Consider the following 215,659-nt stretch of genomic DNA (forward strand, 5'->3'; position numbering starts at 1 on the left):
TCTCCCAGCCTGGTGGCTTAATGGCCCCTTGCAGTGTTACACCACTCCCTAGCAGCACATACCCACACCTCATATTTTCAGGTCACCCAGGTCTGCAGACCAGGGACCGGGGGTAGCGGGGGGAATATCCTCGGGTACCGGTTCCCAGAGGCCTCCTGGGAGAGAGAATGAGTGCAGTGGAAAACCATACCCCCTCTCCACACGGCCACTGACATAACCACAGCATGACCTTGCTTTTGCTTTGACTAATCAGAAGAGTCTTGTCTGACATTAGTGCTCGGTGAAATTGTTCACGTTAGATGGAATGCCAAGGCCAAGTTGATAGTACCAGGCCAGCTCCCAGATGCCAGGGGCTGTGTCTGTCTTTATCACACATAATGAGAAGTGTAAAAGAAGAAAACATGTTTCTTCAGCTGCTCAGGGATCACCATAAGAACACAGTCTCTTTCCATGCCTCCCCAGGGCCATCTTCAACATACTGCTTTTTCTCCTCAGACTTGTTGCCTCAGGGTGGTACCACTGCCACAAGGGCCTTTTGAAGGTACTGGGAGAAAAAGAACTGGTTCTAGCTGGTTTGTTGACCAGACAATCCAAAGGCATCATCAAGGACCATTTTGAGCAATCCAGTTCACCAGCAGCAAACCAAACAGCAAATGTCCTGCCTTCTCCAAGTCACTCACCTTCTAATGGGGAGAGACAGAAAATAAAACAATCAAGTCTAGTGATAAATACGGAGATAAATGAAGCAAGGAAGAGGTAATGTGTCATTATTTTAAATTGGGTGGTCAGCATAGGTGACATTTGAGCAAAAACCTAAAGGAAGAGCCTATTGGAAATCTCTCTTGCAGGTAACTATCCCTGAGACACTTAAATACTTTTTATGTAGAAGCCTTTAACTGCTACCCTTCCTGGCACTATCCTCTATATTTAGGAGAAAATTGAAGTTAAATAAACTGAGTTTTAGAAAAAAGTTTAACATTCGTGAAAGAGAAATCAGATGACTTGTGTTTTCTTCTTTGCAAAAGCAGCAGTCTAGCAATGTTTAATTACTGGTTGTATAATTATCATTTGTATTTTAAGTATGTGTACACAAGACACAATCCCAGTGAACACCTTAACTCAAGTTATCTTATTACTCACAACAATGAGGGACAAACATAAGGCATCTTGTTAAACACTGTCCAAATGCTCCTTCTGAAGAATGGAGAAGCATGAATCCTATGTACTCAATTTTGATATGAGGACAATTAATGACAATTAAGGTCATGGTGGGGGTGGGGGAGAGTAGAGAGAGAAAGAAGGAGGGGTGGAGAAAGAAAGAGCAAAGAGAGGGTGGGGGGGGCCTTGGTGTGGGCCACACCTTTTGGGAGCAAGACATGATTGCAAGAGGGACTTTGCCTAACAAATGCAATCAGTGTAATCTGGTTTATTGTACCCTTGATGAATCCCCAACAATAAAAAAAAAAAAAAATTGCTCCTTCTGACCTGGTAAAAGAACCCCGATTTTCAGCTATTCTAGCCTCTCTTGCAACCAGGAATACCCATATCAAAAGTTTCTAGCCAATAAAATATAATTGCAGGATTCATGTGGTACTTTCAATAGGCTCCATAAAGACACCGATGCAGCTAATAGATGCACTGTGTTGTCCCTCTCAACCCTTTTCCTTCACCCTAAGATACAGACATAATGATTTAGTAGGTCAGATTATTGATTTCAGTTCTTCATTCCTTAAGGAATTAGACAGCACGTCCTTTATGGTACCTGGCGTGTACTTCCATGCCTCTTGATTTTAGGTGTGGCTGTGTTTCTTACTTTGGCCAATACTGTATTATCGGACATAATGTGGATAAAAGCTTAGAATGTAGTCTCATGGTTTGTTTTGCCCTCATATGCTTCTGCCAGTAGCCTAGATAGCTGCAGCAGACCCAAACTTCAACTTTTACCTAAGCTCAGCCTGAAGCAGAGCCACCCCAATGGAATGTAGACCTAGAATTAAGACAGATAAATTCCCCTTGTTGTAAGCTACTGAGTTTGGGGGCTGGTTTATTAATCAGAATTATTGCAGCAAAAGCTAGCTAACATGATGGCTGGAGCCCAAGCTGCCTGGAATCCAAGCCCTAAGAATTCCAGTAAAGAAAAGTGAAAGAAGCCTGAGTCCCTTATGACATCGTGAAACTACCACACTACCTCTGAACTATCAACATGGGACTTCCCTTTAAAAAGAATGAATCCTTGTATGTTTAAGCTACTATAGTCAGAGCTCTTGTTATTACCTGTAAAATGATGGTTTATATAAATTTGCCCCAAAAAGAAGACACTTTATTTTCATACTGGGAGAAATATTGAACACACACATTTGCAATCATTTATTTTTTTTTCTTTTTTTTTTTTTATTAAATCATAACTGTATACAATGATATGATTATGGGGCATCATACACTCACTTCATAAACCATTTGACACATTTTTATCACAGTGGTTAACATAGCCTTTCTGGCGTTATCTCAGTTACTGTGCCAAAACATTTACATTCTACATTTACCAAGTTTCGCAAATACCCCTGTAAGATGCACCACAGGTGTGATCCCACCGATTCCCCTCCCTCTACCCACCCCCCCCTTTCCCACTTCCCCCTATTGTTAAGTTGTAGCTGGGTTATAGCTTTCATGTGAGAGTCCCAAATTAGTTTCATAGTAGGGCTGTGTACATTGGGTATTTTTTCTTCCATTCTTGGGATACTTTACTAAGAAGAATATGTTCCAGCTCCATCCATGTAAACATGAAAGAGGTAAAGTCTCCATCTTTCTTTAAGGCTGCATAGTATTCCATGGTATACATATACCACAATTTATTAATCCATTCGTGGATCGATGGGCACTTGGGGCTTTTTCCATGACTTAGCTACTATGAATTGGGCTGCAATAAACATTCTGGTACAAATATCTTTGTTATGTTGTGATTTTTGGTCTTCTGGGTATATGCCCAGCAGAGGAATTACAGGATTGAATGGCAGATCTATTTTTAGATCTCTGAGTGTTCTCCATATATCTTTCCAAAAGGAATGTATTAATTTGCATTCCCACCAGCAGTGCAGAAGTGTTCCCTTTTCTCCGCATCCACGCCAACATCTCTGGTCTTGAGATTTTGTGATATAGGCTAGTCTCACTGGAGTTAGATGATATCTCAAAGTAGTTTTGATTTGCATTTCTCTGATGATTAAAGATGATGAGCATTTTTTCATATGTCTGAAGGCCGTGCGCCTGTCTTCTTCAGAGAAGTTTCTCTTCAAATCCCTTGCCCAGCCTGCGATGGGATCCCTTGTTTTTTTCTTGCTGATGCGTTTGAGTTCTCTGTGGATTCTGGTTATTAAACCTTTGTCAGAGATATACCCTGCAAATATCTAACAAAAGACGTGAAAGATCTCTATAAAGAGAACTATGAAACTCTAAGAAAAGAAATAGCTGAAAATGTTAACAAATGAAAAAACATACCATGCTCATGGCTAGGAAGAATCAACATTATCAAAATGTCCATACTACCCAAAGCAATATATAATTTCAACGCACTCCCTATTAAAGCTCCACTGTCATATTTTAAAGATCTTGAAAAAACATTACTTCGTTTTATATGGAATCAGAAAAAACCTCGAATAGCCAAGACATTACTCATAAATAAAAACAAAACAGGAGGAATCACACTACCAGATCTCAGACTTTACTACAAATCGATAGTGATCAAAACAGCATGGTATTGGCACAAAAACAGAGAAGTAGATATCTGGAACAGAATAGAGAACCAAGAGATGAATCCAGCTACTTACCGCTATTTGATTTTTGACAAGCCAATTAAAAACATTCAGTGGGGAAAAGATTCCCTATTTAACAAATGGTGCTGGGTGAACTGGCTGGCAACCTGCAGAAGACTGAAATTGGACCCACACCTTTCACCATTAACTAAGATAGACTCTCATTGGATTAAAGATTTAAACTTAAAACATGAAACTATAAAAATACTAGAGGAGAATGCAGGGAAAACCCTTGAAGAAATTGGTCTGGGTGAGTATTTCATGAGGAGAACCCCCCGGGCAATTGAAGCAGCTTCAAAAATACACTACTGGGACTTGATCAAACTAAAAAGCTTCTGCACAGCTAAGAACACAGTAAGCAGAGCAAGCAATCATTTAAATGTAAAAGAGAAGACAGAAAAAGAACATCGTGCTTATAGTGTGCCACTTAACTAGGAATTCATTTAACATGGCTAAAGAGAATGGAACAATAATCGGGGTGGTCTAGCCAATGTGTCAGAGCTATTTTGGTTGTAAGTGAGCAAAATTCACTCAAGCAACACAGCTTAAGTGGCAGGGAGCACAGGACATTTTAAGAATAGCTGAAGAAATCTCAAAGACATCCAAGAGCAGATTGGACACCATTTTATGATGTTACTCTCAAATGTCCCCCACAATGCTATGTTCCAGAATCCAGTTTCTCCAGGGAGAAAATATACTTGGCCTAGCATACTTATTCTAACCAGAGCACTCAAGCCACTGCTTTGGGATAGGTATCCATCCCTGGTCCAAACAGCCATGGCTCAGTGGGAAAGAAGATGGAGGAAGAACAGTGGAATGACAATCATTCTGAAGCTGTACTTAGGACATTTTAAGCCAGGAGGGGAAGTCACATTTGGTAGATATATTGACCAACACATCCAGAACACAAGGTATGCCTTGTTGAGAAAGCTAGAAATGTTTCCAGGATATCAAGCTTGGATGGAATACTATTGTGTTTTTACAAACGAGTTGGAGGAAACACCTAAATAAAGGGATAATGGAGCCTTCCAGGGAAAATTCCCTACTTTGCAGCACAATCCAGGATGACTTCAGTTTGAGAACTCAAGAAAGGAGAGAGGTGGTGCCTGTGGTTCAAGGGGTAGGGTGCTGGACCCATATACCAGGAGTGGCGGATTCAAACCCGGCCCCAGCCAAAAACTGCTAAGAAAAAAAAAATTTTTAATTAAAAAGAAAGGAGAAAAAATTCAGAATCTACTGGAGATCACTATTCTAACAAAATTACAATGTGCTTTCCTCAGTCTTATCATCCCCAGATGTCACCATCTCTCTCCTTCCCTCCCGAGGTAAACTTAAGAGATTACTTCGTATTCCCCATCTACACTCTTACTTCTGCTAAGCTCCTCAGACCCGCTGCCGTCTACCTTGTTTCCCTATCTTTCTGCATTGCAACTTTAACTGCATTGCCAAAGACCTCTTATCTGCCAGACTTGGTAAGTACAATTCAGTCCTTGTTTTATTTCAACTCATTCAGCTGTGACCAGCCTTGAAACTCTGTCTTGCTCTGACTTCTGTAGCACCAGTCACTTTTGATTCTACCCCTCCTTCTCAAAGCAAACATCTTTATAACTTCCTGGGTCTCTCTTCCTTGATTCAGTCCTGAAATATTGCTATTTCTCAGAGTTTTATTCTTGTTTTTGGTAGAATCTACCTGCGTGATCTTATATATCCCCTTGGTTTTAATTTCAGACCAATCTCAGCTCATATCTCCCAAGATGCAATTTGGTTGCCTACTAGACAATTCTTTATAGATATCTCATAGATACTGCTTACCCAAAATAAAACTAAACATCTTTCCCTCCAAATTTTTCCCTCCTAGTAGATTCTTGGTCTTATTTAACTTAGTTGTCCATGTCCAAGCTACAAATTCAGGAATTAAAGTCAACCCATTCAGTCACCAAATCCTCTTTCTTTGCTCTTCTTCCTGCCTCTCTCCCCACCATTGCCTTGTTCAAGTTCTTTTTTCATCTCATCACATCCCATCTAGACCACCCCAACCATGTGCTCCCTTACACTGCACTACACAGATTATCAGCCTGACTGAAGTTAAAGAAATCTTTCTCCATGTTGATCTACATGATTACACAATTTCTCCATATAAAATCCTCTAGTGGCTCTGTATCTCCTGAGAGTTAAAATCCTAACCCCTTAGTGTAATCTTCAAGACTCTTCAACCCCTTGGGTTCTGCAGCTACTCGGCCTTCATTTCTTGCATTCCCCCGTGGATGGTCTGGGCTCCAGCTAGTGCCAATATCTCGCTTTGTCCTGGCCACCACCTCTCTCCATACACTGCTCCTGTGTCCCTGTGTACTTACTTCTTTTTAGTAAGTACATGGCCAAGCCATGATTACAGCCCATATGGTTCCCCATTAACTATTCTGTCCTTCTACCTTTCCACCACCAGCAGCAGAAGGATGGGAAATTAGGGTGGACTAATGTGTTTGAAATGCCTACAGCATGGCCAGTCTGATCTTTCCCCAGTATAGACAACTGACCCAGTTGGTAGTAGATATCCACCCAGCAATTCTTATCTATCTTAAAAACAATCAAAATGCTTCAGTTGGATTTTGACAGACTCATCATGTTTGACCTGAGATTACTCTAATAAAGGTTTCAAAGAGAAAGAAGTCAAATCCATGGCACAAGATAAAAGATGGGATTTCCCACTGATGTCATTGATGCATGTAGCCTCTCTTCTCACTTTGTAAAACTATGTGTCCAGCTGTGCGTAGATGGATTTAAGGAATATATACAAAAATTTGCCACTTTTCTGGGTGGCACCTGTGGCTCAGTGAGTAGGGCGCCAGCCCCATATGCCGAGGGTGGCGGGTTCAAACCCAGCCCTGGCCAAACTGCAACAAAAAAATAGCCGGGTGTTGTGGCGGGCGCCTGTAGTCCCAGCTGCTTGGGAGGCTGAGGCAAGAGAATCGCGTAAGCCCAAGAGTTAGAGGTTGCTGTGAGCCGTGTGACGTCCTGGCACTCTACCTGAGGGGGTACAGTGAGACTCTGTCTCTAAAAAAAAAAAAAAAATTGTCACTTTTCCTGGACACAAATTCCTGCTTTTAAACAAATCAGTGTATTTCCAATGTCTGGTAAAGCTGTCATCTGGACCCTTCTGATGCCCACAACTATGGCACTCAATGCTATAAAATCAAAATGCATATTATTTTCTGTATTATAACAATAAAAACAAAATCATTTGCAAAACTACTAATCAATTTTCAAATGTGGAATAAAAGGAACATCCAAAACATTCTCAAATATGGTAATGGATTCAGGGCAAGATTTCAAGTACCCTAGGATACTATGATCCTTTTATAACTTGATCAGCATTTCTCAAAACACTGCCTATAATTACACATAATGGCTAGAAAACAGAACTACTAGGCTTAAATCTGAAAAATCTAGACTGTAGTACAATATTATGCGTAATCTCTATTAAACTACCAAACTTTCCCTCAAAACAAGAGATCATAAGTAAACAATAACCAGTACAAAAATTCATATGTATGCAAAATTAGAGTTGTGCATATGCACACAGACATTTGCAAAATGCATACTACAGTTCATGTTTATGTATGGGACACACTGAAACTAAAAATGTCATGGAGAAATTCCTAAATTATAGGATCAAATTCTCTTATATAAGAATTCAAAATAAATTTATCTGTGATTTAGCTAAGCTTAAATTCTTCCTGTTTATCTTAATGTCAAAGGATAGAAGGTCACCTCAGACATGGATGCTATCCTCAACAACAAATGGAGAGAGACTGGACAGATTTTTTGATTCCTATGTTTAGCTGAAGGGCTTGCTATTCTAGGAAAGGGGTCTGCAAACGATATGAACCTGCAGCCACACTGAAAATTTTTATTTTATTTTATTTATTTTTTTTATTGTTGTTAAATCATAGCCGTGTACGTTAGTGCAATCAAGGGGTACAATGTGCTGGTTTCATATACAATCTGAAATATTCTCATCAAACTGTTCAACATAGCCTTTATGGCATAGCCAATTTTTTTGTTGTTGTTGTTTCTTTTTTTCTTTTTTATTGTTGGGGATTCATTGAGGGTACAATAAGCCAGGTTAAACTGATTGCAATTGTTAGGTAAAGTCCCTCTTGCATTCATGTCTTGCCCCCATAAAGTGTGACACACACCAAGGCCCCACCCACCTCCCTCCTTCCCTCTTTCTGTTTCCCCCCCCATAACCATAATTGTCATTAATTGTCCTCATATCAAAATTGAGTACATAGGATTCATGCTTCTCCATTCTTGTGATGCTTTACTAAGAATAATGTCTTCCACGTCCATCCAGGTTAATAGGAAGGATGTAAAGTCTCCATTTTTTTAAATGGCTGAATAGTATTCCATGGTATACATATACCACAGCTTGTTAATCCATTCCTGGGTTGGTGGGCATTTAGGCTGTTTCCACATTTTGGCGATTGTAAATTGAGCTGCGATAAACAGTCTAGTACAAGTGTCCTTATGATAAAAGGATTTCTTTCCTTCTGGGTACATGCCCAGTAATGGGATGCAGGATCAAATGGGAGGTCTAGCTTGAGTGCTTTGAGGTTTCTCCATACTTCCTTCCAGAAACGTGGTACTAGTTTGCAGTCCCACCAGCAGTGTAAAAGTGTTCCCTTCTCTTCACATCCACACCAGCATCTGCAGTTTTGAGATTTTGTGATGTGGGCCATTCTCACTGGGGTTAGAGGATATCTCAGGGTTGTTTTGATTTGCATTTCTCTAATATATAGAGATGATGAACATTTTTTCATCTGTTTGTTAGCCATTCGTCTGTCCTCTTTAGAGAAAGTTCTATTCATGTCTCTTGCCCATTGATATAAGGGATTGTTGGCTTTTTTCATGTGGATTAATTTGAGTTCTCTATAGATCCTAGTTATCAAGCTTTTGTCTGATTGAAAATATGCAAATATCCTTTCCCATTGTGTAGGTTGTCTCTTTGCTTTGGTTATTGTCTCCTTAGCTGTACAGAAGCTTTTCAGTTTAATGAAGTCCCATTTGTTTATTTTTGTTGTTGTTGCAATTGCCATGGCAGTCTTCTTCATGAAGTCTTTCCCCAGGCCAATATCTTCCAGTGTTTTTCCTATGCTTTCTTGGAGGATTTTTATTGTTTCATGCCTTAAATTTAAGTCCTTTATCCATCTTGAATCAATTTTCGTGGTGGGCAAAGGTGTGGGTCCAGTTTCAGTCTTTTACATGTAGACATCCAGTTCTCCCAACACCATTTATTGAATAGGGAGTCTTTCCCCCAAGGTATGTGCTTGTTTGGTTTATCAAAGATTAGGTGGTTGTAAAATGTTAGTTTCATTTCGTGGTTTTCAATTCGATTCCAAGTGTCTATGTCTCTGTTTTTGTGCCAGTACCATGCTGTCTTGAGCACTATGGCTTTGTAGTACAGACTAAAATCTGGTATGCTGATGCCCCCAGCTTTATTTTTGTTACAGAGAACTGCCTTAGCTATACGGGGTTTTTTCCGGTTCCATACAAAACGCAGAATCATTTTTTCCAAATCTTGAAAGTACGATGTTGGTATTTTGATAGGAATGGCATTGAATAGGTAGATTGCTTTGGGAAGTATAGACATTTTAATGTTGATTCTTCCCATCCATGAGCATGCTATGTTCTTCCATCTGTTAATATCCTCTGCTATTTCCTTTCTGAGGATTTCATAGTTTTCTTTTAGAGGTCCTTCACCTCCCTCGTTAGGTATATTCCTAGGTATTTCATTTTCTTTGAAACTATGGTGAAGGGAGTTGTGTCCTTAATTAGTTTCTCATCTTGACTGTTATGTCAAGTAACAGTACACAAAGGCTACTGACTTGTGGACATTGATTTTATATCCTGAAACATTACTGTATTATTTGATGACTTCTAGGAGTCTTGTGGTTGAGTCTTTGGGGTTCTCTCAGTATAAGATCATGTCGTCAGCAAAGAGGGAGAGTTTGACCTCCTCTGCTCCCATTTGGATTCCCTTTATTTCCTTGTCTTGCTTAATTGTATTGGCTAGAACTTCCAGCACTACGTTGAATAGTAAAGGTGACAGAGGACAACCTTGTCTGGTTCCAGTTCTAAGAGGAAAAGCTTTCAGTTTTACTCCATTCAGTAAAATATTAGCTGTGGGTTTGTCATAGATAGCTTCAATCAGTTTTAGAAACGTGCCACCTATGCCTATACTCCTCAGTGTTCTAATTAGAAAAGGATGCTGGATTTTATCAAATGCTTTTTCTGCATCTATTGAGAGGATCATATGATCTTTATTTTTGCCTCTGTTAATATGGTGGATAACGTTTATAGACTTGCGTATGTTAAACCAGCCTTGCATCCCTGGGATGAAGCCTACTTGATCATGATGAATGACTTTTTTGATGATAAGCTGTAATCTATTGGCTAGGATTTTGTTGAGAATTTTTGCGTCTATATTCATGAGTGAGATTGGTGTGAAATTCTCCTTTTTGTTTGGGTCTTTTCCTGGTTTTGGTATCAGGGTGATGTTTGCTTCATAGAATGTGTTGGGGAAGATTCCTTCTTCCTCAATTTCTTGGAATAATTTCTGCAGTACTGGAATAAGCTCTTCCTTGAAGGTTTGATAGAATTCTGGAATGAAGCCATCTGGACCAGGGCATTTTTGGTTGGAAGATTTTTTATTGTTTCTTTAATCTCTGTGCTTTTTATTGGTCTGTTCAGGAGCTCTATTTCTTCCTGGCTGAGTCTAGAGAGAGGGTGTGATTCCAAATATTGATCCATTTCTTTCACATTGTCAAATTTCTGGGCATAGAGTTTCTGGTAGTATTCAGAGATGATCTCTTGTATATCTGTGGGATCGGTTGTTATTTCCCCTTTATCATTTCTGATTGAGGTTACTAGAGATTTTACTTTTCTATTCCTCGTTAGTCTGGCCAATGGTTTATCTATTTATTTTTTCAAAAAACCAACTCCTGTTTCATTAATTTTCTGAATGATTCTTTTGTTTTCAATATCATTGATCTCTGATTTGATTTTGGAGATTTCTTTTCTTCTGAGTTTAGGCTTAGATTGTTCTTCTTTTTCCAATTCCATAAGATCTCTTGTGAGATTGTTGATGTGCTCTCTTTCTGTTTTTCGAATGTAGGCATCTAAAGCGATGAATTTTCCTCTGAAAACTGCTTTTGCAGTATCCCACAGGTTTTGGTAGCTTGTGTCTTCATTGTTGTTATGCTCAAGGAAGTTAATGATTTCCTGTTTTATTTCTTCCTGCACCCATCTGTTATTCAACAGAAGATTGTTTAATTTCCACGCCTTTGGGTGGGGTCGAGCATTTTTGTTAGAGTTGAGTTCCACCTTTAGTGCCTTATGGTCTGAGAAGATACAAGGTAAAATTTCAATTCTTTTGATTCTGTTGATATTTGTTTTGTGTCCCAGGATATGATCAATTTTGGAGAATGTTCCATGGGGTGATGAGAATAATGTATATTCTTTATCTTTGGAATGGAGTGTTCTATATACGTCTATCAAGCACAGTTGTTCTAGGGTCCCATTTAAGTCTCTTATATCCTTGTTTAATTTCTGTTTAGAGGATCTGTCCAGCTCTGTAAGAGGAGTGTTATTAGATTAACAGTAGATTAATCTACTGTTAAGTAGATTAAGTCCCCTGTTATTATGGTGTTATCAGATATCATATTGCTCAGACTGAGTAAGGTCTGTTTCAAGAATCTGGGAGCATTTAAATTGGGTGCATAGATATTTAGAATTGAAATGTCTTCTTGTTGTATTTTTCCTTGACCAATATAAAGTGACCATCTTTGTCTTTTTTGACTTTAGTTGCTTTAAATCCACATGTATCTGAAAATAAGATTGCAACTCCTCTTTTCTTCTGAATTCCATTTGCCTGGAAAATTGTCCTCCAACCCTTGACTTGGAGCTTTAATTTGTCTTTTGAAGCCAGGTGTGTTTCTTGCAGACAGCAAATGGATGGCTTGTGTTTTTTAATCCAGTCAACCAATCTATGTCTCTTCAGTGGGGAATTCAAGCCATTAACATTTATTGACATAATTGATAAGTGTGGTAGTATTCTATTCGTCTTATTTTGTGAGAGTCCATTGCTTAGTTTTACCTTTTGCATCAGTGTGGAGATAAGGTTCTGTCCTTTAATTTCTGAGTTCTTACTTTGCTGCTGATCCATTGTGGTGGTCAGTGTGCAGAACAGGTTGAAGTATTTCCTGTAGAGCTGGTCTTGTGGCGAATTTCCTCAATGTTTGTATATCCGTAAATGATTTGATTTCTCCATCAATTTTGAAGCTTAGCTTAGCAGGGTACAGAATTCTGGGCTGGAAATTGTTCTGTTTAAGTAGATTAAAGGTAGATGACCATTGTCTTCTTGCTTGGAAAGTTTCATTAGAGAAGTCTGTGGTCACTCTGATGGATTTGCCCCTGTAGGTCAACTGGCGCTTACTCCTAGCAGCTTGCAGAATCTTTTCTTTTGTCTTGACTTTGGACAGGTTCATCACAATGTGTCTTGGAGAAGCTTGGTTAGAGTTGAGGTGACCTGGGGTCCGATAGCCCTCTGAAAGCAGTGTGTCAGAATCTTTGGTGATATTTGGGAAATTTTCTTTTATAATATTCTCTAGTATGGCTTCCATTCCTCTGGGGCATTCTTCTTCCCCTTCTGGAATTCCTATAACTCGTATGTTGGAACGCTTCATAAAGTCCCAGAATTCTGACAGCGAACATTCTGCTTTCTCTCTCTTCTTTTCTGCCTCTTTTACTATCTGAGTTATCTCAAGAACTTTGTCTTCTACCTCTGAAATTCTTTCTTCTGCATGGTCTAACCTGTTGCTGATACTTTCCATTGCATCTTTAAGTTCCCTAATTGACTGTTTCAGTTCCTTCAGCTCTGCTATATCCTTTTTATATTCTTCGCATCGTTCATCTCTTATTTGATTCTGTTTTTGGATTTCCTTTTGGTTATTTTCCACTTTATTAGCAGTTTCCTTCATTGTTTCTATCATTTCTTTCATTGTTTTCAACATGTGTATTCTAAATTCCCTTTCTGTCATTCCTAACATTTCTGTATAGGTGGAATCCTCTGCAGTAGCTACCTCATGGTCCCTTGGCGGGGTTGTTCTGGACTGGTTCTTCATTTTGCCTGGAGTTTTCTGCTGATTCTTCCTCATGAGTGATTTCTTTTATCTGTTTCCTTGTCCTAATTTTCCTTTCACTTCCTCTTGCTCTTTAAGTTCTCATGCCTGTGGACTAAGGGTTACAGGACCAGAAGGGTCAGAAGGTTGAAGAGCAAAAATGGGATGAAAGAAAGGAGGACCGAGTGATAAGAAAAATAGGGAAAGGAGAGGGGGTGGGTAAAAGGAATATTGACAAAAAGAAGAGAGGCACAGAAAGAGGGAGACAGAGCAATATAGGTGTACAGTAGGGTACTTTGACACAACCTTAAAAAAAACCCACCTTCTGGGGGTGCCCAGTTGGGTGGTTCCCTTGAGGTTAGCAGCTCTCTGCTAACCTGATCAGACACAGTACCCCACCTCCACCAAGTAGAGAGGAAAGACAAAAATGCTATAAATCAAACCAAAACAAGCGAACAGAAAACTTTACGGGATAAAATTGGCTGGAAAAACCAAATAATAGCGGTAGAAACACTAACAAAAATGAAGTTCTAATTATTGAAATAGGCAGCAATAGGAAATTATAATTAAACTAGAAAAATTGAGAAAGAAAAAGGATCTGTATGGAAAAGGTTGAACTTAAAAAACAAAACAACAATCAACAACATCAAAATAAACAAAAAAGACAACCAAACCAAAAAAAAAAAAAAACACAACCAAAAACAAAGCAGTATGCATATGTTATTGAATATTGTCTGGGCAACACGTGGTCTTCTGGGGTATGAGATGTTAATCACAGTTCTGATACGACTGGAGGCTGCTAGTTTCTCAAACCCCAGCAGGTAGACACCCTAAATCTCTCTTCATCCCACTTAAAAGGCACTTTGAACTTGTTCACTTGCTGAGCAGAAGCTTTCCTAGGGAAGTGCTTGTCGCTGGAATCACTGCTGAAGTGGCTATCCACTTACCCTGGGTGCCAAAACTGGTCTCCCTCTGCCCCCGAGGGTTAGGGCTGCAAGGCGACTCAGACCCCGCCCTTAGGCTACTTGGTCTCTTGGTTACCAGCTCCCACCCAATTCTAGCTCTGCGATCCTTAGGGCGGAGCTTGCCGCGCAGATCGCTCACAATGGCTGCCTGTGACCCAGAGCCAAACACTATTAGCTCTGTCTGGCTCAGCAGCTCAGACTGGGGCCCTAGACAAAGGCCAAAGTTCTCTGCACTCCCGCTCAGGCTCTCCCCAAGGCAGTTCAGCTGAGTGCCAAGTCCAAAGACACCAAAACAGTTCACAGGTACGGCCTTTCTGGTTTGCAATCTCGCTGCTACTGAACTTACAGTTGCAGGCGGGTTTAGACGGATTGAACACACGCGACCACTTGCTGGTTTTCCACTGTTTTAGTCCTCCTCTTGGGGTCCAGAAGTCTCTCGCTGACTCCCTGTATCCTCTCAGGGGTGATGATAGGCAGATCCCTCCAGCCAGAGATGCCTGGAGTCCTATCTCCTCAGACTCATGGTGCCCAGATGCAAGGAAGCTGTTACTCGGCTGCCATCTTGCTCCGCCTTCGAGAAGAAGTTCGGCATTGCCAATTTTTATAAATAAAGTTTTATTGGAACACAGTTGTAGCCATTTATTTACATAATGTTTATGCTGCTTTTGGTCAGTTGCAGCAGGGAATACATGGTCCAAAATGCACTTTACAGAGTAAGTGTGTCCACCCCTGCTATAGGATTGACACATTGGTATGTTCTGTCTTTGGATGAACTAGAAAAGCAAGCCACCAAAGTTCGTTGATTTATATGTTCAATAATGATGAGAAAACTCTGGAATTAAAAGAAAAGTTTTGAGTTCAAGATAGTCATTTTGGTTTAATCTGACCCTTTCAGTCTCCAACCCTCTCAGTGGATATACCCTCCTCATCTAAACATTTTCAGACTCTCCACCAAGTAGAGAAGGCCAACACAAAAGAAGAGACAAACATTTCTGAACTATCCATTAGGAGCTTCCACAAAGCGTCACTTCTTTGTAAACGTCAGAACTCTATGAGATAGGGTCATCATTGTCATTTTCCTAGGGCTCTCATTCTTAAACATGAAACAGAAAATTAAGAAGCTTAAAAAACTCACTCAAGGTCACACAGCTGCTGAATAAGCTGCAGAAGCAACATTGGAATCCAGATCTTCTACCATACCTTGCTGATTTGTTTACTCATTGATTCATCAAATAAACAATTATTGAGCACTTCAGGGGTATCTGCTCTGTTCCATTTACTATGCCAGGTAATGAAGACACAAAGTTCATCAAAAACAATGAAGAGAGACTAACACCAAGGTAAGATACAATTCAAATAAGATTGATGTCACCCCCCCAGGCCAGAAACTTCTCAGTCCACAGTCCAATAAAAACAAATTAAGAATAACCATTTCTTTAAGGAAGATAGTTCCATGATTTTATTCTTCTAAAATATGTAGTGTTGATTAGTTAGACTGTAACCTTGAAGTATATGAATGATATATAGAATGTTAATATGACATCAGGAAAATTTCCTGACTCATAAATTTGAGGCAATATCCCAAACCAATTCAGTGTTTCTTTTATCTAGATTATCTTTGAATTTCTATTAATCAACAGACATAATTTTGATGTCATATTGGCATGGAAGTCACCCAACCATGATTACTCACACTCAATCACTATGCCATAGTCTCCATAATTTAGGTGTCATTACCTTTCAATATGATCTTGGGAAATCTTTTGTCTAAAAACTGGAAGTTTACTCCAAACTCTTGATAGACTATCTTAAATTTTCAACATCAGCTCTACTCCTTTCCATTAAATTTTCATAGCCATATGAAGTCTTTTATAAACATAAAAATTATAACGAAAATAAAGGGGGAGGTTAGGGTGGAGGGAGGGTAAGGGGTGGGGCCACACCTACGGTGCATCTTTAGAATGGGTACAGGTGAAACTTACTAAAGGCAGAATACAAATGTCTACATACAATAACTAAGAAAATGCCATGAAGGCTACATTGAACAGTTTGATGAGAATATTTCAGATTGTATATGAAACCAGCACATTGTACCCCTTGATTGCACTAATGTACACAGCTATGATTTAACAATAAATTTTTTTTTAAATTAAAGAATTAAATTAAATTAAAAAAAAAGAAAATAGTATTATAAACCTTGCAACTCTATAAGAGTTTGAGGTTGCTGTGAGTTATGACTCCACAGCATTCTACCAAGGGCAACATAGTGAAATTGTGTCTCAAATAAATAAATAAACATTGCAATTCTAAATAACATTTTAAATGTAAGTAGTGAAGAAAACTGCAGTAGAAGTAGCAAATATAAATTGATTTGTGCCAGGACAAGTGGATAATGCTAGGAATAATGTGTGATTTCAGATAGTCATAAAGGTTTTGTTTTTGTTTACTAAAAAAAAGCAAACAGGAAATTCAACAGTTAAGATGTAAAATCTGACCATCACTGATCAGTAGTGTACTAACCCTCATCCTGCCAAAAATAGTAGGAAGACATTTATACTTTTCCATCATTTTTAAGCTAATCACAGTGAAAGAGCCACAGTTACAGGTAAACCAATTATTTCTCCATCCCCAGAATAAATCATGGGTTCCACTATGAAATGGATAAAATTAATAAATAATGGCTGAAAAAAAGACTACAGCTATGAGCACATCACTCCAAGTTGCACTCCTTACAACAAAAGCAGGAGAAAGTATCATGCAAAACCAGTCACAAAATCATGTCTAGAGGGAAAGCAGCAAAAGCTATTGGCAAAAGTCCCTTATGAAATGACAATAGGAGAAATCATACAAAAATCAGTGGGACATAATAGGAAATAACAACCTGTATTATGTACATGTGAGTTTCACTCTAGGTCCTGTTGCTCATGGCACTGAATAACCAATTGCTGAGACAATGAAGATTGCAAAGAAAGAAAGGAAAAAGAATTTTTTTTGAGACAGAGTCTCATTCTCTCTCTCTCTCTACCCCCCCCACCACCACCACTCCCCTGGGTAGAGTGCAGTGGTGCCATGGTTCACAGCAACCTCAAACTCCTGGGCTCAAGGAATACTCTTGCCTCAGCCTCCCAAATAGCTGGGACTACAGCACTCACCACAATGCCCAACCAGTTTTTCTATTGTTAGTGGACACAAGGTCTCACTCTTGGTCAGGGTGGTCTCAAACTCCTGTGGTTAGGCTATCCACCTGCCTTGGCCTCCCAGAGAGCTAGAATTACAAGTGTGAGCAACCATGCTGACCTGGAGAAAGGAAATTTTAATTTGAAAGATGTCTTGGGAGAACAAGAGAAGCAGCCTCAAATCCATCTCCCCAACTAATAACTAAAGCAGAGTAGGGGCTTTTTAAAGAGGGGCTATCTGCATTAGGGCAGGTTGTCTTCATATTCATATTAGCAAGGAAAAATTAATAAGAGGCTAGTTCATGGGGCTGGTTATTGAGAGATAGTGAGTCCTGCTGGCATCAGGAAGTCTGTGCAGAGGCCTTTGGAATCTCAATTCCTTTCTGTTGCAGAAATTCCACCGTTTCTGGGAAACAACTCAAAAAAGTCAAGTAGTTAGTTAAAAGTTATAGGGTTCTGGGTTGGGTGCAGTGGCACATCCCTGTGATCCCAGCACTTTGGGAGGCTAAGACAGAAAGCTCACTTGAGGACAGTTGAGACTAATCTGGTCAGCATAGTGAGACTTCGTCTCTCCAAAAAAAATTTTTTAATTAGCCAGGTATGGTAGCACATGCCTATAATCCCAGCTACTCTGGAAGGCTGAGGTAGAGCCCAGGAATCTGAGGTTGCAGTGAGCTGTGATGACATCACAAAACTCTAGCCCAAGTAACAGTGAGAAACACAGTCTCAAAAACAAAGAAAAGAAGTAAGTTACAGGGTTCTGGTCATCAAACCCTACTTGCCTATTAAAAAAAAAAACATATAAGGGTCATTGACATTTGTTCACAGAGCTGTTACGTATAGTGGAAGTTACTTCAGCTTAGCTTTGAACAAGGCAATGCAAAATATAATCCAACACTTGACAAATGTATGTCACATGTATAAGGGAAAAGTACTCAATGACTTCTGTGCTCTAGGAGAAGAGATTATTTTGGAAGCTGTCTGTGCCTCTATGTCACCCCGTCGTCACCCTTGTCAGTGCCACTATGGCACCCTATCACCACGTGCAAGAAACAGCCAGTGCATAGATTGTAAGTACAAGCTTGCAAGAAGTGGACTCCCTATAGGTGCAGGAGAGCCCCGAGTAACCTCGCCATGGCCTTTTATTGAAACAAAAATACAACAGGTGTGGGGGCCCCACAAACGAGGACTACATGCTTAAAGATTGCTACGTGTTCTCTCCCATGGGCTTGACTCCCACCCTAATGTTCTACAAATGTTTAAAGTTCAACACCTGCTTGCTAACAAGTGACTGATCTTATGTCTTTAGAGCACTTAGTTGCTTGAGGGCTTATCTCCAGGCTGCAAAACATCTCCATGCCTGCTAGGATATTATCCTACTCCCAGCACCTCCATCAAGAACCAGTGACCACTCCTATAGGCCTAGTGCTCAGTCTCCTACATATCCCTGTTTTCCGTTTAAGATATTTTTTGTACATGGTAAGAGAGAACTCACAATTGTCTGTTTTGTCTGTTGTCATTGATCAGCTCTCCTTGTGGCTAGGCAAAAAGCACAGATTAACAAAATTACATCAATGAAAACACTGAGGGTAATTAACAAAATTACATCAATGTGGCATTGAGTGTGGAACCCTGTATCAATCCTCCTTCTCCGAACAGAAGCTCTAACTGCCATTAAGGAAAAGGGACACCAACTGCTCCAAACTACTTCCTGCTGAGAATGGACGGTGATATGTTGGGGGCAGTTAGAGGTTTTTCAGAGGAGGTTGATCCAGTGTTCACAGTAAATGAAAATCCGGGTTGATAGTTTAGAAGCAGTAACATAAACACATACTGTGCATACTTCAAAGAAAAAGGCTAGATACCACATGAAGATAATTGTTTTAAAGTTTTTCTTATGATGTCTTTGTCAGATTTTTTCAGGGTAATAACTGGCCTAATAAAATAAGTTAGAAAGTGTTTTCTCCTTTTCTATTTGGAAAAGAGTGTGTAAGATGGATGTTTCTCTCAAATATTTGGTAAAATTCACCACTGAAGTTATCTGAGCCTTTTTTGTAAAGATTTGTAACTGTAATTTCAGCTTCCTCACTAAATACAGGTCTATTCAGGTTATTTTTTCAATGTGCTTTGATAGTTTGTATATGTTTAGCATAAGACTGGCATACCAAGTCAAACTACTGCAGAGAATTATATGAACAAGCAACATTGGTCACAGATGTGTTTTGCTATCCATGAAGTAATTAGTAAATTTTTAAAAATCAACATTTATAGGCACATAATTAAATGTCACTTAGAAAATCCTTAAGACTAGAGAGATCTCCTGCTCATGTTGAGGTTTGATCCAGCAAGCAGGCAGCCACTGCTTTTCTTGTTGTTCTGTAATGATGAACAACACCTTGACTCCAATGCAGCACATAACCAAGTTCCCATTCAGACATATCAGGTTTCTTATTTAAAAAATGGGTTGTTGTATTCCGGAAGGTGCCCATGGGCCCCACGTTGGGCCCGACTGATAATTTCTCTGCTGTAAAGGTGTTCCCTTCTTACCAAATTGAGAGCAGCATTCATTTACTCAATGGAACCCCTTTCTACACCTGGGGTATACACTGGGGGTTTACATTCCCTTTGTTTCCTTTAATCACTGAATTGATTTTGATTGCTATTCCTTTTCCAATGTTCTTTTCTCATCTGGCCTAGCTTCCCATAATTGTGGCATTTAGTAGTTTTAACTGAGGCTATTCAATGGGTCTTCTGACTATTTAATCTGAGTTCTGATTCTTCTGGGAAGTTGTTCTTACTTTGGCTCCAATAAACTCTTTAAATTATATTTTTTGCCTCAGGTTCTTTCTTTTAGGTTACTGTCAAGTTACTGTGAAGTTTTCTTAAAAACATTAAACACTCCTTTTTGCTGTTTGCCAAAGGTCTCACTTACTTTGTGTACCCCTTTGGTTCCTTTCTTGCTATTTGTCAAAGGTCTCACTGACTCTGAGTGGGGTTCCCCTTTCATTTCTTTCTTGCTGTGTGCCAAAGGTCTCACTACTCTGGATGAATCCCTTTCATTTCTTTCTTGCTGTTTGCCAAAGGTCTCACTCATTCCAAGTGTGACTCTCCTTTGGCCCTCGGCCAGGATGGACCAAAGGTCTCTCTTACTCCAAATGCAGCTCCCCTTTGGTCCTCGGCCAGGATGTACAGGGTGTCACCTATTTCTCCCCTATAATTTCCTTCTTATTATTTGCCAAAGGTCTCACTTACTACAAGTGCTGCTCCGCTTTGGCTCATGACCTGCTGGTAGCAGGCTTATGGACAGGGAATTGCCCCTGGCTTCCCTATAATTGCTTTCTTGTGGTTTGCCAAAGGTTTCACTTACCCTAAGTGTAGTTCCCCCTTTCGGTCCATGACCCAGTCCAACTCCTGCCGACTACACGTGTCACTTGTTGGTGCCGCTATGTCACCCCATCAACCTTGTTAGTGCTGCTATGGCACCCCATCACTGCATGTAAGAAACAGCCAGGACACGGATTATAAGTACAAGCTTTCAAGAGGTGGACTCCCCATAGGTGCAGGAGAGCCCCAAGTAACCTCTACCATGGCCTTTTATTGAGATGATATGTGGGGGGGAGGGGGCACTTACATGGATTATGTGCTTAATGATCACGTGCTCTTCCCCTACCCCCAGGCTCAACTCCCACCCTGATGCACCACAAATGTTCAAGGTTCAACACCTGCTTGCTAACGAGCGACTGATCGTATCTCTTTAGAGCATTTAGTTGCTTGAGGGCTTGTCTCCAAGCTGCTAAACATCTCCATGCCAGCTAGGAGACTGTCCTGCTCCCAGCGCCTCCCTCAAGAACCAGTGACCACTCCTATAAGCCTGGTGCTCAGTCTCCGACAGGAAGCTATGTTGTAAATTGGAAAATAAGTGTTGAGAGCAGGGCTGATAAAACATCAGCCACATGTGAAGGAAAAAGGAATGTTCCTGTACAGTGAAACTGATACATAGCTTTACTGGCAGACAAGTCTGTGGTCAACAGCATGCCCTCTGATCCTGGAATCATGACACAGCAGCCAGAGAAAATCATGAACAGACCAAATCACAGCACTTGACTGTTGGCCTTCTCAGCATGCTGCAGGGAAGAAATGGACAATAAGAGCAACTCTGCTTTCTCCACACTCAGGTAAGATTACAGTCAAGAAGTACGTTTGTAGAAATTATAGAGATGAAGATTGAGATTCTAAAAGTGGTTTTCTTATGTCACTGATAAGGTAAAAAAAAAAAAAAAAGACTACTTTTTTGAATCCAAGTGGCAAGTACCATTGATATATTCAGTATTTTAGAGAGACTAAGTTTTAAACTTCAGGACTAAAATATCACAATATCAAAGATAAGATATCAGAATTTCATAAGGAGTTTGAGCTTTGTACAAATGAATCTATCACTGAGTAGGATTTTTCCTAACACTTTATGTTCTTCATTAATCACAGAAAGAAGTCAGTATCCTATCATGGGGCATGTTTAAAAGCCATATTCAAATGCTGCATCAGTCTATGAGGAAATTCTTTCCCAGGCCAGATCAATCAAGTGCAGAATAGAAATCAAGTAACATTCTCTTCCAAGTGCATTCACGCTTCTGAGCTCTGAGTATGATGTAACTGTAGACCTAACAGATTTTGATTGTAGTCTTCTGTAAGAAATTGCTCCAAAATTTCTGTGTGATAGTGCAATTCTAATATCCAAACCAGCAGAGCTAACAGACACCTGCTAGCATCCGGAGTGCCTAAAATTGCAAGTTAGCAGAAATAAGGAGTAAGAAGAAACCAGAGAGACAGTCTTGCCTATTGCTCAAGCTGACAGATACAGAAAACCTAGCAAAACAAAAACAAAACTTTTCTCCCTCTTGATGACGTGAAGCGATTTATTATTAGTCTTGATTTTTTTTTGTTGTTGTTGTTGTTGTTGGGGATTCATTGAGGGTACAATAAGCCAGGTTACACTGATTGCAATTGTTAGGTAAAGTCCCTCTTGCAATCATGTCTTGCCCCCATAAAGTGTGACACACACGAAGGCCCCACCCCTCTCCCTCCGTCCCTCTTTCTGCTTTTCCTCCCCCCCATAACCTTAATTGTCATTAATTGTCCTCATATCATAATTGAGTACATAGGATTCATGCTTCTCCATTCTTGTGATGCTTTACTAAGAATAATGTCTTCCACGTCCATCCAGGTTAATACGAAGGATGTAAAGTCTCCGTTTTTTTTAATAGCTGAATAGTATTCCATGGTATACATATACCACAGCTTGTTAATCCATTCCTGGGTTGGTGGGCATTTAGGCTGTTTCCACATTTTGGCGATTGTAAATTGAGCTGCGATAAACAGTCTAGTACAAGTGTCCTTATGATAAAAGGATTTCTTTCCTTCTGGGTAGATGCCCAGTAATGGGATTGCAGGATCAAATGGGAGGTCTAGCTTGAGATTAGTCTTGATTTTAAATATGATGCTTTATAGTATTGTAGTTATTTTTTGAAACTAAAGTTGGTTATATTGCGAAGTCCAAACTTCCATGAGCAGCCTAAATCAAAAAACAGTATAAATTCCTGAGTAAGCATGTTTAAAAAAAAAAAAAAAACAGCATAGCTTTTCTTGCAATATGAGCTCAGGGCAGTCATGGCCTTGTCTTGATATCCATTGTCCTTTGTATGACTCCTGTCTTTGTCTTCTATGCTTACATAAAGCCTTCCTGGTTTGAAATTTCAAGAATTTTGCAAGTGTTACATGAATCTAGACCATCCCACTTATGCTGAGAGTGGGTGGAGAACATGAGACCCAGGGAAATGAAACAGCCTCTTCTGTGTCAGAGAAGAGAATAAGGATAAAAAAAAAAAAAAAGTCCTCAATTTTTTCTGGTTCCCTTTTAATAATGTCATTCTTGCAGCATTTTAGCAATAAGAAAATTGGACAAAAATCCCCTCAAATTATCTGTAAGTCAGAGAAGGTAGCAGTTGTACATTTTTCTTAATGGCTATTTTCAGGAAAGCATTAAAAAAAACAATTATCTAACAAACAAAACTGATAATCATAATTCCACAGCATTTGGCAGCAAATAGAATGGATGGGATTCCTTTCATGCCTTTATATCTACAGAACTTTGTGCCTCCAATCTCTAGCAATCTCTAATGCAGAACAACAAGGTTATCATCAATCACACATCTTACAGAGATAGACACTATTATCCGAGTCTTTAGGAAAATAGAAGTTGAAGTGTACAAATGGAAATTACTGATAATGAAAATAGTTAAGATATGATTTAAAGAATGTTCTCTGACAAATGAAAGCAAATGATACAAAATTAGTGACAGAAAACTCAGTTCCCAGAAGGATGGTACCTCCTACACCTTGAACTTTAAGAAGGAGTCACCTTGGTTCTCAGACAGAACCTCAGTTATAGAGCATGTATTATGTGCCAGGTGCAGTGTTAATAGCTTTATTTAGATTTTCTTATTTACTCCAACTTATGTATAGAAATTGTTATGAGCATTTCAAAAATGAATTAAGTGAAGTAAGTCTCCAAGAACACAGAGCTAATGAGCAACAAAGTCAGTATTTGAACACAGGTCTGTCTGACACCAAGTCTATGTTCATTTACAATACCACATAGTTGCAGCCTAGGAGGTAGATGTATTAGTTTTTGCTGTGTAATAACCTTAGAACTGAACTTAGTGACTTAAAATCACAACCACTTATTTAGCTCATGATTTATTAAGTTAATGATTTAGACTTGGCTTAGATAGGCAGTTCCTCTTGTCTTGGCTGGGCTCACTCATGCACCTACAATCAGCAAATGAGTTGGCTGAGGACTGTCTGGTCTAGGATGGCCTCGGCGAGCAGACTTGTCTCTGCCCGAGGTAACGTCTAATCATTTAATGGGTTAGCCCAGGCCTGTGCACGTGGTATCTTGGCAGTGTCCCAAGAGAGCAAGCAGCAGTGTGTAAGACCTTTTGAGATCCAGGCTCTGAATCAGTACAACATCCTTTGAATCACATTCTGTTGTCTGCAGAAAAATCTCAAGTCCAGCTCAGAATGAAGGGGAAAATATAAATTTTACCTCTTGAAGAGAGAAGCTGCAAACACATTGCACATCATGTCTATGATTTTCTTTCTATAAACTTAAGGTCTATCTCTAACTTTGAGAAAGCATCAAAGAAATCCAAATTGAGGCATATTCTACAGTCTACCTGAGCAGTACTCTTGGAAAGCATAAAAGATCACGAAAGACAAAGAAAAAGAAATGGAAACATCCTAAAGAAAATATTATCAAACCAAATTCAGCAATATATGAAAAATCGAGTACATCTTGATCCAGTTATGTTACTTTAAGAATACAATGGGCCAGGCATGGTGGCTCATGCCTGTAATCCTAGCACTTTGAGAAGCCGAGGCAGGTGAATTACTTGAGCTCAGTAGTTCAAGACCAGCCTGAGCAAGAGTGAGACCCTGTCTATACTATAAAAAAAAAAATTAGAAAAAATAGAAAAATCAGCTGGGTGTTGTGGCAAGTGCCTGAAGTCCCAGCTACTCAGGAGGCTAAGGCAAGAGGATTGATTGCTTAAGCCCAGGAGTTTCAGATTGCTGTGAGCTAGGCTGACATCACAGCACTCTAACTTGGGCAATGGAGTGAGACTTTGTCTCAAAAAAAAAAAGAATACAAGATCTTTTTTCCCTTTTACAGTGACATGAACTGTGGGAGGCAGGCAGGCTAAACTCCTCGTTGGACCTTCCAACTCAGGATAAAGTGCCCAGTCAGGAAATATCTACATGACAATCCTGGAGTGGGAATTCAGCAGAGCAGGTGGGCTAAGACCTTTAGATTCTTAATCAGTAGTTTAAATTACGGAAGTTAAGATACCTCAAAGGAACAAAATTTGTCTCCCCCTTTCTCTTCTCCCTGTATATGTCATCTGGCCATTTCAGATGTTCCATTACCCTATGTTCCTATCCAACTGCTGCCCTTCACCCAACCTTTCTGGGGGCCTTGAACCCCCCTTCTTTTATCTTTGACTGCTATGCATTCTTGCACGTTTACTCTATTGTTGTACCCAATAAAAGACTGGTGAGAAGCAGGACCAGGGCTGCATTGTTTCAGGTTGAAACACTATACCTGGCACATGAAACCGTGTATGTCCTTTCAGGTTTCCAAGCTTTATGTTGTAAGTCTGTATGAAAGTCCCTTGATTTTTTCCAGCACTGTCTCCCTCACTGACTAGTGTCCCAGGTCGGGATCCCTGGTAATCCCAACAATGAGCAAAGCTATGTTATCCAGGCTGGCCTTCAAACTCTTAGACTCAAGCAGCCTCCTGACTAGCTGGGACTACAAGTGTGTGTACCATACTCAGCTAATTTTTCACAGAGACAGGGTCTTGCTTTGTTGCCCAGGCTAGTCTCAAACTCCTGGCCTCAAGTGAAACTCTCACCTCAACCTCCCAAAGTGCTGGGATTAAAGGCATATGCCACCACACTTAGCCTTCTCCCTGTAAGATTTTTATATCAAATTTATGATAGCCCTGCCTCTTAAAATAAACAGAAGTATTAGATTTTCATATATTGTCTAGAGTGGTAGATTTTAGATTAGCTGTCCTTTTTATGTTTTATGAAACTTGCCTGTAAAGCCTCTGGGCCTAGTATTTTCTTTGCAGGAAGATTTTGAACACTTGATTCAATTTATTATGACTATAATACTATTCAGATTCTCTGATTCTTCTAGAGTTAGTTTTCATAAGTTGTGTTACTCTAAGAATTCTCCCATTTATCTAAATTTTTTAATTTATTGGCATAAAGTAATTAATAATGTCCTTTCCATCCCTGTTTAATTTCTGCAGCAATTATATTCTTTTCATTTTGAATATTATTTATGTAGGCCTTCTATCTCTATGTATCTTATTAATTAAAAAGATTGTATATTTTTCATTTTATATTTCATAAATTTCTATAGCTATCTTTTTTCTTTACTCTTTATACTTTCCTTGGGTTTATTCTGTCTTCATTTTCTTATCTTTTAAATACTTAGTTGATTAATGTGAAGGTTTTCTTCCTTTCTAAAATAAGCATTTTAAGGTCCTACATTTTCTTTTAATTACTATTCATAAATTCTGTTCCACTCTAAATATTTTTCTCATTTTCATTCTAATTTCACTTTTAACCCAAGACTTGTTTTAAAAAGTGTTTTTTGAAATTTTCCAAACATGTTTTTCTAGTTATATTTTTGTTATTAATTTCTGACTTAATTATATATAGATGTAATACCAATTCTTTGAAAATTGTTGAAGCTGGCTTTATGTCCTTCTATCTGGTCAATTTTATTTCACATTCTCTGTCCTTGAAAAGAATAGCAATTCGCCATCTCTTGAAGGCAATCCTCTGTACATGTCCCTTAATCTCACTAATCATATTTTCAAATTTTCTATTCCTTAGTGATTTTTTATTGTTCAATCTACTAATTATTGTGAGTTGTATGTTTAAGTGTCTCATCATGATGGTAGATTTCCCAGTTTCTCCTTGTTGATCTGTCAGTTTTTACTTTACACATTCTGACATCATGTCCTTAGCTGCATGTAAGTTCTAAATGATTATGTCTTCCTCTTAGTAAAGCATCACAAGAATGGAGAAGCATGAATCCTATGTACTCAATTTTGATATAAGGACAATTAATGACAATTAAGGACACGGTGGGAGTGAAGGAAAGGGAGAGCAGAGAGAGAAAGAAGGAGGGAGGGGGCGGCGCCTGTGGCTCAGTCGGTAAGGCGCCGGCCCCATATACCAAGAGTGGAGGGTTCAAACCCGGCCCCGGCCGAACTGCAACCAAAAAACAGCTGGGTGTTGTGGCTGGCACCTGTGGTCCCAGCTACTCGGGAGGCTGAGGCAAGAGAATCGCTTAAGCCCAGGAGTTGGAGGTTGCTGTGAGCTGTGTGATGCCACGGCACTCTACCGAGGGCCATAAAGTGAGACTCTGTCTCTACAAAAAAAAAAAAAAAAAAAAAAAGAAAGAAGGAGGGAGGGATGGGAGAAAGGCAGAGCAGAGAGAGGGAGGGGGGGTGGGGCCTTGGTTTGTGCCACACCTTTTGGGGGCAAGACACGATTGCAAGAGGGACATTGCCTAACAAATGCAATCAGTGTAACCTGGTCTATTGTACCCTCAATGAATCCGCTACAACAATAAAAAAAAATGATTATGTCTTCCTAGTGAAGTATTCATTTAGTCATAATATAGTGACTCCCTTTATCTGCAACAGTGCTTTTAATCTAAAGTATGTTTCTGCCTCATAGTGATATAACTATTTCAACTCTATTTTGGTCAATATTTATCTTTTTCTATCCTTGACTTTAAATCTTTCTATTTAGGTGAGTTTATTATAAATATCAGTTAGCTAGATTTTGAGATTTTTATCTGGTCTGAAAATCTTTTTAACTGTGAAATATAATATTTCTACATTTGAATGATTTCTTTTATATTTAAATCTTTCTACTTTCTGATTATGTGTTTTCTATTTGTCCCATATTGAGTTTACTTTCCCCTCTTTTTTGCTTTATCTGGATTAATGTCTTCTTTCTTCCCTTTCTTATTCTATTTTCTCTGCACTTCTAACTTACTTGTTTGTAAGTTATGTACTCTATGTTTATACTTTAGTACTTTAAAACTACCCTTATAACTTGAACATGCATGAATTTTTTAACAAAGTCTGCAGCATTCTAGTTACAGCCCATTTTCCCTATAATTTAGTCAATATTATTGTTTTTCACAGTCACATTTATAGATAGATAGACCAGTATTTCTGTTCACTATTTGCTGGGTTATAGGCCTTCTTTCTGAAGTACATCTTTTAGCAAATATCTTTTAGTAATAAATTCACTACCTTTGTTTTTCAGAAGTGTCATGTTTTATTCTTATTCTTGAATAATAATTCCACTAGATAGAATTTTAAGTTGACAGTTGTTTTCCCTCTGTATACTGAATTCTAGTGTCTTCTGGCTTCCTTATTGCTATTGAAAAGTCAGCAGTCCTATTAATTTATGTTTTTTAAAGATAATTTGGGCTTGCATACTGGCTCATTCCTATAATCCTAGCACTCTGGAATGCTAAGGTGAGTGAGTTACTTGAGCTCAGGAGTTTGAGATCAGCCTAAGCAAGAACGAGACCCCATCTCTCCCAAAAATAGGAAAACTGAGGCAAGAGGATCACTTGACCCCAAGAGTTTCAGGTTGTTGTGAACTAGAATGCCACGGCACTCTACCCAGGGCAACAGTGAGATTCTGTCTTAAAAAATAAAAAAAAAAAGAAAAAGGATAATTTGTTTTCTTTCTTTGACTGCTTAGAAGATCTATTTTTCTTCAGTGTTCAACAATATCCTGGTGCTATGTCTAGGTATGAATTTCTTTTTTTTTTACAAAACTCTAAATTTATTCCAAGTTTTAAAAGACTTCACTCTCCCCTCCGAAATATTTTACAATTAAAAAAAATCAAAAGTATATTTTCAATTGTCCTCCGTAAGATACATTGTGCTTCCTATAGAAGTGAAAGGAAAGTGATGTCCAGCCAACATATCCCTTGCCAAGCCATAAGCACTGAGTCAAGGCTACATCCAACAAAAGAAAATTATTTTTATTTTCCCACAAATGTACAGTAAGCTTACTTCATCATGAGCACCTGGGCTGCATTTTCCCAATGCCCTTTTCTAATTCATATTCTCAGAAGGTGGATCTTTTTGTAATCACATAAGAAAACTTATAGCTCCATTACACTGAAGATGAGCTAGTGGCATTCAGCAGTATGTACAGGGCAGATAACAGTGGTGTTAGTAGAAGGACATCACTTTATTAGTCTCTTTACCACAGAGAATTTGTATGCAAAACCGGTCTCTTTAGAAAGAAAATATATATATATATATATATATATATATTTATACACATATATTTGACTTTCAATTAAATTTGGCAAAATTAAGTCTTTTCTATCCCACTCGCTCTTCTGAAGCAAAAAGGAAAAAAAAAACCTAGAAGTAAAACAGCCCTGCCTTTGGTGAAACTAGGAAATGATAAATATCCACATCCTCCATCTAGAAAAAATCAGCTTCCAAATTCAATGAAATCCGAACCAAACAAAGGTGGAAGACTGAAAAAGTATCTTGTATCTTTGCAGATCCAGAGAAAATGGCCTGAAGGACTAAACAAATATGCCCTTGCTTAGAGTAGAGGAGGCTGGAAGCGTTCCTGGGCTTTGCTCTTCATGGAGTGGTTGGGGAGTAAAAGAGCTGACTAGGTGGCTTCCAGACTACAACCTTTGGGGATCTTTGGGGTTGGTGTTATGAGGTAAAAATCAGCTCTGCAAGTGCTGACATTCACTAGCTAAAATTAAAGGCAAGCGCTAAGTCACTACACACAAGTTTCTACATGACCCAAGCAGGGCCATGGCTCAGCCCTGGCATAGGATTTCCTTAGGTCATGTTACAGTTTGTGAGAAAATGATCTAAGCCAGTGTCCTCAATCTATGGACCTGCAGTTTCAGCTCATTTTTCTAGCCTTGCTCTTCCTCAGCAAGGAGAAACCCAGGAAATAACAATGTGTATTCCTAGATGAACAATAATAAGAAACAAAACAGTTTAGGACCCAGCCTCAATATAGAAGGAAAAGAAGCAGCAGTGGGGAAGAATACACCTCAGAAGCTCACCAAGAATTATAGGGAAATTTTGAAGAAATAATTTTCCAAAAAATATCAACCAAATTAAAAAATATATGGTCTTTCTAAAGCAAACACTCAGGGAAGACATGATGATATAATATAAAGAAGTGAAAAGGGAAGCTGGCAGAACTTAAGAGATAAGTGAAAATGGAAGCTAAATTTTTTTTATAGAAATAAAAGCCATATTAAAAGCAAACAAGAACAGACATTAATGGAAACATAAGTAAGCATGTCAAATTCTGACAGATTTGAGAAAAGAAAGTTGAACAAAATAAAATTTAAAAAATATTAGAAAAACTACAAATAATAAAACCATACATAGGAAATCCATCATGAAAATCTCTAAAATTAACTGAGCAAATGAAACTAGAAAACAATACCCAGAGAAATAATAGCAAAAAAACCTTCCTATTTACAAAAAAAAAACCTCTCAAATCTTTAGAGTGAAAAGCTCACCATAACAAACATTAAGGTGTATCCTGGTAAATTTACTGGACTTGAAGTATCAAGAAAGAATAGGGATATGGGAGAAAATTAAGTGACTTATAATAAACGAAAGGAAAGTAGTTTGACTTAAGACTTTCCCACTGCAATAGTCAAAGTTGGAGAAAGTGGAGCAAAGCTTCCAAAGTCTTCAGAGAAAAAAGATGTGACCACTAGAGGTCTTCAGTTGAAATGACATTCAAATATATAGACAATCATCAGTTTCAAACACACAGGATATCAAGGAACGTGGTATCTGTCAGTCCTTGGAGAAGCTAAATTGTGATAAATCCAGCAACAAGAGATGAATGAAAACCTTGCAATAAAAAGACTGAAAAACACTTTAAACCTTTTCAATACAAAGCCAAACTTAAATAACCATCTACATGATTAGAAATAATGTTATCTTTGGATCTCACTGTTTAGATGTTTTTTGCTTTAAATATGTGAGTATGTAACATTTGAGTTTTTCTAAGCAGAGTATATCCCCCGCTTTTTCTCTTTTTGTTATATACAGAGATTATTTACTTGCTTCCTCTCATTTTCCTGTGAGCACGGACTTAGGGAAACTGGAGGAAACAACAGATTTCATTTCTGAGTCTAATCTTTGCCTAGCAACAGTAGAATTTCCAATGTAAATATAGAGAAAAATAAATGAATCAGGTTAAAGTTCATACCTAGCTTACTGACTTAAATAAATTTCTAAATGCAATAACAGGAATATAAAAAAAAATTCAGGTATACAGAAATGGTACTGGAATGTAAAATGTGGAAACAAGAAATTTCATTTAAGGTTGTAGATTTTCAATTAAATTCACCAAATTTCATTGTCCAGTTGATAATGACCTGAAGGTAAGACCAGCCTTGGTCATGATTCCCATTTGAGAAGTACTTCACAGAGCATGTTCCCAGATCTTAGCTCATTTCATTTTCAAAACAAACCTATAAGGTAGAGATATAATTATTCTCATTTTACATGTTAAAAAATCATATACTCTCAGAGATTAAATGACTTAATAATCTAAGATATTCAGCTAAATCAGCATGAGCTTAGAAACTGATGTCAAGGCTTTTAAACTACAAAGACAGTTTTTTCCCCTACTCCAGTGATTTTTAAGCTTTTTTAAATGCCGATTCTAATTATCATGTCTGAGTCTACATTTCTAACTCTTGAGCAACACCTAGGCTGCTCTGTCTGTGAACCTCATGTTGAGAAGCAAGGCACCTCCACCACCCTGACTCACCTACCCCAAGTAAGAAAGGGAAGTATCTGTGTGAGCTGTGGCACAAGAAGCCCTGTTCTGGACCAGGTGTCCAGCATCAAAAGCCTGGCTGACTGTCAGAAGATGAGAAGTTTGGGAAGGACAGGCAGGGAAAGGTAGGATGGGGCCTCTACATACAAAATCAATTGCCAAACTGTCTTTTTTTAGTAGAATCCTGTTTTTCAACTGAAATCCTACATGAAAGGGTAAAGATTCACCTGATATAGGCAATTTTATAACTTACTCATATTAAAGTTAAATGATGAGTACAATGAGGCTATTTTGATAACATAAAAGTTTGAAATGAGAGCTGTGGAAGAAAAGTATTATGAAAGTCACAGTCTCCATTTGAAAGCAAGGTAATCCAGGAGCCTACCAGGTGTTAAAAAGGTACTGAAAAATATTCAAAACACGGTAACTATCAAAACAATACAATTAAGTGAAAATAAAACAATGTAATAGTTGAGAACATCTTTTGTCCTTTGTACTTAGTGCTGGCAAACATGGTCAGACAGATAATCACAAGCATTGCTTTTAAGTGGCACAATTTTTGAAAACTAATTAGCTTTAAGGTTATGTAAGAATATTTACACTTTTTTTTCAACAATTTCCTTTCTTCGACTCTGTCCAGGGAAATAATCTTAGATACAGAAAGATAAAATTTACTGAGTGCCTATGGTTAGACATTGCACTAGGTGTTTCTGACCTTTGAAAAAGCATGAGTTAGACATGAAACAGCTATTATTCATTCCATTTTATACAATTTCTAAGTAACTTATCTATCATCACACAGTCGAGCCCAGCTTTATATAATTCTGAAGACCATATTCTATGTCTTTGAAATTTCTTATCAAGAACTTCTACTTGGTGGCACCTGAGGCTGAGTGTGTAGGGCGCGGGCCCCATATACCAAGAGTGGCGGGTTCAAACCCAGGCCCAGCCAAACTGCAACAAAAAAATAGCCAGGCGTTGCGGCAGGCACCTGTAGTCCCAGCTACCCAGAAGACTGAGGCAAGAGAATCACCTAAGCCCAGGAGTTGGAGGTTGTTGTGAGGTGTGACACCATGGCACTCTACCAAGGGCGATAAAGTGAAACTGTCTCAAAAAAAAAAAAAAAGAACTTGTACTCAGAAAGCCATCACTCCCCATACTTGGTAGCCCATTTTCATTATTCCTTCCTTTTACCTAGAGTCATAATGGTATGAGAAATTGAGTGAGAATTTAAAAATTCAAGAGACACATTTTGCCATACTCAGCTGGAGGATACTGATTAAATTCCAAGCAAATGCCCTCAGATGAAATTTGGCTGTCTTTACCTCTGGGGAATTGTTAGAAGAAACATCTGGATTAGACAGGAAATTCTAAGAAAAATCCAAGAATGCAAGTGTGGGATCTCATTGTAAACGTCCCAATTCTCAATGAAAAAATTCCATTTTTAAGTGCATTAGAGATAGATGTCAGTGCATCATGGGAAGTGCCCATAAGAAATCAGCTCAGTGGGAAAAAGAAATGTGTTCCAAGGCTATAAAATCAATGCTGCTCTGTTAACAGATGCTGATGACTACTGTGAGCATGGAGCATTCAACATGACTCAGGGACATTCCAGGGGACAGATAATAAGGCTCCCAAGGTACCTGCCTTCTGCTCAGCCTCTCTGAGCCAGAAAAGACTAGCTCATATGAATGAAAAGAGCTGAAGCACTCCAGGTAGTCAGGTCAGACTAGCAAGGAGCTCCCTCCAAGAAAGAGACTAGAAAAAGAATTCATAGATGGGGCTGCTGTGCCACATTCTCCATTCCAACATGCACTCTGTGGACAAGAGCACCATGAGTGATGGTCGATGTCTGCCAAGCTGGTCTAGAGATGAAGGCCCAAGATCACTTAGGTACCTACTTCCCTTTTATTTATTTTTATTAATATTAAATCATAGCTGTGTACATTAATGCGATCATGGGGCACCATACACTGGTTTTATAAACAGTTTGACACATTTTCATTACACTGGTTAACATAGCCTTCCTGGCATTTTCTTAGTTATTGTATTACGACAATTATATTCTACATTTACTTTCACATGTACCCTTGTAAGATGCACCGCAGGTGTAATCCCACCAGTCACCCTCCCTCCACCCATCCTCCCCCCTCCCTCCCCTCCCTCTCCCCCTTCCCCATATTCCTTTTTTTTTTTCAATTTTAGAACATTTGTTTTTATTGTTAAATCATAGCTGTGTACATTAGTGCAATCGCCTGTACCCATTCTAAGATGCACCATAGATGTGGCCCCACCCATTGCCCTCCCTCCACCAAAACCTCCCCCCTCCCTTCCCCTTCTTTGGCCCTTTCCCCATAGTCTTGTGCTATAGTTGGGTTATAGTCTTCATGTGAAAGCTGTAATTTAGCTTCATAGTAGGGCTGAGTACATTGGATACTTTTTCTTCCACTCCTGAGATACTTTGCTAAGAAGAATATGTTCCAGCTCCATCCATGTAAACATGAAAGAGGTAAAGTCCCCATCTTTCTTTAAGGCTGCATAGTATTCCGTGGTATACATGTACCACAATTTGCTAGTCCATTCGTGGGTCGATGGGCACTTGGGCTTCTTCCATGACTTAGCAATTATGAATTGGGCTGCAATAAACATTCTGGTACAGATGTCTTTGTTATATCGTGACTTTTGGTCTTCTGGGTATAAACCTAGTAAAGGAATTATAGGATCGAATGGCAGGTCTATTTTTAGGTCTACCTTCCCCATATTCTTAAGTTATAACTGGGTTATAGCTTTCATATGAAAGCCATAAATTAGTTTCACAGTAGGGCTGAGTACATTGGATACTTTCTCTTCCATTTTTGAGATACTTTACTAAGAAGAATATGTTCCAGCTCCATCCATCTAAACATGAAAGAGGTAAAGTCTCCATCTTTCTTTACCTACTTCCCTTTTAGAAAGTCATGAATAGGGTTAAGATTTAGCTTTTTGCCATGGAAGGAAACAGTAATTTTTGGATTATTCAAAAGAATAAAAAATTTAAAAGCGATAGTCAATCACGGTCATAGGAATCAGGCTGTGGCTCTCTTCTCTCTTGTTTGCCACACTTGTCTTTGCTGCTCCTCAGGCCTCAGAACATTTGGAGGATGGCGCCTTAGCCCATGCCAGCTTTAGGTAGGGCTTTCTGAGGGTGGATTAAGTTAAGATACTGAATGATCCCTTGGATTCCCATAGGTCTTGCATCCTTCCCAGATGCTTCATGGATATAAGCCACAGAGAGAGCAGCTCATATAAAAGGTCTTGAAACTCTATCCCACCAGCCAGACCAGCAATCTCTAAAGGGGCCTGTGCTTCTGAGACTTCTCTCACCACTCAAATGATATTTAGCTAGGTCTTTGCAATTGTTTCATTTCTGACTCATCTGAAACTTAAGAATTCAAAAACCCTAGAGAATAAGAAAGAAATGTCAAATACAAAATGAATAATAAAAAGGTCACACTCAATTACCATATTAAGTGTTTCTTTTTTCAATTAAAATTTTCTTCTCTAGTTTTTTGAAAATAAAAAAAAATTAAAGAAAATGTATGTAATGGTAACAAACTTAAAACACAGAATAGAAAGAAATGATTTTTTAAACTGGAAATTTTATAGCCACAATTCTTATGCCTTCTCTCTCAGCCCCTATATCTAATCCATCACCAAGTCCTATCAATTTAAGCTCCAAGACAATCTTCAAATCCATCTATATCTTTACATCTGTTTTGAGTTTTTTTAGATACAGGGTCTCACCCTATCACCCAGGGTAGAATGCAATGGTGAACTCACTGCAGCTTCAAACTCCTGGGCTCAAGTCATCCTCCTGCCTCAATCTCCTGAGCCACTAAGACTACAGGCATGCACCACCACACCCAGCTAAGTTTTTTATTTTTTGTAAAAATAGGATTTCACTATGTTGCCCTGGCTGATCTCTAACTCCTGGCCTCATGTTATCTCTCTGCTTCAGTCTCCCAGACTGCTGGGATTAGAGGTGTGACCCACCCTGCCTAGTCCTTTATCTTTCTATTTTAATGACCACAACCCTAGTCCAAGCTATCATCCCATTCTGCTTCTGTTATAACTGTGACCTGATAACTCAGATCCCTGTTTAGAGTCTTGCCCTATACCCAGCTAGTCCAAACCAGAAGCCAGGGAGGCTTTCATAGAGTGCAGATATAACTATGTTGTGCTCTTATAAAAGTCTTCAATGGCCAATAAACATTTCAAAAGATGTTCCCCTGTCTCCTCATTAGGAAAATGAAAAATTAAGACCACAGTGACATATCTCTATAAAATAACCAGAATAGCTAAAACTTTTTAAATATAAAATACTGGGTGAAAGTCTTTAAAGAGACTGGAACTCTCATACCTTGCTGGTGAGAATGTAAAGTGGTGTTATCACTTTGGAAATTAATTTTACAACATCAACTAAAGTTTCATATACAACCATTCTGTGACCCTGTGATATACCATTAAGTATATACACACAACAGAAATCTATATTTATCTAGACATGTTTACAAACGTTCAGAGCAGCATGATTCATAACAACCCCAAACCAAAAACTTCTACAGCTCATCCACACTAGAATGGACAAGCCAATTATATATTCATGCAGTGAAAATGAACAGTCTAAAACTACAATAACATAGATGAATTTCATAGACATTATTTCAAATGAAGGAAGCTAGATTTCATAGTACATCTTATGTATTATTTATACGTAGCATAAAATAGAAAAACAGGCAACTTTCTATATTGTAGAAAGTCAAAATAGTGCTTACTCTTAGAAAGAGGGATATGAACTGGCAGGGAGAGAAAACGGAGTCCTGCTTGATTTCTGATAATATACTGTTTCTTGGTCTGGGTGCTGTTTATATGGCTACTCAGTTTGTAAAAATTCATTGAACTATGCACTTATGTGCATTTTCCTGCATGTGTTTATAGTCAAAAGTGTTTAAATTACTCAATAACTTCACATTGAGGTAAAATCCCACACCTTTAACATGGGCTATAAAACTATAAACCATCGTGCTTAATTTGAAAAAAAATAAAATAAACCATCTTAGCACCTGCCCACAACTCAGATAGTCTTTTGAGCCACTAACCTCCTTGCTTAATAACTCTAACCACACTGGCCATGAATCCATTCTCTAATTGTTCCTCATTCCTTCCCACTTCAGTGCCTTTGTAACTGCTGCCCCCACCCTGAGCTAGAATAGCAGATGGGAAACTATGACCCACTGGCCAATCCTGCCCGCCACTTGTTTCTGTAAATAAACCTTTGTTGGAATCCAGCCATACCTATTTATTTGTATATTATCTATAGTTGCTTTCATACTATAACAGCAACAGAGATGGTATGGCCCACAAAATTGAAAATGCTTTCTATCTGGCCCTTTATAGCAAAACTTTGCCAATCCCTGGCCTAGAATATTCTCACATGCCTACTCTATCTCCATTTGTCTAACTCCTACTCCTAGTCACCTTTCAAATTAGGGACAAACAAAAAGCATGTCCTTTGTTGAAGAAAACCTAGGTCCATATGTTGTTTGTAAACCCCTGGACCTTTTTTTTGAGGATTCTCCCCTGCTTCAGATCCTCAAATGGCTTCTCTTGCTATTAGGGTAAAAAGCAAAAATCCTCACAGCCTACAAGTGCCTACATGACTTGGCCTACCCTGTACCTCTCTGGCTTCTTCTCCTATGTTCACTTACTAGAATCTGGTAACTCTGGCCTCATTCTAAGATTTTAGTTAAGCTCTTCTATACCTCAGGGCCTTTGTTTATGCTGTACTCACTATCTTGAATGCTCTTTCCCTCCTTGGCTCCCTGGAGCTTCTCCCAGCTTTACAGAGCTCCTGCAAGAGTGCAAATTGATACAGCCAGTTTGAACAATTGTTTGTCAATTTCTTATGCCATTACACTTACACTTTATGTACAGCCCAACAATTCCACTTTTAGGTTTCTTACCCAAGAGAAGTGAAAACTACAAAGACCTATACTTGAATGTTTGTAACAGTTTTATTTATAATCATCAAAAACTGGAAACACTCAAAATGTCCAACAACTGGTAAATGAATAAATAAAAACTAAACATAAACTGTATTTTCACTTCTCTTGAATAAATAAACTATGGTACATCCATATAATGGAATGAACTACACATATACGAGACAGCATGCACGATTCTCAAATGCATTATGCCAAATGATAGAAGCCAAGCACGAAATCTATAACTGTGTGATTCCATGTACATGGCATTCTGGAAAAGGCAAAACTAGATAGACAAACATCAGATAAGGATGCAGACGGAGGAAAGGGACTGACTACAAAGGTATATGAGGGAACTTCGGGGTGATGTAACATTGTATATCTAGACTCCAGTGGTACTTACACAAGTGAATACATTTGTTAAAATTTGTAGAACAATACATCTAAAAAGGATGAATTTACCATATGTAAATTATACTCCAATATAAAGGAACAAGGAAGAAATGTGAAGCAAAGGAAACAGCAGGGTCCTTTCTTGATGTCTCTTTTGGTACAGCTTAATGATTTTATTTCACTGCATTTAGGGCTACATATCAATCCCTGATCACACTGATCTTCCTCAACTGTGATTGCCCACAGAGTAGGGACCACCTCTCCTTCACTGCCTCAGCTCTGCCCTGACTCAGTGTTAACACCTTTTGGTAACAAGGTGATCTGGGAATGGGGAGACAGGGATGGGTGAGAGGCAGGCCAGGCTCTGCCAATGACTAGGTCTCAGTTTCCTCTTCTCTAATTTATCATCATCATCTTCTTCATCCAATACTGACTGAGCCAGGCATTGCGCTAAGTATTTCATACATATGAATTCACTTAGAAGTAGGTACAAGTATCATTCCTATTTAACAAATGAGGAACCAGAAGCACAGAGAGGTGAAGTAATTTAACAAAACCCACATAGCTTGTTAGTGATGAAGCCTGAATTTGAAGCCAGAAGTGTGGCCTCAGACTCCACACTCTTAGCAAATGGATTCAATCTTGTTTGAAACACTGATTAATATGTAGTGCTAATAAGAAAGATTCCAAAACCATGTCTGGACTCAGTAGGAAAAGTGCCCTAATTGATTAGCAATGCTCTTTTTCACCCTTGTATTAGATAATGACAAAGACCTCCTCCCTGAACAAACTTTAGTTAGGCTCCTCTGCATCTTCTTTTCAGTTAGACAGCAACCTTGGCCCCATCCCATCTTTGACCTGCCTAACCCACTCTTAAAAAGAACCAGCTTTGGTTAAATTATGCTGTGATATTTTTAGGGAAAAAAAGAAGAGAAAGAAAAGAGAGAGAGAGAGAAAGAAGAAATCTCAAGATGTCAATGGCTTACCATCAATAGATTACTGCTTGTTCACGTGGGCCATGAGTCAACAATAGATCTGCCCCGCATGAATTCTTTCTTCTGGGATCCAGGTTAAATGTGCAGGCACTCTCTGGGACGTATTGTTCTCATGGCAGAGGAAAAGGCGCAATGGTGGGACTTCTCATGCACTTAAAGCTTATGTTTGCATATGACAAATGTCACAGCAAGTCAAAATGGCCAACTCTGATGTCTCTGGTGGAAATATAATCCATCCGAAAACAAGAACACCTGGGCAGGAAGCTGTAGCCACAAACCCAGTGGAGAGCAGAACTAGCGACTGGGACCAAAGTTGCCACAAGGGGCGGCTACTTCTAGCTCAGCTCTTTCTTCCTCACCTCAGTTCTTTCTTCTTCACTTCAGTTCCTCAGGTGCAAAGAGAGAGGAGAGACAAAGGGAGGGAAGGAGGGAGAGAGAGAGAATAAGGGTGGGGAGGAGAGGTAGGAGGAATGAATCCCTAAGGCCCTCTCCAGTTGTGATGCTTAGTTTTATAGTCCCGCCCCAGTACCTGAATTCCCCTCTCTTATCTGTCTGACTGGATTTCAGAACCATGAATTTCAAGCTCTTTCAGCGCACTAAACTGGACAGTCAACAAAACCCGACAGTTTTCCGTTTTTTCCCCTTGCACCGAAGACTGGCAGTAGCCACTCCCAGTTGTGCACAGGTCGTCATTTCTGCCCACGACTTGAAACAGCAGAGCGCCCCCTATTGACTCGGACGAGGCAGCTAAGAGGCGCAGGCTGGCGGCCGCTCACGCAGAGGCCGTCTGCCCTGTGGACAGTCAGCTGCAGGCTCCATCCGCTGCTGCGAATAATCACTGGTAACTCCCCTCAAAGTCCTCACAGCTGCATGAGCTTGCACGTGGCTGGGGAGTCTCACTCCTCCAGTCTCAACGCCTCCAGAGCCCCACAACATGACTGAAGGGTGGTGCCATCCACCCCCTTCTTGAACCATCCAGTTTTTCTAACCACCACCCGGGCCAAAACACAGCATCACAACACACACATACGACTTTTTGTGCCAAAAGGTCTGGACAATCTCAGAGTAGCAGAAACTTGAGAGAGAAACCAGGAGGCGATCACTCCCTCTGTCTGGAAGGAGTCTGGGCCTTTTTAGGAGGAGCGGCCCCTTGGACGTACGCTCTTCTGCACTTAGTCTTTTTTCCTATCGAATCCCCATTTATTCTGTATTCCTTATCCTCCGTAAATCTCTCAATTTGCTGTCCCCAACCTATTCAGATAACCCACAGTTTCCATGGAATAGGGAGGGTCCTACATCTTGCAAACTTGCAAACTTCTACAGTGCCTAAGGGGGATGTCCACTGATACAGCCTGTGGAGGGAGGTTCTGATCCTGTGAGGGAGGGCAAACATGGATGCTTCTCCACTAGAAATGCTGCTCTTTGCTATCGAGCAGGGGTGAGCCGGCTTCAAAAAGAGACTTTTCAACCCCTGTTTTCCCTGAAAGACTGGACGGTGGTGTTACCAGTTCCTACCTTACCTGTACAATCCTCTCCAACCCTAGCCCTGAAACCCCAGTATTTTAGGATGTTGTGATGGACACTGTGAGGTTCATGTCCAGATCCCCCCTCCAGGCAATGACTTGTTGTCTAGCTACTGGGAGGACTGTCAGAGGACAGTCCTAAGCTGTCAGCCCCTTCAGATATTGCCTCAACTGCAGAGCCACCTCATCCGAGGTCACACTCTTCCCAAGACAGCCCATGTTCAACAACCAATCAAAGTAAAGCATAAAGGGATTGATGTCTTGATTCAGCTGCCTAGGAGTCAGTCAAGGCTGTTGGGGAGCCTGTTTTACAGCTCAACTTTCCTTCAGCTCATTTCTGCTTCCTCTGTTCCCTTTCATGGGTGTTGATCCCAAGGGCTCCACTTCAGAAATATCTTGCAAGCTATACTCCATCTCAGAGTCAGCTTCTCATGGAACCCAACCTGTGACAGATAATAACTCTGAAAACCCACAGATACATGTATATACACAACTAATACCTGTACAATTAATAGATGTTTCCTCTCGATTTTAGCTCTCCCTGTAACCCAAAACCAAGATCAATCAAAGGTATGTTTTTACAAAAAGTTTAGAGCAGGATTTCTCAAACTGAACGCAATTAATAATTTGATCTGGACAATTCTTTGTTGTGGGAGGCTGTTCTATACAATGCAAGATGTTTAACAGCATTGCTGACCTCCACCCACTAGATGCCAATAGCACCTGCCCAGTTATGACAACCAAAATGTCTCCAAACATGGAAAAATATCTTCTGTGGAACAAAATTGCCCCTCTTTGAAAACTACTGACTTAGAAGAAGCATTCCCGTAGGGCAGACTGAGCAAGAAAACATTTGGACCTTGAGCATAAATATTTTTTTACTTAATATGTGATACCTCTTCCTGAAAACCTTGCCAAAAAATTCCATTTCCAATTGCCTTCTCATACATGCTTTTCAAAGGCACAGTTGAACAACAGATGCTTGAGAAAAGTGGACTAAGGAACTTCTTAGCTCTCTATTCCCCTAAATAGTTTTCATCTCTTTCTCTGCAACAATTCAGATCCAAGAAAACAGCATGCCTGGAATGCATTGGAAAAATGATGATGATGATGATGATTAAAAACTTCCATGGAATAAGTTGATTTTCTAGTGATTTTATTGAGGGTAAATATAAAATGGCCCCATGAACATGCCTTCATCTTTTATGATTGTTCAAGAGCTAGTCCATTATATTCAGCATTCCTAAAAGATGAAGCTATACTCTTTATGAACTATACTCTTTTTTTCCTTCCATATTTTCTTTTCAGGGACATATTTCAAAAGTACTACACCAAATATTCCCTTTTACCATGGTGATAAAAAAGACACACATTAGGACCATTAAGACAGAAATATTCTTAGCAAAGCCATGTAATTGCTGGGGTCCTGGGAAGTAGAGAAAGTAAAAGGAAAAAGTCAAACTTTTCAGGAATCTAGCACAGCATGAACATATTATTTTGGTCCAACCAACATCACTTTCTTTGGGGACACCTTCCTTTCTCTACTGTAGTTGGTTCTTGTGAAATGAACCAACTAAGGCCAATCATAGGGCCTTGCCTTTGTGACCACAGAGCAGGACAAATGGACCCATGCTTAGCCAACCAGATTCTCTCCCCTGATTATTTGACCCTTGACTGAAAAAGTATAATGTCTGAAGCTGTTGGGGATGAATTATCTGATATTATTACCCCTGAAAGGCCACAAATTCTTGCTGTTAAGATCTCTAGTGCTTCCCAATTACTGTCTTTTCTTCAGACTTTTCTATATTCATACCCCTAAAATAATTTTTAAAAATTATGTACATTCTTACATATTTTATATGCCATCTAAAATCTTCCAACATTAGTTTATTTCATTGAAAAGAATGGCATTTCTGGCGGTGCCTGTGGCTCAAGGAGTAGGGCACCAGTCCCATACCCAGCCCCGGCCAAAAACCAAAAAAAAAAAGAAAAGAATGGCATTTCTAGTGCATTATAAATATTGACTTTTAAACCAAAACTGCCACGTTGCTTTTCAATTACCCCAAAGAATATAAATTCCAAAGTACCCTGAGACCCATTATCAGAATTTTTTTAAATATATAAACAAGTGGTTTGTTAACAATTCGAAATTGTATCATTCTTTCTTCTCTTTTAACTTATAGTTCCACTGCATATTCCTCAGAACTCTATTCTACCTTTATAGTAGAAAACCTGGCTCAGCTCGGCTCCTGTAGCACAGTGGTTACAGCACCAGCCACATACACCAAGGCTGGTGGATTTGAACCCAAGGTGGGCCAGCTAAACAACAATGACAAATGCAACAAAAAATAGCCAGGCGTTGTGGTGGCCACCTGTAGTCCCAGCTACTTGGGAAAGAATCGCTTAAGACCAAGTGTTTGAGCTGTGACACCATAGCCACTCTACAGAGGGTGACATAGTGAGACTGTCTCAAAAAAGAGAAAGAAAACCTTTCATTGATCATTCCATCATAGTTTTCTACAAAAAACACATACCATAAAATTAGTCATTTAATTATATACTATATGAATCACTAATATAACATATAGCCATTAATATGATATGTAGTTTAATTATTAATATCCTATTTTTAATTTTATTATAGTAGATAGTCATATTATATGGAAACAGTTATTTAAAACTACATCAGTGGTCCGTTAATTTTGATAAGCAATTATTAAACTGAAAAGTTAAACTTCTATTGCAACCGCATCTCTTAATTGGCTTAAGGGGAGATGGTGAATTATTCTTTTGTTTGATATTTTTGTGGCTTCGGGCAATGCAGCAAGCTAGACACTGGATGAGTGAGAGATAAGCTGTATTTTATAAAAAGTGAAGAAGGGTGTGTTTTGATTATACCTGGGATTTAATTTATAGAGGTGACTGAGTGATGATATGGAAAGGGCAGCATTGTTGGAAAAAGTTTTATTACTGACAGTCCTGAGAGAAGGGGTTGCATCGTGCTATACAGGGCCATTTGGAGATGTCAGGAGGCAGAAGGAGTAAGGAGAATAAGTGGTCCAGTGGCCCAGAGCTCTTATTGTGACTTTTGCCAGGGAGGAATGGGAGTGATGGGGTAGGGAAGCTTGAGCAAGTTTAGGATTGAATAAAATGAGTACTTTGAATGGGTTCTGGGCTATTGTGGCAGTCTCTAGTTGTCTGGTACTTGGTTCTGAGGTCACTCAGGACAGGAGAAATATTGTCTTGGTGTATGAAAGTTAGATAAAGGAAGAACCAGGGATATGAGCCTTGAACTGGTTGTTTTGCATACAAAAGGTGTGCTCTAAGACAGGCTGTTTGCCATTTCTACTAATTAGCTACCCCTGGGAGGGGCAGTCTCTCCCTGGCCAGCAAGGTTCTTAAGATGTCAAAGCATAAAAAAATATAGAAAAATATTTAAAAACATGACTAATACAGAGAAATTATGAAAGAGGCAATGACAAATCAATATTTTGAATTTTTATCATGTGCATATATTACTTTTTCAAAGGGGTTACTTTTCCTCTTTCATTTCTCTTTCCATCACTTCCATTCCCTCTCTGATAATTAAATCCAAAAGCCATTAGATGAAACCAAGTAAGATGGTGTTTGTGTGTGTGTGTCTCTGTGTCTGTGTGATGGGGTGGGGGTGACACATGTTGGGGTGGGGGCTGATGCATGTTGGCCCAGAAAGAGGCCATGGAACCCAACAGGGAGAAGAGGAGGGAGGTTGTAGAGGGATTCTGGCATGGAGCTCAAACACAGTGAAGAAGAGTGTCTATATGGGAGGGGATAGAGGGGAAGGTGGTCAATGCAGGAAGGGGTAAAGAAAAATAAGGAATCAGACCTAGGAGAAGAATCCATCCACATTGGGTAGTTCCTTGCAGGATTTCAGAACTCAAACTGGACAAAGAGAGTATCTGAATGAGCTGGCGGCCACAATAGGAGATTCATTACATACAGGGAAATTGATTAAATAAATCTATTCGGCAGAATAAGCACCAGATTTTTCACTGTCAGAGAGGGGGAGAAAGCTAGACTGAACTCTGTGGTGACTGATTATAACTGGAAATATTAAATATCAGTGTTAATTTATGGCTTTCCATTTATAGAGGTAGATGTAGAAATATAGATGGAACATATGCACATATGCATATGTACCCCACCCACTGACCCCCTACCGCCACACACATTTCTTAGCTCTGTTCACTGAGAGGGTCTGGTGGCCCAATAATAGCAGCAAGTACACATAGCATCCCAATCTTGGTTTCTACTTACTGTCTCCACTAAAGGAACTAGGAAAGCACTGGGGTTTATAAAAGAAATGGTTGATTCTATAAGTGAGCTACAGGAAAATACAAGGTGGGCCTGGAACATCTTAAATCAGAGAGTGAAGAAATACTCAGATGATAGGAAATTGTTATAAGGACACAAAATCCGGCTTAACGGGACTTCTACTGGCCATATCTGGGACAATTTAAACAACAAAATAAGTAATAAGAGTAATGGATTATAATCCATTAAATAGAAACCCATGAGTTCATATCAATAAAATTAATTAATTAAATTGAAAGTTTGTTGAGGAACAGGATTTTACATAATTTTGAAAACGTATTATTAAATTTATTTATCCACATAAACTATTTATTAATTACAAGGGAGAAAAGAGCAACTTTACAGTGGAAAAACTTGGAAGACAATACCTTAAACAAATAATCAAAGTTAAAATCACCATTAATGGGATAAATCGAAGTCATGTGCCACCTGATAGGGTACAGAAAGGGATGAGAGCATCACTTTTCCCATGTTCCTTCCAAATGCATATAACCTGATCCTAATCTTGAGGTAACTTCAGATAAACTCACATTGAGGGACATTTTGCAAGTCACTGCCCAATAATCTTCAAAAGTGTCAAGTTCATAAGATCAAAAAATAACTGGGGAGCTTTCCAGATTAAAGGAGACTAAAAGATATGATGATTAAGTGAGAGGAATGATTCTGAACTGAATTCTTTTATTGTCACATTTGGGGATTTGAATGAGATCTGAGGATTAGATGGTAGTAATGTATCAATTAATGTTCTGATTTTAATGGCTATATTGTGGTCATGTGGGAAAATATCTTCTTTGTGGCAGATACACACTACTGTTCCAGGAAATGATGGGCAGTATATCACCAACTTATGATGATTCAGGAAAAGAAGTTCTTTACATAGTTGTTGCAAATCTTCTGTGAGTTTGAGATTGTTCAAAATAAAAGTATTAAAAATAAAACCAGAGGGAGGTAGGCTAGGAAAAAATCTGAGTGTGTTGATTTACAAGGGGATGAAGGGGAGCAAGATTCCTACAATGAATATTCACTAAGCATGTTCTAAGTCAGTGCTGTGCACTGCGGATACCACAGTAGGCAAAGTAGGTATGAGCCCCAATTCCCAGAAAGCAATGGGCTAGCTGAAGATACAGACAAGTAAAAGGCAATAACAGCATATTTTTTTTCTTATTGTTGGGGATTCATTGAGGGTACAATAAGCCAGGTTACACTGATTGCAATTGTTAGGTAAAGTCCCTCTTGCATTCATGTCTTGCCCCCATAAAGTGTGACACACACCAAGGCCCCACCCACCTCCCTCCTTCCCTCTTTCTGTTCCCCCCCATAACCATAATTGTCATTAATTATCCTCATATCAAAATTGAGTACATAGGATTCATGCTTCTCCATTCTTGTGATGCTTTACTAAGAATAATGTCTTCCACGTCCATCCAGATTAATACGAAGGATGTAAAGTCTCCATTTTTTTTAATGGCTGAATAGGATTCCAGGGTATACATATACCACAGCTTGTTAATCCATTCCTGGGTTGGTGGGCATTTAGGCTGTTTCCACATTTTGGCGATTGTAAATTGAGCTGCAATAAACAGTCTAGTACAAGTGTCCTTATGATAAAAGGATTTCTTTCCTTCTGGGTACATGCCCAGTAATGGGATTGCAGGATCAAATGGGAGGTCTAGCTTGAGTGCTTTGAGGTTTCTCCATACTTCCTTCCAGAAAGGTTGTACTAGTTTGCAGTCCCACCAGCAGTGTAAAAGTGTTCCCTTCTCTCCACATCCACGCCAGCATCTGCAGTTTTGAGATTTTGTGATGTGGGCCATTCTCACTGGGGTTAGATGATATCTCAGGGTTGTTTTGATTTGCATTTCTCTAATATATAGAGATGATGAACATTTTTTCATCTGTTTGTTAGCCATTCGTCTGTCGTCTTTAGAGAAAGTTCTATTCGTGTCTCTTGCCCATTGATATATGGGATTGTTGGCTTTTTTCATGTGGATTAATTTGAGTTCTCTATAGATCCTAGTTATCAAGCTTTTGTCTGATTGAAAATATGCAAATATCCTTTCCCATTGTGTAGGTTGTCTCTTTGCTTTGGTTATTGTCTCCTTAGCTGTACAGAAGCTTTTCAGTTAATGAAGTCCCATTTGTTTATTTTTTTTGTTGTTGCAATTGCCATGGCAGTCTTCTTCATGAAGTCTTTCCCCAGGCCAATATCTTCCAGTGTTTTTCCTATGCTTTCTTGGAGGATTTTTATTGTTTCATGCCTTAAATTTAGGTCCTTTATCCATCTTGAATCAATTTTTGTGAGTGGGGAAAGGTGTGGGTCCAGTTTCAGTCTTTTACATGTAGACATCCAGTTCTCCCAACACCATTTATTGAATAGGGAGTCTTTCCCCCAAGGTATGTGCTTGCTTGGTTTATCAAAGATCAGGTGGTTGTAAAATGTTAGTTTCATTTCTTGGTTTTCAATTCAATTCCAAGTGTCTACGTCTCTGTTTTTGTGCCAGTACCATGCTGTCTTGAGCACTATGGCTTTGTAGTACAGACTAAAATCTGGTATGCTGATGCCCTCAGCTTTATTTTTGTTACAGAGAACTGCCTTAGCTATACGGGGTTTTTTCCGGTTCCGTACAAAACGCAGAATCATTTTTTCCAAATCTTGAAAGTACGATGTTGGTATTTTGATAGGAATGGCATTGAATAGGTAGATTGCTTTGAGAAGTATAGACATGTTAACAATGTTGATTCTTCCCATCCATGAGCATGGTATGTTCTTCCATTTGTTAATATCCTTTGCTGATTCCTTTCTGAGGATTTCATAGTTTTCTTTGTAGAGGTCCTTCACCTCCTTCGTTAGGTATACTCCTAGGTATTTCATTTTCTTTGAGACTATGGCGAAGGGAGTTGTGTCCTTAATTAGCTTCTCATCTTGACTGTTATTGGTGTACACAAAGGCTACTGACTTGTGGACATTGATTTTATATCCTGAAACATTACTGTATTTTTTGATGACTTCTAGGAGTCTTGTGGTTGAGTCTTTGGGGTTCTCTAAGTATAAGATCATGTCGTCAGCAAAGAGGGAGACTTTGACCTCCTCTGCTCCCATTTGGATTCCCTTTATTTCCTTGTCTTGCCTAATTGTATTGGCTAGAACTTCCAGCACTATGTTGAATAGTAAAGGTGACAGAGGACAACCTTGTCTGGTTCCAGTTCTAAGAGGAAAAGCTTTCAGTTTTACTCCATTCAGTAAAATATTGGCTGTGGGTTTGTCATAGATAGCTTCAATCAGTTTTAGAAATGTGCCACCTATGCCTATATTCCTCAGTGTTCTAATTAGAAAAGGATGCTGGATTTTATCAAATGCTTTTTCTGCATCTATTGAGAGGATCATGTGATCTTTATTTTTGCCTCTGTTAATATGGTGGATAACGTTTATGGACTTGCGTATGTTAAACCAGCCTTGCATCCCTGGGATGAAGCCTACTTGATCATGATGAATGACTTTTTTGATGATAAGCTGTAATCTATTGGCTAGGATTTTGTTGAGAATTTTTGCGTCTATATTCATGAGTGAGATTGGTGTGAAATTCTCCTTTTTGTTTGGGTCTTTTCCTGGTTTTGGTATCAGGGTGATGTTTGCTTTATAGAATGTGTTGGGGAAGATTCCTTCTTCCTCAATTTTTTGGAATAATTTCTGTAGTACAGGAATAAGCTCTTCCTTGAAGGTTTGATAGAATTCTGGAATGAAGCCATCTGGACCAGGGCATTTTGTGGTTGGAAGATTTTTTATTGTTTCTTTGATCTCAGTGCTTGAAATTGGTCTGTTCAGGAGCTCTATTTCTTCCTCGCTGAGTCTAGGGAGAGGGTGTGATTCCAAGTATTGATCCATTTCTTTCACATTGTCTAATTTCTGGGCATAGAGTTTCTGGTAGTATTCAGAGATGATCTCTTGTATCTCTGTGGGATCAGTTGTTATTTCCCCTTTATCATTTCTGATTGAGGTTACTAGAGATTTTACTTTTCTATTCCTCGTTAGTCTGGCCAATGGTTTATCTATTTTATTTATTTTTTCAAGAAACCAACTCCTTGTTTCATTAATTTTCTGAATGATTCTTTTGTTTTCAATTTCATTGATCTCTGATTTGATTTTGGATATTTCTTTTCTTCTACTGAGTTTAGGCTTACATTGTTCTCCCTTTTCCAATTCCATAAGATCTCTTGTGAGATTGCTGATGTGCTCTCTTTCTGTTTTTCGAATGTAGGCATCTAAAGCGATGAATTTTCCTCTCAAAACTGCTTTTGCAGTATCCCACAGATTTTGGTAGCTTGTGTCTTCATTGTTGTTATGCTCAAGGAAGTTAATGATTTCCTGTTTTATTTCTTCCTGCACCCATCTGTTATTCAACAGAAGATTGTTTAATTTCCATGCCTTTGGGTGGGGTCGAGCATTTTTGTTAGAGTTGAGTTCCACCTTTAGTGCCTTATGGTCTGAGAAGATACAAGGTAAAATTTCAATTCTTTTGATTCTGTTGATATTAGTTTTGTGTCCCAGGATATGATCAATTTTGGAGAATATTCCATGGGGTGATGAGAAGAATGTATATTCTTTATCTTTGGGATGGAGTGTTCTATATGCGTCTATCAAGCACAGTTGTTCTAGGGTCTCATTTAAATCTCTTATATCCTGGTTTAATTTCTGTTTCGAGGATCTGTCCAGCTCTGTAAGAGGAGTGTTAAGGTCCCCTGTTATTATGGTATTATCAGATATCATATTGCTCAGACTGAGTAAGGTCTGTTTCAAGAATCTGGGAGCATTTAAATTGGGTGCATAGATATTTAGAATTGAAATGTCTTCTTGTTGTATTTTTCCCTTGACCAATATAAAGTGACCATCTTTGTCTTTTTTGACTTTAGTTGCTTTAAATCCACATGTATCTGAAAATAAGATTGCAACTCCTCTTTTCTTCTGAATTCCATTTGCCTGGAAAATTGTCTTCCAACCCTTGACTCGGAGCTTTAATTTGTCTTTTGAAGCCAGGTGTGTTTCTTGCAGACAGCAAATGGATGGCTTGTGTTTTTTAATCCAGTCAACCAATCTATGTCTCTTCAGTGGGGAATTCAAGCCATTAACATTTATTGACATAATTGATAAGTGTGGTAGTATTCTATTCGTCTTATTTGGTGAGAGTCCATTGCTTAGTTTTATCTTTTGCATCCGTGTGGAGGTTAGGTTCTGTCCTTTAATTTGTGAATTCTTACTTTGCTGCTGATCCATTGTGGTGGTCAGTGTGCAGAACAGGTTCAAGTATTTCCTGTAGAGCTGGTCTTGTTGTGGCGAATTTCCTCAATGTTTGTATATCTGTAAATGATTTGATTTCTCCGTCAATTTTGAAGCTTAGCTTAGCAGGGTACAGAATTCTGGGCTGGAAATTGTTCTGTTTAAGTAGATTAAAGGTAGATGACCATTGTCTTCTTGTTTGGAAAGTTTCATTAGAGAAGTCTGCAGTCACTCTGATGGATTTGCCCCTGTAGGTCAACTGGCGCTTACTCCTGGCAGCTTGCAGAATCTTTTCTTTTGTCTTGACTTTAGACAGGTTCATCACAATGTGTCTTGGAGAAGCTCGGTTAGAGTTGAGGCGACCTGGGGTCCGATAGCCCTCTGAAAGCAGTGTGTCAGAGTCTTTGGTGATATTTGGGAAATTTTCTTTTATAATATTCTCTAGTATAGCTTCCATTCCTCTGGGGCATTCTTCTTCCCCTTCTGGAATTCCTATAACTCGTATGTTGGAACGCTTCATAAAGTCCCAGAATTCTGACAGTGAACGTTCTGCTTTCTCTCTCTTCTTTTCTGCCTCTTTTACTATCTGAGTTATCTCAAAAACTTTGTCTTCTACCTCTGAAATTCTTTCTTCTGCATGGTCTAACCTATTGCTGATACTTTCCATTGCATCTTTAAGTTCCCTGATTGACTGTTTCATTTCCTTCAGCTCTGCTATATCCTTTTTATATTCTTCATATCGTTCATCTCTTATTTGATTCTGTTTTTGAATTTCCTTTTGGTTAATTTCCACTTTATTAGCAGTTTCCTTCATTGTTTCCATCATTTCTTTCATTGTTTTCAACATGTGTATTCTAAATTCCCTTTCTGTCATTCCTAACATTTCTGTATAGGTGGAATCCTCTGCAGTAGCAACCCCATCGTCCCTTGGCGGGGTTGTTCTGGACTGGTTCTTCATGATGCCTGGAGTTTTCTGCTGATTCTTCCTCATGAGTGATTTCTTTTATCTGTTTCCTTGCCCTAATTTTCCTTTCACTTCCTCTTGCTCTTTAAGTTCTCGTGCCTGTGGACTAAGGGTTACAGGACCAGAAGGGTGAGAAGGTTGAAGAGCAAAAAAGGGATGAAAGAAAGGAGGACCGAGTGATAAGAAAAAAAAAATAAAAATAGAGAAAGGAGAAGGGGTGGGTAAAAGGAATATTGACAAAAAGAAGAGAGGCACAGAAAGAGGGAGACAGAGCAATATAGGTGTACCGTAGGGTACTTTGATACAACCTTAAAAAAAAAAAACCACCTTCTGGGGGTGCCCAGTTGGGTGGTTCCCTTGAGGTCAGCAGCTCTTTGCTAACCTGATCAGACACAGTACCCCACCTCCACCAAGTAGAGAGGAAAGACAAAAATGCTATAAATCAAACCAAAACAAGCGAACAGAAAACTTTATGGGATAAAATTGGCTGGAAAAACCAAATAATAGCAGTAGAAACACTAACAACAATTAAGTTCTAATTATTGAAATAGGCAGCAATGGGAAATTATAATTAAACTAGAAAAATTGAGAAAGAAAAAGGATCTGTATGGAAAAGGTTGAACTTAAAAAACAAAACAACAATCAACAACATCAAAATAAACAAAAAAAAAACAACCAATCCAAAAAAAACACAACCAAAAACAAAGCAGTATGTATATGTTATTGAATATTGTCTGGGCAACATGTGGTCTTCTGGGGTATGAGATGTTAATCACAGTTCTGATACGACTGGAGGCTGCTAGTTTCTCAAACCCCAGCAGGTAGACACCCTAAATCTCTCTTCAGCCCACTTAAAAGGCACTTTGAACTTGTAAATTTGCTGAGCAGAAGCTTTCCCAGGGAAGTGCTTGTTGCTGGAATCACTGCTGAAGTGGCTATCCACTTACCCTGTGTGCCAAAACTGGTCTCCCTCTGCCCCCGAGGGCTAGGGCTGCAAGGCGGCTCAGACCCCGCCCTTAGGCTACTTGGTCACTGGGTTACCAGCTCCCACCCAATTCTAGCTCTGCGACCCTGAGGGTGGAGCTTGCCGGCGCAGATCGCTCACAATAGCTGCCTGTGACCCAGAGCCAAACACTATTAGCTCCGTCTGGCTCAGCGGCTCAGACTGGGGCCCTAGGCAAAGGCCAAAGTTCTCCGCACTCCTGCTCAGGCTCCCCCCAAGGCAGTTCAGCTGAGTGCCAAGTCCAAAGACACCAAAACAGTTCACAGGTAAGGCCTTTCTGGTTTGCAGTCTCGCTGCTACTGAACTTACAGTTGCGGGCGGGTTTAGACGGGTTGAACACACGCGACCACTTGTCAGTTTTCCACTGTTTTAGTCCTCCTTTGGGGTCCAGAAGTCTCTCGCTGACTCCCTGTATCCTCTCAGGGGTGATGATAGGCAGATCCCACCAGCCAGAGATGCCTGGAGTCCTATCTCCCCAGACTCACGGTGCCCAGATGCAAGGAAGCTGTTACTCAGCTGCCATCTTGCTCCGCCTCCCTCTTCCTCCAAGCTGTACACAGATTCTTAACTCACAAGGTCCCCAGGACGTGCAACACCACCACGAGCGCCGTGACGAGAGTGCTGGAGGTCAATAACAGCATATTTTATGGGCACAGACAAGGGCTCAAATCCAGACTTTGAGTATAGGGTAGTCTTCACAAAGGAAGTAAGATCCAAACAGAGACTGGGCAAAAGCCAGAAAGGAAGGTGTTCATAGCTATGTATTAAGATGTTTTATATGTTGCCTGACCCAAGGGATAGTTGATGCTAAAGTCTAAACACTTCCTGGAATCATCACTCTGATTCAGCAAGCATTTGACCAGAGCAAAGGTGTTTCCTTTAGTGATGTCTCCCCAGATGCTAAAAACTGAATATGCGCCCCCACCCCACCCCCAATTCATATGTTGAAGTCTAACCCTACCCCCACGTGATAGTATTTGGAGGTGGGGACCTTGGGTCTTCAGAATTACTGCCCTTATGAAAGAGGCCCTAGAGAGCTCCTTTGTCCCTTCCACCATGTGAGGGTACAGCAAAATGAGGGCAGTCTATGAGCCAGGAAATGGGCACTCACCAGGCAACAAATCTGCTGGCACCTTGATCTTGTACTTCTCAGCACAAGGATCATTGTCCATGATCTTCCCAGTCTGCAGAATTTTTGTTATAACTGCCTGACATTGTTCAATTCAGACATTGTTCAATACCAGACATTGTTCAATTCTCAGTAAAGCAGACTCATTCTTCTATCCCCTTCCCATGGAGTGGGGCACAAATGTTAGGCTAGAAACCATCTTTCAAAAGTGATGAAGTAGTGCTCTGGAAATTCATCAGCACTGTCACATAAACAGTTGCTATGGCAAGAATACAAGGCAGTCACTAACTGCATGCATCTCAGCAGGCCTTTCCGGGGCTCCTCACTCTGCACTCAGCTCCCCTAAATGCTGCTCCCACAGAGGCCATGCTTCCACTGGACACTGCAGGGGTCTGTGCTGAGATGGTGGTTAGGCAGGCTTGGGATATGTAATGTGAGAGAAGAAAGGAAGGAAAAGCCAGGAAATTTGGCAAAGAAACCCATAACATAAAGTGATAAGCATTTGCCTTAAAGTAACAAGCTAAAGTTTAATGAGTCTGAAGAGTAATTGTGCCTGAATTAACATGAACTCAAGACTTGGAAGCTTCCTTCCTGATTTTGAATTTGCAGGACTGTTCCCATATAGAGCATGCCCAGTGCAGGCTTACAGTCCAGTTTACATAGTTTGAGCATGAGGGGAAATTCAGCAGTCCTAACTTTTGGGCTATCCAAGGAGAAGACTGAAACATTTTTTCTGACGGTAGCATGTCATCCTAGTTTTCCATTTAGGGGCAGCATGCCAATTATAGGCACTAAATTCTCCATGGGACCTTGTTCAGGAAAAATGTGGAAGTGTGTATATGATCCTAGGGTGTGTGCGCCATCTATTCCAGGGGAGGGAAGATAGGAGGGGCACAAGGAGACCAGATACAACTGGGAATGTTAGGAAAGCAAGTTCTGGGAGCAGCTAGCACAGGGCTGTTTGCTGGGCATGTCACCAGCCACTGTCATGACCCTTATGCCTTACAGTCATCACATCCTAGCCAGTCCAGAGCCCCTCCCTGACTTGGCATCTTCTGCCCCAGGTTCTACCTCCCCCTCTCATTTATAGGATCTCTCATTTTCAACTCTTGACCCAGCCCCTCTCCACACTTGGAAAAGTAGGGAGGGATGTCTAGATAGGCTCCAGGTGCTGAGGGTGCAGCAGTGAATAAAATAGACAAAATTCTGACTCTCAAAGAATTTACATTCCAGCAGAAGACAGACAAATAAAAGAATAAAACAAATAAATAAGATAATTTCTAACTGCAGTAAATGCTATAAGATGAATAAAGCAGGAATCTTTTAACACAGAGTGACTGAGGGGCTAGGAAGAGTGAGCCTCTCAACTACTCCTGGCCCAGCATGGGCTTTACAGCTGAGGACTGCACTCCAAGGGAAGAAGAGCAGCACCTTGGGGATGTGGGGGTGGAGTAGGGGCAGATCCCTCTATCATTTCAGCAGACCGTTGTCATCTAGGTCCGGTTACCAGGCAACCCAACTATGCCACAAGCAAACCTGGCAGAGAGCTTAGAGTGCAAGTGAACAAAGCCAATTTCTGAGCAGGAAAGCTCTTGCCCAGAGCATCTTGGTGCCTGGGTGGTCTTGGCCAGTGGATCCTTAAAAGAGAGAGAATAAGAAAAGCGCTTGTGAGGGGGCAGCATTGGCATTTCCACCTCTTGGTACATGGAAGCAGGTAAGCCTGAAATATCTTTTCCACAGCAGCAATGTCAATAGCAACTATGCTTCACACTACACTAAGCAAATATTGGCCAGAAAAATCGTTGGTTGTCTCTTGTTCATACCCTCCCTTTCAGATGATTGGCCCTGTGAGCTCCTGGCCCCACACCCTGACTGGTCGACTGACACTCATTCACAGAAGCACACAGCAGCAGGGGCTCTCCTTGGATGGCTCTGTTTATTGTTCTGAGGAATGGAGACCTGTACTGAACAAGGGGATGCCCCTCCTGCACCATTTTCAATATGGACACATCCTCAACTACAAGCATCTTACATAGACTTCTTCAGGTTCAGTGGAGGAACATGTGAGTGGTGCTACTCAAATAACCTCTTGCTACTGGTGGTCAATGAACATCTGGGTACTGCCAGCCTGGCTAGCATCAGGGTATGTTTGCTGATTGCTTGGGCCTTCTCAGAGGTCAAGGGCCACCCTTCCTTCTCTTCTTATCGAAGAGTTTTAGTTATGATGTCATGTGGCCAGTCATCAGCCTCAGATCCTGTGTAGAGGGAACCTGTATCTATCCCTCCTGGTTGTCCACAACTGTTAAAGTGTGAGGGAGAAAAGAGCTAATAAGTTAGTGGAGATAACTTGGAATGATGTGAAGAAAACAGAGGAGATCCCAGAACATGGAACCTCTTTTCCTCTGGTAGCACATACTAATTCCAAAAGAGCCTGTTAAGAGGATAAGCTGTACTTTGGCACCTTTTGGGTCTTGGCACACAGAATGGAGTCTAGAGCCGCCTAGGGTGAGGTCACTGGTAAACTCTCACACGTCGAGTTGGGACCCTAAAAGCCTATATCCCAGGACTGAGGATGAATCAGATCTCAAATATTCCTTGCCCAGAAGTTATCTAGGTAGTCCAGAAAAATTAAATTCCTGATCACAGATTAAGGTGATCTTAGATTTTTAGTGCTCCAAAGCACCTAAGCTAGACCAAATTAAAATCTACTCTGGAAGAAAATAGCATCATTCTATACTTCGATTATGTTTACAAATAATTTTTCAAATGTATTTTCTGAAATATAATCAAAGATAACAAGCCAAAGAAGGTAAGAGAACAAGGATGAGAATAAGCAGAGAAAGAACAAATAATAGAATCAGATCCACAGGAGTTCTAGATTCTGGAATATCAAACACAGACTTTAAAATAACTTTGCTTACTATGTTTAAGTACATTAAAAACAAGACTGAAATTTTTGGTGCAATAAAAAAGAACACAGCAGATTTGAAAAAGAACCAAGTAAGAAAATTCTAAAACTAAAAATACTATAACTAAAATTTAAGAGTAGGATCATCTGCATAGTTGTTCAAGCAAAAATTGTCCTTAAACCTCTCTCTTTTTCAGACAACCATCCCCTACATTCAATGCATCAGCCAAGTCCTATAAGTTCTACTGCAAAATATTTTTCAAATAGTTTCCCTATTATTAATATCATCTCTTACCTGGACTCCTGCAGTAGCTCCTGAAGTGTTCTTATTCATTATGCTCTTGCCATACACTTTTCACACTACTGCCATGGTGATGATCTTTTTAAAACATTAATTAGATCACATTTCCCTCCTGCTAAAAACCCTTCAATGCCTTTACACTGCTCCTAAAATGCAAACTTCTCACCCTGGAGCATTAGTATGTGTTGTAGCTTTGCTTATTTCTCTGACTTCATCTAATGCCATTCTGCCAGGTAATTGCTACATTCCAGCCACATCAGCCTCCTTTTTCTGGAGCAAACAAAGCTCTCCCAGCTTCCCCTTTGTATTTGTTGTTCCCTCTGCTGGAAATACTCTTTTTTTTTTTTTTTTCTTTTTTTTAATGTAGCAAATTGTGTACCTTTGTGCATTTTATTGCATATCAAGTTTCCCCGAATAAGCTGTTTTTGTTTATTTGTTTTGTTGTTGTTGTTGTTGTTGCAGTTTGGCTGGGGCCAGGTTTGAACCCGCCACTCTCGGCATATGGGGCCGGTGCCCTGCCCACTGAGGTTTGTTCATTGTCATCTTTCACATCTCAGCTGAAAGATAACTCCTCCCAAGAAGTTTCCATGACCTCCCAATCTTGGCTTTGTTTCCCCTAGGTACCCAGTTTTTAAAAACAGCTTTATTGTGGATTACTAATGTGATCTCTTTACCAGCATTTATATTTACCTATGCAGTCACATTTATTGATCTTCTTTAATTCGTTGTATGACTTCAAGTTGCTATCTAGTAAATGTCCTTTCATTTTAGCCTGAGGTTGCCTTTAACAGTTCCAGTTAGAGCAGGAAGGTAAATCTAGTTCCTATTCCTCCATTTTAACAAGAAGCACAAGTCTTATCCTAAATACTCTTTATCACATCCCTTTGTTCATTTTATCCACAGAACCATACTCAAATTATTTCACTCACTATCTCTTTACTTAGCACTCATTTATCTTATTCATCAGAATATAAACTACATGAGGCAAGAAATTTTTTTGTCCTGTATCCACTGTATACGCATTTATTATCTGGCATATGCCTGGCACATAGCAAATACTCAATTTGTGTTGGCTAATAAATAAATGAGTCCCTGGCATCCATTCTCTGTCTTCCAATTAAGCCAACAAAGGTTCAGATACTTTCTAGATGGCTCTTTGGGAAGGGAATACAGCCCATCACTAAAAGATTCCATTATCACCCCTCTCCACTTAAATCAGCCAACCATCCCTTCACCTTCTTGCTGTCTCTCTCTTTCCTCAAAGGACAAAAGGCAAGATTCATACCTTTAACACCTTTGTTTGGGTTGTACAATAAATGTTTTTCAGTCAGTGCCAAGATTTTATAATTGGAGGATTTCTCTGACAAATATGGATTTCTGGCTTTTCTTGATCAACCAGAGCTGGCAACACTGGTTATTAATTAGAAACGGTCTGCCAGAACGTGGCCATGGCTATCCTTCCCAGAAGAATCACATCCTCTCCTGCTTAGCACAATCCCCACCAAACCAGGCTCACTGACCTTACCTTGTGCAGCTGGAATTGGCATTTGAATTTAGGACCTGGGTTGGCATTTGAACGTAAAACCTCCTCCAATGCTCACAAAATCCAAGACAACCGGACTCTGCCTGCCTTCTTGATAAGTCCAAAAGAAATAAAGACATTAAATTTCCCCATTATCGGGCAGCGCCTACGGCTCAAAGGAGTAGGGCCCCGGCCCCATATACTGGAGGTGGTGGGTTCAAACATAGCCCCGGCCAAAAACTGCAAAAAATAAATAAATAAATAAAAATAAAAATAAAATAAATGTCCCCATTAGCTTGTCTGTCACATAATATTGTGCCCCTTACAGGAGTGCCTATAAGAAAGACTGCCAAGGGCCAAATTTTGAATCCACTGTAATACGTAATTAGGAGTAAATTCAACAGTTGAATTTACATTTAGCGTTTAAATAACTAAACAGAAGTTTATGTCTCTCCTCCTCGCAGTTCAGAGGCAGATAATCCAGAGATGGTAGGTGGGTCTCCAGTTTCCTTGTATCTAGAACTCTGCCATGTGTGGCCCATACTTCCAAAGCCACTTTATGATCTCCTTGTCTTTGGGAAGACAGGAGAAATGAGTCGGGAGATGTCTCTGAGGTGAGAGGAGTACAAGCCTGATTAAACTTGGCTGCAAGAGCCTGACAGAGAAAGCAAGCAAGCAACACCCTGCCTGTGCTGAGACGGAGCTGGGAGGTACTGAGAGGCAGCAAGGAGCTTGCATGGCCCGCCTGACAGTTGTCCTCTTTCTTTGGTGGAATCTGTGCTGGGTGCTGCTAAAGGCTGATGATGACAGCGTATGATGGGACAGGGTAAAGATGTAACAGAGTCTGGGGAGTCAGTGGTGCCTGATGCTGCATCAAGTCCCAGATGGGGCACCCTGGGCTCAGACTCGGGGGGTGGGGCAGAAATGGCAAACCTGAGAGCTATGATGAACACAGTGGGGGCAACAAATAACATCCCTCTTATTTATATAGTGCTAGTGAGGTGTGGAACAGTGCAGTGAGAGGTGTGAGGAAAAGGCAGGGTGCTTATCCTCTTTGACTTCAGTTTCCACATCTGTAAAATGGGCATTATCACTTTTCAAAGTTAACCAGAAGATTAAGCATAATGATGTATGAGATGTTTGGTTAACAAATACCAATTAATAGAGGCTCCACACAGAGGCCATGATTCCTATGCTTGGAGATCTCATGAGCATTCTTAAAGGAAAGGGAACTAAGTGCCATTCTTTGACCAGGAATAGATTGATTCCCAGTGTCAACATCATCTTGTGATATTAATTCCTGAGAGCATTTACAGGGACATCAACAGTGTCTGTAGGGAGATAATCCACTTCTTGCTTCAAGCCTGACAGAGCTCAGATCCTCCCCCTCACTGTTGAGGACCTGCAGCCTGGGTTTCCCAGAGAAACCAGCTCATCCTTGCTGCAAGGGAGGTGACCGTGTTTGTAACTGGTACTGACACACAGCCCCAGATTCAGGAGCCTCACTTTTCCCTCCCCTGATGGGCCTCCCCCTATCCAGCCCTGTTTTCCCTATTCTTCCCATGTACCCTCTCAGGAGCTCAGCTCAGATGGCCCGGCCTCTCAGCAAGACACCGGTCTTGCTGGGCAGTGCACAGAAGCATGCTGGAACAGGGAACAAAGGAGGCAGCTCTCGAACACTCTGATAGACTCAGATGTGCCCACGCAAGTACACACTCCTGGCCCTGATTCTGTGTTAAGCAATGAGCCAAAAATATGTCTTATCTAGACAGGAAAGTGTGTCTAAAATAGCATTGTTTGCACTCCCACACACTCCACCAGCACCACCAAACTTTGGACTATATACTAAGTCCAGCACGCAGTAGGTGCTCTGCTCATGGCCTTCACTTATTTTCTCTCCTGCCTTCTCACCCCTCGGGCCAGTTGTGGATTCTCTTTAGACATCTACAGAGCTGGTTCAAGGACCCCAAAGAGTTTTTCTTAGTGATCCTCTGGTACTTGCACTCCCTCTGAAACATAGGTCCAATTCAATTCAACCAGCATTTATTGAGCACCTGCAATGGCCAACCCCCTTGCTTATCGCTTGGACAGGCAACTAGGAAGCTCTCCATCTAGATCAACATGGTGCGACAGAACTTTCTGGGGCAATAGGAATGTCCCAAACCTGTGCCATCTGATAGAGTAAACACCAAACACCAGCCACATGTGGCTATGCTGCACTTAAAATGTGGTTAGTGAAACCATGCAACTGAATTGTCCACTTGACTTAACTGTCATTCATTTTTATTCAAATTCCCATCGGAAGCCAGTGACTGCTCCGCTGGACGATGGAGGTGGCAGCAAGCGTGTGCACAAGAGCCTGCTTCTACTTTTGTCTCTGAGTCCTGCAATAGATTAGGTATGGCTTCTGGAGGTGGAGATCTGGAAGAAGAGAATTAAAGGACGGAAAGGATTTCAACAGGTAAATTTGGGTGGGAAAGGAACTTTAAGGCAGACACTAGCAGTGGGCAAAGGCACAGAAGCTGAAAAGTGCAGTATTCAATTGGGGCAGTTAGGAAAGAGGGAGGCATGGGGGCAAAGGAGATGAAGTGGAACAAGAGGCTGGCCTAGAGGTCTTAAGAGAGCTTGACTGTCAGGCTACCCACCTACCATGTCCTGCTGCCTCTGAACATGGGAACCAGTCATCAAGGTGAGCTTCAAGAAGCAGGCAGCTGTATCTAAGATACAAATGAGAGGAAAGCTAGGTGGTCCTGGAAGGTCATAATCATGTCCTAAGCAAGAGAGAGTGAAGACCTGAGTAGGGAATGCAGGGAAGGGTTTAGGGGAGGGCAGTGTGAGCATTTCCTCAGTACCACTTCTAGCATCTCCTACACTGTCTTGTATCCCCAGCACCTAGCTAATTTTCAGTGGATAAAAGGGGATTAAAGCACATAAGTGCCTGAGAAATGTTTGCAGGAAGGAAAAATGAAATTGAGCAATTTCTCAGGTTTGGTGATTGGTTAGAATTTAGCCATGGGATGAAATAGGGGTAAACTCTAGAGTCTACTAATGGCTGCACAGATAGGCATGGGGATGAGGCAGAAAATAACCCCAGCATGGCCCTCAGAGAGAGCATAGCCTAATTGAGGGATCCAACCAGCTTCCTGTAGGGGAAGTCCTCTTAACTGAGAGGAGGATGGCCCTTAATGAAAAGCAGGAAATCAGAAAGAAAAGCTGCAGAACATTTTGTCTGGGTCATGCTGAGTTCAGTTTGCAAGTGAAACATGAGGTGGAGAGAAGCCCAGCAATTCCTCAGGTGTTGGGGCACTAAGACTTTATTGTCCTGAGCATAATGGAGAAACTGAGGCTGTGAGAGTGGTGGGGATGTCCAGGAAGTAGGATCAGCAGGCACAAGAGAGAGGCAGAGGCAGCACTCACAGAACAGCCTTTGTGCTGCCCTGTAGCCAGCCTGTTGTCCAAGCCCCCTGGCACCTGCAACATTCTAGTCACCTGGATGACATAAATCCCTGCGTCCCCTTTGCTCAGCCAAACTGTCATCGTCATAGGCTTTTGTCTCTGTAATTGCCAACTGGGGCTAATGGAATCAATCAAACACATTCTCCTTCATTCTGCTCTGACACTTTTACCCAATGTTATGGGCTGAATTATGTACCCCACAATTCTTATGTTGAAGTTCTTGGCCCCAGTATCCCAGAATATGACCATATTTGGAGATTGGGTCTCTAAAAAGGTAATTAAGTTAAAATGAAGTCATTGGGGTCGGCCCTAATCCAATATGACTAATGTCTTTACAAGAGGAAATGAAGACAAAGGCATAGAGAGAAGGCCGGGTGAAGATAGGCATCTACAGGCCAAGAAGGGAGGGCTCAGGAGAAATCAGACCTGCCAATGCCATGACCTTGGACTTCCAGACTCCAGAACTGTAAGAAAACAAATTTCTATTGTTAAAGCAACCCAATCTGTTTCGGTATGTTGTTATGGCTGTCCTAGCAAACTAATACATCTGCTCATTGTTGGTGATTGACAACCTTAGGCAAGAAAACCTCTGCTTCCCTTCTTATGCCAAATAAATAGGTATATCTCCCTGCATGGAGCAGAATTTCCTCTGCCCCTCACTGCAGGACCCCACCCCTACACAAATCTACTCCCATTAGGACAAGGACAATAAAAGGATTTTTAGATCCTTTCATATTGCAGTCTCCCACTTTAGTTTTTTAAATATCTTCTGTAATAAGAGTAGACAAAACAGTGTTTGTCCCTCAGCAAAGACTCCTCCGGTATATTTCCAGACTGCAATTTACTTGAACTAAACTGCAGTGGCTTTAATTCCACCTGGACACCCCCAGGTATCAGTGCATTTTGCAGGGTGGGCCTGTGAATTAAATGCAAAGAAGGAACAGAAGAATAAGAAATTCAGCTACATGCATCCTCTTCCTCCATGCCCCAATCCAGCTGTGCCCTTGGGACCCAGGCCACATTCCACCTCAGCAGGCAAGTACAACCCAGCATTTGCAGAGTCTACTTTAGTTCTAATGGTATTTCTTCATCCTTAGAAATTTTACCTGAAAACTCTTGATAGGAAGATTATTAGAGTTCTATCAGGAAAGTTTCTCAGCTACAATCCCAGGTCTCCCTGGAAACCCTAACCTGACTTGGGTTCTAAAGAACCAAGTTGTGATGAGCTGTGGGAATTGGGGATCAAGGGCAGTGGCCCTGTGATCACTTCCCAGGACTCCCATGCTTGGCATCAGGCAGCATAGTCCCGGGATGACACACTGCATTTTCTGCCCTTCATCCAGCTGTTCTGACATCCCACAGACCCAGCTAGAGGGGATAAAGTATTTTCCCCCTTCCCCTGATCCAGAAACTCTGAGTCAAATAGAAAATGTCACCAACCTGATCTGTAGTTCTTTCCTTTCCCCAGCCCTTGTGAAATCAGGAACATTCCACATGAGGGATTCCTTCCCTTCCTCAGATGTGGCTGAGCCCTGTGTTTTCCCAGGGGTCCATCTCCAAAGTCAACAAGCCCAGTGGGTAAGATCCCTGATAACTGGTCACCACCATGGCTCTCACCCAGAAGAATGGACTTTGGGAGCAGCTCAGCCTACAATGAACAGGTAACCACAGCTGCCAGGAAGCCTCATCTCTTCCCACTGCGAAGTTAGTACCTATAAGGTCAGTGGTCAAAATAAAGGACCCCAGAAAACTGGAAGCACACTGACATCTGCTTGAAGGAAGACTGAAGGAGGAAATTGGTAGAGTAGAAGATGACAGAAAAGTGTCCTTATCCTCAAGAAAACTTCTACCCTTTCTACAGTTAAAACAAAGTTGCTGATGATCCTTGTGAGCTACTGCTGGAGTGGAGGTCCTAAGGGACAGGGCTAGACAGGGCCCTTAGAGTCTTGTTTCCACCTGCATAATGTACTAAGATGTACTAAAGCATCTCCCTTAGCCAGTGCTGAAAAACTCATTTAATACATGATGGCTATTATTAGCAAAAGAGGCCAGGGAATGAAGCAGGAGGATGCCATCCATTGAAAGACTCAAGGGCAAGGATGCTCTCAGGGAGCAAGACCAAAGGTGTAAAGCCAAGATAACTGAAAGCAAGACATAAAAGGATCCAGTGATAAAGTTCAAGGGGTAAAATATGGACAACCTTAGGAGTTGGATCCCTCTTACAGGTGGATGGAGATGTATACCAGACGGATTTTGGTCAGCTGGCTGAGAAGCCAGCCTAGTGTGGGACCTCAATGGATGTCTAAAAGAGCAACCTTTCCTATCAGGGGACCATTGCCATGGAGCACACAATATTACCTCTTAATGCCACTTTGTAACAGCTGAGTGGGTAGAACAGGTTCTTTTCAGACCACCTCTTTGAGCAACAAACATTTTCCCTCTTATACCCTTCTATTTTGATTTCTAAAAATGTCTTTACTGTTTTTTGTGACCACAAATAAAATCCATACTATTTTTTAAAATCTAACTCTTCATAATACTCAAAGTCACCACCAAAATTTGGAACTACATTTTTATTTATTTTTACAAAAAAGAATTGAACCATAGAGCCTTCTCTGTTGCTTGAGTTTGCAGTGAGCAATTGATCTTTGCCATGTTTCCATCCCAGCACACTTAGGTCTTATTAAAAGCTGAAGCACATTCTTGGTATTCAGCCATCCCCGTGCAGGATACTTGGATTGTCTCCAATTTTGCACTATCCTAGACACTCCTGAAGTGAACATTTAATTGGACACTTGTAGGAAGGTTTCTTTAATATAAATCTCTAAAAGTAGAGTGTTGGTTGAATACATGCAATAAAATATTATTCAGCCTGGGGCGGCGCCTGTGGCTCAGTCGGTAGGGCGCCGGCCCCATATACCGAGGGTGGCAGGTTCAAACCCGGCCCCGGCCCCAGCTGAACTGCAACCAAAAAATAGCTGGGCATTGTGGCGGGCGCCTGTAGTCCCGGCTACTCGGGAGGCTGAGGCAAGAGAATCGCTTAAGCCCAGGAGTTGGAGGTTGCTGTGAGCTGTGTGATGCCACGGCGCTCTACCCGAGGGCAATAAAGTGAGACTCTGTCTCTAAAAAAAAAAAAAATATTATTCAGCCTATAAAAGAAAGAAAATGGAGGGACGCCTGTGGCTCAAAGGAGTAGGGCACCGGCCCCATATACTGGAGGTGGCAGGTTCAAACCCGGCCCTGGCCAAAAACTGCAAAAAAAAATAATAATAATAATAAAATAAAATTAATTTAAAAAATTAAAATGTTAAAAGAAAGAAAGAGAACGACAGATGCTACAATATAGATGAAACTCGAGGGCATTATGCCAAGTGAAATAGGCCAGTCACAGAAAGAAAACTACTGTATGATTCCACTTTTATATGAGGTACTTCATCAAATTCACAGAGACAAAGTAGAAGAGTGGCTGCCAGAGAGTGGGAGAAGGGAGAGATAGGGAGTTAGTGTTCAGTGGGCACAATTTCCATTTTGCAAGGTGAAGAAGTTCTAGAGATCTATTGTATGACCATGTAAACATATTATACTTAACACTACTGAACTGTACACTTACAAATGATTAAGATGGTAAATTTCGTTATTTGTATTTTGCTATAATCAAAACTAATAACAAAAAAGGGATAGACTCCCCGCCCCAAAAAAAGTGGAAATGGTGGATCCAAAGGAGAGTCCATTTTTTATTGCAATAGATATTGTCAAACTTCCCTTAAGAAAAACTGTATTGATTTTCATTGCTGTTACAGTGTGTGAGAAGGTTCTTGTCCCATACCCTCTCCAACACAGGTATTATCTATTAGCTTTCTCCTCATCGTGATTTGGTGATAGCAAATGGGAGAGAAGGAGAGCAGAAACTGACATGCTCTACTTGCAGTATAACACAAGAATGTTCATCTGCTCAGCCCCTTTCAGATACTCAAGAGTGGCCGCTGAGTAAACTCAGGTTGCAGCTTTCTGCAGGGTAGGTGCAGATTTCTGTGGATGCCTCCAAAAGCTCCGAAGTTATTCTGGTTCTCTTCCCCCATCCCACTCCCTAACCTTAAAATGATGACTCCAAAAATCACAGACTGGCCTACATATTTCCCTGAAACAGCTGTCCTGCAGAATTTCTAAAACTTGAGTTAAAAATAGTCTCAGTCTCTAAAAGAAAGTTGGGTCCCTGGGAACAAAACCCTCTTAGAAATGTCCCCACCTCCATAAAGGGCACACAAAAGCTGACCCAGCATGGTCCCCAGAGCTCCTCTTTGCTTGTGACCCCCTCCCTGCCATGGAAACAGAGCCCTCCCTGAAATCTTTTCCAATTCTCTGTCCATCAGTGGAGGGGAAGTGGGAAGGGAGGGAGATAAAGCAATTACAACCTAGCTAACAGCTTGTGTCATTATTTCCATTTTATAAATTCCCAAATGGGCTCAGAGTCTTAAAGTAAGGTGTCTGAATTCATAGTCAGTATGAGAAGCCAAATTTTAACCTTAGGTCCCACTCCAAAGATACCGTGGTGACAGCACCATGCTCCCTATTGCTACCCTTCCCCCTAAAGGTTCTATCATATATTCCGGTTACATCATGTAAGAGGAGAAAGATGCACATGTCTTAAGCAGAGAACATAGAACTCTAACAAGTTTAGAATTTGGCAACACCAGGAGACAGTTTCTAGACAACCCACCTCAAGAACTCCTGGTACCTTGCTGATGGCTTCCCCCTCCTCCTTACTGAGTGGGGAAACTACATTTTCTCTAGTGGTGGGTAAGAGTGAGGATCAGCTGTCTAATGTTGTTGGCAGGTCTGGTTTCTCTGCTGCAGAAAGAAATGAAAGTCTATCAGGTTAAACAGAGAGGTTTCCAATGAACTCTAATGTTAAGAGGGTTTTGGTGGGGAAGTAGCACCTCATGTCGCCTACCTGGCCTTTTGTTCTACAGTCGGAATCTCTGAAGCAGATTTAGAGTGACAAGATCAGGTGAAGCCTGTCTCAATTGCCTAGAAAAAACAGTTGTGGCAGAAAGGAGAGCAGTTACCTTCTGTGTGTTGACTTACTCATCCTCTTAATCATGACCCCAGGCACATATTTCTGGCAACTACATGGTATTGATCCAGAAACCGGTTTAAGGCATCCCAGACCCCAGATTAGCCTGCTGGAGAAGACTAGTGAAAATTTAATTTAATTTATTTTAGAGATTCCTGTCCGGCAAGGACCCTGAAAGAGACAGATGCATGAAGAGAAGAGTGGCACAATGCTGTGTTGTTAGCTAAGTATCATGTCTCAGATCTGCAGAAAGATTACCATCCAACGCCCCCTCCCAATCACATTTCAGTACCCAGGACCCCTTCCCCAAATTCTCACATGGCAGCCGGATTACTCCAAAAGCTGCCAGGCCAGACCTGGAACTGGCAGGGTCACTTCTGCTACATTCTAAACTTGCTAAAGCAAGTTGTAGGGGAGGGGAAACAGACTCCACTTATGGATATGAGGAAAGAGAGAGAGAGAGATAGCAGCCACCCTTGACATCTATCTAGCCCTTGACTCCTTATTCAGAATTTCTGTTCTGTCTTTTTCTCCCTCATTGTCAAGGAAGTAGCTAGGACTTTAGGCTTCCCCAGGGGTGAGGCAGGAGCCAGAGGGTGTCAAGTAGTGACCAACAGGGGCCTGTACTTACCCTCATGGCAACATACTGGGGAGGCTCAGTACTTCATCTATAGAGACTGGACCAGATGCAGCGGTGTGCTGGCCTTGCCAAGCTCAACCAGGAAGGAGGAAAAGTCTCCCGTCTCCTCAGGTACCCTGCCCGCTGGGACAGAGAGCATGCCCATGGCAGCCACCATGACCTGAAGGAGAGAAGGCCTCTCTTATTTTCTGCATACAACACAAGCCTCCCAATGTTTAAGAGACCCCAAAGAAGCAGAGGACCCTCCCATAATAATTTAGGTTGAATTTCATACACACACACACACACACATATGGTATATATTTATCCTATATATATTTATACAGGGTAGCCATAAAGTTCATATGCAATCGCAGAAAAACTTTATGGCCACCATGTATATAGGATAAAACCTGAAATTTGCTTTCTTGAGATTTAAGATTTAGGTATTTATAGCCTCTGTTGTTTTCCTGGGCCACAAGAGTGACCCCCTGTCTGAAGGGCCCTTTCTGAGAACTCCAGAGAGTGAGGTACAAGCCTTGTCCATCTCCTGGCCTCTTGCCTCTCACATTTCCACAAACCAGGCACTCATCTGGCAGCACTGGACTCGGCCCCTTGGGAGGAGCCAGAAAAGTCTGCTCCATGGCACTAGAGAAACTTGTTGCTGATGCATTCTGGCCACCAGCAGGGTACTTGGTGGCAATTGGGACCTATGAGTGTTAATAGTCCCCTTTTCCACATTATCTGACAGCAGATGTAAGATATAAGTCATACAGAGCTCTATGAGTCACACAGGTGCTCTTGCTCTGGTCAATGCTAGCCAGGGGGCCCAGTAAACCTGGAGCTCATTTTGAACTGCAAGTGACTACTTCAGGAAAACGAAGGCAGATTGGCTTAGGAAAAGGTGACTTTCAGTAACTTCAGCCCTGGATTTGGGATTCCTGCATTAGAGTAGTGAAGGGTGAGGGCACTGAAGACAACGTAAAGCTGGCAGCTTGAGAGCAGTGCTATGCTGTGCTGTGCCATCCACTGGAATTGACTTTGGGAAGCTGCTCTGACCTGTCCTTGAGAGTGGGTGACAGTAGTACACACATAGGTTTCCTTCTGGGACATTCCAGGTTCCTGTAAGAAAACACTATTGCTGAAGACAAGCAAAGATGGAAGGAAATGATCTCTTTAAATGCCCAAGGACTGGCACACTCTATGTACCAATACTGAGCAAAAGTGATGGGCCCCAAGAAAAAATTGCTGACATTTTCTGTTGACCTCAGTGCCTGAGTCCTTAGCAGAAAAGAGTATTGGCTAGCATCAGAAAACCCAGTTCCAAGCCTTAGTCCTACGCCAAACTGGCTCTATAACTCAGGGTTAAGTCATATATTCTGCGCTTCAGTGTCCCTAGCACTGATTTGCTAAGGTACTGAGATGCTAGCACAGAGCTTGGGATGCTGTTAGCTCCCATGTCAGCTTTTGTCCTTTCTTTGATCATTGTTAAGACTAGACTCCTATCCCAGAGAGAATATGAGGAGAAAAGGGCTCTTTGCTAAGAATGATCCAGTCGGTATGCGTGTGTTAGTGGGAGGGAGGGAGGGAACAGCCACCAGAGGCATGAGGCCCTTCTCCCTTTCCCTAGCAGGTCTCAAGAGAATCAAACAGCATTCTGAATAGGTAACTCTGACTGCCAGGAAGTGGGGTCAATGTCTAAGGCAGTTAGGGAATGTTTCTTCTAAATGATGGCTTTTTGGAAGATGAACTGTCCCTGAAAATTCACTCCCTGGACTGGGAACATGAATAGCACGTGCTTATCCAGCAACTGAATATACAGGGGTGCCTATAAGTCAAGGTAGTGGGATGATCATGACAAAGCCTTAACTTTGAGGAACCCCCCTGTGCAGAAAATACCAGGCAGCCCTTTGAAAGGCCTGTTTACAAGGTTGGCCTTGTCTGACATTTGGAACTTAGATTTTAAGAGGGTTTCCACCACTCCAGAACTTACAGGATTGGCTCCAGGTGCCTAAACTGTTTTTATAAACAATGTGGTTTATGTGGAACACTTCTTTTGTTTATGGGACTTTGTTACCATGTATATGCCAAGTAGACATTGTTTGCAGGACTCTGATACCATGTATATGCTAGGTATAAGATAATAATGTGACCAGTCCCCAAGAAATCCTAAACTCTTAAGTCTCTGCTGAACTTCCCTGATTGACAATATTTCACACAGCAAGTTTTCACAACTCAGTGTTGGGGAATTAATCCTGTCCTGTGTGACTACGAAAAGGTCCCTTGGAAGTTTGCACCTGGCATCCCCCGGGTTTGGTCCCCACACACATTTTCTCTTTGCTGATTATACTTGGCATTTCCCTATAATAACTCAATCATGATTACAACTCATACTGAGTCCTGTGAGCCCTGTGAGTGAATTACCAAATCTGAGAGTGGTTTTGGGGATCCCTGACATATACCTCATCCTGGACTTCCAGGTCAGGACCCCCAAAGCCCCTACAAATGGACTGGGCTCCAGGACTCAGGTCATAATAGAAATTACTGATCTTTCTGCTGTATTCCATTCTTCAATCCCAATCTCCACCCCCATACTCTAAGGAGCCTTACAAGTTGAGAAGATGGATTCTTGCAGGTCATATGCCAGTGCTGATACAGAAGGTGGTAGAATCATCTGTTTCAGTTCTGAGCCTCTTTAATCTTGAAGAATAGGAGCAGATGCTTTGCTAGCAAAGACTCAGTTGTCCCTGCCCACTAAAATCTGAGGGTATTCAAACCTATGGCAACAGTTTGCAGAACCACTCTGCATCAGGAAGTAAGGGATCTTAGACCAACTTCCCAAAGGGGGACACTGAGGCCCCACTCGGTTTTATAAAGTGTTGCTACTACTCATGCAATGCACATTTCTATCACCACTGCTTTCTCACATTTCCATTTCTCTCTTATACCAGATCACGAGGTCCTGAAGGTGGTGCTGCACTTAAGGAATCAATGTTGAATAGATCTAACTCACCCCAGCTTACACAGCTCACTAGGGGATTCATTTCTAGGTCTCCCAGGGCAACATTCCTTCTTAGGGGAAAGGCCTGGTACATGGCATGGACAAAACATAACCTTGCATGCTCAGGAGCATCCTAATTGGAAAAAATAAGCACAAGGCAGCCCTCAAGAACACTTCAACCAGTTTGTGAGTCCCTGGACTGAGTTTTATTTCTCTATCCCTGGACTTCTCAGTTTCAGAAGGCACTGTAAACATCTGTCCTGGTCAGCATCAACCAGCTGACCAGAAGAAATCAGCTCCACAATTCACCCCTTTTATTCTGAGTAGAGATTGAAAATAAACAAAACAGTAGCAACAGGTGAAAAATGATTTTACTTTATAAAAATGTAATAATACAGCAAGATTTGATTGTAGTTTTCTTATTTGTTCTATCAAGTTCATAAAAAAAACACCTAAAATAAAAATCAGAAACAAACATTTTAAGGGAGCAGAGTCATTCAGAAGGATAATGAAAACAATAAGCAGCAAAAGCAGCAGCAACATGGAGAAAAAGGTGGTAGTTCTGTTGTGAAGACAAAACAATCAAAGACCAGAGTGAATCTGGCCTTTCCCTATAAGGGAATACCAGGCTGAGTGAAGGGGGATAAGGGTGGGCAGTGACTCTAGAGAAGCAAGAGAGCTTCCCAAGTAGGACCACACTGAGGGCTGCTGGCTCAGTGGTGGAAGGCACAAGCAATGGCCTCCTGCAGAAAGGCCCACAGCCTGGCCTCTACCCACTGAGCCAGCCACGTGGCAGTGATTCACAGCCAAATCCTAAAGGATTGGCACTATAAGGCTGGCTTCCTCCTCTGTCCACGTGCTTTTAACTAACCTATAGCTCTGCTGGTTATAATCCTACCATGGTGAGCTCAGTGGGTAGAAACTCTCAGAATGTCAATCTAAGCTTTGGTGGCAAACTTGCCAGGGAAAACCAAGAAAACTAGAAATATAAGGCTACACACAAAATACTTTTCGGGATGTCTGCACCATAGCCAAGGCAGAGTTAGGACCACCTTGGAGAGACATGTTGGGAATGCCCCCAGCAATATTCCCCCGCATTTCTCTCTAGGGAAAGGACATCCAAAGGATGCTGGGCAAATTCTTGACTACATTCTGAGGTAGTCTAACTGTTACTTACACAGGTTGCTAAGAATGGTCACAAAAAATGGAGGAAAAGAAGGCAGAAAAGTTGCCACAGGGAGAAATGGTTAACATTCATAATGGAAATAACTACATTACAAATGTAGAGATAACCAGATGCAGCCTGATATCAGGGGTTGCCCTGTTACCAGGGCTCATGTAGACCCCGAGCACACACAGCTCTTGTACTACTTAATGCTGCAGCAGTGTGGCAGGAGATGAAGGGTCCATAGAGGGACTTCCTGGCCCAGAGCAGCAGCATCTGTGAGCTGAGGGATGTCTCTGTCTTAAACACCTAGGCCCCTGCTACTGACTTATGTCAGTTTGAGGATGAGCCAGAAAGCCTGGGGACTCTGCAATAACAAGTCCCAACAGTCAACTACAACTCCTCTAACCCAAACATGTTTTTCAGGAGGAACTAATACTGTTAGACTTTACTTGGAAAACACTTAAGAGGTCCCTGCAGTTGAGGGAGCAATCAGACTGTAAGCTACCATTGAAAGACAAATGAAAAGAACAAAAAGCAAGGCTTTGTTGGACTCCCCTACTCATTTTTGTAATGCTAATTCACATTATTTTTCTCTTCTAAGCCAGCATCAGAATTCTAAGTCAGGATGGAATAGTCTGAAGGTTTAACAGACAGCAGCTGTGTCATGTCCTGGACGTTAGTATTTTCTCTGCTTTCCGTATTTCCGTGAACGCCTTCTAGGACGGAGCTCACCAAAGTCTTCAACTTCATCTTCATAATCATCTTCCTGAACAATACCTGGTTAAAAAGCAAAAAACAGAAGATGATTTTTTTTACACTCCACTGTAAAATTTAACATTCTAGTAAAATCTAATGTCTCTGTAATCACTGTTTTAAATTAATGAAATAAAACTTTCCAGGGTACCAAAGAGTATTTTCCTTTGAGTACTCATGTTGCTTCTCAAGAAGAGCTAAAGTAAACTAACCTTTCTCCAGAGTGAAGCTCTTTTATAGGCTGATTCCTTTGGCCTTATTTTAGAGGCCCTTATATGATAATAAAAAAGTCAAAACAAAACCTAAATTCAACCACATACTTGAGTTGGTATACCAATTATCTTCCTTTTGAAATAAACAGAAAATCACAGTCCCCAGAAGGAACTATATGCTAAATATTTTTTATTGGCATAGACATTTGCCAAGTTTTCCCTGGCAAACTTCCCTTCAAGTTTTCCCTCACTCTGGGGTCTGGATTTTCCAGGGGCATCCAGAGTCGATGAAATACTTGGAGCAAGAAGAAATGTGGTTCCAGCCAGGGAAGTGCAATAGAATAGGAAAGAGGGAAGACATTCTGATCACACAGAACTTGGCAAGATAATTCTCACTCCACCCAAACTTTAACCCTCTGTTGGAAGATGCAAGAAAGTTTCTCCAATGATTTTGTTTTATTCAAAAGTGTATCTTCAGGCCCAGAACATCACTGATACATACTAGACACTCAAATATCCACTGACTTATATAACTGATTGATACAGTAAAATATATTTATCAAGGGATGGCTTTATAATACTTTGCTTCTCCTTGGGAGTTATTGCATAGGAGTATGCCAGTGATTAAACACCAATAAAAGTGGTGAGTAGCAAGAGGTTTTGAACAACAGCTGTCAAAGTCAGATGGGAAAACTCAAATATTAATGTTGCTTACAATTTGACTCACTGGGGGTGACAATCCTAAACAGTGAGAGACTATTGACATCACTAGGCAGCCCCACTTTAGATTCACCTCAGAGCTAGCAGTCTCAAGAACCATAGCACCCAAAGTCTTAGCTGTCCTGGAATAAAGGACTCCTCACCTTCCTCCTTTAAGCAGAGTTCTGTTTTCATCAGCCACTCCCGTGCATCCCTGACTGACAGGATAAGAATGTTGACCAGCCGAGTCATCGCCTCTTCCGCTACAGAAACCAAAGAATGCGCTTTGAGTGAAGAGGTGATTGCAGGGACTAAACACCATGTACTAGTGCCAAAGTCCCCATGTCCCAAGAGCTTGTCTCTGTGATTTCCCTGAGGAGAGCTCTCCTTACAGGGTAAGGGACCCAAAGTTGCCTTCTGCCACCACAAACATAAACTACAATTAAAGGCTAGCCTATGCCATTAACGTTTGTCTGCAGAGACTACCAATTTCAAATCTTTCCAGGATGCTTGTATTCAAGTCATTAAACCTTAAACCTTTCCAGGATGCTTGTATTCAAGTCATTAAACCTTAAACTGGAAAGAGTATCTGAATTATAGAATATTTTAAAATACGCAATTTCACTGAGTTCTACTCAGGGTTGTTAAGAAGCAGCTAATAAGTAGAGGAAACCTGATTCTAAGACCACTTAAGAATTCTTGTTATTAAAGACGGACACTGGGTGTGACTTAAGGGCCCTCCTAAAAGGGAGACCAGCTACACACTTCCAGACCTTAGCCAAAAGCTTAGCACCTAGTAGGTATTCATGAAATCATTAAATGAATGAGTCAGGAGAGCCTTAATGAGTTTTACCAAGGCTTTAAAGTTTAAACATTCTTCTGATATCCTCTTCATAGAACTAGCAAACTATTTTCTCATCTGTAGCACCTGGGGAAACTATCACCACCAAAGGTAATCACAAACTTATAATTGAGTAAGAGGTGGTCCTGACAATGAGCTTTTGCTGTATTTTGAAAATGTACTTTTCACAGTTACATTCTGCTAATGCCAAGATTCTATCATCCCCAAGTCAAAAGTCACTACAAAGAATTTAACTCTGACAAACATTCTCAGACCTTCCCCATTTTCACAGGCTCTTACCACCAGCCCAGGCCTTCCGCCTATAGAGATCCTCTACCATATCGGAGACCCTTTTGATGTGCTCTTGGACCTTCCTCTGCAACATGTGGCTATGCTCTTTAGAGCCCAGGTGACTGTGGATCCACACACTCTGTTCGATGTCCTGCACCACCAATTTTCCTTCTTCAATGGCTGGGTCTACCTTCTCGAGGAAAAATTCTGAATATTTCTGGTAGGCCACTTGCTGCCTTCGGTGGCCTTCTAGATGGATATGCTGCTCATACGAATCACTGTTCCTCTCCCGACACTCTTTTCCTTCCAGCTCAGACCTGCAAAGGACCACACCCTCTGAAGCCACTCCTTCAAATGCTTTGCTGGAGCTGAAATAGTTCTCAGGGCTGCGGGTGAACTTCACCCCACAGAGGTCACACTGAGTCCTATCCACATCAGCCCTTTTAAAATTCCCAGCCCTGGGCTCCCTGGCCTCCTCCCTGAAGTGCTCCATCTGGGTGCCCACCCTTCTCCTCCAGCTAATACACAGAGACACCACCAGACATGCCCTCTTCAACTTCCGCTGGATAGAAGCCTTCCGCTGCTTCTGGGAAAGGATGGTGGCCAGGAGGTGGTCTCGGTCTTCTAATGCCAGCTCATCTGTCTCATCTTGACCAAACTCACACTCGGGTTCGGCTAAGTAGTCCATAGGATCCACACAGAGCAAGCGATTCAGTCTGACCTCCTCATGATAGAGGCCACGGACCATGGATCCTTTGGTTTGCATGCTGTCCCATCGCCAGTGGCAGTCCATCAGGTACTCTTCATCCCGCTCAAAGAGCAGGTCCTGCAGTGCCTCAGCCACAGACTTCACGTTGACTGCCATCAACACCCTCCTCACCACCTTCAGGAGCCTCTCGGGAACCTGGTCTGGGAAGTCCATGTTCATGAGCTCCAGCCTCATCTCAATCTCCTGAAAATGGCGGTATAGGAGAGGCTTGCAGGATGGCCGTAGGAACTCAGCATTCACTAGCATCACCAAGCACAGCACCACTGTCCGCTCTGCCTCACCTGAGACAACACAGTCTATTTCACTGAAGGCATCAAGTAGGACATTGAAGTGCATATTCTCATAACCACATAGCACCTTGACGAGATAGGAGAGGTGAAACCGGAAATCCTGAATGGCTCTTGTCACATCCTTTGGTTTGTATTCCTGAATGACAGAGAACACATCCCCAAACTCCTTGTCCTTCTTGCTGAATAGGAACTCCCAGTAGTGCAAGAGTGCAATGTAACTCTTGGGGAGGCACAGGATGGCATTCTTCCAGAGGCGGGCTAGCACTACCCCACAGTGGATGAACTGGAACTCCAACAGGGCCACTGTGTTTCCAATGCTGGGGATGAGCGGTTCTTTGCACCTCTTGACAAGAACATTCATGAAACGGAAAAAGAGCCTCTTGTAGTCTTCTGGGTTTCTGTACACATAGAACTGGTCGATGCAATTCTCTAGCAGCCGGATGAAACAAAGGTGGGTCTTCTCTGTACTTTCATCGTCCTTGTTGGGTATGAGCATACCGTATTTCCCTTCTATTCCTTTCATCCTGCTGTCTCTATCCCTGCCCCTTTCTTCTTTTTCAGACTCTAGAGCTTTGAGCTCCCTGTTGTAATTGTCCTCCTCTTGGTGAAGCAGCTTTTCAAACTCCTCTGGGTAGTTGGAGGAAAGAAGGAAAGCTTGCATGGCACTCAGCCACAGGTCTGTGGATTCCCGGCGGCTGCGTGCCCTTTCATTTTGAAACAGAAAGTAGATATACTCTTTCAAAGCAAACCTATAGAACCGGAAGGATTTGTAATTTGGTTTGAGGATTTCTTTGCATGCCATGGGGTTTTCTGACAATACTCTCTGATGAAAATGCTTAGGGAAGAGGACATTCAGGAAGGATTTGCAAATGTCATACCTATCTGTAGACAAAATATAGTCAATTTCTTCAAGTTCTTCAGCTAAAATTTTAGGGAATACTTTTTTGGCTTCTAGAAGCAATCCGCTAATTGCCACAAGGTGCATTTTTGACTGAACCAAACACTTAGCCTCACAACGCCGCAGAGGCCTGTGAAAAGCTTCACAGTTTTCCTCTTCACATTTTAAGCCTACAAGAAACCTTGTGCAGACTGCTGGGTAAGTCTTTCCAAGCAAGTTCTGTGTAATTTGGCACAGCCTGCTTAAAAGGTGTTTATTTAGGGCTAATTTCACCTGGTCAGTCATTATCAAGAAATGATCTTTTGTTTTCTTCTCTCTCAAGTTTAAATCCAGGTCAAAAATTATTCTTAATATGGGCCCAGGGTCATTTTGAGCTATCTGGCAATACTTGGCATCCACCTGGGAAATCCCAAAAAACTCAAAGCAAGATTTGACCATTTCTTTCTCAGCATTGTTAGTCACTCTTTTTAGGGCCCTGACCAGATTGAGAAGGACTTCCAAGCCCCCCGGAGCCAAGGCCAGAACCTTCTCAGGCTCAGCCTCACACTGGGTGGCTGCTTCATAAAGTGCTTCCACCACTCCAGCTGAGTGATTGAGGGTGTCAAATTTGAAAAAGGCATCCTTGAGTTTCTGAAAGTCTCTCAGGATTACTCCCTGCAGGAACTGGGCCTCCGCAATACCAGACAACTGGCTGGTTTGATAGCAGAGGTCAAGCGCTTCTTTTAGAATGGCCTTGGTATGTTCCACGTCGGAATCCCTGGCCACATTGAGGCGAGCAGCCCCCAGCAGACATGAGGCCTGAAAGTCCTTGTCAACAGTAAGCCTAGCAGCCTCCAGGAGGCAGCCATGTTGCTTCATCAGCAGAGCAGCCTCTTCCCTCCGACCTTCCCTGTTTAGCAAGTCTGCGGCTTCTGCTAGGCATTTCCGAGACTTTAGGAACACTAGCTGGTCATCTATGTCTAGCTTTGAGAGGACAGCCATCATTTCCTTTATCTTATTTGCACTCAGGTACTTTGCTGCGGCTTCTAAGTAAAACTGACTCGCAGAATAAGAGAGCTTAGAAATGGGAAGAGCTTTGGTCTTTAGTATTTCTTCATACCTGCAAAGACAGAGGGCACAAATGTCAATTTACTATCACCCAACTAGTAGAAAATTTCCTCCAAAATACATGCTGGAGGAACTTAAATAAAACTCCCATATGTAGATATTGCAAAATAAGATCAGAACTTGTCAAGCATCCAAGCATTTTCATAAATGCCCCCATTTTATACTGTCATCAGTGTAATAATAATATATAATAAAGTCTTTATTCTTTAATCTGGCATTAGTATGCTTAATGAAATACAGTGGAGATGCAATACAAGTAAGTGGGAGTTAAGTAGGAAAGTAAATCTATAAAGCTAATTTTATGTATAGTCAAAATTACCCTTGAAAAAACTCCAAGTTCTCATAAAACCCTGATATCATTTTGGGAATATAACTCTGTTCTATTTGATATGTGATTAATGGAAAAGGTTGGAATGGGGACTGTACACACATTAATGACTACATTAGTCTTCCCCTTACTATCCAACTTGCAATTCTTCTCTTTTGCCAGGTGTACATGTAGCTGGATTTGTAAGATTAGTGAAACTCTGAAGGGCTTCCCTTTATTCTGCTGATCAAAGTCAGTATATCCTGTTGTATACACACTCATAACACAGCCCCATCTCTTTCAGCCCCCTCTACTCATGACACTCTGTCAACGCCTATAAATAAAGTAGAAAACATAGTCTTACTCTCAAGGTGTGCCTAACTGAGAACCAAAGCCACCACTCAAATGGAAAGTGACTTCAGAAGCATCAGGGAACCACCACCCACAGCAATGTGCCCCCAGAGAGAAGGAAGAGGAATGGAAGGAGAATGGATAGAATCAAACCACCCACTTTTCCACTGCAATAGCGGCTTCTTCAAAAAGCTCCTTTTGGCAGTACATTTTGAGTGCTAGATCAAATTCTTGAATCTGCTCAAAGCATCTGGAAGCATCTTTGTAGCATTGGCTTCGCTTATAGAAATAGGCAGCATCTCTTATCTAGGATGGAGTAAAAAATTACTTTTAGGGTATTCATAACTCTAATCTTTTTTTTTTTTTTCCTGCCACAATGCCCGGCTATTTTTTATTGCAGTTTAGCCAGGGCTGGGTTAAAACCCACCACCCTCAATATATATGGGGCTGGCGCCCTACCCACTGAGCCACAGGCATGGCCCCGTAACTCTAACCTTAAAAATAAACCAATACCACAAATAATAAAGAAATGGTTGCATGCTATTTATTAGAATCCCTAAAACATAGATAATATTAGGAAAACTAATTTATTCAGGGAAAAAATTAGGGTAAATCCCAACCTTATACCATACACAAAGATAAGCCCCAAGTAAATTAAAGATCTAAATATGACAACCATTGGGGGAAAATGTATGAGGATATCTTCGTGACCTTGAGGTGACATTTAAGTAGAAGGAGTCTTCATTTAACTCCTTCAACAAATAAAGTCTTCAAAAAAAACCCAAAACACACAAATTTCAGAAGAAAAAAGTGATAGATTTGATTACATCAAAACTGTTCAACAATCTAGATCAGACAAGAGAACTTTCTGTGAAGATGGAAATGTTCTATATCTGTGCTATCCAATCTGGTAGCCACAAACCACACCTGAATATTGATTTTTAATTTAATTTAATTAATTTAAAGTTAATGAATCACAAGTGGCTAGTGGCTACCACATGGGACCAGGAAGGTCAGAATATAAGAAGGATTTCTGCAACACAAGAAAAAGACTTGCCTATAAACACAATAGAAATCTAGGCAAAAGATATAAATAGGTTTTTTATATCTTTATAAAGTTTGTAGTGGAGGAAATTTGAACAACTAAATGAAGATGTCAACCTCACTAATGATCAGTTTTAACCAAAACTATAGTAAAGTACAACCACCAGGTTTGCAAAAAGTAGAAAATCAGAACCCACTGAACATAGTCAGGAATATGGGAACACAGAAACCTTGTGCACAAAATGCTACAGCCATTCTAGAAAGCAAAGTGGCCATCTTTAGTAAAATGAAGTATATGCATAACCTGGGGCTGGCAAGCCCACTCCTGCAACACATCTCAAAAAAGGCTTGAACAGTACTGCAAGAAAACATGCTGTGCCATATGCCGTGGTGCTGCACATGGCAGCCAGAAGAAAGCAGCATTCTGAACATTCATCACTAGGGTAATGGAAAAGTCAGTGCAGTGGATTCCCACTCTGGAAGCTACAATAGTCAGAAATGTGGCCAGACCATCATGCCAAAGTGGGAGGTAGAAAAAATGAAAAACAGAACAAGATGCCATTTAGATAAGCTTAAAGTATATAAATATGTAGAAGAGACTACTATTTATTCTTCAACAATGCGATCTGAGGACATATACATGGTATTAAATGCACTAGAATGGCTGCCAATGAAAAAGGAATGGGAAGCTGTGAAGATGACAAAATAAAACCCAATGAGTGGGCCTTGTGCCCACCAATGGTGGGTTTGATGTGAACAGAAGAGTATTTCAACTCCTTCCTCTCACAGTTCCCATGCAGCCCATCAGCTAATCCTATCTGCTTAGCTTCCCCAACATTGGCCAGATGTGCCCCCACCCCACCATCTCTACCACTGTCATGGCAGCCCTTGCCCCATCATTTCAGCCTAAGCTGCTGCTAGACTCTCCTAGCTGGTCTTTCTGCTTCTATTCTTGCTGCCTTACAGAATTCTCCACAGAGCATACCAATAATGAACTTCAAGTCACTCCTGCAAACCTTCCACTGGTGCCCCATCACACTGGAACAAAACCTAGACCTCACCTCAGCCAACAAGGCTCTACTAATTAACCTATCCCTGTCACCCTGTCTTGTTCATTTGACTACTTTCTCCTCACTCTGCTCTAACCAGACTTTTTTCTTTGCTGTTCTTCAAACTTGCCAAAATGCTTCCACCTTGGGGCTTTTGCCATTCAAAAGTCTATTCAAAAGTCAGCTCTCTGAATCTAAAATAGTAACCTCAATACATTCTCCCCTTAATAAGCTCTAGTATTCTCTTTAGCCCTCAGCACCCCTGACATCTATTTACTGATCCATTCATGCTCTTCCACACTGGAAAGGGAAGCTCTGCAAAGGTAGAGGCCTCCACTTTGTTGGCTGATGGCCATCCAGCATTCATGGTGCCTGGCACACAGCAGGGGGTCTACCTCTATTTGCTGAATATTTATTTTCATAACTCTGAGGTCCAAAAAGGAAACAAAATTAAAATGAAACAAAACAAAATATACGTGCCCAGCCCTCTAAAAAACTGTAGTTGAGTGACATTTAATGAGACAAACTACATGAAGTACTAAAAATAAAAAGCAAGATCCAGGTATAGGGTTCTTCTATGTCCAAAGATAAAGGAGTTCCTAGACCAATCAATAAAGCCCTATCAATAAAGCCCCATAACCAATATATCTAACCAACCCATACCTTTTACTCTCTTTGACAATGCTGATTAATGAGAATAAAAATCCCTGTGCATGAATGAAGACCCCTATTAGGTGTGAAGTGTGTGCCCAGTTAGTTAGAGGGATTGAAGAATGGGCTGCCTGTAAGTGGCAACTCCCTACTCTGGCCTACTCTGCTCTGCAAGGAGGTCCCACTTACCATCGCAAGCAAGCACCTGGAAAGGCTTTCAGGGAAAATAATGCTGCTCTCTGGAGAGAGGCAGGAAGCAGAGAAGCATAGACATCCCAGCAGGGAAATCTTACACTCCCATGGCATCTGCACAAATGTTTCTTCCAGGGATGGAACACATTTGGGGACTGGGAATATGGAGGTGATTTGGCCTAAGGATCTAGAAGGCTGCTACCAAGCCTTGTGGGTGAGATGCCCACAAAAAGTCTGGCACTGGCTAAGTGTTAAACACCCTTCCAGGGAGGGGCATGAGCAAAGAAAGGGACCAGACTCTTCCCTGTGTGGAGTTTAGAGCTAAGAAGTACTGGTGAGAGAAAGCAGAATTGTCTAGAGACTGAGCCTGTGGAATATCTGGAAAAGGGGAATGCTGTGTCTCCAAGAGCAGGATGGCCTCCACTACACGTGCTGAAGTCTTGCAGTCCTGGACTACACTATGGTCTCCTGGTCTCCCCCAACCCACATTTTCAGAGGTATAGCTTAGCAATCTAGGGATATACAGTAGGGAAGGAGATAAGAAAAGAGTCTCTGGCTCAGTCAAGGCAGGTACTGGTAGGCAAAAAAGAAAAAAATGATAGGCATAGGCCTATCCCCTGTGGACAATGCTTAGGGTTCAGGGTGATGACACTGAAGGCTGGAAGTTGGAGGCTAAGGAATTTGGAGAGGTCCCAAATCTAGGACCCAAACCTCCAAACATACTAAAATATCGTCTCCAATATCCTTATTCAATCCCATCTCCCACATCCTAACAAGTCAGATCCCACAATAAACACGAAGCAGGGAAGACAGCATCCCTTTTCTTCAACACTGACTTATGGTCACACTTCAAAGTTTCCAGGAGGTCCCACCCCCACTCCTTACAATGTCCTCCTTCCTACTGCAGAATCATAAAACGTGACATGGGGAAAATACAACAGCCAACAGCTTCTCAAGTATAGGCTCTTCCACCACCTGTGGTGAAGGACCAGATTGTATTATATTTCTAATCCATCATAATTATACTTTAAAAATGAATCCATAAGAAAATAATCACCATTTGGATGTCATGGAAATGCCAAATGGTTATAAAAACTTCTTTTTTTTTCTTTTTTTTTTTATTGTTGGGGATTCATTGAGGGTACAATAAGCCAGGTTACACTGATTGCAATTGTTAGCTAAAGTCCCTCTTGCAATCATGTCTTGCCCCCATAAAGTGTGACACACACCAAGGCCCCACCCACCTCCCTCATTCCCTCTTTCTGTTTCCCCCCCCATAACCATAATTGTCATTAATTGTCCTCATATCAAAGTTGAGTACATAGGATTCATGCTTCTCCATTCTTGTGATGCTTTACTAAGAATTCTGTCTTCCACATCCATCCAGGTTAATACGAAGGATACTAAGAATAATGTCTTCCACGTCCATCCAGGTTAATACGAAGGATGTAAAGTCTCCATTTTTTTTAATGGCTGAATAGTATTCCATGGTATACATATACCACAGCTTGTTAATCCATTCCTGGGTTGGTGGGCATTTAGGCTGTTTCCACATTTTGGCGATTGTAAATTGAGCTGCAATAAACAGTCTAGTACAAGTGTCCTTATGATAAAAGGATTTCTTTCCTTCTGGGTAGATGCCCAGTAATGGGATTGCAGGATCAAATGGGAGGTCTAGCTTGAGTGCTTTGAGGTTTCTCCATACTTCCTTCCAGAAAGGTTGTACTAGTTTGCAGTCCCACCAGCAGTGTAAAAGTGTTCCCTTCTCTCCACATCCATGCCAGCATCTGCAGTTTTGAGATTTTGTGATGTGGGCCATTCACTGGGGTTAGATGATATCTCAGGGTTGTTTTGATTTGCATTTCTCTAATATATAGAGATGATGAACATTTTTTCATGTGTTTGTTAGCCATTCGTCTGTCGTCTTTAGAGAAAGTTCTATTCATGTCTCTTGCCCATTGATATAAGGGATTGTTGGCTTTTTTCATGTGGATTAATTTGAGTTCTCTATAGATCCTAGTTATCAAGCTTTTGTCTGATTGAAAATATGCAAATATCCTTTCCCATTGTGTAGGTTGTCTCTTTGCTTTGGTTATTGTCTCCTTAGCTGTACAGAAGCTTTTCAGTTTAATGAAGTCCCATTTGTTTATTTTTGTTGTTGTTGCAATTGCCATGGCAGTCTTCTTCATGAAGTCTTCCCCCAGGCCAATATCTTCCAGTGTTTTTCCTATGCTTTCTTGGAGGATTTTTATTGTTTCATGCCTTAAGTTTAATTCCTTTATCCATCTTGAATCAATTTTTGTGAGTGGGGAAAGGTGTGGGTCCAGTTTCAGTCTTTTACATGTAGACATCCAGTTCTCCCAACACCATTTATTGAATAGGGAGTCTTTCCCCCAAGGTATGTTCTTGTTTGGTTTATCAAAGATTAGGTGGTTGTAAAATGTTAGTTTCATTTCTTGGTTTTCAATTTGATTCCAAGTGTCTATGTCTCTGTTTTTGTGCCAGTACCACGCTGTCTTGAGCACTATGGCTTTGTAGTACAGACTAAAATCTGGTATGCTGATGCCCCCAGCTTTATTTTTGTTACAGAGAACTGCCTTAGCTATACGGGGTTTTTTCCGGTACCATACAAAATGCAGAATCATGTTTTCCAAATCTTGAAAGTACGATGTTGGTATTTTGATAGGAATGGCATTAAATAGGTAGATTGCTTTGGGAAGTATAGACATTTTAACAATGTTGATTCTTCCCATCCACGAGCATGGTATGTTCTTCCATTTGTTAATATCCTCTGCTATTTCCTTTCTGAGGATTTCATAGTTTTCTTTATAGAGGTCCTTCACCTCCTTCGTTAGGTATATTCCTAGGTATTTCATTTTCTTTGAAACTATGGTGAAGGGAGTTGTGTCCTTAATTAGCTTCTCATCTTGACTGTTATGTCAAGTAACAGTACACAAAGGCTACTGACTTGTGGACATTGATTTTATATCCTGAAACATTACTGTATTTTTTGATGACTTCTAGGAGTCTTGTGGTTGAGTCTTTGGGGTTCTCTAAGTATAAGATCATATCGTCAGCAAAGAGGGAGAGTTTGACCTCCTCTGCTCCCATTTGGATTCCCTTGATTTCCTTGTCTTGCCTAATTGTATTGGCTAGAACTTCCAGCACTACTTTGAATAGTAAAGGTGACAGAGGACAACCTTGTCTGGTTCCAGTTCTAAGAGGAAAAGCTTTCAGTTTTACTCCATTCAGTAAAATATTGGCTGTGGGTTTGTCATAGATAGCTTCAATCAGTTTTAGAAATGTGCCACCTATGCCTATACTCTTCAGTGTTCTAATTAGAAAAGGATGCTGGATTTTATCAAATGCTTTTTCTGCATCTATTGAGAGGATCATGTGATTTTTATTTTTGCCTCTGTTAATATGGTGGATAACGTTTATAGACTTGCGTATGTTAAACCAGCCTTGCATCCCTGGGATGAAGCCTACTTGATCATGATGAATGACTTTTTTGATGATAAGCTATAATCTATTGGCTAGGATTTTGTTGAGAATTTTTGCATCTATATTCATGAGTGAGATTGGTCTGAAATTCTCCTTTTTGTTTGGGTCTTTTCCTGGTTTTGGTATCAGGGTGATGTTTGCTTCATAGAATGTGTTGGGGGAAGATTCCTTCTTCCTCAATTTTTTGGAATAATTTCTGCAGTACAGGAATAAGCTCTTCCTTGAAGGTTTGATAGAATTCTGGAGTGAAGCCATCTGGACCAGGGCATTTTTTGGTTGGAAGATTTTTTATTGTTTCTTTGATCTCAGTGCTTGAAATTGGTCTGTTCAGGAGCTCTATTTCTTCCTGGCTGAGTCTAGGGAGAGGGTGTGATTCCAAATATTGATCCATTTCTTTCACATTGTCAAATTTCTGGGCATAGAGTTTCTGGTAGTATTCAGAGATGATCTCTTGTATCTCTGTGGGATCGGTTGTTATTTCCCCTTTATCATTTCTGATTGAGGTTACTAGAGATTTTACTTTTCTATTCCTCGTTAGTCTGGCCAATGGTTTATCTATTTTATTTATTTTTTCAAAAAACCAACTCTTGTTTCATTAATTTTCTGAATGATTCTTTTGTTTTCAATTTTATTGATCTCTGATTTGATTTTGGATATTTCTTTTCTTCTACTGAGTTTAGGCTTAGATTGTTCTTCTTTTTCCAATTCCATAAGATCTCTTGTGAGAATGTTGATGTGCTCTCTTTCTGTTTTTCAAATGTAGGCATCTAAAGCGATGAATTTTCCTCTCAAAACTGCTTTTGCAGTATCCCACAGATTTTGGTAGCTTGTGTCTTCCTTGTTGTTATGCTCAAGAAAGTTAATGATTTCCTGTTTTATTTCTTCCTGCACCCATCTGTTATTCAACAGAAGATTGTTTAATTTCCATGCCTTTGGGTGGGGTCGAGCATTTTTGTTAGAGTTGAGTTCCACCTTTAGTGCCTTATGGTCTGAGAAGATACAAGGTAAAATTTCAATTCTTTTGATTCTGTTGATATTTGTTTTGTGTCCCAGGATATGATCAATTTTGGAGAATGTTCCATGGGGTGATGAGAAGAATATATATTCTTTATCTTTGGGATGGAGTGTTCTATATGCGTCTATCAAGCACAGTTGTTCTAGGGTCTCATTTAAGTCTCTTATATCCTTGTTTAATTTCTGTTTAGAGGATCTGTCCAGCTCTGTAAGAGGAGTGTTAAGGTCCCCTGTTATTATGGTATTATATCATATTGCTCAGACTGAGTAAGGTCTGTTTCAAGAATCTGGGAGCATTTAAATTGGGTGCATAGATATTTAGAATTGAAATGTCTTCTTGTTGTATTTTTTCCTTGACCAATATAAAGTGACCATCTTTGTCTTTTTTGACTTTAGTTGCTTTAAATCCACATGTATCTGAAAATAAGATTGCAACTCCTCTTTTCCTCTGAATTCCATTTGCCTGAAAAATTGTCTTCCAACCCTTGACTCGGAGCTTTAATTTGTCTTTTGAAGCCAGGTGTGTTTCTTGCAGACAGCAAATGGATGGCTTGTGTTTTTTAATCCAGTCAACCAATCTATGTCTCTTCAGTGGGGAATTCAAGCCATTAACATTTATTGACATAATTGATAAGTGTGGTAGTATTCTATTCATCTTATTTTGTGAGAGTCCATTGCTTAGTTTTATCTTTTGCATCAGTGTGGAGGTTTGGTTCTGTCCTTTAATTTGTGAATTCTTACTTTGCTGCTGATCCATTGTGGTGGTCAGTGTGCAGAACAGGTTGAAGTATTTCCTGTAGAGCTGGTCTTGTTGTGGCGAATTTCCTCAATGTTTGTATATCTGTAAATGATTTGATTTCTCCGTCAATTTTGAAGCTTAGCTTAGCAGGGTACAGAATTCTGGGCTGGAAATTGTTCTGTTTAAGTAGATTAAAGGTAGATGACCATTGTCTTCTTGCTTGGAAAGTTTCATTAGAGAAGTCTGCGGTCAATCTGATGGATTTGCCCCTGTAGGTCAACTGGCGCTTACTCCTAGCAGCTTGCAGAATCTTTTCTTTTGTCTTGACTTTGGACAGGTTCATCACAATGTGTCTTGGAGAAGCTCGGTTAGAGTTGAGGTGACCTGGGGTCCGATAGCCCTCTGAAAGCGGTGTGTCAGAATCTTTGGTGATATTTGGGAAATTTTCTTTTATAATATTCTCTAGTATGGCTTCCATTCCTCTGGGGCATTCTTCTTCCCCTTCTGGAATTCCTATAACTCGTATATTGGAACGCTTCATAAAGTCCCAGAATTCTGACAGTGAACGTTCTGCTTTCTCTCTCTTCTTTTCTGCCTCTTTTACTATCTGAGTTATCTCAAAAGCTTTGTCTTCTACCTCTGAAATTCTTTCTTCTGCATGGTCTAACCTGTTGCTGATACTTTCCATTGCATCTTTAAGTTCCCTGATTGACTGTTTCATTTCCTTCAGCTCTGCTATCTCCTTTATATATTCTTCATATCGCTCATCTCTTATTGGATTCTGTTTTTGGATTTTCTTTTGGTTATTTTCCACTTTATTAGCAGTTTCCTGCATTGTTTCCATCATTTCTTTCATTGTTTTCAACATGTGTATTATAAATTCCCTTTCTGTCATTCCTAACATTTCTGTATAGGTGGAATCCTCTGCAGTAGCTACCTCTTGGTCCCTTGGCGGGGTTGTTCTGGACTGGTTCTTCATGTTGCCTGGAGTTTTCTGCTGATTCTTCCTCATGGGTGATTTCTTTTATCTGTTTCCTTGCCCTAATTTTCCTTTCACTTCCTCTTGCTCTTTAAGTTCTCGTGCCTGTGGAAGTTGCGGGCCGGTTTAGACAGATTGAACACACACGACCACTTGCCGGTTTTCCACTGTTTTAGTCCCCCTCTTGGGGTCCAGAAGTCTCTCGCTGACTCCCTGTATCCTCTCAGGGGTGATGATAGGCAGATCCCACCAGCCAGAGATGCCTGGAGTCCTATATCCCCAGACTCACGGTGCCCAGATGCAAGGAAGCTGTCACTCGGCCGCCATCTTGCTCCGCCTTCATGGCTATAGAAATTTCTAACTGCTTAATCTTCTGCGTTAATCTTGCTGTAGACAAATAATAGTTTGTGGCCTGATAACTACTCTGTGAGCAGCTATACCCCTTACTAGCAGCTCTGTCCCAGGGAGCTTCCTGCAATGATGGAAATGTTCTATAACAATAATCACTTGTTATGTAGCTAGTGAGACTGAAGAGGTGAATTTTTAACCTGATTACATTTTAATTAATTTAAATTTTAAATAGTCACATGTGGCTGCTGAATTGACAGTGCAGATCTAGAGTAAGTACCCAGAATGTAAAAAAAAACCTCTATGCAAATGCCAGACCACTCCAGACTGTGAGGATAAAGGCAGGAATATTGTAAAACCCATCCACCATTTGGAAACATTTGGCTTTCCTATGGTTAATGGTAGTAACCCTTGAACATCCCTTGAACATTAACACAGATGTATATGTACACATATACATATACACAAAGGCTTTTTCAGAGCCTTTTAAAAGTTTGAACAAGGAAAAAAAGACTACCTTTGGAATCAACAGGGCCAGCCCCTCCCTCCTTGGAAAGATGAGAATCCCTTCTTGCTGTAAGTAGAGGTTGAGGGGCCTACCTCAATATAATAAAATAAAGCCTAGTTCTCCTAAGAGCAACTGTAAGCTGAGGGTCATACCTTCCCCAGCCTCTCACACAGCTGGGCAGACAGCTGGAACTCCTTGGCATAGCTCAGACACTTAAGGGACAGCTTTGGTTCATTGCACTCCAAATAGGTTTTTGCCAGTTCCAAATACTCCAACTCCTTTTCCCTGGGATAAAGGAAACAAAACAGCATGCCCATGAAATATTGATCTAACATTAGATCAAACCTGAGATGATTGCAAGACTCTTACTTGGGGCTGACTTTCTTGGATTTCATGTTCAGGGCAGTGTGGTGGGCCAGGGCCAACTTCTCCTTCTCAAATGCACCTCCTTTCTGGTAACACTTGGCTGCAACCTGAAATAGGCAAAAGCATTTTTTTCCCCCAACAAGGTAATGGAGGTGACATACAAAACAAGAGTTAAAGCATGCATTATATTTGTACTAACAAAAGATTGAATCTCACCCCCAATCAATCTAAGAGGAGCAGAAGGGTGCAGGTAGGCTAAAGAAAAAACCTCAGAGAGTAAAGCTCAATAGTATTATCAGCTAATACCTCACACTCAACAATTCCTTCTGAAGTACCCACAGAAAAGGTACAGAATACATATTTTTATAAGCCACCATAATAACACCCTTATTTAATCTTTCAATAGCCATGGGCAAGAAGTATCATCCTCTTTATTATATACATGTATAGTAGCAGCCTCAGATCAGAGACAATGGAGAAAGTAGTCCAAAGTCACCCATGGCTTTTCTAGGCTTCAACACATTTGATAAGTACAATAGCTACCTTGTGCTGGTGGATCACTGAAGGTAGAAATGGGGATAAAGATGGTATTACAACACATCCAGATCCTTGGGGCATGCAGACTGGTATTACCAGTCCTTCTGACTAGAAGGTGGCAGACAAGTGTCACAGGGAGTCAGCCTGCACCCTGATTCTTGCCAGCAGAAAGCTGCTTTTCTAAAACAGAAATGCTAAAACCATGTCTTAAAGCACAGGCTGCAGGGCAGAAAGTTCACATTCTCTCCATTAAACTTCACTGAGAAGGAGGACCATTAGAGCAGCAGGACAAGGCCTCCAGAGAAATCACTTGTTCATCAGGCCTCAGCATGAGCAAAGGAGGGACCAAGTGGCACTTGCTGATAAAGTGGACAGGAAGGCCTCTCTCCCCCTTATGTTCTTTGCTCTTGCCTCCCCAGCCCCATGGGCTTCCTTTCATTCTGTGACCTGCACCACACTCCTTCCCACCACAGGGCTTTTGCACACACTGTTCCTTTTAAATGAAATGTTCTTCTATCCTTTCTCTGCCTGGTTAACTTCATTCATTCTACAAGCCTCAGATCAAGACTCTGTTCTTCATAGAAGGCTTCTATGGCCTCCCTTTTCAGGAAAGTTATTCTGGGAGCAGCTGGTCTCTCATCTGTGACACCTGCCACAGCTCGAACTGTGCACTGGTCTATGCTACCATCAAATTCCTGAAATCTAAACATAATGCTTGGCCCACAACTTAATAGGTATTTGTTGAATGAATGAACTGTATATGGTGGTTCTGAAACATTCATTGACATGCAGCCAAAAACTCAATAAACCACCTGAGTCCTGAAGTCCTTTAGCGGGGTCAAAATAAAGTCAGGCGAGGAGAGGGTTTTTATAACATTCTCATCTGTGCCGGCTCCCCTAAAAAGATTTTAGATTCAAATATTCAAAAGATATTTTTAAAGGGATGAATAATTGGAAATCCACGGGCAACATATATGGGTAACACCAACAGAGTTCTGAAGGGAATAAAGGGTAAGATTTTATATGTCTTTGTAATTTCATACCCATACCTGCTGCCCACATCATCCCTCCCTTCCCTCCCTACCACGGATCCCCTGCCCCATAAAAAAAAAAAAAATCCTGGTTTTATACCAGCAGCCAAATGTTTTGTATTTCTTTCTAATTATAACAAGGATGAGAAGTGAATAGTTTTGGGGCTCAGTCAACTTCTGTAGCTAATTACTACATGTTTATGAAAATACTTCACAGACATATCCAACCTCTAACAGTGCAATTCTGTTTTCTCACCCTTTATAATAGATTACAAGGGTAGTCACAGTCACTGACTCCTCCTAGTATCTGTCCACACCCTTTTATAGCATAACTCTGCAGTTTCTCTCATTAAGAGCACAGCCTATTTCCCCTCCACTCCAATCTAGACTATGACTTGCTTTGGCCAACAGAATTCAACAGAAGTGACATTGGGCCAGTTTCAAGGCCAAGAAGCCTCAAGAGGCCTGCATACATCTGCTCACTCTCTTTGAACCCTGCTCAGGCATCATGTAAATGAATCCTGACTAGCCTATTGGAGGCTGAAGGTCACCTGACACAGGAACCCCAGCATCACCCCCACCACCCAAGTCAAGAGCCAGGCAACCCCCAGAAACAGACCTGTTGAGATGACTGGCAACTGAGTGCAGACACACGCATTGCCCAGCTGAGTCTGGAAGAACTAACTACTCAGCTGAACTCACCACTCGCAATCCACACAACTATGAGATACATAAATGACTTGTTTTAAGCCACTAAGTTTTGGGACTGTCACGTGGCAGAAAGTAGTTGATAAACCATAAATGTGAATTATTTACCCTAGACTTAAACCATTTCCCCTGCCACAGCAGACAAAGCCCTCTAGGAATTGGAAATTCCTTCTTCCAACATGTCAGACATCGATCACCTCACACTGTGGCATTTGTTAAGTCTTGACTTGTGATTTCATTATCCTTATCACTTCCAAGTACCTTCACTTAGGCTCAACTCCATTAAACTTCACTGAGAAGGAGGACCATTAGAGCAGCAGGACAAGGCCTCCAGAGAAATCACTTGTTCAAAAGTGGTAAGAGAAACTGTAGACACGTTGCCTATAAAGCTTGAGGAACTGGAGCTTCCTAACATGAATACTGAAGTGTAGAAAGGAAAGAAAGAGATCTGTCCAAAACCCAAATCCAATTCTTTCAAAGGATCACCTGCCACTGAGGTGTGGGATACTTCAGGTTCCTGGGGTAGTCAAAACTTAGAGAAATGTGCATTTTTGTGTGGTCGTGCCTGTGATGTCAGATACTGTTAGTTCCGCACAGCACACCCTCTTCTCTCTGGAGCCTGTGGCAAAACCTGCCTCCCATAAAGGGCTCCAATTGCCAAATGGGATTGCTCTCCCAGACTCCCTTGTCGCCAGGAGAGGACATATGAACTTTATTAACCAATAAGATGTGAGAAGAAGTTCACTATAAGAAGAAAATGTCTGTCCTTCATTCCTGCTTGGGATGCTACTGAGAGAATGGGATGCTTGGCACTGCTGCAGCATCCATTATGCAACCATGAAGGGAAACATCTCTGACAAGCTGCAGATAACATGAGAAAGAGATGGAACGAGATTGGGCCTATGATGACTTTGTGAGCTGCAGAACCAACCCTAAGATAAGACTTCCTGTTATTAGATTAAAACAAAACAAAAAAACACTTTTAGTTGGGTGTCTGTGACTTGCATGAAGTCATCATTACCACTACTTTATGGGTGACATACATGCCATGTGCCCCACCTGAGACTTTGTGATGCATACAGATGCTAATGATGGGGAAAGCAATAGGGCTCTTTAATCTGGTTTGGGGACATTTTAAGAGGTCTACTACAAAGATGACATTTCCCGGAGAAGACTGCTCAGGCTCACTAAGATGGGTTGTCACTGGAAATCATCAGTGCAGTCTACTGATGAAGCTTAACCTACGGCTTACCAGACTCAGATTAGCAATACAATCTATGATTTATCAGCTTGAAAAAACAAACCAGAGACCAATCTGATACTGTTTTAAAATTCAGTGTGATGACAGCAAAAGATTTTAAGCAGAGAGTACAGGAGGGAAATAAATTAAACAGAATTGATTCCTTGGTGAGACAAAGGCCCTGAGTCTCCATTTGCCTATTGAGCACATGTTGCACTTGGCCAAAACAAAGGATTGTCATGCCTGCACTGACTGGAGAAAGAGCAGGAGCGGGAGCTCTCCTCAGCTCAAGGTAACCTAATGTTTCAGAAGAATTGGCACAAGCACCATTACCCTTATCCTATGCTAGTGACAATAGAATATTGGGAAATCTGCCTGAGAGGTCTGATGAGGCCACCAGTGACAAGGACCCCTCACCCCTTGACTCCTAATCCAACCTCTTACCTTCCAGCACTGGTGCTTGGCATAGTATTCTCCTTGTGCAATCCACTCCTCAGGAGTTGAGGTCTTAACAAACATGCTGTCATCAAAGTCTAAAATGAAAAAGAAAAGCAAATTAACTTCTCTGGGCAATCATTCACTTAAACCTACTGTCATGGTCTGAGTTTTACCCCCACCCCAAACTCATTGTTAAAGTCATAACTCCTGGTATCTCAGAAGGTAACTATACTTTAAGGCAGGTCCTTTAAAGAGGTGATTAAGTTAAAACAAGGCCATTGGGGTGGGCGCTAATCCAATCTGACTAATTAGAAAAGGAAATTAGGACACACAGAGAGACACCACAGGTAAGTGAGCACAGATGAAAGACCTGTAGAACGCACAGGTGGCTATATGCAAGCCAAGATGAAAGGCCTCAGAAGAAATCATCCCTGCCAACATCTTGATCTTGGATTTGCAGCCTCCAAAAATATGAGAAAATAAACTTCTGTTATTTAAGCCACCTAGTCTATGGTATTTTGTTATGGCAGCCAGGCTAGACTAATATTTGTGTTATCTCTCTAGAATTTGCTTAAGATATATTTTAGCCTACCTAAATACATTGGTGAGGGTATTGGAAAGAGGAGGTGGAGGTTATTTAGTTTCTGAATTTTGGTCTTCTTTCTTTTTCTATGACTATGAATCAGAAGACAGCAAATAATTCCTCCTTGAAAATCCAAAGACAAGTAGTGCTTAGCAAGCTCTCATCAGGGCTTTAGCAAGAAATAAGGTGACAGGATTTTACGGTATGTCCAAATGTGCAGACTTTGCCCTCATCATAGTAAATAAGTAGTATGACATATTCCTGCTGGTGGACACAGACTATTACAACAACCTGCTGTCTATCCCTTCTGTTATCCTCAGTAGCCTGCTGGTGATTGGATCAATCCTTCCATCTGCAGCCCCTAGAGAATCACCAATAATAGGTGACAATCCCTGCAGGTTCAAAGCCACAGATTTATGAAACACATAAAAGACAGTGACTGCATGGGTACCAGAGCGGAAGGGATCAGATATACCAGGCCAACAGATATCAACTGGGGGACTGGGGTAGACATGCCATATTTGTTTAAAAGGAGCGAAAACACAAGTTAAATGTCATAGCCTGATTCCTCCCCTATCCCCCGCTAACATCTTGTAGCACTGTGCAGTGATGACTTCAAAGCATCTTGTTCTGACTCCATGAGTACTATTAGTATTCTGGTGACATTTTATTCCCACAGCAAAGCCATGTATTATTTCAGACTAGGATAAATAAACTCCACACGTGCCATATTGATGAAACCCAGATTGCACAGTCACTACACTCATCACAAAAGCCCTTGTACAATGGGAACAGAGGCTCTGAAACACTTTACCATGTGCAACCTATAACTCATAATTAAGACTGATTTTTTTCTCGCATCCTTCATGCTACCAAAACAAAATTGTAACCATTTTGAATTTTGAAAATTACCTATGTTGATGATCTCTTATAGTAGATGCCAGAATATCTTTTGGGAATAAAAGGGGTATGAGCAATAGGAAAGATGGAGAACAACCATGAAAGGCCAACCTACTTGTTTTTCTTTTAGGTGAGGAAATAAAGGCCCAAGGAGAGAGAGTGGGACCTGAACAATGACATGTAACTACACAGGGGGAGAGTTTATGAGATGTTTATGAGCTATGTTTTTTAACTCCAAGCCTTTGATTTTTCTCATCACACCACAATAGCTGGGTCTTAGGAATAGAAATCTAATCCTGGACCCCCACCAAGCCATCAGCAATAACTAGAAACAAACTCCATAAAATCAGCTGAGAAATGCTCAGGAAACCAGCAAACCTCTACAACAGCCAAGCCCTGCTCCTTGCCTTGCCCTTAGAGAAGTTAACCATGACCTTGAGAAACCAACTCAATAACTCACCTTCAAAAAGATAACAATTTTCTCCTTTTGAAGGGCTAATTATTTCTCTTCGGTTATCGTATCACTCCATTTTTTTTTTTTATTGTTGGGGATTCATTGAGGGTACAATAAGCCAGCTTACACTGATTGCAATTGTTAGGTAAATTCCCTCTTGCAATCATGTCTTGCCCCCAGAAGATGTGGCACAGACCAAGGCCCCACCCCCCTCCCCTCTCTCTGCTTTTCCTCCCCCCAATGACCTTAATTGTCATTAATTGTCCTCATATCAAAATTGAGTACATAGGATTCATGCTTCTCCGTTCTTGTAATGCTTTACTAAGAATGATGTCTTCCACTTCCATCCAGGTTAATACGAAGGATGTAAAGTCTCCATTTTTTTTAATGGCTGAATAGTATTCCATGGTATACATATACCACAGCTTGTTAATCCATTCCTGGGTTGGTGGGCATTTAGGCTGTTTCCACATTTTGGCGATTGTAAATTGAGCTGCAATAAACAGTCTAGTACAAGTGTCCTTACGATAGAAGGATTTTTTTCCTTCTGGGTAGATGCCCAGTAATGGGATTGCAGGATCAAATGGGAGGTCTGGCTTGAGTGCTTTGAGGTTTCTCCATACTTCCTTCCAGAAAGGTTGTACTAGCTTGCAGTCCCACCAGCAGTGTAAAAGTGTTCCCTTTTCTCCACATCCACGCCAGCATCTGCAGTTTTGAGATTTTGTGATGTGGGCCATTCTCACTGGGGTTAGATGGTATCTCAGGGTGGTTTTGATTTGCATTTCTCTAATATATAGGGATGATGAACATTTTTTCATGTGTTTGTTAGCCATTCGTCTGTCATCTTTAGAGAAGGTTGTATTCATGTCTCTTGCCCACTGATATATGGGATTGTTGGCTTTTTTCATGTGGATTAATTTGAGTTCTCTATAGATCCTAGTTATCAAGCTTTTGTCTGATTGAAAATATGCAAATATCCTTTCCCATTGTGTAGGTTGTCTCTTTGCTTTGGTTGTCGTCTCCTTGGCTGTACAGAAACTTTTCAGTTTAATGAAGTCCCATTTGTTTATTTTTGTTGTTGTTGCAATTGCCATGGCAGTCTTCTTCATGAAGTCCTTCCCCAGGCCAATATCTTCCAGTGTTTTTCCTATGTTTTCTTTGAGGATTTTTAGTTTCATGCCTTAAATTTAAGTCCTTTATCCATCTTGAATCAATTTTTGCGAGTGGGAAAAGGTGTGGGTCCAGTTTCAGTCTTTTACATGTGGATATCCAGTTCTCCCAACACCATTTATTGAATAGGGAGTCTTTCCCCCAAGGTATGTTCTTGTTTGGTTTATCAAAGATTAGGTTGTTGTAAGATGTTAGTTTCATTTCTTGGTTTTCTATTTGATTCCAAGTCTCTATGTCTCTATTTTTGTGCCAGTACCATGCTGTCTTAACCACTATGGCTTTGTAGTACAGACTAAAATCTCCATTTTTTAAAATTATTTTTTATTTCAGATTACTATAAGGGCACATACAATTAGGTTACATTGTTTGCACTGTGTAAGTCCAAGTTGCCGTTAAGTCCTTCACCTAGGAGGTGTGCTATATACCGCTACATTGTGACCCCAGTTTTAATTAGCTAGGCTCTGTAAATTTTGAAAATAATACATAATGTTCTAAACCCTGCAAACAGCACAGAAGATAAAGGTGTCAATATCTACTCAACAACCTCATATCCACCAGTCCTAGCACCAGAGGTAAATAACCATCATGAACGGTTCTGCATTGGAAATAATAGGTGTACACATGTATTTACACACATGCTGTCCTCCAAACTCTTGTTATTTAAACCCTTGTTACCCACAACAAGGAACTGAATACAGATAAGTTTTATGATGAATCCCTTACTATCTAAACTCTCAGTTCTTGCTTTGTGAAACTCAAGAACCAAACAGATTCAGATGATCTGTTATCCTTCACCACTGAATTCTCACAAACCTAGTTCTTTTCAAACGCAGAAACTGAATTGGGTTTGGTAATTAAAAACACTGCAGTAGGTGTTTGTATGTACACACATACATACATACACATTCATAAACATTCTATTCTTCTGATGTATACAGTTAAAGTTTTTATATTTGTATTATATAAATTTATTTGCAAACTGAATCATTTTATCCATACTGCTTTAAATTTTTCCCTTTGCCTTTTTTTCATTTCATACATCTTGAACATCTTTCCCTACAAGTGGAAATCTACCCCATTCTTTGTAATGGCTGAACAGTATTCCACCAAAATAACTATATTTGGCCTTTTCCTCATTGATGACACTTAGGTTGTTTTTAGTTCCTTGCAATTGCAAAGAAGGCTGTATGGAGCATCCTTATACATGAATCTTTGAGATTTTTAACACAAATATTTCAGATAGATTTCTAAAAGGGAAGTGCTGGGTCAAAAGATATGTGCACTCTTAATTTTGATAGATACTGTCAAATCTGCTGTACAAAATCTCCTAGCCATTTGTATTCTCCCACCAGGGCCTATTACCTCTAACCTTGTCATTGACCTTCACTTTTAAAGAACAAATAAAATACCTTCCCTAAATTTGAATATTCTTGATATCCTTCTCTTGCCTGACTGCACTGGCTAGAACTTCCAACATTATGTTGAATAGCAGTGGTGATAGTGGAAATCCTTGTTTTGTTCTAGTTCTAAATAAAAATGCTTCTATCCAGTATGATATTGGCTATGGGCTTGTTGTAGACAGCCTCTATCAGTTTAAGAAACATCCCATCTATGCCTATTTTCTTAAGTGTTCTTGTCAGAAAGGGATGCTGAATTTTGTCAAATGTTTTTTCTGCATCTATTGAGAGAACCATATGGTCATTTTTTGCTTCTATTTATATGGTGAATTACATTTATGGATTTACATATGCTGAATCAACCTTACACCCCTTGTAATAAAGCCCACCTAATTATGATGTATAATTGTTTTTTTTTTTTTTTGGTTGGGTCCTTTCCTAGTTTTGATATCAGGGTGATGTTTGCTTTGTAGAATGTGTTGGGGAGGATTCCTTCCTTCTCTATGTTTTGGAATAGGTTCTGCAATATAGGTATGAGCTCCTTTGAAGTTTTGGTAGAATCTAGTGTAAAACCATCTGAACTTTCCTTTTTTGGAAGATTTATTATTTTTGTTGCAATTTTGGTGCTTGATATTGGTCTGTTTGAAATTTCTAGATCTTTATGGTTGAGTTTAGGGAAGTAGTGTGATTCCAGGTATTGGTCCATTTCCTCCATGTTTTTAAATTTCTGAGCATACAGTTTTTTGTAGGAGTCAGTAATTATCTTTTGTACCTCTGTGGTATCTGCTCTTATTTTCCCTTTTTCATTTCTGACTGACGTTATTAGAGATCTTATTTTTCTGTTTCTAGTTAATTTGGATGAGGGTGTACTGATTTTATTAATCTTTTCAAAAAACCAACTTTTTGTTTCACTGATCTTCTGAATGGTTCTTATGTTCTCAATTTCATTTACTTCTGTTCTCCTTTTAGATATTTCTCTTCTTATGCTAGGTTTGGGATTGGATTGCGCTTCCTTTTCCAGTTCCTTAAGATGGTTCATTAGGTTGTTGATTTGAGCACTTTCTGTTTTTTGAATGTAGGCATTTAATTCAATAAATTCCCCTCTTGGGACTGCCTTTGAAGTATTCCACAAGTTTTGATAGCTTGTGCTTCACTGTCATTTTGTTAGAGAAATCTAATTATATCCTTATCTCCTCCTTGACCCACCTATCATTCGGCATAAGGTTGTTTAGTTTCCATTACTTTGTGTGGGGATGAAGGTTTTTGTTGGGGTTGATTTCTACCTTTATTCCCTTATAATCAGAAAAGATACAAGGTATAATTTCTATTCCTTTAATTTTGCTGAGGTTTGATTTGTTTCCTAGGATATGATTGATTTGGAGTACAACCCATGAGCTGGTGAGAAGAACGTATACTCAGTAGTTTGGGAGCCATCTATAGATGTTGTCAGGGTCTATTTGTGGTCACCACTTATCGGGGCCTGGGACTGGCCAGGTCTCTAGCTCCCAGTTAATTTAGGTTCTGGATGCAGACCACTAGGCTACCTTGTTCAGGAACAATTGCTCTTAGGCACCTGAGGGCTATTTGCTTCAGCAGAAGAGAGAGAGAGACAAAGACAGTATTTGAGGAAGTAAAGCAATCTTAGTAAGAAGAATACCAAAAAAAAAAAGAAAATAGTGACTAATTCTCACATAAATTGGATTCGATTTTGACTAAAGCACATTACTTAAACATTAATTTTTTTTTTTTTTGCAGTTTTTGGCTGGGGCTGGGTTTGAACCCACCACCTCCAGCATACGGGGCCGGCACCCTACTCCTTTGAGCCACAGGCACTGCCCTAAACATTAATTTTTACTTCAACTTGTTAATATATTGTTTAGGATATAGGATACTGCATCCCCATTTATAAGTGAATTACGTTTATAATTTCCCCTTTATAACAATGTATTTTTTCCAATTTTAATATCAGGTATATCCAGATTAAGTAGAATGATTTTGAAGATTTCTTCTTTTTCTATTGTCTATAAGATTGGCATGATCTGTTTTTTGAAATTATCTTTTATTTTTATTTATAAATATTAGTTGTCTATTTTTTGAGACTTTGGGAAAAAAATAAGAAGTTAATTGATTACTCCATACTGAACCTCAGAGTCAAAGCCTTCTATAACAGACATACTCTTACTTCACAATGCGAATGTCACTTTCTTTGCATTACTATTATTATTCTTGCTTAATACTTCGTTGCAACAATCATCTGATTTCTTCTCTGAATGTGTTTATCTTCATTCATTCTTTACAAGGTTTTTGTTTCTAGTCCTTATCTTAAACATTGTTATTGTTGTTAAATTTTAAGCCCTTTTAATTTTGTGAAGGCAAAAAGTGGAAACCTAATAAACACATGTATATGTAAAAATTTAAAAAAAGATAGTTTTTCTATAAAACAGATTATTTATTTTGTATTAAAAACACCACTATACTTGTTTTACACCATTTGTATACATGTGGTGATATTAATGCTGAACTGTAAAATTAATGAATTAAAATGTGACCATGAAATTTAAAAAATAAAGTCAGCTCAAAAAAAAAAAAAAAAAGAATACATCTTAGCAGTCATTAGCAGTCTTAGAATACATCTTAGCAGTCTTAAGCAATCTTAGAATACATCTTTGCAGTCTTTAGCAGTCTTTTATAGAGAGATGCCATGCAGGCATTCTGCAAGCAGGAAAAGTGACAAGAGTCAGAGTGAGCGGGTCCATGATAGAATGCATGTTCCCAACTGCTTTCTCCTCCAGCCTCTTATAGACACACTCCTGTGGCTCTTAACACCACAGGTGTAGAGACTGCCAATCACTGATGCTCTCATCTCGCAAGCTCTCATGTTTGTTAGGAGAGCCAAATCCCTCCCCATGCCCTTATCACCAAGGTGTTACATTACTGAGCTATACAGTGTTTCTTATAACTCTCACTCCTCCTTGCCATATGCTCTATGGGCTGCTACAACATGTCTATTAAGTTTAGTTGTTCTAGGTTTGCATTTAAGTCCCTTGTTTCTTTTATATAATTTCTGCTTAGAGGATCTGTCCAGTTCTGTCAGAGGTGTGTTGAAATCCCCAGTTATTATGGTTGTAGGATATCATATTGTACAGATCAATTAAGGTTCATTTTATATATCTGGGAGCATTTGAGTATGTAATGTTTAGGATTGAAATGTCTTCTTCTTGTATTGTTCCCTTGACCAGTATATAGTGTCCACCCTAGTCTTTATTTAAATTGGTTTAAATCCAATTGTATCTGCAAATAAGATTGTAACCCCTGTTTTCTTCTGACTTCCAATTGCTTGAAATATTATTTTCCAACCTTTCACCCTGAGTCTTGTTTTCTCCTTAGAGGTTAGATGTGTTTCCTGAATATAGCATATATTTGGCTTGTGCTTTCTTATCCAGTCAGCCAGCCTGTGCCTCTTCAGTGGGGAATTCAAGCCATTCACGTTTATTAAGAGAAATGATAAGTATAGTGGAGCTCTGTTCATCTTGTTTTGTGGAGGTCTATTGCTTAGTTTTATCCTTTGCACAATTGTGGAAGCCAGGTTTTGTCCTTAGTTTCTGAGTAGTCTATTGTGCGGGTCAGTATGAAAAATGGGTTTGAGTACTTCCTACAGAGCTGGTCTTGTGGTAAATTTCCTCAATGATGGCATGTCAGTAAAAGATTTGATTTCTTTATTGAATATGAAACTTAATTTAGCAGAATACAGAATTATGGGCTCAAAATTGTTTTAACAAGGTTAAAGACAAATAACCACCCTCTTCAGGCTTGAAAAATTTTAGCTGAACTCTCGTTCTTTTGCAGACAACATGATCTTATACTTAGAAAACTCGAGGGACTCATCCACTGGCTTATGGAAGTGATCAAGGAATATAGTAAAGTCTTGGGATACAAAATCAATATTTACAAATCAGTAGCCTTCACATAGGCCAATCACAGCCAAGCTGAGAAACAAATCAAAGACATAATACTTTTCACAATGCCTTCAAAGAAAATGAAATACCTGCCCTCAGAATGGGAGAAGATATTTGCAGGTTATGTCTCCGACAAAGGTTTAATAACCAGAATCCACAGAGAACTCAAATGCATTAGCAAGAAAAGAACAAGGGATCCCATCACAGGCTGGGCAAGGGACTTGAAGAGAAACTTCTCTGAAGAAGACAGGCGCACGGCCTTCAGACATATGAAAAAATGCTCATCATCTTTAATCATCAGAGAAATGCAAATCAAAACTACTTTGAGATATCATTTAACTCCAGTGAGACTAGCCTATATCACAAAATCCCAAGACCAGAGATGTTGGCATGGATGTGGAGAAAAGGGAACACTTTTGCACTGCTGGTGGGAATGCAAATTAATACATTCCTTTTGGAAAGAGATATGGAGAACACTTAGAGATCTAAAAATAGATCTGCCATTCAATCCTGTAATTCCCCTACTGGGCATATACCCAGAAGACCAAAAATCACACCATAACAAAGATATTTGTATCAGAATATTTATTGCAGCCCTACTCATAATTGCTAAGTCATGGAAAAAGCTCAAGTGCCCATCGATCCACGAATGGATCAATAAATTGTGGTATATGTACACCATGGAATATTATGCAGCCTTAAAGAAAGATGGAGACTTTACCTCTTTCATGTTTACATGCATGGAGCTGGAACATATTCTTCTTAGTAAAGTGTCTCAAGAATGGAAGAAAAAGTACCCAATGTACTCATCCTTATTATGAAACTAATGTAGGACCTTCACATGAAAGCTATATCCCAGTTATAACCTAAGAATAGGCAGAAAGGGGAAAGGGAGGGGAGGGAGGGGGGAGGAAGGGGGAAGGAGGGGGATTAATGGGATTATACCTGCGGTGCATCTTACAAGGGTATATGTGAATCCTAGTAAATGTGGAATGTAAAGGTCTTAGCAAAATAACTAAGAAAATGCTACAAAAGCTATGTTAACTAATGTGATGAAAATGTGTCAAACGATCTATGAACCAAGTGTATGGTGCCCCACGATCATACTAATGTACACAGTTACGGTTTAATAAAAATAAATAAAAAAAAAAGAAAATGAAATACCTGGGAATTTCGTAATTACCTAATAAAGGATGTGAATGATTTCTACACAGAAAACTACATAACACTGAGAAAAGAAATAGTGAAGATGTTAACAAATGGAATACATGCCATGCTCATGACTGGAAAGAATTAACATTGTTAAAATGTCCTACTACCCAAATCTACAGATTTAATTCAATCCCCATCAAAGCACCAACATCATACTTTGAAGAACTTAAAAAAATAATCACTGTGTTTCATGTAGAACCAGAAAGAAAACCTGAATAGCCAATGCAATTCTAAGAAATAAAAACAAATCTGAAGGATCGCATTACCAGACTTCAGGTTAAATAACATTTTGACAATGATCAAAACAGCATGGTACTGACACAAAGATAGAGACATAGACCTATGGAATAGAATACAGAACCTAGAAATAAAACAAGCCACCAATCTTCAATAAACCAAAGCATACACTGGGGAAAGGAATTTCTATTTAATAAATGTAGCTGGGAGAACTGGTTAACCACATATAGAAGACTGAAATTGGACTCACACCACTCACTAATTACAAAAATTGACTCTCACTGTACTAAGACATTTAAATTTAAGGTATGAAATGATAAAAATTCTAGAATAAAATATGGGGAAAACTCTTGACAAAATCGTTCTGGGAAAAGATTTTATGAAGAAGATCCCCCTGCCAATTGTAGCAACAGCAAACATTAATAAATGGGATGTGATCAAGCTAAAGAGCTTCTGCACAGCTAAGGGTACAACAACTAAAGCAAATAGACAGCCTTTAGAAGGGGAGGAGATATATGCATGTTAAGAATCTGATAAAGACCTAATAACTAAAATCTACAGAGAATTCAAACTAATTAAAAAGAAAAGAGAAAACAATCCCATTTATAAGTGGGCAAGAGTCTTGAGACTTGAACAGAAACTTCTCTGAAGAAGACAAATGGCCAACAAAAACATGGAAAAAATTCTCATCATCCCTAATCATCAGAGAAATTCAAATCAAAAATCACTCTGAGATATCACCTAAACTCAGTGATAATAGCCCACATTACAAAATCCCAAAGCTGCAGACACTGGCATGGATGTGGAGAAAAGGGAACACTTTGAAACAGCTGTTGGGATTGTAAATTAATACACCTCAATGGACAAAAGCATCAAGAATTCTCAAAGAGCTAAAAGTAAGTCTTCCATTTGATCCTGGAATCCCATTACTAGATATCTACCCAGAAGACAAAAAAATCATTTTACCGTAAGGACATCTGCACATGAATGTTTATTGCAGCAATTCACAATCATAAGACATGGCATCAACCCAAGTTCCCATCAACACATGAATGGATTAATAAACTGTGGTATATGTATTTAGATGGAGTTGAAGTACATTCTTCTTAATAAAGTATCCCAAGAATGGAAAAGCAAGTATCCAATGTATTCAATACTAATGTGAAACTAAAAGATAAACAACTACACACCCACATGAGAGAAAAACACATTAAATTCAAATGGTAGGGGAGGTAAAGGGCAAAGGGGAGGAGGGGGGGAATTGGTAAGCTCTCACCTAAGTTGCACAATGTAAGGGCATATAGCACATCCTCTGGGTGAGGGGCTCAGATACAACTTAAACTTTACCTAAGAAATACAAACAATGTAACCTAGTCATTTGTAACCATATATTAATCTGAAAAAAAAGGTGGACGTTAAATGATTGCTAAATATATGTCATAAAATGGTATAACGGACACTGAAAACTAAAGAGGGAGATTGAGAGGGGAATACAGGATAAAAAAATTACCTATGTATAGTGTAAAGTTTATCAGAATGTACACTATTCTGATAATAGGTACACTCAAAGCCTTGATTCATCATTATGCAATTCACCTATGTAGCAAATAACAGTTGTACTCCCTAAATCTATTAAAATTTTTAAAAGTTAAAAAAAAGTCTTCCCTTCCAAACCCACTATGACCATATTTTCCCATACTCCTTAACAGATGAATACCAAGTCTCGTTTCTCAAAAGATTATGGAAAGAAAGTCCTTTTTAAAAACTATAAACTCTTTACATCTAACCATAAGAATAGTAGAGAGAAACGTGCTTCCTCCAATAAAGATCTTACCTTTATTTTCATCTGTCTTCACAACTTGAACAAAATCTCTTCCAATGAAATATTTGAATGCAGGAGCCCGTTTCTCTCTGTTTTCATCAAAAATCCAGAGGTTGACACGAGCCCGTGTTATGGCAGTATATAGCTGCTTCAGCTCTCCATTGAGGAGCTAAAGGGAGGATTAAGGATAAAGATGATGAGCCTTTTGTCCCTATCCACCATATCAATGAGGTTACTCTGATTTTAGCAAAATACCAAAACTAAATTTTTGAGGGACACAGCATGACTGACTGCCAGGCACCCGGAGCTCACTGGGGCTGCAGCACAGGTGAGCAAGGTTCTAGGGAGGCCTTGAGAAACTCCAGCCCTTTCCCACACCATTTGTATAAGATAAAATATCATGAATCTTCCATAATTTTTCCTCTGCTTTTTCTGTTTTTGCTACAATTCTGAAATAATTAAAGATTCATCAGAAGGTACAAATATAGTACAGACAAGTTCTCTATTCAGTTTATCTCAATGGTTAAATCTTACACAGTTGCTATGACTTATTTGTAAAAATTAAAGCCAGACACCACAGTGGCTCGCCCCGTCATCCTAGCACTCTGGGAGATTGAGGAGCGTGGATTGCTTGAGCTGAGGTGTTCAAGACCAGCCTATGCAAGAGTGAGACACCATCTGTTCTAAAAACAGAAAAACTAGCCAGGTGTTGTTGTGGGTGCCTTATAGTCCAAGCTACTTAGGAGGCTGAGGCAAGATGATGGCTTGAGCCCAAGAGTTTGAGATTGCTGTGAGCTGTGACACCACAGCACTCTACCCAAGGAGACAGAATGACATTTTTGTCTTTTAAAAAAAATTAAGTTAAACCAGTCATATACCTTTTTTTTTCCTTTTTCTTTCTTTCTTTCTTTTTCTCTCTCTCCCTCTCCTTCTCTGAGTGCAGTGGCATCATCATAGCTCACTTACAGCAACCCCGAACTCCTCAGCTCAAGTGATTCTCCTGACTCAGCCTCTCGAGTAGCTGGGACTACAAGTGCACACCACCATGCACAGCCATTCACTTCTATCATAACTATCATTAGTACTAAATTACCCAAGACCTACTGCATGATTGCGTCAAAATTTCTGAATAGAGCTGAATTCTAGAAATGACTAGAAGGTACAAACTTCCCCCTTCCACTATCAGACAGCACCCACCCATCAAGCCTAGCTCCCTACTGGGATCCATATCCCTCTCTTGCCCATTCCCCACTCTAGTTGTTGGTGTACAGGAAAACAAGGCAAGATAAAGGCTCTATTTTTCATCTCATCTTCTCTTCCAAACCTTGTTTGGGTCCCATGTCAAATAAGTATATTAACAAATGGCAGAAACTCGCCTTGTACATTTCTGGATTCACCATGAGAGACCGACTTTGAGAAGAGCTCAGCTTCTCCAGGGGCACTTCAACCAATGGCCGATTTTCCTCTCTGGAGTCAGATGATGAAGGTGTAAATGAGGAAATGATCTTCCATTCCTTGTAAGCCTGAACAACAATAAATTAAAGACAAATATAATATGCTTTTGAATTGTACATACGGTCTCCTCAAGCTTGGCAAAGAATTGAGCCCCACCTAAGAGCCAGGCCTTCCACCCCAGCTGTGAGGAAGGTCATCTTGTGGTGTTGGAATGGATGGGAAAAGGCTCCAGTTGCACAGCCCAGAATTAGGGAAGCTCCTGTGAAAATTTCCCAGAAACTTGACCAAGGTAGCTAAGAAGCCAGCACCTGTGCCCACTTCTATGAGGAATGCTGAGGAATTTTATAATAGACAGAGAAATTCTCACCCCTTCTCACAACATGGTTAAGAGATGCCACTTAGGATCAGCAGTTAAGACATATATGGTAGAATTCTCTAACTAATGAGCCCAGGATGAAAAGAATTCAGGTACAATGGCATATATTGTACAAGGTAGACTCTGAAATCAGACAGAACAAATCCATACCTCAATTCTCCTACTTATTAACTATATGAACTTAGAAACACTGTTTACTCTCTTGCTTTGTAAAATGAGGATACTAATACCCAACTTTTCACAGGAATGGCGTAAATTCACACCTGACATGAACAAAGCATGATATCTAGATAAGCACACTTTTAACTTTGACTCAACATGCACAAAAAAAAAATCCATGCATAAAAGCAGCAAATGTTTACCAAAATATTTATACCCCCGTAATATTCTGAAATTTAAAAAATGATCAAATGACCAACTTTGGATAGAGTAACAGAGTTATGATAAGGAGGTATTATCACTGCAAGTTATACAGGTGTGTTTATACTTATATGTTTTATTTTCCTTATAAAACACCAAGTATTACATGAATGAAATAGCAAGTATAATAATGAGACATTCTGGTAAATGTTTGTTAAGAAATCCAATATATATTGCCTGAAAATATATGGAAGAAGATTTTTTTTTTTTTTTTTTTTTTGTAGAGACAGAGTCTCACTGTACTGCCCTCAGGTAGAGTGCCGTGGTGTCACACGGCTCACAGCAACCTCTAACGCTTGGGCTTACGCGATTCTCTTGCCTCAGCCTCCCAAGCAGCTGGGACTACAGGCGCACGCTAAAACGCCCGGCTATTTTTCTGTTGCAGTTTGGCCGGGGCTGGGTCCGAACCCGCCACCCTCGGCATATGGGGCTGGCGCTCTACTCACGGAGCCACAGGCGCCGCCCAGGAAGAAGATTTATTTAAAAAAATTCTACTGGGGGACAGCGCCTGTGGCTCAGTGAGTAGAGCACTGTACCCATACACCGAGGGTGGCGGGTTCAAACCCAGCCCCGGCCAAACTGCAACAACAAAAAAAAAAATAGCCAGGCGTTGTGGCAGATGTCTCTAGTCCCAGCTGCTCGGGAGGCTGAGGCAAGAGAATCACATGAGCCCAATAGCTGGAGGTTGCTGTGAGCTGTGATGCCACAGCACTCTACAGAGGACAATAAAGTGAGACTCTGTCTCTACCAAAAAAAAAAAATTCTACTGGGGAGGAGGCAAGATGGCCGACTAGAGCCAGCTTTCCACAGAGGCTCCCATCCAGAAGGAGAGTTAAAGGACAGAAGTTTATCAAGTAAGCTAATGGTTTGGGGCTGAGCTAAGAGAGAATACTGAAGAGAGCACATCACCCCTGCTGAGGTGAGCTGCAACCCCATGGAAACAAACAATAGGTAGAAAACCCATTACAAAGTGGATGGGAGTCCCCTCCCCCATGAGAACAGCTCCCAGTGTACTTTCTACAAACAAAGCGAGCAGAGTTCAGATCTCTTCTTTTTCTATTCCTCAGGAGAGAACCACTAAAAACCGGATCACCTTCCCCAGAGAGGACCCACTAGTGTGCCATGGCATTCTCCCACCAGGCATAAAACTGAACATTTTCTCTACCAGCAATTCTGAATTCCCAGCACTCCCCTCCACTCACACCCTGAGGTCTGGAAGCCTGTCCCCTGCAGAGTCCAGACTCTTGGGCATTTTCTGGAGAGGTATGGACAAGGCGTGGGCTGTTACAAGTCTATGCTGAATCTGCAGCACAGGTATAAGTGGAGACTGTGGTGCGAGGGAGCCATACAGGAGAGGGAGAAACAGTGCCCCAAGCACAGTGCAACAACAGCAACAGCGGCAGCAGTGGGAACAATAGGGCTCACACCCCTGGTGGTATTTTGGAGAAACACTTCCCATCTCTCTTACCAATCACAGGGAGCCAGGTCACTACTCTAGTGGCAGTCACAGAAATGCAGGCCCCGGAAGCAAAGGCTATACCTGAGGCGGTACCTTCCTGGGCAGGGTGCAGCGAGGACAGAGAATAGAATATGCTCATGCAGAGGCAGCATACTCTCAGAGCAGGGCTGAGTCAGAATTGTTGCTTTTATGAGCCCAAGATGCACCCAACTCCAATGGAGCATAGCTGGGACAAAAGCAGGCATGGCAGAGGCATCAGCTCAGAGAGGGGCAGGAACTGAGAACCCTTTCTGAGCTCTAACAACGCCTGCCCCAACGCAGAGTGCAGTGGAGACAGAGACTCCAGCTCTGTGAGAACTGGTGTAGCGGCAGCAGCACAGGGCAGGGCTGTCGCAGTTTCTGTGAATTCAAACAGTGCCTGGCCCACAGTGGAATACAGCCAGGACAGAAACGCAAATTCTGCAAGCAAGAATATAAGTGGCAGCAACATCAATCTGGGGTGGGGCTGAAACTGAGCAACACTACCCAGCTTCCATTAAGCACCCCAGGTAGTCAGGCTTCAGCTCCCCCTGCTGGCTGGTGGCAGAGTGCAGCAGCCTGACCAAGGAGATATAGATCTCCCTGTGACTCAAGCAGGTGCAACTGCTCAAGCAGGCTGTAGTACTGCACAGGTCCTTTGCAAAGCTATAGGAGAAAAGCTGCAGTCACCTGTCCCAGCTCTTGGACAAAGGGCTGGTTAATCACTACTCCAGGATCCCCCAATCCAATTTCACAGTACCTGCTCGTCTAGCCAAACAAGGAAAAATAATCATGGGGGAGAATCAGTGCAAAAACTCTAGTAACATGAATAATCAGAGTAGATCAACTCCCCCAAGGAACGACAAGGTGGACACACCAGAAGATCCCATTCATAAACAAATGGCTGAAATATCAGAAATCAAGTTTCGAATTTGGATAGCAAATAAGATTAACAGAAGTAAAGTTGGAATTAGAAATTCTAGGAATAATTCAAAAGTTGTCTCAAGAATTCAATGAATTCAAAGACAAAAATCTCCAAAGATATTGACACATGGAGAAAACAATTTGCAGCCCTCCAAGATATGAAAAACACAGTAGAATCCCTCAGTAACAGAATGGAGCAGGCAGAAGAAGGATTTCTGGCATTGAAGACAAAGCTCTTGAACGCTCCCAAACCCTCAAAGAGGAAGAGAAGTGGAGAGCAAAAATGGATCATTCTCTCAGAAAGCTGTAAGATCATTCCAAAAAAACTAATATTCGCCTTATAGGAATTCCTGAAGGTGATGAGGTTGCTTTGAAAGGCCCAGATACTCTACTCCAAGAGATAATCGAGGAGAACTTTCCAAACATGGCAAGAGATTATGAAATTCAGATAGCAGACAGTTTCAGAACCCCATCACGACTCAATCCAAATAAAGCATCTCCTAGACACATTATAATTAATATTGCCAAAGTTAACATGAAGGAAAAATTCTGCAAGCAGCCAGACATAAGAAACCCATAACCTACAATGGGAAGAATATTAGAATGACTACAGATCTCTCTGCTGAAAACTTTCAAGCTAGAAGAGGGTGGTCATTGACTTTTAATCTCCTAAAACAAAATAACTTTCAACTCAGGATCCTGTATACAGCTAAACTGATTTTCATTTATGATGGAGAACTTAAAAAATTTAATGACATTCACATATTGAGGAAATTTGCCATAACTAAACCAGCTCTCTGGGATATTCTCAGACCGATCCTTCACAATGACCACCACAATGCTCTATGACCAAAGTAAACTCACTCAGAAACTTTTGATCAAATTCCAACTTCCACAGCGCTGAAAGGATTAAAAATGTCCACTGGACTTTCAAAAAACTCAACACCCAAAATATTACCAGGCTTATCAATACTCTCAATTAATGTAAATGGCTTAAATTGTCCTCTTAAGAGGCACAGGTTGGTTGACTGGATATAAAAACTCAGGCCAGATATCTGCTGCATACAAGAATCTCATCTTACCTTAAAGGATAAATATAGACTCAGGGAGAAGGGATGGACATCTGTAATCCAGGCAAATAGAAATCAGAAAAAAAGCAGGGTGGCGATTTTATTTGCAGGCTTTAAACCAACAAAAGTAAGGAAAGACAAGGACGGTCACTTCATATTTGTTAAGGGAAACACTCAATTGATGAGATGATGAGATGAAATGAGATGTCAATTATTATTATGCGCCCAACCAGAATGTTCCTCAATTTATAAGGGAGACCCTAACAGACATGAACAATGTGGGCAAATCTTCCAGCACCATAATACTTAGAGATTTTAACACCCCTTTGGCAGTGTTGGATAGATTCTCCAATAAGAAACTAAGCACAGAAATTTTGGACTTAAACATCACCATACAACATGTGAATTTAATAGACATCTACAGAACATTTCATCCTAACAAAACTGAATACACATTCTTCTCATCTACCCATGGAATATTCTCCAAAATTGATCACATCTTAGGTCACAAGTCTAACCTCAGCAAATTGAAAAGAACAGAAGATATTTTCTCAGATCATCAAGCAATAAAAGTTGAACTCATGAATAACAGGTATCTGCATACTCATACAAAGTCATGGAAACTAAATAACATTATACTGAATGATAGCTGGGCCACAGATGAGAATAAGAAGGAAATTCCCAAATTTTTGGAACAAAACAATAATGAAGACATGAATTACCAGAACCTCTGGGATTTTGCAAAGTCAGTCTTAAGAGGGAAAGTTACACCATTGCAAGCCTTCCTCAAAAGAATGGAAAGAAAGAAGTCAATAACTTAATGGGACATCTTAAGCAACTAGAAAAGGAAGAACTTTCCAACCCCAAACCCAGCAGAAGAAAAGAAATAACTAAAATTAGAGCAGAATTAAATGAAATTGAAAACAAAAGAATTATTCAAAAGATCAATGAATTAAAAAGTTAGTTTTTTACAAAATTGATAAACCTTTGGCCAACCTAACCAAAAATAGAAAATTAAAGTCCCTAATATCATCAATCAGAAATGACAAAGGCAAAATAACAGACATCTCAGAAATTTAAATTTAATGAATACTACAAAACACTTTATACTCAGAAATAAGAAAATCTGAAAGAAATTGACCAATATGTGAAAGCACACCAACTTCGTAGACATAATCAGACAGAATTGGAAATGTTGAAGAAACGTATATCAATACTGAAATAGAATCAACTATACAAAATCTCCCAAAAAAGAAGAGTCTGGGACCAGATGGCTTCACATCAGAATTCTACCAAACCTTTAAAGAGGAACTAGTACCTATATTACTTAACCTTTTCCAAAATATCGAAAAAGAAGGAATACTTCTCAACACCTTCTATGAAGCAAATATCACCCTGATCCCCAAACCAGGAAAAGACCATACAAGAAAAGAAAATTATAGACCAATATCTTTAATGAAAATAGATGCAAAAATATTCAAAATACTTGAAGAAATTGGCCTGGGAGAATATTTTATGAGGAGGACCCTCTGGGCAATTGAAGCAACACCAAAAATATATTACTGGGATCTGATCAAACTAAAAAGCTTCTGCACAGCCAAGAACACAGTAAGTAAAGAAAGCAGACAGCCCTCAGAATGGGAGAGGATATTTGCAGTTTATGCTTCTGACAAAGGTTTGATAACCAGAATCCACAGAAAACTGAAACTTATTAATAAGAAATGAAAAAGTAATCCCATTTCATTGTGGGCAAAGGACTTGAACAAAAGCTTCTCTGAAGAAGATAGGCACATAGCCTACAGACACATGAAAAAATGCTCATCATCTTTAATCATCAGAGAAATGCAAATCAAAACCACTTTGTGGTATTATGTAACTCCATTAAGAGTGGCTCACATAACAAAATCCTAAAACCAGAGATGCTGACATGGATGTGGAGAAAAGGAAATACTTCTAGTGGGAATGCAAGCTAATACATTCCTTTCGGAAAGAAGTATGGAGAATACTTGGGATCTAAAAGTATACCTGCCGTTTGATCCTGCAATTCCTCTACTAGACAAATATCCAAAAGACCCAAAAATCACTTTATAAAAAAGATACTTGCACCAGATTGCTCGCTGCAGCTAAATTCATAATAGGCAAATCATGGAAGAAGCCCAAGTGCCCACTGACCCATGAATGGATTAATAAATTGTGGTAAATGTATACGATGGAATATTATACAGCCTTAAAAAAGATGGAGACTTACCTCTTTTACATTTACATGGATGGAACTGGAACATACCCTACTTAGTAAAGTATCTTAACAATCGAAGAAAAAATGTCCAATATACTCAATACTATTATGAAACCAATTTACAATCACTCACTTTCGTATAAAGAATAGATCACAACTATGACCCAGGATGAAGAAGGGAGGGCAGGGGGACAGGATGGAAGGGGGGAGGAACTAGTACCTATATTACTCAACCTGTTCCAAAATGTAGAAAAAGAAGGAAGACTACCCAACACATTCTATGAAGCAAACATCACCCTGATCCCCAAACCAGGAAAAGACCCAACAAGAAAAAGAAAAGAAAAGAAAATTATAGACCAATATCACTAATGAATATAGATGCAAAAATATTCAACAAGATCCTAACAAACAGAATCCAGCAACACATCAAACAAATTATACATCGTGACCAAGTCGGTTTTATCCCAGGGTCTCAAGGATGGTTTAATATACGTAAATCTATAGGTATAATTCAGCACATAAACAAATTAAAAAACAAAGACCATATCATTCTCTCAATTGACGCAGAAAAACCTTTTGATAATGTCCAGCATCCCTTCATGATCAAAACACTTAAGAAAATTGGTATAGAAGGGACATTTCTTAAACTGATAGAGGCCACATGCCACAAACCCACAGCCGATATTGTATTCAATGGAGTTAAATTGAAATCATTTCCACTCAGATCAGGAACCAGACAAGGGTGCCCATTGTCTCCACTGCTCTTTAACATTGTAATGGAAGTTTTAGCCATCACAATTAGGGAAGAAAAGGCGATCAAGGGTATCCAGATAGGGTCAGAAGAGATCAAACATTCACTCTTTGCAGATGATATGATTGTATATCTGGAAAACACCAGCGATTCTACTACAAAACTCTTAGAAGTGATCAAGGAATACATCAGTGTCTCAGGTTACAAAATCAAGATTCATAAATCGGTAGCCTTTATATATACCAACAATAGTCAAGCTGAAAAAAAAAATTAAGGACTCTATTCCATTCACAGTAGTGCCAAGGAAGATGAAATATTTGGAAGTTTATCTAACAAAGGACGTGAAAGATCCCTATAATGAGAACTATGAAACTCTAAGAAAAGAAATAGCTGAAAACATTAACAAATGGAAAAATATAGCATGCTCATGGCTGGGAAGAATCAACATTGTTAAAATGTCCATACTTCCCAAAGCAATATACAATTTTAATGCAATCCCTATTAAAGCTTCACTGTCATACTTTAAAGATCTTGAAAAAATAACACTTGGTTTTATATGGAATCAGAAAAAACTTCGAATAGCCAAGACATTACTCAGAAATAAAAACAAAGCAGGAAGAATTACGCTACCAGACCTCAGACTATACTATAAATCGATAGTGATCAAAACGGCATGGTACTGGCACAAAACAGAGAGGTAGATGTCTGGAACAGAATAGAGAACCAAGAGATGAATCCAGCTACTTACTGTTATTTGATCTTTGACAAGCCAATTAAAAACATTCAGTGGGGAAATGATTCCCTATTTAACAAATGGTGCTGGGAGGACTGGCTGGCAACCTGTAGAAGACTGAATCTGGACCCACACCTTTCACCATTAACTAAGATAGACTCTCACTGGATTAAAGATTTAAACTTAAGACATGAAACTATAAAAATACTAGAAGAGAGTGCAGGGAAAACCCTTGAAGAAATCGGTCTGGGTGAGTATTTTATTAGGAGGACCCCCCCGGGCAATTGAAGCAGCTTCAAAAATACACTACTGGGACCTGATCAAACTAAAAAGCTTCTGCACAGCCAAAAACACAGTAAGTAAAGCAAGCAAACAGCCCTCAGAATGGGAGAAGATATTTGCAGGTTATGTCTCTGGCAAAGGTTTAATAACCAGAATCCACAGAGAACTCAAATGGATAAGCAAGAAAAGAACAAGTGATCCCATCACAGGCTGGGTAAGGGACTTAAAGAGAAACTTCTCTGAAGAAGACAGGTGCACAGCCTGCAGACATATGAAAAAATGCTCATCATTTTAATCATCGGAGAAATGCAAATCAAAACTACCTGGAGATACCGTCTAAGTCCAGTAAGATTAGCCCATATCACAAAATCCCAAGACCAGAGAAAGGGAACACTTCTACACTGCTGGTGGGAATGAAAATTAATACATTCCTTTTGGAAAGATGTTTGGAGAACACTTAGAGATCTAAAAATAGATCTGCCATTCAATCCTATAATTCCTCTACTAGGTATATATCCAGAAGACCAAAATCACATTATAATAAAGATATTTGTACCAGAATGTTTATTGCAGCCCAATTCACAATTGCTAAGTCATGGAAAAAGCCCAAGTGCCCATTGATCACGAACAGATTAATAAATTGTGGAATATGTACACCATGGAATATTACACAGTCTTAAAGAAAGATGGAGACTTTACCTCTTTCATGTTTACAGGGATGGAGCTGGAACATATTCTTGTTAGTAAAGTATCTCAAGAATGGAAGAAAAAGTATCCAATGTACTCAACCCTACTTTGAAAATAATTTATGGCTTTCATATGAAAGCTATAATGCAGTTATGACCTAAGAATATGGGGAAGGGGGAGAGGGACCGGAGGGAAGGGGGAGAATGGGCAGAGGGAGGGTGATTGGTGGGATTACACCTGTGGTGCATCTTACAAGGGTACATGTGAAACTTAGTAAATGTAGAATATAATTGTCATAACACAATAACTAAGAAAATGCCAGGAATGCTATGTTAACCAGTGTGATGAAAATGTGTCAAACTGTTTATAAAACCAGTGTATGGTGCCCCATGATCACATTAATGTACACAGCTATGATATAATATTAATAAAAAAAAAGAAATAACAATAGACTCCTCAGAAATTCAAAAAATCCATAATGGATATTACAAGAAACTCTATTCTCAGAAATACGTAAATCTGAAGGAAATTGACCAATACTTAGAAGCACCTCACCTTCCTAAATGAGGTGGAAATGTTAAACAGGCCTACATCAAGCTGTGAAATAGCATCAACTATACAAAATCTCCCCAAAAAGTAAAGTCTAGAACCAGATGGCTTTACGTCAGAATTCTACCAAACCTTTGAAGAGGAACTAGTACCTATATTACTTAACCTTTTCCAAAATATAGAAATAGAAGGAATACTAACTGACACATTCTATGAAGCAAACATCACCTTGATCCCCAAACCAGGAAAAGACCCAAGAAAAGAAAACTATAGACCTATATCACTAATGAATATTGATGCAAAAATATTCAACAAGATCCTAACAAACAGATCCAGCAACACATCAAACAAATTATATACCATGACGAAGTGGGTTTTATCCCAAGATCTCAAGGCTGGTTCAATATACATAAATCTATGAATATAATTCATCACATAAACAAAATAAAAAAATAAAGACCATATGATTCTCTCAATTGATGGCAGAAAAAGCTTTTGATAATATTCAGCATCTTTTCATGATCAGAACACTTAAGAAAATAGGTGTAGAAGGGATATTTCTTAAACTGATAGAGGCCATCTACAGCAAACCCATAGCCAATATCATATTGAATGGAGTTAAATTGGAATCATTCCAATCAGATCAGGAACCACAGGCATGGTTGCCCATTGTCCCCACTGCTTTTTAACATTGTAATGGAAGTCTTAGCCATCGCAATTAGGCAAGAAAAGGCAATCAAGGGTATACAAATAGGGTCAGAGGAGATCAAACTTTCACTCTTCGCAGATAATATGACTGTGTATCTGGAAAATGCCAGGGATTCAACTACAAAACCGTAGAAATGATGAAGGAATATAGCGATGTCTCAGTACATTACAAAACCAATACTCACAAATCTGTAGCATTTATATATACCAATGACAGTCAAGCTGAAAAAAAAAACAGTCAAGGACTCTATTTCTTTTACAGTAGTGCCAAAGAAGATGAAATATTTAAGTTTACCTAACAAAGGATGTGAAAGATCTCTATAAGGAGAACTATGAAACTCTAATAAAAGAAATAGCTGAAGATGTTAACAAATGGGAAAAACATAACATGCTCATGGCTGGGAAGAATCAACATTGTTAAAATGTCCACACTACCCAAAGCAATATACAATTTTAATGCAATCCCTATAAAAGCACTACTGTCATACTTTAAAGACCTCGAGAAAATAATACTTCGTTTTATATGGAATCAGAAAAAAACCTCAAATAGCCAAGACATTACTCAGAAATAAAAACAAAGCAGGAGGAATCATGCTACCAGACCTCAGACTATAAATCAACAGTGATCAAAACAGCATGGCACTGGCCCAGAAAAAGAGAGGTAGATATCTACCAGACCTCAGACTTTACTACAAATCGATAGTGATCAAAACAGCATGGTACTGGCACAAAAACAGAGAAGTAGATATCTGGAACAGAATAGAGAACCAAGAGATGAACCCCCAGCTACTTACTGTCATTTGATCTTCAATAGGCCAATCAAAAACATTCAGAGGGGAAAAGATTCCCTATTTAACAAATGGTGCTGCGTGAACTGGCTCGCAACCTATAAAAGACTGAAACTGGACCCACACCTTTCACCATTAACAAAGATAGACTCACTGGATAAAAGATTTAAACGTAAGACATGAAACTATAAAAATACTAGAAGAAAGTGCAGGGAAAATACCTGAAGAAATCGGCCTGGGAGAATTTTTTTTTTTTGGGGGGGGGGCTGGGGCCAGGTTTGAACTCGCCACCTCCAATAGGGCCAGCACCCTACTCCTTAAGCTACAGGCACTGCCCAGGGAGAATATTTTATGAGGAGGACTCCCTGGGCAATTGAAGTAATACCAAAAATACATTACTGGGATCTGATCAAACTAAAAAGCTTCTGCACAGCCAAGAACACAGTACGCAAAGCAAGCAGACAGCTGTCAGAATAGGAGAAGATATTTGCAGGTTATGTCTCTGATGAAGGTTTAATAACCAGAATCCAGAGAACTCAAATGTATTAGCAAGAAAAGAACAAGTGATCCTATCTCAGGCTGGGCAAGGGTCTTGAAGAGAAACTTCTCTGAAGAAGACAGGTGCACAGCCTATAGACACATGAAAAAATACTAATCATCCTTAATCATCAGAGAAATGCAAATCAAAACCACTTTGAGATATCATCTAACTCCAGTAAGAGTAGCCCACATCACAAAATCCAGAGATGTTGGCATAGATGTGGAGAAAAGGGAATACTTCTGCACTGCTGGTGGGAATGCAAACTAGTATGTTCCTTTTGGAAAGATATTTAGGGATCTAAAAATAGACCTGCCATTCAATCCTACAATTCCTCTACTAGGTATATATCCAGAAGACCAAAAATCACTATAACAAAGATATCTGCTCCAGAATGTTTATTGCAGCCCAATTCATAATTGTTAAGTCATGGAAGATGCCCAAATGCCCATCAACCCACGAATGGATTAACAAATTGTGTACACCATGGAATATTATGCAGCCTTTAAAAAAGATGGAGACTTTACCTCTTTTATGTTTACATGGATGGAACTGGAACATATTCTTCTTAGCAAAGTATCTCAAGAAAGGAAGAAAAAGTATCCAATGTACTCAGCCCTACTATGAAACCAATTTATAAATACCCACACTTCCATATGAATGCTATAACCCAAATACAGCCCAAGGTGAAGAAGGGAAAAGAGGAGGAGGAGGGACGGGGACGAGAGAAGATGGGTGGAGGGAGGGTATTTGGTGGGACCACACCTTTGGTGCATTTTACAAGGGTACATGTTAAATCTACTAAGGGTAGAATATAAATGTCTTAACACAATAACTAAGAAAACGCAGTGGAGACTATGTTAATCAGTTTCATGAAAGTATTTCAAATTGCATATAAAACCAGCACATTGTACCCCATAATTGCATTAATTGTACACAGCTATGATTTAATAATAAAAAAATTTCTACTAGGCGGCGACCATAGCTCAGTGGGTAGGGTGCTGGCCACATACACCCAGGCTGGCGGGTTCGAATCCAGCCCAGGTCAGCTAAACGACAATGACAATTGCAACAATAAAATAGCTGGGCACTGTGGCAGGCACCTGAAATCCCAGCTACTAGGGAGGCTGAGGCAGGAAAATCACTTAAGCCCAAGAGTTTGACGTTGCTGTGAGCTGATACCACCACAGCATTCTACCAAGGGTAACATAGTGAGACTTCTGTCTCAAAAAAAAAAAATTCTTCTCAACTTTGTTGGGAAAATACAAGGATGAGAGATAATCAATGTCAAATGTCTAGTATGATGTTTGAGAAATAGTTGATGTTTTATCCGTTTTTCTCCTTTACCCAAACCCCAAAAACAAAGTGACTGTATAGGCCAAGGGTTGGCAAACTTTTTCTCTAAAGGGTCAGACAATACATATTTTTGATATTGCAGGTCATGTAGTCTCTCTTAAGACTACTCAACTCTGGCACTGTAGTGCTAAAGCAACCACAGACAACAAATAAATGGATAAGTATGTTGTGTTCCAATAAAACTTAATTGGGGAATAAAACTTTACTTGCGGATACTAAATTGAATTTCAAATAATTTTCATATGCCAGCAAGTATTATTCTCCTTAGTTGGATGCAATGGTTGGGTTTTTTCCCAACCATTTAAAAAATGTAAAAACTATTCTTAGCCTACAGGCTATACAAAAACAGGCAGTCAGAGAGATTTGGTCAACAGGCTATGATTTGCAGATCCCAGTAAAGCTGAAGTGCCCACATAACATGTAGTATTCGGAATGAAAAATTCCTAAGAAATTTCAGATTTCATAATTTCCCAGGTCTTGTGAGAGCAACTAGTTAACTCTTCTCTCCTTTATTTGTCTTTTATAAAACAGAGTTACTCGCCATCTACGTAACTCCTCAAGGATGCTGAAATTATGAAGTGGATATAATTCATTATGTGCTTTAAGTTATTTTGTAACTTGAACTATATAAATTAGGTTAAATTCCTTAAATACTGTCTATTAAATAGGAATGGTTAGGCTACTAATCCATTACAAAATTAATTGCTATGTCTAAAAAAATGTTGATCATGAAATCATTTAAGTAGTTACAAGTTTTTTTAAAAATCTTTAGAACATATTTATGACTATCCTCTTTGTGAAGCTAACCAAGGAAAGTAGCAGAAAATCCAAGTACTTGACATTTGAAAGGATGATCCTAGCAGGCAGCATGAGGTGCGGACTGGATGACCTTGAAAAAGCTAGGGAAGCACACTGTATTTTAAAACTACTGCAAGAGAAGCAAAAGCTGTTCAGATGGCACATGACTGATCTGTTTCTGTGAGTCAAACACATTTTATCTTCAAGATGGGGCCTTTGGGGAGTGAACACATATTTGTAGCAAGAATATAAACCTGTAACACATGTGGCAATAAAAGTAACATCGTTAAAAGTCTTCCAGCTTCTCTTGAAACCAAAAATCATGAAGGAAAAGGCTTAGATTTTACCAGCAAGCCAACCTTTCAGGGGCCTATTCTTTAAGTCAGATGCACAACCCATAAAGGTTATGGTTTTTAAAGTCTCTCCAATCCCATTCACACATGAATATGAAAAAAGGGACTTCCCATTGGAGCAGAGCATAAATGGTAGTCATTCTTTCATGTCCCCACAGGAGGACAGTTTGAGGGTTAACTGGAAGAATGATTGCCTCTCCCCTAAAAGTGAGGCAACATCCTACAAGAGAATGGCTGGTGTGGCCATTCCATCTCAAAAGATGGCTCTAGTGACATGTGGTTGAACAGGTTAACATTAAATCCTACAGAAAGAATCATCACAAAACAGGACAGGGACCCCCAGCCTACTCACCCACACATAAGCCCCAGCAATGGCTGCTTCAAGGAGAGTACTTGCCTAAAACATAAAGAAAGGGTGGGAAGGGCGGCGCCTGTGGCTCAGTCGGTAAGGTGCCAGCCCCATATACCGAGGGTGGCGAGTTCGAACCCGGCCCCGGCCAAACTGCAACCAAAAAATAGCCAGGCGTTGTGGCGGGCGCTTGTGGTCCCAGCTACTCGGGAGGCTGAGGCAAGAGAATCGCTTAAGCCCAGGAGTTGGAGGTTGCTGTGAGCTGTGTGAGGCCACGGCACTCTACCGAGGGCCATAAAGTGAGACTCTGTCTCTACAAAAAAAAAAAAGAAAGGGTGGGAAAAGAGGCCAGGGAGTGATGGAGGAGATCTTCTCAGTTACCTATGGTCAAATAGCAATTACTATTCAGCATCCTTCAGCCATTCACCACGAAAGAACCCCAATGAGCAGTCAGAACACAGAGGCTGAATATATATGTAATCTGTCTTTAACATTTATTCTTTTAAAGCATTTCCTCTCATTTTCTGACTGACTCTTTTTGGTCTGGAGGTTGTAAATAATGAACCGAGGGTGTACTTTGTGCCAGGGAATGCATGATCACATTAACACTGGGAAGCACCTTTTAAAAACTGTTTTTAGACATTTTATTGTATACATGGGATGAAGTGATTATTAACAAAAGATTCAGTTTGGCAACTCACTGAGCCACTGGTGGGAGGATAGAGTCGAGATATTCAAGTTTTTGCCATTTCCAGGATCAAGGTAAGACAGAATAACTGGATTTTTCTTTTATAAACAGAGCCAACCGTAAGTTACAGATACTTAAGTCTAGAGCTCCTCAAGCATGTTACTGGTATAAGCTTACAGGAACAATGAAGTTTTGCCCTTTCCTCTTTTAGGAGAGCCTCAGTCTTATATTGAAGGAATGTATTAGTAGAAAAAAAGTCCTCAGAAATTAAAAATGGTACCAGGGTTAACAAATATGCATCTGATTTTATCAGCAAAATTTAATAGAAAAAGGATATACATAAGGAATGGCAAAAATATACTCATTGTGGAAGGTTCTAGAAGTCCATTCACATGCAATGCTTTAAAAGGATGAGAACAATGGAAACTCAAACCATCTAAGTTCATCTTCAGGATCTGCCACCTGCTTTATGACTATGGGCAATTATTTAACCACAAGGACTTTATGCTTTATCTACAGAATGACAGTAATAAAAATACATGTAACTTCACAGGATTAGTAAAGCAAGACAATGCATTCAAAAAGTACTTTATAAATTGCAAAGTACCCATAGCAATATCAGTCATAGCTATTATCAAGACAAACATAACATTTAAAAAATGACCAAAAAATTGTAAGGACTCAATTTTAAAAGTGCAGCTCTGGGGCAGATTTTAAGGTGTCAAAGACAACAGCCCTCTTGACTTTGGTATACAATATTCCATTCAAGTATACACTATGTTTACTGGAAGTCTGCAACAGGGTCCAGGACATAGTTAGATAAGTCCCCAAAGGATAACCCCCATAGCATAGTTAGCAGCAAGCCTGAGTTCCACTAAAAGTTAGTAAAGAGAAACCAGTAGCTAAAAAACCCACGACAATGGCCTTGAGATGGCAGCTCTATCCATAATGAACTAAGCTTGGAGAGAAAAACCATCACAAGGACTCAGGAGCTGAGGGAAAGCAATGAGCCCAACACAAAAGTCCCTGGGGGTCAATCTGGGGGCTCTTTCCCTGCCATCATCTGCATGGGCTGCAACAGTAGTCCATGGGAGCACCCCGGGAGCTCCCATGAAGGGCAGTGTTCTGGACCATATTACCTGGTCCAGAGGGCAGAAACCAAGCTTCAGTTGGCTTCCTGGTCTCTGTCTATGAACTAGCCTTGCCCAGTTCTGTCCTCATTAGGGTGGACATTGCTAACCTTGCCTTCACTTGTGTGGCTCTCCTTAGAGCTTGCTCCAACTTGGGCATCTGTGGGAGCCAAGGATAATAATGGCTAATGAAAACTGGACAATGCACTAGGTATTACAGATTCAGTAAAGACAAATACAAGAGAGCGAGGGCAGGGCACAGGAAGACCATCCCATGACACCCTGTGGAACAACAAATAGCCACTGTCAAAACCCACATCTAAACACACAAAACCCCACATTAAAAGAATGATGCTCCAAATACAAGCAGGCACCTGTGACAAACCATCTTATCCTTAGCTTCAAATTTTCCTCCCTATAGTGGAAGTTTAGCTCACATATATGTGCACTGTAGGAAAAGAATTCAGTATGACATACCTCAGAATCAGTAAAAAAGTTGTAAAGAAGGACATCGTCAAATTCTAATCCTTTTGCTTCATAAACTGTTAGCACAAGTGCTAACCCTAATTCTTCTGGAATATTTTCTTTTGCTGTCTCATTGGCTACAAGGATTACCTGAAGAAAAACAGAACAAAACAGATCAACATCAAATTCTACAAGGAGAAACTTGATAAAGCTCAGTCTGTTTCTATGGCAATGTCTTTAAAGAGAAATGGCCAGCATGAACTTGGGTCTTCCAGAACAGTTGTAATAATAAAATAACTATTCCTTCATCCATCTCTGGAACTCACCCTTTCTCGGGTAAGGTCTACTGAATTCTACCTTGTAAAATTATATAGCCTTTTAAATCTTTTTTCAAATTCAAACTGCCTTTGATTTCAAAATATACAATCCCAAGAAGCTCACCTGGTGGGCGCCAAATTCAATGGGCTGGGTTTTCCTTTTATTCCCTCGTAGCAAAATTGCCAAGTCACTTACACTACAAGACTCTAGGACAATTGGTTTGGGACCATCAAAGAGGCCAGAATCCCTTGGAAGGCGATCAAAAGATTCTGGGAAATAGAACTGAAGTAAGTCTACTACTCCAGATGCCAGATTAAGGATTCCTGGAATAAAACAGAAAACACACGTCAGATATTATACAGCATGGCTGAGGGGTTTTCTTGGTTATTTAGGGGATGGAGGTGTAGTTTGTTGTTGTTGTTTCCCTGAGAAGAATATTTGACTGGCCCTGACAGTATGTATGATTGCAACCCTATTTCCTAGTTGATTATCACCATAGTCCCAAGCCATTCTTCTCTGGGTGTAGTGGCTGAAGGTAGAGATGTGTTGCTGTGTTGGTCTTGTGGGATCTCTTTCCCAACCTATATTCATATTAGATAAAATTATCTCACAAAGAAGAATCAGGCAGAAATGTAATCTAAACAATTAGAGCTGTTAGAATGCCCATATAAGGAGCTATTATAATCTATGGTAAAAAAAAAAAAAAACAAGAGTTACCCTGTCTTCTCATTGGTGCTCACAGCACTGGAAGCAACATTACCATGGTCACAGTAGTGCTGGATGTTAGCTTGGGACAGCAACAAGGCCTCCATCACTTTTCTACCAGGTCTATAACTAGTTGAGAGAGAATTACACTAAGAAAAATTATCTTGTGTGGGTGTGCAGTTATTTATCTATTGGTTTCATATTAGTATTGCATATATCGGATACTTGCTTTTCCATTCTTGTGATCCTTTACTAAGAAGAATGTGCTTCAACTCCATCCAGGTAAATACAAAAGATGTAATTAAATTCTAATGAGGGGGAACAAATAAAGGGGGAAAAAAAGAATGGAAGGGGATTGGTAAACTCTCAGCTGAAGTGTACAATGTAAGGGTATACAGCACAACCCCTGGGTGAAGGGGTCAGCTACAACTTGAACTTTACCTAAGAAATACAAACAATATAACCTGATCATTTGTCCCCTCATACTAATGCGAAATAAAAAATATAAAACATAAATAAATAAATAAATAAATAAAATGATTGTAATAATGAAAAAAAATTGTCAGAGCAGGGGAGATTTTCCAAAGAGTTTCATCCCTGGGTCCCATTTATTCTCTAAGCTTTTAAGCGACATTTACAGTGACATTCACTGAATGCCTACCATAAAATAGGTACCTTTATAAAAATCATCCTGTTTAATGTTCCAACAACAAATCCTCATAACAACCCAGTGAGACACATGAGACAATCACACTTTTACAAATAGATTCCAATGGTCTTCAGTTAATGAATACTTCCGAGAAACAGGATTTGAAGCTGCATTGAACACAAATCTTGCTGGGTCTTTTCACTACTCCCAGAGGCCATGTGCCCTTTGCCTAACCCCAGGCAAAATACAGTGGTCTAGGTAGAACACCATGAAATAGGCCTGTGTGTCATCATTGCTATTATCAAACAGTAAAGGTAAATTTTACTATCTAATACTACTATTATTAAAAGTATACAATATAAAGCAATCATGAGCACAAGTGGAAACTGGTGAATCTAAGCACATCAACTGCTATTGTGGTCCCCTTCCCTTCAAGAGCTAGCAAGGACAAAAAAATCTATCCACATTACTGGAAGAATCAGAAAAGGGCATGAAACTGTTCACGGCAGTGAAAACCTGGAATCCACTTAAATATCCTTCCAAGGAACTAGAGTAATTTTTGTTTTGTTTTGTTTTGTTTTGAGACAGAGTCTCACTCTGTTAACCTCAGTAGAATGCGGTGGCATCATACCTCACAGCAACCTCAGACTCTGGGCTCAAGTGATTCTCTTGCCTCAGCCTCCCTACAGGCACCCACCACAATGCCCAGCTATTTTTAGAGACGGGAGTCTTGCTCTTGCTCAGGCTGGTCTTGATCCTGTGAGCTCAGGCAATCCACCTGCCTCAGCCTCCCGGAGTGCTAGGATTATAGGCATGAGCCACTGCCTAGATGAGTAATTTTTGATATAACCATACTCAAAGAATAAAAGACAGTTTAACCATAGAAAGTAATGAACTTGGTACAGTGAAGCGGAGGCAGAGCGGCTCGGCAAGCTCCTCTCCACTTTCCCATAGAGAAACCCTGACTGGCTGCTTAAGGGAAGCCACACACATGCCCTCACACCCAGCAAGCCTGCGAGGTCACTATCATGTGACAAAGGCTTTGCCGCAGTTCATCTTCCTCCCTGTGTACTTTCTAACAAATTGAATAATATTTAAAATATATCTAAAATGAAACTAATAATTTAAAAGATAAATGAGAAGAGCTGCGCTGTGGCCCACGATTGCCGCCCACCTGGATCTCCAGAAGAGCTAGCCATGACCTGCGACCCATGCCCGCTGGGCATCCACACACCCTGATCAGGAACTCTGGGAGCCGTGCAACACCGCGTCCTCCCTCCTGTACGCTCCCTGCCTCCACACCAGCCCAATCGTCTGGCCAGGGACTCTGGTAGCCATGTGTCCTCCCTGCCTCTACATGGAGCCCTTATCCTGGCCAGAGACTGCTGGAGCCTTGGGCTCTCTGTGCCAAAGTCACTGGGCGCCAGGCACTCCCAGAACCGTATGCACCACCCCACACCCTGTTGCTGGATCCAGGTGTGTCACACTCTGGAGCTGCTCCCACAACCAGAACTCCCTGGCTGGAACAGCCCCAGAGGAAATACACAGGGTCACTCCCTACAAAAATCCAACAACAATAAAGTAATGCTGCTGGGGTCTAATCGTGGAGAGACACCTCCCCAACTCTGAGGACGGCCAAAGGCAATGGTGAAAAACAATCATGAGGCGAAATAAATGGAAAAACTCTGGCAATATGAATAATCAGAGTAGATCAACTCCCCCAAGAATCAATGGGGCAGACACAGCACAAGATCCCATGCACAAATAAATAGCTGAGATGTCAGAAATCGAATTCAGAATCTGGATAGCAAATAAGATCGAATTAGAATTCCAAGCAGTAATCCAAAATACATCTCAAGAATTCAACGAATTCAAAGACCAAATGACCAAAGATTTTGACACATTGAGACAGATTTGCAGCCCACAAAGATCTGAGAAACACAGTAGAATCCCTCAGTAACAGAATGGAGCAAGCAGAAGAAAGGATTTCTGACAATGAAGACAAAGCTTTCGAACTCTCCCAAACTCTCAAAAAGGAAGACAAATAGAGGGCAAAAACAGATCACTCTCTGAGAGTTCTAGGATAATTTGAAGAAAACCAATATTCGTCTTATAGGGATCCCCGAAAGTGATGAAGTGGCTTCACAAAGCACAGAGTCTCTTCTCCATGAGATTATGAAAGAGAACGTTCCAGACATGCCAAGAGATTCTGAAATTCAGATAACAGTTTCAGAACTCCAGCATGATTCAACCCAAATAAGACATCCCCAGACACATCATAATCAATTTCACTAAAGTTAATATGAAGGAGAAAGTTCTGAAAGCAGCCAGAAGAAAGAAAACCATCACCTACAAGGGCAAGAATATCAGAATAACTTCAGATCTCTCTGCTGAAACCTTTCAAGCTAGAAGAGGATGGTCATCGACTTTTAATCTCCTAAAACAAAATAACTTTCAACCCAGGATCCTGTACCCAGCTAAACTGAGTTTCATTTATGACGGAGAAAATAAATACTTTAATGACATTCACATGTTGAAGAAATCTGCTGTAACTAAACCAGCTCTCCAGGATATTCTCAGACCTATCCTCCAGAAAGACCAGTGTAATCCTCCACCCAAAAGTAAACCCACCCAGAAAATTTTGATCAAATACCAACTTCCACAGTTGCAAAAGGATTAAAAATGTCCACTGGACTCTCGAAAGGCTTATCAATATTCTCAATTAATGTGAATGGTTTAAATTGTCCTCTAAAGAGGCACAGGTTGGCTGACTGGATACAAAAACTCAAGCCAGATATCTGCTGCATACAAGAATCTCATCTTACATTAAAAGACAAATATAGACTCAAGGTGAAGGAATGGTCATCTATATTCCAGGCAAATGGAAAGCAGAAGAAAACAGGCGTTGCAATCCTATTCACAGATGCAATAGTCTTTAAACCAACCAAAATAAGGAAGGATAAGGATGGACACTTCATATTTGTTAAAGGTAATACTCAATTATGATGAGATTTCAATTATTAATATTTATACACCCAACCAGAACGTACCTCAATGTATAAGAGAAACTCTAACAGACATGAGCAATTTGATTTCCTCCAGTTCCATAGTAGTTGGAGATTTTAACACCCCTTTAGCTGTGCTGGATAGATCCTCCAAAAAGAAGCTAAGCAATGAAATCTTAGATTTAAACTTAACCATTCAACATCTGGACTTACCAAACATCTACAGAACATTTCATCCCAACAAAACTGAATACACATTCTTCTCATCAGCCCACGGAACATACTCCAAAATCGACCACATCCTGGGTCACAAATCTAACCTCAGCAAATTTTAAAAAATGGAAATTATTCCTTGCATCCTCTCAGACCATCATGGAATAAAAGTTGAACTCAATAACAGGAATCTATATACCCAAAAAAAAAAAAATGGAAGCTAAATAACTTTATGCTGAAGAATAGATAAGTTATAGACAAGATCAAGAGGAAAATAACCAAATTTTTGGAACAAAACAACAATGAAGACACGAATTATCAGAATCTCTGGGATACTGCAAAGGCAGTCCTAAAAGGGAAATTTATACCACGGTAGGCCTTCCTCAAGAAAACAGTAAGAGAGGAAGTTAATAACTTAATGAGACATCTCAAGCAACCGGAGAAGGAAGAACATTCTAACCCCAAACCCAGCAGAAGAAAAGAAATAACCAAAATCAGAGCAGAATTAAATGAAATTGAAAACAAAAGAATCATACAACAGATCAATAAATCCAAAAGTTGGTTTTTTGAAAAGATCAATTAAAATAGATAGACCTTTAGCCAACCTAACCAGGAAAAAGAGAGTAAAATCTCTAATTTCATCAATCAGAAATGGTAAATATGAAATAACAACAGACCCCTCAGAAGTTCAAAAAATCCTTAACAAATATTACAAGAACATTACTCTCAGAAATGTGAAAATCTGAAAGAAATCGACCAATCCTTGGAAGTACACCACCTACCAAGACTTAGACAGAATGAAGTGGAAATGTTGAACAGGCCTATATAAAGTTCTGAAATAGCATCAACTATACAAAATCTCCCTAAAAAGAAAAGCCCAGGACCAGATGGCTTTACGTCAGAATTCTACTAAACCTTTAAAGAAGAATTAGTACCTATATTACTAAACCTCTTGCAAAATATAGAAAAAGAAGGAATACTACACAACACATTCTACAAAGGAAATATCACCTTGATCCCTAAAACCAGGGAAAGACCCAACAGAAAAGAAAATTATAGACCAATATCACTAATGAATATTGATGCAAAAATACTCAAAAAGATCCTAACAAACAGAATCCAACAACACATCAAAAAAATTATGCACCATGACCGAGTGGGATTTATCCCAGGGTCTCAAAGCTGGTTCAATATACATAAATCTATAAAGGTAATTCAGCACATAAACAAACTAAAAAATAAAGACCATATGATTCTCTCAATTGATGCAGAAAAAGCTTTTGATTATATCCAGCATCCCTTCATGATCAGAACACTTAAGAAAATTGGTATAGAAGGGACATTTCTTAAACTAACAGAGGCCATCTACAGCAAACCCACAGCCAATATTGTATTGAATGGAGTGAAATTGAAATCATTTCCACTTAGATCAGGAACCAGGCAAGGTTGCCCATTGTCTCCATTGCTCTTTAACATTGTAATGAAGTTTTAGCCATTGCAATTAGGGAAGAAAAGGCGATCAAGGGTATCCACATAGGGTCAGAAGAGATCAAACTTTCACTCTTCGCAAACGATATGATCGTATACCTGGAAAACACTAGGGATTCGGAATTCTACTACAAAACTTTTAGAAATGACCAAGGAATATAGCAATGTCTCAGGCTAAAAAATCAACACCCATAAATCTGTAGCTTTTATATATACCAACAATAACAAAGCCAAAAAAAACCAGTCAAGGACTATATTCCTTTCACAGTAGCACCAAAGAAGATGAAATATTTGGAAGCATAACTAACAAAGGACATGAAAAATCTCTATAAAGAGAACTATGAAACTTTAAGAAAAGAAATAGCTGAAGATGTTAACAAATGGAAAAACATACCATGCTCATGCCTGGGAAGAATCAACATTGTTAAAATATCTATACTACCCAAAGCAATATATAATTTTAATGCAATTCCTATTAAAGCTCCATTGTCATATTTTAAAGATCTTGAAAAATATTACTTCGTTTTATATGGAATCAGAAAAAAACTCGAATAGCCAAAACATTACTGAGCAATAAAAACAAAGCAGGAGGAATCACGTTACCAGACCTCAGACTGTACTATAAATCGATAGTGATCAAAACAGCATGGCACTGGCACAAAAACAGAGAAGTAGATGTCTGGAACAGAATAGAGAACCAAGAGATGGATCCAGCTACTTACCATTATTTGCTCTTTGACAAGCTAATTAAAAACATTCAGTGGGGAAAAGATTCCCTATTTAACAAATGGTGCTGGGTGAACTGGCTGACGATCTGTAAAAGACTGAAACTGGACCCACACCTTTCACCATTAACTAAGATAGATTCTCACTGGATAAAAGATTTAAACTTAAGACATGAAACTATAAAAATACTTGAAGAAAGTGCAGGGAAAACTCTTGAAGGAATCGGCCTGGGTGAATATTTTACGAGGAGGACCCTCCAGGCAATTGTAGCGGTATCAAAAATACATTACTGGGACCTGATCAAACTCAAAAGCTTTTGCACAGCTAAGAACATAGTAAATAAAGCAAGTAGACAGCCCTCAGAATGGGAGAAAATATTTGCAGGTTATATCTCCAATAAAGGTTTAATAACCAGAATCCACAGAGAACTCAAACATATTAGCAGGAAAAGAACAAGTGATTCCATCTCATGGTGGGCAAAGGAGTTGAAGAGAAACTTCTCTAAAGAAGACAGATGCACAATCTACAAACACATGGAAAAAAGCTCATCATCCTTAATACTCAGAGAAATGCAAATCAAAACTAATTTGAGATATCACCTAACCCCAGTAAGAGTAGCCCACATAACAAAATCCCAAAACCAGAGATGTTGGTGTGGATGTGGAGAAAAGGGCATACTTCTACACTGCTGGTAGGAATGCAAACTAATACGTTCCTTTTGGAAGGATGTTTGGAGAACACTGAGAGATCTAAAAATAGACCTGCCATTCGATCCTGTAATTCCTTTACTAGGTTTATACCCAGAAGACCAAAAGTCACAATATAACAAAGACATCTGTACCAGAATGTTTATTGTAGCCCAATTCATAATTGCTAAGTCATGGAAGAAGCCCATTCGACCCACAAATGGACTGGCAAATTGTGGTACATGTATACCATGGAATACTATGCAGCCTTAAAGAAAGATGGAGACTTTACCTCTTTCATGTTTACATGTATGAAGCTGGAACATATTCTTCTTAGCAAAGTATCTCAGGAATGGAAGAAAAAGTATCCAATGTACTCAACCCTACTATGAAGCTAATTTATAACTTTCACATGAAGGCTATAACCCAACTACAGCACAAGACTATGGGGAAAGGGCCAAGGGAGAGGAAGGGAGCAGGGAGGTTAGGGTGGAGGGAGGGTAATGGGTGCAGCCACACTTATGATGCATCTTAGAATGGGTACAGGCAAAACTTACTAAATGCAGAATACAAATGTCTACATACAATAACTAAGAAAATGCCATGAAGGCTACATTGAACACTTTGACGAGAATATTTCAGATTGTATATGAAACCAGCACATTGTAACCCTTGATTGCACTAATGTACACAGCTTGATTTAACAATTAAAAAATAATAATAAAGTCTAAAAAAAAAAAAAGAAACCAATGAACTTCTAATACATGCTATAACATAAATAAACCTTGCAAACCTTATTCTAAGTGAAAAGAAACCACACACAAAAGACCACATATTATATGATTCCACTTATATATCCAGAGTAGGAAACTCCACAGAAACAGAAAGATGAGTCATTGCCATGGTGGGAGGGGGGCAATGAATAGTGACTGCTATGGTTATGGGCTTTTAGGGGCGTGGTAAAAGCATTCTGGAATTAGATAATGGTGATGGTTGCACATTCTTGTGGATATATTAAAACCTCCTAAATTGTGCTTTCAAATGGACGAATTTTATGTTATGTGAATCTCACTGTATGGGCTAGAGTTCCTCATTATCAACATGCTTATGAAATCTCAAAAACATTAAGCAAAGGGCACCGCTTATGGCTCAAAGGAATAGGGCGCTGGCCCCATATATCAGAGGTGGCGGGTTCAAACCCAGCCCCAGCTAACAAAAACTGCAAAAAAAAAAATAATAATAAGCAAAAATACACAGTTGCAAAAGGTTATGTCAAGCATGATCCCATTTTTAAAAGTTCCTAAATATGTAAAATAATACTCCACATTATTCATGGATACCTGTAGGACATAAGTAGTGAATTTGTTAATATCTATAAACCATAATGGAAATATTCTAGCACTGGCATGTTATTTAAACCCACTGTGCCTCATTTTCCTCTTTTGTACATAAAATGGGACTAATGTCCTTGTAGGGTTGTGAAGTTTAACCACAGGCATTATATCCAAACTGCTTCCCATGATGCCTAGGACAAACAGGAGGCACAACTGAGAAACAAATTAAAAGCACCTGAGTGTGTGTTACCACCTGCCACCCAATCCCCTTCTTTTTTTTTCCCCTGAGAGAAAACATGTTTAAAAATTAATGATTTGCACCTGGCATATTACTTTATAGCGAATAAGCAGATATTTCCTAAGATTTTTAACAGAAGTTTCTCAAGCAGTTAAGTGTTCCCTGGGAATGTTTCATGTCATGGCAAGCTCCTTCAGCTATAATTACTTAAAGGTCCATTTCTAGCCAACCATCATTTAAATTACCAACTTAGGAATAAGTAGTGGCCAAAATCATAACATCTCTTATCCATTTGCATATTTACTAACAAACTCTAAAATATTACCCTTACTTTAGCTGCAAAAGCCTAACAAGAACTTGCAGGTTCAAAAGTAGTCCAAGGTCTCTGCCCAAATATCCCCAAGTAGGCAAGTCCAAGGCCTGACCTACCTGAGTGGGACCTGTAATTCTGGTACAGCTGGTGTATTTTCTTGGGCTTTCGAACAGCATATTGCTTGTCTATGCTATTTCTGCTTGCGTAGTGAAACAGAGAGCGCAGATCGCTAAATCGGAAGGCCACACCCTTCATGATGCTCTGAGCTGTGTCACCAGTGAGGAACATGGCATTGGGATCATTGATGCATTTCATCAGCAGTGCTAGCTCAGCTTGGGTGAAGTCCTGAATCTCATCACCATAGAGCTCGTGGATGGACCATGGCAGTACCCTGAGCTTTGACAGCCTCCAGGATAGGTTGTACAGAACATCTTCTTCATCAAAATAACCTTTCTGGGACCTGATTTGCTGATATACACAAAAGAGGCTATATATTTCACTTCGGTCTTCCTTGAAATTAGGAGAGCGTTTCCTCCCTAATTTCTTATACGCTTCTTCAGTGAGTCTCCCCTGGGGACAGCTGAGGGCCTCAAAAGAACCCTTCAGAAAAGATTTTATTTCTTTCCAAATCAGTGCAGGGTTGTAGGAGGTCTTCCCTTTGATCATTTTGGGCCATATTTCATTGGTAAACACCTCAAATGTCACGTATACCCGGGGGTCACTGTCACCTGCATGCATTTCTGCAGCTTTATCCTCTTCACTGCAGTCCCCATCCACCTCAGTCTCCTCTTCATCCTCTTGCCAGTTGGGGACAATCAACTCTTCCTGTGTGGACCATCCTACAATGGTTCTTTTCAAGCTCCCATCTTCATTTCTCAGAAAAAATGGTTTTGGCAGAGAAGCATCAAGCAGGAGAAGAAGCTGTTTGGAAGTGACAAATAGAGGAAAGTTCTCATCCTTTAGGTCCTGGAGTTTGTGAATGTTTGGTTCTAGTGGTTTATAGTGACTGGTTGCCTTAGTAGACTTAGAAAGTTCAATGAAATTCCTTTGTACCTCCTGGCACAAGACGTGATTCTTGGTCACAAAGATCTGACGTAAATGCTCCAGCTGGTGGGGATGTCCTGGTGCACATAGTTCTGCTGCTTGGCTGACTCTCACTGGCTCCACGGCAGCTCCCCCCGCACAGGCTGCACTCTCCTGCTCTTCATCTATGCTGTCTACTGTTTCCACTTCAATGGAACATTCCTCTTCTTCATCTTGTTCCTTCACCTTTTCCTCCTTCCCACTTGGACCCTCTTTTCCAGGTTCCACTTCCAACCTTCTCTTTGGCCATATCTGTTTGGCCAGTAACGGGCTTCCTGCCTGCTCAGCCTTTTCCCAGTAAACGTGGAATTTTTTCCACAACCGGTATAGACAACAGGTTGTTTTTCCAGTGCCACTCCGCCCAATGAGGATGATGGGCTCTAACGGCCTGGGGTTAAGGTCAATTACTGCATACTCTAGCTCACCCACCCGGAAGGGATACTCCACTGTCGCTGTCATGTCATTGAGAATATTGAAAGCCATATTGGTGCTGAAGCTGTGGAACTTCATGATGTTATATTCTGTCTCCACGGCACTGGCTGGAGGAAAGTACTCGGGATTGACATGCTCCATGCTCTTCTCTGCCTCTGTGTCCTCCACATAGCAGCAGGGTATACGCTTTTGGATTTTCATATTAGCTGATACCTGGCCTTTGTTGATACCTTTCAGCTTCTTCCTCAGGACACAGGACAAGCCCCGGTTATAGGCACTGCAAATGGCCTTAATGGAATCTGCCAGTTTGCAATGATCTAAGACAATATCCCAAATCCGGATGATTTCTGTGTAGACTCGGCCTGATTTCTCCATGGAGTACGTGTTCCACTCTGTGTTGATGATTTTCTCTGGGTTCTCACTACATCGAGGGGAGAAGTCAATGGCGAGTTCCCACAGCATCCGGGCTCCTTTGTCCAGCTTAGCTTCAAAAAGCTGGATGTTTCCTTTCAGGTGCTTCAATCGTTTCTGTAGGCCCTGGGTCCACTCACCATTTCCCAGCTGCTGAATGGCAAGGATAATTTTCTTCTTTATGACCTTGGTCATTACCTTACTGGACAGCTTCTTCAGCATTTCTGAAGTACACTCAATCTCCCAGGTCATACTGTCAAAGTCCTGAAGGCAAGCCTCAATCTCCTGCATGCTCCAGTCATCCTCATCATTGCTACCCTCCTTCCCTCTGTCACCAGGAGGAGCAAGCTGTGAGGCCCTAGGGCCTACCTGAGCATGTCTTTCCCCTGCCTCAGGGATGGCAGGCTTTTTCCCACTACAGTCAGAACCTCCAGCACCCAAGGTTTGCTGGAGCTCATCTTTCTTTCCTTCTGTGCCAGCTACTGCCTCTTGGGGCTCAGAGCTCTGGAGACAGTCCTCTGGGAGAGATGTATCCACTTCAACCTGCTGAATCAAAACTGTGATGTCCTGCACTAGGCGCTCTCTCAGAGAGCGTGGTCTGATGACCTTGGGCTCCTGCCTGGTCACCTGGGCATCTGGGAGAGTCTCCCAGCTATCAGGGACTGCACTTCCTTCACACAAGCTTCTGGCAGTGGTGCTGCAAGGCAGTGACTTGAATGAACTCTGAGATTTGAGCTGAGATGTATGACCAGAGGCAGAAGACCTTGGGGGTTTCCCTGGGTGGGTGGCAGAGTCCTGTCGACTTCTCCGCCTATTCTCTGTCAGAGCTTTGTTCCAGGCCAAAAGCAGAGAGTCAGTTTTCTTAATCCGGTGCCGGGCATCTTTGCCTTCTTTGTTCTTCAGGTTGAAATTGATGTCAAACTTTACCAGCAGGTCTATCAGCTTCTTCATGCGTCTTAGCATGCCTTTCTGAAAGAGGATGTGCATCAGTGTGTTTCCATTGCTATCCTGGATGTTGGGGTTGAGGTAGTCAAATTCAGTGGGGTTGGACCAGAACAGATCCAACAGATGACTGAGAAAGCTAAAACCGATGTCAGCTGAAAAACACAAACAAAACCCTGTAAGTGATGAGCCACTCTTCTTGGTGGACAGCACAGACATGCCAGCTTGTGGAATCTCAGAATACTGGACTCCCCAAAACATCTGATCCACATTAAATAACCCAATGGTTCTCAACCAAGGATGATATGCTCCCCAGAGCACATTTAGCAATGCCTGAAAACATTTCTGATTGTTATAACCAGGGTAGTATTACTGACAGATTGTAGTTAGAGAGCAGGCATGCTGCTAAATATCCTATAGTACACAAGATAGCCCCTTAACACAAAGAATTATCCAGCCCAAATGTCAATAGTACTCCTGAAATAAGCGTATAATACTCTCACAAGATCCTTGATCTCAGGACACTTGAAGATGTTGTAAATGAAAAGTATTTGTCTGCCAGCAACAGCCAACTTTGGAACTTAAGAATTCTCAATCAACACATTGAGATTGACCTGACCATTCATCATGATGGTCACTTCTTCCCAACACAATATGGATGAAGGCCAGGAGATTATGGGCCTTTTTCAGATCATTTGTTTTCATAGAAGGAAAGGCCAAAAACACAGCATTAGTTCTAATATCTAGCTTCCCCCTTAAGGAAAATATCACTTAAAAAACAAGTACTTACCTTTAATATCTAGAAAGATATGGAGTGCTGCATGCAAAGGAGTATCACCTTCTGTGAGAGAAATACTACGGGGGTCTGCACCCTTGGTCAGGAGAAGAAAAGCCAACTCAAAGTCCTTGTGTTTCAGGCACATAACAAGTGGTCTCTCCTGACTCTCCTGAAGACCCTCAGGCAAGGCTAGGAGAGGGCAGAAAGGAAGGGCACTGTTAGCTACACTTTTTGATGAGGTTGGGGTCACTTTAGCAATCAAGTTATAAGGAAAGAGTTGATTCAGACCTAACTTCCAAGATACTCTGACAACCACACTTTCTGGGAGACAAAGGTTTCCCAGAGCCCTCAGGTGAAAGCCCAGATCTTCAAGTGCCCTGACTGTAGGCTGTGCTCCCCCACCCTTCCAGCTCCCCATCTTGTCCTACCAGAGAAGCACAGTTCCAACCACCAGCATTGCCATGGAGTAATAACAGGGCCCGAGAACAACTGAAACACCAACACTTGCCTAACACCATACCTGTCACCCAAGTGGTATGAGCACACTTCCTGCATCCCTTGCTCTCCTAAACTCCTCCCTTAACTGCCATCTTTCCTGGCATCTCTTCACCCCACATCACCTTCCTAGTCCTCAATCCACACAACCACTCTGCTCTGAGGTCCCCGGACCTTCACCAGAAGGCAGACCCTCGCACTAAAGATCTGTAGCCCTCCAGCACATGGCTAGCAGCTATGCATTCACCACCATGGACTTGGTTCCTAGCCCCTGATCCTGTGATGTGTTCTATAAATGCTTGATAAATGAAGTAATAAAAGATAATTCCATGACAGCTGTATTTTCCAAGCAAAGGAAGTAATTTGCCATGTAAGTGTTCACAGCCACTATTATCCAAAATAGCCATTATACATAAGGAGTGGCTGGATAGGCCCTAGCAGGGCTGGATGGGCCCATACGCTTCCATCTAGAGTTGTTTATTCACTTACAAGGCCTTCTGTCATAGATAAAGTTAAAGGACTGGATGCCCATGGAGCCAGTCAAGGACCCAGTATACTTTGTGCACCTAGGATAGTGCAAAGTATTGACTAACTATAAAGTTAGTCTAGAGTAGAAACGTTTTGTACCCTTGAAACCTATGGGGAGGGTCTGTCAAATGTATGTTATGGTGATTGATAACATTGCTAATGTTAGCCCTTGTTGTGAAAGTATACAACTGACAAAGGAAAACTGGAGAGCAGAGCAGTTCTTTGAGGAGATATCCTTGCTGCTCTCCAGAATTGCTGGTTTTTCTGTAAATACAGTGAAGCTGCTGATCTCTTATCTACTTTTCCATTGATTAATTTGGATAACAGACAGATGGTCTCATTGGTCTGCCATCACAGGGAAGGGGTTTAAAGAAATAAATTGAAGATGCCACTCCATCTACCATCTGAAAACTATGGGTAGAAGAAGCAACACTTAAAGGCTTTGCACTGTGTATGTCACTTCAAGGGCTGAGAACCAATATGTTGTTGCTCTGTATGAAGGACATTTCCCCTTCCAGGGCAGAGCAAGCAGAAAACCACACAGCTAAGGTACTCTTTCAAAAGCCTGCATATATTAACTCATTAGCTATTCAAAACAGCTATAATAAAGACAGCCTACCATGATTCCCATTTTACAAATGAGGAGAAAAAGGCATAACTAGCATGCCTAGGGCCACACAGTTAGTAATGGCATTACTGGAGTGTGAGGGATGGGGTGGGAGTAGGTTGGTGTTTCTGATTAGTTCAAAAATAAAACCCAATCCAGCAAATCCACTCCAGACACACTTCTAGCTATGCGTGATTGTTCTGATTAAAGCAGCAGATGCTTCTGCCCACCAATTATTTGGCTATTCCTTTAAAATCAAGCATCTGAAATCCTAATCCATTGATTAGAAAAGAAAACCACAAGAGTTGACAAAGATCCACACAGCATATCCCCTACAGGAAAAAGTCCAGCCAGAGGTTAGGAGGAGATGGCCATTGTAGGCTGAATCAGAGCCACATACCTGATTTCCCCGCACAAAAGAAAAGGGATGGAGATAACTGGAATTCATAAACATGCAGAGTTCCTATGTAACTAGTATTCTCCATTACTATTTCAAAACAAGAGAAGATATAGGTGAAAGAATGACTTAGATGTTGTGATGTCTCCAAAAGCAAGAGAAAGGCAGGCAGTGGCCTGGACTTCCCCATCTGGACAACTTGGACCATTCTCTAATGCTTATGACCTAGTCATTCTCACCTCCACCGTCTATCAGGCATCCCAGGAGCTGAGTCTTCCGCTGGTCCCAGGCACTGAGGTGAGGGATGATGGTACAGATGTCTAGGTCTGAGAAGCTGCAATCTTGGATGAGGCAGTCTCCGAGCGGTGGCTCCCCACTTACTTTGCGGGTCAGTAGCAGAAGTACTTCAGGCCATTTCTGTTTTTCCAGTAAGAACTTAATGAAGGTGTTGGCACAGTCTCGATTAATGTCACAGACTAGGTCAGGAGGAATTTCTTTAAAAATAAGAATAAACCACATTTCAAAAATGTAAGTATTATTTCTCTTCTTCCCTTAACTACATCCATATGTAATTAATATGGATTACAGGTCAGTATTTTTAAGAAATGGGAAAACTAGAAACAAATAATTACTTTGGGCATGTTACATAACCACTTGTAAACAGTAGTGTAAGCACCAACCTTCAGACTTCTTGAGAAAGTTAGAAATGCCCTATAAAGAGTACAGAGCCCTGACCAGAAGACAAAAGAATGATTGTGTCCTAAGGCAGAATATTTGAGTTCAGGGCATTCTACTGAGATCAAAAGGGTAAAAGCCTGGCTTAAATTTTGTATAATATTAACAGTGGGCCCTGCTTAATGAACATAGAAATACAGGAGAAACTACAGAATAATTAAAAAGTCAATGGCGGGTGGCGCCTGTAGCTCAGTGGGTAGAGCACCGGCCCCATATACCAAGGGTGGTGGGTTCAAACCTGGCCCTGACCAAATCGCAACAACATAAAAAAGCCAGGCGTTGTGGCAGACACCCGTAGTCCCAGCTACCTGGGAGGCTGAGGCAAGAGAATCACCTAAGCCCAGGAGTTGGAGGTTGCTGTGAGCGTGTGACACTACAGGACTCTACCGAGGGCAATAAAGTGAGACTCTCTACAAAAAAAAAAAAAAACAAAAGAATGTCCTTCCTAAAAAGTCAATGGCTCGGTACCTGTAGCTCAGCGGCTAGTACACCAGCCATATACACGGGAGCTGGCAGGTTTGAATCCAGCCCAGGCCTGCCAAACAACAATGACGACTACAATCAAAAAATAGCAGGGCGTTGTGGCAAGCGCCTATAGTCCCAGCTAATTGGGAGGCTGAGGCAAGAGAATCACTTAAGCCCAAGAGTTTAACGTTGCTGTGAGCTGTGATGCCACGCACTCTATCCAGGGTGACAGCTTGAGACTCTGTCTCATAAAAAAAAAAAAGTCACGAATTGTAGGATAATAGTTAAAGTACAGCTTACCCCCTCAACTGTTAATTTTTTAATCACACCATGTGTTTCCATCTGATCTTTGATGTCTAGAGACAGAACAATTGTTACCCTATTTCATAATGCTAGTGAGTCTTCAGGGTGGAAAATTTTTTAAATAGGTCTTCAACAAATAGATGGCCAAATTTAATAAAAATATAGGATGCCTGTCGGGGCCTGGGACTGGCCAGGTCTCCAGCCCCAGCCTAGGTTACTGTCTGAACACCGACCGCTGTGCTACCTTGCTTGAGAAGGTAGCCTGAGGTCCCTGAGGGCTATTTGCTTTAGCAGAAGGGAGAGAAAGAGAGAGAAAGACCATCTTCAAGGGAGAGAAACAGTCTTAATAGCAGGAGTAAATAGCAGAGTAAATCTTAGCAGTCTTCTTAGAAGGGCCTCTGAGCAGAGGAGCAAGAGTCTGAGTGAGCGAGTCCGTGAAAGAATGTGCGCCCCACAACTGACTGCTCCTGCATCTACTTATAGATGTGATCCCATGGCTACTTGCACCACAGATGTAGACACTGACAATCACTGATGTTCTCGTTTCACTTGCGCTCGTGTCAAGGAGAGCTGAATCCCTTCCCCATCCCCTTATCACCAAGGTGTTATATAACCGAGATGTTACCAGTGTTTCTTATAATTACAGAGTGTTCCCAGCTTAGCTCTCCCTTCTCCTTCCAATGAACCTATATGGTCTCCTACAGATGCCAAGTAAGTTTGAACTTCAGATTAATAATTTCTTTGTGTAAGTATATATGTGAAATATTCAGGACATTTTACATCAATTTATTCATTGCTTCTCTGAAATTCAAATTCAACTGGGCATTTTGTATTTTGCCTAGGAACAGTACCAGTAAGAAAGCAGCGAGGGAAAACAGAAGGGAAGACATCAAGGATTACCTAAATAAGGGCAATTTTCATTTGCTAGTTTTTGCTTCCCATCCTTTCCCAAGTTTTCTAAAATGATTATATATTTTAATATTTTAAATATTCATTGTAAAAAAGAAAACATTAAATATAGGCTAGTCTATCATATTATTTTAACAGAAATCAGAATAAAAGTATAAAAAGCAAACTTTTAAAATAGGCATTTGAGGGTGGCGCCTATGGCTCAAGGAGTAGGGTGCCGGCCCCATATACCGGAGGTGGTAGGTTCAAACCTGGCCCCAGCCAAAAACTGCAAAAAAAAATAGGCATTTGCAATTTTTGTTCCCTAGGATTTATTTGTTAATCTTCTGTTAATAGTATTTTCTCACCCTCCAGAACTCTGTTAAAGTGTGAATGAGACAGCATCTACATAATTTGGATAGCACATAATTTGGGCGTAAGCCAATCAAGACTCTCCAACCTCCTGACTATAGGTATTGGTTCAATGGTACACACTGTAGTCAAAAGTGTAGCCTACAATGTTTGTTCAAACCACTGAGAGATGGAGCCACAAGTCTGGAAATGTTGGAGAAGTCATAAATTAGAATCTCATCTCAACAGAGAGTCTGAGTCTGTTCTCAACCAGAGAACAGCTGAATTGAAAGATGGGAGATAATATGTCCTTGTGACAATGGTTAGATACCTGAAGCTAACTGTACCTCAGTCCATCTCTGGCATTTCTATTATAACAGTCATTTGAGTTTGCAGTCATTTGAGTCTGTCACTTCCAGTAGAAACAGTTCTAAAATATCCAACCCTATGGACAAAGAAGAAGAAAAGAAGAAAGAAGAAGAAAGAAAAGAGAAAAGAAGAAAGAAAAGAGAAAAGTGAAGACAGAAAAAAAGAAGAGTTTGGTGGATTAGAGACCCAGTCAACTCTGAAAGAGTTGGGGAAAAAGACCATCAGTAAAGATACAAAGGGTATAGAATAGAGAGGAAATAGTAAAGTAACCTAACCCAAGTGAGAGAAAGAAGAACCCATACCAACATGCACAATACCCTAGAAAAATAAGAGCATAGAAACACAGACCATAAGACACAAGGATATTCAAGAAGTAGCATTTCCATCTTGGGGGCTTGTATGAGATTTTTGCCAAATACCAATAAATCATGTATTATTTTCACAACCCTAAGTATAAGTAAAGCTGGTTGTCCATACTTTTATTTAAAGAAAATTAATTTTAAAAAGCTATTAGAAAATAGTAGCAATGGTCATAAATCATCACCTTTAACACAACTGAATGTTGAGGAAAAATTACCTTGCAGAGAAGAAAGGAGGTTCAAGAACCTCTGAACTATCTCCTGCTTCAGAAAGTTTTTATGCAATAACTGGTTTCCTGAGTTCATGTACAGCACAGCTACTCCAAAGCCCTCCTGAAAGCCACTAAATTGGGGGATTACTTTGTTGTTCAGCAGTAAGACAATTAACAAGTCAAGGAGTGACAGCAAGAAGATAGCTTAGTGGAACAGCAACACCCAACTAGATGCCAGCTACCCCAACTTCTACCTCTAATTGACAAATGGAAAATGTCAAGTTAAGTAAGGAGCCATCTCTCTGGCCAAGAAAGGAAAGCCAATGTCCCCTCGGTTCAATGCATTTAAGAAAGTAGTCATTATGAGTAAATACCTTCTGATAAAGTGTTTTTAAAAAGACAAATTTTTATTTGGTATCAGATTATTCACTCAAAAAAACATTCTTAGTTAAAATGGAATTTTACTGAACAGATAGGGAAGCAAAACTGGGCATTTATTTTCACTCAAATGAAAAGGGCCTGGCTCACAGTAGAAGGGCTATCACAATTGTGAAGAGAATAATGAACATTCAATGTCATGGTCTACCAGAGTGGCAACACTTTAAAAGAGATGGACTTTTGAAAATGGGGAAGAAATTTAAAGTATACTATTTTTATTCAGGTTCCCCAGCAGCAGACCCTGAGTCACAGATTTGTTTGAAAGTAGTTATTAAAGAGGAAGACCAGTAAGGGTAAACAGGGTAGGGGTGGAGGAGGGTATGTAGTCAAACAAATTCCCACAGAGGGTGACCTCCACCTGATCCCACAGGGAAGCTCTGGATTGTGAGTCACACTTCATATTTGTCCCCATGCAAGGCAAAGGAAATGGGCTTTCATGTGGATGCCCATCTATCAGTCACTGACTATAGTCTGCGTTGGGAGGATGTAAATCCCCAGGTTATAAAAGTATGAGCAAAACTGGCTCCATAAGCTCAAAGACGTTCTCTTGAGAACAAGCCTTACGTGCTGACTTTTCAAAGTGAAGGTATACCAATATGAGGGAGCACACAGAAATGGTAAAAGGAATACAAAGAAATCCAGAAAGAGCTTCCAACATTATCTTCCACATCCTCTTACACGCATCTGATCATCTTTCAACACATCAAGTCAGAAGAGCCAAAACATACACATATCTACTTCTAGGGCAAACACTCATTTCTCTCTCTAATCAAGAGAGCTTCAGATGCCAGGCAGAAGCAGGATCCACTATAGCACCAACCTTCAAAGAGAAAATGGCAAAGGAAGACCCACATCACCTTAGCTGGAAGCTCACTCTGAGATAAAAAAATGTGTGTGGTATAACAGTATCTGGCTTGTACTCCTGGTCTTTGCCCTCTTACCTTCATCCTAAAATAACTATGAAGACACAAAAAAACAATGAAAACTCAGAAAAAAATAGGACTCTTGGTAAAGGAGGAACTTCCTTCAATATCAAGCCAATGGAAACTTGCTGCTTGCCTCCCTGCACCATGACACTGAAAGCTTTTCAGAAACATCATTCTTCCCCCAGGAAAACTAATTTAGTACAAAGGTCATATGAAAGTGAATAGAAAAGTGCCAAGTACAAGAAGAGAGACAATTAGATGCAACTGTATAATAAATATGTAATATAATATAATTATATATATAATTATATGTAATATAATTATCATATAATAAATATGATTACATGGTTCAGACTAGTAAAGAAGGCAGTTACAGATCAGAGAAAGCTTCAAACTTCAGGAAAGAAATCAGAGAATGATAACATAACTAAATACTGACAAATCATATCACTGCGTAGGAAGGCTGTGGGTGACTTGCTTATTTCACTAAAGTTTTCTGGCTGTTTTTCTAAATTTTCTGTAAGCTTATTAAAAGACAAAAGAAACATCAGGATACAAAGTTGCTTATACATTATAATCACAGTTTTTCAAAAGATGACTCTGTAAGCACTAAACAACAAAAAACTAAATAAAAATATGCAAAAGTGCAATTATAATAAATTGTTATATTTATATAAAACCATTTTTAATAAATTTTCTATAATTTAGAAAATTATATACTTAGCAAATATAGCAGGTCCTCAAATAACATTTCATTCAATGCCATCCTGTTATAGTATTTATGAGAAAAGAAATCAATTCCCAGCAAGAGCCACTGTGTAGAGTTTGTACATTCTCGCCATGTTTGTAACTAGGTAATGTGATTTCCTCCTACATCCCAAAGACATGCATATTAGGTGAACTGGCGTGTCTGAATTGCCCCAGGATGAATGAGTGTGAGTGTGTGAGGGAAGAAGTCTTATTTTCTAAGCAGTCTTTCTGTTAACATGTTCAGACTCATGAGCAGAGGCTCGAAAGCATGCACACAGAACAGACTCAGCTTATGTGTCTTTAATAGAGTTTCACCATGTTTTTAAAATAGTAAAAATTGAAAGGAAATGAAATCAGTATGTTAAAGAGATATCTGCATTCCCATGTACAGTGCAGGATTATTCACAATAGCCAAGATACAGAATCAACTTAAGTATCCATCAATGAATGAGTTATACATAATAGTGAAATACTATGCAGTCTTTAAAAAGAAGGAAATCCTTTCATCTGTTACAACATGGATGAGCCTGTAGGACATTATGCTAAGTCAACTAAGCCAATAGCAGAAAAACAAATACCACATAATCTTACTTACACGTGGAATTGAAAAAAAAAAAAAAAGTTGAATTTACACGAATAGAAACTAGTATGGTGGCTACCAGGGGTTAGGAAACATGGAGAATCAGGGAGCTGTCTGTCAAATACAAAATTTCAGTTAAACAGGAATAAGCTCAAGAGATCTAATGAACATAGTGACTACAGTTAATAACAATGTCTTGTATTCTTAAAAATTGCTAAGTAGATCCTAAATGTTCTCGCCACAATAAAATGTCAAGTATGTGAGCTAACTTATATGTTAATTAGCTTTATTTAGCCATTCCAGATGTATCTGGAATAACATTCCTCAAATAATTGGCCCTCCAAGTATTTTGTCTTCAATGTCCTCATTATACACATCAATGAGAGGGGGGAAAAAAAATCGATTCCCACCAGGGCCACTGCCTGTGTGGAATTTGAATGTACTTTCTTTATCTGCATGAGTTTTCTCTGGTTTCCTCTCACATCCCAAAGATGTGCACGTTAGGTGAAATGTCATGTCTCAGTTGTACCTGTGTGAGTGTGAGTGTGAGGGTGTGTGTGCCCTGCAATGGGACAGTGTCCTATCCAGGGCTGCTTCCTGCCTGGTACTCTTAGCTGCTGATAGAGGCTCTAACCACCTGTAACCCTAAATTGGAATAATTGGGTAAATGCTTATCTTACTTGTTTGTATCAATCTTTCTTAAATGTATGTATAGTTCACATTTTTTCCAGTGTTTAATATTAATATTTTGGTCTTTGTAAGTTTGATGATGTTTCTGTGATGGGCAATATGCTTTAGGAACTTAACTCTTGTTTATTATTATCAATTAGCCTATTGTAAAATTGGTTTCATTATGTGTGTCATTTCGCTGAAAGTTATAGTTTTTAACTACCAAGACATCTTTTTAGAAGAACTTAAGTTACTGTATATATAAGCATATCTAAACCATGCTTAGACATATCTAAACCTAGCCGGACATGGTTGCATGTACCCATAGTCCCAGCTACTCAGGAGGCTGGGGTGGGATGATTGTCTGAGGCCAGGAGTTTGAGGCTACAATTACCTATGATTGTACCAGTGTACTCTAGTATGAGTGACAGAGTGAGACTCCCTATCTTAAAAAAATAAAAACAAGATCTTCTGAAGTTGCAAAAGTGCTTGGAAATCATACAAAACAGAAACAAATCATTTCAAAATGAGAGATCTCATTTATGCCCAAAATTTTCCTTTCAAGACTAATTATATCTATATACTCATTCCATTTTTATAAAAGAAAACAAAAATGTATAAGTCTAAATGCATGTAATAAGGCTAAATTGCCAAAGTCACAAATATATTAATTTTTATGGTAAGTGGTTTGATAGAGAATTTCTTTCTTATATTTCATAAATTTTCTTAACAAATAAAAATTTTGGTTTTATAAAAAGGAAAAAACATGATGAACATCCTATAAGTCAATACCCCATGCCTGCATTCACTTAAAATGAGCATTGTCCTGGTGCTGAGCACAGAGCAGAAAGCAACTAGCTCCTCACTGGGGGACCAAGGAAAGGGATGTGGAGGCCTGGATTTGGGGTTGCTAGGAAAGGCCAAGTAGTAAATCAGAGAAAAGATCACAATTGTGAAAAAAGCAAAGGCTCCAATCTTGCTTTTCTTGGTCCTAAGAACAAGCTGAATAGCAACAGCAGTTAGAGAAAGTGAACATATTGCCATCTGGTGGTGACCATGAAAGGCAGGTTGAGATAGTTCTATAATCTTGGCTATTCAGAATTAAAATGTTGTTCCTAAAGTAGTTCTGACATCCCCTGGCAGCTGGTAAGAAATGCCTAATCTCAAGTCTCACCCTGAACCTGCTGCATAAAATGTACATTTTAAAAGGCTCCCAAATGATTTGTGTGCATGTTAACTTGGGGAAGCACTGGTTTAGAGAACAGCAGAAATCTTCAACAAGACTGTTCATTTCTTAGGCTTTATTTCTCATCTAGAAGTCAAAAGTAGCCTTATCCAAAAACATCAGCACCACTGTTATCAACAAAATGGGGTACATCTACCCCGAGGAAGAATGACGGGAGAAAGCATCTTTTATCCTAGTCTAATGTTCATTCATCTAGGTACAAAATAACCCCATGACCTAATGGTGCTGCTTTACTCAGAACCACGTATGTCAAAAAAAAAAAAACAAATCATCAGATCAGACTCTTTGGTCAGAAACAAAGGTACAAACCCCCTAGTAGCACCTCTTCCTAAAGATAATGCTTCCCTGGATCCCTTTAATGGATGAAGATGGGGAGGAATTAAGGTTCACCAAAAAAAAAGTGGAAGCTGGGCACTGTGGCATATGCCTATAATCCAATGGTTCTCAACCTTCCTAATGTGGCAATGTATTTTCATTGTTAAAAAGGGGTCGCAACCCACAAGTTGAGAACCGCTGCTATAATCTCAGCACTTATGGGAGGCCAAGGCCAAAGGATTGCTTGAGGCCAGGAATTCAAGACCAGCCTGAGAAATTAGTGAGACTGTCTCTACACACAAAAAAAAAGTAGATCCATTTTTACCAACTTTATTCCCATGGCACAAGGCCCTCTCCTTTGACTTCTCTACTGTCTTCTTAACTACTACTCTGAATAGAAAGGCATTGGGGGGGAAAGGTCTAAACTCTACACCATCAAAAAAATAATAATAAAAAATAAAAAATACAGACAGAGATTAAAGATGGCAGCTGAGTAACAGCTTCCCTGCAACTGGGAACAGCGAGGCTGGGGAGACAAGACTCCAGGCATCTCTGGCCGGTGGGATCTCCCTATAATCATCCCTTTGAGGATACAGGGAGCCAGCAAGGGACTTCTGGACCCCAAGAGGAGGACAAAAACAGTGGAAAACTGGCAAGAGGTTGCGTGTGTTCGATCGACCTAATCACGCCGGCAACCGTAAGTACAAGCAGCAGTCAAGACTGCAAACTGGAAAGGGCTTACCTATGATCTGTTTCGGTGTTCTTGGACTTGGCATTCAGTTGAACTGCCTTGGGGAGAGCTTGAGCAGGAGTGTGGAGAACTTTGGGCATTGTCTGGGGCCCCAGAATGAGCCACTGGACTGGCAGCAGGAAGCCATTGTGAAATAACTGCCCCAGCAAGCTCCGCCCTCAGGGACTCAGAGCAAGGATTGGGCGGGTCAAAGTAACCTATTGACTGAGCAGCCTAAAGGCGGGGACTCCTATTACAGCCTTAATCCTTAGGGGCAGAGTGAGATGGTTTTGGCACACTGGAGCCTTGGGCTGTTGCCCTGGGTGGAGTGCCGTGACGTCACAGCTCATAGCAACCTCAAACTCCTGGGCTTGGCACCGCCCAGACCTCCGTAAGAGATGTGCAGAGACCCCCAACCGGTGACCCGCACCAACTGGGCCTCCGTATTCCCTGACCAGGAACTGCGGGAGCCACGCAACCCTGCGTCCTCCCTCCTATGTCCTCCCAGCCTCCACACTAGCCCATTCATCTGGACAGAGACTCTGGTAGCTGCGTGCCCTTTGGAGCCCTCCCTGCCTCTGTGCAGAGCTCTTCTCCTGGCCAGAGACTACTGGAGCCTTGGGCTCTCTGTGCCAAAGTCACTGGGCACCTGGCACTCCCAGAACCGTGCGCACCACCCCCAACCCTGTTGCTGGATCCGGGTGTGTCACAAACCGGAGCTACTTCCACAACCAGAACTCCCTAGCTAGAGCATCCCCAGAGAAACTACACAGGGTCACTCCCTACAAAGATCCAGCAAACAATAGAGTGATCCCGCTGGGGTCTAATCTTGGAGAGACACCTCCCCAACTCTGAGGACGGCCAGAGGCAATGGTGAAAAACAATCATGAGGCGAAATCAACAGAAAAACTCTGGCAATATGAATAATCAGAGTAGATCAACTCCCCCAAGGATCAATGGGGCAGAAACAGCACAAGACCCCATGCACAAACAAATAGCTGAGATGTCAGAAATTGAATTCAGGATCTGGATAGCAAATAAGATCGAATTAGAATTTCAAAAGTTATCTCAAGAATTTAATGGATTCAAAGACCAAATGACCAAAGATTTCGACACATTGAGACAAGAAGTTGCATCCCTCAAAGATCTGAGAAACACAGTAGAATCCCTCAGTAACAGAATGGAACAAGCAGAAGAAAGGATTTCTGACATTGAAGACAAAGCTTCCGAACTCTCCCAAACCCTCAAAGAAGAGAAATGGAAAGCAAAAACAGACCACTCTCTCAGAGAGTTCAGGGATAATTTGAAGAAAACCAATATTCGTCTTATAGGGATCCCTGAAAGTGATGAAGTGGCTTCACAAGGCACAGAGTCTCTTCTCCATGAGATTATGAAGGAGAACTTTCCAGACATGCCAAGGGATTCCGAAATTCAGATAGCAGACAGTTTCAGAACTCCAGCACGACTCAACCCAAATAAGACATCCCCCAGTACTCAGCCCTACTATGAAACTAATTTGGGGCTCTCACATGAAAGCTATAACCCAGTTACAACTTAACAATAGGGGGAAGTGGGAAAGGGGGAGGTGGGTAGAGGGAGGGGGATCGGTGGTGCATCTTACAGGGGTATTTGCGAAACTTGGTAGATGTAGACTGTAAAGGTTTTGGCACAGTAACTGAGATAACGCCGGAAAGGCTATGTTAACCACTATGATAAAAATGTGTCAAATGGTCTATGAAGCGAGTGTATGATGCCCCATGATCATATCAATGTATACAGTTATGATTTAATTAAAAAAAAAAAAGTGTGTTCGAGATAGAGGGAAAATAAAAATAAATAAATAAATAAAAAAGAAAACATTAGCAATGATGACATACATAAATATGAAAGCTGTCAGGTTAGCTTTTAAAAACCCAACTCTATGCTACTAGCAAGTAAAACAAAGACACAAAGAGGATGGAAGTAAAAGAATTGAAAAACCGCAAATCTCATACAACCAAACAGAAATCTGAGTAGCTATTTTATTATTAGACAATATCAATTTTAGAATGAAATGATACATAGAAGAGAGACGGTTGCTATAAAAAAAAAAAATACTGACTAGGAATGTAATAACTCCATGATAGGAGATCTAAAAAGTAGCCTTAAAATAAATAATGTGAAACACAAGATTTTCACAGCAAAATTAGACCCAATTTAATAAATATACTTAGAAATACTGAACAATTAAAGAATATACATTTTTCTCAAACATACAGAGACTACTTACAAATAATGTTTATATTCTAGGTTGCAAAACAGACCTCAAATATGAAATAATCAGTATCATACATTCACATTACAGCATGTGTGTATAACATATGTAAAAGACAATAGCAGCAAAAACTGTGCAGGAGACATTATTTTCGGGGGGAGAATATTTAAAAAGAAATCCTCTCAAGTAATTAAAGAAAGCCTAAGAGGAAAAAGAAAATACTTAGAAGTGTATGATAGTAAAAATAATATTTAAAATTATATGTAACTTGATAGTACCTAGGAAATATACATAGCATTTTTATGTGTTTGTAATGTGTGTATAAGAAAAAATAAAGTATCAAATCCAAAAAAAGACATCCCCCAAACACATCATAATCAATTTCACTAAAGTTAATATGAAGGAGAAAATTCTGAAAGCTGCCAGACGAAAGAAAACCATTACCTACAAGGGGAAGAATATCAGAATAACTGCAGATCTCTCTATTGAAACCTTTCAAGCTAGAAGAGGATGGTCATCGACTTTTAATCTCCTAAAACAAAATAACTTTCAACCCAGGATCCTGTTCCCAGCTAAACTGACCTTCATTTATGACGGAGAAATTAAATACTTCAACTACATTCACATGTTGAAGAAATTTGCCACAACTAAACCAGCTCTCTAGGACATTCTTAGACCTATCTTCCATAAAGACCAGCGTAATTCTCCACCACAAAAGTAAACCCACCCAAAAAAATTTTGATCGAATTCCAACTTCCACAGTCGCAAAAGGATTAAAAATGTCCACGGGTCTCTCGAAAGGCTTATCAATACTCTCAATCAATGTGAATGGTTTAAATTGACCCCTAAAGAGGCATAGGTTGGCGGACTGGATACAAAAACTCAAGCCAGATATCTGCTGCATCCAAGAATTGCATCTTACATTAAAAGACAGATACAGACTCAAGGTGAAGGGATGGTCATCTATATTCCAGGCAAATGGAAAGCAGAAAAAAGCAGGCATTGCAATCCTGTTCACAGACGCAATAGGCTTTAAACCAACCAAAATAAGGAAGGGTAAGGATGGACACTTCATATTTGTTAAAGGTAATACTCAATATGATGAGATCTCAATTATTAATATTTATGCACCCAACCACAACACACCTCAATTTATAAGAGAAACCCTAACAGACATGAGCAACTCAATTTCCTCCACTTCCATGGTAGTTGGAGATTTTAACACCCCTTTAGCAGTCCTGGATAGATTCTCCAAAAAGAAGCTAAGCAAAGAAATTTTAGATTTAAACTCAACCATTCAACACCTGGACTTAACAGACATCTACAGAACATTTCATCCCAAAAAAACTGAATACACATTCTTCTCATCAGCCCACGGAACATACTCCAAAATCGACCACATCCTAGGCCACAAATCTAACCTCAGCAAATTTAAAAAAATACAAATTATTTCTTGCATCTTCTCAGACCATCATGGAATAAAAGTTGAACTCAATAACAACAGGAACCTGCATACCCATACAAAAACATGGAAGCTAAACAACCTTATGCTAAAGGATACATGGGTTATAGACGAGATTAAGAAGGAAATCACCATATTTTTGGAACAAAACAACAATCAAGACATAAATTACCAGAACCTCTGGGATACTGCAAAGGCAGTCCTAAGAGGGAAATTTATAGCACTCAAGCCTTCCTCAAGAAAACGGAAAGAGAGGAAGTCAATAACTTAATGGAACATCTCAAGCAACTGGAGAAAGAACACTTCAACCCCAAACAGCAGCAGAAGAAAAGAAATAACCAAAATCAGAGCAGAATTAAATGAAATTGAAAACAAAAGAATTAAAAAAAAAAAGAATTATACAACAGATCAATAAATCCAAAAGCTGGTTTTTTAAAAGATCAATAAAATAGATAAACGTTTGGCCAACCTAACCAGGAAAAAAAGAGTAAAATCTCTAATTTTATCAATCAGAAATGGTAAAGATGAAATAACAACAGACACCTCAGAAATTCAAAAAATCCTTAACAAATATTACAAGAAACTCTACTCTCACAAATATGAAAATCTGAAAGAAATCAACCAATACGTGGAAGCACGCCACCTACCAAGACTTAGCCAGAACGAAGTAGAAATGTTGAACAGGCCTATATAAAGTTCTGAAATAGCATCAACTATACAAAATCTCCCTAAAAAGAAAAGCCCAGGACCAGATGGCTTTACGTCAGAATTCTACCAAACATTTAAAGAAGAACTAGTACCTATACTACCAAACCTCTTCCAAAATATAGAAAAAGAAGGAATATTACCCAGTACATTCTACGAAGCAAACATCACCTTGATCCCCAAACCAGAGAAAGACCCAACAAGAAAAGAAAATTATAGACCAATATCACTAATGAATATAGATGCTAAAATACTCAATAAGATCCTAACAAATCCCATGACCAAGTGGGATTTATCCCAGGGTCTCAAGGCTGGTTCAATATACGTAAATCTATAAATGTAATTCAACACATAAACAAACTTAAAAATAAAGACCATATGATTCTTTCAATTGATGCAGAAAAAGCTTTTGATAATATCCAACATCCCTTCATGATCAGAGCACTTAAGAAAATTGGTATAGAAGGGACATTTCTTAAACTAATAGAGGCCATCTACAGCAAACCCACAGCCAATATTGTATTGAATGGAGTGAAATTGAAATCATTTCCACTTGGATCAGGAACCAGGCAAGGTTGGTCTCCATTGCTCTTTAACATTGTAATGGAAGTTTTAGCCATTGCAATTAGGGAAGAAAAGGCAATCAAGGGTATCCACATAGGGTCAGAAGAGATCAAACTTTCACTCTTCGCAGATGACATGATAGTATATCTGGAAAACACTAGGGATTCTGCTACAAAACTTTTAGAAGTGATCAAGGAATACAGCAATGTCTCAGGCTATAAAATCAATACCCATAAATCTGTAGCCTTTATATATACCAACAATAACCAAGCCGAACAAACAGTCAAGGACTCTATTCCTTTCACAGTAGTGCCAAAGAAGATGAAATATTTGGGAATATACCTAACAAAGGACGTGAAAGATCTCTACAAAGAGAACTATGAAACTCTAAGAAAAGAAATAGCTGAAGATGTTAACAGATGGAAAAACATACCATGCTCATGCCTGGGAAGAATAAACATTGTTAAAATGTCCATACTGCCCAAAGCAATATATAATTTTAATGCAATTCCTATTAAATCTCCATTGTCATACTTTAAAGATCTTGAAAAAATAATACTTCGTTTTATATGCAATCAGAAAAAACCTCGAATAGCCAAAACATTACTAAGCAATAAAAACAAAGCAGAAGGAATCACCGTACCAGACCTGAGACTGTACTATAAATCCATAGTGATCAAAACAGCATGGTACTGGCACAAAGGCAGAGAAGTAGATGTCTGGAACAGAATAGAGCCAAGAGATGGATCCAGCTACTTACTGTTATTTGATCTTTGACAAGCCAATTAAAAACATTCAGTGGGGAAAAGATTCCCTATTTAACAAATGGTGCTGGGTAAACTGGCTGGCAACCTGTAGAAGATTGAAACTGGACCCACACCTTTCACCATTAACTAAGATAGACTCTCACTGGATAAAAGATTTAAACTTAAGACATAAAACTATAAAAATACTTGAAGAAAGTGCAGGGAAAACTCTTGAAGGAATCGGCCTGGGTGAATATTTTATGAAGAGGACTCCCCAGGCAATTGAAGCAGTATCAAAAATACACCACTGGGACCTGATCAAACTAAAAAGCTTCTGCACAGCCAAGAACATAGTGAGTAAAGCAAGCAGACAGCCCTCAGAATGGGAGACAATATTTGCAGGCTATACCTCCGATAAAGGTCTAATAACCAGAATCCACAGAGAACTCAAATTTATTAGCAAGAAAAGAACATGTGACCCCATTTCAGGGTGGGCAAGGGACTTAAAGAGAAACTTCTCTAAAGAAGACTGACGCAAAATCTACATACACATGAAAAAAAGATCATTATCCTTAATCATCAGAGAAATGCAAATCAAAACTACTCTGAGATATCACCTAACCCCAGTAAGAGTAGCCCACATAACAAAATCCCAAAACCAGAAATGTTGGCGTGGATGTGGAGGAAAGGGCACACTTCTACACTGCTGGTGGGAATGCCCACTAATATGTTCCTTCTGGAAGGATGTTTGGAGAATACTTAGAGACCTAAAAATAGACCTGCCATTCAATCCTACAATTCCTTTACTAGGTTTATACCCAGAAGACCAAAAGTCACAATATAACAAAGACATCTGTACCAGAATGTTTATTGCAGCCCAATTCATAATTGCTAAGTCATGGAAGAAGCCCAAGTGCCCATCGACCCACGAATGGACTAGCAAACTGTGGTACATGTATACCATGGAATACTATGCAGCCTTAAAGAAAGATGGAGACTTTACCTCTTTCATGTTTACATGGATGGAGCTGGAACATATTCTTCTTAGCAAAGTATCTCAGGAATGGAGGAAATAGTATCCAATGTAACTCAGCCCTACTATGAAGCTAAATTATAGCTTTCACATGAAGACTATAACCCAACTATAGCACAAGACTATGGGGAAAGGGCCAAGGAAGGGGAAGGGAGGGGGGAGTTTTTGGTGGAGGGAGGGTAATGGGTGTGGCCACATCTATGGTGCATCTTAGAATGGGTACAGGCGATTGCACTAATGTACACAGCTATGATTTAACAATAAAAAAAAATAATAAAAAAAAATAAAAAATAAAAAATACACTGTCCCATACAGTGGGACACTGTTAGTGGCCACTAACTTAATTGCATGAAATTAAAATTTCAGTTCTTCAGATGCACAAGCCATAGAAGTAACATTTCAACTGTTCAACAGCTACATGTGAATAACAACTATTATATCAGAGTAGGCATAGAATATTCTATCATCTCAGAAAATTGTATTGCATAGAACTGGTCTAAAAAGATCCCCCAACTCCATTTTAGATTTAAAGCTTGTGCAACTAATAAAATCTAAAAAATAAAATATATGCATATGACTCTATACAAGCCTAAGTATGTATAAAGGAACAGTGATATTCAGTACATAATTCCATTCAGAGATTATTGCATACAGACATCATATTTAGAAATTGATTTCTATAAGGGTTCCACTGCTAGGAGTATTTTGGGAACTACAGGAAGATTCCACCTTATTAGCCACTCCTGATTAACTGTCATCCTCTTCTTTTTAGATTTTTATTAGTTTCACTGATAACTCAATGTTTCTTTGTAGGCTTATAATAGCCTTTAGAGTGGCAAGTAAATCTCTGTGGTCAATAGTCTAAGGAACTTAAAAGTAATCAAACATTCAACAAGTATCAGGGGTTTTAGGCTTGAACTGCATTCAGTGCCATCAGAGGCTCCCCAGGGAGTTGAACAAGCCTGCATACTTCTCACCTGCATGCTTTCCTCCCAAGCAAGTGCAGCTAAATTCTTTTTTTTTATTTTTTTTTATTTTTTTATTTTTTTTTTCCATCATTGTAAAAAAGTTTTATTAGACAGCCCTGCAGAAGGAACCCAGCTATGAAAGAAATTCTCGTGGTCTGAAAAGGGAGGTTGTGGGGGAAAAGTAGGGAAAAGTGCTATAAAATACAGACACCATGGCAAAAGTAAAGTTTTCCAACTTAACCATAATTTAAATTTAACCACAATATTTGGTAGACATAAAGGTACAAGGATGCTACGTTTATGAGATTTTATTACTTTTTTTGCAACATTGGTTCCTTCAGCAACTATTTCCTCACCAAAAATACATTTTTCCAGAGGAAGTTTACATTCAATTTCAGGTATTTTTTAGTTTGCATTTTTGTGATGTAAGTTCAGGGGAACACAGAGTTCACTTTGTAATGAATTATAATGTTTACATTCCAACTTTTTTAAAATGGAAAACTATAGGGATATCGATATGGATGAAGTGGTTTTTCCCAGAAGCCATTTTTTTTTTGATCTGTCCACTCTCTTTCATGTTTCTGATTCTACTGTTTCTTACTCATGAAGATGCCACGTTTTCAGGTTTTCTTTTTTTTTTTCTTTTATGACCCTTTTTTTTTTTTTTTTTTTTTTTTATTGCTGGGGATTCACTGAGGGTACAATAAGCCAGGTTACACTGATTGCAATTGTTAGGTAAAGTCCCTCTTGCAATCATGTCTTGCCCCCATAAAGTGTGACACACACCAAGGCCCCACCCCCCTCCCTCCTTCCCTCTTTCTGTCCCCCCCCATAACCATAATTGTCATTAATTGTCCTCATATCAAAATTGAGTACATAGGATTCATGCTTCTCCATTCTTGTGATTCTTTACTAAGAATAATGTCTTCCACGTCCATCCAGGTTAATACGAAGGATGTAAAGTCTCCATTTTTTTTAATGGCTGAATAGTATTCCATGGTATACATATACCACAGCTTGTTAATCCATTCCTGGGTTGGTGGGCATTTAGGCTGTTTCCACATATTGGCGATTGTAAATTGAGCTAAGTGCAGCTAAATTCTAATGAGTAAAAAGGGGGAGAAAAAAACCTCGAATAGCCAAGATAATACTCAGAAATAAAAACAAAGCAGGAGGAATCACGCCACCAGACCTCAGACTTACTATAAATCAATAGTGATCAAAACAGCATGGTAGTGGCACAAAAACAGAGAAGTAGATGTATGAAACAGAATAGAGAACCAAGAGATGAATCCAGCTACTTACTGTTATTTGATCTTTGACAAGCCACTTAAAAACATTCAGTGGGGAAAAGATTCTCTATTTAACAAATGGTGCTGGGAGAACTGGCTGGCAACCTGTAGAAGACTGAAACCAGACCCACACCTTTCACCATTAACGAAGATAGACTCTCAACTGGAATAAAGATTTAAACTTAAGACATAAAACTATAAAAATAGTAGAAGAAAGTGCAGGGAAAACTCTTGAAATCGGTCTGGGCAAATATTTTATGACGAGGACCCCCCTGGGGTATTGAAGCAGCTTCAATAATACACTACTGGGACCTGATCAAACTAAAAAGCTTCTGCACAGCCAAGAACACAGTAAGCAAAGCAAGCAGACAGCCCTCAGAATGGGAGAAGATATTTGTAGGTTATATCTCCAACAAAGGTTTAATAACCAGAATCCACAGAGATCTCAAACGTATTAGCAAGAAAAGAACAAGTGATCCCATCTCAGGCTGGGCAAGGGTCTTGAAGAGAAACTTCTCTGAAGAAGACAGACACACAGCCTACAGACATATGAGAAAATGTTCATCATCCTTAACCATCAGAGAAATGCAAATCAAAATTACTTTGAGATATCATCTAATTCCAGTAAGGTTAGCCCATATCACAAAATCCCAAGACCAGAGATGCTGGCATGGATGTGGAAAAAAGGGAACACTTCTACACTGCTGGTAGGAATGAAAATTAATACATTCCTTTTGGAAAGATGTTTGAAGAACACTTAGAGATCTAAAAATAGACCTGCCATTCAATCCTATAATTCCTCTATATATACTAGGTATATATCCAGAAGACCAAAAATCACATCATAATAAAGACAGTTGTACCAGAATGTTTATTGCCCAATTCATAATTGCTAAGTCATGGAAAAAGCCCAAGTGCCCATCGATCCACGAACGGATTAATAAATTGTGGTATATGTAACACCATGGAATATTATGCAGCCTTAAAGAAAGATGGAGACTTTACCTCTTTCATGTTTACATGGATGGAGCTGGAACATATTCTTCTTAGTAAAGTATCTCAAGAATGGAAGAAAAAGTATCCAATGTACTCAGCCCTACTATGAAACGAATTTATGGCTTTCATATGAAAGCTATAACCCAGTTATAACCTAAGAATATGGGAAAAGGGGAAAGGGAGGGGAGGGGAGGGGGAAGGACGGGTGGAGGGAGGGTGATTGGTGGGATTACACCTACGGTGCATCTTACAAGGTTACATGTGAAACTTACTAAATGTAGAATATAAATGTCTTAACACAATAACTAAGAAAATGCCAGGAAGGCTATGTTAACCAGTGTGATGAAACTATGTCAAATGGCATATAAAACCACTGTATGGTGCCCCACGATTCCATTGATGTACACAGCTATGATTTAATAATAAATAAAAAAAATTGTCAAAGGTAAAAAAAATAAAAAGAAATAAAAAGGGGGGACAAGCTGAGATTCTATAGAATTTGTTCTCTTGATTCTAAACTCAGACTTCAGACTTAACTGGTGAAAAAGCAATAGTGGAAGGGAGAGCAGGAACCCTGTCTCATAATATAAGGTGCTTTTTAGGATTAAAGACTCCCAAAGATTCTACCAAACAAGGAACAAAACAAAAAAGATCAAAATTTTACAAACTAAACAAAAATGATTTATGCCAAAGATATTCGCAGTATTTTAAAGATTTAGATTAAAGTTAATAAAAGATAAATTTGCAAGCAAATCATCCATTTTCTACCACTAACTAGTGGTCCTGTGTCATTTTAAAAACTGGAAATTCACTGGTAAAGTAACCTGCTTACTTTCAATTTCTCAATTTGTGGAAACTATTCTGAAACCAGGATTACATATATAAGCTTTCAGAAAGTACTTAACAATATCTTATTAAGTATATTACCTCACAGAAGAAATCACAGTTCCCTTAAATATCATTTAAAAACTAAACATGGTTTGCCATTCTTTAAAAAAAAATCTACCAAAAAAAATCTGCAAATACATTTCCTCATTCTCATGGAAATGACAGATCGATAGAAGATACTTAATTTAAAATAAATTAAAATAAAGAAATAAAGTTAAAACAGAAATGGGGGTGGAGACGTGTTTAAAAAGCAGCTTCAATCTCCCACACATGAAACTTTTCTTACTCTGGCAATTGCAATAATCACCAGCCTATCATACTTAATCCCATCCCAGTACACACCACAGGCTGCCTTCAACTTGCTGCCCACTTACCATACAAGGGAGGGAGTGTTTCCAGGGAAACACATATAAATAACTACAGGAAATGCACACTAACCACCTTCTAAATATTAATCAATCTAGTCCTTCAATCATAAATACAAACCATCCAAAAATCAGAAGATAATTAGGGAGAAGCAACAGTACAAAAAAGAAGCAAGAAAATGGGTCAACTAACTCTGAAAGTAATGTAAATAATTCAGAGAAAAAAGTAGAAATTTTTTTAATTTTCATTTTCTTAAATGCAATTCAGTAAGACATGGCCCATGTACAACAAGAATAAGCTGCTACAAATAAGAAAAAAAAAAAAAACAGAAGAGTTCTTAGAAATTAAAACTACGATTTTCCAAATAAAAAATATGCAGCAATGGACAAGCTGAATTGTAAAAGGAAAAGCTAAAGACCAAGTTAGAAGACCTGGAGAAAAGAATGGAGACAAAGAATATTAGGATGAAGTACAGAGACATGTACTATAAATTCAAGAAGCTCAACCTTTTAATAGTAGTGGCAAAGAGAGAAAGAGACATTGGAGGGGAACAAATAATAGAAGAAAATTTTCCTGAGCCAAGACAGAAGATTTAAAGGGGTCAACAGGTACCAAGCAAGAATCATCTAGAAACATCCTAGGGAAATTTCAGAATTCCAAGGACAGAAAAAATCCTAGAAAGAAAACAAAAAAAAAAAACAAAAAAAGAGACTGACATCAGACTTCTGATCAGTAGCAATGGGGGCTAAAAGATAAAAAAAAACATTTCTTCAAAGTTGTGAGGAACAAGATTTATCTGTTTATTTCATAAATGTCAAGTACCACAGACTGATAAACACACAAAAAAAGACTGTTACTAAACTATGACATGTAACTGATTGTAAAACACAATGCAGTTTCAAAGATATTAAATATGGAGGAAAATACAACTTACTATTGATGAAATGCAATGCCTATGTTCAGACAAATTATTAATCAATGTGAGGATAAAATAAAGGCATTTTCAAAAACTCCTTAACTCCACTATTCAAATCTCCTCCATAAAAAACTCACTTAAGCAGGTAATCTAGCAGATCAAGAAAGAAATCTATGCAGATAACATAAGCCACAAGAGGGCGGCGCCTGTGGCTCAGTCGGTAGGGCGCCGGCCCCATATACGGAGGATGGCGGGTTCAAACCCGGCCCCAGCCAAACTGCAACCAAAAAATAGCCGGGCGTTGTGGCGGGTGCCTGTAGTCCCAGCTACTCGGGAGGCTGAGGCAAGAGAATCGCTTAAGCCCAGGAGTTGGAGGTTGCTTTGAGCTGTGTGAGGCCACGGCACTCTACCGAGGGCCAGAAAGTGAGACTCTTGTCTCTACAAAAAAAAAAAAAACATAAGCCACAAGAGTCATATATGAGAGCAACTACAGAAAACAGAAATATCTACATGTTTCACTATACTGGGATGCTTAAAGAGCATAACATTTAAAGAGCAAAGTTTTGGGGACACTGCGTGATTCTCTCCTAAAGGATCAAGTCATGTTACCAGTTGTAGAAAGAATTATATTTACATAATCATACCACCAAGTAAATGCTATTTATTGGTTTTCAAATTTTAGAATCTATCTATGGAATACTCAAGAGTTAAGAAATGGAATGTAAATGATACGAATAACATCACTAGACAAAATCCAACAAGTAGGACTAATGCAGCCAAGCACTTTATCTTATACAGCAGAGTCTGTCAACGGATACTATCCCAAAGTGATGAATCATGAAATACAGACATAAGTGCATTTTAAATTATTGGCAGTAATTGTTTCTGAAAATTAGGCATAATTTTTATATCCTATTCTGTGTTAATTTTTTTCTTCTTCTTTTTTTTATGTGCATGCATGGAAAAAAAATCTCCCATACTGCGCAAAGGTAAACCTAGAGAAGTTCCCAGAATGTCATAAATGCTTTCTAAATAAGAGTTGTCTCATTCTATGTTTCTTAAAAAGCAAACAAGTTTTCCCAAGATTGGGAGGTATCACTTTTATCAAGTGTACCAAAAAGAGATAAAGTGATTTATATCTATATCACAGAACCAATTTTAAGCCCCCAAAAAGTTAATCAACTGGAAGCTGTACCTGTTAAGTCCTTAGAACACGTAGCCAGCTTTTCCAAGTGATTGTTGATTTTTTCGATAGCTTTGAAGTTCTTATTCCTCTTCAGGACATCCACAGCGGACCGAGACTGTCGATCCAGCAAAGTGGGATCTGCTCCAAAGCGCAGGAGCATCTGCACGTCCTCTGTTTGTCCTAGGGTATGCCAAAATGAGAAGTGGGGATTGTCATGGTTCCTGCCATAAGGAGATGTCCCCATGAGTGCTCCTCCTCCCAGTGCCTTGCCTGAGCAGCCCAGGGCAAAAGGACCAAGGTCCCTCTGTTTACAGAACCTGAAGTGCCAGGCTCAAGGCAGGCCACCCAACTCCCCTAAAGCGAACAGTTCTGTACAGAGTGGGAAGGACAATGGCTTTTAAAAGGTTCAGAAGCGCGCTCCTCTCTACCTTTCTCCCTGCTCCTTGGCAACAAGCTAGGAGAGGGGAAGTCTGGTTACTAGGCAACAGTTACAGCTGTAAGGATAACAGCAAGCTGTGACTTCAGACTTCTTTATTTCCAAGAAAGGAAATAGAATATTCTTCCAGGAAAAAAAAAAAAAAAGCCTGTCTGGCAACAGGAAGAGAAAGTGGCAATTGCTTTAGCATCAGGGTTTTTTTGTTGTCACTGTTACCATTCTCCCTGCCCCAACCCTCTGGCTGTCAACTCCATTTGCTGCTCTGACATGTCTATTTGCCAAACATCAAGGCATCTCTGTGATCACAGATGCAACAATTTTCAGAATGAAAGAGGTACATCCCTGGGCCTACATGGAGACTTATGTAGGCCCACAGAGTTAAACAAATCAATGCCTGATCCCCACCTTTCAAACATAGCTTTCCTAAAATCCCCTCTGACAAGGCACCTTTATTCCAGGTTATACTCACAGGATTCTATTTTCCCATCACCCTAGACACAACTGTCCTTCTCCCACTTTGCAAAAAAGTAAATAAATAAAATAAAGTCATACTTTCTACTCATGGAGACTCTCACTGTGGTAGGCAGAATTCTCAGATGTGTAGGTACACCTTTTCCCAATTATTCAATCAATACTAACCTATAATGTACACAGCTATGATTTAACAATAAAAAAAGAAAATAAATAAATAAAATAAAATACTAATCTAGAGGCTATTGTGATGAGACCCTGCAAATGTATTTAAGGTCTCAAATCAGCTAACCTTAAGACAGGGCAATCGCCCAGGTGGACTTGAATGGATCACATGCATCCTAAAGGTCAGAGTTCTAGAGGTCAGAGATGGAAGAGTTCAAAACGTAGAAGTATGAGAGAGATCTGATGCATAGGAAATTCTCTTCTTGTTTTGAGGATAGAGAGGACCAGAGGTTTTGTGGCCTATAGAAGCTGAGAGCAGCCTTTGGCTTCTAGACAGCAGGGGAATGGGGATTTCAGTCAAAGAACTGGACTCTATCACAATCACGTGAACTTGAAGGATGGCCTACAACTCTAGATAAGAACACAGTCAAAGCTAACACCTTAATTTCAGCCTTGCAAAACAAAGAGCAGAAAACTCAGAAGATCATGCCACATTACTGACCTATAGAGCTGTGTGCCTATAAATGGGTGTTATTTTAAGCACTTATATGTATGGTCATTTGTTATATAACATAGAAAACTAATACAATTACTACAGTACACTGTTCCAAAGGAGATAAGAACTCCTGACCTCTAGAGTATCAACCCAAGAGACAATTAAAACCAGTTGATGCCTGCGAAGCCCCTTTAAAAGGCACTATAATTCACCCCTACCTACCTACTTCCAAAATTTTACTTTTATGTTTAATAATTATAGAAAATTTTACTATATTTATATTGTTTGGATAATCTATGTAGCAATAACTTTAGTAATACTTTGTTTTTGTTTTTTTGTAGAGACAGAGTCTCACTTTATGGCCCTCGGTAGAGTGCTGTGGCCTCACACAGCTCAAAGCAACCTCCAACTCCTGGGCTTAAGTGATTCTCTTGCCTCAGCCTCCTGAGTAGCTGGGACTACAGGCGCCCGCCACAACGCCTGGCTATTTTTTGGTTGCAGTTTGGCCGGGGCCAGGTTTGAACCCGCCACCCTCGGTATATGGGGCCGGCACCCTACCGACTGAGCCACAGGTGCTGCCCAACTTTAGTAATACTTTAATCCAAAAAATATTTAACCCTTAGAGCCTTACAATAACAGGAATCTTTTAAAAATGTAAAGTTACACAAGAACATCTGTTCCACAAGAGTATCCCTGAATGATCAATAAGACATTCAAGCATAAAATATATTAGGGAAAACTTTGAGAAAAGTAAACTGCAAATATGATCCAAAAATAGGAGTTCACAAGTTGAAATTTCTGGCCATTAAAGAGCTTGTTCATGATTTTTTTGGTTTATTTTATTGAAAAGTAAATTTATTTCAGGTTAATGTGAGGGTACTAACAACCAGGTCGAAATATTTGATTTTGCCTGAATAGTATTCCATGTTATGCATATACCACAATTTGTTAATCCATTTCTAAGTTAATGGACATTAAGGCTGTTTCCACATCTTGGTGACTATAAATTGAGTGGTGATAAACAATTTAATGCAAATGTCTTATGATAAAATGATTTTTTTTTCTGGGTCAAGGTCTAGTAGTGGAACTGTAGGGTCAAATGGGAGATCTAATTTGAGTTCTTTGAGGATTCTCCATACTTCTTTCCAAAGAGACTATATTAGTTTATAGTCCCACCAACAGTGTAAAAGTGTTCCACTCTAGCCACATCTGCAGCAGCATCTGCAGCTTTGGGACTTTGAGATGTGGACTAATCTTACCGGGGTTAGGTGATATCTCGGGGCGGTTCTGATTTATATTTCTCTGATGATTAGGGACAATGAGTATTTTTCATGTTAGTCATTTTTCTGTCTTCTTTGGAGAAAATTCTATTCATGTCTCTTGCCCAGTAATAGATGGGACTATTATTTCTTTTTTTGTTGATTAATTTGAGTGCTCTGTACATCCTAATTACCAAGCTTTTGTCCAATGTGTAATATGCAAGTATCTTTTCCCATTCTGAAGGTTGTCTATTTGCTTTGGTTGTTGTCTCCTTAGCTGTACAGAAGCTTTTCAGTTTAATTAAGTCCTATTCGTTTATGTATTTTTGTTGTTGCAATTGCCACAGAAGTCTTCTTCATAAAACCTTTCCCCAAGCCAATATCTTCCAACAGTTTTTCCCACACTTTCTTCTAGCATTTTTATTGTTTTTCATGCCTTAGATATAAATCTTTTCTCTACCTTGAATCAATTTTTGTAAGTGGTGAAAGGTGTTGAGTCCACACTCAGTCTTTTATAGGTGGTTATCTAGTTCTCCCAGCACCATTTATTGAATAGGTATTTTTTTTCCCCAGCGTGTGCTCTTGTTTAGTTTATCAAAGATCTGGTAGCTGAAAGATATTAGTTTCATCTCATTTTCCATTCAGTTACAAATGTCTGTCTCTATTTTTGTGCAATACCATGCTGTTTTGATCACTATGGACTTGTAATATAGCCCAAAGTCTGGTAGGGTGATGCCCCTGGCTTTGTTTTTATTATTAAGTATTGCCTTGGTTACACAGGGCTTTTTCTGGTTTCATATGAAATAAAGAACTATTTTTCCAAATATTCAAAGTATGATGTTGATATTATAATGAGGATTGCACTGACTGAATCCATAGATTGCTTTAGGAAGTACAGACATTTCAACAATGTTGATTCTTCCCAGCCACAAGCATATGTTCTTCCGTTTGTTAATATCTTCTGCCATTTCTTTCCTTAGGGTTTCATAATTATCTTTGTAGAGGTCCTTCGCCTTTTTGTTAGGTATATTCCTAAGTATTTCATTTTCTTTGGGGCTATGGTAAAGGCAGTTGTGTCACAGATCAGCTTCTCAACTTAGCTGTTGCTGGCATATACAAAGGCTACTGATTTGTGGACACTAATTTTATATCCTGAGACATTACTGTATTTTTTGATCACTTCCAAGAGTTTGTGGTTGAGTCTTTGTTTCTCTAAGATCATATTATTGGCAAAGAGTAAAAGTTTGTCCTCCTCTGCCGCCATTTGGATGCTCTTTGTTTCCTTCTCTTGCCTGATTGCATTAGCTAGAACTTCCAGCACTACGCTGAGTAGAAGTGATGACAGAGTACATCCTTGTCTTGTTCCATTTCTAAGTGGGAAAGCTTTTGATTTTACTCCAGTATGATATCTGCCGTGGGTTTGTCATAGATGGCTTTCATCAGCTTAAGAAATTTGCCACCTATGCCTATTTTCTTAAGTGTTCCTGTTAAAAAAGAATGCTGAATTTTGTTAAATACATTTTCTACATCTACTGAGAGGATCATATTGTCTTTGTTTTGCTTCTGTTGATATGGTGAATTACATTTATGGATTTGCATATGTTAAACCAGCCTTGAATCCCTGGGATGAAATCTACTTGGTCATGTACAATTTTTTTTATTATGTAGATGTAACCTATTGCCTAAGATTTTATAGAGAATTTTTGTATCTATAGTCATTAGTGAAATTGGTCTGAACTTCTCCCTTTTAGTTGGGTCTTTTCCTGGTTTTGTATCAGGATGATGTTTGGTCCATAGAATGTGTTGGGGAAGAGTCCTTCCTTCTCCATTTTTTGCAAAAATTTCTGCAGAATGGAAATAAGCTTTTCTTTGAAGGTTCAATAGAATTCTGGGGTGAAGCCATCTGGACCAGGGCATTTTTTTTGTTGGAAGATTTTTTTAATGTTTCTTTTATCTCAGTGCTTGATATTGGTCTGTTCAAGAGATCCATTTATTCTTGAGGATTTGATCTTCAAGAAGATATGATCCTAAGGAGAGGATATGATTCTAGGTACTGATCCATTTCCTCCACATTGTCAAATATCTGGGCATATAGTTTCTTGTAGTATTCAGAGATAATCTCTTGTATCTTTGTGATATCTGTTGTTATTTCTCTTTTATCATTTCTGATTAAGGTTATTAGAGATCTTACATTTTTGGTTCTAGTGAATCTGGCCAAAAGTTTATCAATTTTATTTATTTTTCTGAAGAACCAACTTTTTGTTTCATTAATTTTTTGAATGATTCTTTTGTTTTCAATTTCATTAATCTCTGATTTGGTTTTGGCTATTTCTTTTCTTCTGCTTGGTTCAGGATTATATGGTTCTTATTTTTCCATTTCCTTAAGATGACTAATTAGTTTGTTTATGTGTTCTCTTTCTGTTTTCGGATATAAGCATCTAATGTGATAAATTTCCCTCTTAAAACTGCTTTTGCAGTATCTCACAGGATTTGATAACTTGTAGCTTCATTGCTGTCATATTTGAGGAATTTAATAATTTCCTCCATCATCTCTTCCTGGATCCAATTGTCATTCAGCATACGGTTCTTTAACTTCCAAGCCTTTGTGGGGGAATGAACGTTTTTGTCAGAGTTGAGTTCCACCTTAATTGCCTTGTGGTCTGAGAATTATACAACGTATACTTTTAACTCTTTTAACTTTAAATTATTATTTAAATTTCTTTCAATTATTTAAAATTCTTTAAATTTTAATTTTGTTGAGGTTTGGTTTGTAACCTAGGATGTGATCTATTTTGAAGTATATTTCATGGGCTAATGAGAAGAATGTATATTCCTTAGCTTTGGGATCATGTGTTCTGTATGTCCAGTAAGCCCATTTGTTATAGGGTCACATTTAAATCCTTTGTATCTTTGTTTAGTTTCTGTTTAAAGAATCTGTCCAGTTCTGTCAGAAAGGTGTCAAAGTCCCCGGCTATTATGATGTTATAAGATATCATATTGCTCAGACCAATCGAAGTCTGTTTCACAAATTTGGGAGCATTTAAGTTGTGTGCATAAATATTTAGAATTGAAATGTCCTATTGTATTGTTCCCTTGACCAGTATGAAATGACCATATTTCTTTCTTAACTTTAAATCCACCTTTGCTTTAAATCCACTTGTATCTGAAAATAAGATCACAACACCTCCTTTCTTCTGATTTCCATTCACTCAAAATACTGTTTTCAATCCTGTAAACCTGAGTCTTGATTTGTCCTTCAAGGTTAACTTCATTTCCTGGAGACAACATATGATGGCTTGTGCTTTTTTATACAATCAGCCAATGTGTGCCTCTTCAGTGAGGAATTCAAGCCATTAACATTTATTGAGAGAACTGATAAGTATGATAGAATTTTATTCATCTTATTTTGTGGAATCCTGTGCACTAGCTGCCTCATGGTCCCTAAAGGGAGTTGTTCTGTTTTGGTTTTTTCTTATTGCCGGAATTTTTCTGTTGGTTCCTCCCCATGTGTGTTGTCTTCTTATTCCCCTACTTGCCCTACTTTTTTTGTTCTTACTGCCTGTTTTGATCTAAATAACCTTATCTCAGAGCTTACATGTTGAGATGGTCTCTTTGTATAGGACCAAAAGGAGCAAGTAGGGAGAAAGATGAGGAAAAGAAAGAAAAAAGAAAAGAGAAGGAAGAAAGAAAGAGGGGGGAAAAGGAAGGGTGATGAAGAAAAGAGTTGAAGAACAGGAAAAGAGGACAGAAAGAGAGAATGAGAGTGACAGGAGAAATGGTATTGTTCAGGACAGTGCTAAGGTCATACCTATAACTCAAGGATTTGGTGGGTGGGGTGGGGGCGGGGCTGGGCTGGGTGTGTCCATCAAAATCAGGACCTTCTTATCAGCCCGAGAAAAGCCAGTCATAACTCTGCCAAATATAGGAATAGAAAGAAAGAGAAAAAGCAAAAACAAGAAAGAAAGTAAAATAAAAAGAAAAAGAAAAATTCAGGAGTGTGGACTTGCCAATACTGTCTTCCCAAGGCCGAAGGTAGAAGGACTCCTTAGACTGTGATCTCTTGGCCTCCTTAAGCCAGACTACTCCTGTGACCTCCCAGCCAGACCAATGCCATGACACCCCAGCAGTCAGAGAAAAGAGAAAAAAAATAAGAATAGATAAAGAAAATTTAAAATACAGTTGTATTAAATAAAGGAGAGACAGAGAAGAGGAAAACAGAAAAAAGAGAAAACAAAAACAGGGGAATATCTCAACTGTTGTATGAGTGATTTATATGGGAAAGATGAGAAAAGTAGAAAAGTCTCTTTTGAAAGAGAGAAAGAAAGAGAGAAGTGAAATAGAATAAATTAAGTGCAAATACTGTAACCAAAAATACAGGAGCCTTGTGATATCTGTTGTTATTTCTTATCACTTGCTTTTGATGAAAGTAAAAATGGAAATTGAGAATAGAACCAACCAAATTAGAAAAACAAAAACAAAAAAATACAATTAGCCAAAAACAGCAATAACCTAAGCAACAAAGAAAAAGAAAACTAAAAATACGTACATACATACGTACATATATATGCCAAAGGGAATAACTATAATAGGAATATATATACACATTGCAACATAGTGCCAGGACACTAGGTGGCGCTGTGGTTTTAGGAGCCGAAAAACACAAACCTCTTTCTAGTTTCCCAGAACAGGTCCTACCTTCTGGTTCACTTAGTTGTCCTAGGTGAGAGCCTTATTGTTTCCTCAGCATTCAGCCCCCCACTGGGCTGGGGTCTTAAAGCTCTCCAGAATCCTTAAGAGGTAGTTCTCACAGTGCTCCCTGACAATAATTCCCAGGGAGTTGTGGGAGCCACTCAACTTGCCCCAAGAGTAGAAGCCCGATATCAGCGGTGGTACAGAGTCAATCGTGCTTTAGGCCCATGCTTTAGGCCTCTGCCACAATGGCAGCCCAGCTGGCTGCCATGACCTTCCCACAATGTCCCGCAAGCCAACAAAGTGATGGTAAATCCATTCCACCCAGTATTCAAACCTGGTTGCTGTACACTGTTTGAGTCCATCTACTTTTCCAACCTTTCTACTCAATGGTGAAGCTTCCCCTAAAATCCAGGAACTGCAGAAAGGTTTCCTCCCATCCCCAGACCTCTGTGAGGGTACTGACCAGTCCCCATTGGCTCCCAAGCACTGGCCTACTCAGTCAGTCCTCCACAGCTCCAGATCTCCCGCTGTCTCCTGCAGTCCACCACTGCCTCACTAGGCTCCCAGAGCAACAACTCCAGGTAGGTTCCCCACACCAAGTAAGGCTGGGTTCTCTCTTTTTTTCCCTGCATGCTGGGAAAAGCCAGCAGAGAGATCCTATTAGTCTGCTATCTTGCTCTGCCCTTCTTCATCATGACTTTTAAAATGGATATTGGAGGATATCAAATTGCTGTGGTGTTGTATTCTGTTATATGTAAGTAAAGAAGTAACAGTTTTACTTTATATCAACATGTCCAAAATCCAAAAAGTACCTTTTCTTACAATTATTCAGACTCACAAATAAAAATTTAAAAATCCCAATGTAAACTTAAAATCATGTATAGGTTTTCAAAATTCTTTTTTTTTTTTTCCTTAGAGTTTCATTTTGTCACCCTCAGTAGAGCATCATGGCATCCCAGCTCACAGCAACCTCAAACTCCTGGGCTCAACAGATCCTCTTGCCACAGCATCTCAAGTAGCTGGAACTACAGGTACCTGCCACAATGCCCAGCTATTTTTAGAGACAGGGGTCTTACTCTAGGTCAGGCTGGTCTTGAACTCCTGACATCAGGCAATCTACCTGCTTCAGCCTCCCAGAGTGCTAGGATTACAGGCAAGAGCCATTGCAACTAGCCCCAAAATTCTTTTAAGGGGATAAGGAAGCAAAATTTGAAGACCACTGACAAACTAGACTTTTTCTTTTTTGGCTGGTTGGTATCCATTTCTCCTTTTCCTGAGGATGACCCAGTTTTCATTTGAGAAAGTACCTCTTTCCCCTCAGCCTACCTGATTTGATGGAGTTAACACCAGACAAACAAACCTGTTACCACCACATCCCTCTCCACTGTCCCAGCAGTAACATCTCACCAGAGTCCGGCTAATTAGATCATCCCATCCTCTGGCTGCCCCTTTCCCTCAGCTCTAGGAGCCAATGCCTCACCAGGACTGACCCATCAGATCATTCATCCACAGGATCTAGCCAATCAGATCATCCCATCTTCTAGCTGTGTCCCCCCCCCCCCCAGCTCCAGAGAAAAAGACCTCATCAAGACTTGGCCAATCAGATCATTCCATTCTTCTGGCTCTGTTCCATCCCTCCTCCAGGAGCTAAGACCTAACCAAGACCTAGAAAATCAGAGCATTCCATCATTCTAGCTCTAGTGATTGGTTGAGACAGGACATGTGACCAAAGTCAGGTCATTAAAACATCCTGATAGAACTTTTACTGAAATACAGATTGGGAGGAGATATTCTCTTTGTCTGAGATAGACAATTTGGAGAAAATAAGCCAGAAAGTTCTGGATGCCTCAAATGAAATAGAACCTGCCTGAGAATGAACCTATCACAGAAGAACACAGAACTAAGAGGCAAGACAGATTCTTGAGGACACCTCTGGACTGAGATCTGAGCTAAACTCTTGACTCTTCAGTCACATGAGTTAATAGAGTTCTTTTCTTACCTCAATCAGTTTGAGTGTCTGTAGTTTATAACCAAGACAGATGCAATAAACCTCAATCCATCCTCACTTCTTCAATTCTAAGAAATGACATGTCTAGGGTTTAGGTCCTTCTGGTGATTTCCTAAGACTCTGCCCTTCTGGCCCTCTCAAGTCACTATGTACCAGAGCCAGTAGTACCATCATAACAGCCAGTACCACCCAAAATACTAACAGAACGGAAGATTTCTAAGGGCCTACTGATGCTGCAATTACTTAAAAGTGGTGTGTTTAAAGTTTAGGCCATTATTAAAGAATTTGGAGAATTTTTGATTCTACATGTACCAAAAAATACTCAAGATGGAGATAATCTCAGACAATGTTGAAGCAACCTTTCTGGGATTCAAGTTAGCAATAGCTTTCAAAACCAAAACACACAGCACTATGCCAAATTCTTGAACACGTATGTTTTTACTTGTACATCAGAAAATATTTGCAGAAGAAAACATAAAATATTAGTAACATTCATTCCTCTAGTGGCTAAAGGACAAAGGTAGGATAGTATACCTTTTGTTCCTTTTTATTTTTAAATGTAATATACTTAAAATTAAAATTTATTCAAATAAAAGAAGTATGGAGAATTCTCAAAGAACTAAAAGTTGAACTCCCATTTGATCCTGCAATCCTATTACTAGGTATCTACCCAGAAGAAAAAAAAATCATTTTACCACAAGGATATCTGCACTGGAATGTTTACTGCAGCTCAATTCACAACTGCCAAGATGTGGAAGCAACCCAACTGCCCATCAATCCATGAACAGATTAACAAACTGTGGTATATATACCATAGTACTTAAAAAAAAGTACTAGTGACTTTTCTACATCTTTTGTATTTATCTGGATGGAGTTGAAATATATTCTTCTTAGTAAAGTATCATAAGACTGGAAAGACAAATATCCAATGTACTCAACAGTAATATGAAACCAATATATAAACAACTACTTGTCTACACAAAAGAAAAACACAAGTATATTCAAGTGAGGGGGAGGGGAGATGAGAGAAAGGAAAAAAGGGAGGGAGGAAGAATGGTGATTGGCAAGTTCTCAACTAACAAACACAATATGAGGTATTCAGGACACCCCCTAGGTGAAAGGCTCAACTACAAATTGAACTTCACCTTAGAAATTAAAACAATGCAACCTGAACATTTGTACCCTCACATAAATCTAAAATTAAAAAAAAAATGTAGCCAAATAAATGTACAAATCCTTCAAACAAGCAATTTCTCAACTAAGAAATCATTCTATAAATACATTCTCACTGATTCACAAAGATAACTGTAGAAGAATGGTCCCTGAGCATCCTTTTCAATTGCAAATTAAACTAAATAACATTTAAACATCCATCAGTAGCATATGGTCACAACAGAGAATTCTGTGAGCTGTTACCAAAATAGTCGTGCAGGTTCCATTAGGAAAGATGACTAAGACACATTGCCCAGTTAAAAAAGCAAGTTGCTGAACAGAATATAGAGTGTACTCACATTTATATTTGAAAGGGAAAAAAATTGGCTTTGTAAATAAATACACATACTGCCAAGATCCACAAAAAAAAATGTTTTAGTAGTTGACTTTGTAGAAAAGGATTTACTTTTAATCATATATTCTTGTGAAGTGTTTGAATTTTATTTTACTAAAAACATGAACTTTTAAATATTTCCCCTTTAAAAATGTTTTAACTGAAATATAGTTCAAATATCATAAAATTCATCTTTCCAAAGTATAATTCAGTGGGTTTTAGTATATTTATAAAGTTGCGCAACTATCATCCCTATCCAATTCTAAAACATTCTCATCACCCCAAAAAGAAACTTTACACACATTATAGCAATCAATCCCCACTCCTACTTTCCAAACTCCTGGAGAACAATAATCTGCTTTCTCTCTAGAGATTGCCTTATTCTGGAAAGTTTGTATAAATGGAATCATGTGACATGTAGCCTTTTGTGTCTAGCTTCTTTCACTTAGCATGTTCTCAAGGTTCATCATATTGTAGCATGTATCAGTACTTCCCTTTATGGCTAAATAATATCCTACTGTATGGATATACCACATTTTATTTATCCATTCACCAGATGATGAAGATGTGTGCTTTTCTACTTCTTTGGCTATTAGGAATAATGCTACTCTGAACCATCACATACATGTTTTTGTTTTGTCATATTTCCATTTAGCTTTGACATATACCTATATATATATTCCCAGGTCTTAGGGTAACTATTTAGCTTTTTTAGTAACTGTTAGAATGCTTTCCAAAGCAGACGCACTGTTTTTCTTACCCACCAATAACGTATAAAAGATCCAACTTTTCCACATCCTTGTCCACAGTTGTTATTGTTCATCCTTTTTTTTTTTTAATCTTAGCCAGCCTAGTGGGTATGACATGTATTTAAAATTTTTTAGAAACTCCAAAGGATCTACTACCTTGAGGTGTAGTAGGGAAAGATTTTCCAACCCTAGCTGCAAATCTGGGAGTAATAAGCACATAAAACAACACATTGATAATTTTGACTACATAAAAAGAAAAAAATACATAACAAAAAAGATCAATGTCAGAAGAAAATTGACAATCTAGGATAAAATATTCATAATATACTGTATATTGACACTATAGATGTCAATATACAGTATGAACTAATGAACAAAGAATTTTTTTTAATTGAGGACAAAGGACCAAAAAACATAGAAAAATGGAAAAGAAACATGAACATATAACTCACAGAAATAGAAAAATGATTCTCAGGCACAAAAACAAGTTCAAACTCACGCATAATTAGAGAAATGCAAAGTAATACAACACTGAGATAACAATTCTCACCTATCAGACTGAAAAAACTTTTCAATCATGACAACAAATTCTATCGGTGTGCCTGTGGGAAAGAGGCACCCTTATCCATTGTTGGTGATAATGCATATCAGTGCAACCCTCCTGAAAACTTGACAAGATCTAACAAAACTACATATGTGTTTATGCATATGAACTGGCATGGAGTGATTTCCAGGAATGATAAAAGCAAAGTGACAAAAAATATACAATAACTCTTAAAAAGAAGGAAATGTAAGAAAACGCATGTATTTTGCTCCTTACTGAAAAAGTAATACAGGAAGAATAATACTGATATTTAAAAAACTGATTCTCTACAGGCATGGATGGGAAAAGGACAGAAAGGAGGAGATGTGAAAGGGTTGGTGGAGTAGGAAGGAGGAAGTGATACTTCTGTAAGGATACCTTACAAAGTTCTAAAGAAAGAAAACAGCAATTTCCTACTCACCAGACCAGAGGTCTCCAATTAGAGTCCTTTGGGCTGTGTCTAGATCACAGGCATTTTTAACTATGAGCTATCATTTGAACACCATAAGATTTCAGTTTTTAAAAATCCAGATTCCCAAACATCTCTTGCCATCAGCAAATGACAGCCAGCCTGGCTCCCCCAATCAGCTCTAGGCTATAGTAGCACCAGGCACAATCTCCCCACCACTCCTTGCACTGCCCTTCCACTAAGGCTGAGGTCCATTACCATTATGGAAGAAATGTTTTTCTTCATCCAAAAAAGAAAACAAAAACTGAGAAAAATGAGTGACATCAGAGAACTCTGTGGGAGTGAACACAGTCCTCCTATTTCACAGGCTAACAAGATACATCTGTGTCAAAAGAACCAGCTTTTCCTGGCACGGGCCAGCCTCACTTTTTAATGTAGCCTGCAGGGCCCCAGATTTGGCATGAGATAGAACATGTATTAATTATGTGATGAGGGAGAAAACAAATGCAGCAACGAGCCCATACATATCCTAATCATTCACCTTCACAGAAGCCACTTAAAGGTGGAAGAGCACATGGAGCCCAGAATTTTTCCTGCTTTCACCCCACCTCCTCCTTTATGCATACAGCTCACTCTCCAGCTGATTAATTCAAGGGAAAGTTTAAACTCCCTGAGTCATCCACAGGAGAGAATGGATAAAACACAGAAACCAATTGTATGGACCTTTACAAGCTTAACACCATCCAGCCCACAGCACCCCCTCCAGCGTAGTGCTGCTACTTACGCTTGATAAGGTATCCTGGGGAGTGGGCGGCAACGACATGTAGGACAGTACATCCATCCTCATCCTTCTGGTTGATGCGGCCTTTCCACTCAGGTTTGTGGTCCATTAACCACTTGAAAAGATGGTTTTCCCCTAAAGGGAATTAAAATTACTTAATGTAATTAAAATTACTTAATGATGTTATCTTCTGCATAATGAAAATCAGCAAAGCAAGTAAATGTTTACCACACGAAGGTAACCAAATGAGGATTCCAACATATTTCCACTCACCACTAATAGGTGTGGGAGATATGGGAGTTTGTAAATTAAAAGGATGAGTTAGGTCAGATTCACTAGAAGCCTGAGACAGGGATTCCTAAACATGTGATTGATTGAACTAGAGAGAAAGAGAGTGAGGGAGCAGGACAGGGCAGGGAAGAGAGCTAAGCAAGATAGTAGTCCTCGCTGGAGTCACTCCAGTCCAACCCCTGAGGAGCTTTGGAGTAAGAACTGCACCACAGCCTTGACCCATTCTGAGGGATGAAAGCTGACCTTTTCAGTCCCCATGACAGTCAGTCAAGAACTACAGAATGCCCCCAGTGAGCAAGGCAAGGTCCTGAGAGAACCTCCCTAGGAAGTGTGCCTGTTGACAAAAGAGCAATTCTTGAGCCAAGAGGGCAGCTGTGAGTTGTTAGCAGCCAACACTGATAGCAGGTGGGGGTAGAGGGTACTGGTGGTAAAGAGGATCTGGACTGGGCACCAACAGTTTCCACTTCACTAATCAAGACAGTATTTCTGATTATCTTACTCCTACCACATTACTATCAGTAGGACATATATTTTAAATTCTTTACCCAGCTTCCTTCTTTGTAGTTCCTGAGCTCTTGCAAAGCCACACACCTCCGCCAACTCTGTGACACCACCTATCACCATGTCAGAGTTGTCCTCTGAGAAATGAATCAGGGTAAACTCGAAGGTTTGATCCTAACAATACCACCTGTAACTGGAGGAGCTAACTTAAAGAGTAGACACAATGGAGAATTGTGACATTCATAAATGCAGGCACACTTCTCTGTGTTCTAGTTTCCTAACATGAAAGTAGAAGAGTTAAATGGCTTTTAATCAGGCTTTATTTTTAAATGTTTTATCCACCAATCCCTGTATAAGAATAAAATCTCTTCTGGATTCCCCACTACGTGAAACAGATAATAGCACAAATCTGGTAAGGCAAAAATGAGGATGCCACCTCACCATTCCCCCATTCTCCCTTTCCTGGGGAAAGATGATACAGCCTGTAAGAAGTAAACTAGACAAGTTCTCTTGGCACCTTCTGGCTTTAAAATGGTATGGGTAAATGTCCAACAGTGACACCACATACTAGAAGTAAAAACAAACTTCTGTCTTCAGTGTATGTGTGTGTGTTAATGATAAAAATATTTAAAATTTTAAATTCTAAATCCTATAACCAGATAATAAAGTTTTAAGAAAAGAATTTCATGGGCTGGGCAGGGTCACTCACACCTATAATCCCAGCTGAGATGGAAGGGAGACTTAGGAGAGACTGAGATGGAAGGATCCCTTGAGGCCAGGCATTCAAGACCTGTCTGGGCAACATAGCAAGACCTCATCTCTACAAAAAAATTTAAAAATAAAGCCAAGTAAGATGGCATGTGCCTACAGTCCTAGTTACTTGGGAGGCAGAGGCAGGAAAATTTCTTGAGCCTAGGAGTTGGAGGTTGAGTGAGCTATAATTGTGTCACTGTACTCCAGACTGGGCTTTAAACAGAATGAGACCCAGTCTTTAAACAAAACAAAACAAAAAAAGAACTTTATGAAAACAGCAGTCCTTTAGAAGGACACAACCAAACTGTACCAGCAACTGGCCACATTCCCCTTGGGATCTCCCCAGCCATGGTCCCAGAACACAGCAGTCAGCAGAAAATGAATATGAGGAAAAAGACCAAAGTTGCCTTCACCAACAGGAGGAGTGCTGCCCAGCAGTAATTGTCTATTCGAAATCCCTTCCTGGGTTCCCAGAGCCCCACCCTGCTGCCAGGACCTGTCTAGGAACACAGAATACTTTCAGTTTGGGCCTCCTGTAGCTACTAGATCCCAGGGGAAATAAAAATGATGCTGTTTACCTGCTGCTTCATTCATTTGATAATCAAATTAATCAAATCATTTGAATATTCTACATTAGAGGGGATAAATACTCGCTTCATTTGAGCTCTGCTGAATCCCAAAACTCAGAGCCCAGAGGTAGAGGGGCTTGGAGGGTATGTAACTGGGAGAAGACTCACTCGCTTGAATACAGAGTCTCATGAGGGCATGAAGAGGGTATGGTCCTATAGTCTCAATACTTGCACCAATGGAGATGAGCCACTGGACTAACTTAGGAACATGTTCCATTTTTTCATAAACTCCAATGAAGACATATTTCTGGAAAAAAACACAGGAATAATCATGGAAGTCACTACATCAATATGAAACTTTAAACTCCTTCACCCACAAAGTTTAGAATCAATAAAACCTCAATTAGCCATGGCCCAATTATAAATAACAAATTTGTGGTGAGGTAATTGAAGGGGAAGGTCCCACATACAAAGCCAAAGTGGCCTGATTTGAAGCCATATGGTTCAAGAAGCCACTTTACCTCAAAGAGACTTCTCAGTGATAACTCTGGGACATGGATATTTCTTGGTAGTCGGTCTTTTTTTGCTGACAGAAGTAGAAATGACTGGTGGGAAGGGAAAAAAAGAACAGGTTGAAATAATGTTCCCCAGAGGCTATTAGAGCAAGAAGGTTATTCTAAGCAAAGTAAGCAAGCAAAGAAACAAATAACCCACACTCTAGCCTTCTCTCTCTCTCTCTTTTTTTTTTAATTATTGTTAAATCATAGCTGTGTACATTAGTGCAATCAAGGAGTACAATGTGCTGGTTTCATATACAATCTGAAATATTCTCATCAAACTGTTCAACATAGCCTTCAGGGCATTTTCTTAGTTACTGTATGTAGACATTTGTATTCTGCATTTAGTAAGTTTCGCCTGTACCCATTCTAAGATGCACTGTAGGTGTGGCCCCACCCATTACCCTCCCTCCACCGAACATTCCCCCCCTTCCCCTCCCTTGGCCCTTGTCTCTTCTTAATGTTACCTGCCACGTCTTTTTAGCCTGAGCCCTGAAAATCAAAGTCTCTGTCTAATCATCCTCCTGTTTTTGCTAAGGTCCCTCCATATTTCCTACTGAGGACAAAAGCAGCTGATGTCATGCCACACTTCAGAGAGTATAGTGGCAGTGAGTTAAAAAAAAAATGCTCTGCAATCTCCTTAAACCTTAACAAGAATTAGACTTAAATCCTTTAGAAGTATCCGACCCAATCAATTCTTTGGCACATCAGAGTTTCATAAGCCCCAAGTATTTGGAGCCTAATATACCCTACTGAGTGGTGTGCTAGACCTGGCTCCTATCAGCTAGTGAGCTGATTGTGCACATCTTTTCCCAACTCTAAGTCCTGTAGGTCACATTAGACATAGAAATTAGCCATTACAGTATGGAAACTGGCAAATGCTACAAATCAGGACTTTTTTTTTTCAGACGGCCAACTGTTAAATCACTTACCTTATCTGAAATCACTGAAGAGAATGAATCTCAGAAGTTAGACTTTTCCTAGGTTGCACAGCACATCCTAAGAAGATCCCATTGACATCATCTTGGTATGCCAAAAGGTCTAAGAATTCCAGGCTTTGGTATGCCCAAACTGGAAACCCAGTCTCAGCTCCAAAGTCCCTCATTTATGCTCTTGCCAGTAGACTCAGTTATAAGAAGCAAGACTATGGCTACATCTTGCTTCTAGTTTCTTTCAGTTTGATGCCCATTCTCAACTGTTTACTCTAAGCAATCCCAAGTGCTCACATTCAATCCCAGATGATAATGTTCAGGGTTCTTACAGTCCTTATTATTTGCCTGACTTTTGTAAGATGCCTCTATCTCCAATATTTGGGAATTACCTAGCACTACTGCAGACTGCATGTTACACCTGCTTCTTGGGCTGGACTGGATTCCGAGGCCTTCCCTTGGCTATCTGGGTCAATTATCTATTAGGAGTTACCTGGCTCTCATTCTCTCACTCCCACCAAGGTTATGTCCACCCCACATTGGGAAGAAGGAACGGAGTTATTTCCCGGGTGCTGTAAATTGAACTGCATTTCTGTAGCACTTGGAATCAAAGAATTTCAGAATGTTTTTAAAATATAAAGTTGCAAAGATCCTTATAGATCTCTTAGTCCAACCATTTTATACAAAGAGAAAATATTTCAAATATCTTCTAACGAGGCCCTGGATTTCCAAATTCTGGTTTCCCAAGAGTCCTATCTGCTTTCCTTAACCCCAATGCCTCCTCTCTCCAGATCTTTTAATATGGGGAGAAGCTTCGGGATACCCATGGCTGGATGTTAGAGGATTCCTATGAGCCCCCTAAAACTATATATATAACTGTCTGAGCACACAAAGAAAACCCATAGATTTCCTTAGATTTCAAATGGAATCTGTGACATTGCCAAAAACTTAATTCTCTATCCTAAAGTCATTCAACCTGCCTGGATCTATAGTCCTAAATAGGTTATCCTTGCCTTGGTGACTTTTCTGGACTTCTCAGCTTAGAAAACCCAGAAGGCCCTTTCTAACCAAACTCCCAGCCTTGTTCAGCTCATTTTTATACATGCCTATAGTGCATCATCAATTATCACTACCATTCACTACCATTGACATTCATATACCAAGTATTATAAAACTTCTTAGTCCAATGCCTGGCACACACTGTAAGCCTTCAACAAATATTAGCTCATATTACTATTACGTGATGATCTAGTCCATTATTTCTAATTCCTACCAATCTTTGAGAGTATAAGTTTATATGATGCAACTTACAAATGAGCAAATGAGGCTCAGAGAGGAGGTAATGAGCCCAAAACAGTAAGTGAAAGATTACAATTCAAGGACACGTCTGTGTAAAACTGAAGTCCATATCCCATGGTTCATTTGCTCCTGATTCCATGGATTCCTGGCCCTGGGTTCAGGTCCTACCCTGATATGGTTCAGATGTTTGGCCCCTCCAACTCTTATGTTGAAATTTTAACTCCAGTGTTGGAGGCAGGGCCTAGTAGGAGGTATTTGGGTCATGGGGGAAGATCTCTCATGAATGCCTTGGTGCTTTTCCTGCACTAATGGGTGTGTTCTTCCTTGACCTGTATTAGTTGACACAAGAGCTGGTTGTTTAAAGGAGCCTGGCACCACCTCCTCTCTCTCCTGCTCCTGCACTCACTATGTGACACACCTGCACCCCTTCACCTTCGACCTTGATTGGAAGCTCCCTGAAGCCCTCACTAGATGCAGATGCTTCTTGTACAACCTGCAGAAGCATGAGTCAAATAAATCTCTTTTCTTTATAAATAAACCAGCCTCAAGTAGGAGTAGCAGGTCATCTGGGCCCACACTAGCTAATGCTAGTATAAAAAAGACTGTGAAGATGAACAGGCAACTATTTTATTTTACTAATTCCACCTTATCATTAGCACCTGAACTTTACATTTTTTTGATGACAATGGAGATACAGAGCAAGGAGTGAGGTTGTAGAAAAATACAATGTAAGTATTTTTCCCATCTTTAAAACTTGATGATTAATCTATCTCAATGACTTTCCACCTTTAATTTATCTCACTAAAATGTTATTCTGGTATTAAGACAAACAAATAAAATAAACTATAATTCCTCAGTGTCAACAGCAAGCCAACATGTAATCAAGAGTATATTTTCCCCATAAAAAAGCCATCTCCTTTTACTTACATGCCATAATCCTTTCTTTGCCAACTTTTCTATTACAGATTGCCACACTTCTGTTGAGAATCCATTTGTGAAAATATGATCAAAGCAGGGCAAGAAACTTTGCAAAACAATGGAGTCACCTAAAAGGAAGTTCCATAGTTAAGAAATGTTAACATAAGGAAAGTCCAGAACATTTGGGAAAAGGTCCTCCAATTAAGGCCACACATAGACAAATGGTAAATTAAAGACACCAGAAAGAAAGCATTTTCAAAGTGGGATAAAGTCTTTAGTAATTGACTTAAGTGGCAGGATTTTTTTTTTTTTTTGAGAAAGGGTCTTGCTCTGTCCCCCAGTCTGGAATACAATGGCCTCATCACATCTCACTACAACCTTGAACTCCTAGACTCACGTGATCCTCCTGCCTCAACCTCTTGAATAGCTAGGACCACATGCATGTGCCACCACACCAGCTAATTTTTCTATATTTTGTAGAGATTGGGTCTCACTTTTGCTCAGGCTGATCTCAAACTCCTGTCCTCAAGCAATCCTTCCACTTCGAACACCCGAAATGCTAGGATTATAGGTATGAACTACTTAACATGGCCAGAAATGGCAATTGTTTTAAGTTCACCCATAAAAATCAATCCCCTAAGAGTTAGGCAGCATAATGTGAACTTAACTTATCCATTTGACAAGCCCAGTGATGTATGTTTATATTTAATCCCTCACACAAATCACTAAGGCAGGGCCTATTATCTCCATTTACAAAGAAGGAAATAGAAGCTTAAAGAAAATTACAAAACTCACTTACTTTGAAAAATGTGACAAATATTATTGTTACCCAACAGATTAGAAATTATGACAAATGAAGGTAATATTCATGACATCATGCAGCAAGTTCACGACAAAAACCAAGACTGGGACCTAGATCTACCAACAGTTTTACTCAATACACATTCTTCTAACCCAGTGGCCATCTACCTACTACATCTCATGATCCTCCAAATCACATCTTGCAAGCTCATGGGTGAGAGTGTCCAAGTGTCAGATAACTTGGTACTTCTTCCAGGATTATTAATCTCAAAAAATAAGTATGAAAACAAATATACACTATACAAAAGGATACAAAATTTCCATAAGTTAATCGGGCCCTGAACATACATTCACCCTTCAAAGAGGGTGGGAATATATTGGACACATTGCTTTAAGAAGTTCTGTTAACTGTCCCCTTTCCGGCTGGGGGCAGAATGGAAACCACCCAGGTTATCTCAAGGGGAAATCAAAAAGCAGTTGTTTGGAATTCCCATAACTCCGGCCTGGGTTATAACAAAAGAGTAACTTTTAAAAGACACAGAGAAGACAGTGAGGAAGTGCAGGGAATAGGCAAAGCCATCATACTAGGAGGTAAAAAAAGACCAGCTTTGGCCACTGTAGGCAAAAGACCAAGGGGATAGCTATGACCCATTAGTCTTTATATAAAGACTTCCTGCTTCTCCATCTGGGGGCGATGGCTGTGCCTGCCTCTAACTTTTTCCTACTTCCTGCTACTCTCTCACCCCATCTCTGTGCCAAATTTGTCAAAATCTGTGGGACTACATTCACAGACCACAGAAGTGAATTTCCCACAATACCAATGGGAACAGCTAAATGAGTAACAGATGATCAATTGTCAGCAGTAAGTGCCCTCATCTGAAAGATAAGACTGTCTCTCAGCTATGCTAACATATCCCGTTTTTCACAATCTAACATCTCTGAAATTGGGCCATATCTTACAAATGGGGTTGTCTCTTATAGGCAGAAGATAAACAAATGGCATAGCTTAAATCAGCTCCACTTAAATTTGATCAAACACAATATTTGAAGACGGCAGCCTGGTTATTGGCAGAAGTTTAGACTGCACCCTCACTTAAAAGGCTCATACTACATTGTGCTTTACAAGTTTCTGGTTCTACCTAATCTGAGCCACTGACAAAGCCATCTCATGGGCCAGGTCATATAACTAGTAATCTAATGCAGCAATGCAAAAGGGTTCCCTTCCTCCTAGACTGAGCATGTGAGTCCTCTGCTGATGCTGTGTGGGGCAATAAGCATCACACAATGATGCTGAGCACTGATTATCAGCTTTCACAGGATCCTACATCAGACCTTTCAAGTTATTTTCATAGTAAACAGATTATTTTCTCTACATATTAAAGAAACACATGTGAAAATCACAGGAAAGAGCAAAAGTCACATAAGACAGTTACAAGAATAAATTTAAAAATCTCTATGAATAGCAACACAGAACACTTAAGGGATCTGAAATGAAGCTCCCAAAGCTTTAAGTCATTTGTACAAAAGGACTTTGTTGTTTTTACAAAGGCATTAACTAACGAAGCTTCCAAAATGCTTTCTAATATGCAAACCAGTTTCATTCAAACTACATAAATTACCCACAAAGAAATTATCTTCCCAGAAGCCTGAGTACCCAGGAACTATTCAAATAAAATATCAAGTACTCCAATTCCAACTTACCACTAATAGTGGTGAAGACTCCAACAAGGAAATCAGCAACCTGTGTCTGATCGTGACTGTTCTGAAGAAGTCGCAGACCCTCAAAAAACATGCGAGCAGCTTCATAAGGCTGGAGCAATCTCAGCAAGGAATAACCAGCGCGGTAGTATCCCTGGAATATGGGGAAAAAAAGCAAAACAGTAATGCACTACAACTCTTTTTACCTGCTGCTGGAAGAAAACGTGGGAAAATCTAACTCCAGAAGTCTTACTTCCATGTAAACATGGACATCTAACAAGCAATGGATATAGGGTTTCTACATTCTATATTCTGTACCACTATTTTCCTGTCATTTTTTAAACTGCCAAGAAAATAATCATTTTTAAATCCATGACTTACACACTATCTAACATACAAGACACACAGAGGGAAGTAAGCCTGCTTCCATTTATATGTGTGGTTTCGGGAGACAAGATGGCTTACTGAAGCCAGATTTCCACAGAGGCTCCCGTCCAGAAGGAGAGTTAAAGGATAGAAATTTAGCAAGTAACCTGGTGGATTTGAGCTGCACCTAGAGGGAAGGTTGAAGAATGCACATCAACCCCGCTGAGGTGAGCTGCAACCCCAAGGATACAAATAAAAGGTACAAAATCCATCACCAAGTGGACAGGAGTCCGCTCCCCCATGAGAATGGCTCGGAGTGCCCCACAAACAAATGAGCAGAGTTCAAAGGTCCTCCCACTATACTCCACAGGAGAGACCCTCTAAAAATTGGACCTACCTCCCCTACTAGGGTGCCACGGCATTCTCCTGCCAGGCATAAAACTGTGTAAAACTGTATATATTCTCTACCTGCAACTCTGAGCTCCCAGCACTCCCCTCCACTCTCACTCTGAGGTTTGGAGGCCTGTCCCCCAGGAGTCCAGATTCCTGGGTGATTTCTTGAGGGGTGTGGACAGGGCCTAAACTGCAGCTGGTCAGTGCTGACTTTGGGGCACAGGAATGAGGAGAGGATGGTCGGCTAAGAGGGAACCACACCGGAGCAGCAGTGCCCCGAGGCACAAAGCAGCAGCCATCTTTTAGCAACAATAGGGCTCACTCCCGGATATTCTGAACCCACACCCCCTGTCACCCTGGGAAACCAGAGGAGGCCGGGCATCTACTCAGGTGGCAACCACCACGGAATAGATCTGCCTCAGAAACACAGGCCCCATGAGTAAAGGGTTTGCCTGAGGTGGTACCAGCCTGGGTGGAGCGCGGGGACTAGAAACGCATGCGCAGAGCCGGGAAGTTCCCAGGGCGGGGCTGACCCAGAAGACCACTTTACTGAGCCTAAGATGCACCCGGCCCTCAAGGGATTGTCAGCCTATAGACAAAGGAAGACAGGAGGCTAGAACTGACAGGTAACCAAGTACAAACCTGCAGGAGCAAAGACAGGGCCTGAGGCGCAGGCTCTGAGAACTCAAAACAGCTTCTCTTCTGCAGGGGAATTTAGCAGGGACAGAAGCAAATTCCCGCAAAGTTGTTCTGTTCTGTTCTGTCAGTAACATCAATCGGTGTGGGGCTGGAACTGACTGAACACCCCCCAGCCTCCATCAAGTGCCCGAGGTTGTCAGGCCTTATCTCCCCCTGCTAGATAGAGGCAGAGTGCAGCAGACTGGCTGAGCAGAAATAGATTTCCCTGTGATTCAAGCAGGTGCAAACCCCAAGAGTATCTATTCACTACAGGCAACTGGGTCAAAGCCCTGCGGGACTATCAGTAACTGGGTGTCACAGAGGTGCAAGGTGGGAAAGGAGGCATCCACCTTCCCAGACTAATCTATTTGCTGGGTAGGTCCTCCTGACTCCACGCAGCACTAGAGCAAGCCATATCAGACTAGTCACCAGACCCCTGCGATCCAGTTGCCAGAGACCTTTTAAACTCTCCCACCTGAGACAGGTGCTCACTGAGACAATTGACTTGGACCTTTTGAACTGAGCCAATCACCCGACGACTATTCAGGTGGGGCCCTGGGTGTGTGGTTGTAGGAAGGTTTGATTTTCCTTCTCCAATTGTTGCCTGTGGGGGGCGGAGTGACACAATTGCTGGTATTTCTCCACAGCTGACACTCCAACCCAGAGTAACTATTTCGCTAGGGTTGAAAGAGACCAGCTGAAAACAAGACAGAACCACTTAGCCCCACCACACCAAACAGGTCCCCAGTTTCTCAGGCTATAGTATTGTACGGGCCCTCGACGAAGCTCCAAGGGAAAAATCAAACGGTGTAAAACAATCGTGGGCCGGAATCAGCGGAAAAACTCTGGTAATATGAATAACCAGAATAAATCAACCCCCCCAAGGAAAGATATGGCAGATGTAACTGAAGATCCCATTCATAAACAGCTGGCCGAGATGTCAGAAATCAAATTCAGAATTTGGAGTGCAAACAAGATTAATAAAATGGAGGAAATTTTGGAATTAGAAATTCGAGCACCAATTCAAAAGTCGGAATTAGAAATTCGAATAGAAATTCATAAGTTGTCTCAAGAATTTAACAAATTTAAAGACTAAACCACCAAATACTTTGAGGCACTGAAGCAAGAATTTGCAGCCCTCAAAGATCTGAAAAATACAATAGAAGCCCTCAGTAACAGAGTGGAGCAAGCAGAAGAAAGGATTTCTGACATTGAAGATAAAAAGCCTTTGAACACTCCCAAACTCTCAAAGAGGAAGAGAAATGGAGAGCAATATGGGTGAATCTCTCAGAGATCTCTGGGATAATTTGAAGAAGGCTAATATCCGCCTCATTGGAATCCCTGAAATTTATGAAGTCGCCTTGCTAGGCACAGAGTCCCTTTTCCATGAAATTATGAAAGAGAATTTTCCAGACATGCCAAGAGATTCTGAAATTCAGATAGCACACAGTTTCAGAACCCCAGCACGACTCAATCCCAAATAAGACATCTCCCAGGCATATCATAATTAACTTCACTAAAGTTAATATGAAGGAGAAAATTCTGAAAGCAGCCAGACGTAAGAAATCCATTACCTACAAAGGAAAAAATATTAGAATGACTGCAGATCTCCCTGCTGAAACTTTTCAAGCCAGAAGAGAATGGCCATTGACTTTTAACCTCCTAAAACAAAATAGCTTTCAACCCCGGATCCTTATCCAGCTAAACTGAGTTTCATTTATGATGGAAAAACTAAATACTTTAACAACATTCATATGTTGGAAGAAATTTGCCGTAATCAAACCAGCTCTTCAGGATATTCTCAGACCTATCCTCCATAATGACCAGCCCAATCCTCTACCACAAAAGTAAACTCATTCAGAAACTTTTGATCAAACTCCAACTTCCACAGTGGCAAAAGGATTAAATGTGTCCATTGGACTTTCGAAAAACTCAATACCCAAAATTTTACCAGACTTATCAATATTCTCCATGAATGCGAACAGCTTAAACAGTCCTCTAAAGAGGCACAGGTTAGCTGACTAGATACAAAAACTCAGGCCAGATATTTGCTGCATACAAGAGTCACATATTACCTTAAAAGATAAATATAGACTCAGGGTGAAAGGATGGTCATCCATATTTCAGGCAAATGTTAACCAGAAAAAAGCAGGCATCGCAATTTTATTTGCAGATACAATAGGCTTTAAACCAACAAAAGTAAGGAGGGCAAGAATGGTCACTTCATATTTGTTAAGGGTAATACTCAATATGATGAGATTTCAATTATTAATATCTATGCACCCAACCAGAATGCACCTCAATTTATAGAGAAACTCTAACAGACATGAGCAACTTGATTTCCTCCAGCTCCATAATAGTTGGAGATTTCAACACTCCTTTGGCAGTGTTGGATCAATCCTCCAATAAGAAGCTGAGCAAAGAAATTTTAGATTTAAACCTAACCATCCAACATTTGGATTTAGCAGACATCTACAGAACATTTCATCCAAAAAAAACTGAATACACATACTTCTCATCAGCCCATGGAACATACTCCAAAATCGATCACATCTTAGGTCACAAGTCTAACCTCAGTAAATTTAAAGGAATCGAAATTATTCTTTGCATCTTCTCAGACCACCATGGTATAAAAGTTGAGCTCAGTAACAACAGGAATCTGCATACTTATACAAAAACATGGAAGTTAAATAACCTTATGCTGAATGGTAGCTGGGTCAGCGATGAGATTAAGAAGGAAATTGCCCAATTTTTGGAAAAAAACAACAATGAAGACACAAATCATCAGAACCTCTGGGATACTGCAAAGGCAGTCCTAAGAGGGAAATTTATAGCACTGCATGCCTTCCTCAAGAGAACGGAAAGAGAGGAAGTTAACAACTTAATGGGACATCTCAAGCAACTGGAAAAGGAAGAACATTCCAACCCCAAACCAAGTAGAAGAAAAGAAATAACCAAAATTAGAGCAGAATTAAATGAAATTGAAAACAACAGAAGTATACAATAGATCAATAAATCAAAAAGCTGGTTTTTTAAAAAGGTCAAGAAAATAGATAAACCTTTGGCTAACCTAACCAGGAAAAAAAGAGTAAAATCTCTAATCTCATCAATCAGAAACAACAAAGACGAAATAACAACAGACTCCTCAGAAATTCAAAAAATCCTTAATGAACATTACAAGAAACTTTATTCTCAGAAATATGAAAATCTAAAGGAAACTGACCAATACTTGGAAGCACTTCACCTTCCAAGACTTAGCCGGAATCAAGTGGAAATGTTGAACAGGCCCATATCAAGTTCTGAAATAGCATCAACCATACAAAATCTCCCTAAAAGGAAAGCCCGGGACGAGATGGTTTCACGTCAGAATTCTACCAAACCTTTAAAGAGGAATTAGTACCTATACTACTCAAGATGTTCCAAAATATAGAAAAAGAAGGAAGACTACCCAACACGTTCTATGAAGCAAGCATCACCCTGATCCCCAAACCAGGAAAAGACCCAACAAGAAAATTATAGACCAATATCACTAATGAATATAGATGCAAAAATATTCAACAAGATCCTAACAAACAGAATCCAGCAACACATCAGACAAATTATACATCATGACTAAGTCAGTTTTATCCCAGGGTCTCAAGGCTGGTTCAATATACGTAAATCTATAAGTATAATTCAGCACATAAACAAATTAAAAAACAAAGACTATATGATTCTCTCAATTGATGCAGAAAACTTTTTGATGATATCCAGCATCCCTTCATGATCAGAACACTTAAGAAAATTGGTATAGAAGGGACATTTCTTAAACTGATAGACGCCATCTACAGCAAACCCACAGCCAATATTGTATTGAATGGAGTTAAATTGCAATCATTTCCACTCAGATCAGGAACCAGACAAGGCAGCCATTGTCTCCACTGCTCTTTAATATTGTAATGGAAGTTTTAGCCACCGCAATTAGGGAAGAAAAGGCGATCAAGGGCATCCAAATAGGGTCAGAAGAGATCAAACTTTCGCTCTTCACAGATGATATGACTGTATATCTGGAAAACACCAGGGATTCTACTACAAAACTCTTAGAAGTGATCATGGAATACAGCAGTGTCTCAGGTTAAAAGATCAACATTCATAAATTGGTAGCCTTCATATATACCAACAATAAAAATAGAGTCCTTAAAAACAGTTAAGGACTCTATTCCATTCACAGTAGTTCCAAGGAAGATGAAATGTTTGGGAGTTTATCTAACAAAGGACATGAAAGATCTCTATAAAGAGAACTCTGAAACTCTAAGAAAAGAAATAGCTGAAAATGTTAACAAATGGAAAAACATACCATGCTCATGGCTGGGAAGAATCAACATTGTTAAAATGTCCATACTTCCCAAAGCAATACACAATTTTAATGCAATCCCTATTAAAGCTCCACTGTTATACTTTAAAGATTTTGAAAAAATAATACTTCATTTTATATGGAATCAGAAAAAACCTCAAATAGCCAAGACATTACTCAGAAATAAAAACAAAGCAGAAGGAATCACGGTACCAGACCTCAGACTATACTATAAATCTATAGTGATCAACAGCATGGTACTGGCACAAAAACAGAGAAGTAGATGTCTGGAACAGAATAGAGAACCAAGAGATGAATCCAGCTACTTACCGTTATTTGATCTTTGACAAGCCAATTAAAAACATTCAGTGGGGAAAAGATTCCCTATTTAACAAATGGTGCCGGGAGAACTGGCTGGCAACCTGTAGAAGACTGAAACTGGACCCACACTTTTCACCATTAACTAAGATAGACTCTCACTGGATTAAAGATTTAAACTTAAGACATGAAACTATAAAAATATTAGAAGAAAGTACAGGGAAAACCCTTGAAGAAATCGGTCTGGGCAAGTATTTTATGAGGAGGACACCCCGGGCAATTGAAGAGCTTCAAAAATACACTGGGACCTGATCAAACAAAAAAGCTTCTGCACAGCCAAGAACACAGTAAGTAAAGCAAGCAAACAGCCATCAGAATGGGAGAAGATATTTGTAGGTTATGTTTCCAACAAAGTTTTAATAACCAGAATTCACAGAGAACTCAAATGGATAAGCAAGAAAACAACAATCCCATAGCAGGCTGGGCAAGGGACTTGAAGAGAAACTTCTCTGAAGAAGACAGGTGCACAGCACAGACATATGAAAAAATCCTCATCATCTTTAATCATCAGAGAAATGCAAATCAAAACTACTTTGTTTTGATTTGCAAATCATCTAACTCCAGTAAGATTAGCCCATATCACACAATCACAAGACCAGAGATGTTGGCATGGATGTGGAGAAAAGGGAACACTTCTACACTGCTGGTGGGAATGCAAATTAATACATTCCTTTTGGAAAGATGTTTGGAGAACACTTAGAGATCTAAAAATAGACCTGCCATTCAATCCTATAATTCCTCTACTAGGCATATACCCAGAAGACCAAAAATCACATCATAACAAAGATATTTGTACCAGAATGTTTATTGCAGCCCAATTCATAATTGCTAAGTCATGGAAGAAGCCCAAGTGCCCATCGATCCACTAACGGATTAATAAATTGTAGTATATGTACACCGTGGAATATTATGCAGCCTTAAAGAAAGATGGAGACTTTACCTCTTTCATGCTTACATGGATGGAGCTGGAACATATTCTTCTTAGTAAAGTATCTCAAGAATGGAAGAAAAAATATCCAATGTACTCAGCCCTACTATGAAACTAATTTATGGCGTTCACATGAAAGCTATAACCCAGTTATAACCTAAGAATAGGGGGAAGGGGTAAAGGGAGGGGAGGATGGAGGGAGGTGGGCGGAGGGAGGGCGATTGGTGGGATTACACCTGCAGTGCATCTTACAAGGGTATTTGTGAAACTTAGTAAATGTAGAATGTAAATGTCTTAACACAATAACTAAGAAAATGCCAGTAAGGCTATGTTAACCAGTGTGATGAAAATGTGTCAAATGGTCTATAAAACCAGTGTATGGTGCCCCATGATCGCATTAATGTACACAGCTATGATTTAATAAAAAAAAATATGTGTGTTTGTGTGAGTGTGTGTGTGTGTGTGTGTGTGTGTGGTTTCTACCTCAAATCACAGCCTGGGCCAGAACAGAAGAATGAAAAAATCCTATAACTAGTGTTCAGGAAAAGAATGAGATTGTCATATAAACACAGAAGTTGTTTCCTGCTCCTTTCAAAGTAAACACAATTTCCACTGAGTATGTAAGTGGGAGAAAAAGCATAATAATAAGCATTGAAATTTACTGAGCTGTACATCTGCTATATTATCAGCAAGATATACCAGAAATCCAGGAAAAATTTTTTGATTTCTGTAAAAAGGATTTTTGAATAGAAACAAAATAATATTCCCTTTCCCACTTTGATCATCTGAATCAGCATAAAGTGTTGATTTTCTAAGTGTTCACTGTTTCATAAAAATGCAAGCAAGCACTTAAAAATTCCACATAGCACCAAATCTGTGATTATTGACTTGTTTTAAAACATGTTGAAGGTTAAAACAATTTTTAACCTTCATTTGAAAGTCTAAATATCTCAGATAACAATTACAAAAAGGAAAAAAAAATTGTTTCTTTTGTTTTTCCAACCAAGTAAGCAAGCCAAGTTCATACAGAATCTCCCATTTCTCTGCTATCTTCAGACTAAAGTTTCTTTCTTTCTTTTTTTTTTTTGTTTTGTTTTGTTTTGGAAGGAGGTGAAGGGAATCAGAATATATCATCCCCAAAGATGCCAGTGTGGCACAAGGATTATTTTTACCTGAAGGCATTTGAGATTCAACAGATATAAAAAAGAAACTGTTCCAGTTCTTCATTTAACTGACTAAAGGGAGAAATTCCTATGAAATGAGAACTGCCAGAATCCCTTCTCCTAGGGAAGTTTTATGGCCAGGAAGAAGACAAAACATCAGCACCAAAATGGGCCTACACAAACCTTGCTAAGATAGACCATATCTTTAATTAGTTTCTCATACACACACAAACACATACACACACACACCCCTTCCCACAGTTTGTAGCTCCTAGAAGCATTGAAAACCCTTTGTCCTGTCATCGCCACGATTTATCACTCTTTGTTTAAAATTATATATAAGCTCTCAGGCCTATTCACTTCTTTGAGGTCTTCACTTCTTTTCTAGGAAGATTCCCATGTCACATAAAAAAAAATCAAATAAAATTCTTATGCTTTTCTCCTGTTAATCAGTCTCTTGACAGTCTAATTTGTAGGGCCACAGACACTAAACCAAAAGAGAGTAGAAGGGAAAAAAAAATTTCCTTCCCTAGAGACTACAGAGGACGACGACTGTTGGGGAAGACAGCAGAGACTCTTGGGGAAGACACCCAAGAGCTTTAGGCAAGAATGGAGGAGGCCCACGGACAGCTGTGCTGTCAGAGGCTGCTGTAGGTTTAGTCCCTTGAAGAAGAATCCAGGAATATCACCCAGGACCCCAACAGCCTCTGGGGCCACAGCCGCAGCCTCCACCTCAGGGATCTAAGCAAAACCCAACTCTCCCATCCCATACCAGTTAGAAGATGGGAAAGTTCCAAACTACCTTTGAGAATAATTATCAATGTACTCCCATTTTTAAAACTAGTCAATAATTTCCAAATTATTCACACTCCAAGAAAAGAGGCTTATGAATCAGTACCTACTTATAATGTAAAATAACCAAACCCCTGTCTCAGATTTGGAGTGATCTATAGGTCAAACGTCCCCCACTCCCTTCTGTTCTGTTTCAAGCAGTCATGCATGAAACACAGACCACTAAAGATACATGAATGATAAGAACTCGTGTTCACTGAGTGCCAACTTTAATGTTTCTTTAACCCTCAAAGCAACTCTAAGGCATAGACATTATTTCACTTTACAGTTAAGGAAATTATGATTTAAAGACAGAAAAATAAGTTCATCCAAGGTGTTGAAATCAGTACATAGCAATGCATAAGACAGAAAGGCCTGTGCTTTTCCCACTTTACTGTGGAGCCACTCTATAAATTGTCCATACCACTAATCTGACACTTAATTTTATGTATGCTTCTTCGGCCAGCTTCAGAATTGCTATTAAATTTAAGGCCTCTGATTTTAAAGCTAGTCCTCTCCCCAGCTTGAATGTGAATTACACAAGGGTTGGGATGATACTCCACTCCTTTGTCTGCAACCTTGATGCACCAAGAACAGTGAAATTGCCTTGAAGAGTGGCACTCTGGGCATTTTAACTGAAAAGACAACCAAATGATAATTTATCAACCTGTTAACAACCTTAAAGGGTCTTACTGACCTCCCAAACTTCCCTTATCCCTCCAAAGGAATGGTTTCTACTGTAAGAAATACTCCTGAAGGATTTGCATCATGCTGTCCTCATAACTTGCATTTGAAATAAAGCTTTGTCAAGATGAAACTTGCAAACAGCAAAGAATATAAACAGATAATGATGTATGGTGTGACTACATTAGACAAAACAAGCTCCTCTGTGATCTCCACTGTACTCCACTCACTGAGAAGTCAAACTCCCCCGTCGCCTACAAGTGCATTTAAACTCTTGGCTGGCATGGTTTTCTCTTCTCAAGATAATGTTCGCAATCCCTATAGGCATCTGTCCAAAGTACAAAGAGAGTTAAACTAGAAGCACTCCTACCATTTCTATTTTAAAAAGAAGGGAGAGTCAGCTTAAGGAGGAGAAAGCAGCAGCCCCAGCTGCCACCCCCAATACTCTTCATTCACCCCCTCCCCATACCTTCACTTGCTCCCCATAGCCTCATTCACCTCCCCCAGCACCTTACCTTCACATAGGTTGGATCCCACTGGAGACATTCTTTGGCAGCAACAAATGCCTCATTCCACTTCCCAAGGCTATAAAATGCATTGGATTTGTTGCATAGCAGCACAGCCAAGTCCCTCGGGGGAACCCTTTGAAAAAGAACAAAGCAGTGGTCTGTAAAGCAATCATTTCACAAATACAGAAAATCCTTGAAGGTCCCTGTTCTAGTGCTAGGTGCTGCCTTCAGGAAGGGGTTTTCTGAAGGAAATGTTTCGTTTATGTTTGTCAGACCAGTCTCATAGGTCCTTAGAAAGTCTGGAGCATTTACAATGTACAAATCTGTCCTTCCTCACTCCCAAATCTGCTGTCATCTTTTAATGATGAAGGTTTTCAACACCTTGGTTCCATCTCTCACTGATTTCCACCAATCTTTTCATTTTTTGAGACCACTGGGTAAGATGCTGAGAAAATGGTGGAAGGATCCTTAAGGATGGAATTCCCACTGAGATTCTACAGAGTCCAGACTCCATATGAACTCTAAATGCATGTTCATGCAGAATGAACTCAGAGTATATCACAGGAAGGTCTTTTCAGAACATGTGATCATACCATCTCTACCATCAGCTCTCAGAAGAACAGGCTGCAGGTAAGAGGCCTGTGCATGTCCTGGGAGCAAGGTCTCTGGGCATGGGATTCCAGGGTCCTGGTACCCACAGTGGAGAACAAAGGGCAGGCAAGGGTTCTGGGTGAGTAAAGTCCTAATCCCACAAACTCCTGCCTGTGATGAGAGCACAGCTGCAAAATAGCCAAAGTGGGGACAGGGTCTCCAGCATAGCAGGGCAGCAAGCCCCTCTTGCTTTGTTGATATTAGACTCTAGGATAATACACCTTCAAGGCTAATGCTACAACCAGGTTGGAAGAAGAAGGAAAATGGAAAACAAATCACAATATGGCAAAAGAAACCCAGGTGCCACCGGAATATAAGACACAAGGAAGAAAAATAAGGCTTAGTTTTTATTTAATATTTTAATTGTGAAAATAATACAAACCACTGTAGAAATGTTAGGTAATACAGACAAGCAAAAATATTAAACAAAGTAAAACTCACCTCTACTACTGTCCCCACCCTTAATGCTTTCTGTGTCCAATTCTTTCACAGTCGTGATTCCCTTGCAGTGAAGGGATGAGGCTCCAGACCCGCACAAGAGGCAGTGGGTTAGGCAGTGGGTAGTTGGGAGCCAGACCACTAGTATAGGAAACACTGTACAGCCATTCCCAGCCACATTGATTGATGGCTGTAGGTAGGGGCTCTCAGTACCCAATTCTCCAGAAACTTATCCTCAGCCTAATGAGAGCTGCCCTCTCCGCAGGAAGTAATACCCATGTTATTACTGAATTATGTCCCCTCTCAAAATTCATAGGTTGAACCCCTAACCTCCAATGTGAGAATATCTGGAGATGGAGCCTTTGGGAAGTAGCTATGTTTATATGTGGTCATTAGGGTAGGACCCTCATGGTGGAATTAGTACTCTTTTTTTTTTTTTTTGGTAGAGACAGAGTCTCACTTTATGGCCCTCGGTAGAGTGCCGTGGCCTCACACAGCTCACAGCAACCTCCAGCTCCTGGGCTTAAGCGATTCTCTTGCCTCAGCCTCCCGAGTAGCTGGGACTACAGGCGCCCGCCACAACGCCCGGCTATTTTTTGGTTGCAGTTTGGCCGGGGCCGGGTTTGAATCCGCCACCCTCGGTATATGGGGCCAGCGCCTTACCAACTGAGCCACAGGCACCGCCCGGAATTAGTACTCTTATAAGGCGAGACACTAGATACCTTGTGCGCTCTCTCTCTTTCTCTTTCTCTCCCCCTCTCTTTTCATTCTCTCCCCCTTACGTCAGGACACTATGAGGAGACGACCATCTATAGGGAAAGACGGGCCTCATGGTAGCACCTTAATCTTGAACTTCCCAGCCTTCAGAACTGTGAGAAATAAAATCCTGTTGGTTAAGCCATGACATCCATAGTATTTTGTTATGACAGCCCGAGCATACTAATATAGCCCTACTCCCTAGAATAACCCCCAAGGGCCAGACAGCCTACTACCAGTGATCACCATGAAAAACAAAAGGTTAGACAGCTCTGCAGTACCATTTCTGCTCTGGAACTCCCCGTGGGATCAGACCAAATCTGACTCCAATTTAGATACCATCCCTGCTTGGAGCCTTCCCTTGCCCCATCCTGCCTCCCTCAGTCCCCTTCTCCTGAGAGTACTTGCTCAGCAAATCACATATACCCAGATCCCTATATTAGCTGGCAGTGGCAGGAAGGTAAAAAGCAAGTGATGAACAAAGAAAACAGTGTCAGGAAGGCCCCATGAAAGGTAACACGTAAAAAGTCTGTAAGTCTCATTAGTGGTCACACAGGAAGTAAGTGGTGGAGCTGAGATTTGAGTACACACAGAATGGGGTCAGTCTACACCCATAACCACTATACAACACTACGTCTTTCTAGGAAGTTCAATCTTCTCCCCTGGTTGAGGAGCTATAGACCCAGCTCTAACATGATTCTGATATATACCAGGGTAAGGCAGAACAATAGAAACAACAGGCATAAGCCAATTGCTCTCCATGCAAATTCAATTACAGTGTAGACCAGTGATTTGCAACCAGTGTGCTGTGGCCTACTGGTGTGCCATGAGATGATCTTTAGGTGTACCACCATGATAATTTTTGAAGACCATTAATTATTTTTGAAAGAAATTCAAAGCACAGTAAGTATATTCCTTTTTTTTTTTTTACTCTTTTTTTGTTTGAATCAACACAATTTAAGTGTGCCATGAAAGTTTAACTATAGGCTCGAGTGTGCCGTGAGATAGAAAAGGTTAAAAAACACTGATGTAGACACTAAGGTGATGGGGGTGGGGATCAGAAGGGGGAGCCATGTTTCAGTAATTACTCTGATGCCATTTCTCTGTACAAGTTTACTCTGTGTGCACTCCATAGGTGCCAACCTCTGCTCCTTCTACTACAGGTGTTCCCAAAGGATGATCTGGGAAACACTGAGGGTCCTCAAGACCATTTCAGACGGTCCACAAGTTCAAAAGAGTTTCACAGCCATGGTAGACTGAGTAATGCCTCCCCAACCCCCAAATAATGTTACCATAAGGCACTTTTGTGATTACCAAAAGATGTGGCAGATGTGATCTTAAGGAGAAAAGATTATCCTAGATTATGACACAATTACAAGAGTCCTTACAGAATTAGATAGTGGACAACACTACTAAAACAGAGGTAATAGTGATGGGATGGCAGAAGCAAAGATTGGAACAATGACCTCTCAAGATGGAGGAAAGGGCTATAAGCCAAGGAGTAGAGGAAGCCATTCAGCAATGCATACCACCTTAGTGTATACCACCTTAGTGTCCAGATGGCATGCACTATGGCTAGAAAGAAAATGGCATGGATGATTAAGAAAAAGGCAGAGAAATGGATTCTCCCCTCAGAGCCTCCACAAAGAACCAGCTCTTGCTAACACCTTGATTTTATTATAGACTTGTAAGACTCACTTAGAACCTCTGACCTCCAGATCTGTAACAGAATAAATTTATTTTGTTTTAAGCCACTAAATTCATGGTAATTTGTTATAGTGGCAACAGGAAACTAATACAACAATAATACTAAGATATTATACACTTTTTCCACCCTCATTCTCTCATGTGTACACAGGGAGTTTCCCAGAAGCTACATGACATTGATATGACCAACAGACTGAATGCAGAAGCAGACTTAAGAAGCCAGCCACCTTCTATTGATACAGACATTAAGGAGACTTGCAAAAACATGCCACTCTTCTTACTAAACTTTTGCTTTGAAAAATATAATTATTTTTATGAAAATATAACAGGTTGTGAGTTTCTTAATATTTTTAATGAATTAATAAATACATATTTTTCATTTTTTCTCTGTCTCAAGTTCTCACATAGACTGATTTGATAGCTACAACCTATATAAACAAAAGCTCTTTGGCGTCCTCAATTTTTAGTGCACAGGTCTGCTAGAAGCTAAAAGGTCAGGAAAGGAGAAAGTGAGCCTCAGTGCCCTAGTGGTAGACAGTGAGGCCAGGGAGTAAATGACATGAATGATTAGGAAGATGAATGAGGGGGGTTTGGGGACTTCAGCCATCCTAAGAACTCTGACTCCTCAGCCAGCCAAAAGAGGAAATTCTGTTCTGTTTATCAACAGTCCCCTGTGTTTCACTTTCTATTTCCCTTATTACACTAACAATCTCCGTTCAGTCTGTGAGTTGAGGAGCAGAGAAGACAAACAAGAAGTGAGAGACTAAGGAAACAGAAACTAAGTGGTGTGATAAGAAATGAGAAGAAAACATAAGCATATAAGCAACAGAATCCCCCTTTATGTAAAACAGAAAAGGTGGGGTGAAAATCCAAACACTTACCCCCACTGGTATAACTGCAGGAGAATCTGGATGGCTTCATCATACTTTCTGATGGCCAAAGAGAAGTTCCCACTCTTAAGAACCTGGTTGCCAGATTCTTTCAACAGCTCAGCATAAGCTGTCAGGTCCATCCTGTGAGGAGACGGAGGAAAGGCTTGCCGCCAGTCATATCCAGGACACGTTCACCCTCACATCTGCAGTGCTGAGAATCTGGACAAGGAATTTGTTCATTCTGGCTCCACCCACCTCAGAGGGCACAACCCAGCAACACCTCTCACCACCAAGGAACCAGACAGTGTGTTTGACAAGACCATTTCTTTCTCAATTCTTTTCTGCCCTCAGGGGCAGCAAAACGATTGCATTAATTTGATTTTAACCTGGAGGAGGCCTCTTCTATGTATGAGACAACATAGACTGGGCAGGTAGTGAGCATTATTTTTATAATGGGCACTATTATTACCCTCTGAGTGACCCATCACCACAGACCACAAGGCACTGTCTCCACTATTTAGATGTGGAAAGTGAGGCTTAGAGAGGTTCAAACTAGTCACTTGCCTGGTATTTCCCAGTTCTAACCCCAGACCGGACCAATTCCAAGTTTCTTCTCTTGACCACTGTACCACATCACCCTATTGGTACTCAGTTGACAGTCCTTCCTTTCTCTCTTAGACGACGGGATGAAGGGGTAGGTGCAGTTCTGAAGTCCTTAATATCTCTTCCGCCTCCCTTCTTAAAAAAACTACAAAATAAGCCTTGGAGTTATTTGTCCCTGAGACTGCTATTGCCTGCCTACTTGTCAGAATTCCCCGCCTACTTGTCAGAATTCCCCAAGGGCACTTGCCACTTTCAGGTCGTAACCCCTATTTTTTCATTTTTGTAGCCCTAGCACATAAGGGGCACCTAAATATCCGTGGTATAGTAATTTGAATGCCACCCCCAGAGAAGATGGATATTACTGATTTTCTCTGGTGTGGCCTGGGTAGTTGGAGAGAAATGCCCGGCAGCTCAGACTATGTGCCAGGCCTCAGTAAGTGTGGTGAAAAGGAGGAGAGGAGAGCACATAGGAGAGCCTTAAGAAGCAACCAGCAAGGAGACAGGGAAAACGTGGGAGTCAGAAGAGTTGTCCCTTAGAACTTCATCCTCTTAGGATGGCAGTGGGAAAGGTGAATTGATGGGGAGGGTCTTAAATATGTGAACAATTCAGATGTTCACAGATGCCATGTACCTATGAGGTCATAAAATCTATTGGGTATTTTTGTTGACCAACATAATTCTTGGATAAACAATAATTCTTACTATTTTATCATTTAAAGTCTTGGTGGGAGATCAAAGTGGGGGGGGGGGTGGAACAGACCCAAGCAGGTATAAATGGTTGTTTATTTTCAACACATTTGGCTTCTTGGGACTAGGTTATGTGAACTGTGCTGCATTCCTTTGGCAGAGCTTTATCAGAATCAGACACTTGACTCAAGTCAAAATACAAAATCCTACTTACACTTTTCATTCAACAATTTCTAAATTATATCACACTTCTTTATACAGAGATGACTTGAATAGAAGATGAAAAAAGAATCGATGCACCAATAAATAAAGATGTTTTCTCTTCCAAATATTGGCAGCCATTTGTCCAATAACTGTTTCTGAAACTGGTCATGATTACGCAAGTAGAACAAGAAAACCACTATAACAATTGAAAGCAAGTTAATATCCCTCTTGATAAATAGCCTTTTCCACTGCAGTACTCTAACTAAAATATATAATTCACAAAAGAACACCAAGTAATTTCTACTTTGTAATACAATAAGTTAGTAAACAAAAAATACAGGCTACTGTTGGGGTGAAAAGGCATATAATCCCAAATCAAGTTTTAAATATTTAAAATATATTGAAAATATGCCAAAATGTTAACAGCCATATCACTTGGATTAGGCAGGGCTTTAATTTTCATTCTTACATTTTTCTGAACTTTCAATCGCTCTACAATGTACTGTCTTATTAACTGGGCTATAAATGTTATTATATTGAAACTCACTAAGGGTCTAATAGAAGACCTCAAACACAAAATGTTCCCACTGTATTTACAAATATAATAAAAACTATTCACTCCAGAATAATTTGTTCATACTTTCCTAGAAACATTAGGTCAGCTCTTAATCTTATATGGGCAAACATTGAACATATTCACCCACTTATTGTTTTTACTTCTCCTTGGTACAATAACATCAAAGAGTAATTCCTACCACATTGGAAGGCTTTTTCCTTCCTTATAGGATTCAATGAGTTACATTCTCAGTGTAGCAAAGAAGGTTTTATATCTCCACCCCAGAATACAGATGGCTTGGTTATTTGGTCTCTTTAAAACACACACACAACTAGTGGTCTATTTATATGATCAAATTATTAAATACAAGTGTTAATAATTCACCATAGTTAACAATACCCTTCACGGCTAATATGTACTAAATACCCACTTTGTAAAATTTATATCATTGTGCCTTTTCATTCTTACAAGAAGCCCCATGAGGTAGGCATAACCGTGTCCCATTTTACAATGGGGAAACTGCAGCAAAGACAGGTTAAGCTACTTACCATGGTAACAGAGAAATTGGTAATGTTAGAATTTCAATCTATGTTGCCTCATTTTAAGAGCTAAACTATGCTTTGAAGGGCCAAGACAGAGACTAAAAGATCAGCACGCAGTTAAATCACATTATTGTGTGATAATTTGGCTTGGAACTGAGCACCCTCTGCCCCCCACTTTCAGTCTTTTTTAATGGTGCAAAAGATACATGAAGACAGCTGCACAACTGCACCATTGGCTTTCAGTCATTTTCTTTCTTTCTTTTCTTTTTTTTTTTTTTTTTGGAGACAGACTCTCACTCTGTTGGCCAGGCTAGAGTGCCTGCTAAAGAGTCATCATAGCTCATAGCAACTTAAATTCTTGGGCTCAAGTGATCCTCTTGCCTCAGCCTCCCAAGTAGCTGGGACTACAGGCACCTATCACAACACCCAGCTAGATGTTCATTTTTTAATAGAGATGGGGTCTGACTCTTGTTCAAGCTGATCTTAAACTCCTGAGCTCAAGCAATCCACCTCCCTCATCCTCCCAAAGTGCTAGGTTACAGGCATGAACCACCACATCCAGCTACTTTCAGTCATTCTCACTGTGTCTCTATGAGAATTCAATGTCCAGTTGCTGGGAGGTGTCACAGGCTTCCTAGCTACACCTGATGAAGCAGATGTAAGAAAAACATAACAGTACCAAGCAGATTTAGAAATAAGCAAGCTCAAAACAGAGTAGACCCAGATTGTGGTGTTTTTTCTTAATCACTGTATGTATGTATAGACATGAAATTCCATAACAGGATTAAAGACTACCAATAGGGTTGGACTCCTAGAGAACTGAAACAGGCAAAGAGGGAGACTTAACCTTTAATACTTTACCTAGGTACTGTCTGAATTCTTGACAACAGATTTGTTTACTTTGGGGGTTGGGGGGAAAGCCAAAGACTGTCAATAATCCCAGATACTCCGGAATGCTAGGGGTACAGACAGATCCAATTTGAGGCCAGAAAGAACAATTTTTAAAACTGACTTCCTCCTCCCCACAAGAAGGAAGCCACAGGTACTCAGGAATAAGAATCCAAAGAGCTGGGCGTAGTGACTCACACATGTAATCCTAGCACTCTGGGAGGCCGAAGTGGGTGGGTTGCCTGGGCTCACAAATTTGAGACCAGCCTGAGTAAGAGTGAGACCTCATCTCTAAAAATAGCCAGGTGTTTGTGGTGGGTGCCTATAGTCCCAGCTACTTGGGAGGCTGAGGCAAGAGAATTGCTTGAGCCCAAGAGTTTGAGGTTGCTGTGAGCTATGACACCATGGCACTCTACCAAGGGTGACAAAAAAAAAAAAAAAAATTCTCTGAAAAATTTTCCAAAGTTTTCTGGAAAAGTATAAAGTGCTGGACACAAGCCTTCCCTAAAAATGGTATTTGAATAGAACAAGAATGACCCAATCTCCTTGCTACCCCTCTTAGCTTTCTCAGCAGCCCACCCTAATCCTCCAAAGCCCCGTTTCATGGCCTGCCATAAACCTAGGGCTGGCAGGCATCCTCAAACTTTTTAAACAGGGGGCTAATTCACCGTCCCTCAGACCATTGGAGGGCCGGACTATAGTTAAAAAAAAAAACTATGAACAAATTCTTATGCACACTGCACATATCTTATTTTGAAGTAAAAAACAAAATGGGAACAAATACAATTCACACCGCCTCATGTGGCCCACGGGCCGTAGTTTGAGGACCCCTCTAGTTTCTCCCCTTTGTCCGTCAACTCTAAATTGTTTCCTGACTAATTAACCTCATTTAAATGTGTACCAAAGTCAAGATGGTCATTCTGAAACCAGTTGTCAAGTACAGCTCTGAACTGTCTTTGTAAAATTTACATCCTAAAAGCCATACTCCCGGCAAAAAGTAAACACCATTAATAATTATCTCCCTAACATGTAGTATCTCTTGACTGTTTTTAAATCCATGCCTCCTTTGGTGAAATTTTTTCACATTCATCTAACACATGTGTGTCTTCCCACGGGATCCTTAACTTTTAGAATGCCTACCCTATAGGGAGGCACCTGTGGCTCAAAGGAGTAGGGTGCCGGGCCCCATATACTAGAGGTGGTGGGTTCAAACACAGCCCTGGCCAAAAACTGCAACAACAAAAAAAAAAGAATACCTACCCTATGCTAAGCACTGTGTAAAAGGATAGCTACTACTCCCACCTTCCAGCAGTTTATTTTCTGGTATGGAGATGAACGTTAAGTTTAAAAAACTATATGCATAATTAACAGATTTTTTTCTTCTTGAGAAGAAAAAGTACAGAGCATAAGAAAACATGTAACAGGAGAATACAGCTTAGATTGCAGAATTCAAGGTAGGTCTTTCTTGAAAGTGATATTTAAGTCAAGATCCAAAATATGAGCAGGTAGCCTAGTGAAGAGGAGGGGCAGGTGGCCCAGGCCAGAGAAATAGTACATGGAAAGGCTCTGAGCTTCACAGTTCAAGAACTGCCAGGCAAGTAGGATACAGAAATGAAACTACAAGGAGTAAGTAATGGCTACAGTAGGTGGAAGACCTGGGATATTGAATGCCCCTCAAAAGGGCTTGAAATTCATCTCAAAAGCAAGTGGGAAAGATGCACTGTCTACTGCAACTTTCTGTGATAATGCAACGTTCTATTTCTACACTATTCCATACAGTAGGCAGTAGGCACACATGGCTATTGTACATTTGAAATATAGCTAGTCTATGTCCAATCTTGTCTGAAATATAGCTAGTATAACTGAAGAAATAAATTTTAAATCTAACTTAATTTTAATTAGCTTTACTATACATAGCCACATGCGACTAGTGATTATAATACTGGATAGTAAAGCACTAGAAGGATTTAGGCTGAGGATTAACAAGATCTTAATTCTTCTGGCTGAAGGCAAGATGAAGAGAAATGGACCAATATATAATGAATGCAGGATGAACAGCCTGAGTTGCTGATGGACATTGTGGGTGTGAGAGTGGGAGGCAATTCTTTTAGCCAAATTTTACTTTGTATTACAGAAATAGAGGCAAATAAATGCATATAATATTGGATTTTCTTTCATGCACACAAACGTGGCCCAGTCCCCAAGAATAACCATTCGGATGCCCCTGCATCTAATGGCAATAAAGTATATGCTCCATGGACAATATAAATTTAGGAAATACTCAAAATCCTGAGAAAAACACATTATGACTGATAAGGATGTACCAAATAAAAATATATTCTATAAGACAATATATACTGTGAGCAAAATATGGCATCATGAACCTGTAAGAGTGTTTCAGCACAGTGGCGGTTGGGTGAGGAGACGCAGCAGCTACAAACAGCCATTCTCTGCTTTAGGGAAGAGGAGGTCATCCCTATACCAGCAGCAGGAAAGGTACTTTTACACCTTAACAAAACAAAAGTCAGGATACGAACTTTCTTCCTGTTGGTTTGTTTGTTTAAAGGAAGGCAGGAGGTGTTGGAAAGTTACTGAGAGAAGAGAGCCCAGAAGTGGGTTTTAGTATTTTCTACAAGTAGCATTTCTCTCATTACCAAAGTATTTAGTAAATCTGGGGCTGCCTCTAGATGCATTAAACTAGAAGTGGTTTTACCAATAGCATACATTTTCAATGTGGCAGTATTACCCATAAAGGAAAGAAAACAAGTTCTTGGGGAGTGAAAATTTTTATACTTTTTATGTACAAAGCATAGACACAAATGTAATTTAGAAAAAGATACAGGGTATTACCTGTGGTATTTAAATTTCATAGAGACGGGGAGAGCTATATTAACTACAAGTCTAAAAAGGTTACGGGGGGGAGCTATAATGCCCTAGAGGAAACTGAGGGATGGAAAAAGAGGTGTTAAAAGTGAACAAAAGGTATATCTACTGAAGAATGGATAAATAAAACACGGCAAATACATGCAATGGAGTATTATTTAGTCTTAAAAAAGGAATGAAATTCTGACACATACTACAACATGGATGTATCTTGAGGACATTATGCTAAGAGGAATAAGCCAGTCACAAAAAGACAAATATTTTATATGCAGTACTGAGTAGTCAAATTCTTAAAAAAGAGAAAGTAGAATGGCAGTTACCTGGGGCTGGAGGAAAGGAAAAATGAGAGTTGTCTAATAGGTATACAGCATGTTATTTGGCAATGAGAAAGTTCCAGAAATTGGCTGCACAACAATATGAATGTACTTAACATTACTGAACTGCATGCTTTAAAAGTGTTAAGATGGTAAATTTTGTTATACGTTTTTTACCACAGTTCAAAAATTGTAAGTAAAAAGAAAACAAAACTGAAACCCAGAAAGAAAGGAAAATAAAACACTAATATAACAGTATAAAATAATATATTTCAGGCTTGCATTTTTACTCCAAATTTAATAGAAAAATTATTTTCTTTATACACACTGTGCTACACCAAGATTCCCAAAAATTGGCAGGATACAAAAGCCTCCCTGGTTTCATTCCCACATGCTTATGTAGGAAAGCAAAGGCAGCCAAAATACTAATTGCTTACAGAACCATGCTAAGACCTTGGCCCTACTGACAAAATGGCAGTTAAAACACAACCCCTAGAAGGCATCGCACTGCAGGTAGTTTGCAGTTACTCATAGTATAATTTCTGTGACCATAAAAAAAATTTTTTTTAGGAAAAATGCATTTGGGGTTATAATAAAAGGGTCAGACAACATACATCAACAACTCCCATGCAGTATTAATGAAAAGACATACAGTAGGGATCTACCATATCCCATTATATTGACAAGGCCCAATTTTTTTAAACATTTTTGTTAAGGTAAAACAATGTGTATAAGATGCAATAATCTTAAGTATTTAGCTTATTTCATTTTTATACCCTTGTAAGTCCCATCAAGATCAACATACAGAACATTTTCAGGTCCCCAGAAGGTAAAAAGTTCCCTCTTGACCATTCCTGGTCTAAACCCACCTTCACCACTATTCTGATGTAATCCATAGATGAGTTTTGCCTGTTCTTGAACCTCATAATTATAGTGTGTTCCCTTCTGGGTCTAGTTTCTTTGCTTAATCATTATGTATGTGAGACTCATAATGTTGCATGTATCAGTAATTCATTTCTCAATGTGTAATATTTGATTGTATGATTATATCACTATCCATTCCATTGAGGGGCATTTGGATTGTTTCCAGTTTGAGATAATTACAATAAAGTTGTTACAAATGTTCTTGTACATGTCTTTCATTGAGTATAGGCTGGCATTTCTTTGGATACCTTCCCAAGAGTGGAATCAGTAGGTCATTAGGGATATGTACTATCTAGTTTTGACAGAAACTTCCAGTTTTCCAAATGGCTAAACCAATTTATACTCCCAATCGCAGTGCACTGGACATACAAATTGCCAACATTTGTTAATACTAGGCATTATCTGCCTTTTTAATATTAGCCAATCTCACTGTGATTTTAATTAACATTTCCCTGTTGACTAATAATAGCATGGTCCTTTTCACAAGTTTATTGGCCATATCAATGTCCTCTTTTGTGAAGTTCCAAATAAACCTAACCCTATAGAGTTGTTTGTTTTGTTTTTAATAAGTAACCACTAGATGACAATATGCCAGACCCACTGTAGCTCATTTTCTTAGCAATAATATTCCTACTAAACAATAGGGAAATGAGTGGACTCTGACCTGGATACCTGATATCCATCATTCAACTACATAGCATGCAACCTATTATAAGATCAGGAAATAAATTTTCAATAGATGATTTACTAGTAAGTGGCAAAGGGGATCTCATTAGATTCTAATAACAGCATGGTGCCAATAATTGTTTTTATTAAAACTAAAAACAGGTTAAACTTTATGGCAGAAACTTGAAAGCTGTTCTTTTATAACAATTAATGATATTTATAACTTAGGAAGTTCTGACACTCTAACCATTTGGCTACAATAAACCATTCTCAGGGCCTTTCAGAGGCCACTCATACCTAATAGAGCCCTTGTTTTGTACTGTTACCTCTTTTCCCCAAAACCCCTTAATCTTAAGGGATATTGGCCTTGCCCCTAGTTCCTAAGGATCTGATGAGCAAATCCACTTTCCTTGACAATGATTGAGTCAGTACTGAGTGTGGGACACAATTCTGGCCCGTGAAACTTAAAATGATGTTTGCTGGAGGATTCTGAGAAAATTTTTTATTACTCCTCTGAAAAAGCTTCCAGGAGAGAATGTCTCCATTACCTAGAGCATTTTCAGAGTAAAACTGAAGCAGCAAATGTCAATACTGAGGTGTATAAGTGTGTGACCCTAAATTTCAGCTGCATTTTGCTTCTGGACTAAGGATGAAGCTAATGCCTAAAGGAAGAGAACAGGGCCCAGGTAAACCCAGGAAAATAGGCGGGAGCCATTGATTGAGAGAATCAGGTGGCCTACTCTTTCTCCAGACTTCTAGTTACATGAGTGTGGCAGTTAGGATACGTTTGGCTCCAAGTAAGAGAATATGTGACTTAACAGTTACTTGAACCAGGAGGGGAAATTTTCTCACATAATCAGAAGTCAGAAGCTCTTTATCTTTCTATGATACCATCCTATGCACACTATTTTATGCCCTCATGCTTGTCCGTCTAGATTGAAGACATTTGCTAAAACTCCGGCCATTACTTTAAAGACAAGAAGTAGGGGTCACTGCTACCACTGGCCCCTGCTACCACTCATCTCTTTTATCAAAAAGAGAAACTTTCTCAAAGTCTACAAATAGACTTCTCCATATGGTTCACTGGTCAGAAATAGGAATCTAGGAAAATAAGTATCTGGCTCTATAATGGGAAGTGGCCACAGAAGAGAGCACTGGCAGGAACTGCTCAGTTTGTTGAATAGCATGTCCCAAACTAAGCCAATAAATATACTTATTGCTTAAGGTAGACTTGTCGCTACTGAGAATGAAAGACAGAGCAATTTAGCTTTATGACTACTACTATACAATCTGGCTACTATTACTATTCTATCTGGAACATTCTTTCCAATATGGTAACCACAATCACATGTAGCTATTTACATTTTAATTTAAACTAATTAATGGTAAATATAAGTAAATATATTTACTGGTAAATTAATGGTAAATATAAGTTCCTCAGTCACTCTAGCCACAGTTAAGTGCTCAACAGCCACATGTGACTGGTGACTACCATATTTGACAGTGCAGATCTAGACTATCTTAATCACTATAGAAAGTTTTATTACAAAGTACAGTTCTAGATAGAATAGTCTGCATGTATAACATCTGAAATACTATTTTTTTACTCAGCAGAAAATTTATCCTTCAACCCCTATGTGTGAGAGAATGATAGCTGCTTCCCCAAATTTTAGCATGCAGAGTCTATGCCCCAGGAGCCAGGCATTCGCATGCTTCTGCTATCCTATTCCCACCTCTGAGCATCATGCTGTCTTTCTATCCTGTACAGCATAAAGATGAATTATATCTGCAATCAAGAACTAAGTTTTCTGAGAATGACTTCTGTTCCATATTTTAGCACAGAATGTGAGATCACAGATTGTGCTGAGTAAACCTGGCCCAAATCTCCTCCAAACATCCCCTGATTAGTGCCCAGAGTATTACAGCTGGAAACTAGTTCATTGCTCTATAGTTTCCCCATAAACACAGAAGTTTGAGTTTTTATCCTTTGTTTGTTCTCCCTTAACAAACAAGGTACAAGCCAATAAAACTGCTGTTGACCTTGCAAAGCAACTATGAAGAATATTTTGACATGATTTCACAAAGCAACTTGTTTTTTGTTTTAGAAGGGGTAGAAACAAGTCTCAGTCTACTGGTTTGATCCCTACTTGACTAGCTGTTTAGAAATTGCAACACAGCCAACTTTAAAGTCCTAAGTTTCCCCTGATACTCAGATGAGGACTTGATTTACCTCAAACTGACTTACTCTTGTCCCTCAGCTAACTAGTACTTCAAAACATGTTTTTCATTAAATTCTATATTTATAAACGGACCATTTTTCTGCATAAGAAAAGCAGAATCAGGACTCCTGGGAAGGTTAATTATATTGTCACTGCTTTATAATTTGAGGCTTAAATTACCACAAGACTAATATAACTTGTATCTATCTAAACTAAACAAACAGAGAAAGGGAAGGAGGGAAGGGTGGGGGGTCAAGGGGTGTGGTACACCTTTTGGGGACGGGACACAAATATAGGAGGGTCCTTACCTAACAAAAGCAATCAAGTAACCTGGTTCTGTGTACCCTCAATGAATCCCCAACAATAAAAAAAAAGACAGATATAAATGCAGATTTTCAATAAGAAAAACTGTAATTAAAAATATTAATATATGTATTATATACATATATACACACAATTCTTATATGAGCGTTTTCTTTTTTTTTTTTTTGTAGAGACAGAGTCTCAACTTTATCGCCCTTGGTAGAGTGCTGCAGCGTCACAGCTCACAGCAACCTCCAACTCCTGGGCTCAAGCAATTCTCCTGCCTCAACCTCCCAAGTAGCTGGGACGACAGGCACCCACCACACTGCCCGGCTATTTTTTTGTTGCAGTTTGGCCAGGGCCAGGTTTGAACCTGCCACCCTCAGCATATGGGGCCCGGGCCCTACCCACTCAGCCACAGGCACCACCCACATAGGAGCATTTTTTTTAAAACTCTTTATAAAATATCCACCAACACCTTTTTTTTTTTCTTTTTGAGACACTATCACTCAATCACCCTAGGTAGAGAGGTGCCATAGCATTATAGCTCACTGCAACCTCAAACTCCTAGGCTTGAGCAAACCTCTTGCCTCAGCCTCCCAAGTAGCTGGGACTACGGGCACTCACCACAATACCCAGAAAAATGCTCTATTTTGCTCTTGCTCAGGCTGATCTTAAACTTCTGAGCTCAAGCAACCCACCCACCTCAGCCTCCCAGAGTACTAGAATTACAGACATGAGCCACTGTGCCCAGCCCCACTAACACCTTTAAATTTACAGACTTATGAGGAAGGAAAAAAAAAATTTTTTTACTCAAAAGAAAAAGTCTTGAATTTCTTAAGTACCCAACATGTTTCTGTTTGGGCAAATTCACTATTTTACAATATCAAATCCTCCCATACTAATGAATTAATGTACATTTTCAACAAAATTTCAATTTAAAATATCAAAATGCTTAAAGAAATTAAAGAATGTTTAAGTTTATCTAAGAGAATAAATAGAATAGCCAAGATATTCTTAACAAAAAGAGAAGTGCCAAAAATCTTCTCTCACATTTTAAAGTGTATTTATAAAACATCTAATTTTTAAAGCATGGTACTAACACGAGAATAGAACAATAGAACAAAACTGAATATCCAGAAATAAATATATACTATAAAATAATTCCATGCATGGTAAATGTAGCTTTTTAAACAAATTGAACAGGAATGAATCATTTGATATAAATAATTAAATGTCTGGGGAAAAAAGTTAAATTTCTACTTCACACCATGTGGTAAGTCAAGTCATGGGCTCCCAAAGATGTCTATAACCTAATCACCCGGACCTATGAATACATCACACTATATGGTGAAAGGGAAATGTAATTAAGTTACATCAGGGATATTATCCTGAATTATCTAGGTGAGCCCAATCTAATCACACAAACCCTTAAAAGCAGGGAACTCTCTGTGGCTGGAGTCAAGAGAGATGAGAAGGAAGAATAGGGCAGGAGAGATACAGCAGAAGATTTGAAGCATGAAAATCACTGGACTCACCACTGCAGGTTTTGAAGGTAGAGGGGGCAAACAGTGACAAGGAAGGTAAGTGGCCTTAAGGAACAGAGAGAAGCTCCCAGATGACAGTCAGTAAAGAAATGTGGAGGCAGATGCAGTAGCTCACACCTATAATCCTAGCACTCTGTGAGCCCAAGGTGGGAGGATGGCTTGAGGCTAGGAGTTCAAGACTAGCCTGAGCAAGAACAAGACTCTGTCTCCATGAAAAAAAATAGAAAAATTAGCCAGACCTGGTGGCGTGCACCTTGTAGTCCCAACTTCTTGGGAAGCTGAGGGATGAGGATCACTTGAGCCCAGGAGTTTGAGGTTGCAGTGAACTATGATGATGCCAGCTAATTTTTGTATTTGTTTTAATATTCTAATCTTGTTGAGTAAAATGTTCTATAAATAGCCTGGATGCAGTGGCTCATACCTCTAATCCTAGCACTCTGGGAGCCTGAGGCAGGAGGATCACCTGAGGCCTGGAGTTCAAAACCAGCCTGAGCAAGAGTGATACCACATCTCTACAGAAAACAGAATAATTAGCCAGGCGATGGTGTGCACCTGCAGTCTCACCTACTCAGGAGGCTAAGGCAGGAGGACACCTTGAGCCCAGGAGTTTGAGGAAGCAGTGAGCTATGATAATAGCACTGCACTCTAGCTTGGGTGACAGATCTTACCCGTAAACAAACAAACACCCAAAAAATAAAAAGAAAAAAGAAATGATGACCTCAGTCCTATAGCTACAAGGAACAGGATCCTGCTAGCAACACAAATGAGTTTGGAAGTACATTATTTTGCAGACTTTCCTAACAAAAGCCCAGCCAGCCCACCTTGATTTTAGGCCTTGTGAAACCAGCCAAGCTAACCCAGACTTCTGACCTACAAAACTGTAAAACAATAAATCTGTTCTGTTTTAAGCCACTAGGTTGTGATTATTCATCATAGCAGCAGTAAGAAACAAGTACACATTACATACCAAAATTAGTTCCAAATAAATTAAAAAGTGAGTAGAAAAAAGAAACCAGAGCAATAAAAAAGGAACAAATTGCTAATACACAGGGCAACATGAAGAACCTCAAAAATGTTGAAAAAAGAAGCCAGACTTAAAAGAACATACACTGTGTGATTCCACTTAGACAAAGTTTTAGAGCAAGCACATCTGAGAAATCATATCAGTAGTTGCCTAGGGAAAGGGGTATTGCCTGGGAAGGATTTGGGGGCATGGAAATATACACCTGTTAAAACTCATGGAATGGGCTTGGCACCCACAGCTCAGTGGTTAGGGCATTGGCCACATATGCCACATACACGGAGGCTGGTGGGTTTGATCCCAGCCCAGGCCTGCTAAACAACAATGACAACTGCAACAAAAAAATAGCCAGGTGTTGTGGCAGGTGCCTGTAGTCCCAGCTACTTGGGAGGCTGAGGCAAGAGAATTGCTTAAGCCCAAGAGTTTAAGGTTGCTGTGAGCTGTGACACCAGGGCATTCCACTGAGGGTGACATAGTGAGACTCTTGTCACATTAAAAAAAAAAAAAAGAAAGAAAGAAATGCATGGAATGGTTAGGCTTGAAATCTGTACCTTATTGCATGCAAATATTTCATTTTTTTAAAAAACACTGAGAAAAAGAAAACCATCAAGAGAAAATATAGGTACAAATTTTAGATCATTTTCAACCACTCTAGAAAGGAATTTAGCAATATCTAACAAAGTGACACATACCTAGAGCCTGATCCAGCAAATCACCTTCTGGGAATGGATCTCGCAAACTGACTATACACACAGGAGATAGCATATATACAAGATTATTCACTGTCAAATTGTTTGTAATCATAAAGGACTGGGATGATACCTATTTTATTGTCTAATAAAATAACAAGCAGCCACCCACAACCGAATATACAAACGTTTAAAAAAACAAAAAGAATAAAGATGCCTTCAGTGTACTGATCAAGAATAATCTCCAAAATATATTTGAAAAAGCAATGTACAACAGTGTGTATATTATGTTTCCCTTTGTTTAAAAATAAGTAAAGATGGGCAGCACCTGTGGCTCAGTGAGTAGGGCGCCAGCCCCATATACCGAGGGCGGTGGGTTCAAACCCAGCCCCTGCCAAACTGCAACAAAAAAAATATCCTGGCGTTGTGGTGGGCACCTGTAGTCCCAGCTGCTTGGGAGGCTGAGGCAGAAGAATCGCAGAAGCCCAAGAGCTGGACGTTGCTGTGAGTCCTGTGACATCATGGCACTCTACTGAGGGCAGTAAAGTGAGACTCTGTCTCTACAAAAAATAAATAAATAAATAAGTAAAGAATCGGCAGCACCTGTGGCTCAGTGAGTAGGGCACCGGCCCCATATACCAAGGGTGGCGGGTTCGAACCCGGCCCCAGCCAAACTGCAACGACAACAACAAAAAAAAAAAAAGCCAGGCATTGTGGCAGGCGCCTGTAGTCCCAGCTACTTGGGAGGCTGAGGCAAGAAAATCATCTAAGCCCAGGAGTTGGAGGTTGCTGTGAGCTGTGATGCCACAGCACTCTACCAAGGGCAATAAAGTGAGACTCTGTCTCTTAAAAAAAATAATAAATAAGTCAAGAAAGAAAGAAAGGAGGGCTAAGTAGGAGTATATATTTGCATTTGCTTGTATATGCACATGAAATTCTGCAAGTATATACCAGAAATAAAACTATTTACATTTGTGAGAGAACAGGTACAGGAAATAACTTTTTATATATTTTTGAATTCTTGAATTGCATGCATTCAAAAAAGTTTTAGTGCAGTGAAAATTTTCTTTATAAAATATGAAATCTTCACAGTTGAGGTCATTCTAATGAGACCAAAAGCAGAAACCATAAATAAAGTGAAAGACATGAATTCTTGAAAACTATAAACTCCTATAGAGATACAGAGTGGGCTAAAAAAAGTATACAAATTTCAAGAAAGGAAAATACTATATTTAAATTGTAATAATAAATACCAATAACAAAAAACGAATATAAGTCACCTCTTAACATTGCAAAAGTCAAACATGACTTGGATATTACAAATTTAATACAATTTTATCCTTTCTTAAAATGTGTATACATTTTTGCACCCTCTGCAAATATAAAAAGGCCTGAAAACTATAATAACACCCTGAGTCAGGAAAATTAGGGTAGAGAGTTACCTTCTCAGACAGCCAATGACAGGATAAAGTGGTACAGCATCTGTGTACAGAAAAGTTAAATGCACAAACTTGAGACCTAGCTATTTAGCTGCAGGAAATTTAATTCTACAAACATACTTTGTTCAAGAATATGACAATGTTCACTTCTTTGTCATTTGTAAGAGCTAAGTGATACAAATCCAAAAGTCTACCAACTGGAGAAGTTTAAATGTGGTACAGCTTAATGCAGAATGATATACAGTTGTTGAAAACTATGCTAGCAAGATCTACATAAAGTAAGAGCACTAAAATATGCAATTAAAGCAAATAAAAACAAATTGGAGAGCTACTTAGAGAATAAACTGAAGAGCTTAAGGATATGTGTGTGTATATACCCTTGACCTATTTTAAGAGTATCTAGAAGGACGCTTAAGAAACTAGTAAGAGCAGTGAACTTTGGGAAGTAGATCTGGGAATGGGAAGAATGCTCCTGAACTATGAAAGAACAAATTTTTCTGTTGTTTTAAGTTATCCAGTTTGTAATTTGTTATTGCACCCCTAGGAAACAAGCACAATACCTCTCTGAATATACGTGTATTTACAGAATCATGTAAATAGGCTTTAATAAAGTGAGATGGTTGGACTACAATTTCTGAAGCAAGGAACACAAGGCTTAGAGAGATTTAGGGGCCAAGCATAAGATCCACAGGTGAAACCTGGGCTTATCTCCTGGCCTCCCATAGTACCCTGGTCCACACTACCTGCCACCATAGATGGGCAGGAAAGCCAGGACTAGAACCCAGGCCTTGCTCCCAGTTCACAATGGTTCAGCTTAACAGCATATTGGCCATGGTGATCCCTGTATGTTATCTGAGTGTAACCCCTGCAACATTTACAGAACCTTTGCTTTGTTTGCTCAGCAAGGAAAAAAATATTTGATAAAAACATTGCCCTAGGGTGGCGCCTGTGGCTCGGTCGGTAAGGTGCCGGCCCCATATACCGAGGGTGGCAGGTTCAAACCCGGCCCCGGCCAAACTGCAACCAAAAACATAGCCGGGCGTTGTGGCAGGCGCCTGTAGTCCCAGCTACTCGGGAGGCTGAGGCAAGAGAATCGCTTAAGCCCAGGAGTTGGAGGTTGCTGTGAGCTGTGTGAGGCCACGGCACTCTATCGAGGGCCATAAAGTGGCCCTGTCTCTACAAAACTACACTCTGTCTCTACACTCTGTCTCTACAAAAAAAAACAAAACACTGCCCTAGTATTTGCCCATTTTCCAAAGGGGTTCCCTGAAATTCCAGCCAGTTAAGCAGCAATAGCTGAGAAAGTGTGTGGGACTCAAGGCCTTGCCCCACTTCCCAGAATGAATTGAGCTGTGAGGACCAGGGGTAGAAGAGGTCAGCCCTGTGATGTCCCAAGATGGCCCCAAGTCTTTTTCTACTGTGATTCATCCTTTGGGAAGAAGGGCATCTGTTCAGGGGCCCTAAGAAACCCTTTTCAGTTGAAGGACAGTTTCAAAATGTTAGGCATGCTCTGGATGGCTGCTCAGCCTACCACAAAGGCCTTCTCAGGGGAGAGCGGAGGTGCACAGAGGCAGCTCCAGGGCCTTGTATGCTCCATATGCCTGCTCTGCGAGGGGAGACCCTTCCCTGGGAGTTTCTAAACTGGAACTTTGGGAAGAGTCTCATGGTGGCAGAAGCTAGAGTGGGAGGCTCCAGAGGGGTGCAGCCTTACTTCCCACCCTAAGAAGCCAGTCTGGGATAAGAGAATATGATGCATCGAGAGAGAAGCAGAAAGAGGGGACTTCTGGAACTCCACAATTCCACATTCCATTGCCTCTGGGGTACAGCTGTCTCTTGCCCCTTTCTTGGTTACTGAGATATCAGCACACTTCTAGAACTCTCTTCCTTTTGCCTAAGTAGTTTAAGTTGTTTTTGCTTTCATTCATCTAGAAATGAAGGAAGGAGAGCAATCAAGAGTAATTTGTCTACAACTTCACATTAGAACAAAGGTCTGTATCAGGGCTATCCTACCCCCACCATACCTTGGACATCTCTGCTGACAGTATTCCTCCCTGCAGGGCCTGACAAGGCCTCAAAACCCTCTATTCCAAGTGGTCACACATTCATGCCCCCAAATGAATCCTATGGATAATTCCCAGTTTACACTGATAACAAAGATTTGGGCAAAAAATCAAGTTATATGTCCAAGCACAAGCCTCCAGAATACCCAAACTAGAAATCAAGCCAAAGACACAAAGTCAACTACTCCCAGCCTCATTCTCAGCTTGCCTCTCCTAAGAAGCATGCAGACCCCAGAACAGCTGACCCTGAGGTGGGTTAACACACACCCTCCAGGAATATCTTCCTCATCAAGCTTCCTCACCTTTTCGTTGCTCTCCCTACCTTCCCCTCCCCCTGCCTGCATACCACCTGCCTCTCAAGCACAACTTCCATGCATATCAGGTCTTCCCCCAAAGGATATTCAGATACTCTGGGCCTGTCTCCCTCCTTCTACTCTAATCTCCTACAACCTCATTGTCTCCTACATGTCCACCTCAGCACGATGAGGGGCCACAGTTCCCTCTGCTGTTCTCAACACATCTATAAGGCTCTTTATATAGCTTTTATACCACCTGACACCCTGAGTTACAATTTACTTGCTCTTTTGCATATATTTCCCACCCAGCCTCTTAGTTTCAGGTGCTATGCTAGTCCTCAACGGCTCTCGATACTAAACCCTTTGTTTTACTGCTCTCTCCATCAGCCCAAACTCTCAAGGCAAAAACTAAGTCTTAGTCTTATTATAATGTGTCCCAAAGATCACTCATAAAGCTACAATACATAAGGAAAATGGGAAATTGTAGTTAAAGGTACCTTTACTTACAAATTCATTACAAAATTTTACAAAGAGGTTGCCAACATATACAGAGTATTTTGTATTGTAAAACCTTGTAATGACTATTTTGTACATAAAGGTACATTTAGCTACAATTTCCCATTCTCCCTATGTATAGGGGCTTCATGGGTGATTTTGGGACACCATGTATTTCTGCAACCCAAGGGTTCAGCATCATTGCATGAATAAATAAGTTTTTGATCAGTTCTTTATCAGAGACAGATGATTAAACTGAAGGAATGGAAAAGAAAAAGATTTTGGAAGTTTAATTGAGACTAGACGATTTCACTGGTGGTATTAGATTTCTCCCCTTTTCCTAAAAAGCCAAAAAAAGTTGAACTGTCAGCTGTTCCCTTGGAGAAATACACAAACTTAATAAAAGCCAACCACACAAAGTATAAACCAGAAACAACCAGATAAGTGCAACTAAAATAAAATCATGGAAATTATTGGCTACCTGGAGAAAACAAAGGAGATGTTTAAAAATTAATAAGCACCTGTTCAGATTTAATGGTCAGCAAACAAGGCCACATATCCCCATGTGCAATCATAGTCCTGAAGATTAATGTTAAAAGCAAAGAATAATCCTATAGATGAGTAGTTCCTAGATTTTTGGAA

At 39.9% G+C, this 215,659-nt stretch overlaps 1 protein-coding gene across 1 annotated transcript; it reads right to left on the minus strand.

Moving 5' to 3' along the window:
* Positions 1-70,443: 70,443 nt before the first annotated feature.
* Positions 70,444-196,901, minus strand: TRANK1 (tetratricopeptide repeat and ankyrin repeat containing 1). Its single transcript, XM_053600052.1, has 22 exons — positions 196,691-196,901; positions 192,264-192,390; positions 181,998-182,148; positions 179,505-179,623; positions 176,314-176,397; positions 175,961-176,099; positions 173,682-173,813; positions 160,093-160,263; positions 137,611-137,865; positions 135,357-135,533; positions 131,815-134,721; positions 122,465-122,664; positions 122,036-122,173; positions 105,267-105,413; positions 103,903-104,059; positions 92,166-92,254; positions 88,209-88,312; positions 87,992-88,124; positions 77,972-78,117; positions 74,099-77,145; positions 73,122-73,220; positions 70,444-72,070 (listed from the first exon to the last, which is right to left on the minus strand). The coding sequence occupies exons 1-22, from the start codon at positions 196,819-196,821 to the stop codon at positions 71,970-71,972; spliced, it is 8,754 nt and encodes a 2,917-aa protein (XP_053456027.1). The 5' UTR covers positions 196,822-196,901; the 3' UTR covers positions 70,444-71,969.
* Positions 196,902-215,659: the final 18,758 nt, after the last annotated feature.

Source organism: Nycticebus coucang, chromosome 8 (assembly GCF_027406575.1).
Source record: "Nycticebus coucang isolate mNycCou1 chromosome 8, mNycCou1.pri, whole genome shotgun sequence".
NCBI lineage: Eukaryota > Metazoa > Chordata > Mammalia > Primates > Lorisidae > Nycticebus > Nycticebus coucang.

What these genes read in the sequence shown, in the direction of transcription:
- TRANK1 (XM_053600052.1), bottom strand. Translation starts at nt 196,821, where the DNA reads ATGGACCTGACAGCTTATGCTGAGCTGTTGAAAGAATCTGGCAACCAG. An exon ending in CTGCAGTTATACCAGTGGGG is followed by an intron (nt 192,391 to 196,690) that starts GTAAGTGTTTGG and finishes TCTTTTTCAAAG; the next exon opens with GGTTCCCCCGAGGGACTTGG. An exon ending in CCCAGGATACCTTATCAAGC is followed by an intron (nt 160,264 to 173,681) that starts GTAAGTAGCAGC and finishes GGCATACCCTAG; the next exon opens with GACAAACAGAGGACGTGCAG.